The sequence below is a fragment of the Bos taurus genome, chromosome 16, assembly GCF_002263795.3.
Source record: "Bos taurus isolate L1 Dominette 01449 registration number 42190680 breed Hereford chromosome 16, ARS-UCD2.0, whole genome shotgun sequence".
Taxonomy (NCBI): domain Eukaryota; kingdom Metazoa; phylum Chordata; class Mammalia; order Artiodactyla; family Bovidae; genus Bos; species Bos taurus.
This window is the reverse complement of record NC_037343.1, coordinates 44286166-44573608: the sequence shown is the minus strand read 5'-3', so window position 1 is coordinate 44573608 and position 287443 is coordinate 44286166. Positions and strand designations below refer to the sequence as shown.

The following is a 287443-nucleotide window of genomic DNA, read 5'->3' as shown; positions in this document are numbered from 1 at the left end:
GGTTTAGTAGTTCCCCAAAAAGTTAAACATAGAATTACCGTACAACCCAGCAATTCTACTGCTAGGTATCCATCCATACACCAAAGAATTGAAAACAGGGACTAAAACAGTTACCTGTACATCCATGTCCATGGAAGCATTACTCACAAAGCCAAAATGGAGAAACCACCCAAATGTCTATTAATGAAGTAATGGATAGATGTGGTATATCTATAAAATGTAACATTATTCAGCCATAAAAAGGAAGGAAGTATTGACACTGGCTTCAACATGTATAAACCTTTAAAATGTTACACCAGGGGAACTTCCCTGATGTTCTAGTCATTAAGAACCTGCATGCCAATGCAGGGACATGAGTTCGATCCCTGGTCTGGAAAGATCCTATGTGACTCAGGGCAACGAAGCCCATGTGTGACAACTACTGAGCCTGTGATCTGCAACAAGAGGAGCCACCACAGTGAGAAGCCCACGCACCACAACTAGAGAGTAACCCCTGCTCACCACAGCTAGAAAAAGCCCACGTGTGGCAACAAAGACCCAACTCAGCCAAACATAAATTAAAATTTTTTTAATTATTTTAAAAGACCATTATCTTAAAGAAAAAAAAGATGACTATTATATGAGTCCCTTCCCTGGTGGCTCAGATGGTAAAGAATCTGCCTGCAATGTAGGAGACCCAGGTTTGATCCCTAGGGAAAATCCTCTGGAGTAGGAAATGACAACCCACTCCAGTATTATTGCCTGGAGAATCCCATGGACAGAATAGCTTGGCGGGCTAGGTCCATGGGGTCCCAAAGAGTCGGACACGACTGAAGTGACTTAAGCGATGCAAACTTTGAATGTACTTAATGCCCCTGAATTGTACACTTGACAGTGGTTAAAATGCTAAATTTTGCTATGTGTATTTTGCCACACACACAGAAAAGATGAGGCATTGTCTTTCACAGTAACTTGTCCATAAGAGCATCAGGGATCCTATAGAAGGATGGAGAGTCTGGGGAGCCTGCTCCCCGCAAGAATGTGCAGTCAGGGTGGCAGTCTGGCGGCCAAAAGAGGGAGCTGAAAGGTGACTGTCATCAGTTGGAGCCAGTCTCAGAAGTGGCATCTGTGTGACAGTGATGTTGGAGGGTTTTAATTGCTCCTGAATTAATGTGCTTATTCCTCACCCCTGGGGCACCTGGGTTTAATTACTGTCTTAGGTCACATATGCAAATGAGTCTGCTATCATTCCTGGTCCCCATGGATGGCAGCCCTGATTACCAGCCCTCACGCTTTGCAGCAAGATGGGCAGGAAGAAGGGGGGGATGCCACTGGCCAGGCTGGCCTCCCCCTTAGAGCTGATGAGCAGAATCGGATAAAGTGGTAGCCTGCCTGCCCCATTTATGGGTCTTTGTGAGCTGACAAGTTCAAGGTTGTGTCTGGGGAGTTGTTGCTACCTGAAGGCACCGGGAGGTTGCTTGTCAACAGCAGAGGAGCCCTGGAGGACCTAAACCCCCAGGGCTCCTGGGGACAGAGGATTCTTACAGAAAAGGAATGGCACTGGGAAGATGTCAGCCTGCAGAAGAGACCGTGGACCCGGAGTGGCAGATTCAAAAGCAGCTGCCTTCGGGAGACAATGGCCAGGGACTTCCCTGGTGGTCCGATAGTTAAGACTCCAGCCTTCCACTGCAGGGGACACAGGTTTGATCCCTGGTCAAGAAACTAAGATCCCACATGCTGCGCAGTGAAGTCAAAAAAAGGAAGATGGCCAACTGCTGCCTTCTAGGAATGTGGGCCCGGTGTTGTCAAGTTTTAATGTCTAATGTCAATCCATTAGAACCCAGAAATTGGAATTTTTACAAGAAATCTGTTTTAGATTCTTGACAACTAATTTGAATTTAAAAAGCACTAGGCTGCCTGCTTTTTGGGGTGGGAGTTAATTGGGAAGGGGCTCAAGGAACTCTTGGGGTGTTGGGAATGGTCTGTCATGGAGCAGTGCTGGTTACCGGGTGCATTTTTTAAAACCCACCAGACTGTACACTTGACAGGTTCGTGTGGACTTCCCTGGTGTCCAGTGGCTAAGACCCCACGCTCCCAATGCAGGGCACCCTGGTTTCATTCCTGGTTGGGGAACTAGATCCTACACGCCACAACAAAGACCCAGAGCAGCAAATAAATATTCAAAAAAACAACCACAGTAAAACAACAGGTACCTGTGACTGAAGGTAAATCACACCTCAGGGAATTTGGCTCAGTGGGTCCCCATACTTCTCTAGGGTTGCTATGAACTTGCTGCTCTAAACCCTGCCCCTGTTTTGTTCAGTCACGGCCACAGGTGCTTTCTAGCTCTCAAGAGCTCCTTCCCCTTTCCCTATGCCCTGGACCTCTTCCTTTGTTGTTCATGGACTGCAGCATGCCAGGCTTTCCCCATGTACCTCTTCCTACGTAAGTGTATCAGCATTTGATGGTCTAATTCATTCTATTCTGGGTGGGAGGCTAAGTTGATGTGACCATTTCTTTTTTAAAATTAATTTTTATTGGAGTATGTGTACGTGCATGCCAAGTCACTTCAGTCTTGTCCGACTCTGCAACCCCATGGACTATAGCCTGCCAGGCTCCTCTGTCCGTGGGGATTCTCCAGGCAAGAATACTGGAGTGGGTTGCCATGCCCTCCTCCAGGGCATCTTTCCAACCCAGATATGGAACATGAGTCCCTCAGGTCTCTGGCCCTGGTAGGTGGGTTCTTAACCAGCTAAGCCATCAGGAAATCTGCTTTATAAACTTGGGTTAGTTTCTACAGTACAGCAAAAGGAATCAGCTATATGTATATATGTTCCCTCTTTCTTGGATTTCCTTCCCATTTAGGTCACCACAGAGCGGTGAAAAGAGTTCCCTGAGCTACACCGTCATCTCTAACTAGTTATCTCCTCTATGTACAGTATCTGTAGTGGACATGGCCATCCCAATCTCCAGATTCATCCCCCCCACCATGTGACCATTTATAGTACTTACTCTGTGTGTGACCATTTGGCAGGGGTCTCCAACCCTCAAAACAGATCAATACTGGTCCATGGACCTGTTAGGAACCAGGCTCCACAGCAAGAGTTGAGCTGGTGAAGCTTCATCTGCTGTTCCCCATCGCCTGGATTACCGCCTGAACCATCATCCCCTAGTCCCAGCGCCAGTCCATGGAAAAACTGTCTTCCATGAAACCAGTCCCCGGGGCCAAACTACGTAGAGAGCTGATTCGACATGGAATTCTTAGTCAAGAAGCAGGCTCTTGTCCAGGCTGCTGCTGCTGCTGTTGCTAAGTTGCTTCAGTCATGTCCAACTCTGTGAGACCCCATAGACAGCAGCCTACCAGGCTCCGCCGTCCCTCAGATTCTCCAAGCAAGAGCACTGGAGTGGGTTGCCATTTCCTTCTGCAATGCATGAAAGGGAAAAGTGAAAGTGAAGTCGCTCAGTCGTGTCCGACTCTTTGAGAACCCTTGGACTGCAGCCTATCAGGCTCCTCCGTCCATGGGATTTTCCAGACAAGAGTACTGGAGTGGGTTGCCATTGCCTTCTCTGCCTGTCCAGGCTTCCTCCCTGTAAATGGCTCCACTTGCAGTTCTGGGACCTGTGTTGACTGCCTTCAGCTGCCGTCTTCCAGTCTCAGCTGCATTCATTAAAATAAAATTACTGGGGCCGGAGGCACAGAGCATTGCCAGGCTCAGAGCTGTATACTGGAGTCAGCTAGGGAACTTCTGTTTAACACTGAGCCTCTGGTTTCCGCTCTGAGGTTCTGATTTACTTGGTCTGGGAGGCGGGGGGAGGGGGTGCTTCCCTCCCAGTGGTTACGATTCTGCCTTCTAGTGCAGGGGGTGCGGGCTTGATCCCTGTTCTGGAAACTAAGACTCCCACATGATGCAGGGTATGGCCAAAACTTTAAAAGCTTCTGAGGAGACTCTAGTGAGTGAAAAGTCGCTCAGTTGTGTCTGACTCTTTGCTGTATCAATTCAGTTCAGTTCAGTCACTCAGTTGTGTCTGACTTTTTGTGACCCCATGGACTGCAGCACGCCAGGCCTCCCTGTCCATCACCAACTCCCGGAGTTTACTCAAACTCATGTCTGTTGAGTTCATGATCTGAGCCACAGTCAGCTCCCGGTCTTGTTTTTGCTGACTGTATAGAGCTTCTCTATCTTTGGCTGCAAAGAATATAATCAGTCTGATTTCAGTATTGACCACCTGGTGATGTCCATGTGTAGTCTTCTCTTGTGTCGTTGGAAGAGGTTAGGGTTAGGGTTAGAGAAGGCAATGGCACCCCACTCCAGTACTCTTGCCTGGAAAATCCCATGGACAGAGGAGCCTGGTAGGCTGCAGCCCACGGGGTCTCGAAGAGTCCGACACGACTGAAGTGACTTAGCAGCAGTAGCAGCAGCAGGGTTAGGGTTATAGTCCATGGAATTCTTCAGGCCAGAGTACTGGAGTGGGTAGCCTTTCCCTTCTCCAGGGGATCTTCCCAACCCAGGGATTGAACCCAGGTCTCCAGCACTGCACTCAGTTGAGTGCACCAGGGAAGCCACCAGGGATCGAACTGGGGCCTCCTGCATTGCAGGCAGAGTCTTAAACAGCTGAGCCACCAGGGAGACTCTAAGCTGTGGCCAGCTGAAGTTTGCAAACTACACTGCTTCAAATTTTCAGTTGTTTTGTTGCAGGAATCAAGACAATCACAGGTGAAAAACCAATGTTTGTATTACAAGGTTAACATTAAAAAAGAAAACACAGAACACAAGTCCAGAGACTACTAACAAGAGCTACCAGAGATGTTTACTTCAAAAACACTTGGAAACTTAGAATCAGCGTTGCTTGTCCTGCTTCAGTCAGAATGCCCAGGAAAAGGCTGATGGTTTGTATTTCTTCCTGGCTTACTCCTGCCCATCCGTGTCAGCAACATGCTGTTTCTGCTGGGTGAAAAACTGTCAACCGTCCCCAGGGGCTCAGCATCCCCAGGGCCAGTGAGACCCCAGTAGCCTTCCTTCTGGGTGGAACAGATCTGAAAGGGCTCCTATCTATCCTTTAACCTGAGTGACGAATGCCTTTAATTGCTGATCAGAAAATGGGCTTTTCCTGAAGGCTCCTGAAATGCAGGAGACAGAGATGCAGGTTCGATTGCTGGGTCAGGAAGATCCACTGGAGGAGGAAACGGTAACCCACTTCAGTATTCTTGCCTGGGAAATTCCATGGACAGAGGAGGCTGGCAGGCTTCAACTCAAAGAGAGTCAGGCACGACTGAGCGACTAAGCATGGGAAATGCTGACATGCAACTAAAATTAGCCATCTAAGTTTGGATGAACAGTCCAGGCAGACTGTCAGGCCTCATTCCTTGTAGAATCAGTTTTCAGATGGGAACCAGTCATGCAAAGCTGGGATTAGTTAGTGGTTTTGGCTGTACACAGGAGGGCTGCACCACATTAGGTGAAGTAGGGTCTTCTTATCTGGAGATGAAGTGGCTTCAGACATTTGTGTGTGGTTGCCAAGTTCACAAGGGGTGGTGGCTGTGATAAGATAGGAGTCCTGCTATTCAAATATTAACCTAGGTATTACTGTGAAGCTATTCCGCAGATATAATTCAAACCACTCACTGTTGACTCTGAACAAGGAATTTTCTTGGATGATCTGGGTGGGCCTGAATCAGGTGAAAGTTCCTAAAGCAGGGTTTACACAAGAGAGGAGTTTCACCTGAACGTGGAGTTTTCCTGATCACCCTCCCTTCTAACTGGCCAGCCTATGGACTCTCTGTCATGCCCCACAATCACAGGAGCCAATTCCTTGTGATGCATCTCAATATTGTGTATGTATCTTCTACTTGGAGAAGGAAACGGCAACCCACTCCAGTATTCTTGCCTGGAGAATTCCATGGACAGAAGAGCCTGGTGAGGCTACAGTCCATGGGGTCACAGTCAGACAAGATTGAGTGACTATCTTCTCCTGGTTCTGCTTCTTGGGTTAAACAGATAGAGATGAGCAATGAACAAGAATGTCCACAAGGGGGCCTCGCCGGGTTCAGTTCAGTCGTGTTTGACTTTGCAACCCCAGCACACTCGGCCTCCCTGTCCATCACCAACTCCCAGAGTTTACTCTGGTGATCCCCTTCTCCTCCTGCCTTCAATCTTTCCCAGCATCAGGGTCTTTTCAATGAATCAGTTCTTTGTATCAAGTCAGCATCAGTCCTTCCAATGAATATTCAGGACTGATTTCCTTTAGGATGGACTTGTTGGCTCTCCTTGCAATGCAAGGGACTCTTGCCGGGTATTAAAACACAATTCAAGGGATTTTTATCAAATCAGGGGAAGAAAACAAAACACTAGTAGAACACCAGACCTCAAGGGGCAGAGGGCAGAGAAGCCACAGTATTTTCACCTCTTGCTGGTGCTCATTCATTACTCCAGACAGTGCTTTCTGCAATGCCAGCACTTCATACCTGCAGTACCCAAGGCAGTGGGTATCAGCGACATGGAGCTTCTGAGCACTTGAGATCAGGCAGATGAAAATAAGGAATGAATTAAATTTTAACTTATTTAGCTGCTTTTGAGGTACCCTGTGAGAGCTCTGCATTTTTCTCTCCCCAACAAGCTTGGTCCTGAAGTCAGGCCCTGCCTCCTGGCACTGGCCCAGCCTCTGCTGCAGGGCACAGGTTGACCCCCTGTCACTTTTTCCCCAGCATGCCCTCCCCAAGGACTTATACAACATCCTCCACAAACTCCTGTTCCTTCTATCCTGACACAAAGCCTCTGGTTCTTGTAGAGGTGCTTCCTGAATATCCAAGATGTGAGGACAGGCTCAGACACCACTTCATACACACAGGGCATATATATACGGGTCACTCAGGCCTTTTTATTTTGCACATGAACCCACTGGACACCTCAGAGATGACAACCTAGATACATGTGGCTCTGGATACTTGGTGGGAGCGAGGTGAGAAGAACAATGATTTGGGCCAAGTACGTGATTACAGAGCTAGGGTTTCCAGCAGGGCTCCAGATGGTCAGGCATGGCTTCTATAGCAGGTCTAAGGAAGCAGCGGGGACGTCACAGGACGAGGAGAGGGCAGGTAACTACCAGAGGCCCCTGTGGGCATCAGCAGGGGCCTCACACTGCTCGGTGACATCAGATGCAGGTCTAAGGAGCCAACGAGTGACTGCAGGGGCTCGCCCACCCACAGCTTACTTGGCGAGCGGGTTTCTGAAGCTCCTGCCGGCAAACTTGGCCTTGCTGCCCAGTTCCTCTTCAATTCTTAGGAAGCAGAAAGAGAGATGGGGAGAGAAAGACAGATGTCAAACTTCAATGCAATAAATTTTCCCACCCAGAGAGGTAGTCAAGGACACACTTCTTGCTAGGAACTTGGGGACTCAACCCTCGCTCAGTCTGCCCGAATAATTCCTAAATTTGAGCTTCTTGGAGACACCAGGAATAGAACATCTGGGCTCTCCTCAGGCACCTGTTCTCCTTCCTGCCCTGCCTTCCTAATATAAATGGTAGGACTGTGACTTCTTAGAATACTTAAAAAAGAAAAAGAAAAAAGATTTTTAAAATGAAAGGATAACCCAGTTTCTTGAACTAATAAGTGGTACAGGGCAAAAAGGCGGGGGCACTTATCAGTGTGAACTTTGTTTGGATCCTGATGTCAAAAAAAAAAGTCACTTAGCGACGAGAGAGGAGACAGGCTAGATGAACAGACCCAATGTTGACACTAAGAAATTACCACTAATCGTGGGAACCATCATGGTAGAGTGGTTATGTTAAAAAACAAAAGTAAGGCTTTATCTGAAATATACACAAGTGAAATCACAAAATACCTGGAATTTGCTTTAAGATTCTCAGAAAAGGGTGTAGAGACAAAACACGGAGGAATACGAACAGCGGGTGCATGCACGTGATGGAGAGGAAGTACGGTCTATTATTCACTTATATTTTATATGTTTGGCATTTTCCAGGATAAAGTTTTAAAGATGGGGTAATGTGGGAAGACTTATGAAACAGATGTTCCTTTTCCCTTCAAGACTGGAAGAAAAGAACAGAAGGGCAGGTCACCCTGTGTTTAAAGGCAAAGCTTCTCAAGGACAGAAAGGGGAGAGACTAGAGTGTCCGAAGGAGCTGAACATTGGAAACCCTGCCGTTTGCCCTTCAGCAATTTTTCTTTCTTTCTCTGAGCTCTGTTATCCTGTTCACAAAACAAGGCTGGAGAGTCAGAGAATCACTAAGGCCTCCTTGTAGCTCCCCCAAATTCTAGGTTGCAATTGTCCAGAGGGGAGCAGTTCCCTCTCCCACCAGGAGCCACCAGGCAGTCGTGCGGAGCAGGCCCGATCCAGGGCAGGGCTATCAGGTGCCTGACTGGCCCCAACCTAACACCACTGGGGCCAGGGCGCCTGACCCACCTCGTACCACAGAGCACAAACGGGCTCCTCCTGGGGACCAAGCCCACACTCAGCGCGGGCAGCTTCTTACCTGAGGATCTGGTTGTACTTGGCCAAGCGCTCGGATCGGCAAGGGGCACCAGTCTTGATCTGGAAGGAGAAAACAAAGGCCACAGCTGCTTACAGTGGACACTGAATCCTCTCGGAAGCTTTGGGCAAGGGGAGGGTGCCAGGCGTAGAGACAGCAAGGCCTTAAGGAGGCTCTCTGACCTGGGAAGGGGGGAAGGAGGCACCCAGGACTCCGTTCTCTCCACCCCCACCCCAGATCTGTGTTCGTGTCAGGGAGCTCCTTACCTGCCCCGTGCACAGCCCCACCACCAGGTCAGCAATGAAGGTGTCCTCAGTCTCCCCGGAGCGATGAGACACCATGACGCCCCACCCGTTGGACTGGGCCAGCTTGCACCTAGGAGCCAGAGAAAACCAGATTGGCATGGCTCCACGGCTCAGGCACTGCAGCCCCTCCCGAGCCCTCAACTGCTGGGACGAGGATAACCTTCAACCTCCCCTAAAGGCCCAAGGACGTTCTCTGCCCTGTAGTCACATTTGGAAACCTAGTGGGTTTAGCCTCCTCGAGAGAGAGGTGTGTGTGTGCCCTAACTTTCTCCATGTGAGATGGAATCTTGAGTGCACGGTCATCCAGCGGTCAGGACCAGGCCACAGCTGCCAAGTGTCCCGGTCCCCTGGGGGCCATCACTAACTTTAAATGCCACCAGGAGTTCCAACCAGGAGCCCCCTCCCCACCACCAGGTTCAGGCCCCTCTCTTCACAACAGCTGCCCCTGGAGGGAGGGCACTCACGCCTGCAGGGACTCGGTCACAGAGCCAATCTGGTTCACTTTCAGCAGGAGGCAGTTGCACGATTTCTCGCTCACGGCCTTGGCGATCCGCTTGGGGTTGGTCACCGTGAGGTCATCCCCCACCACCTGGATCCCTGCGCTGGCAGTGAACTTCTGCCAAGCTTCCCAGTCATCCTGGTCGAAGGGGTCCTCGATAGACACCACTGCGGACAGTAGAGTGTGTTTCATCAGGGTGGCCTCCCAGGCTGCTGACCAGCAACACCACTGGAGCCCCACCTCCCCCGAACTGAGGCTCACCTGGCCTCACCCTTCCCACCTGCAGACAGCCTGTCCCTAAAGCAAGTCCTGGAAGGAGTCCGCCCTACCCAGCCCTCCTGTGACAGGGAGCACGGTAATTGCAATGCTGAAATCCCATGGTCGTGGAGGCAGAAAACCTGCTGCCCAAGGGGTTCTCAGTTTAGTGCCACCGAGAGGAAGAACAGGGCTGAGGACCCAGAGGGGTGATACTGGGGTGCGCGTCCCAGCCCCATCTCCACCAAGGCGCTCAACGCTAGACACGGGCACCCAGGCCCTGCCTGGTGTGAACACCTGTGCCACTGTTGGCCGAGCGCCCCTGGGCAAGTGCTAACCCACTCTCTGCCTCAGTGTCCCCTCTCCCGTGTGCAGGAGCGCCCGGCAGTCTTTGCCTCACATCTGCTTCTTCAGGAGGCTGTTGTGACGGTGACACAGGCGCTCACACCATGTCGCCACCGCGGGGGCGCTACCCGCCACTCACACCCGCAGATGCCCTGGGAACACTCACCTGGGTAGTCCCTGATGAAGGACTTGTACAGGTTGGCCAGCTCGTCGGGTGTGATGTACCTGCTGGGGTCATCGGGCGACTTGAAGTCCAGGTCATACTTGCCCGACCTGTAGAACTCAGAGGCAGCTACGTCCATGCCGATGACGACCTTGTCGCTGTAGCCAGCCTTGCCGATGGCATTCTTCAGCAGCTCCAGGGCTGGAAAGAGATGGTGGTGACGACTTTGGAGACCAGGCCAGCTCTGCCCAGTGGGAACCGTAACATAGGGAGGATAAGGTGCTCTGGCCCCAACCACCAGTCTCAAGATTCCAGGAACCTTTTTATGTTCTGGGGCAAGAAACCTTTGCTCAGGGCCACAAGCGCATGGCCAAGTTGGAAACTGACTCTCAGAGGCTTTTTCACTGACAAACGCTCCCAAATTTAGCACCAAAGAACAGCTGTGCTGGCCAAGATACAGTTACAGTGACCAGCTGAGATCAGCTGTCCCGAAGAACGGGCTTTAAATAGAGCCAAGACAGAGGATAAGATGATTAGACAGCATCACCGACTAAATGGACATGAATCTGAGCAAACTCCAGGAGAGGGTGAAGGACAGGAACCCTGGCATGCTGTAGTCCACGGGATTGAAAAGAGTCAAGACACGATTTAAGTGACTGTTCAACAAGGCTGCGATCCAAGAGGGAGCCCAGTGGACTGACAGGGAACCCCACGCTGTGGCTCTGCTATCCAGGTCCAGGCTTAGGGTCAGCCTCACTCAGGAGCACTGCCTATAGGGAAACTGACCAAGACACTGGCTACTGTTGCACAGCAAAGGTGCCCAAGATTCAAACCACGTGAAACGGCTGGGTTTTTATAAGTTATAATAGTTGAATGTCAGCTATTGTGTATGATTGACCCAAAGGTCAGGATGGACCTTTCCTTCCACTAACCATCCCTGAAGCCCATGAAATATGCTTGCAACCCTAACTTTTTCTTCTAAAACAGAAAACTCAGCCATGAATTCTTCTCCTAAGACTTCTGTATCCTCTATTCAACTCTCACATTTAATTCTGCATCTAAGGATTCAAAGTGAAACAAAGCATGTGCGGCATTACTGCGGCTGAATGACCTGAAACCTCAGCATGCCAGTATCCTTAAACAGGGAGCAGGCTGCACACTTTTGCCATCGCTGGGGAGCAAGGATGGTAGGAGAACAAACTGCCTCTCGAGCCCACTGACAGCCCAGTTTAAGCAAATCATCGGGCCATTCAGAAATCAAATTAATAAGAAAACCTCTTTTTTTTTTTTAAAGGAAGTGCTAGTTTCTTAAATCACAAAGGGTTTTGCGATTTGGTACTTGATGAATGGAAGGTGGAAAAGGCAGACTGGGGGTCGGGAGGGGCACCGCGGTGCCCAGGGTGGGGGCTCCCCTGGAGCCACTACCTTCTTTGTTCTCCAGGATGTTGGGGGCAAAGCCGCCCTCATCTCCCACGTTGGTGGCATCCTTCCCATATTTCTCCTTGATGACATTCTTCAGGTTGTGGTAAACCTCTGCTCCGATGCGCATGGCCTCCCGGAAGTTTTCGGCCCCAACAGGAAGGATCATAAACTCCTGCATGGCCAGCTTGTTGCCAGCATGAGAGCCACCGTTGATGACATTGAAAGCCTGTGGGGAGAGAGGAGTATAGCTCCTGGCCCGGAGGGTCTCCCTGCCCCAGCAGACCCACAATGCCCGGCTCCCGCGTGGAGCCCATGCATCAGTGCACTGCGGCCACCACCACAGGTGCACACAATCCAACAAGACAAGTATAGAGTGCCTCTCCCATCGACAATTAAGGAGATGCGTACAGGGCAGCCGGGTCACCGCTCAAGGTCACTGTCAGCCGGCACTGGCAGAGGAGTCTGCAGCCGAGACCCCCAGAGCCTGCTCGTACCCTCGTGCTGGAGGGTCACATATGGATGAACTGGAGAGGCGGGAGGTCTCAGGTCCCCCTGAGAAAGCAAACACTCCCTCCTCTGCACACGGGAAGCTCAAACCAGCTACTCACCGGAACTGGCAGGATGACCTCAGCATTGCCAGCCAAGTCGGCGATGTGGCGGTAGAGGGGCACCCCCTTCTCCACAGCACCAGCCTTGCAGACAGCCAGGGACACGCCCAGGATGGCGTTCGCACCAAACTTGGCTGGAACAGAACAGAGTTAAATGAAGGTATGTCTTACCCACCAGCCTTCCTCCAGCTGGCATTCCCGCCTGGACCACCACTGTGTGAGCCCTGGATTGTATTCTGAACCTCTTCATCTCTGTCACACCAGAAATACAACAGCCTTCTTCCCACATACATTCATCTGCTCTTCACCCAAAGAGAAAGCCCTTTCTTTGGTCTATGGAACTCTAGCAAGTTCTGCAAATTGCTAGACTACCTAAAGCACAGGCCTCTTCTGAGTAACCCTCCACACCTGCTGCTGTCAGCTGGCTGTACTCCTGATATTTAAAAATGTAATTTATGAACGTGAGGCAAGGACCACAGCTATCTGGTCACATAACTCATCGTTAGGGACATGACCTCTCCCCAAGGGACTTCAAGAGTCTTCAGGAGAAGCCACGACCATCCTGCAAAGGTTCCCCTTGGGCCACTCACACTTATTTTCTGTGCCATCCATCTCTATCATCAGCTTGTCGATCTTCTCCTGCTCCACGACGTTCAGCTTCTGCAGGGAGAAGGGAGGGTGAGCTGCTTGGACAGAATGGTGCTTCTACCCGCACGCCCTGGGCCCTCCTGTCACAGAGCCACCAGCCCTGGGAACCGTGCAAAGCCCAGGTCGGTTCTGTGCTTATCCATGTCAGGAGAAAACAGGGAGACACAATACTGCCCTTCACAGGCTGTAAGAGCATCACATAATTCTCCCAGCATTTTGACTTTGGGGGCTGTAAAACAGCAGAACTCATTGTTCTTTATTTGAAGCACTGTGCTCACCAAAGTCAGTTTCTGCTGTCACTCAGCTGTCCTCAATGAGGACGTCTGAGTATCTGATGGTAGGTAGTCCACAAGGCCAAAATAAAAAAATAATAATAATCTTTATTTAATGTTTTACACCAGGTTGTGTGCGGCATGTGGGATCTTAGTTCCCTGACCAGGGATCAAACCTAGGTCCCCTGCATTGGGAGTGTGGAGTCTTAATCACTGGACTGCCAGGGAAATCCCCAAAATGTTTGATAACTGACCAAAATGAATACTTTTTGTGAGAGTTATAAAGTAACCAAATTGGCATCTTAAAAACTGGCTCAAAGTAATGAAATAAAAGTCAACATTACTTTAAAAACTTCACAACAGCAAATTATTTATCATCTTTCTTGTGTGTGGAGGGGGCCAGGAGGCTGGGACGGCAGAGCAGTGATGGAAACTCTGCCTGGGGACCAATCACCAGGTAAGCTGGGAATAGAACCAGCAGAGGTGCCACTTGCCATGGGCACACAGAGTGGAGCTGGGAGAGGGACCACGCCAAGGAGGACCCATGAGGCCAGGCTAGGCCATAGGAATCTGGGAGGGAGGGGCTGGAGGGAGGATAAAAGCGACAAAAAAGTAGCTGAGCAGGTTGGGCTGTGAGGTCCCCAGCCCCACTTCCTCTACAGCAGCTCTACTTAAATCTGTTTGCCATATTGAGGCTCCAAATAGGATTTTATTTAACAAGAGTTCTGCTGTTTAAACATATAATTCCACAGCTCATGAAAAAAACCAGTCAGTCGCCACTGAATGGGTACTACATTCAACATCCCTGGGAGCCACCCTTAAAATCTGGATCTTAACTCCCCAGAGGTCTAGATCATTGCTGGGAAACATCAAGGCTCTTGGAGCCTCCTGTCCCTCGAATCCAGTTCCATGCTCTGTTAGACATGGCCACACAGGCAGAGGGCAGGTCAGCAAAGGCCAAGTAATTCGCATGCACAACAGGGAAGCCCACCGGCTTCTTTAGCTCTCAGAATAAGCTCTTCTGTAAACAGGAAAGCCCCCCGGCCTGGACTGGGCGGCGGCGCTCTGATAGCATTAATATACATTAGTCATCAGGAGGCGGGTCCTACCTTGCTAACCAGGGCAGGCGCAATAGTTTTATTGATGTGCTCAACAGCCTTTGAGACACCTAGAAGGAATAATCAAATCAAATTACCGACGCTGATGAGAGGCTTGAGCAGCACTGCTGGAGAACCGCTCACCATATTCACCCAGATATTCAGAGCCCACCAGAGACCTTCAACGGGACCCCTGGCCCTCTCCTCCCGGAATCGGAGGGCTTTCTGGCCCAGTCTGAGTGCTCTTACCTAGGACCCCCAGGGGTTAGAGCCACACACAGAGCCGCCAAACAGTGTCTGGAGGGAAGTTAGTTGGCAAGACCATGCACTGGACAGGCCAGCTGCAGAGGCTAAAGGATGCCCCGTGTATTACCTGTGTGCACAAGGCTGGCGCCAGGAACTCGTTAATATACTTAACGGGTCTGGAGACACCTGACCAGCAGAGATTGACAGAGAAGGAAAAAAGAAAGACTCAGAAGAGAACAGGTTTGTGAAGGGCGCTGAGTGAGAAAAAGAGAGGAAACAGGAAGGTGGGGAGAAGGCAGTGGGGACCATGCATTCGGCCTCATCCTAACTGGGGTGGGGCGTGGTCCTCCTGCCTTGGGCAGGAGTCCACCTGGGCTGCCAGCGAGACCCCTCAGGAGAGCTCTTTACAGAAGCTGCCCCCTGCAGTGGAGCCGCCGTGACCCTGGCCCTGTGTCCCCTTCAACCTGACCTCACTCGCTGCTGCCCCTCCGATGCAGTGTCCCTGGCCCATTTTCCTCATCTCCCTCCCCTGGAAGGTTGGCAGCCAACTCGTGCCCTCCATCTCCTTACAGTGTGGCCCTTGGGAGGGCCATGAACCATGACACAGCCTGTGCTCCGGCCTTCTCTCCAGAACCAATTCGCATCCCCGGGGTGACACTGCTCCATGGAGAGTGCAGTCCAGCCCTGTCTGCTTTTCTGTGACCTGGCCTCTGCCAGAGAGACAACGACTGCTCTATCCATGATGAGTCGGAAGCCTCCACCCCGAGACCACACCCCAGCAAGAGGCCAGCCGGCCAGGAAGGCCCTCAGAGCCCTCCTGGAGGACGAGAGGCTTCTCCTGAGGACTAGCTAACGTGTCTTCTTCTCCCTCGTTCCCTGGCCCAACCAGGAGTTCTTCACAGACTGGAGACAAATCGCAGGAGAAAGAAGAGTGAAAACGCCTGCCCTGGGTTACAGGCTCAGGGACCCTGGCATCAGTCAGCCAGCTCTCTCTCCCTTGGGCGGTACACATGCTCGCCGTCCACACCCTGGGCCAAATCAGAGGTCTCCTGCCCTCAGATGCGAGCTGCAGGGAGGAGGGAGGCCATGGCCGCCAGGGCCGAGCCGGCCTGGGTCTGTGCTCACCTTTCCCCATGTAGCGCGTCTTATCATTGTCCCGGAGCTCCAGGGCCTCATAGATTCCAGTTGAAGCGCCACTGGGCACAGCAGCTCTGAAGAGACCTGGATGTTGAGAGAGGGAGGGGGGGAAATGTTTACTAATGATTAAGCAATAGCTCTCAGATCCCTCCCGGCACAGAGGGCATCTGCCCTCAGGAAATGGTCACTTCCTCCCAACATCGGGGAGACTCAAGATGGCTGTTCCTCCGGCCTCCCATGCTTTTACGACTTTATACCGAAGACCCTACAGCAGAGCTGATGAATCTCTCTAGTTTAAAGATAAAGGTCTAGAGCAGAGCTTCTCCAGATTTAACATGCACACACAGCACCTGTGGGTTAAAATGCAGATCCTGAGACATGACAGGACATTTGAGTCCACATCTCTGAAAGCTCCCAGGTGGTGCCCTGCTGCTGGCCCATGGACCACCCCCAGCCACACAGTCCAACAGAAGCACCATAAATCCACTTGCGGGATTTGTCATGTTCTAGAAGCTAGTAACCCATGGAAACACCAAGCTATTTTAGACAGTCTGGTTAGAGAGCACTGTTGCTAAGCTTCCCTTAGACAACTGAGATCGTGTTGCTAGCTTTCAAGTTTGGAAGGCTCAAGAGGAATCTCTACAGCTCATGTGCCTCAGCTTAGGCAGCAGTGAATGCTATTTGGAGGTTCTCTGCCTAACAGGACAGGCTGGAAGAGAAAAGGAATAAGGACAACAAAGGCGCAGAGTTAATGACACTAGAACCCAATCCAGTCCTGTAGATACAGAAGCCAGCCGCCTGGCTAAGCCTAGACTGTGGAGCAGAAAGTGGCAGCTGTCCTTGGAGGACAGACGGGGTCAGGAAAGGTACTGCAGAGATCCGGTTACATGGGGCAGACAGGGTTAGGGGAGCAGGAAGTGCAGGCAGCCTTCTTGAAACTGTCAGGGATTTCCCCTCTGAGAACTGGCGGGTGCGGGGATGTGAAGGCAACTCGACTGAAGAGGAAAAGATCAACCAAGTATCTCAGTCACACTTGGTTACATGCTTGTGTCACCACATGACTGTGTGAGCAGAGGGCCACATGTTCTTTGTATCCAGCCCCTGGCTTTCTCTGTATCCATCAGCCCTGGACGAGGAGAAGACACGATGGAAGTAAGAGTGATTCTACGGTCAGCTATGTACTTTGGCTGATAACGAGTCAGTGCAGCCTTGACTCTAACAAAGGTTAGTCTAGGTGAAGAAGGTCAACTATGGATTTGGGGTGATAACGTGTCAATGCAGGTTTGACTCTACTGCTCAGGTCAGAGTGTTGATGGTGGGGATGGGGGATAGATGGGAACACTCTACTTTCCACTTGATTTTGCTGCAAACCTAAAACTGGCCTAAAAAATAAATTCTAAGAAAGAAAGATATGATGAAAGGTTCTTAACAAATTTATGATTTCCTGGCCTTTTTATTCTTCCTGAAAAGGATTAAAACACAAAAGAGAAAGTCCCATTCATTTAAATGTTAAAAGACATTAATTTTAGTCATTTTAAAGAGTTTCAAAGAAAATGCCTCCTTCTCAACAATCTTTTAGCACCCTGGGTCTTTTTTCCTTGTTCAAAGTCCGTTAATTTCCAAGTGGAAAGTTCCACTCTCTAAGTGAGCCAATCTCAAAAACTGAAAGGAAATTCTTGCAATCTTCTGAGAATCCACAAGGCACATGCCTAGCAGCAATGGTGTTCTCATGGCAATCCCCACAGTAACCACAGGTAGACTTCTGCTGGATGAATCTAGACTTGAGGAGCCTTCACTTTCTGGGCAAGGGGGAAGGCAGGACAGGAAGGGATGGGCTGGAGGTTCCTCTGCCAGGCCTGTGATTCAGACCATGACTCAGCTCTGTCTGGCAGGTCTGTGCTCGGCACCACTGGGTGCCTCTCTGCCTGAACCTCCCTTTCCAACTTCATGCACTTGGGCCATTTAGAAAATGGCTGAGATGTTGCTGGAGGTAACACAGGGGCTAGGGTTAGATTTTCTTAAAGTAAAAAAGATTAAGGAGGGAACATTTTAAGGGGGTCCCATTCTATTCTTTTCGAATGCGGGCAAATTCTTCCTATGTGGACTTATAGTGAGGTAAAAATACCAGCCTCTGGAATGTCCCAACACCCCCAAGTAAAAACTGTCCCTGATCCTCTAAGAGTGATTTCTGGAAGCAGAGATAAGAGCGCTATATATACCCTTATACTCCCCTAATCTCTTTCCTTTTCAAGGAAGATCCATCCTACCACACCGTGCCTACTTATTTGGTCACAACAAGCTGTGAGGCAAACGAGTGACGCGCCCTTTTAGGGACAAGGTATCACCTTACCTCCCTACCTCAGTGATCTAGGAGCTGACCTGCGCGGTGCTCTAAATACCAAGAAGCACAAGGGCCTCTTGCCTCCCAGCCTCGGAGCACAGCCTACCAGCACCGTAGCCTACCAGCACCACAGCCTACCAGCACCACAGCCTACCAGCACGTGTAAATCAGAAAGAAAGGCTTTCCAGACCACAGGCTGTTTCTCGCCTAAGGCTCTGTCATTTGAAGCTTTAAAAAATGGAATGTGGTGCAAGGGACTATAGCAACAAAGGTGGCACATACCTTTCGCGGTGAAGAGATCAACCTCAACGGTGGGATTCCCACGAGAGTCAAAGATCTCTCTGGCGTGGACCTTCAGGATGGACATGGTGACTTTCTGCAGGGAAACACAGTTCACGTTTTCCATGAACCATAACGAAACCTCAGCTCATTATTCACGGGGTCACGTCTGAGGATTCCTAGACTAGGAAGAGTCTGCATATAACTAAAAATTAATGTAGGAAGGGTGACTAGAAAATGCCTGCTGGAAAGCAGTGGGAATTGTTCCTAAAAAGTAGGCGGGGGGCAGCTCTGAAAGGCCCTACTAACTCAGGGCTGGTCATGCAAGCAAAGAAAGCCTGACCACATGTGTGCTGGTGGGATTGAAAAAAAAATAAACTACAGGAGGAAAATCTGGTTTGTAGTGGAACAGTGAATTAAAAGCTGGAAACACAATTCATCAGGTAACTTGAGGCATCAGGAGGCTCTTTAACGGGTTGATATAGAATAATCAGAAATTATGAGTTTGGAAGGGAGGAGTGAGCTTCTTGGTCGGTGTGCTGTGAGCTTTGCCAATTTCTGAGCCTTTCAAACCTCACAGTGCTTGGGTTTTCAGCAAGACAGGGCACAAAAATAACGTTATCTAATTAGTGTTTCTTTCAGTGGGCATTTCACCCCAACTAAAAATCTTAATTATGAAAATCATGAATTGTACCTAGAGAAACGATTTTTTTGAGCACCAGGATATGCCAAGTGAAGAAGTTTCCTTTGAAAACACCTTAAAAAAAGGTGGGGGTTGCAGCTACAAAGAGTAAATATCAAAAGCTAAAAAAAAAAAAAAAAAAAAGTCCCCCTTTTCTTGCTTTCCCTCCCAGGGGATCTCCAAGGAATAAACTAATTGAACATCTTGTAAGACAGAGGTGGACATCTAATCACTGTTCAAAAGCCATTATCTAACTGGGCCCTCCTCCAGTTATCTTCTCTGGAATGTTCTGAAGCAGCAAATGGCATCTTTTTAAGTTTCAAAATTAGACATGAAGTCACGTGCGTGGCTTTGTCTTTGTAACAATGGAGTTTTTATTCATTAGCCAATAAAAAGACAAAAAGGCAAATTTGCTTAAATTTTTTCTCATTTTAAAATTCTAGTTAACTTTGGGGTTTGGGCAATCATACCTGTGTAACATTTATCACTGCCAAAAAGTTCCCTTAGGCCATTTCCAGTCACTGTCCCCTCATCCTCAGGCCACCACTGATTTACTTTACAGTTTTTAGATACACTTTTAAACACATATTCATTTCACTACCTCATCACACCGTTGTAAGATTTCATTTTTGGTTTCCTTTTAGTGATATAAGAGAAAGTAATCAACTTATTTTATGATGTAAAAATAAAGTTCAACTTATCTTTAAATTGTATAGAAAAACTTTTCTCCCAAGTTATTAAAATGCTATGAGCACACAGAGAGAGGAAGGAGTGTCTGACTGGGAGCCTGCACGTCTTTTTATCGGTCTAGACTGAACCCCGGACCAGAGGCAGCCTGGGCAGACCGGGCAGCCGGGGCCTACACGTGCCCCGGAAGCAGGTCAGCCGGCTGCCCACACCGCTCAAGGGGAAGACCACATTGCAGAGGAAGCAGCGAACAAGATTTCGCAAAATACATCCTTTTTATGTCAGATCAGGGGTTGACTGTTGGTGGCCAGCCTGGGAAGCCGAGAGCGGCTCGTGCCCGACCTGGGTGAGGTCGCCAGAAGGGCTTCCCAATGACTCCCCGGCTCCGCTGCAGTCTCTTCCAGGACAAGCGCCTTCTAAACCCACATTAGTCCCTGCTCATTCCGGAGCAGCGACGGGCTGGACACCTAGGCGCCAGGCCGGGGGCCACCAGCGGGAGGCAGGGGCGCGGGGCCCGGAGGGGGAAGTTGCAGCTTCGCGGGAATCTCTCCTTTCTCGGCCTCTTTGTCCATTTTCGTAAGGGCCTGGCTTTAATGAGCACGCAGGTTGGACCTGGAGCACTTCCCAAACCTTCCACCCTCGCCGCCTGCTGTCTTGGTGACTGCGTGTTGTACCCCTGATCTCCCGGGACAGTTACGCGGGCCCGTAACCCGTTAATCTCAGGCTAAGCTGCACTTTCCCCTCCGGAGAAACCGGGCGCGGTGCCCCAGCGTCGAGCCGGGACTCTGGCCAGGGAGGCCAGTCGCGAGGGCGGACCCATCCCTTCCCCATCCCAGCCGAACCCCCCACCCGCAGTCTGACCGGCAGGAGCGCCCGCGAGCCCGGGGGACCCACGCGGCGCCCGCGCGGGCGCTTGCTCGGCAGCCCTTCCTCGAGTTCTCACCCGGCCGCCGGAGGTCGCCGCCCTAGAGAGAGGGAGAGAGTGCTGCGGACACCAAGGATGACCGATAAGTGGCAAACTCCGAGCGCTCCGACTACCCCGAGCTCTTCTCCGCGCCGCAGGACAGGACTTCCTGCCCAGCCCGGAGGGGACCCCGCCCAGTCCCCGCCCCCCTCCGCGACGCCTTGCCATTGGCTCAGCGCGCCGTCACTCGGTCTCTCGTCCGAGGGAAGGGAGGAGCTGCGGCCGCTGCGGATGGTTAGAGGGGGCGACATACCAGGGAGGTAGGGCTGGACCGGGCTGGGGCGTCCCCACTGCCCCAGCAAATGGGTGGGGTATGGACGAGCCCCAGTCCCCCTTCGCTCCAGTGTCCGGCCGAGGTCCCCCCCATCGGCGAAGAGCAATCTTTGGCTCTGGGGCCCCGAGGGAGAGGAGGGGCGGGGCAGCGCGGCCGGCATGAGGACTCGGGGTTCCGTCACGTACTCCGAGTCCCGCACGCACGCAGCGTCACTCCGGCGCCGCACGTCCGGCCCACGACCTTGGTGACGACCTTCGCGGCTTGTCCTTCCTGGCCGCCCCACCCCTCGCCCGGCTGCGCGGTGCTGGAGACCCCAGGGAGACGTTGGCGGCCGCGGAGCCGGGAGCCTAGCCACGTGCGCTCACCCGCGCCTGCGCCCTGCGCTCCCGGCCGCCCGCCAAGGTGACATGGTCCCTTTGTCCTTGTGCGTCGGTCACACTTGAGTTATCAGGCCAAGATAGCGGAAAGGATGTTCACTTTGTCTTAATTGCAGCTCATTCTTTTTGAGCGCTTCCTATGGCCTAGGCACTCCTCCATGTGCGTGCCCAGGGTTAATTTCATTCTGAGGCTCTTGTTAATGCTGAATCTTAAAAGGAGGCCCCATCCCTCCCTTTCTCATCCATGTGAACCATACTTGTCCTGGTTTGTGTGTGTGTGTGTGTGTGTTGAATCTTTAAAGGAGGCCCCATCCCTCCCTTTCTCATCCATGTGAGCCATACTTGTCCTGGTGTGTGTGTGTGTGTGTGTGTGTGTGTGTGTTGAAAGGAGGCCCCATCCCTCCCTTTCTCATCCATGTGAACCATACTTGTCCTGGTGTGTGTGTGTGTGTGTGTGTGTGTGTGTGTTGAAAGGAGGCCCCATCCCTCCCTTTCTCATCCATGTGAACCATACTTGTCCTGGTGTGTGTGTGTGTGTGTGTGTGTGTGTTGAAAGGAGGCCCCATCCCTCCCTTTCTCATCCATGTGAACCATACTTGTCCTGGTGTGTGTGTGTGTGTGTGTGTGTGTGTGTGTGTGTGTGTGTTGAAAGGAGGCCCCATCCCTCCCTTTCTCATCCATGTGAACCATACTTGTCCTGGTGTGTGTGTGTTGAAAGGAGGCCCCATCCCTCCCTTTCTCATCCATGTGAACCATACTTGTCCTGGTGTGTGTGTGTGTGTGTGTGTGTGTGTGTGTGTGTGTTGAAAGGAGGCCCCATCCCTCCCTCTCTCATCCATGTGAACCATACTTGTCCTGGTGTGTGTGTGTGTGTGTGTGTGTGTGTGTGTGTGTGTTGAAAGGAGGCCCCATCCCTCCCTTTCTCATCCATGTGAACCATACTTGTCCTGGTGTGTGTGTGTGTGTGTGTTGAAAGGAGGCCCCATCCCTCCCTCTCTCATCCATGTGAACCATACTTGTCCTGGTTTGTGTGTGTGTGTGTGTGTGTGTGCTTGTGTGTGTGTGTTAGTCGCTCAGTCGTGTCCGACTTTGCGACCACCATAAACTGTAGCCCACCAGGCTCCTCTGTCCATGGATACTGGAGTGGGTTGCCATTTCCTTCTCTAGGGGATCTTCCTGACCCAGGAATGGAACCAGGATCTCCTGCGTTGCTTGCTGATCCTTTACCGTCTGAGCTGCTAGGGGAGCCTTGGTTTGGCAGTGGAATTTCACACATATCCTGGGGGATTTCTCAAAGTTCAAAACAGGCAATATTCCTCAGTGATCTGACAAACGAAAAATAGACAATAGTAGATGTAGTTGTTTCACCCTCTGCTGAAGAAAGAACTGATGCCTGTTTTAAATCAGTTCTTCAGTACATCCCCACTCCTACCCCAAACACTCACACTCAAGGGAGAGCTTCATTTTCCAATAAGAATTATTTGTACTTTCTTAGCGCTCCTCTTGGTAATTCAGAGAGCTAAAACAGTGTCATACATCTTCAGGTTTAACACATTGCATAGAGAGATCAAAGTGTATATTCAAATTATTATTTCTTCTTGTCAGCTGCAAAACCTGCTTTTCTTCCTTAATCCCTAGCTTTGGATAAAACTGAAGGCCTACTGACTAAGAAGAAAGACCTTTAGGATTATATTCAGCAAAAAAGCAACAAGAACATTGTAAAATGTTTGCCAGAGAATTACATGAATTTTGCAAGCAGAGTTTGTGATTTCCCCAACAATACACTGATGTTTCAAACTGCTTAAAACCAAGATCCCAACCCCATGACTCAGCAGCTAAATCAACAGCCACCATCTCCTAAACCTTTAGAGTTCTACAGAAATCAGACACTTAACAGCTTTTATTTTCAGAGCAATTCTAAGGTGTGGCCCTGAAAGGGCTCCAGAACAATCTCATTTTCTGTTAAAATGGTTAGAGAGATAAAGATAGAAAAACATGGCTCTTATAACAGCTCTCTGGCCACAACCAGTGATTTCTTCGCAGGAAATCAAATGTAGAACATGATCGCAGACCGCTGCTATTGCAAGATTCTTGGAGGCCACTCCACAGCGTTTTTGAGCCAGCACTTCGACCTCAAATAGGAGCTCAAATGTTAATGATTAGTAGAGATGTCCTCCTATCCTTTCCAAAATTCACAGGCTGCCAAATACCCTGCCTGTCTCCACGGCTCCTAAGAATTTGTTAGCAGGCTGTGGGACTCATGGGTGCCTTCAGTCCAGTGCAGGCCATCTACTTTGTTACAGGCGTTTAGTTATTACTGATCACTGACAGTATGCTGGGTGAGCAGTTTTAGTGCAGTGGCAGACCAAAGGCACTCGCCTTGCTGGTGGGCAAGGAGAAAAAATGTGTATGCAAGGCTCTTATCGGAAGATACCTACACTACAGGTAGGGACTGCATGACATTTGCAGAGGGAACGCCAGAACTGAGGGAAGATGAATCTTCAGCAGCCTTTGACCCATCTGGGTCATAGTGATTCTGTCTGTGGTCTGCACACCCCTGGTTGAAAACTGCTGGTCAGTGGAATAGGTGGCACACCCTTTTTGGAAGGCAGGTCTTTACCCAGATAGGAAACTCCAGGGTTAGAGAGGAAGGCCTAGGGAGATAAGAGTTCAGAGTAGTGTAGAAGGACCTCAGGGTATCTAGGCGGATCACCCCTCCTAACAGTCTAGAAAGTTTCTGTGTTTACCTCTTTGGACAAGGAATGTCACCTGCCTTATCAGTAACCAAAGGATGTTACTTTGCCAACAAATGTCCCTATAGTCAAAGCTATGGTTTTTTCCAGTAGTCATATACAGATGTGAGAGCTGAACAATAAAGCAGGCTAAGCACCGAAGACTTGATGCCTTCATACTACGGTGCTGGAGAAGACTCTTGAGAGTCCCTTGGACAGCAAGGAGATCAAACCAGTCAATCCTAAAGGAAATCAACCCTGAATATTCATTGGAAGGGTTGATGCTGAAGCTCTAACACTTTGGTCATCTGATGTGAATAGCTGACTCATTGGAAAAGTCCCTGATGCTGGGAAAGATTGAAGGCAGGAGGAGAAGGGAACAACAGAGGATGAGATGGTTGGGTGATATCACCAACTCAATGGACATGAGTTTGAGCAAGCTCTGGGAAATAGTCTAGGACAGGGAAGCCTGGCATACTGCAGTTCATGGGATCATAAAGAGTTGGACACAACTGAGTGACTGAACAACAAAGGATGTTACAACCATCAAGCCATCAGCCACTGCAGCCACCTCAGCACTCAAGAGGGGATCCAGGATGGAGAAGAAAATGGAATAATTTCATTCAGCCTGGTCTCTTGTATCTTCTTATACATAGAAAAGTGCTGAATTCATTAACTTAAGATGTCCCATTTTTCTTTAATTAGCAGTAATCTTGATGTTTGGTTACCTGAGTTGTTTTTGTTTTTTCAAAAACTCTTATATATCCTGGCTCCTCCCATACCTCTTTGGAATAGTCCCTCAGAGCTATCTGAGAGGCTGTATCCTGGGCTTAAGTCCTCAGTAAATCCACTGAATAAAACATAATCCTCAACTTTTAGGTAGTGCATTTTTCCCATCCTACACAATAAGTATTTCACATACACCAAAGACTGCATAAAACATATCCGATGTAAAAAAATAATAAATGTCTGTGTACCTAACTTACCAGCTTAAAAAATGGGGTACTGGCAATGCCACTCGTGTCCCCTGTATAGCCTTCCCTGGCCCCAGAGGTAGCCACAATCCTAAATTTTGTGTTTACTTTCACCTGGCTTTTCTCTGCAGTATTTAAATATGTATTGAACTTTATATAAATGGCATTGTACTGTTTGTGGCCTTTGCTACAATATTTTTTTTGCTCCACTTGACATTTGTGAGCTGGAGATAGTTTGTTTTGGTGCTGAATAGTATTCCATTGTGCCTATCCACATTTTCCTATCAATATATATTTGAGTTTCCTGATTCTTTCTGTCTTGTTAATAACAACATTGCTGCTATGAACTTGGTTTAGAATATCTCTTGAGTACAGGTGGAAGAGTTTCTCTAAGACAAATACTTAGGACTTTGTTTTCCAAAGTATTCTTTTGAGACTTCCCTGGTGGTCCTGATCTCCAGTGGCCTCAGCCTGTAATGGCTTGGAGCAGAGCTTGGGTTCCCAGGGAGAGACTTAGGCCAGGTCGTAATGGTGTGAGTACCAAATCCTAGCCACTAGACCAGTGATCAGTGACAAGGGCTCTGGTCCTTCAGCTTTGCAGAAAGGAAATTCCACAGAGACAATAGTTAAGCAAGTAAAGTACTTATTAGGAGAAAAAAAGAGTACAGCACATATAGATAGACACATGGGCAAACTTAGAGAGTCACTGAGTTGCACCCTCCTGGCTGTTTAAATCACGTATATGGGATATTTCTTCCAGTTTTCTTTGGTCGACCATTTTGATTTGCCTGGTTCACAGTCTATATTTGGTATATCTTAGGATCCTTCCATGTGTGTGCATGCAGCTCTTAGCTAAGACAGATTCTGCCCAAAAAAGCCTAGGGGTAGGGCATCCTTTGTGCTTCCTTGGTAGTTCAGATGGTAAAGAATCTGCTTGCAAGGCAGGAGACCTGGGTTCGATCCCTGGGTTGGAAAGGTCCCTGGAGGAGAGCATGGCTACCCACTCCAGTATTCTTGCCTCAAGAATCCCATGAACAGACCATGGGGTTGCAAACAGTCAGATATAACTGAACGACTAACACTTTCTTTTCAGAGCATCCTTAGAGGTTGCTCCCCTTTGGACCTCCAAGGAGCTTTTCTGCGCACAAGTGGTCAAGGAGGTCTCCTGACTTCAGGAATGAGAAATATGTGGTCTGAGGAGGGCCCAGCCTCCTCCCTTAATTGTCCTGCTATTCTTGTCTTGGAGTTTTGGCCCTCAGGGAATGAATCTCCAATCGCTTTACTTGGGGTGACCCCTGTATCTCCTGCCTCAGTCCAGTGGCTAAGACTCCACGCTCCTAATGCAGCAGGCCTGGGTTCAAGCCACGCCACAGCTAAAGATCCCCCATGCTGCAGCTGAGACCTGGTGCAGCCAAGTAAATAAATATTTTTCAAAACCCAACAAAGTATTTGTTTTCATGAGAGATGGAATATTTCCTGCTGTATCAGCAAACGAGGATGTCACAGTCACCAACAGTTGCAGCCACCACGGAGGTGAGCCCTGAGGGAACTCAGGAAGGAAAGAACACCTGCAACTGAGCAGCCTTCAGACTACAGCCACCACCTGGAGAGTCCTGAGTTAGCCCAGGATGTGAAGACAGGATACTGGCCCCAGATAGCTGAGGTGCGTATCAAAGAAATGATTTCTGTGAGACCAGACTCTTGCATCTTCCCACACATAGTAAAGGACTCAATTCCTTAACTTGAGATATCTGGTTTTCTTTAATTAACAATAACCTTTTGGTGTTCAGATCACTTGCCCTTTGTTACGAAACTTCTATATAACTTGGCTCCCCTCCTCACCTCCTCAGGGCAGTTCTCTCAGGGTCACTTGAAATGCTTCTCCTGGGCTTGCAGTCCTAAAAATTCCCTCTAAAGAAAGCATAACTCTCAACATTCAGGTTGTGAACGTTTTTTAAGTCCACAACCAGAAGTGTACATGAGTTTTGACCTGGATGGAAAAAAGAAAATTCAGCTCTTCCTTTGCAATGTTTTTTTCTAGAAATTTGACCAGTTTTCAATAACCCCCTTTCCAAGTCTTTTGCTTAAGGAAACCTATGTAAACTCTGTAAATTACAATCAGCATTCTACCCCATCATGGTTTTGAGGGCACCTCTTAGGACTCCCTGCTGTCTGTCCACAGCCCCTCCTTTGCCTTCCAAAGTCAGCTGTGGAGGTAGGGTGCGGATAAGGCAGATGTTTGGGGAGGCACTTATCAGTGGTTCCCAAATGAGGGGAGTAAGGAGCAGAGGGGTTAAATAAAGAAACCCCCGGACTGAGGACTGAGAGCAGCTAATGAAGGTGGGGAGGCAGATAGAAACTAAGAGGAGCTCTGCACCAGCCAGAGAAAATCTCAGTGGAGGATTGCCATCTTGTGTCAAAACAATTCTGTGGGAATCTGCTGTGCCTCAGCTCCTTTATCTTTGAAATGGGTGTGAAAAGACCACCCTCTGGAGGCAGTGCTGAGCTGTCACTGCCCCAGGTGGCTCTTATCAGTTTGGGAATCATTGCTTACAGCTGAAATGGAGGCCTGCAAGACACTGATAGCTCTCAACAGCAGCTGCATTTGGCCCCCTGCCCCAGCTGTTTTCCCTTTTCATCTCTATCCTTTCCCATCCCCTTTTCCTCACAGTTTTTAAGTTTTTCTCTTGAAGGGAGGCCCAGAGTAACTGCAGCCCAGGGGCGAAGAAACCTTGATCTATCTATCAGCCAGGCTGGTGGCTCTCCTAGAGACTGTGATACTAACCAGAGTCCTTGGCCTTCCCCAATCAATAGAAATTGACTAGAGGCCAGACAGGAAATCCATGCAAGGCTTTATTGGGCTTTATTACACTAGCTGCAAGAGGGAGCGAAAAGAAGCAGCAGGGGCAAGCTTGTTTCTTATATGGGATGAGGGTAGCGGTGTGCCCGGGGGTCTGATCACAGTGGTGGCTTAGTTGTTCTGCCCACTCATTAGGTGGTGGTGTGTGCAGGAGCCATGTGCACTGCCCTGCTTTTGCTCCCAACACCCAGTTTTTGCTCCTGGCTCTTCAGAAATGGCCATTGGGTTTTTTGTCTTTTTGTATCTTGTGGTCCTAAATTTGCCCCAATTGCCCATGCACACAGTTATTTTCAGTACCGTATAGTTTCTTTGTATTTTGTAGCTTGAGGAGGAGAGGTTTGTCCAGGTACCAGCATTGCAGCACTGCTGCCAAGGGTCCCGGGTCCCAGGCCCATCTCAACTGGGGTACGGGACCCTCAGATGGCAGACTCCAAAATGCCAGTCACTGTGAAGGAAAGAGAAGTCATGTAACAGGGAAGAATAAGTCTGACTCCATATTAGATCTGTTTCTTTAACTTCTATATTCTATTGCTTTTGCTTTGCTTTAAGAATGTTGCCTATAGGGGATTCCCTGGCAGTCCAATGGTTAGGACTTGGTGGTTGGCATTTTCACTTCCAGGGCCTAGGTTTGATCCCTGGTTGGGGGTGTAAAATTCTGCAAGCTACATGGCATGGCCAAAAAAGAAAAAAATGTCTGTAGCCTGAAATATACAGGCTAATCCATTCTCAAGGCTCTGACCTTAAGGATATAACATTTTCTCACTTATACAGAGATTAAAAGTTGCACAATAGAGACAAATATTTGTCTTAGTGGACATTTAGAAGAACATCACGGCCTGACCTACGTGGACAACTACTAGAACAAAGGATTTCTACACCAAGAAGATTGTACCAACTAGCCACGCCCCTTCCTCGCCTTGTTTGTAAAACTGCTTTTCTGAAACCTGGAGTTCCAACTTTTGGGGGGCATGAGCCACCTGTCTCCTTGCGTGGCCCTGCACCAACCTTCCTCTGTTACAATTTCGGTATTTGGCCTCACTGTGTGTCAGGCGCCTAAACCTTCCCTCGGTAACAGTCAAGTGGTGCAGTATGTGAGCTCCAGACGGCAAACAAGAGCCAGGTTTTTCCTCCAGAAGTAAGAGGAGGGAATTCCCTGGTGGTCCAGTGACTAACACTCCACGCTCCCAAGGCAGGAGGCCCAGGTTCGATCCCTGATTGGGGAATTATATTGTACATGCTGCAACTAAGACCTGGTGCAGCCAATTTAAAAAAAAGGAAGTGACCCTTTGTGATTCACTAACAGTAGGGTTTCCGTGGAGGCTTTGCTTGGATGGCCTGATAATGAGAAAATGCTTCCTCCTCCTATCGGTGGTTGATAACATTAGGGGAAGCCTTGTTATCTGCCAGGTGTAACTCTGTAGCCCATATGATCCTGTTCCATGCGGTCATTTCTGCTTTTCAAAGCACAGAGAGGTGAGCTGAGCTGACCAAGCCCAAAACTAGTGAACAGCCGCGGTGGACGAACCTGGCTCCCAGCCCTCGCTCCCAAACACTCAGCATCCTGCTCTCCCAAGATGAAGTTCCATTGCCCTTGGATCTGAATGAGATGCCACAACATTCAGTCCAAAAATCCTTCCCTTAATTTGCACATCCTCCCCGTGACTATAAGCATGTGGTGGTGGTGGTTTATTCGCTCAGTTGTGTCCTACTCTTGTGACCCCATGGACTATAGTCCGCCAGGCTCCTCTGTCCATGGGATTTCCCAGGCAAGAATAACAGAGTGGGTTGCTATTTCCTTCTCCAAACTATGGCCATGCACAGAATTTAACCACAGCAGCATCAGGTTTTGAGAAATAGGACTCAGGAAGACCTCATATCTGCAGTGTTCTCTCTAAAGGTTTGCAGCCGGAAGAAGAGAGCAGCCTGCAGAGTGGGAGTGGCAGTTGCACTGTATCGCAGTTTGTGTTCCAGTTACAAACTGTCCCCAGTCCCACACTTGTGGTGGCATTGCTGGCATTTCCTAAACAAAAGGGTAGAAACTCTGATTTTCTCCAACCCTTGACAGTTCCCATGAAGCGAAGTCTGCAGAGCTTCTGTGTTGGAATTCCCTGATATATTTGTTCTGTTTGTTTGTTTCCTGGTAGCCAGGAAAGTGGGGAGGAGAGAGTAGATTTCAGGACAGCATTTGTCAGAGTCTGTTGGGATATTCTTGTGGCTAGAAGAGCAATGCAGACTGAGGGGAGTAAGACCCGGCTGCATGGGTCTCCTAAGGGGCTGATCTAAGACTGAAGGCTTGCCCCTGGACGAGGGTGGCAAGAACAGGCAGCCATAAATTCACAGATCAGCAGAGCTGGGCCAGTCAGCTGCCCTAGTGAAGGGCTGACTCAGGATTTGCAGCAGACAGCCAAGCTGGCTGCCAGACCAATAAAGTGCCCCCTTTAGAGGGGTTATGTGTACCTGCCACTCTCACAGAGCCTTTGGAAGGGCTTCACAGACTGGTCAGGCTTTGGCCACCTCAATACAACTGAGTGGAACAAGGATTAGCACCATTCCTTTTCTCTCTTTTTATAAGCAATTCACATTGTACTTAAAGCCCCCCTTAATCGAATATGACCTTATCATAATTTGATTACATCTGCAAAGATTGTATTTCCAAAGGTCACATTCACAGGTTCTATGCAGACATGAAGTTTTGGGGAACACTATGCAACCTGATACAACCTCCTACCTTGCAGGGTATCTCCCTGCAGCCCCTCCTCACTCAGTAGTCTAGCTCAGGCGTTGACAAACTATGGCCCGTGGGCCAAATCTGTTTTTGTAAGTAAAGTTTTATAGAAACACAGCCGTGTACCTTTGTTTACATATTGTCTGTGGCTGCTTTCAAGCTACAGTGGCAAAGCTGAGTAGTTGCAACAGACTTGCAATTCCTAATCTAAACTTTATAGAGAGATTTAGCCCACCCCTTGTCTGTCCCCACTTCTTTGATGGTAGCTGTAGCCCAAGAAGCATCCATAAAAAGGACAAGTCTCAGTGTGAAGAGCTGATGGAGATACCTCTTGCTGATATCCCATCGGCCGAAGCAGGTCATATGGTCAAGCCTAGTATCAGTGTGGGAGGGGCTACCTACCAGAGTGGATACTAGGAGGTTGGCTCATTGGGGCCACCAAGGAAACAGCCTTCCATGGGGGCAGGGCTGGAAACAGGAGGCCTGTCTAGGGCAGAGATGATGGGGGCTCCATTGGTCCCTGGGCTGGTGGCAGTGGAGGCATGAGAAGAGTTTGGATTCCAGATGTATTTGCAAGCTGAGCTGATGGTTTTTGCAGATGATCTGATGTGGGCAAAGCATAGAATTATTGATTTCTACCCCACCTACTTCCAAAAAGAGTCTGAGATTCCTCGAAGAGAGTTTGTGATAAAACCAATAAATACTAAATAAGACTGGGAAGATAAGGACCAAGTATCAAGGGAGAAGGGCAAGCAGGCATCAATGGGACAAAACTCATGGGAGCAGGGCTGCCCTTGGGCCAGAGGGCACCTGTGTGGGGATCACAAAAGGCCACCTCTTCCTCGAAACTTTTTGCTTCCATCTTAGGATTCTATAGGTGTAATAAAAACATAAAAATGTCAGAATAAGAAAGATGGCTGTGATGGAAATGATGCCTCTTTAGAGGCAGTACCCTTGGGTGTTGCACTGTGAGGGCATGCATGTGACGACCCTGCTTTCAAACTTAGTTCAGTGTAAGCCTTGTGGGGGGTGTCATCATAATACTGTTGCAGTAAGGGGGACTCCTTCTAAGGCCCGAGAGTGGGCTCTTGTCTAATACTCTGAAATGAGTTGTCTGAGGAGACACATGTGCTGACAAAGCAAGAGATTTTATTAGGAAGGGATGCCTGGGCGGAAAGCAGTAGGGGAAGGGAACCCAGGAGGACTGCTCTGCCACGTGGCTCACAGTCTCGGGTTTTATGGTGAAGGGATTAGTTTCTGGGTTGTCTCTGACCAATCTGACTCAGGGTCCTTCCTGGTGGCGCATGCATTGCTCAAGCAGGATGGATGTCAGCGAGAAGGATTCTGGGAGATGGTTGGACACGTGGTGTCACCTTTTGACCTTTCCTGAACTCTTCCGGTTGGTGGTGGCTTATTCATTCCATGTTCCTTATCAGGACCTCCTGTCGTAAAACAACTCACACAAATGTTTACTATAATGCCTGACCACGGTGGGGGGTTGCAGACTGTGCTTCCCCTAACAGTAGTGTGCATATTATACAAGATTTGGAAAAGATTATTGATGAGGTTGCTTCCATTACAGCCAGAAACGTAAAATTATAATAAATCTTTTTGGTATAAGTAAAATATGTAAAGTTAAAGTGATGTGAGTTTTAATAAACCTAGTTTCCAATTTTTAAATATTTTTTCAACCATTTTGATATTTGGAAAAAAATCAACTATTAAGAATACATTAAAATGTACTGGGGGCTATACATATTTCCTCTTGCATCAGGTTCTTATTTAAAATTTTGACATTTTGCTCGTTGTGGATTTTTGGTGTTGATGTTTCAAATATGAACTCTCTTGATTTCTGAGGTTCTTGGCACTCTTAAATTTTTTGCCTAAGGCAAGTGCTTCATTTGCCTCACCTTAAATCCTGGCCCAGGGTGATGTGGCTGCTGATATTTAAATATTTAATAGAATATGACTGTCCAGTGTGAAGGCCTGGGGAAAAGAGCTCAGGTCTGAGTAACTGTTATAGCCACGTGTTCCGGGAAACAAACTCACTCAGAAGGACAGTGCAGATAGTGGAGTGCAGTTTATTACACCGGCGGGCCCAAGGCAGAGTCTCCTCTTAGCCAAGGACCCCGACCAGCATTTGTGAAAATCTTTTATACCCCATGTGTACATGTCCAAACCCACCACCCCAATTTCCTTGAGACTTACATAAAACAAAGGAAGGGTAAATACAATCACAATAACCCCATCATTCAAGTGTTATCAAGTGTTAGGTGTTCAAATAGTTAATAATCAATAAGCCTGCAGTTACAGTCCGATAGATACAGAAAGGATTTATGACCTGTCCGGAGGCAGGGGTGATTAGAGTACATTTTCTCTTAGGCAGTGAGTAACCTGGATGTGATCTTCAAGATCCCCCTGTCCAGAGGGGTCTTATCCTTCTATTGTAGTTTCCATAGGCACTAAGCACAGAGTCGAGAGTCGGTTGGAGAGGTGGTCGAGCATGATCAGCATGAACAGGCCTAAGATGGGCTCCAGGCCCTATGAATTCCTTCTTCATAACCAGCCCACATAGACCTCTCGAGGGAGTAGGACTGGGGGCTAGGGCTGAAGTACCACACCCCTCCTCCTCCCCGCTGGGAGGAAAGAAGATTTGGGGGGTCTTGAAAACCAAACAAGAACTATTGCAGGATTATTAGGCAGCAAAATGCATACATTTAGTCTTAGTGGCTCCAGAAATGAAGACGAGGATTACAGAAAGAAGATCCAGGGAGGCTAAAGAGCTACTCACTTTAAGAGAAAATGGAATCTTTTCCAAAACAACATGCAGTTCCTGCCACTGGGAGCTGTTTGGGGAGAGTCTGGGGTCTGCACTTGCTCCATGGTATGCATATATATGTATATGCTTAAGGTGAATTAAAATTAATTTACTTTCATTCCTTTTGAGATTTTTAGAATATCTTTAAATCATCTTTGAAACTTACTTTGAGCTTAAAAAAAAAAAAGATAAACATTTACCCCAAGGCTGATCTCAATATATATATATATATATATATGTGTGTGTGTGTTATATATGCATTATATATGTGTGTTATATATATGCGTTTTATATATGTGTGTGTGTTTTATATATATATATATATATATATATAAAACCTGACAACATAAAAACCATTAAAAAAGTTTAAAAAAAACCAAGAAAACCAAGGCTGAGAATTAACATTCCAGTCTCCTGCCTCTTATTCCATTCATTGCAAACAGCTTTTTGAATCCAGGAAAGACAAAGATGATTCAGCAAAGACAAAGATGCTTCTGTTTCCAATTAAAGTCCGCCCCGTCTGGACCCGGTCCCAGGTCTTGCTAATGTGATGCCAAGGGCGTCTCTTGGTTCCATCTTAATGGTGTCTTTGGGTTTACACTGGACAGAGTTTTACTCCTGCCAGACCCATAGATACCAGCTCCACAGACAGGGGCTTATGTCTTGGCAGTGCTTCTTGTACTATGAGTTTAATTTATTCTTATTCCTCAGAAGAGTCAATATACTACGTCCCATTTACTGCAAAGCACAGTTTCTTAATCTGGGCAAGAGTCCCATGAACGAGCTGTCAGAGGTCCAAGGAATGCCCCAAACTGTGTACAAATGTGAGGTAGCTGTGCATATTTTCTGTGGCTAAGGCTTCTGCTTTAAATTCCTGAAGAGTTCCATGGCCCCCTCTGCTCCTGAGGTCACCCTGATTAACTCCGTCTTGGCACATCTGTATCACTGGAACAAATGAATTAACTTTTCTATGAGTTCTGTAAACGGTCACTATTCTCTCACCTCAAGTCATCATAGTTTTCCACTTTAAGCTCAGGAATTCTGTTACATGAGCCACGAAGCTCTCCATGCCCTCTGAAAGAACCCATTCATTTTCTCTCCTCTTGTCCCAGCTTCTCAGGAGATGTCCTTGGAAGGAGGAGGTGAGAGGTCTCTCACGTGGGTTGTCCTGGCTCCCAGCCCTTTCCTGTGCCAGGCAAGTGTTGCGTGTGTGTTGGGTGTAGGATGTGTGTAGCTCTAAGTGTACATCAAAGTCTTTGATTCTGGCATTTTACTCCCCTGAAAAACAGTCGGAGCTTAGCACAGCATCTTATGGAAGGAGGTAGGGAGAGGTTCCCCCTTCTTAGCAGGAAGAATTACCCCCCTGCTTATTTGATTTGCAGCAATGCTTTGGGTCAGAATCTATAATAAATATGCTGGAGGAATATAGCCAAAAGGGGAAAGAAAAGACATCAATTTCTACTGTGAAATGAAATATTTTCTGCCCTACCAGTAAACAAGGCTTTTCCAAATGCAAATTTCTGAGCCTAGGAGAAACAAAGCCAGCTATTTGGAAGCCATCAGCTACTTCCTCCCTGGGAAGCGCTGAAGAGCTAGGGGGTGTTGAGAGGTGGCCATCGGCTACATTCACCATCTCATACGGTTAATTAGGAATTAATATGTGAACAATAAAGGAAATAGGATTGGCCCCAGATAGCTACATGCATATGAAAGAAATGATTTCAGCAAGCCCAGATGCTTGCATCTTCCCATACATAAAAGATAGCTAAATCTCTTCACATGAGAGATTTAGTTTTCTCTTAATTAACAGTAATCTTTTAATATTCAGATTACCTGCTCCTTGTTGCAAACTTGCATATGGACTGGCACTTCCTCTGCCTCTTCAGAGTCACCAGAGATACTGCCTCCTAGGCTGGAGTCCTAACATTCCCACCGAATAAAACCTAACTCAGCTTTTGTGTTGCGCATAGTTTTTTAGTTGACACTACCAGCCAAACTGGTATTTTTTACCTTTTGAGGGAGGGTTTTATACCCCTTTTGAATTTGGGATTCTTGCCCAGTAAAGAAGTACATTTACGTGTATACTCAGAGTTTTAGGTTGTTCTTAGATGTAGGTAGGGAACAGAGCATCCCTTTCTTGCTTGCCTTACAGATGAACTATTTAGAAAAGCTTCTCATGCGATGATGTTTATTAAATACCTTCCACCTACTAGCTCAGTGCTGGGGATTCTAAGATGAGTCAGATATGGTTCCTGCCTTCAGGGACCCTGAGCTGGCTGCGTGGACAAAAGCATACACAGCTGCGATGCGAAATTAAATGTTGAAGGAGTCCACCATAAACCACTGCGGCATGAGAATTATTTTGAGCTTTAGGCATTTGAGAACAAGATTTTTTTTTCTTCTGAACTCTCTTATCTGTCCCAAAGCAGAACCTCCCCCAAATAACTCAGTTTTTCATAAATTCCCTCCTTAGGGTTAACCAGGGATGATCGACTCTTATAAACAGACATTGTCATAAAACTGTCATATATTCCATCTACTCTCCCTTCCCTCCCTTCTCTTTCCCTATTAAGATGGTATATAAGCCCCCAGCGCTAATCACTTTGAGTTACGTTTTTTTGCAAATTCCCCTATATATGGGAATAAAAACCTTTTTTTCTTGCTAATCTGTTGTTTGTCAGTTTTAATTTGAGGGACCCACTCCAGTATTCTTGCCTGGAGAATCCCATGGACAGTGTAGCCTGCCAGGCTCCTGTCCATGGGGTCGAAAGAGTCGGACATGACTTAGTGACTAAACCACCACCACCAATTACAGAACTAGAGGCTCGGACATTAAAGAATCTGCCTGCCAGTGCAGGAGATGCAGGAACCTCGGGTTCAATCCCTGGGTCAGGAAGATCCCCTGGAGAAGGAAATGGCAACCCATTCCAGTATTCTTGCCTGGAGAATTCCATGGACAGAGGAACCTGGCAGGCTACAATCCATGGGGTTGCAAAGAGTGGACACAGCTGAGCAACTTTCACATACACAATCACGGAACACAAGAGAGTAAAGTTTTCCTTCCTGACAATGTCGTTGCTGGGGTAACAAATCTTTTAATTTCTAATTTGTGATGAAATATGCAAGCTGCATACCTGGAAGTTACCTTGCCCTTCCTCTGCTGGTGAAGGTTCATTCAACAAATATTTACTGAGGTCCTGCTATAAACCAGGAATTGGAGTTAGAACAGAAAACAAAATTGTCTGCCAGAGGGCAAAGTTCTGGCCCTCAGGTTGCTTATACTCTGGTGCAGAAATAGAAAATACACCTGTAAATACATAGATGATCAGTTGATGGTAAAAGCTACAGAGATCACGGAACAGTTCTCAGGGGGAAAGGAAGTGCGGGGTGGGCAGCGTGTGTATGAGTAGTATGTTATGTGATCCATATGACAATTCTCAATATAAAATTCTAGCAGTTTATATTTTTAAAGATTCTGCCAGCTTCTCTTTTTTTAAGGGCAGAAAAGAAGCAATTGAGTGTCTTACTTCTTTTTAAAAAATTATTATTTCAAATTTATTTATTTTTAGCTGCACTGGGTCTTTGTTTCTGTCCGGGTTTTCTCTAGTTGTTGTGAGCAGGGGCTACTCCCTAGCAGCGATGTGAGGGCTTCTCCTTGCTGTGGCTTCTCTTGTTGCTGAGCACAGCCTCTAGGGCATGTGGGCTTGTAGTTGCGGCCCATGGGTTTTTTGTTGCCCCATAGCAAGTGGAATCTTCCCGGACCAGGGCTCAAACCTGTGTCCCCTGCATTGGCGGGCAGACTCTCAACCAGTGGACCAGCAGGGAAGTCCCAGACACTTGCTTTTTAAAATAACAGAAATACTCTATGCTGGTTATAAAAAATTTCAAAACAGAAACATATTTCTTCCCTTTCCTTCCTATTTTTCTTCCCACTGTTAAAAGTCTGGTGTGTGACCCTTCAGATATATTTTCCTATGCATGTTCCAAGAAACATATTTATATTCATACAGAGGTGGTTACCTACTTAAAAAAAAATGGAAACAGAATAATGGTAGACACGTTCTGCAGTTTGCTGTCTTCCCCACACCCCGCATGTATCATTCCTGTCTTCACAGGAATACCGCTGCAGTTCATCTGTCCTTGCTCTTCCAAGGGCTGCCCTGAATATCACGGTTTAAATGTCACTCAGGATTTAATTAGTGTGCCGACAATGGACAGTGATGTTGTTCCCACATTTTCATTCTTCTGGTAGGGCTGCAACAAACCTCCTGCATACCCAGGTGTTTCTGTACAGCAGATTTCTAAAATTTGAACTGCTGAGTCAATTGGTCCGAATATATAACAATTTTCACAGACATTGCTCAGGTGACCATGTTGCAGTGAAGAGGAAAAAGAAGACGGATGAGTTTTTTTTTTCCTTTTCTTTTCCTGAGAATAAAGGAGATAAAGAGAACAGTGAGCAGGCCTGAACATTCCTAGGTTTTTTACTTTAACTCTCCTAACTCTGAATGTCTGTAAATAAGTTTGCTTTTCTGCCCCATAACTCTGCAGGAGCTACACTTCGAACCTGTTATCCTTTGACTCTGTGCTAAATACATCCTGTATCTGGTGTTTACCCTTACAACACCCTTCCCCGTGTAGTTACACATCAGAGGGAAGTTCCGCAGAGCCACCAAACTGCCGGACTCAATTACTGGGTTACAGACGCCAGCCTATGACTGTCATTGAAACAAGGCTAGAGAAAGAAATCAACACCTTTGTTCCTCATCACACTCTTGATATTTTTTATTTGGCTTTGATGGGCAGAGAAAGCCAAAATTTTGGCCAGCAACAACCATATTAATTTCCATGACTTCACTGTCATCAAAAGAGTGTTCATATTTCTACATCTCTCCCAACATTTGGTAATGCCAGTATTTTATTTTTGCTAGTCTGTGAGATGAAAAGTCTTCCCTGATAGTTCAGCAGGTAAAGAATCTGCCTGCAATGCAGGAGACACGAGTTCTATCCCTGGGTTGGGACAATCCCCTGGAAAAGGGAATGGCTATCCATTCCATTATTCTTGCCTGCAGAATTCCATCATTCTTGACTGCAGAATTCCATCAACAGAGGAGCCTGGTAGGCTATAGTCCATGGTGTTACAAAGAGTCGGGCATGACTGAATGACTAACATTTTCACATTTTTCAGAGTATATGGTAAGACCCAATAAGACCTTAATAAATGCTTATTAACTGGTATCACATGAAGAAAAAAATCCTTTTGTTTTCTGAAAGCAGTCTGAAGGTTGTGAACCATAATCAGGACGAAAGAAACAAAGCAAGAATATTAATGTGCATAGTCACTGTGAAACAATCTTTTAATTATAGCCCTTTTCCTTTTAAAAAGCAGTCAGAAATTCACAAAATTAAAAGACAAGTGAAAAGAAGCAAATTACACCCACACATCATCCTGTGGACAGTCCTATTTACAATTTGCAATGGCTTTTTTTTTTCTTAGCAACTTTATTGAGATACAATTTGCATAGTAGAGAATTCATTCATTTCTCCAAAGAAGACATACAGATGGCCAATAAACACATGAAAAGATGCTCAACATCACTCATGATTAGAGAAATGCAAACTAAAACTATAATGAGGTATTACTTCACACCAACCAGAATGGCCATCATCAAAAAAAATCTACAAAGAGGGAGTTCTCTGGTAGTCCGACAGGTTAAGACTTGCACTCCCAGTGCAGGTAGCCTGGGTTCAATCCCTGGTCAGGAAACTAGGTCCCACATGCCACAACTAACTAAATAAATGTTTTTTTAAAAGTCTACAAACAATAAATGCCGGAGAGGATGATGTGGAGAAAAGGGAAACCCTCTGCACTGTTGGTGGAAATGTAAATTGATACAGCCATTATGGAGAATAGTGTGGAGATTTCTTTAAAAAAAAAACTAGGAATAAAACTACCATATGACCCAGCAATCCCATTACTGGGCATATACCCTGAGAAAACCATAAATGAAAAAGACACATGTACCCCAGTGTTCATTGCAGCACTATTTACAATAGCCATGACATGGAAGCAACCTAGACGTCCACCAACAGATGAATTGTGGTACATACATGCAATGGAATATTACTCAGCCATAAAAAAGAATGATTTTGAGTCTGTTCTAGAGATGTGGATGAACCTAGAGCCTGTTACGCAGAGTGAACTAAGTCAGAAAGAGAAAGACAAATTAGCACATGTATATGGGATCCAGAAAAATGGTACTGATGAACCTCTTTGCAGAAAAGATACAGACATAAAGAATGGACTTGTGGACACAGCAGGGGAAGGAGAGGGTAGGTCGAATTGAGAAAGTAGTATTGATATATATGTACCATCATGTGTGAAACAGACAGCTGATAGGAGGCTGCTGTATGGTGCGGGAGCCCAGTCTGGTGCTCTGTGATGACCTAGAGGGGTAGGGTAGGAGAGGAGACGGAGGCTCAGGAGGGAGGGGATATATGTGTAATTACGGCTGATTTGTATTGTTGTACAACAGAGGCTGGCACAGAATTGTAAAACAGTTATCCTCCAATTAAAAAATAAATAAATAAAAATAGAGAATTCACCTACTTATAGCCCCAAATCACTGTGGATGGTGACTGCAGACACAAAATTAAAAGATGCTTGCTCCTTGGAAGGAAAGCTATGACAGACCTAGACAGAATATTAAAAAGCGGAGACATTACTTTGCCAACAAAGTCCCAGAGAGTCAAAGCTTTGATTTTTTCCAGTAGTCCTGTACAGATGTGAGAGTTGTACTGTAAAAAAAGGCTGAGTGCCAGAGAACTGATGCTTTTGACTTGTGGTGCTGAAGAAGACTCTTGAGAGTCCCTTGGACAGCAAGGAGGTCAAACTAGTCAATCCTAAAGGAAATCAACCCTGAACATTCATTGGAAGGACTGATGCTGAAGCTGAAGCTAAAGCTCCAATACACTGGCCACCTGATGCATTGAGCTGATACATCGGAAAAGACCCTGACACTGGAAAGGATTGAGCGCAGGAGGAGAAGGGTTGACACAGGATGAGGTGGCTGGATGGCATCAACAACTCAATGGACATGAGTTTAGGCAAGGTCCAGGAGACAGCGAAGGACAGGGGAACCTAGCATGCTGCAGTCCATGTGGTCACAAAGAGTCAGACATGACTTACAGACTGAGCAACAAAAGTATTTGCAGTCACTACCATAATCTAATTTTAGAATATTTATTACTTTGTCAACAAAGGTCCATCTAGTCAAGGCTATGGTTTTTCCAGTGGTCATGTATGGATGTGAGAGTTGGACTGTGAAGAAAGCTGAGCACAAAGAATTGATGCTTTGAACTGTGGTGTTGGAGAAGACTCTCGAGAGTCCCTTGGACTGCAAGGAGATCCAAACAGTCCATTCTAAAGGAGATCAGTCCTGGGTGTTCATTGGCAGGACTGATGTTGAAGCTGAAACTCCAATACTTTGGACACCTGATGCGAAGAGTTGACTTATTGGAAAAGACTCTGATGCTGGGAGGGATTGGGGGCAGGAGGAGAAGGGGATGACAGAGGATGAGATGGTTGGATGGCATCACCCACTCAATGGACATGGGTTGGACTCCGGGAGTTGGTGATGGACAGGGAGGCCTGGCGTGCTGCAGTTCATGGGGTCACAAAGAGTCGGACACGACTGAGTGACTGAACTGCACTGCACTGTCCTCAATAAAAGAAACCAACCTGGTAGTAGATAATTCCCATTCTCCCCAGCACTAAGCAACCTATTTTCTATTTTCTGTCTCTGACAAAGTTTGCTCATTCTGGATGTTTTGTACACATGACATCATACACATACACATCACATCACCCCATGAACAGTATGAAAAGGCAAAATGATAGGACACTGAAAGAGGAACTCCCCAGGTCAGTAGGTGCCCAATATGCTACTGGCGATCAGTGGAGAAATAACTCCAGAAAGAATGAAGGGATGGAGCCAAAGCAAAAACAACACCCAGTTGTGAATGGGACTGGTGATAGAAGCAAGGTCCAATATTGTAAAGAGTAATATTGCATAGGAACCTGGAATGTCAGGTCCATGAATCAAGGCAAATTGGAAGTGGTCAAACAAGAGATGGCAAGAGTGAATGTCGACATTCTAGGAGTCAGCTAACTAAAATGGACTGGAATGGGTGAATTTAACTCAGATGACCATTATGTCTACTACTGCGGGCAGGAATCCCTCAGAAGAAATGGAGTAGCCATCATGGTCAACAAAAGAGTCTGAAATGCAGTACTTGGATGCAATCTCAAAAACGACTGAATGATCTCTGTTCATTTCCAAGGCAAACCATTCAATATCACAGTAATCCAAGTCTATGCCCCGACCAGTAATGCTGAAGAAGCTGAAGTTGAATGGTTCTATGAAGATCTACAAGACCTTTTAGAACTAACACTGAAAAAAGATGTCCTTTTCATTATAGGGGACTGGAATGCAAAAGTAGGAAGTCAAGAAACACCTGGAGTAACAGGCAAATTTGGCCTTGGAATATGGAATGAAGCAGGGCAAAGACTAATAGAGTTTTGTCAAGAAAATGCACTGGTCATAACAAACACCCTCTTCCAACAACACAAGAGAAGACTCTATACATGGACATCACCAGATGGGCAACACGGAAATCAGATTGATTATATTCTTTGCAGCCAAAGATGGAGAAGCTCTATACAGTCAGCAAAAACAAGACCAGGAGCTGACTGTGGCTCAGATCATGAACTCCTTATTGCCAAATTCAGACTTAAATTGAAGAAAGTAGGGAAAACCACTAGACCATTCAGGTATGACCTAAATCAAATCCCTTATGATTATACAGTGGAAGTGAGAAATAGATTTAAGGGCCTAGATCTGATAGATAGAGTGCCTGATGAACTATGGAATGATGTTCGTGACATTGCACAGGAGACAGGGATCAAGACCATCCCTGTGGAAAAGAAATGCAAAAAAGCAAAATGGCTGTCTGGGGAAGCCTTACAAATAGCTGTGAAAAGAAGAGAAGCGAAAAGCAAAGGAGAAAAGGAAAGATATAAGCATCTGAATGCAGAGTTCCAAAGAATAGCAAGAAGAGATAAGAAAGCCTTCCTCAGCGATCAATGCAAAGAAATGGAGGAAAACAACAGAATGGGAAAGACTAGAGATCTCTTCAAGAAATTTAGAGATACCAAGGGAACATTTCATGCAAAGATGGGCTCGATAAAGGACAGAAATGGTGTGGACCTAACAGAAGCAGAAGATATTAAGAAGAGATGGCAAGAATACACAGAAGAACTGTACAAAAAAGAGCTTCACGACCCAGATAATCACGATGGTGTGATCACTGACCTAGAGCCAGACATCCTAGAATGTGAAGTCAAGTGGGCCTTAGAAAGCATCACTATGAACAAAGCTAGTGAGTGGAGGTGATGGAATTTCAGTTGAGCTATTCCAAATCCTGAAAGAGGATGCTGTGAAAGTGTTGCACTCAATATGCCAGCAAATCTGGAAAACTCAGCAGTGGCCACAGGACTGGAAAAGGTCAGTTTTCATTCCAATCCCAAAGAAAGGCAATGCCAAAGAATGCTCAAACTACCACACAATTGCACTCATCTCACACGCTAGTAAAGTAATGCTCAAAATTCTCCAAGCCAGGCCTCAGCAATACGTGAACTGTGAACTTCCTGATGTTCAAGCTGGTTTTAGAAAAGGCAGAGGAACCAGAGATCAAATTGCCAACATCCGCTGGATCATGGAAAAAGCAAGAGAGTTCCAGAAAAACATCTATTTCTGCTTTATTGACTATGCCAAAGCCTTTGCCTGTGTGGATCACAATAAACTGTGGAAAATTCTTCAAGAGGTGGGAATACCAGACCACCTTACCTGCCTCTTGAGAAATGTGTATGCAGGTCAGGAAGCAACAGTTAGAACTGGACATGGAACAACAGACTGGTTCCAAATAGGAAAAGAACATCATGGCTATATACTGTCACCCTGCTTATTTAACTTATATGCAGAGTACATCATGGGAAACGCTGGACTGGAAGAAACACAAGCTGGAATCAAGATTGCCGGGAGAAATATCAATAACCTCAGATATGCAGATGACACCACCCTTATGGCAGAAAGTGAAGAGGAACTCAAAAGCCTCTTGATGAAAGTGAAAGTGGAGAGTGAAAAAGTTGGCTTAAAGCTCAACATTCAGAAAACGAAGATCATGGCATCCGGTCCCATCACTTCATGGGAAATAGATGGGGAAACAGTGGAAACAGTGTTAGACTTTATTTTCTGGGGCTCCAAAATCACTGCAGATGGTGACTGCAGCCATGAAATTAAAAGATGCTTACTCCTTGGAAGGAAAGTTATGACCAACCTGGATAACATATTGAAAAGCAGAGACATTACTTTGCCAACAAAGGTTCGTCTAGTCAAGGCTATGGTTTTCCCTGTGGTCATGTATGGATGTGAGAGTTGGACTGTGAAGAAGGCTGAGCGCTGAAGAATTGATGCTTTTGAACTGTGGTGTTGGAGAAGACTCTTGAGAGTCCCTCGGACTGCAAGGAGATCCAACCAGTCCATTCTGAAGGAGATTAGCCCTGAGATTTCTTTGGAAGGAATGATGCTAAAGCTGAAACTCCAATACTTTGGCTACCTCATGCGAAGAGTTGACTCATTGGAAAAGACTCTGATGCTGGGAGGGATTGAGGGCAGGAGGAGAAGGGGACGACAGAGGATGAGATGGCTGGATGGCATCACTGACTTGATGGACGTGAGTCTGAGTGAACTCCGGGAGTTGGTGATGGACAGGAAGGCCTGGCGTGTTGCAATTCATGGGGTTGCAAAGAGTTGGACACAACTGAGCGACTGAACTGAACTGACATCATATAATATGTGACATTTTATGTCTAGCTTCTTTTACTTGTTATTATCTTTTCAAAGTTCATCCATGTTTTAGTTTATGTCAATACTTAATTTCTTTTTCATTGTAAAATAATAATCTACTCTATGGATATGCCACATTTTTTATTTATCCGTTTAACAGTTGGTAGACATTTGGGTTATTTCTTCTTTTTGGGTATTATGATTAATGCTTGTATGACCATTCACATACTTGCTTTTGTGTGGACATCTTTTCATTTCTCTTGGGTGTAAACCTAGAAATGAAATTCTTAGGCCATATTCTTCAAAAATATGAATATGACCTTCACTTACATATTTATATAGAGGTTCCCTCCTACAAATGGACATCTTTTTGAATATACTGTAAAATGTTAGGCGAGCTGATGCAGGTTGTGAAAGAATTCACAAAAATATTAACAAGGGAAAAAAAGAGAGTTTTTAAATTCTCTTTCCAAGGGAGGAAAGGAGCCAGAGGCATTGCGTGACCCTGAAGAATGAGGGGTTGAGTCTCTTATTGAGTTTTAAAGGGCAAGGAGCAGGAACGAAGGGGTGGGTTCACGTCTATTTTGGGCCCCAGTTGTATCCAGGCGGCCGTTCCTCTAGAGGATGTGGTTCTTCTGAGAACAGACTTGTTGTCTTCAGTCATTTTCTAGTCCTTGGATGTCTGGAAGAGACTTGATACTGGCCTTTGACAGGCATTGCTCTATTTTGAATAATGTTAGATAGGTTTCCATTTCCCCTCTCTGAATATTAACTTAGTCTTAAGTTTATGTGGAACCCAGTTGGCCCATTTATCAGGAATTGTGGTGGCAGTCATATCTTCTATAACTTCTTCCTGGTGAATGGGGGTATAGGGCTGTCCCTACCTGGTGGGGGGCCATGTGGGTTGTTTTGGGTTGAATGATACTCTCCCCATGAAGAAGGGGAGAGTTTAGGCAAAAAATTATAAAGTACAGAAGGAGAAATAAGAAAGTAAGGAGTATGAGAGCCCATTCAAGCATATTAACTGTGGGTTGTGCTCACAGTTTTGGTGGTCTGGGTTCTGGTAAGTCTGTGGTCTTGTGTCAGATGACTGCTGACAGGAATAGAGGGGCTGTGTTGAGGGCCCCACTGGGGATCAGTAGGCTTGAGTCTCGGCAGATGGGATCCAGGATGGGTGTCCTGAGAGCTTGTCTGCTGTCAGAGTTGTGGTAGTACCTGAAATGGACCCTTTTAAGGGAGTAGGAAGGGTGTGGTATGTCTGGGAAGGTCCTTTAACAGGATCCAGTCCTCAGGTTGTAGGACTGTAGATAGTGGCAAGTCCTGAGGTTGGGGTAGGTATTTATTAGCATGGGTTTGTAAAGACTGCAAGTTAGTCTTAAGGCTGGAAGGTAAGAGTCCAGAGGAAGCGGCTTTGTGGCAGAAAAGGGAGTTGGGCATCCTTTCATGAGTTCAAAGGGATGGAGGTATAAGGGGGCCTCAGAATAACCTGGAGTTGGAAAAGGGCCTAGGGGAGGAGTTCTAGTCAGCTCTGATTAAGCTTCAAGGCAAGCGTAGAGGAATGAGCCTTTTCTTTTCTTTTTTTTTTTTAAGATTGAGGATGCCAGGCTGCATGTAATGTAATGTGTATTTAATATCTAAACTTGAGACACTTCTTGGGTAGTTTGAGAGGTGAAAACTGGGCCATTGTCATTCTGAGGAGAGGTGGGAAGAATGAATCTAGGGATTTTCTTGAAGAAGAACCTGAGTTACTTCAGAGGCCCTTTCAGGTATGGTGGGGAAGGTCAATCCACCTACAGAAAGTGTCTGTGAGTGTTAACAGGTATTTCATTTTTAATGAATGGGCATATGGGTGAAATCTAATTGCCACTCCAGTCCTGGCAGCTGTCCCCTTAATTGGTGGGTTGGTTAGATGATGTCCTTGGGGGTTTACTTGTTCGCAAATAAGACAGAGTGTGGTGATCTTTTAGGGCTGATTCTAAGTTAGTGGAATGGAGAAGAGGGGTTAAGAGAAGCTTTAATGGCAGTGAGGGGTTTGAGTACCCTACGAACTTCCCATCTGGGGACTTTCCTGGTGGTTCAGTGGTAAGAATCTGCTTTCCAATGCACAGGATGTGACTTAAGTCCCTGGTCCGGGAACTAAGATCCCACATGCCGAGGGGCAACTAAGCCTATGCGTCATAACTACTGAAGCCCACGTGCCCTAGAGCCCCTGTTGTGCAACAAGAGAAGCTACCACAATAAGACGCCCATGCGCTACAAGTAGAGAGTAGCCCCCACTCCCCGCAATTAGAAAAAGCCCACGTGCAACAATGAAAACCCAGCACAACCAAAAATAAACAATAAATAAATCTTAAAAAAAAAAAGACCCAGCACAGCCAAAAAAAAAAAAACAAAAGGAAAGAAAAACAAAATAAAGAACTTCCAGTTTTATAGGATATTGGGAGTGGTGGGGAAAGCAAGAGATGGGTCCCTCATGGTGATAGTGACAGGAGTTAGGTGAGAGACCCTCCCAGGGTATCAGTGTCCCACAGCATTGAGGGAATCTGTGTTTCTGGTGGGAGATTGGAGGGCTGAGCATTGGTGGGAAAGTCTCCTAAGACGCCGAGGAAGGAGGCTTGTGGCTGCAGAATTACTTGAGTCCCTAGTTTGGTCATAAGGTCCCTGCCTAGGAGAGGGGTGGGACAATTGGGAAGGACAAGGAAAGAATGAGAGATCTGGTCTCCCAGTGAGCATGGTAAGTCAGAGGCTTGGAGCATGGTATGTGGTTTGCCTTCTACGCCAATGATGGTGATTGGTGAGGGAATCAAGGGGCCCAAAAATTCGAGAAGAGAAGGTTCTCTTAAGGTCTCTTTTCCAGTAAGAAATTGATTTTCTTCCCTGCTACAGATAGAGTTACCCGAGGCTTGGCCGCATCGATCTTATGTTGTGGAGCCAGGTCCCAGGTCAGGGCCATCAGTTTGGAGACTGTAGAAGTCCTTGAAGATTTCTGGGGATGGAAGGAATTCTTTCAGGAGGGCTCTTTGGCTCTGGAGGGGGATTCTGTTCCCTCTTATCAAGGAGTGGGCAATCCTGTTTCCAGTGCCCTGTTAGTTCACAAAGGGGGCACAGTCCTGGAGGTACATTTTCCTGGGAAAATCTCGACTCCAGGGCCTCCTTGTTTGCAGCTGAAGCAGGAGCCAGCACTGGGGCCCAGTTGGTGTTTTTCTTGTTGGTTGAGGGAACTCGGGTATGTGTGAGTCTGAAAGTTAGCCACTCAGTTGTGTCTGACTCTGTGATCCCATGAATTGTAGCCCACCGGCCTCTTCTGTCCATGGGAGTCTCCAGGCAAGAATACTGGAGTGGGTTGCCATGCCCTTCAAAGGGCACCTCTGACTGTGGAGGCAATTGTTTGAAAGATTGTTTCTGCTCTTAAAACCATCATGGGCCTTGCTCCTTCTTTTCCTCTAATCCATCCTCATCTTGGTTATCAAAACCCTTAGAGACCAGGTTGGTGAGTTCGGGTTGGGGAGTCTGAGGGCCCTTCTCTGATTTCTGGAGTTTGTGACAGATATCAGGGGCTGACTGGAAGATGAAATGCATTGCCAAGATTGTCTTGCCTCTTCAGAGGTTAAATCTAAATTGGTGAAAAGGCATAAAGCCTCTGAAAGGTATGACAGGAAAAGATCAGGGTTTTCTTCCGGGCCTGAGTCATTTCTTTAATTTTGTCATTGTTTACAGCCTTGGTCATGGCCCTTTTCATGCCTTCAATGAAGCAAGTAAGCATATGGTCCTATTGATGTCTTTCTTGGGATCCTGCCTGATAGTTTCAACTGGGGCCATTGTCAGGGAGCACTGTGGGTTCCTGTGCATAAACGTTGAGTTGGTGCCCATTAAGTTTGTCCCTAAATTCCTGAGCTTTAGTCCAGATTCTAGGTCTTTCTGTGGTATTTGTGCAAGTGGAGAAAATGATATGTAAGTCAAGTCAAGAAAGGTCTTAAAGTAAGATATTAAAATTCTTTAGTAAATTTGGTGGGGTCTTCTGAGAAATGGCCTAGTTTGAGGTCAGTGAGGGAGAGTTCAGACACAGAAAAATGAACAGAAATGCAAATGATTCCCTCAGAACCAGCCACTTCATGTAAGGGCCATTGGGAGGCTGCTGGCTCCAGAGAAGGCTGAAGGGAACATCCAGACAGGGTGTGATGAAGGCGAGAAGGAGAACTAGGGGCCAGCAGAGGCGAGGCTGGTGGTAGGGAAGGAAGGGGTGCTGGGGGTCCAGGAGGGGAGTCCTGGCCTGAAGAAGGAGATTCAGTGGGGTGAAAGGGAGGAGGAGGATGTGGCTAAGCGGGGGTTTAAGGAGGGCAGGAGTGGAAATAGGGAGATGCTCAGGATCTGAGAAAGGAAGGAGTGAGTGAAGTGAAGTTGCTCAGTTGTGTCCAACTCTTTGAGAGTCCATGGACTGTAGTTTGCCTGGCTCCTCCATCCATGGGATTTCCCAGGCAAGAACACTGGAGTGGGTTGCCATTTAGAGGGAAGTGAGATAGGCATTAATAATAGCATGCATCAAGAGGACCACACTTTGGGGTCTTGGGGGAGTTGAAAGAAGGCCTGGACATAAGGAATTTCAGACCATTTGCCAAGGCAGTGACAGTAAAGATCAAGTTGGAGAATATCATAATAGTTGAGAGAGCCATCCTTGCTTCAGACCTCTTGGTCACCCAATTTATATCAAGGCCAAGCCATGTTATAGAAGAAGACCATTTGTTTGGGTCTGAGGTCATCTAATTTGAGATCTTTCCAATGTTTGAGGAAACATCCCAAGTCTTTCACCACAGCAGATTGACAGTTGTCCATAATGACAATTTAGGAAAAAGAGTAAAGAGAAAATTTTGAGGACAGAGGCCATTATGGGAGTCCTGGAGTTCAGAAGGAGCATCTCCTACAAGGATTCATCCTGGAGTCGAGTGGCCCTGATTCTGAGATGATGAATCAAGGACAAGAGGAAGATGAACAGGAGTCATCCCCTGAGGCCAAATTCCAACCTAGGTGGTGATAGATCCAATGCTGGGCTTTTTGCTGCCTCGATTCTGCCACTATTTTCCCAGGAAAACCCCATCAAAGGAATAACTTACAGTTTGGCGGATGTCTTGCTGGATGATGAAGAAGACTGAGCTGGAGGTCGAGGTGAAAGGAATTTGGATAGTGATGATTTTTCCATACAGCTCACCAAAAATCTTAGATTGTGAAAGAATTCGCAGAGATATTAGCAAGGAAAGAAAAAAAGAGCTTTTTATTCTCTTTCCAAAGGAGGAAAGGGGCCAGATGCATAGAGTGGCATTGACCCTGAAGGGTGAGAGGTTCAGTTTTTTATTTAAAGGGCAAGGGGCAGGAAAGAGGGGGTGGGTTCATGTCTATTTTGGTCCCTGGTTGTACTCAGGCTGGCTGTAGCTCTATAGGATGTGGTTCTGAGAATAGACTTCTTGTCTTCAATCATTTTCAGTCCCTGGATGTGTGGGAGGGACTTGATACTGGCCTTTGACAGGCATTAACCTGTTTTGAACAATGTTAGATGAGTTTACATTAAGTAGCTTACTTTGATTTTTTTTAAACTTAAAAGCATACTCTGAAGATCTTTTCATATCATTAAGTATTCCCAACCTATAATCTCAAAAACAAATGAGTGTTTTGGGCAAAATACCACCTAAGTCTCAGTTTAGTTCAGTTCAGCCACTCAGTCATGTCTGACTCTTTGTGACCCCATGAACCGCAGCATACCAGGCCTCCCTGTCCATCACCAACTCCCGGATCCACCCAAACCCATGTCCATCAAGTCAATGATGCCATCCAACCATCTCATCCTCTGTTGTCCCCTTCTCCTCCTGCCCTCAATCTTTCCCAGCATCAGGGTCTTTTCCAATGAGTCAGCTCTTCGCATCAGGTGGCCAAAGTATTGGAGTTTCAGCTTCAACATCAGTCCTGCCAATGAACACCCAGGACTGATCTCCTTTAGAATGGACTGTTTGGATCTCCTTGCAGTCCAAGGGACTCTCAAGAGTCTTCTCCAACACCACAGTTCAAAACCATCAATTCTTCAGTGCTCAGCCTTCTTCACAGTCCAACTCTCACATCCATATATGACCACTGGAAAAACCATAGCCTTGACTAGATGGACCTTTGTTGGCAAAGTAATGTCTCTGCTTTTTAATATGCTGTCTAGGTTGGGCATAACTTTCCTTCCAAGGAGTAAGCATATTTTAATTCCATGGCTGCAGTCACCATCTGCAGTGATTTTGGAGCCCAGAAAAATAAAGTCAGCCACTGTTTCCACTGTTTCCCCATCTATTTCCCATGAAGTGGTGGGACCGGATGCCATGATCTTCATTTTCTGAATGTTGAGCTTTAAGCCAACTTTTTCACTCTCCTCTTTCACTTTCTTCAAGAGGCTCTTTAGTTCTTCTTCACTTTCTGCCATGAGGGTGGTGTCATCTGCATATTGAGGTTATTGATATTTCTCCCAGCAATCTTGATTTCATCTTGTGCTTCTTCCAGCCCAGCATTTCTCATGATGTACTCTGCATATAATTTAAATTAGCAGGGTGACAATATACAGCCTTGATGTACTCCTTTTCCTGTTTGGAACCAATCTGTTGTTTCATGTCCAGTTCTAACTGTTTCTTCCTGACCTGCATATAGGTTTCTCAAGAGGCAGGTCAGGTGGCCTGGTATTCCCATCTCTTGAAGAATTTTCCACAGTTTATTGTGATCCACACAGTCAAAGGCTTTGGCATAGTCAATAAAGCAGAAATAGATGTTTTTCTGGAACTCTCTTGCTTTTTCAATGATCCAGCAGATGTTGGCAATTTGATCTCTGGTTCCTCTGCCTTTTCTAAAACCAGTGTTCGCGGTTCACATATTGCTGAAGCCTGGCTTGGAGAATTTTAAGCATTACTTTACTAGCGTTTGAGATGATGCTGCCGCAGTGCAGGAGTATGGCAGTGGCGCAGCATGGCTGAGAGGAGCTACCCTGGGCTGGAGGTCAGGGGCAGTGACCAAGAGGAACTAGCCTGCGTCCAAGGTAAGGAGCGGTGGCTGCGCTTTGCTGGAGCAGCTGTGAAGAGATACCCGGCGTCCAAGGTAAGAGAAAGCCAGGTAAGATGGTAGGCACTGAGAGAGGGGATCAGGGGGCAGACAGACTGAAACTAAAGTCACGGACAACTAGCCAATCTGATCACATGGACCTCAGCCTTGTCTAACTCAATGAAACTAAGCCATGCCGAATGGGGCCATCCAAGTCAGACAGGTCATGGTGGAGAGGTCTGACAGAATATGGTCCACTGGAGAAGGGAATGGCAAACCACTTCAGTATTCTTGCCTTGAGAACCCCATGAACAGTATGAAAAGGCAAAAAGATAGGATACTGAAAGATGAACTCCCCAGGTCAGTAGGCGCCCAACATGCTACTGGCGATCAGTGGAGAAATAACTCCAGAAAGAATGAAGGGATGGAGCCAAAGCAAAAACAACACCCAGTTGTGAATGGGACTGGTGATAGAAGCAAGATTCGATGCTGTAAAGAGCAATATTGCATAGGGACCTGGAATGTTAGGTCCATGAATCAAGGCAAATTGGAGGTGGTCAAATAGGAGATGACAAGAGTGAGCATCGACATTCTAGGAATCAGTGAACTAAGATGGACTGGAATGGGTGAATTTAACTCAGATGATCATTATATCTACTACTGTGGGCAGGAATCCCTCAGAAGAAATGGAGTAGCCATCATGGTCAACAAAAGAGTCTGAAATGCAGTACTTGGATGCAATCTCAAAAACCACTGAATGATCTCTGTTCATTTCCAAGACAAACCATTCAATATCATGGTAATTCAAGTCTATGCCCCGACCAGTAATGCTGAAGAAGCTAAAGTTGAACAGTTCTATGAAGACCTACAAGACCTTTTAGAACTAACACCCCAAAAAATGTCCTTTTCATTATAGGGGACTGGAATGCAAAAGCAGGAAGTCAAGAAACAGCTAAGTCTAGAAAACAATATTTAGGAGGTGGAATTGTTGGCAGTTCCTCAGTTGCCCCCACACCAAACTTTCCTGATGTTATTTTGATAATAAAGCCAAACAAAACACCATTGTCTGTTTTTGTGGAATGATGCATAATATTAAAATATTTTTTATAACTTATTTATTTATTTTTGGTTGCGCTTGGTGTTTGTTGCTGTGAGAGGTCCCTCTCTAGTTGCGGTGTGTGGACTTCTCATTGCAGTGGCGTCTCTCGTTGTGCAGCATGGACTTTAGGCTCATGGGCTTCAGTAGTTGTGGCACATGGGCTCAGTAGTTGTGATGCATGGTCTTTAGTTTTCTGTAACATATGGAATCTTCCTAGACCAGGGATCGAACCAGTGTCCCCTGCATTGGCAGGTGGATTCTTATCCACTGTACCACCAGGCAGGTCCTTAAAATATTAATAAAGCACTAATAAGGAATCCATGGACTGCAAGGAGATCCAACCAGTCTATTCTAAAGGAGATCAGTCCTGGGTGTTCTTTGGAAGGAATGATGCTAAAGCTGAAACTCCAGTACTTTGGCCACCTCATGTGAAGAGTTGACTCGTTGGAAAAGACTCTGATGCTGGGAGGGATTGAGGGCAGGAGGAAAAGGGGACGACAGAGGATGAGATGGCTGGATGGCATCACTGACTCGATGGACGTGGGTTTGGGTGAACTCCGGGAGTTGGTGATGGACAGGGAGGCCTGGCGTGCTGTGATTCATGGGGTTGCAGAGTCGGACACGACTGAGCGACTGAACTGAACTGAATAAGGAATCATGAAAAGTGAAAGTGGCTCAGTCATGTCTGACTCTTTGTGACCCCATGGACTATAGAGTCCATGGAATTCTCCAGGCCAGAATACTGGAGTGGATAGCCTTTCCCTTCTCCAGGGGATCTTCTCAACACAGGGATCAAACCCAGGTCTCCTGCATTGCAGATGGATTCTTTACCAACTGAGCCACAGTAATTTCTTTTTGTTGGAAGTTTGGGTCAGGTATTTCCACTTAGATGCCTTCAGCCCAGAATTCCTTCCCCAGCAAAGGCCCTGAGGAGGGTGGGGGGCTTTTCTCCTGCAGGGAGCAGCTATTGTGCAGCCAACAGGGGCCGGGAGTACTCCTGGGGTTTCACACTGTCCTCAGCTCCTCTGTGACCTGCTGACCCTCCAAGTGTTTTGAGGGCTCTGAACTGGCAACAGCAGACTTCCTGAGGAAGATTTTAGTGATTTTTTAATTCAGTTTTCAAACACTGTGGGTATAAAAAAGACTAACACCAAATACAGAAAATATGTTGTGATTTAGTTGCAAAGTTGTGTCCAAATCTTTACGATCCCATGGACTATAGCCCACCAGGTTCCTCTGTCCATGAGATTTTCCAGGCAAAAATACTGGAGTGGGTTGCCATTTCCTTTACCAAGGGAATCTTCCTGACCCAGGCATTGAACTCAAGGCTCCTGCATCTCCTGCACTGGCAGGGAGATTCTTTACCACTGTGCTGCCTGAGAAGCCCATAGAGAAAATATACCTAAAATGAAATTATTGGATTAGAAATGATTAAAAATTAAAACAGTCCATTGGGAGTTGATCCAGGGTACAGGAGGCACATACCTGAAAACCACCGTGTCTGATCATGTCCCAGATAAGTAGACAGAGGTGGGGCCTGAAAAGAAAGAGCAGGAGGAAGGTGTTGGCAGATACAGAGGCATAGCTCACATCTCTTGTTTTTCATCATTTTGAGTAAATTTGGGGTTAGGCACAAAACGATGTTTTAAAGGTCAATAATGCTACAAACAATAAATGCTGGAGAAGGTGTGGAGAGAAAGGAACTCTCCCTACACTGTTTGTGGGAATGTAAATTGGTGCAGCCACTATGGAGAATTGTCTGGAGGTCCTTAAGAGACTAAAAATAGAGCTATCATATGACCCAGCAATCCTACTCTTGAGCATATATCTGGAGACAAACATGGTTTGAAAAGACATGCATCCCAATGTTCATTGCAGGTCTGTTTACAACAGACAAGACAAGGAAGCAACCTAAGTGTCCAGCAACAGACAAATGGATAGAGAAAATTTGGTACATATAAACAGTGAAATACTCTTCAGCCATTAAAAAGAGTGAAATAGTGCTATTTGCAGCAACATGCATGGACCTGGAGATTACCAACTAAATGAAGTAAGTCAGGCAGAGAGCAACAAACATACGATATCAGTTATATGCAGAATCTTAAGAAGATGATAGAAATGAACTTATTAATAATATAGAAACAGACTCACAGACTTATAGAATGAACTTATGGTTACCAGGAGAGAAGTGTATGTGGGAGGTGGGGAGAAAGATAGATTGGGAGAATGGGATTGACATGCATTCACGGCTGTATTTAAATATTTATAGATAACCAACAAATAGAGCACAGGAAACTCTGCTCAATACTCTGTAATCACCTAAATGGGAAAATGATTTGAAAAAGAATAAACACATGTATATACATAACTGAATCACTCTGCTGTACACCTGAAACTAACACAACATTGTTAATCAACTATACTCCAATATAAAATAAAAATTAAAGAACTAAGTTCAGTTATGGGTGACTGAGACACACGGAACACCAGGACGACCACTTGCTGGAGAAAAAGAATGAGGGGCTCTCTTTAAAGACCCCTGGTTCTCTGATTCCATCCACGCCTCGCCCTCCTGGGGAGAACCCCATGGTTCTGAGCTGTGTTTCTAGTTCCCTTGCCTTTCTTGCCTGGAGAATTCCATGGACAGAAGAGGAGCCTGGCAGGCTACAGTTGGTGGGGTTGCAAAGAGTCAGACATGACTGAGTGATTAACACACTTTGCCCTTCTTCAAAGCTTTATTTCACTTGCTTGTATCCCTACATAATAGACTGTATCATTTACATGTCTTTGAACTTCATAGAAATGGAATCACACTCTGTTTTCCTCTCACTCTGTCACCCACTTCCTGCCCCTCACCTCTGGCCTCCTGAGATTATTGAGCGTGGTTCTAACCCATTCATTTTTACAACACAATAGGGCCCTATTGTAGAAATAATCCAACTTTGTGTTTCCGGTCTACTGATGATGAATCATTTGGATGTCTCCTCATTTTACTTTATTTTGGCCACAATGAGTGACTCATTATGGATGGTGACTGCAGCCATGAAATTAAAAGATGCTTGCTCCTTGGAGGAAAAGCTATGACAAACCTAGACAGTGTATTAAAAAATAGAGACATCACTTTGCTGATAAAGGTGCATATAGTCAAAGCTACAGTTTTTCCAGTAGTCATGTATGGATGTAAGAGTTGGACCTTAAAGAAGGCTGAGCACTGAAGAATTAATGCTTTCAAACTGTGATGCTGGAGAAGACTCTTGAGAGTCCCTTATACTGCAAGAAGTCAAACCAGTCAATCCTAAAGGAAATCAACCCTGAGTATTCATAAGAAGGACTGATGCTGAAGCTGAAGCTTCAATACTTTGGGCACCTGATGCAAAGATTGAGGGCAGGAGAAGAGAATGAGATGGTTGGATGGCATCACCAACTCAATGGACATGAGTTTTAGCAAACTCCAAGAGTTAGTGAAGAACAGGGAAGCCTGGCATGCTGCAGTCCCTAAGTGTCACAAAGAGTTGGACACGACACAGCAATTGAACAACAACACATCGAGAGGCTTTAAGGGATCTTACTTCCCCAACCATGATTTGAACCAGTACCCTAGGCAGTGAAAACACAGAGCCTCAACCACTGGACGCCCTGGGGATTCTGGGGTGCCTCGTTTTGATGTTAGTAACAGAGCTTGGATGAACATTGAACATTCTTGTACTTGGGTCCAAGTGTTTGTCCTTTGATTTCTCACGAAGGCAGTCCCTCCCATTCTCAGTCTTATCACCTAGTTCTGGTCACCTGCACGCTGGCGGAACCCCCTGAGTGAGTTTTCTACCCATCTTTACTGTATGTCTGGTTTCTACAGAGTTCTGCCCTAGCCTTTCCTAACCGAGGCCCATGGTCATCTGGGTTTGGGCACCTTTGAACCATCCTTGGCTTGGTGATGACTGTCCTTCTGAGAACAAGCTGATGCTTGTTGTCAGGAGATGAACTCCTGAGACTGGGGCTCTGGAGCTGCCCCTACTTGGGACACACTTTCTGATCTTCAATACCTCAGCTTCCCTATCTGTTAAATGGGGAAAGAAACACTTGTCCCGTCTAAGTCAGAAAGTGAAAGTGAAAGTCACTCCATGTGTCTGACTGTTTGTGACCCCATGGACTATATAGTCCATGGAATTCTCCAGGCCAGAATGCTGGAGCGGGTAGCCATTCCCTTCTCCAGGGGATCTTCCCAACCCAAGGATCGAACCCAGGTCTCCCACATTGCAGGCTGATTCTTTACCAGCTGAGCCACCAGAAAAGCCCCCAAATAAATACCAGGCCCACCTCTAGGGGATCTGACCTAGGAGTCAAACCTGCATCTCTTACGTCTCCTGCATTGGCAGGTGGGTTCTTTACCACTAGCACCACCTGGGAATCCCCTCTAACTCAGAAGGTTATCACAAAAACCAACTGTTGAAAACTGGCTCCGCAAATATCACCAACACAGTCTGCTGGGAAGAGCAAGTTAAGTTTATCACTTACCAGGTAAGGAGGAATCTCACTTTGCAAAGTTTCCCCAGGGCCTCCGAAGGGGCAAGGTAAGATCAGAATTTATCAAGTTCGAAGTGTGGCTTCAGGCAAATCATTCAATGAGGAGACTTGATTGGGACTGAGTAAGAATCACGACACAACTTTCCAGTATTGGGGGAGCAGCAAGATGAGAATTTTAAAATAAGCCAAGAATTCAAGGGATTCAAAGAATCTTAGGAGTCAAACTGTCCATTGGCACTTTCCACTGAAGAGCTGATGGGTGTTTCAGCAATTCCTTGTAATGATCAAACCATTTTCCTGGACAGAAGACTCTGGAGAGCACAAAGGTAAAGACAGGGAAAGAGTGAAGTCACCTTAATGCAGACAGAGGGGTCTGGTTCCCAGCTGAATGTCAGTGAAGATACTTTCCATTCCCTAAATCCAAGCATGGGCTAGAAAGAATAAAGGTCCTTGAAAAGTCAATGAATTAATGATATCAATAAATATGTCATTATAGAGAACAGACTTGTGGTTGCCAAGCGGGAGGGGGAATGGGTGGGGGGGTGCAGTGGGAGTTTGGGTTTAGCAGATACAAACTAGTATATACACGATGGATAAACAACAAAGTCCTACTATATAACCCGGGGAACTATATTCAATATCCCCTGATAATCCATAATGGAAAAGAATATTAAAAGGAATGTATGTATATGTATAACCCAATCTTTTTGTTGTACAGCAGAAATGAACCCAAAATTGTAAACCAAATATACTTTGATTTTTAAAAAGTCTCTAGGATTCTGGAAAGCACTGTTGGCCAGGTGTAGAGTGAGATGACTTTACTTTGTATAACCCAGAAATACAGTACCTAGAGAGGTAGAATCCTGAGTGCAGGGCCAGGGAGCCTGAGACACGAGGATAAGGAAGCTTGATGTCTGTGCTCTGGTCATCACCCATGCCATTTGATAGGGTCGGGGGATGTGTGGGAAAGTCTGCGACAACGGTGTTTCTGTTCGTGGGGCTCCTTCCACCTGGGGCACCGACCCTCTTTGCCAGACTGATGAAAATGACAGCTCACCAAAGTCCCTTATGATGCTTTAAATGGGGCTGTAAACCAACTAGCTCTTCCTTCATCTCCATGCTGCTCCTAATCCCCCAGACTGTGGACCACATGCTCCCTCCTCTGGGCTCCTAGCACCTGTATATTGTACATCCTAATACCCCCTGCTCACAAGGCCATCTCCCACATCAGCCTGGGAAGGCCAGGCTGGGACTTTGAATCACTGCCATGTTCCCATGTCCAACCCAAAGCAGGTGCTTAATAAGTTTTCGCTGAATGGATTAGGTGCTTCTCTGTAGGGGATGGTGAATTGCATTTTCCTCAGACCCACTCTCTGAGACTCAGGTTCCTCTCCTCATCCTTATCTGCCAGTGCTGAGATTTGCTCGTGACCTTCAGGAATCCCCCTGTACTTGTGAGAATCTGAAGAAGTGGGCCCAGTCTTCAAAAGCTTTCAGATCCCCTTTCCAGTGGGGACTGGCTGTGGGGATTGCAGGAGACCCCTCTATCTTCCTGTGGCCCCAGAAGGATCCCTCTGGGCTCTGGCAGCTACATGGATTAGCAGGCCAGCTACATCTCTCCCCAGCTTCCTGGACCTAGAGGATGAACCAGTTATTATAGAAACTCAGCAGCATTAGCCAGGCATTCATGACATGCAGGCTTTGGCACCGCTCTGCCGTTTGGATAATGTTTTTCTCCTGTAATCAGCAATTGACAAAGCTCTCTGGCTCCAAACACAATGTCAGAGAAGGCGTGTGGAACAGGTTAGGAAAAAACGTTAGCTCCAGGCCAGGCTCAGTACCTCCCTGACAAGCGGGAGAGGTGCTGATTTCTCTGCGGCTTTTGGACAGACCTTAGTGGGGGCATCAATGGAGGGTCTTTAACTTTCCTAAATCTCTACCAGAATCTCCCCCATGTCATCTCCCCAAACATGATCTAGATAAAAATGTGCACAAATGCTGTTTTTTTCTTTTTTGGTTTTGGCTACGCGGGGTCTTTGTTGTTGCACTTGGGCTTCTCTTATTGTGGGACACGGGCTCTAGAGCTCCCAGGCTCAGTAGTTGCGTTTATAAGCTTTTCTAGTTGCAGCGCTCAGGCTTAGTTGTCCTGTGGCAAGCGGGATCTCCGTTTCCGGACCAGGAATGGAACTTGTGTCCCCTGCATTGGGAGGCAGATTCTTAATAACTGGACAACCAGGGAAATCTCTTCACAAATGCAGTTTCATGGCGAATCTTTGAATCTCTCTTCTACCCCCTTGATGTATTACCCAGGAATTCTGGAGCTTGTATCAGCATCCTCTGTGCCAAACTTCTGCTTCTTGGCTGTTTGTTCAGCCAGGTTAGCAAGGATTCCAAATTGTACATGGTAACATTCCTCTGCGACTGTGAAAATAATTTTTTTTCTGATAAACAATGATCTCACATGACTTCATCGCACAGCTACCCATTTCTTCATTGCCTTTAACATCCATCCCAAATGTTTTCTTCTCTCTTCTCATCTCCTGGGACACACTGCTGCCACAGTGCCAGACCACTAGGCATTTTATTATGTATCATTCACTGCTTTTCCATTATGAGTTGCTTGTGTCTCATGTCACTCCTCCCTGCAGGAAAGCCTCCCCAACTTTACCCTCAGCTTTACACAGACTAAGTTTAACTAAATACAGGCTAATGATACAATTTCCCAACACATAAGGAAACAAGTTATCATGAGTGAGAATCAGCAAAAACTTGAACAGCAGACATAGGTCTCCTAAGATTTCATACTGTGGAGCAATTAGATACAGATCACTAAATAATGGTACATGAAGTTTTAAAAAAGCATTTAAAATGAACAATCAAAAGAAACTTCCAAGAATAACCAGGTGTGTATATATATATATTTTTGTTGTTGTTGTTGTTGTTTGTTTGTTTGTTTTTTTGCTGCACTGATGCAGGATCTTAGTTCCCCGACCAGAGATAGAACCCATATGCCCTGTCTTGGGAGTGAGGAGTATTAACCACTGGACCACCAGGGAAGGCCTGACCAGGTAGGTATATTTTTAAAAGAACCAAATAGAACTTTTAAAAATGAGAATGAATGGATGAAAAGCAGATGATTAGACACAATCAAAGGTAGAATTGATCACAAGAAGGACTGAGTGGAAAAAAGTTAGCTAGTATGCAGCACAGAGAGATGAGGAGAAAAACCATGAGATATTAAGAAACTCAGAAGACTGAATGATAAAGTCTGACACAGGTTTCATTAGAGTTCCACAGCAGGCAATGGGCTTCCCATGTGGCACTAGAGGTTAAGAACCTGTTTGCCAATGCAGGAGCCACAGGAGATGTGGGTTCAATCCCTGGGTTGGGAAGATCCATCCCCTGGAGAAGGAAATGGCAACTTGCTCCAGTATTCTTGTTTGGGAAATCCCATGGACAGAGGAGCCTGGCAGGCTATAGTCCATAGGATTGCAAAGAGTCAGATACAACTCAGTGACTAAGAACAGTGTTTGAAAAGATAATGGCTGAGAATAATCCAAAACATACACAAATTACAGGGAAAATTCCACATGATGATCTTAAAAGCCGGGAAAAGCATTCAAGAGAAGTCAACAGTCATCAGTGCTAAGAAAGTTCAGCAAAACTAGGAACAGGAGGAAAATTCCTTAATCTGAGTGAATTCGTTTTTTAGAGCATCCTTTAAAAGCACCACAGACAAGGGGACTCATGACAGAAAAACTCTTTCTCACAGTTCTGGAGGCTAGAAATCTGAGATCAAGGTATAAGCAGGTGGTTCCTGCCTAGAGCTCTGCTAGAATCTGCTCCAGACCTCTTTCCTTATAGATGGCCATTCTCCTGTGTCTCTTCAAACTGTCTTCCCTCTATGTGTTTAAGTTTCCCCTTTTTACAAGGATACCATTTATACTGGATTATTCCCCATCCTGCCCCTGCCCCTGGCCAGTGACTTCATTTTAGCTTAATTATCTCCATAAAGATTCTGTCTTCAAAACCAGTCACATTCTGAGGTCCTGGAGGTTAGTAACTGAACATTTGAATTTGGAGGGGAAGCATAATTCAACCCATAACATAAACTAGGAAACTCTTTCATCTGAGAAACCATCCTTCTCTAAAAAGAAAAAAAAGCTTTTTATTTTGTATTGGAGTATAACTGATTAATGGGCTTCCCTGGAGACTCCCGTTCAATTCCTGGGTTGGGAAGTTCCCCTGGAGAAGGTATAGGCTACCCACTCCAGTATTCTTGCATGGAGAATCCCCATGGGCAGAGGAGCCTGCTGGGCTGTAGCCATGTGGTCGCAAAGACTTGGACATGACTGAGCGACTAAACACAGAACAGCACATAGCTGATTTAGAATGTTGTGGTAGTTTCAGGTGAACAGCAAAGGGCCTCAGCCATGCACATGCAGGTATCCATTCTCCCGCAGACTCCCCTCCCATCCAGGCTGCCACTTAATATTAAGCAGAGTTCCCTGTGCTATACCATAGGTCATTGTTGGTTATCTGTTTTAAATGTAGCAGTGTATACATGTTGATCCCAAACTCTCTAACCATCCCTTCCCAGCTTCATCCCCCGGCAACCATAAGTTCATTCTCTAAGTCTTTGAGTCTGTGAGAAACCATCCTTTTAAGTTGGGAAAGCAACTGGGATCCTCATCATTACTGTCTTATTTAATATGAAATGGTTGGTCTTTGCTAATGCAGACCAGCCTGGTGTGCTGCAGTCCATGGGGTCACAAAGAATTGGACATGACTTAGTGACTAGACAAAGCTAATGCAGCAAGACAAGAAAAATAAATAAAATGCAGAATTAGAAACCAATGTCATTCCATCAGCAGATGAATGGATAAGAAAGCTATGGTACATATACACAATGGAGTATTACTCAGCCATTAAAAAGAATACATTTGAATCAGTTCTAATGAGGTGGATGAAACTGGAGCCTATTATACAGAGTGAAGTAAGCCAGAAGGAAAAACACCAATACAGTATACTAACGCATATATATGGAATTTAGAAAGATGGTAACAATAACCCAGTGTACGAGACAGCAAAAGAGACACTGATGTATAGAACAGTCTTATGGACTCTGTGGGAGAGGGAGAGGGTGGGAAGATTTGGGAGAATGACATTGAAACATGTAAAATATCATATAAGAAATGAGTTGCCAGTCCAGGTTCGATGCACGATACTGGATGCTTGGGGCTAGTGCACTGGGACGACCCAGAGGGATGGTATGGGGAGGGAGGAGGGAAGAGAGTTCAGGATGGGGAACACATGTATACCTGTGGCAGATTCATTTTGATATTTGCCAAAACTAATACAATTATGTAAAGTTTAAAAATAAAATAAAATTAAAAAAATAATTAAAAAAAAAAAAAGAAACCAATGTCATCATTTGAAGATGATATTTGGATATGTGCTATCCAAAACAAATATAAGGCATATATATAAGCAAAAAATTTTGGTAACCACAATAAACAAAGTAAAAAAGAAAGTAAAATTAATTTTAACACCATATTTTATTCAGCCCTCTATATTCAAAATGATATTTCAATATGTAACTAATATAAAGGCTTATCCGTGAGATATTTTCACTTTTTCTTTGAAATCTAGTGTATATGTTTAACATGCATAACTCACTTAACCCATATTTCTTACATGAAGTACTCTACTGCCAAAAAAAAAAATTAAATGAAAGCTGGATCTAGGTCTGTCCTTTCACAGGAAATACAAGAGAAAGCCATTCAGTCATGTCTGACTCTTTGTGACCCCATGGACTACACAGTCCATGGAATTCTCCAGGCCAGAATACTGGAGTGGGTAGCCATTCTCTCCTCCAGGAGATCTTCCCAAGCCAGGGATAGAACCCAGGTCTTCCATATTGCTGGTTCTTTACTAGCTGAGCTACCAGGGAAGCCCACAGGATACAGAGGAACAAGTTAAATACACCATAAGAAAGCAAGCCACATTCTCCATAGGACAAATGACCTGGTTTCTAAAGCAAATCACAGTTGTAAAACAAAAAAGAGGAAAACAGAAGGAAGGAGTGGTTGGCAGAGGAAAACAGAGACTTAAAGGACCTGACATCCTGCCATAATGTGACTTCAGATTCAAACAAATTAAATGTAAAAAACACTTGATAAAAATCAGAGAAATGTACATGTGGACCAGGTATAGATGACATTAAGGAATTACTGTAAATTTTGTTCATTGTGAGGATGGCATGGTCATTCTGGCAGCTGAATAATACCCCCCAAAGATACGCCCATAACCTAATCCAGATCCAAGAGTATTTACCTTCCATGGCAAAAGGCACTTTGGTAATGTGATGAATTTAAGGACCTTGAGATGGGGTGGTCATCTTGGATGACCTGGGTGGGCCGAAGGCAATTATCAGGATCTTTAAAACAAGGGAGGCAGGAAGGTCTAAAGCAGAGAAATGTGATGTAGAGGCTGAAGTGATACAGGGCTGTAAGCCAGAGAATGTACGAGGCGTTAGATGCTGGAAAAGGCAAGGACGATGGTTCACTCCCAGAAGCTCCAGAAGGAATATGGTCCTGCCTACACCTTGATTTTAGACCCATTCTGGATTCTTGACCTCCAGAACTATAAGATTATAGTGTGTATAGTTTTAAGTCACTAAAATTGGTGGTAATTTGTTAAAACGGCAATAAGACATTTTAAAAAATATATATATATATATTGATTGATTGATTTTGGCTGTGCTGGTTCTTCCTTACTGCATGGGCTTTCTCTAGCTGTAGGGAGTGGGGACTACTCTCTAGTTGCAGTGCATGGGCGTCTCACTGTAGCGGCTTCTCTTACTGCAGAGCACAGGGCCTAGGGCACACTGGCTTCAGTAGTCGCAGCACGTGGGCTATAGAGCATGGGCTCAGGAGTTGTGCACGGGCTTATTTGCTCCAAGAAACGTGAGATCTCCCCAGACTAGCAATCAAACCTGGGTCCCCTGCATTGGCAGGTTGATTCTTTATCACTGAACCACCAGGGAAGCCTGAAATAGGACATTAATACAGCCTTTTTTTTTTTTAAGGCCTTGTCACTTAGAGATGTAATGAAGCATTTGAGGGTGGAATGACACAGGATTTACTTTAAATATCCCCCAAAGAAAAAAAAAGTACATGTGGTAGGAGCTAAAACAAAGTTGGGAAAAACATTGATAATAGCTGAAGCTGAATGATGAGTTTGAGGAAGCTTGAAAAGTGAAAGTGAAAGGCGCTCAGTCATGTCTGACTCTTTGCAACCCCATGGACTGTGTAGTCCATGGAATTCTCCAGGCCAGAATACTGGAGTACGTAGCCTTTCCCTTCTCCAGGGGATCTTCCCAATCCAGGGATCGAAAACAGGTCTCTCACATTGCAGGCGGATACTATACCAGCTGAGCCACAAGGGAAGCCCAAGAATACTGGAGGGCCTATCCCTTCTCCAGCAGATCTTCCTGACCCAGGTATCGAACTGGGGTCTCCTGCATTGCAGGCAGATTCTTTACCAACTGAGCTATGAGGGAAGGCCTTGGTATACCATTATCTCTACTTTTATGCATGGCTGAATGTTTCTAGAACAAAATATTTCAAAATGTGTCAGAGTCTCCATGCAGAGGACCCAGGTTCCAGGTGTAGCCAACACATAGTTTTATATGAGAAAAATGAAAGAAAAATGAAGAAAAATGAAGCTGGAAAAAAAACCCAAAAAAACCCAAAACATTGTGTCAACGGTGTGACCCTGGATTCTACCCCCAGACCCCTTCTGGGCTATGCTGTGCTGTGCTCAGTTGTGTCTGACTCTTTGCGACCCCATGGACTGTAGCCTGCCAGGCTCCTCATTCCATGGAATTTTCCAGGCAAGAATATTGGAGTGAATTGCCATATCCTTCTCCAGGGGATCTTCCCAACCTAGGGATCAAACCTGGGTCTCCAGCTTCTCCTGCATTGGTAGGCAGGTTCTTTACCACTGAGCTACCTGTGAAGCCCTGAGCCTGTCAAAACCCTGGTGGTCTCCTTTGCTTCCCAATTTTATATCTCAACCCAGACCCTCCTGTGAGTTCCAGATGCACATTCAACTGCCAGCTTGCTTCACCCTTGGGGCCAATGAACGTTCAGACTCAGCATGTTCACAGAGTGATTGCCAGGATCTACCGTAATGTGAACAAAGCTAGGTGGATAACAGGGTTTGTAGCATGCTAGCAATGGCACCCCACTCCAGCACTCTTGCCTGGAAAATTCCATGGACGGAGGAGCCTGGTAGGCTGCAGTCCATGGGGTCACTAGGAGTCGGACACGACTGAGCGACTTCACTTTCACTTTTCACTCTCATGCATTGGAGAAGGAAATGGCAATCCACTCCAGTGTTCTTGCCTGGAGAATCCCAGGGACGGGGAGCCTGGTGGGCTGCAGTCCATGGGGTTGCTAAGAGTCGGACACGACTGAGCGATTTCACTTTCACTTTTTACTCTCATGCATTGGAGAAGGAAATGGCAACCCATTCCAGGATTCTTGCCTGGAGAATCCCAGGGACAGGGGAGCCTGGTGGGCTGCCGTCTATGGGGTCACACAGAGTCGGACATGACTGAAGCGACTCAGCAGCAGCAGCTTTTAAGCCTAAGAGAGGGCGGCCAGATGCGAATACACAAAGTGAATACACATGTATGTATCTGTGTTTATTTATGTATTTAAGGAGAAATCAGACATGGTCCCAGAAGTATTACTCTTAACTTACCTTACTCTCCCTTCTCCCTTCTTCTGCTTACTTGGATCACCCCAGGTTCTTGCTGCTGCTTTGTCTTTGGGGGACCATGTCTTTCCCATCTTGGAAGATGGAGCTCCCATCTCCCAAGTTGCTCAGGTCACAACCTTGAGGTCAAGGTCAAACTTTAACTTTTCTCTTACACCCAGATCCAATTCATCAGCAATTCCTGTTAGCTCTGCCTTCTAAAAAATAAGAAAAAAGGAATCTACCTGCCAATACAGGAGACACAGGTTCTATCCCTGGTCCAGGAAGATTCCACATGCTGCCAATGCAGAGCAACTAAGCCCATGCTCCATAACTACCACTCAATGGACATGAATTTGAGCAAACTCCAGGAGACAGTGAAGGATAGAGGAGCCTGTCGTGCTGTAGTCCATAGGATTGCAAAGAGTTGGACGTGACTTAATGACTGAAGACACACACTGCCTTCTAAATACACATAAGCTGGGTTTCCACCTTCACGCTCTCGATCCCCACAGTGTTACGACCCACAAGCTAGGTGGACTTCTTGGTGGGGCCCTGGAGGGTCTGCTCTGGCCCTTGGCTTTTCTTCTTTTCTGGAGAAAGATTTGTTTGAAGATGAGTTTTCTTGCTCTGCAGGGTTGGCTCTGGGCTCCAGCGGTGAATAAAGCAATGGCATTTTCTTCAGTCTACTTTTGCTTTGCCTTCCCCAGTGTAGTGTTGAGGACCAGCCAGGGCAAGTTTCCAAAAATTCCTTTGATTATTTTGAAAAAGCCTTACACAATTTTACCAGAGGGACCCCAGAAATCAAATGCACAGTCAGCATAGGGATGTGCTGAATAGAAAGTTCAAATTCAGTGAATAGGGTGGTTTTGGTCAATTAACTAGTAAGGGGCCTTCAAGGCTTCCCTCACAGCTCAGTTGGTAAAGAATCCACCTGCAATGCAGGAGACCCTGGGCCGATTCCTAGGTTGGGAAGATCTCCTGGAAGAGGGATAGGCTACCCACTCCAGTATTCTTGGGCTTTCCTTGTGGTTCAGCTGGTAAAGAATCTGCCTTCAATGTGGGAGAACCTGGGTTTGGTCCCTGAGTTGGGAAGATCCCCTGGAGAAGTGAAAGGCTACCCACTCCAGTATTTTGGCCTGGAAAATTCCATGGACTACACAATCCATGGGGTCACAAAGAGTCAGACACAACTGAGTGACTTTCACTTTCAAGGGGTCTCCAAAGACTGTAATGTCTTTGCTGGTCCTGGGGAGCCCCCAGATGATCCACCCGAATGCAGGGATCTACGGTGAGTCTAAGCTCTGGGGATGGGCAACTGGGTTAGGGGTGACTCCCAGGTCACCCCGGGTCCTACTGGACAATTTGAGAAATTTGCTGTTGTAATCGCTAAGGTTGGGCTGATTGAAAGTGATACAAAGGTGCAGGGTGACTAAGGTTTCATTAAGATTCTTGCTATTTTCAATGAGTATTTTAAAGACATAATTTATTACATGGGGGACTCCTGAGAAATCACTCCCATGTTATTCTTATTAGTTGCTCTGTGTGTGTTCTAAAAATGCAGATAACTTACCCTCAAGTTTATTTCTTTAATAAGTTCATATTGCCAAGCTTCCAAAGACCCGAGGGTCAGTAATGCCAGGTGCCATCCCTTCTTGGGTAAATCGCCTTCCACAAGAGACACAGCTGCTGTACTTGTTACCCACCCTGGTGGGGAGATGCAGTGTTGGGAAGACTGCAGAGCCTTAGCTCTTCAAGAGGGAGAAGTTCCTAAGCAAAGGTTTTGGAGTCTGAACTGGGTCCTATTGTCTTAAACTGGGGTCTTTCAGTTTGCAGAAGGTGGCGCTTGAGGTAGAAAACCCACCTGCAAATTCAGGGGACGCTGGAGATGTGGTTTGATCCCTGGGTCAGGAAGATCCCCTGGAGGAGGAAATGGCAACCCACCCCAGGATTCTTGTTGGGAAATCCCATGGACAGAGGAGCCTGGTCCATGGGGTCGCAAAGAATCAGATACGATTGAGCACGCATACACAAAACACGACTTAGACTGGGTTCCCTTGAAACACTGCAGCCGTTGCCTGGGGAGTCTCTGGGGAGATATGCCCAAGGCAGTGAGGAGGGCAAGACTGGGCACAGGGAGATGGCAAGTCCATCTCCTGCAACTGAGGCCCATCCTACCTGAAAACTCTGGTCCCAAATCGAAGCAAGAGGGCTGTGCCTTTGCACCCCTGCATCACCAGTGGGGGATTTACCTGCCATGAAGGGGGGATCTGGTCTATATTATCCACTACACCTGGCTGTCACTGGCTGACGGGGCTGCCACTGACACATTTATATCACCTGATAAAGCTACTGAATCCCTCCAAGCCTCAGTTTGCTCATCTATAAAATGGATTAAAAGATACCCTATCTTGTCTTAAGGATTAGAGATACAAAGCTCCTAGCACAGTGCTAGTGTGGCTAATAATAGGTAAAATATGCACTGAATTACCATGACTTAGTACAAAATATCTCAAATATTTTCACATAAATTACCTGCTGAAATGACAATATTTTGGATATACTGGATATATACTGGATATACTGGATTAAGTAAAATGTATCAGTCAAAGGGTCACACACGAATGAGTGACTGAGCTGACTGATTAGTCAAATTAATCCCACCATTTCTTTAAAAATTTTTTAAATTAAATTGATAAATTTGTTTTTGACTGTGCTGGTTCTTCATTACTGCAGGTGGGCTTTCTCTAGTTGTAGCCAATGAGGGCTACTCTCTAGTTGCAAGAAGTGTGCAGGCTTCTCTTGTTGTGGAGCATAGGCTCTAGGTGCCCAGGCTTAGTAGTTTTCGAACGTGGGCTTTAGTTGCCCCACAGCACGCGGAATCCTCCTGGACTGGGGACCAAACCCGTGTTCCCTGCATTGGCAGGTGGATCTTTACCCACTGGACCACCAGGGAAGTCCTCTTTTTACTTTTTATAATGGTGGCTACTACAGAATTAAAATTACATATGAGAGGCTCATTAGATTAATACCCCCTATTTATACTTAGATAGGAAAGACCATAGTTCAGCTCCTGGACAATGTCCTTGGCAATTCCATCATTTCATCAATGACATACTAGTTAACAAATTATCTAGTGTTGACTGGAGATAAAGAGAGCCAGTGTGAGCTTTTGATGAGTCTTTTATTATTTTTTGAAGTGAATTAATTTTATTTAATTGCATTAATTTGAAGGCAAAAAAAAATCATACCTACATTGGTCTTTCACAGTAATGAGTAATAACACTATGTTATTATTGGGAGATTAGAACTGACATATACACACTACTACATATAAAATAAATAATAACGACCTACTGTTTAACACAGGGAATTCGACTCAATACTTTGTAATGGGAAAAGTATCTAAAAAATAGAGTGGATATATGTGTATGAATAACTGATTCACTTAGGTGTACACCTGAAATTAACCCAACAGTGTAAATCAGCCATACTCCAATCAAATTTTTTAAAAAACCATTACCCCAAAACTGGGTTCAACTCTTGGTGGGTGTTGAGCTAAAAGACACAGCCAAGCCAAAGACTGGGAGGAGGGAGGGTTTATTACTTGTAGCAGGTAAAGGAGCACATGGAGCATCCTTCCCAAAGCAGTGTCTCTGATGAGTCTTTTGAGTGTAGGTTCTAACTATCTCTGGAATTTTTGTGTTTCTAACTTAGCTGAACTGATTGCCTGTAATTCACATGTTACAGATAGATTGTGCTGAAGGATTTTAAGGTAGATTGCAGGGCACTTCCCTGGTGGCTCAGACAGTAAAGAAACTGCCTGCTGTGCAGGAGACTCTGGATCAATCCCTGGGTCGGGAAGATCCCCTAGAGAAGAGAATGGTACCCTCTCCAGTATTCTTGCCTGGAGAATTCCATGAACAGGAGCCTGCTGGGCTGTAGTCCATGGGGTCACAAAGAGTTGGACATGACTGAGCGACTAATACTTTTACTTTCCCTGGTGGTCCAGTGGCTAAGACTCTGCACTCCCAATGCAGAGGGCCTGGGTTCAATCTCTGGTCAGGGAACTAGATCCTACATGCTGCAACGAAAGATCCAGAATTCGGAAACTGAGACTCAGCGTTCCCTTGTGGCTCGGACGGTAAAGAATCCACCTGCAATGCAGGAGACCCGGCTGTGATTCCTGAGTCAGGAAGATCCCCTGGAGGAGGAAATGGCAACCTAATCCAGTATTCTTGCCTGGGAAATGGCATTGACAAAGGAGCCTGGGGTTGCAAAGAGTTGGACATGACTGAGCAACTGACACACAACAACACAGCAAGACCCAGGGCAGTCAAATAAATAAAAAAATAGGTTACAAGCATTATCCCCTCTTTTCAAGCCCTTTGCTCTTGAGACCACGGTGTTATAGCTCCAACTGAGTCTGACAAATATGCTTGTAATCACATTCAGAACATTCTGTTTAAGGAAACAGGAAATTAAACGCTCAGTTTTAGAAAGCATTTCATCCAAAATGTTTAACGTAGTTATCCCGGGAGCTTAAAGGAAACTTGCATTTCTGCCAAGCAGCTCCTGCTCCACTGATGTTAGAATCGAGACTATTTCACTGTACGGAGCACCTAACACTTCCTCCCACTGTTTTCTCCTTATAAAGAAAACATGACGAATTAGTGACCTGGAAGATCTGAATAAAAATCACATGAGGAAATCATTGTTTAGACAGTTCTTTTCAGCTTAATTAATTCACTTTGGCTGTCCAAATTCATTCTAGGTCTGCAGGCAATTTTCAAGTAAAATGTTACGACAAAGTTCATACCAAAGATCTGGGACAAGGATGGGTGTTTGCTGAGCTGTCAGCTCAAGCTAAACAAATGCCAATAGAGAATCCTTAGGCAAATTAACTTCCCCCTGAATGGGTTCTTTTATGTCATCCATCTGCATTCATTCTCGTGGGTACTTTCAGATGGGGCTAGCAAGTTAGATACACACGAATGATGGAAAATTGTTTTTTTAAAAAATCAATGGGTCAATTTAAGAAAAGTTGATCCTGGTCTAAATAAGATTCTTTCTTTTTCTATCTATTTCAAGGACTCTAAAAATCTATTTCAATTTCCTCTCTCAATTTGCAAAGAGCCTGAATATTTTTTGTTCTTCAAAATGTTAAATGGAGAGCGAGTGATAAATTGGGAGTTTGGGGTTGACACATATGAATTACTGTATATAAAATAGATAATTAATAAGGACCTGTTGTATAGCACAGGGAACTCTACTCAATACTCTGAAATGGCTTACATGGGAAAATAATCTAAAAAAGAGTGGATATATGCATTTGTATGATAGATTCACTTTGCTGTACACCTGAAACTAACAGAATATTGTAAACCAGTTCTACTCCATTAAAAATTTTATAAAAAGTTCCATATGATTTAGCAATTCCACTCCTAACGTATATATCGAAAAGAATTGAAATCAAGCACTCAAGCAAATACTTCAACACAAATGTTTAAAACAGTGCCATTGTTGCTGTTTTGTTGTCAAGTCATGTCCGACTGTTTGTGACCCCATGGACTGTAGCTTGTCAGGCTTCTCTGTCCATGGGATTCTCTAGGCAAGAATACTGGAATGGGCTGCCATTTCCTTCTCTAGGGGAATCTTCCCGACCCGAGAATCCAACCCACGTCTCCTGCATTGGCAAGCAGATTCTTTATTGTTGAGCCTCCAGGGAAGCACAGCAGCACCATCAATAACAGGCAAATGGTAGAAAGACCAGAAATGTCCATCAACAGATAAATGGATAAATAAAATGGACTATGACTCATGCATAAAAAGAAATGGAATACAATGCTACAAATGGATGGACCTCAAAAAAGTGTGCTAAGTGAAAGAAGCCAGACATAAAAGTCACATACAGTATGATTCCATTTATATGAAATATCCAGAATGGGTAAATCAACATAGAAACAGAAAACAGAGTGGTGGTTGCAGGGGCTGGAGAAAGGATGGAATGGGGAGCGACACAGACAGGAGTTTCTATGGGGGTTATAAAAATATTTTGGGACTAGACCAAGGTGGGGGATTGCACATCACTGTTAACATACTCGGAGAAGGTGATGGCACCCCACTCCAGTGCTCTTGCCTGGAAAATCCTGTGGACGGAGGAGCCCGGTGGGCTGCAGTCCACGGAGTCGCTCAGAGTTGGACAGGACTGAGCTACTTCACTTTCACTTTTCACCTTCATGCATTGGAGAAGGAAATGGCAACCCACTCCAGTGTTCTTGCCTGGAGAATCCCAGGGACGGGGGAGCCTGGTGGGCTGCCATCTATGGAGTCACACACGACTGAAGCGACTTAGCAGCAGCAGCAGTGAACATACTACATGCCACTGAACGGTACTGTTTAAGTAGACTAATTTATATTATGCAAATTACACCTCAATTTTTAAAAATCTGTCACCTTTTCTGTAACCACATATTTGACTGTCTGGGAAATGGAATTTTCTGAAAATCCAAACCACCTTTTCTGAGCATCAGTCATTAATGGGTCTCCTGGTCCAACCTGGACTCTTAGACATCAGAGCAGCGAGACACAAACTCATCCCTGTTTCATTGTGGGTCCTTTAATCCCTCCACTGATCAGCTGTTTGCAGTTACCCTGGCTCTTGTATAAAGCTTTTAAAATTCTGCACGGTGTTTTTTTGACCACTGGATGTCATGAGCGCACAACGTATGCTTCAGCTAGAAAAACTGCATGCTTAAGGGAACACGGCTTCACCCACCATGGCAGTAGGTGTCTGTATGGCCGTGGAGAGGGCACCAGTAAAGTAATCAGGTTATGAGCTCTTGAAAAGTTTGTTTCTGCAAGCACGACTGAGAAGTAAACAAAATACAGGCGATTGAAGATAAGCAAAAACACAGCACTGGCTTCCTCTTTGTTTTTTTCCAGTATATTTCAGTGGATTAGCTGTTATGGGAGGAAAATCAAAGTCTAACGTAAAATACTCTTAGGGCCACTTCTCAAGTATTTTGATCAAGAAAGGTGAGTGACCTGAAACTGTTTGGCCTCAGATGGTACAGAGCTCGGCTCAACCAGCAAATTAAAATGAGGATAAGTAGATGCCAGTTGTCACTATCTTATTTCCCATTGACTGGTCTTTTAATTGGGTTTCCCAGGTGACACAATGGTAAAGAATCCGCCTGCCAATGCAGGAGATGTGAGTTCAATTCCTGGGTTGGGAAGATTCCCCTGGAGTAGGAAATGGCAACCTACTTCAGTATTCTTGCCTGAAAAATTCCATGGACAGAGGAGCCTGGCGGGCTACAGTCCATGGGGTCATAAAGAGTCTGATAAAACTGAGTATGCTTTCACATAGGTCTTTTAATTTCACTAGAGAGTAACTTGTAAATTGTCCCGAATACAGTTGATCCTACTTCAGAATCATGTGATTATGGGATTTTTGGCTATGTCCAGTCTTGGAACCAGTACTTCCTCACTGATAAATGTACTCCTGATGTCCTCTCTAAGCCGGGGCAGCTGAGAGAGGCCTGAATGTGCAAATCAGCCCCTTTAGTTATTCCTCTTGGCTATGGGAAATCGCCTGTGTTAATGACATCATTAACATTCTTTTAATTAGGAAGGAAGGTCAATGAACAAAGGAGGAAATAAACTGGGGCTCCAGAGAAGTTAAATCTAATACTTCTGAGGACATCAGGGTCATTTATCCCCTCAGTAGGTTTGTCTGCAAGTTACAAGGATTTTAATGGTTTGTGAAAACCTATTCATGTTCACGAAGGTGGAACTGTTGAGATGTGGGCTTAGAGAAATTGGAGCCAAGGCGTTGGGAAAAAAGAAACTATCCACAAACTTAGATAAGACTTCTCAAAATATATATTTTTATTTCTACGAGGTATTAAACAATAGACATGTTAAAGCAGCAGCCCAACATCTGAGCAAACCCAGGAGTGAAGAGGAAGATGCTTTGACTTTGAGAATTCACCCTAATTCTCCCCATCCTTAACACTAATGATTTCCAGCATGGAAAAAAGAGCAGACTCGGAATGTAAAAAGAAGATTTGGTCATTCTTCAGAACTATCGTACAGGAAGAAATATTGGTGGGTGTTTTGGGATGGACAGTGAAAGCCTCTCTTAAGAGATGGACCTTGAGCAGTGACCTGAATGGGATGGAGGAGGACCCATGTGAGTATCTGGAGGAAGAGCATCTCAGGCGGGAGAACAGCAGGTGCAAAGGCCCTATGGTGAGAGCTCATTTAGTAGGTTTAAGGAACAGCAAGAGGCAGATGGAGTGATAGGAGATGATGTTGCAGAGAGAGCAGGGCAGATGGTGTAAGGCCCGGAAATCATGGTGAGTACTCAGTGTTACCCTGAGCGAGATGGGAGCCATTGGGTAGCTTTAAGCAAAGACCTCTGGGAGATGGCTTGTGCTTTAGAAGGATCTCTGTGGCTACTTGGAGAATAGACTTCAGAGACCAGAGTAGAAATGGGAGCCCAGGTGGAGGCCACTGCAGGTGTCCAAGCAAGGGAGCTGGTGGCTTAGATCAAGCTGGTGATGGATCAGCGTCTGGTAATGGATTGAGTGTGGGTGACCCTCACATTTACTGAGTTTCTTCCTGCCTTTGAGTTGCCATCCTGGTGGGCATCCTTTGCCATTTCCATTCTCTGGTTTTTTCCCTGAAAGCAGTATGCAGGTAATTCCATGTGCCATTGTGGAAAAAGAAAACAACACCACTATTTTTTAGATTGGTGCTGGTGTGAGTAGCCACATTACTCTCTTGGGTGTGTATTTTAAAAGGTTTTTGTTTGTTTGTTTTTAAAATTAATGCCAAAAGTCAAGCATTATAATTTGTAAACTTAAATTATATGTCTTGTATCTTATTAGCTTAGTAGTTGGAATGACTTAGTCTTTAGGTGCAAGATTGTTGTTAGAGGACAGAGAGAAAATGTTTTATGGATTATGAGACTGTACATTTTTAAAAATAGCAATATGCAATAAAGAGATGAATTCATTCATGGTCATACTGAGTGGCATCTGGGATCTTAACTCCCCAATCAGAGGAATCTAACCTGTGCTCCCTGAAGTGGAAGTACAGAGTTTTAACTACTGGACTGCCATGGAAGTCCTCCCAAAATCTTACTTATTTTTAGTATTTGTTTCCTCCAATCAGAATGTAAGCTCTGTGAAAGCATAGCTTAGAAAAGTGACAGAAATATTGTATATTTGTGGATGTATCGTATGTTTTTATATACAAGTGACAGGCCACCCCCCAACCCCCACAACTACCAGAGATTCACAAAAAGGGATATTTTTTGGATAACAAACAGTGTGGAGGCAGTATCTGATATTACTTCAGCTTCTCTCTGAAACCATTGAGGACCCAACTTTCTGCTCATTCGACTTGGCCATCATTAGCACCCTGGCTTTTTATCTTCAGGGTCACAAGATAGCTGCTGCAGCTCCAGGCATCTCAGTTGATTTTAAAAAGGGGAAGAAACAATGTTGGCAAGCTCTCCTCTCGTCTGTTTTTATAACAAAGGTAAAGATTTCCCAGAAATGTCCCCACTTGACTAACTTTTATGTCTCAGTGAAAGTCATGACTACTATTAGATACAAGAGAAACTGAGAATTGGGCAATGTAAAGGAATTGAGTAGCCAGCAAGCATCCTTCCAGAGCTGAGTGAATGAACTGAAAGAGAGTCATTAGTAAAAGATGATACTCATCTAAGGGACCCAAAAAGCCCTATGGATATAGACTGAAAACTAGGAAAGTCTCAGAGAATCTTCATTCATTCATTCATCCTTGTTTTCTTTAGATTTTTTCTATCCAAGTTCACAAACGACACTAGATTATAATTTTTCTTTTACACACTGTCCTTGTCAGATTTTGGTGCCAAAGCTATTCTACCCTTATAAAATGGGCTGGAGAGAGTTCTCGATTTTTGGCAGGTTTTTTTTTTTCTGTGAAAGGCCAGATAGTAAACATTAGAGAGTAAATATTTGGCTTTGCAGAGCCTACAGTGTCTGTCCTAACGTCTCGACACAGCCGTTACGGTGTGAAAGGAGCCACAGACAGTACGTGAAACAGCAGGCCTGGCCAAGCTTGGCCCACAAGCTGTGGTTTACTGGTCCCTATTCTAGGCTGTGTTTTGTGTATGTTTAGATTTATGTTTTTAAATGTTTGGAAAAACTCTCCTGTAATACCTCACAGGCCTGTTTTTGATTTGGAAAATATTTTTAAATTGTGGATTCAATTTCTTCAGTAATTATAGGACTGTTCTGGTTGTCCCTTATGCAGAGGGACATTATGCAGAGACATTACCTTACATCGTATTTTTGAAGAAATTTGTCCATTGGATCTATGTTTTCAAATGAACTGACAAAGAATTTTTAATTATTAACTATTTCTTTTATTATGGCAAAATACATACAAAATAAGCATACTCATTCTAACCATAAAACTTAAAATTTAAAAACTCGTGGTAAAATATACACAACATAAAATCTACTATCTTAATCATTTTTCACTTCTAACACATAGTTCAGTAGTGTTAAATACATCTACATGGTCGTGTGACAATTTCCAGAGCCCTTTTCCTCTTGCAATCCTGAACATTTTAGTCTTTAAATTTTTTTTTTCCTTTTTTGACTGTGCCACACATGTGGGATCTAGGTCTCTGACCAGGGATTGAACCTGCACTCCCTGCATTGGAAACTTGGACTCCTAACCACTGGATCTCCAGGTAAGTCCCCATTTTAACCATTTTAAGTGTTTGATTTGGTGGCACTAAGTACATTCACAACGTTGAGAAACCATCGCCACTATTCATATCCAGAACTTTCTCAACATCCCAGATAGAAACTGTACCAATTAAACAAAACCTCCCCAGCCCCCTCTCCCCCTAGACCCTGGTAACCTCTATTCTACTTTCAGTCTCTATGAATTTGCCTGTTCCGGGAACCTCATGTAAGTGGAGTCATATAATACTGGTTCTTTTGTGTCTGGCATATTTCACTTAGTGTAGTCTTTTCAAGGCTCATCGTTGCTATAGCATGTATCAGAATTTCATTTCTAGCTAATGCTATGGTGGCAATCATTTTCCAGTATTAACAAATTAACATATTGTTTACCTTAAACTTGTGTTAAATGTCAACTATAACTTGATAAAGTTGAGAAAAAATTTTTAAAAAGATCTCATTCCTTTTTAGGGCTGAATAATACTCTATAGATATGGATCTACCACATTTGCTGATTTGCACCTTTTGCTGATTGTAAAAAATTACTGTTGTGTACACAGCTGTGCAGGTAACTGTACTTTCAATTTTGGTGGGGGGGTCTACATTGAGAAGAGGAATTACTGGCTCCTAAGGCAATGGCACCCCACTCCAGTACTCTTGCCTGGAAAATCCCACGGACGGAGGAGCCTGGTAGGCTCGGACACGACTGAGCAACTTCACTTTCACTTTTCATTTTCATGCATTGGAGAAGGAAATGGCAATCCACTCCAGTGTTCTTGCCTGGAGAATCCGAGGGACGGGGGAGCCTGGTGGGCTGCCGTCTATGGGGGTAGCACAGAGTCGGACACGACTGAAGCGACTTAGCAGCAGCAGCAGCATGGTAATTCTATGTTTAACCTTTTGGGAAATTGCCAAACTGTTTTCCTTTATTATGGACATGTAAATATTACTTTGTTTTTGGCTGCGCTGGGTCTTTGTTGCTGTGCACAGGCTTTCTCCAGTTGCGGTGAGCAGGGACTCCTCTTCATTGTGGCGCATGGGCTTCTCGTTGCGATGGCGTCTTTTGTTTCGGAGCATGGGCAGTAAGGAATGAGGGCTTCAGAAGTTCCAGCATGCTGGTTCAGTCATTGTGGTATACAGGCTTAGTTGCTCCTTGGCATGTGGAATCTTCTCAGACCAGGGATAGAACCCATGTCCCCTGCATTGGCAGATGATTTCTTATCCACTGGACTGTTAGGGAAGTCCCTATTATGGACATTTTAATCGAAGGTTTTCATATTGAAAATTGCACAAATCTTAAGTGTACAGTTCACTAAATCACATCACATCAACACCCCGGGTAAACTGTCACTAGTTCAAGATCATGACCAGCTCTCCAGAAGACCCATGTTCTCTTCCATTCACTTCTCACACTATTGGTTAGTTTTGCCCATTTTGGAACTTTATAAATATAAAATAATATTTTATTTATTCTTTTGTGATAGACTTCATTCAGCATATTGTGAGGTTCATTTATGTTGTTCCCTGGAGCAGTAGCTAATTCATTCCATTGCATAAATATACCACCATTTATTTATTCATTCTTCTGTTCTGTAAAATAATATTTTTATTTTAAAATTAATTTTAAATATTTGTTTATTTGGCTGTGCCAGATCCCAGATGTAGCACGAAGGATCTTCAAACTTTGTTGTGGCATGCAGGACCTTTCATTGCGGCATCTTTAGTTCCCTGGTAGCTCAGCTGGTAAAGAATCTGCCTGCAGGAGACCTGGGTTCGATTCTCAAGTCGGGAAGATCCTCTGGACAAGGGATAGGTTTTTGGGCTTCCCTGGTGGCTCAGCTGGTAAAGAATCTGCCTGCTATGTGAGAGCCCTGGGTTCGATCCCTGTGTGGGGAAGGTCCCCTGGAGAAGGGAAAACCTACCCACTCCAGAATTCTGGCCTGGAGAATTCCATGGAATATACAGTCTCAAAGAGTCAGACACGAGGCAAAGAGTTGGACATGTCACAAAGAGTCCGACACGACTGAGCGACTCCCACTTCTTCACTTTCATTCATGCCATTGTAAATGATGTACTTAAAAAGAATAAACTTATTTTAGAATAGTTTTAGTTTAAAAAAAATATTGCAAAGATGATGTAGAGAGTTCCTATAGCGGAAGCACTTTTTAAATAAAAAAAGTTTTAGTTCCTAATTTTCTGTTGCTGTTACATAAAAATACAATTGCATCTAGGCTTCCCTTATGGCTCAGATGGTAAAGAATCTGCCTGCAATGCAGGAGACTCAGGTTTGAGCCCTGGGTCGGGAAGATCCCCTGGAGAAGGAAATGGCAACCCACTTCAGTATTCTTGTCTGGAGAATCCCTTAGACAGAAGATCCTGGCAGGCTGCGGTCCATAGTGTTACAAAGAGTTGAACAGAACTGAGCAACTAACACTTTCACTTTCATATTGACTTTGTATATATTAACTTTATATATTTGCTTATTAATTGTAATAATTTATCTATTGATCATTTTGGATGTTTTACCTATCCAATTATGTCATCTGTAAATAAGACTGTTTTATTTCTTCTTTCCAAATCCCTAAAATTTTGCCCCTGTATTGAACTTGCCTGGACTCTCAGGAAAAAATTAGCTGTGGTAGCAAGTGTCCTACTCTTTCTCAAACTCATGGGAAAACGTCCAGTATTTCTTCTTTAAGAGTGATGTTTGCTATAAAATCTTTTTTTTTTTGTAAACATTCTTTATCTACAGTTTAGATTGATAAAATCCACACTTTACCTTCAGTTTTTTTTTTTTAATTAATTGAATTTTGATTTTTATCTTTTGGATGATGAATTTTATCAGTTGATATTTCTCCATATGTTGAAATGCTTTTGGTATCTTTTTACCCTTATTTTTTGTTACATTAGTTTCCAAATGTTAAGCCAGCCTTGCATTCCTGGGACAAACCCAACCTCTGATGATATATTATCCCATTATATAACTCTGCCTTAATGATCTCTGATGCTTTTAGAGAGTCTAAAAAAAAAAAAGTAATTTGTCCTGCATTTCTAGTTACTTTAATGGAAGTATTGATAAAATAAGCTATCTTTCTTTTGCTGAAGATTTTTAATTTCAGTGTATTGTTCTGTCCTCCTTTTCATTTTTAAATCAGTATGGCAGAGGTTTGTGTGGACACAAAGCAAAGGAATCCGCATCCAGTGCAGAGGCTTCCCATGCATGACTCAGGCCAAAAGCTGACTGCTCCTTCTCCCACACATTAAAAGGGTGTTGGCCCACCCACACCTGGCAGATTGACTACACTGAGTCTTTGACCCCTCTCCTCTCTGCTATTAACATTTTTTTCAGGCTGCTGGGTTGCTGTTCCAGTCCATCCAGCTGACTCTGGTCCTACTATTATGGCCATTAAAAGTTCAATGCAGTGCCTGGCAATTGTATTGTTGTTGTTTAGTTGAGAAGTTGGGTCCCACTCTTTGCAACCCTATGGACTGTAGCCCACCAGGCTCCTCTATTCATGGGATTTGCCATGCAAGAATACTAGAGTGGGTCGCTGTTTCCCGTTTTTTTTAAATTTGTTTATTTTTAATTGAAGGATAACTGCCTTACAGTATTGTATTGGTTTATGCCAAATATCAACATGAATCAGCCATAGGAATACATGTCCCCTCCCTCTTGAGCCTCCCTCCCACCTCTCTCCCTATCCCACCCCTCTAGGTTGTTACAGAACCCTGGTTTGAATTCCCTGAGTCATACAGTAAATTTCCATTGGCTATCTATTTCACATATGGTAATGTATGTTTCCATGTTACTCTCTCCATACATCCCACCCTCTATGTCTGTGTCTCCATCAAAAGTGAAAGTGTTAGTTGCTCAGTCATGTCCGATTCTTTGTGACCCCATGGAGTATAGCCTGCTAGGCTCCTCTGTCCATGGAATTCTCCAGTCAAGAATACTGGAGTGGGTTGCCATTCCCTTTTCTAGAGGATCTTTTTGACCCAGGGATCGAACCCAGGTTTCCTGCATTGCAGGCAGAGTCTTTACCATCTGAGCCACCAGGTAAGCCATGTGTCTCCATTGCTGTCCTGCAAATGATGCCATCAGTACAATCTTTCTAGATTTCGTATATGTGCATTAGTATGTGATATTTGTTTTTTTCTTTCTAACTTACTTCACTCTGTGTAATAGGCTCTAGGTTCATCCACCTCATTAGAACTAATTCAAATGCATTCATTTTTATGGCTGAGTAGTACTGGCACTCCACTCCAGTACTCTTGCCTGGAAAATCCCATGGACAGAGAAGCCTGGTAGGCTGCAGTCCATGGGGTCGAGAAGAGTCAGACATCACTGAACGACTTCACTTTCACTTTTCACTTTCATGTATTAGAGAAGGAAATGGCAACCCGCTCCAGTGTTCTTGCCTGGAGAATCCCAGGGACGGGGGAGCCTGGTGGGCTGCCATCTATGGGGTCACACAGAGTCGGATACGACTGAAGTGACTTAGCAGCAGCAGCAGCATCGGTATTCCATTGTATATATGTACCACATATATATATTCTTTATCTATTCATCTGCCTATGGAAATCTAGGTTACTTCCATGTCCTAGCTATTGTAAATAGTGCTGCAATGAGCATTGGGGTACATGTGTCTTTTTCAATTTTGGTTTCCTCAAGGTATATGTCTAGTAGTGGGATTGCTGGGTCATATGGTGGTTTTATTCCTAGTTTTTAAAGGAATTTCCATACTGTCTTCAATAGTGGCTGTATCAATTTACATTCCTACCAATAGTGCAAGAGGATTCCCTTTTCTCCACACCCTCTCTAGCATTTATTGTTTGTAGACTTTTTGATGATTGCCATTCTGACTGGTGTTAGGTGATACCTCATTGTAGCTTTGATTTGCATTTCTCTAGTAATGAGCCATGTTGAGCATCTTTTCATGTGTTTATTAGCCATCTGTATGTCTTCTTTGGAGAAATGTCTGTTTAGGTCTTTTTCTACTTTTTGATTGGGTTGTTTGTTTTTCTGGTATTGACTTATATGAACTGCTTGTATATTTTGGAGCTGTAAGGAATTTGCCTGCAATGCAGGAGCTGCAGGAGACAGGTTCAATCTCTGGGTTGGTAAGATCCCCTGGAGGAGGACATGGCAACAAACTCCAGTATTCTTGCCTGGAGAATTCCTTGGACAGAAGAGCCTGAAGGGCCACAGTCCATAGGATCATAAAGAGTTGGACACAACTAAAATGACTTAGCATGCATACATGCAATCCTTTATCAATTGTTTCATTTGCTATTATTTTCTTCCATTCTGAAGGTTGTCTTTTCACCTTGTTTATAGTTTCCTTTGCTGTGCAAAATCTTTTAAGTTTAATTGTCCCTCTTGTTTATTTTTGTTTTCATTTCCATTACTCTAGGAGGTGTGTCATAGAGGATCTTGCTGTGATTTAGATCACAGAGTGTTTTGCCTATGTTTTCTTCTAAGAGTTTTATAGTTTTTGATCTTACATTAAGGTCTTTAATCTGTTTTGAGTTTATCTTTGTGTATGGTGTTAGGAAGTGTTCTAATTTCTTTTATACCTAGCTGTCTAGTTTTCCCAGCACCAGTTATTGAAGACTCTATCTTTTCCCCATTGTATATTCTTGCCTCCTTTGTCAAAAATAAGGTACTCATAGGTGCGTGGGTTTATTTCTGGGCTTTCTATCTTGTTCCATTGGTCTATATTTATGTTTTTGTGGCAGTACCATACTGTCTTGATTACTGTAGCTTTGTAGTATAGTCTGAAGTCAGGAGGGTTGATTCCTCCAGCTCCATTCTTCTTTCTTAAGATTGCTTTGGCTATTTGGAATCTTTTGTGTTTCTGTATAAATTGTGAGGTATTTGTTCTAGTTCTGTAAAAAGTGCCATTGGTAATTTGATAGGGATGCATTGAATTTGATAAATATTGCATTTGGTAGTATAGTCATTTTCACAATATTGATTCTTCCAACACAGGACATGGAATATTTCTCTATTTGTTTATATTTTCTTTGATTTCTTTCATCAATGTCTTATAATTTTCTGTGTACAATTCTTTAGTCTCCTTAGATAGGTTTATTCTTAGATATTTTATTCTTTTTTTTGCAATGGTGAGTGGGATTGATTCCTTAATTTCTCTTTCTGATTTTCCATTGTTAGTATATAAGAATGCAAGTCATTTCTATGTATTGATTTTGTATCCTGTGACTTTGCTAAATTCACTGCTTAGCTCTAGTAATTTTTGATAGTATCTTTATGGTTTTCTATATATGGCATCATGTTGTCTGCAAACAGTGATAGTTTTACCTCTTCTTTTCCAATCTGAATTCCTTTTATTTCTTTTTCTTCTCTGATTGCCATAGCCAGGACTTCTAAAACTATGTTGAATAATAGTGGTGATAGTGGGCACCCTTGTCTTTTTCTTGATCTTAGAGGGAGTGCTTTCAGTTTTTCACAATTCAGAATAATGCTTGCTGTGGGTTTATTGTATATGGCCTTTATGGCCATATGTTGAGGAAGGTCCATTCTATGCCCATTTTTTTGAGGAGTTTCTATCATAAATTGGTGCTGAATTTTGTCAAAGGCTTTTTCTGCATCTGTTGAGATTATCATATGATTTTTTATCTTTCAGTTTGTTAATATGTATATCACAGTGATTGATTTGCTTATATTGAAGAATCCTTGCATCCCAGGGATAAACCCAACTTGATCATGGTGTATGATCATTTTACTGTGCTATTGAAATCCATTTGCTAGAATTTTGTTGAGGATTTTTGCATATATGTTCATCAGTAATATTGGCCTGTAATTTTCTTTTTTGTGTGTTGTCTTCATCTGGTTTGGTATCAGGGTGATAGTGTGTCACAGTCTTTGTAGACCAAGACCTGGGGACTGGAGTTGATGAGAAGAGGGATGCAGGGGACCCAAGTCTCAAGTGAAACAAGGGTGCTTTATTTGTAGAAACACATATTTATATATCTTCATACAAGGAAGCTTTAGGCAGTAAAAAAAAAAAACAAACACTGAGCAAAAACAAAGCCAAACAAATAACAATCTTCAAAGGGCCAGAAAGCATTCCATATCCTGAGTAAGAGGGGCATAACTGAATAGATTACATTTAAGTAAGGTCATTGAAGGGAGTCACTGAAAGGAATCCAAACAGGTGCCCTTTCTCATGATCACAGTCCTAAGAACTGCGTGCAGCTCTGCTCGTTCCTGTTTTCCAGGAACTGATGAGGAATAGAGAATCCTTGAGAAATGGCACACAAAAGAAAAGAATAATATATTGGATCCCTTAAAGATGAACGTCCCCTGACAATAGTGGCCTTGTAGAATGAGTTTGGAAGTGTTTTATCCTCTGCAATTTTTTGAAAGAGTTTTAGAAGGATAGGCATTAACTATTCTCTAAATGTTTGATAGAATTCACCCGTGAAGCCCTTTGGCCCTGGGCTTTTGTTTTCTGGGAGATTTGTGATCACAGTCTTTTTTTTTTACTGCTTGTAATTGGCTCATTCATAATTTCTTTTTTTTTTTCCTGGTTCAGACTTGGAAGATTGAGCTTTTCTAAGAATCTCTCCATTTTTTCTATGTTGTGAAAAGACAGGAAGCAAAAAGCAAAGGAGAAAAGGAAAGATGTACCTATTTGAATGCAGAGTTCCAAAGAATAGCCAGGAGAGATAAGAAAGCCTTCCTCAGCGATCAATACAAGGAAATAGAGGGAAATAATAGAATGGGAAAGACTAGAGATCTCTTCAAGAAATTTAGAGATACCAAGGGAACATTTCATGCAAAGATGGGCTCAGTAAAGGACAGAAATGGTAGGGACCTAACAGAAGCAGAAGATATTAAGAAAAGATAGCAAGAATACACAGAAGAACTGTACAAAAAAGATCTTTATGACCCAGATAATCACAATGGTGTGATCACTCACCTAGAGCCAGACATCCTGGAATGTGAAGTCAAGTCGGCCTTAGGAAGCATCACTATGAACAAAGCTAGTGGAGGTGATGGAATTTCAGTTGAGCTATTTCAAATCCTGAAAGATGATGCTGTGAAAGTGCTGCACTCAATATGCCAGCAAATCTGGAAAACTCAGCAGTGGCCACAGGACTGGAAAAGGTCAGTTTTCATTCCAATCCCAAAGAAAGGCAATGCCAAAGAATGCTCAAACTACCGCACAATTGCACTTATCTCACACGCTAGTAAAGTAATGCTTAAAATTCTCCAAGCCAGGCTTCAGCAATACATGAACCATGAACTTGCAGATGTTCAAGCTGGTTTTAGAAAAGGCAGAGGATCCAGAGATCAAATTGCCAACATCTGCTGAATCATCGAAAAAGCAAGAGAGTTCCAGAAAAACATCTATTTCTGCTTTATTGGCTATGCCAAAGCCTTTGACTGTGTGGATCACAATAAACTGTGGAAAATTCTGGAAGAGATTGGAATACCAGACCACCTGACCTGCCTCTTGAGAAACCTGTATACAGGTCAGGAAGCAACAGTTAGAACTGGACATGGAACAACAAACTGGTTCCAAATAGGGAAAGGAGTACATCAAGGCTGTATATTGTCACCTTGCTTATTTAACTTATATGCAGAGTACATCATGAGAAATGCTCGGCTGGAAGAAGCACAAGATGGAATCAAGGTTGCCGGGAGAAATATCAGTAACCTCAGATATGCAGATGATACTACCCTTATGGCAGAAAGTGAAGAAGAACTAAAGAGCCTCTTGATGAAAGTGAAAGAGGAGAGTGAAAAAGTTGGCTTAAAGCTGAACATTCAGAAAACTAAGATCATGGCATCCGGTCCCATTACTTCATGGCAGATAGATGGGGAAACAGTGGAAAGAGTGGCTGACTTTATTTTTCTGGGCTCCAAAATCACTGCAGATGGTGATTGCAGCAAAGAAATTAAAAGATGCTTACTCCTTGGAAGGAAAGTTATGACCAACCTAGATAGCATATTGAAAAGCAGAGACATTATTTTGCCAACAAGGTCCATCTAGTCAAGTCTATGGTTTTTCCAGTGGTCATATATGGATGTAAGAGTTGGACTATAAAGAAAGCTGAGCACTGAAGAATTGATGCTTTTGAACTGTGGTGTTGGAGAAGACTCTTGAGAGTCCCTTGGACTGCAAGGAGATCCAACCAATCCATCCTAAAGGAGATCAGTCCTAGGTGTTCATTGGAAGGACTGATGTTGAGGCTGAAACTCAAATACTTTGGCCACCTCATGTGAAGAACTGACTCATTGGAAAAGACCCTGATGCTGGGAAAGATTGAGGGCAGGAGGAGAAGGGGACGACAGAGGATGAGATGGTTGTATGGCATCATCGACTGGATGGACATGGGTTTGGTGGACTCCAGGAGTTGGTGATGGACAGGAAGGCCTGGCGTGCTGTGGTTCACGGGGTTGCAAAGAGTCGGACACGACTGAGCAACTGAACTGAACTGAACTGTCCATTTTATTGACATATTGTTGCTTGTAATAGTCTCTTATGATAATTTGCATTTCTGCATTGTCTGTTGCAACCTCTCCTTTTTCATTTCTAATTTTGTTGATTTGACTCCTCTTTTTTTCTTGATGAGTCTGGTTAAAATTTGTCAACTTTGCTTGTCTTCTCAAAGAACAAGCTTTTAGTTTTATTAATCTTTTCTATTGTTTTCTTCATTTCTTTTTCATCTATTTCTGCTCTGATCTTTATGATTTCTTTCCTTCTAATTTTGTTGTTGTTGTTCTTCTTCTTTTCCCAGTTGTTTTAGGTGTAAACTTAGGCTGCCTGTTCAATGTTTTTCTTGTTTCTTGAGGTAAGATTGTATTGCTATAAACTTCCCTCTTAGAACTGCTTTTGTTGCACCCCATAGGTTTTGAGTTGTTGTGTTTTCATTGTCAATTGTTTCTAGGAATTTTTTATTTCCCTTTTGATTTCTTCAGTAACCTGTTCGTTATTTAGAAATGCATTGTGTAATCTCCGTGTTTTGTGTTTTTTACAGTTTTTTTTTCCCCTGTATTTGATATCCAGTCTCATAGCATTGTGGTCAGAAAAGATGCTTGATATGATTTCAGTTTTCTCAGATTTACTGAGATTTGATTTGTGACCCCAGATGTGATCTACCCTGGAGAATATTCCTTGTGCACTTGAGAAGAAAGTGTATTCTTCTGCATTTGGATGGAATGTCCTGAAGATATAAATTAGATCCATCTGGCATGATGTGTCATTTAAGGCTTGTGTTTCCTTATTAATTTTCTGTTTTAATGATCAGGTCACTGGTGTAAGTGGGGTGTTAAAGTCCCCTCCTATTATTGTGTTACTGTCAATTTCTCCTTTTATATCTGTTAGTGTTTGTATTGAGGTGTGCCTATGTTGGGGGCATAAATATTTATAATTGTTATGTCTTCCTCTTGGATTGATCCTTTGATCATTATGTAGTGTCCTTCCTTATCTCTTGTAATATTCTTTATTTTAAGGTCTATTTTGTCTGATATGAGGATTGCCACTTTGGCTTTCTTTTGATTTCCATTTACATGGAATACGTTTTTCCATCCTCTCACTTTCAATCTGTATGTGTCTCTAGGTCTGAAGTGGATCTCTTGTAGACAGCATATATATGGGTCTTGTTTTTGTAACCATTCAGCCAGTCTGTGTCTTTTGGTTGGAGTGTTTTATCCATTTACATTTAAAGTAATTTTTGATATATATGTTCCGTTTTCTTAATTGCTTGGGGTTTGTTTTTGTAGGTCTTTTTCTTCCCTTTTGTTTCCTGTTTATAGAAGTCCCTTTAACATTTATTGCAAGGCTGGTTTAGTGGTACTAAATTCTAACTTTTACTAGTCTGTAAAACTTTTGATTTATCCATCAATTTTTAATGAATTCTTTTCTGGATAGAGTAGTCTTGGTTGTAGATTTTTCCCTTTCAGTAATTTGAATATATCCTGCCATTCCCTTCTGGCCTGCAGAGTTTCTTCTGAAAGATCAGCTATTATTCATACGGGGTTTCCCTTGTATGCTACTTGTTGCTTTTCCCTTGCTGCTTTTAATATTCTTTCTTTGTGTTTAACCTTTGTTAGTTTGGTTATTATGTGTCTTGATGTGTTTCTCCTCAGGTTTATCCTCTATGGGACTCTCTGCCCTTCTTGGACTTGACTGACTATTTCCTTCCCCATGCTGGGGAATTTTTTTTACTATAATCGCTTCAAAAATTTTTTCATATGCTTTCTTTTTCTCTTCTTTTTCTGGGACCCCCATAATTTGAATGTTGGTGTGTTTGATATTATCCCAGAGGTTTCTGAGACTGTCCTCAGTTCTTTTCATTTTTTTCCTTTATTCTGCTTTTCAGCAGTTATTTCCACCATTCTGTCTTCCAGCTCACTTATCTGTTCTTTTGCCTCTGATATTCTGCTATTGATTCCTTCTAGAGTATTTTTAATTTCAGTAATTGTGTTGTTCATCTCTGTTTGTTTATTCTTTATTTCTTCTAGGTTCTTGTTAAATGTGTTAATTGATTCCTGCATTTTCTCCATTCCGTTTTTGAGGTTTGGGATCATCTACACTATCATTAGATCTTCCTGGTGGCTCCGACGGTAAAGCGTCTGCCTGCAATGTGGGAGACCTGGGTTCAATTCCTGGGTCGGGAAGATCCCCTGGAGAAGGAAATGGCAATCCACTGCAGCACTCTTGCCTGGAAAATCCCATGGACAGAGGAGCCTGATAGGCCACAGTCCATGGGGTCGCAAAGAGTTGGATACAACTGAGCAACTTCACTTTCATACTATCATTACTCTGAATTCTTTTTCAGGTAGTTTGCCTATTTCCTCTTCATTTATTTGGACTTGTGTGTTTCTAGGCTGTTCCTTCATTTGCATAATATTTCTCTGCCTTTTCTTTTTTTTTTTAACTTATTGTGTTTGAGGACTCCTTTTCCTAGGTTTTAAGATCAAATTCTTTCTTCCTTTGGTTTCTGCAGGTAAGGTTGGTCCAGTGGTTTCTGTAGGCTCCATGTAGGCTGTGATCTGTGTTTGTGTTCTGGTGGGAAAGGTGAGGTTTTTTTGTTTTTTTTTTTAAACCTCTGATGGACAGGGCTGTATGAGGTGGTAATGCTGTATGCTGAGGATTAGGCGTGTATCTGCCTTTGTTGTTTGGATGAGGTGTCCTGCACTGAGTGTTGCCGGCGGTTGGCTGGTGCCAGGTTTTGTATACTGGTGGATGCCTGTGTGGGAGTTCTTGCTAATTAATGCACCCTAGGGTTAGGAGTTCTCTGGCGGTCTAGGGTCTTGGAGTCAGCACTCCTCCTCCAAAGGCTCAGGGCCCAATCTCTGGCCAAGGAATGGAGATTCCACAAGTGGTTTGTTATGGCATTAAAGGGGATTAAAACAAACACACAAAAAGAAAAAAGAAAAGGCAAACCCCAGACAAATGGCAAATACAAAATCAGGCAAATAATAGCAAAAATAATGAAATATACACAAATCTATATACACCATTAAAAAAAAAAACCCACAATTTCCCTCACCAAAAAAAAAAAGTACAGTAGATTGGCCCAGCAAGCAAAAGAAACCGAAAATGATATCAACCAGTTAAAAACAAAACTAACTAAAGCACAAACTGGAAAACAAAACGAAATCAAGGTGCCAACTGGGGAATAAAGCAATGAAAACAAAACAAACTACCAAACATGGTGAAAAAAGAAAGAAAGAATAGAAATACAAAGTTAAACAGAGATAGATAAAGAAGATTTACATATATTAAAGAATAACTACAATAGGAAAAGCAAACAAAAGAAAAAATGTAGAAAAAGATAATAAATTTTAAAAATCTTTAAATAAAAAAAAGGAAAGCCCCACAAAACAGCAAAAGGCTAACGTACAGGCAGAAGTATATAAAGGAAATAAAAAGTGTGATTAAGAAAAATAATTCTCAAAAACTTAAATAGATTTAATAGTACTAATAAAATCAACAATTATAGCAACGGAGGGGGAAAAAAGAAAAAAAAATCCAGAAGCAACTACAGAACTAGTCAACATAAAAAAATAATAAAGGTTTTTCTTGAATCTCAGCTGTCATCACACTCCACCTCTCCTCCCTAGGATGCCCTTCAATATTGGGCTGATCTCTGGACCTGCTGTGGGGGCTGCTCAGACTCTAATCTGGTTCTGCTCCTATGTGTTCTTGCCTCCAGTATCCACACCTGCCAGAACTATTGCATTTTTTGTGTGTGGGAACACTCAGTGTCCTTTTATATACTCCATAGACACAGAGTCTGCCTAGTTGATTGTGTGGACTTAACCTGCAGCTTATACAGCTGGTGGAAAGGTTTTGGGTCCTCTTCCTTAGCCACACTGCCCCTGGGTTTCAATTGTGGTTTTATCTCCACCTCTGCATGTACTTTGGCCACCTCATGCGAAGAGTTGACTCATTGGAAAAGACTCTGATGCTGGGAGGGATTGAGGGCAGGAGGAGAAGGGGACGACAGAGGATGAGATGGCTGGATGGCATCACCAACTCGATGGATGTGAGTTTGAGTGAAGTCCAGGAGATGGTGATGGACAGGGAGGCCTGGCATGCTGCAATTCATGGGGTCACAAAGAATGGGACATTACTGACAGACTGAACTGAACTGAACTGAACTGCATGTGAGTCATCCACAGGCCTTTACTCCTGAGGCTTCCCTGGAGGACTTGGGTCTGCCCCAGTGAGGCCCAGGTATGGAGGTGGCACAGCTGCTTGGTTCACAGGGGCTCTGGTAGCACCAGGTATTCAGGAGAGCCAGTGGCTAGGTCAGCAGGAAATAGTACTCTTAGGGTTTTTTATAGCCTTTTATCACACTGTCCCAGGGGGATTGAGTGTGAATGTGGTGGGGTTGCTTGGATCACGGGGATCCCGGCAGTGCCAGGTTCTCAGGGGGGCCAGTGGCTATTGTCACGAGATACGGTGCGCTATTAGGGCTTTTTCTAGCCTCTGGCTGCTTTGCGCCAGTGAGAGTTGAGCATGGAGGTGGTGCAGCTGCTTGGATCTTGAGGACCCTGGTGGTACCAAGTCTGTATCTTGGGGACCCTGATGGTGCCAAGTCTGTTTGTGTCCTGGGGACCCTGGCAGTGCTAAGTGTGTGCCAGCTGCCTTAGCCGCAGAAGCTGTAACCCTATCAGAGTCTCTTTCTAGTCTCTGGCAGCTGGCAGTCAGAGGGCCTCTGACTGGTCCTGCTCTGTTGCTTGGTGCATCAGGTGCTTAAAGGACAGCCTCTTTGTGGTCCTCATTGTTCAGCTACTGGTGCTGCTCTGTGGGGAGAGAGAGGCTACAGTAATGGTTCCACCCACTGCACAGGACTCAGCAGTATTGCCCTGCCTCCAGTGGCTACCTGGTTTTCCTCCACAGGCATTTTCCATGTGATCTCCCCCATTACGTCCCCTCAGGCTGTCTCCATGCAATCAATAGCAGACCTTGCCCTGAGACTGCTCTCCAATCCCTACGCGTCATCTCCCAGCCACTATGCTTTCTAGGGGACTTGCATCCTTGTCTGGGGTATGTATGGCTATGACAAGGACTCTATGTGTGATTCTTATTCCATTCAGACTGCCACAGATGAGCTGCTACAGTCAGTCTCAGCCTCAGATGCTTTCCCTCTGTCCTGGACAGTTGCCCCAGTGTGGGGATCTGACCCCTGTTTCAGTTCTCCACCTTCCAGGTGCAGATCCAGTCTTGCTCACTCTCCTCTTCTCCCCCTGCTTCCTTCATCCCACTGAATTCTGCGTGCTCTATATGTTCTTTTCCAGTAGTCAGGTGCTCCTGCCTGCTCTCTGCTGGTGTTCTGCAAGATCTTTTGTCTCTGAAGGTGTATTCTTGATGTATTTATGGAGAGAGATATAATCCACGTCTGCCTACTCCTCCACCATCTTGTTCTCCCTTGCTGTTTCCTTCTGCAGGGAATCTTCTCAACCCTGGGATTGAACCTGTGTCTCCTGCGTTGGCAGACAGATTCTTTACCACTGAGCCACCAGGGAAGCCCCTGGCAATTGTATTGGGTTGGTCAAAAAGTTTCTTTGGGTTTTTCCATAACACTGTACCAAAAACCCTGAGTGAAATTCTTGGCCAACCCAATATATTCTCCTGACAGATCAGCTGTTGTCCATATTGTTTTCCTGTAGTCCTCTCCATTTCTGGTTTATTTCATGGCATTGTGGATTTGTTTTGCTGTTCTTTAAAGTTTAAATCCCATTTTTAGCCACTCATGGTTTAATTTAACTTGGTAGACCCCTGAACCCTTGTGGTAGGCTGAACAGTGCCCTCCTCAAAGATGCCCACATCCTAATCCCCAGAACCTGTCAAAGACACAAAAAATAATTGCAGGTGTGATCAAGTTAAAGATTTTGAGATGGGGAGATGATCCTGGATTACCTGGGTGAGCCTTAAATGTGATCACAAGGATGCTTGTAAGAGGGAAGCTAGAAGATCAAATGAGGAAGTAGGAGATGTGATGATGGAAGGGAGAGATTGGTGGGATTCAAGGAAGAAGTTGTGAGCCAAGTAGTGTAGGCAGCCTCGGGAGCTGAAAAGCAGGAGATTCAGATTCTCCCTTGAAGTTCTAGAACGAACCACCTCTGCCGACACCTTGACTTCAACCCAGGCAAAGCAATTTTGGGTTTCTGACCTCCAGATCTGTAAGAGAAAAACATTATCTTGTTTTGAGCACTGAGTAATTTGTGGTAATTTGTTACAGTGGTGACTGAAGAGGTCTTTGGGGCCTAGGAAAGAAAACAACAGTTTCAAAGGCCCTTGATGAATCATCTAACTTCGGAGAAAACAAAACAGAACTTTAGGTCCCGCCCTGATGCTCCACGCTGGTTGCATCTATCTGGGACTTATCACCCCCTGTCAAGAAAGACAATGCCAAAGAATGCTCAAATTACAGCACAATTGCACTCATCTCACATGCTAGTAAAGTAATGCTCAAAATTCTCCAAGCCAGGCTTCAGCAATATGTGAACCATGAACTTCCAGAAGTTCAAGCTGGTTTTAGAAAAGGCAGAGGAACCAGAGACCAAATTGCCAACATCCTCTGGATCATCGAAAAAGCAAGAGAGTTCCAGAAAAACATTTATTTCTGCTTTATTGACTATGCCAAAGCCTTTGACTGTGTGGATCACAATAAACTGGAAAATTCTGAGAAATGGGAATACCAGACCACCTTACCTGCATCTTGAGAAATTTGTATGCAGGTCAGGAAGCAACAGTTAGAACTGGACATGGAACAACAGACTGGTTCCAAATAGGAAAAGAAGTTCATCAAGGCTGTATATTGTCACCTTGCTTATTTAAATTATATGCAGAGTACATCATGAGAAACACTGGACTGGAATAAGCACAAGCTGGAATCAAGATTGCCGGGAAAATAACAATAACCTCAGATATGCAGATGACACCACCCTTATGGCCGAAAGTGAAGAGGAACTAAAAAGCCTCTTGATGAAGGTGAAAGAGGAGAGTGAAAAAGTTGGCTTAAAACTCAACATTCAGGGAACGAAGATCATGGCATCTGGTCCCATCACTTCATGGGAAATAGATGGGGAAACAGTGGAAACAGTGTCAGACTTTATTTTTCTGGGCTCCAAAATCACTGAAGATGGTGACTGAAGCCATGAAATTAAAAGACACTTACTCCTTGGAAGAAAAGTTATGACCAACCTAGATAGCATATTGAAAAGCAGAGGCATTACTTTGCCAACAAAGGTCCGTCTAGTCAAGGCTATGGTTTTTCCAGTGGTCATGTATGGATGTGAGAGTTGGACTGAGAAGAAAGCTGAGCACTGAAGAATTGATGCTTTTGAACTGTGGTGTTGGAGAAGACTCTTGAGAGTCCCTTGGACTGCAAGGAGATCCAACCAGTCCATTCTGAAGGAGATCAGCCCTGGGTGTTCTTTGGAAGGAATGATGCTAAAGCTGAAGCTCCAGTACTTTGGCCACCTCATGTGAAGAGTTGACTCATTGGAAAAGACTCTGATGCTGGGAGGGATTAGGGGCAGGAGGAGAAGGGGACAGCAGAGGATGAGATGGCTGGATGGCATCACTGACTCAATGGACGTGAGTCTGAGTGAACTCCGGGAGTTGGTGATGGACAGGGAGGCCTGACCTGCTGCGATTCATGGGGTCGCAAAGAGTCGGACATGACTGACTGACTGAACTGAACTGAACTGATATAGGAGGGAGTCTGTTGTAGTGGACATGGGTAAAAAGCTGGCGGGGTTAAGGGGAGAGCAGGGGTAGAATGAGAGCTGAGGGTTGAGGAGAAAGGCATGTAGGACCTGTACCCTGGAAGGGGGAAGGGAGAGGAAAGCCCGATGTGATAGTAAGTCTCGGAAGGTGTGTAGAGAACAGACTGTTAAAGGGGCATATCTAGAGAGTTTATTTGCTTCAGGTACGAGGGCTGCGATAGCAGCCATGGCCTGTATACAGGGAGGCCACCTGTTGGTCACAAGCTGTTTTGATAGATAGGCTATGGTAGCCCAGGTGTCTCCGGCCCACTGACACAGAAGTCCCAGGGCCTGTCCTTGGTTGGAATGGGCAAAAAGAAAGAATGATCTGGTGTGATCTGGCAGGTGGAGAGTTGGCACTCGGAGGAGGCTCTGGGTGAGCTGGCAAAGAGGATTGGCCAGAAAAGGAGGGGTTAAAAAGGGGCTTATCCAGACATCCTTTAGTTGCCTCACAGTGTGGCTTTGCAATGAGGGAGAAGTTAGGGATCCAGATACAGATAGGTTTAGGAGGCTGAGGATAGACAGGAGTTCCCTTTTCGTTTTTGGAGGTGGACAGTTAATAAAGGCCTGGAGTCTATCTGGGGGAATAGTTATTTGTTGATGGGATATGGAGAGCCCCAGGTAGGTGACATTTGTCTGGGCTATTTGGGCTTTAGATTGGGATACTCGATAACCCCAGGATCCCAGGGCCCCAAGGGGTTTGGTAGTATGTTGGAGGCAGAGTTTTCGGGTTGGGCTACAAAGGAGGATGTCATCTACGTATTGGAAGAGATGACTTGGGGCTAGGTCAGGTGTCTGTAGGTCCTTTTGTAAAGCCTGTCCAAAAAAGTGAGGACTGTCTCTGAACCCCTGGGGGAGAACTGTCCATGTTAGTTGTTGGGAAACGTGAGTCTTGGGGTCTTGCCAGGTGAAGGTCAAAAGGGGTTGGGAGAGGGGATGGAGGGGGATGGTGAAAAAGGCATCTTTGTGATCTAATACCGTGAAGTGGGTTGCAGTCGGGGGTATGGTAGACAGCAGGGTGTAAGGGTTAGGGACTACTGGGAATGTCGGTGTGATGGCCTCATTGACTTTTCACAGATCCTGGACCAGTCTCCAAGAGTTTGGTACCTTCCTTACTGCCAGAATAGGGGTGTTGTGTGGTGAATGGGTAGGAATTAAGATAGAGGCTTGAAGAAGACGGTCTATGACAGGCTTAAGTCCCTTGTGGGCCTCCGGGGTGAGAGAGTACTGTTGTTGGGTGACTATAGTCGAGGGGTCTTTTAGGGTAATGTGGACTGGGGGGTGATGTTCGGCTATGGATGGGTGATCAGTGTTCCAGACTTGGGGGATTAAGGTGGGTAGATCCAAGGGAAGGTCAGGGGTGAGGGATAGGGACTGTCCAGGGGCCATCTGCATGCAGAATATAGACTGTTACGAGGGGTGGTATGGCAATAAAGACCCCCAATTTGGATAACAAATCTCTCCCTAGGAGTGCCATTGGGCACTGAGGCATTATGAGGAATGAGTGTATAAGGGTCGATTTTCTAAATTGACAGAGTAATGGAGGGCTGATTTTTGGCTTTAGGGGAACTCCAGAGACCCCCTTGATTGTGACTTCTGAGTCTTGAGTTGGACCAGAGTAGGAAGTTAAGAGAGAGAAAGTGGCTCCAGTGTCTACCATAAAAGAGGTCTTTTTTCCAGCCACTACCCTGTCTACCCTAAGTTCCGAGCTCATGTTCAGGTCATGGGCCAGGGGCCTGGAACCCGGGCCCCATCATTGGAACAACTGTAGTAGGGTTGGGCTGGGGTTCTGGGGAGAAGTGGAGATTTCCCCAGGGGTGCCAGGGCATCCCTGTGGACATCCCACTCTCCAGGTCTGGGAGGTGGGGACCTCCCCAGGGGTGCCAGGGTGTGGGGGGACAGTGCATCTTCCAGTGTCCCCATTGGCCACAAGTTGGGCATGCTTTTGTGGGGGGCCGCGGGTTTGGGCATGCCTTTGCCCAGTGTCCTGACTGGATGCATCGGAAGCAGGATTCGGGGGGTTCTTAAGCCCTGTTCTGGGATGACTTGCGCCAGGCTGATCTCTTCACTTAATTGCTGCCGCCAAAAAGGCATATTTAGCTTTTCTCTCACGTTCTTTTTCTCTCTTAGCCTCCTCCTCCCCATTATTGAACACCTTGAAGGCAACTTCTAGAAGGTCTCTTTGGGGAGTCTCAGGGCCTTTTTCTAGTTGTCGAAGAAGTTTGCATCTGATATCAGGGGCTGACTGGCTGATGAATTGAATGTGAAGGTAGAGTAATCTGGCGGGGGTGGTGATATCTAGGTTGATATACTTCTGGTCTGCCTCTGTGAGGCGTGCCAAGAATAAGGCTGGACTTTCGTCTGCCCCTTGGGTGATTTCTCTGACTTTATCATAGTTGACATGGATATGAGTATGTTTTGCATTCCTTCTAGAATGCAGGTAATCATATGATTGAGTCTCCTGATACCTGGGTCACCGGGCTGGTAAGTCCAGTGGGGATGAGGCACCGCCTCATCAGCACCTGGGCTCTCCCGGTCTTGGTCATGTGAATGATCAGCATGGGCTTTTGCCACTTGTCGGATATGGTCCTTTTTGTCAGGGGTGAGAGTGGCATTTAGGATATAGTAGACGTCACTCCATGTGAGGTTATAGGCCTGGGAGAGCCTCAGGAATTCTTTTCTCTATCTGGTAGGATTTTCAGAAAATGATCCTAACTTTTCTTCTATCTGGCTCATATCTGACAATGAAAATGGACTCGGGTGGGGCCCTCTGGTCTTGCCATCTCTCTCAGGGAAACATGTGCGGCAGCGGGGGAAGGAAGGGGGTAGGGGGAGTCGGGGAGATGGGGTAGCGGGGTGGAGGGGGAGTCAGGAGAGGTAGAGCCAGTAGGTGAGTTGGATGAAGGGGAAGGAGAGGGTTGGAGGGTGGCGGGTAGGGAGGGGTCTCGTCTGTGGGTTGAACTCCGGGGGGCGGGCGCAGAAGGTCACGGTCTGTGGTTAGTTGATGAAGAAGAGCCCTTTTACTTGGGAGGCAAGGTGCATAGAAGGACCTCGTGGGTGGAGCAGGCCTTGTATAGGGAGGGCCTGCTCCGAAGGGCCCAAAAGGCTAGCTTGGGCATAGGGGACCTCCGACCACTTGCCATTCCGTTTAAGAAGTCTGTGAGATTTTGAAGAATGTTAAAGTCAAATGTGCCAGCTTCAGGCCAGCGGTCTTGATTGTCTAATTGGTGTTGAGGCCAAATCTGTGTACAGAGTTTTTTTAAACGGTTAGCTTTGAGTTCAGTGAGTGAGAGTGGTTTGAGATTTTTGAGAACACAGATCAGAGGGGAATCTTTTGGGACAGATTAGCCAGACCCCGTAATTGAAAAGCAAGCGGAGGCTCCTATTGAGAGCTCGAGTCGTCACCCATAGTCACAATAGGAGTTATGAGAAGAGAGGTCTGTGTCGAGGTGGAGCGTCCCCCACCGTCGCCTATAGAGTGGCCCTGGGCTGGGGGTCCCCAGGACCCAGACAGGACTGAGTTCTAGGCTGCCTTTAGAACATCGTCCGGATCTTACCTTAATCTAGGGGCTGGCTTGAGTGGAGTGTTGCATGTAGAGCAGTCGAATGGCAAGAGTTTTCTCTTCGGGAGGTCGTCAGAGAGAAAGAGAGGGAGAGGGAGTAGAGCTGAGGCCTGGGGGTACGCAAAGCACCAATAAAGCCTTAGGCCAAGGCTTGCAGTGCTCACAAAGGCACTAGGCGTCCCTGAGGGGAACTTGAGCCCTGGCAGAAAAGTGAGCTCAGCAGATGTTCACGCTCCTAGACTCCGGGAAAAGGGAAAACAATGAGAGTGAGGGAGAGTGAAAGAGAGTGAGCCGAGTGCCTCGCCTCTTTCCAGGTTTCAGCACGAAGAATGTAAGGTATAGTTCGGGCCAAGGCAGAAAGAGGAAAGATGACCTCAACAGAAGTAGGTTACCTTCATTCATGCAAGGAGGGGCAACAGTCGGCCTAGCGACCAGGCTGAGAGGGATAAGGGAGGCTCCATACTTATAGGGAGGTTTGTGGAAGCGATAAGGGAAACGTTAATCAGATGGGATGTTTTGGGTATTCTTTAGTTGAGATGGCATTTGTGGTTGGGCAGGGGGTGAAAAGTCTTCTGGGCAGGTGTAGGGGGTGAAAGGTTTCCAGACAGGGGGTGATAATTTCCAGATAGATGCAACCAGCCTGGAGCCTCAGGGCAGGACCTGAAGTTCTGTTTTATTTTCTCCGAAGTTAGATGATTCAGCAAGGGCCTTTGAAACTGTTGTTTTCTTTTCTAGGCCCAAAAGACTCCTTCACACGGAACCTTCTACAACCTGACTCCAGAAGAAATTGATTTCTTCACTCTCATTCTCTACATCATTTTACATCCTAATGAACACTGTTCCTCCTCAGATTCAAACAACCACCAACTTGGGTCCTTTTTCCCCTTGCCCTGACTGGCCTCTCCCTGTCTTTCTAACTATAATAGCACTCTTAATCTTAATCCTTGCTATAGGCCTAGTAACTGCCTCCCCTCAGGACTGGCCACGTACCGTTCATCTTTCCATGGGTATCGCCTACATTGCTAGCTGTGTTATACTCCTCGGGTGCTCTTTCCTCTGCACTGCCTAACTGACAGCCCCATGACTCCTCTGTTCCTTATCCTTGCTGCACTCCCCAGCCTTCTGGCTACTCCCTGCCCCTGCTCTGACATTTATTCCTATGTACATTCCTCATGTTATAATACAGCTCCAAAACCATGCACCATGAACCTCGGCGGTGGGAAGTCCAAATCCCTACTCACTGTTAAAGTACAAAAGAGAGGGAGTTTCGTGAGTACCTGCCATAAGCCAAATGGAAGAAACATATGTTTCTATCCCATTACCCACTGGGGGTACTCAGATGGGGGCGGGGTACTAGATCAAAATCGGGAAAAGAAGCAAGAACAAGTCATAAAGAACATAATTTCCCTGTTATAAGCGACCCCTGAGCCTTATAAATGCCTAGACTTCCTTTCCCAATTACGGGAGGTCTCCTAAAACCTCCCTCTGGCAACCAACACCTTACCTGCCTTCTCAACTCTTCCTTCCAATTCTTCCAGTACACACAACACACATCCCAGTATTGGATATGCATGTCACTGGCTCTCTCACCACACATAGCAATTCCTTTACCTTCAACCTGGCTGCGAGAGGGCAACTATACCTCCCCCTGCTTATTTAACTTATATGCAGAGTACATCATGAGAAACACTGGGCTGGAAGAAGCACAAGCTGGACTCGAGATTGCTGGGAGAAATATCAATAACCTCAGATATGCGGGTGACACTACCCTTATGGCAGAAAGTGAAGAGGAACTAAAAAGCCTCTTGATGAAAGTGAAAGTGGAGAGTGAAAAAGATAGCTTAAAGCTCAACATTCAGAAAACGAAGATCATAGCATCCGGTCCCATCACTTCATGGGAAATAGATGGGGAAACAGTGGAAACAGTGTCAGACTTTATTTTTTTGGGCTCCAAAATCACTGCAGATGGTGACTGCAGCCATGAAATTAAAAGACACTTACTCCTTGGAAGGAAAGTTATGACTAACCTAGATAGCATATTCAAAAGCAGAGACATTACTTTGCCAACAAAGGTTCATCTAGTCAAGGCTATGGTTTTTCCTGTGGTCATGTATGGATGTGAGAGTTGGACTATGAAGAAGGCTGAGTGTGGAAGAATTGATGCTTTTGAATTGTGGTGTTGGAGAAGACTCTTGAGAGTCCCTTGGACTGCAAGGAGATCCAACCAGTCCATTCTGAAGATCAGCCCTGGGATTTCTTTGGAAGGAATGATGCTAAAGCTGAAACTCCAGAACTTTGGCCACCTCATGCGAAGAGTTGACTCATTGGAAAAGACTCTGATGCTGGGAGGGATTGGGGGCAGGAGGAGAAGGGAATGACAGAGGATGAGATGGCTGAATGGCATCACTGACTCAATGGACATGAGTCTGGGTGAACTCCAGGAGTTGGTGATGGACAGGGAGGCCTGGCGTGCTGCGATTCGTGGGGTCACAAAGAGTTGGACTCGACTGAGTGACTGAACTGAACTGATACCTCCCCTTCCCAACAAAAAACTACACAACTCATTGGGCCAGTCTCTGACAATGTCCTACTCTCAGCCTCTTCAAACCTAAGCTATATTAACTACTCTAGTCCCAACTACACTGGTCTTGCAAACTCTGCTCCCTCCTTCTGTTCCACGTGGGTTCTCTGGAACAGCACAAATAATTGGACCAATCCAGGAATCTTCATTCTCTGTGGGACCTATGCATATTCATGTCTCCTGTTGGACCCCCCTGGACCTTACATCTTGGTCTTCCTGATCCCGGGTCTAATATTCCTCAAAGAAGAAGAGATAGAACAAATAGTCTACCCCCAAGGGGAACTTTCCCACAGAAAAAGAGGAGCTGTCATAGCCCCCCTCCTGATTAGGACTGGCATAGCAGCAGCCCTAGGCACCAGGATTGGAGGCATCTCGACCTCTGCCCATTTCTACTACAAGCTGTCCCAAGAACTTAATGAAGACATGGAGCAGGTAGTGGAGCCCTTCATTTCAATTCAAAGACAAATTAACTCATTAGCTTCTGTGGCCCTTCAAAATAGGCGAGCCCTGGACCTTCTCACCACAGAAAAGGGAGGGACCTGCCTTTTCCTAGGAGAGGACTGCTGCTATTTTGTTAATGAAACGGACATACTCCAGGGCAGAGTCAAAGAACTTAGAGACAGAATTGAATGCCACAGAAAAGAGTTACAAAACCTTTACAGTCCCCAAAACCTGTTCCAACAAGTCCTCCCTTGGTTGCTCCCTTTCCTGGCACCACTGGTACTTATCATTCTATTCCTCTTATTTGGACCCTGTCTCTTCAATCTCTTTCAAAGGTTTCTCCAAGAACAGATCCAGGCCATCTCTTGAGATCAGGTCAAGACCATTCTTCTCAAGAGCCTCACCCCAAGCTCAGAAAAAGGAGACTCTGGGCCCTAGGATGATCCTCCATTCCAGACCCAAAATCATCACCCCTATCCAGCATGAAGTAGCCAGAGAGATACGGTGCCCTTTTCCCCATTTTTTTATGATTTCAGGGTCTGGAATGAAGGAGTCTGTTGGGCCTAGAAAAGAAAACAACAGTTTCAAAGGCCCTTGATGAATCATCTAACTTCGGAGAAAACAAAACAGAACTTTAGGTCCCACTCTTATGCTCCAGGTTGGTTGCATCTATCTGGGACTTATCACCCCCTGTCCGGAAACCTTCCACCCCCTACACCTGCCCAGAAAACTTATCACCCCCTGCCCAACTACAAATGCCATCTCAACTAAAGAATACCCAAAACATCCCATCTGATTAACGTTTCCCTTATCGCTTCCACAAACCTCCCTATAAATATGGAGCCTCCCTGATCCCTCTCTGCGCTCAGCCTGGTCCTTAGGCCAACTGTTGCCCCTCCTTGCATGAATGAAGGTAACCTACTTCTGTTGAGGTCGACTTTCCTCTTTCTGCCTCAGCCTGGACTGTACCTTACAGTGACAGGAAATGAATAGTCTTCTACTTGTGTAACCAGTTTCTGGGTGTAAGGGGAAGGTTAGGACTCAGTATAGATCTGGAATTGCTTATTGACCAGTTCAGGGTGGAGCTGGAAGCACACAAACCTGTCCTACATAAATAGACCAGGGGAGGAGTACACAAAAGGGCTTGAAGCAAGACCTGGACCAAGTGTCTTCCAAGGAGCTGAAGAGACAGCCAGCAGGAGAGGCTAATGGGACTTCCAACTCCAACAGGCCCTACGGTGAGTTTGCACAGGCAAGGGCCACAAAATGTGGATGGAAGTCTGAGCAGCAAATATTTTTAGATATTGGATCCTATCTTGCTTGCATGTGTGTGTGCTTGCTAAGTCTCATCAGTCGTGTCCGACTCTTTGCGACCTTATGGACCGTAGCTTACCAGGCTTCTCTGTCCATGGTGAGAGGGTAACAGGCAGGAAGGCCAGGGGTCTCCAAACGGAGGAAATAGGCTGCAAGTGTCAGACATTTTTATCTCTCTTAAGCGGCAGGAGGAAACAAACTAGTGATATTTTTTTCCCTTCTTTATACAAATTTAAAAGGAGGTTTCTCTTAAAATACTGTGTTGCCATAATGACACCTGGTTCCACCTGAAGTTATCTATTCTCAAACCTGGAGTCAACCAATGCATTTTTCTTATGGAAATGTTTGTCTTAAGTCATGTTAATGTGCTATGCATTTACCCCAGACTCTGTCTTCAAGTTGGTTCTGCCTAATGGCTCAGAACCTACTTGACAAATCATTATGTTATACTTAGTCATTGTTTCCCTAATCTATGTAAACAAAACTATTTGTATGGTAATGTGCTCTTCTACAGAATTCAAGTCATTCATTTTATGGCCCTGGAAGACTTGTCTGGTGCCAAGATTATCCCAAAATACATCTTACGGATGAGGGGCTTGGTGCCATTCTGAGTTTTAAGACATTCCTTTCTTTCATTAACAAACTGCTAGTCACTATATAACATCTAGCTGAAGACTAGCAGGGGGGTACTCTTTCTGCCCCCTTCTGATGCCTATGTCAGAAGCTTTCTCTATCTCCTTTATACTTTAATAAAACTTTATTACACAAAAGCTCTAAGCGATCAAGCCTCATCTCTGGCCCCGGATTAAATTCTTCTCTTCCAGAGGCCAAGAATCCTGGCCTCTTTTCGAGGTTCAGCAACAACCTTTTAGTGGGATTCTCCAGGCAAGAATACTGGAGTATGTTGCCATGCCCTCCTCAGGGGATCTTCCCAACCCAGGGATCGAACACACAAGTCTCATGTCTCCTGCATTGGAAGACAGGTTCTTTACCACTAGCACCACCCAGGAAGCTCTCTATTATTCCCATATTAATAATGGAGAAGAGAATCTCCACAAGGGTGTTGGTCTGGATTTTTTTTTTAATGTTTATTTATTTGTCTGATGGGTCTTAGTTGCACCACATGGGATCTTCATGTGTCATGTGAGAATTTTTGTTGTGCTACACAGACTCTCTAGTTGTGGCACGCAGGTTCAGTAGTTACAGCATGTGGACTTAGCTGCTTCCTTGTGTATGGGATCTTAGTTACCTGATCAGAGATCAAATCTGTGTCCCCTGCATTGCAAGGTGGACTCTTGACCACCAGACTGCCAGGGAAGTCCTAGTCTGGATGTTTTTTGATGTGGGTTACTGGTACCCAGTAAGGAAGAAGGATAGATACAATGGACGAAAATGCCTGCTGGTAGACGAAACAGTAGGTGCTGAATTCTAGGAGGACAGATGAGACTGGAGGTTCCCGGTAAGACTGGGGAATTCATCCACCAAGAGACTGGGGAAAGAAATCATGGGCCTCACTGAATCAGGGCTAGATGTGGTCGAATATTCTGCAAGTAGGTTATTTAGCTTGACAGTTTAGTAATGCTTCACTTATATGGGTATAACCAAAAGTCAGAAAGGATATAAACATTTCATGAGTAGTCAAAAATGAATATTTCAGTGTTTGCATTCTTTGGTTTTAGAACAGCCTCAGAGCTCTTGGTTCAGCTGTCTCCATTCTTCTTGTGCATATAATTCCAAGGAGTGTAATTATTTGATCGCTGACCAACTAGATGAAAAGCAGCAAGAAGCCAGGAAGTGAGGGCACCAAATGGACAATTAAGAAGCAACAGCTGACAGCCTATGTTACAGTTTGTCGTTGTTATTCAGTCACTAAGTTGTGTCCATGTCATTGCAACCCCAGTGATTGTAGCCCACCAGGCTCTTCTGTCCATGGGGTTTTCCAGGCAAGAATACTGGAGTGAGTTGCCATTTCCTTCTCCAGGGGATCTTCCAAGACCAGGAATCGAACCCATGTCTCAAGCATTGGCAGGCAGATTCTTTTACTACTGAGCCATCAGTAGGGAATCATTGACTATTAAAAAGTGAACATACACACTGGTACCTCCAGATGCTCCAGCCTCCCAGCCTTTCCCCAGCACTTCCCAATCTCTTTATAATCTATCAACTAAAGAGTTAACTTCTAGCAGAGCAGAGTTCTCCAGACCCTGCCTTAGCACCAAGTGTCATTTCTGTATCGATTGGTCTTCTGTTGTTGCTGAGTGGCTAAGTCCTGTCCAACTCTTTGCAACATCATAGACTGCAGCAAGCCAGGCTTCCCTGCCCTTTACTATCTCCTGGAGTTTGGTCAAATTCATGTCCATTGAGTCAGTGATGCTATTTAACCATCTCATCCTCTTCTGCCCTCTTCTCCTCCTGCCCTCAGTCTTTCCCAATATCAGGGTCTTTTCCAATGAGTTGGCTCTTCGCATCAGGTGGCCAAAGTATTGGAGATTCAGCTTCGGCTTCAGCATCAGTTCTTCCAATGAATATTTCCTTTAGGATTGACTGGTTCGATCTCCTTGCAGTCCAAGGGACTCTGAAGAGTCTTCTCCAGCACCACAGTTTGAAGTCATCAGTTCTTCAGTGCTCAGTCTTCTTTATGGTCCAACTATCACATCCATACATGACTATTGGAAAAGCCATAGCTTTTACTATACTACATTCTGTATGTTACATGCCTTCTATATGTTAATAATTTGATTATTTTACCCATGAACATGGGTGTACATTGCTTTAATAATTGAGAGATGAAATTCCTCTCTCAACATCTAAAACAAGAAATCCAAAAGTGTAACAGTTAGGGTTGTTTCAAGTAGGGAGAGGACTCATAAAATTATAGGCCCAGTGGGCATAAATATATTATGATGAAGGATAATAATTGATATTTATATTAGTGGGTCTTGGTCATTAAGAAAAGTTTAATTGTTTGCCACATACCAGGTGCTACTCTTACTATTACATCCTCAGGAGTATTGTATCCTCAGGATGAGGTTGCTGTTGTTCAGTTGCTCAGCTTAATCTATTGCAGACAACAGGCAAGAGCATGGTACACCTTAAAAGTTTTAATCCAAAGTGGACGAAGCATCTTAGAGGTGCTTATATAGAATTGAACCCTTACTCATCTAGATAACTAACTTCTTGAGAATGATTCAGTCTTCAGGACTCCAGAGCTGGAACTCCTAAATGAAACAGAACAATGGCCTGTCTGTATTACTTATGGCCAAAATGTATGTGTTCTTGTGTAGCCAAATTCATCTTTCCATGCCAGTCCTGTGCAAACCTGAGCATTGGCTCCCTTGGGCTTACAGTACTTCCCTGTTTATGTGGGCTGATAGTATTTCCCTGTACACCTGGGCTTATCCCCCTCCCTGCTCACCTGGACTGACCATATCTCCTTGTTCACCTGTGTTAATCACTTCTTTCTGCTCACCTGGGCTGATTACCCATCCCTGCTCATCCAGACTGATCACTCTTCTCTGCCCCCTGGACTGGTGTTGCTTCCTGGTTTATCTGAGCTGACCACACCTCACTGCCCTCCCTTTCTCTTTGCCTCGGTGGGCCTCCTTCATGCAGCTGTGGTGGCACCAAGAAGAAACAAGTCTCCTTTGTCATTTCTGACATTATGTCGTGATTAAAAATGGCATACTTGTCAACTCATCTCAGACAGCCGCTCAAATCACAGTCTCCAGAAAAACAGTTGAGAATAAGACACATCCTTGATGAGCTGGAGATATGGGTGGATGAAAGCAGAAAAGACAAGTTCAGAGTGTAATGTGGCACATGATAAAAACCGAAACAATATGCTTTTCAAATACAGGGCGGAAACATGTTCAAGGTTAATGGAAAATTTTAGGGTCAAAGAAGACAGTGAGCTAGAAAGTAGGCAACAAATGTGACCTTGACCGATTCTATGTGGATTAGGTCACTGGAGTCTTCTACACAGGAGAGGGAGGGGACCCAGAATCCCCACACCTCTCTAGTAAGGTGCCCTCATTAGCACCTTGATGGGACTTGACTAGTCTGATCACTTTATTAACATAATCATTCACCCTAACCACTTATTTGCAGTGTTAGCCAGCTGTACAGACTAGCAGCTGGCCAAAGAGGCAGAAAAACCCAGGAAAAGCTGCAGGTCTGATGGATGGATGCATGTTCTGCAGTAGGGTTCCAGGCGAGGGATGCTAACATTACAGATGCCCAAAAGCAACTGTGCACTTACTTCAAAGATTTCGCAGAGCAATAAGGAACCAGGGCTATCTCAGGCATCCCAAAGCGCTGACCCCAGGAACACACTTCTCACACACAAATGAGAGATGGAGCGTGGGAGCCATTGGAAACGGCCGACACTCAGGCCAGACCATGTGGCTCCAGGAACCCTCCTTTCTCTGTGGGTCTATTCCTGTCTCCTCTCATTCTCCTTTCCGCATCCCTCTCTCTGCAGTTTCCCCTGTCTTACACTCTGGCTTACTTGAGTTCCTTCTCACATCAGCAAAGCCCCTTGGCTTCTCCACATCAGGATCTTTCTGGCTCCCTCTGCAGTTCTCTAATTCTTTCTGTGATTCTCAAGAAAAAAGTTTAGATGGCTCAGTTTTTGTTTTCCTGCCAGTTGGGTATCAGGGCTCCCTGGCATGTCTAAAAGTCCTAAAGGTAGATGCCCAGCTCAGTGTCCTCAGAAGAACTGGGGTCTTACAAGGTGGCCCTTTCAGCCAGACCTGGGCCCAGCAGGCTGGGATCTAATTTCCTTAGCAAAGACTGGGCAGTGGATTTCCTATTTCTGGAAACCTGGAAAGCTGTTTCAGTTGGAGATCGAGTTCTGCATTTTCACCTCTGTTCCCTTCCCAACAGGCTAGGTGACAATGATGTCACTTCCTTTCTCCATAAAATGATAATCACACTGTTTGCCACATACCAGGTGCTACTCTTACTATTACATCCTCAGGAGTATTGTATCCTCAGGAGGAGGTTGCTGTTGTTCAGTTGCTCAGGCATGTATAACTCTTTGCAACCCCATGGAATGCAGCACGCCAGGCTTCCCTGTCCTTCAATATCTCCAGGAGTTTGCTCAAACTCATGCCCATCAAGTCAGTAATGCCATCCAACCATCTCATCCTCTGTTGCTCCCTTTTCCTCCTGCTCTCAGTCTTTCCCAGCATCAGGGTCTTTTCCAGTGAGTCGGCTCTCCACATCAGGTAGCCAAAGTATTGGAGCTTCAACTTCAGCATCAGTCCTTTTAATGAATATTCAGGGTTGATTTCCTTTAGGGTTGACTGGTTTGATCTCCTTGCATGAGGAAGTACTAACCTTAAGTCTTATTAAACTGGAGAAATGGAGGCAAAGAGCAGTTGAATAACTTGCTGAAGGTCACACAGCTAGTAAGTGGTAGAGCAGGGATCTGAACTCTGTTGGTCTGGCCACAGAATCCTTTCTCTCCACCAGAGTTAAATCATGCTACTGTACTGCCATTGCAGCATCCCTTAGACTCCAGGGAAAAGTAGGCCATGAGATTAAGGAAGCTGCAGAGGGCCTTCGCTCTGTTCTACAGAACAGGACGGTCCTTTGTTTCAGGTCAGGAACATTTCTGCCCTTTGCTTGTGTCCTCTGTGAAGGGCATGGGAGGTGCGAGCCTGTCAGCAAGTATAATCTTGAAAACTTCTCTCAGCTAACTTCAAGGACTGTTTACCCAAGTGGACACAGGAGGATTAGGCAATTCATTGATCTGGCATGTAGGATGGGTTTGGGTGTGACCAAGTGCACTGTGGCTGTCAGAGTAAATCCATTCCATAGAGCAACTCAGACACCCACAGCAGCTGGGATAGCCCAGGATACATGTTGGGATGTGGCTCGTGAGCTGGGACTCAGCATCCACCAGTGATTCAAGAGTTAGGATGAGGAACTTCCCTGGTGGTCCAGTGGTTAAAACTTTGCCTTCCAACACAGGGGGTGCAGCCCTAGGGCAGCCCTAAGTCTGCATTAGTGGCAGGTGTCTACTGCTGAGGCAGGCAGGAAATACCACGTAGCATCTGGCTGGGAGTTGATGATGGACAGGGAGGCCTAGCGTGCTGCGATTCATGGGGTCGCAAAGAGTCGGACATGACTGAGCGACTGATCTGATCTGGGAGCTAAGATCCCTCATGCCTTGTGGCCGGAAAACCAAAACATCAAAAAACGGAAGCAATGTAACAAATTCAATAAAGACTTTAAAAATGGTCCCCCCCCACACACACACAAAATAGGCTTAAGAAAAAAAGAGGATGAGAACAGAACAGCCTACAGTTGGATTCTCCATTTCATGCTCAAACATGGGGCTTCCCCAGTGACTCAGCAGATAAAGAATCCACCTGTAATGCAGGAGACAGAGAGACGTGGGTTTGATCCCTGGGTCAGGGAGATCCCCTGGAGGAGGAAGTGGCAACCCACTCCAGTATTCTTACCCGGAGAATCCCATGGACAGAGGAGCCTGGGGGGCTACAGTCCATGGAGTCTCGAAAGAGTCGACACCACTGACCACGCATGGGGCCCAGGCCGTCTCTCCAACTGTCTGGCTGAGGGCAGCCCTAAGTCTGCATTAGTGGCAGGTGTCTACTGCTGAGGCAGGCAGGAAATACCACGCAGCATCCGGCTGGGGTTTTAGGCACTGGCGATGCTCCTCACCGGTTCCCTTCCTGGGCCCTGCTTGCCAGGAACGAGGTCACAGAAAATGCCATTGTTTTGGAAAAACCTCCCCACTCTGCAGCCCTCTGCCTGGGGCCATCTCCTTGGCCCGAGGTAGTTGCTTGCCCACAAAGGCTGCACTGTGTGACCCTCTGAGTGAGTTTTCATAAATCAGACAGCAAACATCCGAACCCTCAGGCGAAGTGGACTCAGTGCTTGTGCCAGTGGTGATGGGACAGGTGCGCGTCACCTGGCCAGGGAAGCGGGTGTGGGGGGCGTGCTATTTTTCAGTGGGCACAGCGAAGGGTGGATCAGCCAGCCAGACCCGGTAAATTGTTATTTACAGTTTCTGAGCCTTTAAAAGAGGAGCCTCCGCAGCATCGGCCCTGACTCCAGACCTGCTGCAGCATGATCACCCTGCTATTCCTGCTCGTGGTGGGAGCCCAGGCCCAGCACGAGTGGACCTACTCAGGTAAGGCCCACCCCATGGGCAGTGCCCACTTCTCGAGGGTGAAGCCTGGTCAGTCAGGGGCGACCACGTGTGACAACTCTGTGTGGTGCTGTTGAGGGCTCTGCGTCTCGGGCTGGGGGAGACCTCGGTTAGGGAGAAGAGGACAAAGTTCTCCCCATGGTTTTCCACTCCTGGTGCTGGCTTGACAGCCCACTCAGTGCTTCTGACAGCAAAGCCATTTGCACTCTTTGTCTGTGTAGATAAAAAATAAAGTGGTTATACGGAGTGAAGTAAGTCAGAAAGAGAAAGACAAATACTGTATATTAACACACGTGTATGGTATCTAGAAAGATGGGACTGATGAACCTATCTGTAGGACAGCGAGGGGCTTCCATGGTGGCTCAGACGGTAAAGAATCTGCCTGCAATGATGGAGACCCAGGTTCGGTCCCTGGGTTGGGAAGATCCCCTGGAGAAAGGAATGGCTGCCCACTCCAGTATTCTTGCCTGGAAGATTCCATGGACAGAGGAGCCTGGCTGGCTATAGTCCATGGGGTCACAAAGAGTTGGACATGACTGAGCGACTATCACTTTCACTTCAGTAGAGATGCCAGCATAGAGAACAGATTTGTGGACACAGGAAGGGGAAGAAGAGCGTGTGATGAATTGAGAGAATAGCATGGAAACAAACACATTACCATAGGTAAAACACACTGCCAGTGGGAATTTCTGTATGACTCAGGGAGCTCAATCCAGTGCTCTGTGACAACCTAGAGGGGTGGGATAGCGTGATGGGAGGGCGGTTCAGGAAGGAGGTAACATATGAATGCACAGGTACTAAGTCGCTTCAGTCATGTCTGATTCATGGACTATAGCCCACCAGGCTCCTCCATTCATGGGATTCTCCAGGCAAGAATATTAGAGTGGACAGCCAGGCCTTCCTGCAGGGGATCTTCCCAACCCAGGAATCAAACCTGTGTCTTTTATGTCTCCTGCATTAGCAGGCAGGTTCTTTACTACTAGCATCACCTGAGAAGCCCAGATATATGTATACCTGTAGCTGATTCATGTTGATATATGGCAGAAACCAACACAGTATTGTAAAGCAATTATCCTCCAACAGGAAAAAAAAAAAGTGGTTGAAGGGAGCTCCTTGCAGTCCCACCGAGAATGTGTGGGGTTTGCAAGAACTTTCTTATTGGAAATTCCATTATACACAGTTTATCTAGAATGACTCAATGTGCCGAGAACCAAGTGACCACTACATGGCCTCCGGGCTGGTCTCTCTCCCTTGCCTAGCCCTGCTGAAGCCCCAGACTCACACCTTGAGCCCCACTTACAGGACATGAAGTGGAAAAAAAAAAACTCTGGTGTTTACCACAGGCCCACATGTGAGCCAAAGAGAGGAAGATTGTGGGGTTCAGATAAGAAATACCTATTCTGCGTGGCAGGAGCAAAAGCACCTGCCTGGCCCTACTCCTTTATGTCCTGGAGGGAGGCATGGGGCCCAAGAGGATGCTCACGGCTGCTGGAGTCAGGAGCAAGCAGGTTTTGAACCTGTTCTCTGCACAGTCCACCCCGGCCTCAGATACTGGGGGGAGTGTCCACCTAGGGTGTCCTGTTAAGTCAAGGGCAGCAGAGTTAGGGACATCATGGGAAGGTTCAGGAAGTCTGGCAGCAGAGGGCAGGACAGCCAACTGACCAATCATTCTGTCTGACCCAGAGGATCCCTCCCTGGCTCAGCGCCATGAGACCCCAGGGTTTCTGCTTGGGCAGGCCCATAGATGCTGAGGGTGGTTGTAGGGTAAGGACAAGCGAGGATTCCCACAGTGCAGACTGTCCCTCTCAGCTCAGCACAGCCTGAGACTGTGGCCTTCTGGAAACACCAGGAGTACAGGAAAGCTACTGCAATTACCTCTTGGAAACACTTGAGAAACCCCCATGCTGGCAAAAAGCAATTTGGCCCATGAAGGGGCTGTGCTCAAGACGTTTGGCCTTGGGACTTCCCTGGGGTCCAGTGGTTAAGATTCTGTACTTCTAATGCAGAGAGCAGGGGTTCGATCCCCGGTCCCAAGACCTTAGATCCTGCATGCCAGGCACGGAGCAAAAAAAAAAAATTCTGACTTTGATGCTTGCATCTGCCTCTAGGAAAGACTTGCCTACAATTTGGTGTGTATTATTGAATAGTGAGGAGAGGAGGAGAAATAAAGAATTGACTTTTTATTGAACCAGGAAACTATAAGAAGCTCAGATATGATCATCTTTCTCAAAATAACCTGTGGATGACACAGCTGCCCAGTGAGGGGGAAAGAGAGCTGGAGTCCCTGTTGCAAATGGGTGAGACCAGACTCCTCAACTGTTTGCAGGCTGAATAACCCATTACAAAGACTTGTTTTTTTTTTGTTTTTTGTTTTTTAATTTTTTTGGCTGTCCACACAGTGTGTGGGATCTCAATTCCCAGTCCAGGTATCTAACTGTGGAAGTGCACAGTCTTAACCACTAGACTATCAGGGAATTCCTATGATGACTTGCTTTTATCACTCTTTTCTGTGATTAGTAACTACCTTTAAAAAGATGAATTTCCTTTCTTTGACATTTTTTCAACTAATTATTCTAGGTCATCCTTGAACCTGATGCTTCGTTTCTTGCCTTGAATCCACAGTGTAGGCACCCAGGTGGTCTTTACAATACTGGGAACCAGTGAAGAGGGGTTGGGAAAGAAAAGAGGTGGGAAGGTCCTGCTGGTAGGGTGTAGATGGGGCTTTGATAATGTTGAGGGCTGGGAAAGGAAACTGCCACTCAGAAGAAGTGAGGAAAAGCCCTTAAAAGTAACACAGGAAGGCCAAGGCCAAAGAGCCCTCAGGACCATTTATCATCTGTGTGCCAAGTTCCTTTAGTCAGGTCTGACTCTTTGTGACCTCATGAACTGTAGCCCACAGGCTCCTCTGTCCATGGGATTCTCCAGGCAAGAACACTGGAGTGGGTTGCCATGCCCTCCTTCAGGGGATCTTCCCAACCCAGGGATCGAACCTGTGTCTCTTTTATCTCCTGCATTGGCAGGCAGGTTCTTTACCACTAGCACCATAGCCAGATCCCATATTCATCAGCTGACAGTCACTCAAAGGAAAAACCAAAGCTAGGTCTTAAAGATAGCCATTGCTTTCAAAATAATAAGCCATGTTCTCAGGGCCAGTGGTTGCAACAGAAAAATTAGGAACCAGCCCCGAAGCCCTCCAGGGTCTGTGAAGCTGATTTAGAAGCCCTTCCTGCCTCTTTGGGCTTCCCAGATAGCTCAGTGGTAAAGAATCCATTTGCCATTGCAGGAGATGCAGGTTTGATCCCTGGGTCAGGAAGATCCCCTGGAGAAGGAAATGGCAACCCACTCCAATATTCTTGCCTGGGAAATCCCAGGGACAGAGGAGCCTGGCAGGCTACAGTCCATGGGGTCACAAAAAGTTGGACACAACTGAACAACTGAACAACAACAACCCACCTCCTGGAGGCCCTGCTCTGCTTTCTGGAAGGCAGGCCTCCGGCCTTGATCTCAACCTCTGCCGGCCTCCCTGGCCAGGCCCTGCTGTGAGCTACCAGCTCTGGCCTCTATACTGGGTGAAGTGCCCACAGAGAGGGCCCGGCTGGGCAGCACTTCTCACTGTGACCCCCTTGGCTCTCTCCCATGTCAGAGGGGGTGCTGGATGAAAAACACTGGAGGCTGCAGTACCCGGACTGTGGGGGGACAAGACAGTCGCCCATTGACCTGAAGATGAAGAAAGTTCGGTACAACCCTTCCCTGAGGGCTCTGAACCTCACAGGCTACGGACTCCGGCAAGGGGAGTTCCCCATGACCAACAACGGCCACACGGGTAAGGATGGGCGACAGACCGGCTTCTGTCCCTGGGGGAAGCGGGCGGTGGGGGAGGCTGGCAGGGCTGCCCGGAGCTGGACACCAGAGCTGCAGAGTGTGGCCTGGGGGCTGCAGGTGTTGAGTCCTGGCACTTCATCCCGGGTCATGCAGCAGCTGTCTGTAGACTCAGTTCCCCACTCACCCCTTCATTTCGCACTGGCCTCTCTCCAAGCCCACTCTGACCCAACCAGCGGAAATTCAGCAGACAGACAGGCAATGCAGCGAAGCTGCACGGCCCACTGTGTGTTCTGTTGATCTGTGCCCTGGTCTGATTGGCCACGTTTTCTATGTGTGAAGGTCAGACAGGAAAGGCTGGGTGTTGGGGCCCCCCTATTTTAGAAGCCCAGATTGGATACTTATAAAATCCAGCTATACCTTGGCACACATCTTTCTCATTTTCACCATGTGGGTTCATCTCCTCCAAGCCTCAAGACAAGCCCAGAGGGAGGTATTTTTTAGGCTGAAACCAGGGACTTTGAGAATCTAAGGGACTTCCAGTCATACAGTCTCTAATGGTCGAGCTGGACACAGTCCCCAGATGTCTGATTCCTCCACTGTGTCCTCCTTGGAAACATCCCTTTCTACTCCCATTACTGTCCATTTGCATAGGCTTATGGAGGGTAGGGTCATAGGACTCAGATTCCCTCTTTGCTCTATTGAGAAAATAAAACCCATTGCTCTTCATGTGGCTGGTGAAGGTAGCAGCCCTCAGATACCTATGATTTGGATCACCAACCTCCACAAATAATTCATGAAAGCGTCATTTTATCACGAATGTCAAGATCCTGCTTCCAACATCACTCTCTGAAGCATCTGGGAGGTTGGCAGAAGAGTGGGACCTTTTCAGACTGGCTTCTTTCCCCTGTGCTGTGCTGTGCTTTGTCCCTCAGTCGTGTCCAACTCTTTGCGACCCCATGGACTGCAGCCCGCCAGGCTCCTCTGTCCATGGGATTCTCCAGGCAAGAATACTGGAGTGGGTTGCCATGCCCTCCTCCAGGGGATCTTCCCAACCCAGGGATCTAACCGGGGTCTCCTGCATTGCAGGCAGATTCTTTGCCAGCCGAGTTACCAGGGAAGCCCTACTTTCACCTAGTCATATGCATTGAAGGTTGCTCTGTGTCTTTTCACAACTTGATAGCTCCTTTCTTTTTTGGCATTGGATAATATTCCATTGTCTGGATGCACCAAAGTTCAGTTACCCATTCACCAACTTAAGGGCATCTTAGCTGCTTCCAAGATTTAGCAATAAGGATAAAGCTGCTATTAACATCAATGAACACCAATGTGTAGATGTTTGTGTGGACATAAGGTTTCCACTCATTTGGGAAAACAGCAAGGAGCATGATTGCTGGATTGTATGGTAAGAGTATGTTTAGTTTTGTAAGAAACTGCTCATCTCTCTTCCAAAGTGGCTGCACCGTGTTGCATTCCCACCAGCAATGCACGAGTGTTCCTCTTGCTCCACATCCTTGCCAGCATTTAGTATTGTCAGTGTTCTGGATTTTGGTTATTCTCATAGGTGTATAGTGGCATCTCATGGTTGGTTTAATTTGTATTTCCTTGATGAACTGTGCTGTGGAGCATCTTTTCATATGTGTATCTGCCATCTGTGTATCTTCTTTGGGGAGGTATCTGTTATGGTCTTTGGGTTATCTGTCTTCTTATTGTTGAATTTTAAGGGTTCATTGTATATTTTGGGTGGCAGTTCTTTATCAGATGTGTCTTGTACAAATATTTCTTTCCAGTCTATGGCTTGTTGTCTACTTCTCTTGATGCTCTCTTTTTCAGAAGTTTTAAATTGTAATTGAGCCCAGCTTATCAATTCTTTCTTTCATGAATTGCGTCTTTGCTGTTGAATCTAAAAAGGTACCATACCCAAAGTTATCTGGATTTTCTCCCATGTTATCTTCTAAGAATTTTATAGTTTTGTACATTACATTTAGGTCTGTGATCTATTTTGCATTAATTTTGGTGAAGCATATAAGGTCTTTATCTAGATTCTTTTTTTTTTTTTGCATGTGGATGTCTAGTTGTTCCAGCACCATTTGTTGAAGAGACTCTCTTTGCTCCATTGTATCACCTTTGCCTGGTGGCTTAGTGGTAAAGAATCCACCTGCCAATGCAGGAGATGAAGGTTCGATTCCTGGGTCAGGAAGATCCCCTGGAGAAGGAAATGAAAATCCACTCCAGTATTCTTGCTTGGGAAATCTCATGGACAGAGGAGCTGGGCAGGCTACAGTTCATGGGGCTCACAAAGAATCAGACACGACTCAGCAAGTAAAGAACAATAACAACATCACCTTTGCTACTTGGTTAAAGATCAGTTGAATATATTTATGGTGGTCTATTTCTGGGTTTTCTTTTTGGTTCACCGATCTATTTATATATTCTTCCACCAAGACCACACCGCATTGATTATTGTAGCTTTTTTTCCCCCTGGCCTTATAGAGAGGTGTGTGGGATCTTAGTTCACGACCAGGAATTGAACCCATGCCCCCTGCAGTGGAAGTGCAGAGTCCTAACCACTGAACCTCCAGGGAAGTCCCTACTGTAGCTTTTTAGTAAGCCTTTAAAAAAAAATTTATTTATTTATTTGGCTGGACTGGGTCTTAGTTGCTGCATGTGGGATCTAGTTCCCTGACTAGGGATCAAACCCAGGCTCCTAGATGGGGAGTATAGCATCTTAGCTACTGGAGCACCAGATGTCCCTACTGAAGCTCTACAGTAAGTCTTAAAGTTGGGCATCATTGGTGCTCCAACTTTATTCCCCTCCTTCAACACTGTGTCAGCTATCCTGGGCCTTTGGCTTCTCCATGTGAATGTCAGAATTAGTTTGTTGACATCTACAAGATAACCTATTGGGGTTTTGATTGGGACCACACTGAGTCTCTAGGTCACATTGAGAAGAACTGACATCTGGACAATAGTGAGTCTTCCTATCCAGGAATATGTACTACCTCTCCATTTTTTTAGTTATTCTGTGACTCCTTTCATCAGAATTTTTCAGTTTTCCTCATATAGATCTTGTATATAATTCGTTAGCTTTATACCTAATTATTTAATTGGGAGGGAGTGCTAATGTAAATGATATTGTGGGGTTTTTGTGGCTTAAACCACAGAATCTTATTTTCTCACTGTTGTGGAGAGTAGAAGTCCAAGATCAAGCGTTGCAAGATTAGTTTCTTTTTCAAGGCCTTTCTCATTGATTTGCAGATGGTCAATGGGATTGTGTTCTTAATTTCAAATTCTGCTTTATATATCTATTTAATGTTTATATCCTTCCATTTTTATTATTAGATTAGAATACAGATATAAAATTACATTTTAACAAAAAGAAATCGAAAACACACTTGGATGTTGAGAGAAAGTGCTGCAAAAGTTTCTAAAGCTTATTTTCTTCTTTTCCAAAAAATATTTATTTATTTATTTGGCTGCACCAGGTCTTGGTTGCAGCGTGCAAGATCTTCAGTTGCGGCTTGTGGGATCTACTTCCCAGACCAGGGATTGAACCCCGAGGTCCCCTGCACTGGGAGCATACACCACCAGGGAAGTCCTTCTAAAACTTGCTTTCAGTTTCTCTATTTTGTTGTAGACATGAGCACAGAAAATGCTCAGATCATGTGGTTTTTCTGGGCTGATAAGAATCTGGTTAAATTAGTTCCAAACAAAGAAGAGTAAGTTCTGGAAGTTAAATCAATTGTCAGAATCCGGAAGGTTCAGCAAATTGATTTTGGGGAGGACGGCTAGTTGGCCTCACCTTTTCAAAAGCACAGTGATAAGCCCAGAAGTGCTGCCATTTTTCAATCCGGCCTGTGCAATCCTGTTGATACAGCTTGAGAACTGAGACATTCTGTCTGCAGGGGATTGTGTTTCTGGGGAAACACGCTTATCGGGATCTCTGTTACGTCTTCTGTGGTACTAACTGTCTTCAGCTCTGCAGTCTCTGGACACAGAAAACTGAACACCTTCTTTGATAAACTCTTCCATTTTCCTCATGGGAGCACTGACTTTGAGGCAGGCCACATTTTAAGCACTAAACACAAAACACCTGTTCTGCCAAAGGGCATGTAAAACCTCAGAGGCCAGATTCCTGCCTTCTGGCTTATTATGAAGCTGTCATCACAGCTTCCTGCTGCTTCTGGAAGGGAAGCAGGGGGCATTTGACAGATATCAAATTCCTAATTTGGGGGTTTTTTGGCCACACCTTGAGAAGTGTGGAATCTAATTGCTTGACCAGGGATCCAACCCATGCCCCCTGCATGGGAAGTACAGAGTCTTAACCACTGGACCACCAGGGAAGTCCTCAAAGATCTCATATATGCTCGTTAAGAAATGTGCTTGCTTATAACTATCATCAATGACTTTAAATAGAAAAACCTTATTAACAAGACAGATGCTGACTATCCCTTTCCAAGTCCTAAGTTATACTCTCATAGATATTTTTCTTGGTCACTTTTGGGGTCACTCTGCATGTCTCCCTTTTGCCTGACTCATTCCAAAATATAGAGATTTCTCTGAGGCCTGAGCCAGTGGAATAAACAAGACAGCTGTCTGACCAGAGTGACTTCCCTGTAGAATGTCTGTAGGGCCCAAGGCATGAGTTAGCTAGAAGACTGAACCATTTTCCTGTCGGCAAGAACCTAACATTTGAAACTGTTGATGATTACATCAAATTCAATCCCGTGCTGAGAGTCTGCGTGTTCCCTGACATGCCACAGAATTTGATCTCTTGTCTTCTGAAAACAAATTGAGGCCTGCAGTGATGATGTCCTGTCCAGGCCTGGTTCTGCCTGGACCTATGAACTGAGTGACTGCAAATCTTTCTACCTCCCTGGGTTGGCTCTTTGGTCCATAAAATAAAAGGACTTCTCTAGGGGTCCAGTAGTTAAGAATCGGCCTGCAAATGCAGGGGACACAGGTTTGATCCCTGATCTGGGAAGATTCCACAAGCCACGGGACAGCTAAGCCCAAGCACCACAACTACTGAGCCTGTGCTCTAGAACCCAGGAGCTGTAACTATTGAAGCCCACATGCCCTAGAGCCTGTGCTCCACAAGAGAAGCCACCATAATGAGAAGCTAGCACACCACAACTAGAGAAAGCCTGAGCAGCAATGAAGACCCAGAGCAGTTCAGCAACAAAAAAAGGGTTGAAACCCTCAGGGATGCTCCCTTCTATGCAGCGGGATGGGTTGTTAGTTGGGCTGGTTCTAGAAGTCAACGTGGGATGAAGATTTTAACCACATGATGGAAAAGATAATGACCTCAATTCAGCCTTCCAGGGTATTCACCTCAGGTAGTAAAAGTAACGGAGAAGGCAATGGCACCCCACTCCAGTACTCTTGCCTGGAAAATCCCATGGACGGAGGAGCCTGGTAGGCTGCAGTCCATGGGGTCGCTAAGAGTTGGACACCACGGAGCGACTTCACTTTCACTTTTCACTTTCATGCATTGGAGAAAGAAATGGCAACCCACTCCAGTGTTCTTGCCTGGAGAATCCCAGGGACGGGGGAGCCTGATGGGCTGCCATCTATGGAGTCGCACAGAGTTGGACACAACTGAAGCAACTTAGCTTAGCAGTAAAAGTAATCAAAACAGTCCCAAGAGGCCCCACTTCCTGTTCCCTACCCTGTGGGCAAATTCCAAAATTGGCCACAGGTGAAGAGTGGAGGCTTCCACACTCACTAGCCCTATTTTTTCAGGGATAATCAGTTGGACCTGCCCTTTGGTGTCCTGCCCCTGACCTGCTGGTCCTGAGTGGGAAGGTGTGTGCCCTGGGACAAGTGCCTGTCCAGCCCAGCTCAGGGCCTGGTCCCCAACTGGCCCTGTGTGCCAGTGCCTCCTCTGCGGGGTCACCCTGCCCATGGCAATCCAGGTCTGTCTATAGCACCAGCTTGCTCCAGGAGTGGGCAGGTGAGCAGGGTCGCTGCCTCACCTGCGGGCCTGCCCTGTCCCCGCCCGTCCGCACACTCCCTGCCCCTCGTCTTCTCTTCTAGTACAGATCAGCCTGCCATCCAGCATGCGCATGACAACCTCCGATGGCTCGCAGTACTTAGCCAAGCAGATGCACTTCCACTGGGGCGGAGCATCCTCGGAGATCAGCGGCTCTGAGCACACTGTGGATGGGATGCGATACATAATTGAGGTACCTTCAGGCTCCTCTTTCTTTCAAACCCCATAGTCATGTTTGTGTTACTGTCTTTTTAAAAAATATTTATTTATTTATTGGCTGTCCTGGGTCTTTGCCACTGCGAGGGCTTTTCTCCAGTCTGCCACCCCATGGACTGCAGCCCTCCACGCTCCTCTGTCCATGTGATTTCCCAGGCAAGAATATTGGAGTGGGTTGCTACTTCCTCCTGCAGGAGATCTTCCCAACCCAGGGATCAAACCCAGGTCTCCTGTGTTTGATCGGCAGGTGGATTCTTTACCACTGAGCCACCTGGGAAGCCCTGTTTTAAAAAATATTTATTTATTTTATTTTTGACTGTCCAGATCTTCATTGCTGCTAGGCCTTTTCTCTAGTTGCAGTGGTTGGGCTTCTCACTGCGGTGGCTTCTTTTGTGGAGCACGACTGTAGAGCCTCAGACTTCCATAGTTGTGGCATGTGGGCTCAGTAATTGCAGCTCCCAGCTCTAGCGCATAGGCTCAGTTGTTTCGGAACAGAGGCTTAGTTTGCTCCTCAGCATGTGGGATCTTCTCAGATCAGGGATCAAACACAGGTTTCCTGTATTGGAGGCAGATTCTTTACTACTGAACCACCAGGGAAGCCCGGTTTAATTTATTTTTAATTTATTATCACTATTATTTTTTGGTGGCTCTTGCTGCTTCTAGGCTTTCTCTAGTTCCAGTGAGTGGGGGCTACTCTCTGTCATGCTGCACAGGATTCTCATTGAGGTGGCTTCTCTTGTTGCGGAGCTCGGGCTCTCGGGTGTGCAGGCTTCAGCAGCTGTGCTGCACCGGCTGAGTTGCCCTTTGGCACGTGGGATCTTCCTGGACCAGGGATTGAACTGGTGTCCCCTGCATTGCAAAGCAGATTCTTAACCATTGGACTACCAGGGAAGCCCTACTTTTCTCACTAAAACAGCCAAAAACACTTTGTGCAGTGGTGAGTCAGGTCACCCTGAGGTTAAATTTATTTTTCATTCACTCACCACTAATCACTGCTCTGTGCTGGGGGTTCCGGATGGGTCCCCTCCTTCACGAAGTCAGCCCAAAGCAGGAGTATACAGCCCAGAGAGTGGGGCAAGCCCTCTTTAGTTTCAGCTGGATTTCTGTGTGGTAGATTTGCTGGTTTCCTCTCTTGCTTAGGATGGGTGCTTGCCAAGTCGCTTTAGTCATGTCTGACTCTTTGCAACCCCATGGATCGTAGCCTGACAGGTTCCTCTATACATAGGATTTTCCAGGCAAGAATACTGGAGTGGGTTGCCATGCCCTCCTCCAGGGGATCTTCCCGGCCCAGGGATTGAACTTACATATTTTAAGGCTCCTGCCTTGGCAATCGGGTTCTTTACCACTAGTGCTACCTAGGAGGCTTCATAAGGAAAGCCTATTGGATTCTACTTCAAAACAGAGACCTGATGAGACACTACCTGAAAAGATGTGGCTAGTGAGGATTATTCGGAGAAGGCGATGGCACCCCACTCCAGTACTTTTCCCTGGAAAATCCCATGGATGGAGGAGCCGGTGGGCTGTAGTCCATGGGGTCGCTAGAGTCGGACACGACTGAGCGACTTCACTTTCACTTTTCACTTTCATGCATTGGAGAAGGAAATGGCAACCCACTCCAGTGTTCTTGCCTGGAGAATCCCAGGGATGGGGGAGCCTGATGGGCTGCCATCTATGGGGTCGCACAGAGTCAGACACGACTGAAGCGACTTAGCAGCAGTAGCAGCAGCAGCAGCAGTGAGGATCATTACTGCTTCGGATGACCATGGATTTACAGTGGCCTCCTGAGGTAAGGGGGCATATGCCCACTCTAGGGAGACCTCAGGAGAACCTTGTGGCCTCATATGATCTCCTGGAACTCTGCCAGCTTGTCTGCCTGGGAGAAGGTATATTGCCATCTCCCCATAAGAGACGCAGGTTTTATCCCTGGGTCAAGAAGATCCCCTGGAGGAGGGCATGGCAACCCACTCCAGTATTCTTGCCTGGAGAATCCCATGGACAGAGGAGCCTGGCAGGCTACCATCTGTGGTGTCACAGACAGTCAGACATGACTGAAGCAACTTAGCACACAGCACACGTAATCCCACTCATGTTCTTTGCATTCTTGTAGAATTTTCTGGTCTTTTTTTTTTTTAGCATCAAAATTTTAATTTAAACTTGATTCACATATTTTATACATTATTCTTTTTTATTGATATATATATATTACTGAAGTATAGCTGATTTACAATGTTTCAGGTGTACAGCAAGAAGATTCAGTTATACGTATATACATATATTACTTTTCATATTATTTCCCACTATAGGTTATTACAAGATATTGACGGTAGTTCCCTGTGCTATACAGTAAACTTTTGTTGCTTGTTGTGTATCTGTTTTTTTTAAATTAGAAATCTAGCACTGATTCTTACTAAGCAAACAAGTGGTATACATTATTTTTTTTGTATTGAGTACAGGCTATGCAAATTAAGCTGTTTCAATAAATATTAGAAATGTTCATTACTTTGCAAATATAAAGGAAAATCAGCTAGTACAAACAATACAAGCCTGCATGAACCAGAGCTTCTCCCCATGAACATTTCTCAGCCCTCCCCTCACGTCCTTCTCAGAACTTTCTGGTCTTAGATCTTGTAGCCCAGATGGAGGGAGATGGTGGTCAGCAGTGTTTGTCGGTCAAGCAGAGGCGCCAGATGAAGCATCTTTTTTTCATTTTCCTCCTTTCCTGAAAACCTGAAGCATTTGAAGATTATGGGAATTGCCCTTGACTTGCCCTGATAGCTCAGCCTGTAAAGAATCTGCCTGCAATGCAGGAGACCCTGGATTGATTTCTGGGTTGAGAAGATCCACTGGGGAAGGGATAGGTTATCTACTCCAGTATTCTTGGGCTTCCCTGGTGGCTCAGTTGGTAAAGAATCCACCTGCCATGCTGATGACTTCAGTTCAATCCCTGGGTTGGGAAGATCCCCTGGAGAAGGGAAAGGCTACTCACTCCAGAATTCTGGCCTGGAGAATTCCATGGACTGTGTAGCCCATGGGGTCGAAAAGAGTCAGACACAACTGAGTGACTTTCACTCCCTTTCTTGCTTCCACAGATTCACGTCGTCCACTACAATTCTAAATATGGCAGCTATGAGGAAGCCCAGAATGAGCCGGATGGTTTGGCTGTGCTGGCGGCCCTGGTTGAGGTAGGCTGAACCTACACACTCGAAATTATAAACTGGTGGCAAAACAAGGTGTTAAGTGTAGACAAAGGCTTTTCCTACTTGTCTCTCCTAATGTATTCCCAAGCTCACAGTTCTTGGAAACACTGACTTGATAAAAAATCTACTCTTTTAAAGAAAAATATTTGTCTACTTATCTGGTCTTAGTTGTGGCATGAAGGATCTTTGTCCCTTATTGCAGCATGCAGCATCTTTAATTGAGACATGTGGGATCTAGTTCCCTGATCAGGGATCAAACCTGGGCCCACTGTATTGGGAGTCTTAACCACCGGACCATCGGGGAAGTCCCTGAAAGACCTACTCTTTCCCCAGTCCTTGCTCACAGTTACTGAGGTGCCTCTGGGTCACCAACCTCAAGGACGTTGGATGATCTGGACAAGCTGAGTTAGAAGAGCTGATCCCAGAGGGGCTGACTTGATAGAAATTGGTCTGAGGACATGAGAAAGCCTGCACCCTAGTAGACAGAGGCCACATCTCTGCATTCCTCAGAAAGTCTGGAAGGTGGGACTTACGTCTAGGCAGCAAGAAATGGTCAGTGAATATGATCCCCTCCCAAAACAAGTATATTAGCTTCCCTGGTGGTTCAGCTGGTAAAGAAACCACCTGCCAATGCAGGAGACACAAGAGACATGGGTTCAACCCCTGGGTCAGGAAGATTGCCTGGAGAAGGAAATGACAACCATCTCTAGTATACTTGCCTGGAAAATTCCATGGACAGAGAAGCCTGGCAGGCTAAAGTCCATGGGGTCACAAAGAGCTGGACACGACTGAACACAGCACATCAAAAACAAGCATATCAGTGCTCTGGAAATGGACCAAAGACAGGAACAAGGTAAAGCACTTACGTGTGATAAATGGTGAGAATTTTGAGTAAGAACAATGGAAGTTTGTGGGCTTCTTGCCTGGCATTCTTTCCATCTGCTAACTTGGTCAGTAAGCAATCCTAAAGGAAGTCAAACCTGAATAGTCATTGGAAGGACTGATGCTGAAGCTGAAGCTCCAACACTTTGGCCGCTTGATAGGAAGAACTGATTCACTGTAAAAGACCTTGATGTTGGGAAAGATTGAAGACAGGAGGACAAGGGACAATAGAGGATAGGATGGTTGGATGGCATCACCGACTCAATGGACACGAGTATAAGCAGACTCCAGGAGATGGTGAAGGACAGGGGAGCCTGGCGTGCTGCAATCCATTGGGTTGCAAAGAGTCGGACACAACTTAGCAACTGAACAACAACAACTTGGTCAGCAAGGTAGTTTCATCAGGGCAGGTGAACAGGAAAACCAGCAGCTTCACTGCCTGGTACAGGGATTCATTAGATTGGAAGTAGAGACTGAAAACCCATGCCCGAAGGGCGTTGCTGATAAAAGTAGCAAAAAACAGAAAAGGCAGAAAACAAGGAAAACTCGCAGCTTTGGGAGTCTGTCACGTCCTAACTGAGGTGAATGGCAAGGGGCAGGCCAATCAGAAGTCTAACTGGGAGATCCTGAAAATGAGAGAGCCATAGAGAGCTTGTATCGGCTTCCCAAGAAGGCCTGATGGAATGTGAAAGCTGAGTCTGACTTGGTAACTGGCTGACCTTTGAATGTGCTCCTCAACCCACATACAGATTCATCAGTTTGGGCTCCTGGGGTTTGAGCACAACCTCTACTAAAATCACTGAGTGACTGTAAAATTGTGCTGACCATAGATGGTCTAGGCTAAAAAAATAAAAATAAGACTTAAGACCTGAGCAGATTCATCAGCTGCTACACAGTACTATGGACACATATTCTACAGATAAAGCCCAGGCAAGTCACTGAATAGTTGCATGAACAACAACAAAAACTCCGCAGGATAGTTTTTAAAAATCAGAATTTAGATTAGCTACCATATATTATCTAAAATGTCTAGTAATCAAGGAAAAAGTTCAGCATGCAAATAGGAAAATGTGATCTGTATTTAGGAGAAAATGCTCAGTTGTGTCCAACTCTTTGCGACCCCATGGACTGTAGCCCTCCAGGCTCCTCTGTCCCTGAAATTTTCTAGGCAAAAATACTAGAATGGGTTGCCATGCCCTCCTCCAGGGGATCTTCCTGCCTGGGGATCAAACCCGAGTTTCTTGTGTCTCCTGCATTGGCAGGTGGATTGTTTACCACTGCGCCACCTGGGATACTCTCTAGCACAAAATGATGTAAGTTGCACATTGAAGTCACTAGAGCAACCATTAATAACTTAAAATGGTTAAATGGTACACTGAAAGTATTTGTTTAACATGAAAGGTAGCTAGAAGAACAGAGAAAGAGATGACACATTTAGAAAACAGATAAACGACAGTCAGAAATCCAAGGAAGGGGGTTGGGAGGAAGGAGGGGGAGGGATGTATAGGAGAGAGTAACATGGAAACTTACATTACCATATGTAAAATAGATAGCCAATTGGAATTTGCTGTATGACTCAGGGAACTCAAACCGGGGCTCTGTAACAATCTAGAGAGGTGGGGTGGGGAGGAAGGTGGGAAGGAGGGTAAAGAGGGAGGGGACATATATATAACTATGGATTACTCATGTTGATGTTTGGCAGAAACCAACACAATTCTGTAAAGCATTTATCCTTCAATTAAAAAATAAATTTAAGATTAGAAAAAGAAGAAATCCAAGAAAGTCTGAATTTTCACCCAGTGGAAGAATGGATCAGCATCACTGACTGAAAAAAACCATTGTTCATAGACCTTTTTCACCAAAAGCAACTTTCCTGTCTTCTAAAAAGTAAACACTCATTCAAAAAATAGAGGATGTCGGAGGTCAGCATTGGAGCAGTTTTGCCTTGGACATCTGGCTCTCGTCCATCCAGTCAAAAGTCCTGAGGATGAAGAAGGGAGCACTTGAGACCAAGCCCCCTGATCATAATGCATCTGGGGGCCTCCCTGGTGGTCCAGCAGTTAAGACCCTACACTTCCCCTACAGGGGGTATGGGCTTGATCCCCCTGGTCAGGGAACTAAGATTCTGCATGCTGTGTGGCAGTGGCTAAAAACAAAAACAAAAAACCCACAATGAATCTGACTGTGGCTGACAATGCCCAAAACAAGGTCACTGGGGATATTTTAACAGTGACTTTGGCCATTTCATGAGGATATCACCAGATACTGCCAAGAAGGTCTTTTTCCGGGAAGCTGCCAAAGTGCTTCAGATCTTGTCTTTCTGGAAGAAACTGGTGAGCCAAGGCAGTTGGTGCAAAGAAGCGCCAGACTGTCTCCCCGGATGCCTCCTTGCCCTCATAGCTCTGCACCACCAGCCAGGATACCAAACAGCTGAATTAAGGGAGATAGTACCAGATGGAGGACCCACCTCCCTTAGGTTAACTGCTCCGTGTTTCCCCTGCAGGTAAAGGATTATGCTGAAAATACTTACTACAGCAACTTCATTTCTCACCTGGAGGACATCAGGTATGCAGGTAAGAGAAACCAACAGAAGGCACACCAGGGCAGAGCAATGAGCCTGAGTGTGATGGGGATGGGGGGCAGGGAAGAGTCACGGGTGGGCAGGGTTGCAGATAAGCTTTCCAGGGGACACTTGGCTCCCTGTGCAAGGTCTCTGGCTCCAGCAGTTCCCGTGATTGGCTCACGCTGTACACACCTCTGGGAGACCCGTTCATAAACTACCTGTCGATTTCCACGACTAGGACGTCTGGATGGCCAGAGTTCCATGAATGAGGGATGTTTTCAATTAAGTCACCCTGACCTCTGGCCCCAGCTGGTCGTGATGATCCTAGTCCTCAGACAGAGATGAGCTCCTTGACCTCTGGCCCCAGCTGGTCGTGATGATCCTAGTCCTCAGACAGAGATGAGCTCCTTGACCTCTGGCCCCAGCTGGTCGTGATGATCCTAGTCCTCAGACAGAGATGAGCTCCTTGGTTTCCAGTTGAGAAGAGTCTCAGGAGTGAAGCCTCTTGCCGTGGTGTCTGTGATGCAGACACAGGGCTGGCCTCCCTGCTCTCTGCCTCCGGAAGGCAGGGTTCTCGTCAGAGCATTTGCCCACTCCCATGATCAACTCTTGACTTTAAGCTGTTACCATGTCTGCTGCAGCCTTGGTTCTGGGCATCTCACTCTGCCCCATATGCCGGTCTCCAGTTCCCTGACCTGAGTCCTCACCCTCTCCAGCGATCTCCTGACCTCCAAGTCATGGGCCTCCACGTTTTCACTACTAGTCACGCTTCTTGCCTCTCAGTTCTCTTTACCTGGCTTGGATGCCACAGACCATCATTCTGACACACCCATGCAAATGCCCTCCATCCCTCCACAAACTTACCTGATAAAGCCCTCCGCCAACTTCTACTTTCTCAGAGTCTGTAGCCAAACAGCCTATAGGGAATGTGCCTGAGAGAAACACAGATATTTCTAACTGGTATTACTTTCATTCCTAGCTAAAATATAAACAAGTACTAACACTGCTCAGAAATCCTAAAATACTCCTCTGGGCTTTTTCTTTTCCCCTCTCCACAATGATTGCATCACCTTTTCTCCTCTCTCCCGAAGCACCCCCTCCCTGGCCCCAGCTTCTCCCCTGACGGGATGCCTGACCTCCCACTTCATGGAGAAGGTAGCCAGTTACTCACTCATCTTCTTAACTTGGCAGTCCCGTGGTTAAGACTCCCAATTTCCACTGCAGGGAGCATGGGTTCAACCCCTGTTCAGGGAAGTAAGATCCTGCATGCCATGCAGTGCAACCAGAAAAAAAAAAAAAAAAAAACTTAGAAATTTTTTGCCTGCTCATTGGGCTATGCACTACTAGACTTCACAGCCTTGGTTAAACAAACCTGTTTATGTATATATCACAAAGATATCCTCTTTGCCATTAAAAAAATGCAGAAGTGCTCAGGGAAAAAAGCAGAGTTCCTGCCTCGTGCAGCATCTTTCGTTGCAGCATGTGGGATCTAGTTCCCTGACCAGGGATCGAACCCAGACCCCCTGCATTGACAGCATGGAGTCTTAGCCACTGGACCACCAGGGAGCTCCCATGAGTGTCCCCTGTCTATAGACAGGTGCATATCCCGCCAGGGCCACCCAGCCAGAGGAGGTATTTGAGTGGGTTTCTCCCCAAAGTCTTTGCTCTTAACCCTTTCCAGGAAGCAGTACACTGGGTGATGTTTCCCAATGATCAGGTTCTAAGTTCTTCTGCTTAAATCAGGAGATTTAAAGATAGTGAGATACGAGCCAGAGCTGTCCTCTCAAGGGGCAGCAGTGGTCCCTGACTTTGCTTCTCATCCCCTCTATTAGGACAAAGCACAGTTCTGAGGGACCTTGACATTCAGGACATGCTACCTGGGGACCTCCGATACTACTACAGCTACTTGGGGTCACTCACCACTCCTTCCTGTACAGAAAACGTCCACTGGTTTGTGGTAGCAGATACTGTCAAGCTCTCTAAGACACAGGTAATGTACAAGATTGCTTTAATATCCAAGTCTCTCCTTTCCATGGCCTGATCAACAAGAGCGTTCCCCTAAATCTTATCTAATGCCAATACCTGGGCTCCTATAGTGTTTTCTATGTCCAGGGCTGTAGTGCCTCACCTCTATCACCATGGGTGATCCTACTAGTGCTGTGCTGTGGCAGAAACGGGCCAACAGGCTTCAGAGAATCCAAGAAATCTATAGGCAATGCAACAACAACAAAAAAACACTGGGACCTGATTCAAGTCATAGGAGAAAATTTGCATAGTGAAGGCAAATATTTATTGAGTGCCGCTCTCACCGGGTATTACATGTGCAAACTCCATGTCCTTATGGGGCTAATTCTTTTTTTTTTTTTTATGGGGCTACATTCTAATCTCATAAATGACTTTATGCAAGAAGGACAGCTTCAGATTTAGCCCTTTACCATCTAAAAATATCTGTAGCCCTTTGAGGGGAAGAGCTGTATCAACCGTCTTTTGTCCTTGAGCCTAGCACGGGCACATAATAAGTATTTGTTGAGTTAAATAAAGGACAAATGTTACTGAGGTTGCAAAGCAAACCTTCTGGGTTCCTCAGAAGTGAATATTTCTCTTTTTAAATTTTCCATTTCCCTATTTCAGGAAAAAGTGCAAAGACCCCTTATTCTTATACCAACATGTAAAAACATTGCCAGCCAGGTTGAAAGTGCCCTGAGATACCTAACAAAAGTCAATGTTAGTTATCTACGAAAAATGCACCTTAAATTCAGATCTAGAAGAATTTCTACAAATAGTTATCTGAGATGAACTCAATTAAAAAAAATCACAAAATACTAAGAAAAAGGCACTATGAGTGAGTATCAGCAGAATTAGACCTACAAAGATTTCAGATATTATAATTATCAGCCAATTAATATAAAGTATGTTTAATATTTGGAGAAGGCAATGGCACCCCACTCCAGTACTTTTGCCTAGAGAATCCCATGGGCAGAGGAGCCTGGTAGGCTGCAGACCATGGGCTCACTAGAGTTGGACACGACTGAGCGACTTCACTTTTACTTTTCACTTTCATGCATTGGAGAAGGAAATGGTAAAGAATGCATAATATCTATAATTAAACATATTTGATATGTTTAATATGTACAAGAGTTTGAAATACAAGGAAAGAACAAAGTATAAAAATGACCAAGTCAACTTGAAAAAAAGTAAATTGTTAATTTCTAGAAATGAAAAGATAGTAACCGAAATTAGTTATCCAACAAATGAGTTTAATAGCATGTAGGACAAGTTCAAGAAAGAATTAGTAAGCTGGAAGACAGAGCTGAGACAATTATGCGAAATGCAGCATAAAGAGAAAAAGAGGTAGAAATATGAAAAAATAGAGAGGTATAGAGAACATTCTAGAAAGACCTGAAAAATGTCAAGTTGAAATTATAGTGGGAGAAGAGAGATGGCATAGAGAAGAGGAATAATTTAAGAAATGTTGACTGACAATTTTCCAGAGGGTTGAAAGTCACCATGTTATATAATAAGGAAGCCCAATGAGTCAATGAAAACAAAAAGAAGCCCACACTAAACACATCACAGTGAAGCCACAAGCTATCAAAGCAGAGAAGATTTAAATATCAGCCAAAAAGAAAAGACATATTTCATGAGAGACCTACGATTAGACGAGCATTAATTCAATGCAGCAACAATGAAAGTCAGGAAGCAGTGCAACAACTTTTTCACAGCACTGAGAGAAATGAGTAGCTTACCTAGAGTTGTACAGCAGCAAAAATGTCTCTCAAGAATGTAGACAAGGGACTTCCCTGGTGGTCCAGTGGTTAAGACTCTGCCTGCCAGTGCAGGGGACACAGGTTCAATCCCTGGATTCGCAGGACCCCACATGCCTCAGAGCAATTCAACCTGTGTGCCACAACTACTGAGCCTGTGAACCTAGAGACTGTGCTCCGCAACAAGAGAAGCCACTGTACTGAGAAGCCCTCACACCACAACAAAGTGTAGCCCCCACAGGCCACAACTAGAGAAAGCCTGAGTGCAGCAGTTAAGACCCAGCACAGCAAAAATAAATGAATAAATAGAATTTACTCTAAAAGAAAATGTAGACAAAAACAGGAATTTTCAGAAAAACAGAAATTGAGCTTGCTACTTGGTATGTCTCTGTTTACTTCTTTCTCTCTTTTCTGCTACCGGCTAAACCTGTAGAAAAAGATTGAAAGATATTGTCAGAAGAATGACTGGGTGGATGAATGCCAAGGCACATAGTACCCAGAACCGCTTCAGGACTTGAGATCGTCTTTATCAGAGTTATATAAATCCAAGCGCTGGTTCAACTGTTAACTAATTAAAAAAAAAAAAGTTACCCAGTGCCTCTCCTCTCATTAATTCCTTTCATGTTGCTGGCAGATTGAGAAGCTAGAGAATTCCTTACTGAATCACCAGAACGAGACCATCCAAAATAATTACCGCAGCACTCAGCCCCTGAACCACAGAGTGGTAGAAGCCAACTTCGTGTCTCACCCTCATCAGGGTGAGTGAGATCAACTCTCGTTTGTTCTTTGCCATGTGCGATGATAGTTTCCTGTTTTCCTCCTTCTCTGGGTGAACCCGTCTCTTCTGGCCACAGTGAGGGAAGGGGAGTCATCTAAGCCTCAGGGGGCACAGGTGGACCAATCAGAACGGGGCTTGGGTGAAGGGCATGACTCATTTTCCCAGTCCAGGCAGTGGTACTACTGAGTAGGACAGAGAGGGTGATGAGAACGAACCAGCTCCAGAATATCACCTAGTATTGGCCAGAGACAGTGGGAGAAGCAAGATGTCAGGAACATAAGATGCTCCCATAGAGTGTCGGCTCAAGTGAACCTCATCATATCCAACTCAGATATTTCCCCCACACTTCTATCTTGGTCTGCATTACAAACCCATCCTCAACTCCTCCCATAAATTCCCTCAAGGTGGAGTTAACTAGACCACATAATGCTTATTACCTTTTCTTGGGGATCAAACTGGGGATGGATTAGCCACCAAATGGCCTTTGAGCCTTGCAGGTGGCTCAGTGGTAAAGAAACTGCCTGCCGGTAGAGGAGAAGCACAAGATGCAGATTAGATCCCTGGGTCAGGAAGATCCCCTGGAGGAGGAAATGGCAACCCACTCCAGTATCTTTGCCTGGGAAATCTCACAGACAGAGGAGCCTGGTGGGCTACAGTCCATGGGGTCACAAAGAGTTGGACACTTCTGGATGCACACAGGTGAAGCTGCAGATGCCAGGATGCTGGAAGCAGGCATAAGTGGTCCAGTTTCCCCGGACCTTCCAGTCCAGGAGGTGGGGCTTCAGCTGTGTCGGTTTGACTTACCTCATTTCTGTGGTCACAGGAATGTAAATATTCTGCAATTTCCCATCTTTATTTTGTCCAGTTCTCTGTAAAGTGGTGGTGAACTACACACATTCCCTGAATTCACTTTACAGTGAATTCCTTTACAGTATATTCCTATTAACCATTCCTGATGACTTTATTGGAGTAGGAAATGGCAATCCACTCCAGTATTCTTGCCTGGAAAATTCCATGGATGCCTTTATATTCTTTAATAAATAGACCTGGTCTCCAGTCAGTATTACCCTATCTCCGCATGTACCTTGCAAAAGTTAAAAATTTCCGTACATACTCCTCAGCACAATAAAGCTCCATTTATAGTTTTCTCCCCATCTCTCCTGGTTCATTTATTGTTTCCCATTGTATCAGTTTGCTCCTTTCATACAATACTAACAGGAAAAATGATACCAACTATAATTTTAATTTCCCCATATTATAATTTATACGATATTGTTGTTGTTCAGTCACTAAGTCATGTCCGATTCTTTGTGATCCCATGGATTGCAGCATGCCAGGCTTCCCTGTCCTTCACCATCTCCTACAGCCTGTTCAAACTTGTGCCCATTGAGTTAGTGATACCACCCAACCACCTCATCTGTCTCCACCTTCTCTTTCTGCCCTCAATCTTTCCCAGCATCAGGGTCTTTTCCAGTGAGTCAGCTCTTTTCATCAGGTGGCCGAAATATTGGATATTAACAGTCACAATTTCTTTTTCTAAAGGATGACACCCTCCTAAACAGGTCCAATCACTAGCAGACTAAACAAAGGGAGCTTAGACCCATTGATCTGTCTCCTTGTTCTAATTTTGCTATGCTCCCTGTTTAACATTTTATGCTATTCTTGCAACAAGCACAGATTGTATCATTCTCCTTAGGCCACTTCTCAAATGCTCTTTCCATTGAAGCAGGGCAGGAGTGTCATCCCAATGTACCCTCATGAGCAACCTCAGAGGTTCTAATAACCACCTCTTAGTCCAGAATGTCCCATCTTGCAGTATGTCATTTTGGCCCTCACTTCTGAGACTTGCTATTTAGGAGGCGTACACGAATTCCCAGGCTTCCCTGGTGGCTCAGTAGTAAAGAATCCTCCTGCCAATGCAGGAGACTTGGGTTCCATCCCTGGTTTGGGAAGATCCCTGGAGAAGGAAATGGCACCCTGATCCAGTACTCTTGCCTGGAAAATCCCAGGCACAGAGGAGCCTGGCAGGTTACAGTCCATGGGGTCACAAAGAGTCGGACATGACTTAGCAACTAACGACAGCGATAACAATAGCAACAACATACCAACTCCCAGGAGGTAGGAAGAGGGCTTCCTCCCAACCCCAGCCAAGGGATCTGAACAATGCCCTTCCTTTACTGAGAAGAGAACAGAGAATTGGGCATCATCTCACTCCAACTTTACTCAGACCCAGACTTCTATGTTGGAGAAGGCAATGGCACCCCACTCCAGTACTCTTGCCTGGAAAAATCCCATGGACGGAGGAGCCTGGTAGGCTGAAGTCCATGGGGTCGCTAAGTCTGGCATGACTGAGCGACTTCACTTTCACTTTTCACTTTCATGCATTGGAGAAGGAAATGGCAACCCACTCCAGTGTTCTTGCCTGGAGAATCCCAGGATCAGAGGAGCCTGGTGGGCTGCCATCTATGGGGTCACGCAGAGTCGGACACGACTGAAGCGACTTAGCAGCAGACTTCTATGTAGCAACCCAACTGTACAATCCACATGATATTTCATAGTTCTATAGTATCCATACCAGATTGGTTAATATGATCAACTCATCAGAGATGAATGACCTGAGAAACAAAGATCAGTTATAAACACAGGAGAATAGCAAAATCAGCCCTCTTGCAACTTATTTGTTAGAAAACACCTATGTATTCTAAGGTAAAGGCTACTGAGCTTCACATGAAAACCAAGGGTCAAGGGTTGAGCCATCTTTGACATGTCACCCCTTGGATTCTGGCAGCTTACAAGCCTAAATTCAGACATAGCAAGGATGCCTGAAGCCAATGGGATGGGAACATGGCAGGCATATGAAAGAATCAAAAATATTTCTCCTAAATATTACATGTAGGGAGTGGTATCTGGCTGTCCTGTGTCCCCTGTTTTCCTGAATCTCTTCAAAGTTCTGACTTTTTCCTGTTAACTCTTCTTTTTATAGAATACACTTTAGGCTCCAAGCTCCACTTTTATCTAAACAACATTGACCAAAACCTTGAGTACCTGAGAAGATTTATTGAACAGAAGATAACAAAGAGGAAAAAAGAAAAGTATTGGCCTTGAAGAGTGAGCCCTGCCTTCTGTTCAAGAAGCCCTGGGTGTCCAGATCATACCATTTCTACCGAGGCAGCTGCTTAATTTACGATTAAAACAGGAGAAACCATCATCCATGAACGGAAGTGAGATGGCTTAAATGCATGAGAAGGGTTTGAGCGAGATGATACCAATGGGAATTGACTGGAATAGAAATTTAACTACCCTCCTCTCGAATCACATACATTGATTTGTCTTAATTAGAAATCAACCTGAAATCCTGATAGCATTTAAATGAAATAAAATAACTTTGGAAATTTGTTATTTAAACTTCTCTTTTCTATTCCTTTGTGCCATTTCAAATATCGTTTTTTTGCTCTATCCGGAGGGACCCAGGTGATGGGGTAGAAATGAAGGTGGGAGGGATTTCCAGCTTTTTTCAAAAGTTCCCACTGACGTTATTGAAAGGTTAAAAATGAAAGTTTCCAATCAACAACTGATATTTTTATAACTTTTATGGAAACTGTAAGTACTATTATTTGTTTGTATTATTATTGTTAATTTATGCTTCCAACTTTTCACTATTACAACAATGCAGAGTAGGAATTTGGCTGTGCTCAGTCACTTCAGTCGTGTCCGACTCCCTGCGACCCTATGGACCACTGCCCGCCAGGCTCCTCTGTCCATGGGATTCTCCAGGCAAGAATACTAGAGTGGGTTGCCATTTCCTTCTCCAGTGGTAAAGTGCGAAGTGAGTGAAGTGAAGTCGCTCAGTCGTGTCTGACTCTTTGCGACCCCATGGACTGTAGCCTACCAGGCTCCTCTGTCCATGGGATTTTCTAGGCAAGAGTACTGGAGTGGTTTGCCATTTCCTTCTCCAGGATTTGGCTGAGTTAAGCTTAAAAAACCTGACTTCCCTGGTGTATCAGACCAGGGAAGAATTCACCTGCTACACAGGAGAACCGGGTTCAATCCCCGGGTTGGGAAGATCCCCTGGAGAAGGGCATGGCAACCCACTCCAGTGTTCTTGAAACTAAAAAAATAAACCCAACAACAACAAAAGCCAAAAACACCCAAGGAAAAAAGTAAAATGGTTTCAGGTGATATTAATTTGGGCTAATGTTATTTCTCTAGATTGTCATTGCGAACATTTTAAAAACTATCTGCATTGGCATGGAGCCTTTACCACTACACCACCTGGGAAGCCTTTTTAAACTAAGTTGCTGTCTATTTTGTGATCCAAAAGTTTTGTCCTGGGAGGGAGCTGGGAGGACAGAGGGCACATTGCATCCTAGTGACAGCAGAAAGTGTGGTTCTTTAAAAAGCCACAAAAACAACCTCCTGCTGTCAGTGAGAAGAAAGCCACCTGGCCAACCACCCCCTTCAGGGGCAAGCCTCGGTCCCCCAGGAGCGGAAGCTGGGAGGACCCCCTTTGCAGGCTCTGCAATTTCAGAATTCCAAAACTGGTTTCCATGAGTTCGTGGTTCTCGAGAGAAGTTTTGAAAAACAAAATATCCCTTAGAAACAGCCCCTTAGTTGTTCCATGGTGCTCTCAGTGGATGTTTCTCTTCAAGAGTGCCGGAAATTTCCCCAAAGGCCTTCTGCTCTGGTGCCATTTTGTGAAGGACTAACTAAAGCAAAGGTTTTTGTGAAGGACAGATTAGAGAGGTGCGTGGACTGGCTGTGTTTGAAGGGAAGCTGCTGCCCTCCAGTGGCCACTGTGAGATTGGCGGGGCCTGTGCCCAGGGGACCTTGGCAAGCCCCTCCACACCTCCCATCTTTCCTGTTGGTAACCTGGGGCCCAAAGACCTCTAAGGATTCTTCTGTAAGTTACAGGCGTATCAGGGATGAACATTACAGTGCAAGTCCCTGGACTTCATCCTTTTTCACACAATGAAAGACGTGGAGTTGCAGTCAGTGGGCTCTGGTCCCTCTTATTTCCATGTCCTGCTTTTAGAATTTCAAAGCATCATTACTCTTGGATGATAGATACCCAGCCCTTCCCAACTACCCTCTTGTCACCTGGGGGCCGCCTCCCCAACCCCTGCTGAATGGACGGCTGCCAACTCAGATGCCCCTTCTCAGGCCTGAGCTGGCAACTTGAACCCAGCTGACATGAGGCCCGGCTGACGTCCAACCGAAGCCGTGCAGAGGGGCCCAGGACAGCACCTGGCAACCCTGAACCTCACACAGGGGGAGCAGATGCCATGCCCTCCCAGGGACAGCTGCTGTCCAGAGAGAAGTTGCTGGAGAGAAGCACAGAAGGATCTCCGGTCTCAGAGAGGTGGTTCAGTGTGGCTGAGAGTAGCAGGTGGTGAATGCTGGACTGGGCTGTACTTCCTGCCATTGGAAGTCCCCTAGCCACAGGCCTCGACTGAGCAAGTTATGATTGCATTTTTGCTCTCCACAAACACACAATCTCCAACTAAGACATAATACATCTCTTATTTTGTTGGATCCTCAGAAGCAAACAGCTGGAGGACCTGGTTTAATTATCTCCAGTTGAGATAATCGATTAACTGGGACCAGATAGTGTGCTCTGACACACAGCATCTTAGTGGGGAAGCAGGAACTCAATGGATGTGAGAGTTGGATCACAAAGAAGGCTGAGCCCCAAAGAATTGATGCTTTCCAATTGTGGTGCTGGAGAAGACTCTTGAGAGTCCCTTGGACAACAAGGAGATCAAACCAGTCCATCCTAAAGGAAATCAACCCTGAATATTCATTGGAAGGACCGATGCTGAAGCCTCAATGCTTTGACCACCTGATGCAAAGAGCCAACTCATTGGAAAAGACCCTGATGCTGGGAAAAATCAAAGGCAAAAGGAGAAGGGGTTGGCAGAGGATGAAGAGGATGGTAGATAGCAGCACAGACTCAATGGACATGAATCTGAGTAAACTCTGGGAGAGTTGGACGGGACTTAGCAACTGAACAACATCAAGGAACACAACTGCAAGTCCTGTGCTATAACCACGTTCTTGGTGACCCTTTGGAACACTGGAATTGGCCTAGGGAACAAGTCAGGAAGAGGCAGGGGGTTATTTTCAGGATTTCAATTCAGTGGCCTCAGCTCCACCAAGGAAGATCCCTGGGGTGAGTTTTAGGGTGTCAGTACCCCAGAATCTTCCAGATGCATGGTAAATGCCTCATTGGCCCCTGCTCCAGAGCTCCCCACCCCACCCCTGACAGCATAACAGGCTGCTGGGGGGTGGAAGCTGAGAGAGAGAGGCCCCCGATGGCTCCATGGTGGAAGTTCAAACACTGGTCCCTCTGTGGGGAGTCACAGGAAAGCCTGCTGATGTACATCTTGCTTAGAGGTAGATGGTGGGCAAACAGAGCCATCACTAGGCCCAGGGTCAAAATGCCACCACGTGGGACAACTAGCCTTTGCCAAGAATGAGAGGATCCAAGGAGGGTGTTAGAGGCACTGCTCGCTCTGTCATCCCCTCCCCACCTGGTGAGCTCGTGTCATCTTTCAGGGTCAGTATTCTTGCCTACAAGATTGCCCACCGATATGATGCTGGGACCCTGATGCTGGGAGAGGTTGAGGACAAGAGGAGAAAGGGGTGACAGAGGATGAGATGGGTGGATGGCATCACTGACTCAATGGACATGAGTCTGAGCAAACTCAGGGAGATCGTGAAGGACAGGGAAGCCTGGCGTGTTCAGTTCATGGAGTCGCAAAGAGTTGGACACGACTGAGCGACTAAACTACAACAACGATACACATTTAAGAGGAAAGACCAGAGATGAGGAGGTTAAGCAACTTGCTCCAGGTGCTTCAGGTACCAAATGGGAGAGCAAGATATAGAACCAGGTCTCCAGTTTCTTAGGTTAGTTATCTTTCTACTAATTTCTCGTTTAAGGATTTCCCTGGTGGCTCAGAAGGTAAAAGCGTCTGCCTACAGCGAGTTCACTTTCACTTTTCACTTTCATGCATTGGAGAAGGAAATGGCAACCCACTCCAGTGTTCTTGCCTGGAGAATCCCAGGGACGGGGGAGCCTGGTGCTCTGCCGTCTATGGGGTCGCACAGAGTCGGACACGACTGAAGCGACTTAGCAGCAGCAGCAGCAGCAGCACAGTGCAGGAGACCCGGGTTCGATCCCTGGGTGGGGAAGATCCCCTGGAGAAGGAAATGGCAACCCACTCCAGTACTCTTGCTTGGAGAATCCAATGGATGGAAGAGCCTGGTAGACTACAATCCATGGGGTCACAAAGAGCTGGACGCTACTGAGCAACTTAATTTTCACTTTCTCGTTTGAGGAGAACCATAGGGCTCCTGTCAGAAGTTTATATCATCAGAGATTTAAAATCCTTTATGGTCAACAAGCTTCTATTTGAAAATGAAAACACTATGGGGAGAATTCATAGATTAGGCTGTTACCAGTTATTTCAGTTTCAGTATGAATTAAATGCATAGTTCAAGCCCAGTAAATATTTTTAGGATGAAGGACTGTGATACATTTCCTTTGGGTTTAGAATGGTGCTTTTGATGAGGAAGACTTAGGAGTAATCTGGTTTACCACAGGTTGCTCCAGGGGGGCTAGGATTGATGGATGAGAGCCTGAGGTTGTTGACTTGAGGGTTCATGGATATGGTGATGAAAGAAGGTCTAGAAGGTGAGAAAGTGCTGTAAACGGTTTCCTCTGTGGTGGCCATGGTCTATCAGCTGAGCCAAGAGTTCAGAGGACTTCAGAACAGAGCTGGAGGGACTGCCACATGCAGTTAGTGGGCTCTGAGGCCAACATACTAAGTCTCACCTCTTCACCGGGCTCTGGATCTGACTCCAGGAGCCTCTGGGACACAGGAGAAGGTTTGCTAGGGCTGTTCCTGGAAGTGCGGGGCAGGTAGGGGAGGCACAAAGTGAAATGGGTGTGAGGACACAGCTGAGGTCAGGAAGCTCAGACATCAGGCTCCGGGCCAAGGCAGGGCTGTCTGAGGCTGAGGGGGCCTGGCCTGGGGCCTCTGTGTGCCCTGAGTGCATGGATCAACCTGTGGGTCCCACCCTCTGTCACAGGGAGAAGGAAACACACCTGAGAGTGGTTTTGAGCAGCTGCCTGGGCCTCAGGGGCTCTGTGGGCACTGTTAGTAAAATAAAAATAGGATGTAAGGCTTCAAATTGTGGATGTAAAAATGAAGCACAGTAGGGACTTCCTTGGCGGTCTAGTGGTTATGACTCCGAGCTTCCATTGAGAGGTGTGAAGTTTCCATCCTTGGTCAGGGAACTAAGATCCCGAATGCCCTGTGGTGTGGCCAAAAAAAAGGAGGAGGAGATATTTGTATACATATTGTTGTTCAGACGCTCAGTCACGTCCGACTCTGTGATCCCATGGACTGTAGCGTGCCAGGCTTTCCGGTCCTTCACTGTCTCTCAGAGTTTGATCATTCATGTCTATTGGGTCAGTGATGCCATCCAACCATTTCATCCTCTGTCATCTCCTTCTTCTCCTGCCTTCAATCTTTCCCAGCATCAGGGTCTTTTCCAATGAGTCAGCTCTTTGCATCAGGTGGCCAAAGTATTGGAGCTTCAAGTGCATATCAGTCCTTCCAATGAATATTCAGGGTTGATTTCCTTTAGGAGTGACTGGTTTGATCTCCTTGCTGTCCAAGGGACTCATATAGCTGATTCAACTTTTTGTACAGTAGAAACTAACACAACATTGTAAAGCAATTATATTCTAATAAGAAATAAAATAGTAAAAGAAAAAAGAAAAAGGAATTAAGAAATTAAGCAAAGTTAATCAGCATAGGGAGAGATTGGAAACCGAAAAAAAAAATAGCAAGAACATATAAGAAGCAAACCATAAAATAAGATGCCAAAGATTGCAACAAGTATAAATGGATTAACCTCTGATATTTGAGGGCTGACTCTCAGATTAGATCAAAGGAAAAAAAAAATCCTGAGCATGTCTAAAACATAAGACACAGAGAGGTTAAAAATATAGGGGTGAGTAGATACATACTGGAGAAGGCAATGGCACCCCACTGCAGTACTCTTGCCTGGAAAATCCCATGGACGGAGGGGCCTGGTGGGCTGCAGTCCATGGAGTCGCTAGGAGTCGGACACAAGTGAGCTTTTGACTTCACTTTCACTTTTCACTTTCATGCATTGGAGAAGGAAATGGCAACCCACTCCAGTGTTCTTGCCTGGAGAATCCCAGGGATGGGGGAGCCTGGTGCGCTGCCGTCTATGGGGTTGCACAGAGTCAGACACGACTGAAGCGACTTAGCAGTAGCAGCAGCAGATACATACTAAGCAAATACAAAAAAAAAAAAAAGCAAGTTTTGATGGCAATATCAATATTCGTGTAGAATTTAAGACTAAAAGTATTAAATCTATTAATAAGTTGAAACAGTAGCTGTATATATATTTGAGATGCTGAGGTGTGATCAAGTTGGTACTTCAATAGCACTGGCTGAGGGCACCAGGAATCCTGAGCCAGACACCCTTTCCTTAGAGGTCTTGTGAGAATAGAGCAGTTAACTCTATTCTTCCTCCCCAATGCTCAGTCCATGGGGTGGTCAGTCAGCATGCTCCATCCATCCTTCTGGCCATAAGAATTGCTTCCAAGTAGCCCATTCAGAGCCAATCCCAGAATCTGGGGGAACTCAAGCCCAACACAGACAAAACTAAATTCATGATTTTCCTCCATAAAACCCAGTATTCTTTTTGTGACCCCAAACTCTAAATGGTACCACCAGCCATCCAATGAAGGATGTAAAAAAAAGAAACAGTAAACATTTTAATGTCTCCATTTTCTTTGCCCACCATCCCTTTGATCTTATCTCCTAAATATCTCTTAACTCTCTCTGATTACCTCTCAAGTCCATGGTCTCTTTCCTGCTGCTGCTGCTAAGTCACTTCAGTCATGTCCGACTCTTTGCGACCCCATGGACTGCAGTCCACCAGGCTCCTCTGTCCATGGGATTTTCCAGGCAAGAGGTCTGGAGTGGGTTACCATTCCCTTTTCTGGTCTCTTCCCTAGCCTCCTCTTTAGTCTCCTTACTTCTACACTTGATAGCTTGATTCCAATCCAGCTGCAGAACAACCTTTCTAAGATGGAACTCTGACTGAGTCCTAGGGTGAGATTTGAGTGAAGTCCTGGGGTTAGGTTAGCCTTGTTGAAACACAGATTCCTGGGCTCTGCTCCAGAGTTTCTGATTCAGCCAGTCTGGGAGTAGAGGGGATAGAATCTGTATTTCCAACAAGCTCCCCGGTCATGCTGACCGACACTGCAGTCGAGAATCGCTGGCATTGCTTACGTAGTTTACCAGAAGTCTGCACTGGGGTGTGGGTCTAAACCTCTAGCCAACTGTGAAGAGTTTCTCTGACTTGCTTTGTTCCTTAAGAACAAAAGAACCTATTTCACTCAAGACTTGTTTTCAGAGGCAGAAAACCCAAATCAAGCAGGTTTCAGCAACAAAGGAAATCCATTGGCTCACTGAACTGAAAAATTCAGGTGAAGCACAAAAAAAGACATTCAGGTGAAGCACAAAAGAAATTCAGGCTTAGTGGGATCCCAGCTCACATGGTATCATCAGAACTGAGTTCATCCTCCCTTTGGCCTTGATCTCACAGCCAAAGTGGTCCCTCATGGTGGGTTGCAGAAGCTCCAGGATTCGGTCCTCTGGGCTTAGCAACCAAGGCAGAGAACTGGAATGGGGACCCCGTATCTACAGTGGGACCCTGGGGAAAATACCTTCAGCAAAAGGGAGAGAGGGATGAAGTCCACCCAATAAAGGGAAATGGTGTCCAGGTCTCAGATAGAGGTGGAGGGTGAGAAGGTGGGCCTTGAGCAAATATTCATAAGCACCAGCTGGCCCTTCCCTGACTTTAGTGTTCATATTCACATTATCTATATGTTAAAAGGAGACATAAATGAAGACAATAGGGAAAAAAACCCACAGCTAAACCAAAAAAGAAACTAAAAACTCAATGATGACTCCTGCTGCCTGATGGGAGCAAACCCAGAAGTATTTTGGGGGCCACTGCAGATGTTTGAAAATGGCAAAAATATTAGATGATATGAAGGAATTATTTAAAATTTTTGTATTTAAAATAGAAGAATTTAATAAAGGGACTCCCTAGCAGCCCAGTGATTATGACCCTGCTCTTCCAATGCAGAGGATGCAGGTTCAATCCCTGGTTGGGGAACTAAGATCCCACATTTTATGAGGCATGGTCAGAGATGAAAAAAAGATAAGAAAGTATTTAATAAAAATATAGCTTTTCTAAAAAGCCTTAAAAATATTTAGGGATGAAATGGCATGATGTCTGTAATTTAAAATATTTCCACAAAGAAAATGGAGGAGAGGAAATATGGCAAGTTTATTTTAAAAATATCATTACTGGAATGTGTCTTAGAGTTTGAGGAGACTGGAGACTTTCAGGACCTAAGAATGAGGTGTAGGGACTGTAACAGGCTGCGAGGGGAATAAAGACTAAAGCCTGGGGCTCTCTTTGTTGTTGTTCAATCACTAAGTCATGTCTGACTCTTTGTGACCCCATGGACTTCAGCATGCCAGGCCTCCCTGACCCTGCCGGAGGTTGCCCAAGTTCATGTCCATTGAGTTAGTGACCATCAAACCATCTCATCCTTTGTCGCCCCCTTCTCCTCCTACCCTCAATCTTTCCCAGCATCAGAGTCTTTTCCAGTGTATCAGCTCTTCGCATCATGTGGCCCAAGTAAGTGGGTTTTCCAGTGGCCACCTGGCCACTGAGTTTCTCTCCCTGGGTTTCAGCAGAGCTCAAACCTTGCTAGCCGTGCAATCTGCCAGCAGTTTCTGATGACCAGGAGCCGTGTTTGCCCCAGGTAAGCTCTGATCCCACTGGAATGAGGTTCACTCCATCCTGTTCCTTCTGGGCTTGGGATTCTCACCTGAAAACGATGGAGGAGATGGGACCAATCTGTTTCCTCCACCGACAAAGATCTATGACTCTGGGTTCAGACAAGGAAGAGAAGGGCAAGCTTCCAAAACAGTTCAGTCAATCCTGGTTTAGTTGAGAACGGCATAGTCTGAATTACAAAAAGAAAAAAACCCTGGATTATGGCATAATCGCATAATTGTATTATGGCACCACCAACTCAATGGACACGAGTTTGAGCAAACTCCAGGAAATAGTGAAGGACAGGGAAGCTTGGCATGCTGCAGGCCATGGGGTCACAGAGTCAGACACAACTGGGCGATGGAACAACAACAGTGGCATAACTGCAATATGGTGAATGTTTCCTTCATTCAGGCATACGGCAAATGGCGAATTAGCTGTTAATCAAGCATGTACAAGAAGAGGTTCTGGGAATTCCCTGGTGGTCCAGTGACTTCCACCACGTTGGGGCTGCAGGTTAGACCCTTGGTTGGCGAACTAAGATCCTGCATGCTGCACGCTGCAACAACAAAAGACAGTCCTATGAGTCCTGCTTTAATAAAGAGTTTTCAATTACCAATGTGTTTTCTTTTATGCATGAAAACTGAACTAGAATGGCTCTTTAAAGTGGAAGCAGTGGCAGATTGTGTTTTCCTGGGCTCCAGAATCACTATGGATGGTGACTATAGCCATGAAATTAAAAGACACTTGCTCCCTGGGAGGAAAGTTGCGACAAAACTAGACAGTGTATAAAAAGCAGAGATGTCACTTTGCTGACAAAGGTCCATAAAGTCAAATCTATGGTTTTCCAGTAGTCATGCACGGGTGTGAGAGTTGGACCATAAAGAAGGCTGAGCTCCGAATAACTGATGCTTTTGAACTGTGGTGCTAGAGAAGGCAGATTCTCGAGAGTCCCTGGGACAGCAAGGAAATCAAACCAGTCAGTCCTAAAGGAAATCAGTACTGAATGTTCAGTGAGCCAACTCACTGGAAAAGACCCTGATGCTGGAAAAGATTGAAGGCAGGAGGAGAAGGGGCCAGAGGATGTGATGGTTGGATGGCATCACCAACTCAACGGACATGAGTTTGAGCAAACTCAAGGAGAAGGTGGAGGACAGGGAAGCCTGGCATGCTGCAGTCCATGGGGTCACAAACAGTTGGACATGAGTCAACAACTAAACAACAATGGTTCTTTAAGACCTAGTTTTCTTTAGAGGACTTTCCATTCTTCCCTAAAAACTGACAACCATGGCACATCAAGTCCAGGTGTAAATGTGAACTCCAAGGAGAGACCCGCCAAATGGAATTCCTCGGGGCCTCACCAAGACTTTGGCTCACTCCCTTCCTGGGACCTTGACCTAGGCATCCCTCCTTATCTGCAGAGTCACGTCTTTGCAGCAACTGGGCTTAGGAGTAAAGATCAGTGAGTCCCTGTAAACTAAGCAAAGTACAAGTATTATGCTTAATTCTCAAATAAGACATGAGTCAAGGGCATGAAGAGTTACCTAGTGTGAGCCCCACTCCTCAGAGCAACATGATTGAGGCTGCAAAGGGAGAGGCTGCAGCTGTTATAACTTGGAGCCATGGGTCACCTGACCTTGAATTAAACCACCTATAAAATAATTGGAAGTGTTATTTGCTCAGTCATGTCCAACTCCTTGTGACCCCATGGACTGTAGCCTGCCAGGCTCCTCTGTGCATGGAATTCTCCAGGCCAGAATACTGGAGTGGTTTGCCATTCCCTTCTCCAGGGGATCTTCCAACCCAGGGACTGAACCCAGGTCTCCTGCATTGCAGAATGATTGTTTACCATCTGAGCCATATATATCAGGATGTATTATGATTATTATAACACATTATTGTATTCTATTTTTGAAAATTTAAAAATGATTTTTGTATCTGTTTATGAGGGTATCAGTCTGTAGTTTTCTGTCTCTAGTTTGGTTTTGGTATCAGAGAAATGATGGTTTCTAAAATGAGTAATGTATTCCTTTCTCTTAATTTTCTGGAAAAATTCATGTCAAATTGGTATTATTTCTTCCTAAAATATTTAGTAGAATTCACCAGTAAGTCCATTTGGACCTTGAGTTTCCTTTGTGAGAAGGTGTTTTTTTGTTTTTAATTTTATTTATTTATTTTTTGCTGTGCTGGGTCTTCACTACTTCGTGCGGGCTATTCTCTAGTTGCAGCAAGCGGGAGCTACTCTCCACTGTGAAGCTTGGGCTTCACATTGCGATGGCTTCTCTTGTTGTGGAGCACAGGCTCTAGGATGCTCAGGCATCAGTAGTTGCAACACACAGGCTCAGTAACTGTGGCTCACAGGCTCTAGAGTGAGGGCTCAGCAGTTGTGGTGCAGAGATTTAGTTGTCCATAGCATGTTGAATCTTCGGGGACCAAGAATCGAACCCATGTCCCTGGAACAGGGATCGAATCTACATGCATTGGCAAGTGGATTCTTATCCACTACACCACCAGAAATGTCCTGAGGGAAGGATTTTAACTACAAGTTCAATTTCTTTAGTTGATGGAGATACAGATAATCTATTTCAGATTGAGAAACCTTTAGTACTTAGTATCTTTTAAGGTGCCTATTTCATCTAGTTCAGTTCAATTCAGTCACTCAGTTGTGTCTGACTCTTTGCGAACCCATGGACTGCAACACATCAGGCCTCCCTCTCCATCACCAACTCCCAGAGCTTGCTTAAAGTCTTGTCCATCGAGTCAGTGATGCCATCCAACCATCTCATCCTCTGTTGTCCCCTTCTCCTGCCTTCAATTTTTCCCAGCATCAGGGTCTTTTCCAATGAGTCAGTTCCTCGCATCAAGTGGCCAAAGTATTGGAGTTTCAGCTTCAGCATTAGTCCTTCCAATGAATATTCAAGACTGATTTCCTTTAGGATTGACTAGTTTTATCTCCTTGCAGTCCAAAGGACTCTCAAGAGTCTTCTCCAACATCACAGTTCTTCTCAGTTACCAAATTACCACAGAACTGTTCATAATATTCCCTTCTTATCCTGTCTCCTTGCTGTATTCTATTGGCTAGCAGTGAGTCAGCTTTGTTCAGGCTCAGACTATATTCGCACTCTAATGACGACTGTATCAGACTGTCTTCCGTTTTACTCCAGAGGCAGCTACAGTGTTGGACAACCCTGGGATCGTTCACCAACATTGTGATAGGTGTCTCTTTTATGGTTTTGTTCTTGCACCACTAACTGGGCCCAACACCATAAAACCTGGGCTTCCCTTTCAGGACGGGCTTATCTGTGGGTTGTGGGAAAGGCTGGTGGAGAAGACCTCTAGATGTGGGTATGTGATCTAGGAGGGAGGGATCATCATTTGGGGTGTGGAGGAGTCCTGGTGAGCTCCTGGAATTCCTGCATGGAGTACTTGGGCTGGACGAGACATAGCACCAGCTGGGGCCACATTTTGAACATCCTGAACATTCCATCACTGCCACAGGGCATTGAACACATCCTTGTACAGAGAATGAGGCCTGGGGAGGTAGAGGGGGAGGTATTCTATGATAAGCATGCTGGGGGACTCAGCTAGCAGATAGGCTATAATAGTAACCATAAATATAACCTCTGGGCTTCCCTGGTGGTCCAGTGGTTGAAAGTCTGCCTTCCATTTCAGGGCACACTGGTTTGATCCCTGGTCCGGGAAGATCCCACATGCCTCAGAGCACCTAGGCATGTGCGCCACGGCTGCTGAGCTTGCTCACCCAGAGCCGGTGCTCTGCAACAAGAGAAGCCACCGCAGTGAGAAGCCTGCACACCTCAACTGGAGAGTAGCCCCTGCTCTTAGCAACTAGAGAAAGCCCTTGAGCAGCCACGAAGACCCAGCACAGCCAATAAATAAATAAATAAAAGTTTTAAAAATTACTTATGCTTAAAAAAAAAATAGCCCCTGACATTGGTAAAATGCTTCTTAACTTACCTATCATTTCCACCTGCTTTATATGAGGCAAGAATGATCAGAGGTGCACAGACTGAAGCCAAACAAGATTAACGTACCTGATTAAGGACCAGAATAGGTAAAAATGTTGCCCCCCCCCCCCCCCCCCCGCTAAAAGGTCCTAAGGTGATTTTAAATGATTTCAGCACATTTTTTGGCATGCCTGTGTTCAAAAGTTGCAGTCTGAGTCCACCCACCCTCAGGTGGGCTGAATTAGTGATGAGTTTCTAAAGAACAGAATGTGGCAGAACTGATGCTATCTACATCGGAACCCAAGGGTGTGAGTGTGCCTGCAATTTTGTTTCTCCCCTTCTCCCACCCACAGGAATCCAGTTACCAAATATGAGGAACCCAAGATCATGCATCAGTTTCAGCCAGCATCAACCATCAGGAATGCAAGTGAATGAATCCCGCAGCATGTAATGCTGACCCGGATTAGCTGTATGACCCACAGCCACCCAGAGAGAGGAAGCCACCCAAGAAAGGCAATGGAATCCAGGGCCTTGCATCTGGTTCCTCGATTCTCTAACTGACTGAATTCGGAGGAATTCCCTAAATTCTGACTGAATTCTCTAAATTCTCAAAATTTTTAAAACTTTGATCAGGATTTAGGCCTCCATATCAAACACTGAACTTGAAAAGTTATACTTTAAAAAGGTGTGTCCAGGACTTCCCTTCTCGGCTCAGTGGATGGGAATCTGCCTGCCAGTGAGGACAGGAGTTCAATCCCTGGTCCAGCAGGATTCCACATGTTGCAGGAATGACTAAAACCATGCACCTCAATTACGGAGCCTGAGCTCTAGAGCCTGTGCTCTGAAACAAGAGAAGCCACCACAACGAGAAGCCCACTCACAGTAACGAAGAGTAGCCCCCACCCACCACCACCACCACCACCACCACCACCACAAAAAAAAAACTGCACAAAGTGATAAAGACCCAGTGCAGCCAAAAAGAAAAAAAAAAAATTCATCCATCTATCACTTGTTTTTTTTTTTTAATTTCTTTGTTAATATTTATTTATTTGGCTGCACTGGATCTTAGTTTCAACATTCGGGATCTTTAGGTGAGGCATGCGAACTCTTAGCTGTGGTATGTGGGATCTAGTTCCCTGTCCAGGGTTTGAACCCGGGCCTCCATCATTTGAGTTTTGATGCTGATGTAGAATCCTTGAGTCTGTTCTTGCTAATTAATATTCACATACCTGCCTGTCCTTCCAGGTCATTCCTCCCCAGGCGAGCATTGGAAGCTAAGTGCTTCTCAACTAAATCAGGGACCAAATTTTCCAAAATCTTCTAGCCACCACTAGGGGCTCAGAAATTCCTCGGTGGTTCCCCTCCCTCGAGGCCTGGGGCAGGGAGTCCCTTCCTCAAAGAAGGAAGTCTTGAACTTAGCACCTGGGGATGTGCACAGCCACAAAAGGAAGTCTCTGTGGCCGACAGGGATAGTACATGAGGCTCAGCATCTGCGATTTCTTCTTTCTCCTCTGGAACCTCCGCTCTGTTTCTCTTGGCAAAAATTCTGTTTATCTCCACAAATGTTCGGCCCTTGGTCTCAGGAATGACCACGTAGATGTAAACAGCAGTGAGGAGGCAGATTTCGGCAGAGATAATGAGACTGTAGGCACCAGTGACTTCCTGGGCCAAGAGACAAGAAAACAGGAGGGGCTGGAGGAAGACATTCCAGGGCCAGCGCCAGGTGAGGCCTATGTGAGTCACACAGGAGTCTCTCGGTGGCCGGTTTAACTTTACTACCCAGGAGTGAAATAGCTAGAAAATTAGATCCTGCCTCATGTCAGAAGGGACTCAGCCTTGTGACAACGGGGACAGTATGAACAGTATGACCTCTAGATCTGACCGCACACCCTCAGAATCGGGGGTGGGGGTGGGGAGGTGGGGGATCTCCCCTGGTTCTAGCTTGCTTGAACTTGGCAGACCAGAGCCCCTACATATTTAACCCTTCACAGTCTGAGTGCCCGAGCTCCCTTCAGTAGGTGGGAAACTGGAGTAGGTTTAGACTAAGATGGCACCACCTTTGTTTTATGGACCTTGGAAAGCCACCCCCTCTCTTGTCAAATTAACAGATGTTCTTAGTAGAAGGGGGACCCCTGCCTATTTCCTGGAGTCCCATCTGCCTAGAGGCGGGGGCCAGGTGGAGCAGGAAGTCAGGGCAAGGGGCCGTGCCCCCCACCCCTGTGCTCCCCGCAGGATGCCTCCACTTACCTGGACGGACTGGAACACAAAGGTGCTGAGCCTGTGCACCCCCCTGTCCACCATGAAGGTAGGTGGCTGGCAAGGGCTACAGGAAGAGCTCAGAGAGGGCAGGACCTCAGGGCAGAGAGCTGGACCAGTGGAGCAGAGGGGTGCGGAGGGCCCTCGAGGGGTGCACAATGTTCTGGATGGCCAAGGGAGGGAGTTCCTGTCTCTCAGCCCCCTGCTTCTATCCGCTCTCCCCTCCCCGCCCCACTGCCCCCAGCTTCTGAGTACACTCACCACTGAGCTCCAAACTGAGCCTCTGAGGGCATCAAGGTCACACCAATGCTATTCTCTCCCATGTTGGAATCATTTTGAAATTCGCCAACATGGAAGCAGGAATGTGAAAGTCAAAGTCTCACAGTCGTGTCCGACTCTGCAGCCCCATGGACTTATACAGTCCATGAAATTCTCCAGGCCAGAACACTGTAGTGAGTTGCCATTCCCTTCTCCAGGGGACCTTCCCAACCCAGTGATTGAACCCAGATCTCCTGTATCGCAGGCAGATTCTTTACCTTCTGAGCCACTAGGGAAACTCAGAATCCCACTTAAATATCCTTGAACTCGACTCTGTCAGTCTGGGTCACAGCTGCCTGGCGCAGTGCAGACTAAGCAGGTGTTCCATCTGAGCATTCTGTGGATCAGTACCTTGATTTTGGTTTATGGACAGCTCTTTCGAAACCAAGATTCTGCAGGGAATATTTTAGTCTTAGGAATCAGAGGGGTCTTTCCCCAGGCAGCGAGAACTGTATCTGATTCTCAGCAGGACACACAGAGAGGAGCAGGGTTCTAGAGTCTGCCCACAAGGTAGGTGGAGGTGAAGGCCCAAGGCTGCCAGCATATGGACCCAGGGCTGAATCACGAGGAACTGTAACTGGAGGCCAGGGGGCCAAAGACAACTGAGCCTTGTGTGGGCAGAGGCTAATATGAATGTGTAGAGTGTTTGGATGTGAACCGAGGGTCCCCAAGTGGCATCTGGCTGGCACAAGCTCCCTCTTTGCAGAGGTTCATCTCCTTTTTGGGCACCGGACTTGAAGCTGGGCACCTCTGGGAGTCACAGGAGATGGGGCAGCCCCAGCCTGGTCATGGTACTGGCTGACACTTAGGAAATGTTTGTTGAATGAGTGAATGTGAGCTGGAATGTCCTTTCAAGAAAAAGGTAAATGGAACTGAGAATTCCTGTGAGGGTGGGGCTCGTATAGGAACAGGGGTGAAGGTGGAGAGGATATGACAGTATCGCCAGTCATGAGCATTCTTTCACTCAGCAAATACCAGACACCTCTTCTGTGTGGGGCCCTGGAGGGCTGCGGGGCAGCAGGTCCTCACTGGACCCAATGCCTGATGCAATGCCCAGGTGTAGGCGAAGATGCAGCTGACACCGAGATAAGACAGCCCTGTGGGGAGAGGAAGGGCTGTCTGTGCCTGAGAGGCACAGGCCTGGGACCTCTGAGAGCTTGAGGCTAAGAGCCCTATGTTCAGAAGAGCCCACTTGCAGGCCCCACCTTCCTGCTTCAGGAAGGAGCCACACCTGGATTTCTGAGCACCTGCGTGGGCCTCCAGGACTCTGAAGGCAACAGTGTGAGTGATACCTAGCATTCTAGTCAACAGGGACCTCCATGAGCCATATCTGTTTGAGAGAACAGGAGGAATGCCAACCACTTATCTATTCTCTGCCCTTCACAAACATCAGGGCTGCCTAGGTGGCACTCGTAGTAAAGAATCTGCCTGCAAATGAAGGAGATGCAAGAGACGTGGGTTCGATCCCTGGGTGGGGAAGATCCCCTGGAGCAGGAAGTAGCACCTGCTCCAGTATTCTTGCCTGGGGAATCTCATGGACAGAAGACCTGAGGGGCTACCGTCCAGGCCTACCTCCTTACACGGTTGCAAAGAATCAGACATGACTGTGTGACTAAGCACACAAACATCAACATATTCTCGACCCCCTCTGAGTGAGGGTATTATTGTTTCAATTCTGCAGTCGTAGAATCAGAGCACAGAGAGCCCAAACACAGACCAAGAGGGCACTGGGTCCCACAGGGGGTCAAGCAATGGCTCAAGTCAGATGATCAGCAGGCATGGAGCTGGGACCGGGACTTGGCCCTATCTGACAGGATCCTTCTAGAAGCCATTGGACCAGGAGAGAGACCCCCATCTCTTCCAGCTCCCCACTACTAGGGCAACAGATGGCCCTAACTCAGGGTGAATAGACTGCAACCCAACTAACCAAGTAGGTAACTCTTTCACTACAATTATGAAAAAGACTGCAAGGGTGGGGTTGGCACAGAGCTGGCAGTGGAGGTGGCCTGGGAACAGCTCCTTCCATGAAGCTGTCTTTGAGCTGCAAGGTGGGGGATGAGCTGAGGGAGGGGCAGCCTCCTGGAATGGATGACCTGGGGATGAAGAGCCAGCAGGGCTGCTGAGCAGAGGCTCTGATTCAACAGACACAACTCTTGGGCGGAAGAGGGAGAAAGCAGGCGGGCAGGATGCGGTCCATTTCAAGACTTGAAGCAAAAGAGGAGTTGGCTGAGACTGGAGGGACCATCCTGGGTCTGGTGCCATCTGGGCAGCTGCTGGATATGTTTTCAGGCAGAGCCAACAGGACTGGACGATGAGTTGGAGAGAGTGAGAGAAAAGAAGACTCAGGGGACGCCACCGAGGGTTCCAAAAGCAGCTGGCAGTTATCTCTGTAGATAATGTCCCGTTTTATTTACTTCTTTTCCCTTGTCTAAAGTCCCTTAATGTTTTACTAGGAACTTAGATTGGTTTTAAAATGAGAAAATAAAGTCTTTAAAAAGGATGCTTTGGGACTTCCCTGCTGGTCCAGTGGTGAGGACTCCTAACTTCCAGTGCAGGGGTCACAGGTTCGGTCCCTGGGGGGGGAATGTCCCACATGCCGCATGATGTCTCCACCCCCCACAAGAGGGAAACATTGATTAAACCGAAGCAGGACTGTAACTGGCATTTTCTTTGCCAGCTTCATCATCACCTTCCACTTCACCTGTTCCTCCACAGGCCCTGCTGTTTGGTGAACACAACCAGGCTTCGTTCACCTGAAGGTCTTTGCACGCACCCAGGAATCAAGGAGGAAATCATGATGGAAGGATGGCTTGGCAAAAAAGGCAAAACGTGAAGACATTGTCTCTGAAATACAAGAATAATCTCTTGACACATTCTCATCCTCACACGTTGATAGTTTATGGTGAATGGTGTCAGATTCATGATCGCCGAAGAGAAAGATTTAGCTTCGGGACCAGAGACCAGGCTTGATCACTCAAGAGCTTTTGCCTAGCAGAGTTTTATTAAAGTATAAAAAGGATCTGACACATGTGGTCACTAGTACAGCTGCTATGGAGAACAGTGTGGAGATTCCTTAAAAAACTGGAAATAGAACTGCCATATGACCCAGCAATCCCACTGCTGGGCATACACACTGAGGAAACCAGAACTGAAAGAGACACGTGTACCCCAGTGTTCATCTCAGCACTGTTTATAATAGCCAGGACATGGAAGCAACATAGATGTCCATCAACAGATGAATGGATAAGAAAGCTGTGGTACATATACACAATGGAATATTACTGAGGTATTAAAAAGAATGCATTTGAATCAGTTCTAATGAGGTGTATGAAACTGGAGCCTATTTTACAGAGTGAAGTAAGTCAGAAAGAAAAACACCAATGTAGTATATTAATACATATATATGGAATTTAGAAAGATGGTAATGATGACCCTATACACGAGACAGCAAAAGAGACACAGATGTATAGAACAGACTTTAGGACTCTGTGGGAGAGGGAGAGGGTGGGATGATTTTAGAGAATAGCGTTGAAACATGTATATTATTATATGTGAAACAGATCACCAGTCCAGGTTTGATGCATGAGACAGGGTGCTCAGGGCTGGTGCACTGGGATGACCCTGAGGGATGGGATAGGGAGGGAGAGGGGAGAGGGGTTCAGGATGGGGAACACATGTACACCCATGATTCGTGGGCTGATTCATGTCAATGTATGGCAAAAACCACTACAATATTGTAAAGTAATTAGCCTCCAATTAAAATTTAAAAAAAAAAGAATAAAATATGGTGGAAAGGCAAAAAAAATAAAGTATAAAAAGGGACAGAGAAAGCTTCTGACACAGACATCAGAAGGGGGACAGAGAATGCTCCCACTCACTAGTCTTAGCAAGGTAATTGACTATTACAGTAAATCAAAAGAATGTCTCAAGGTTGTAAAAGTCTTACCAGACCCACTCCCACAACATACACTTTAAGATGACCAGATTAGTCAGAAGATTCTTAAGGAGAAACATGTCCTCAGGCAGGATATGTTGTTGTTATATGGTCATTGATACAGAGCTTTAGGAAAAACATATCCTTGAGCAAGATGACTTGTTTAGCTCAGGGCTTAAAGAAAAAAAACATTTTATGTGACTAAAATGAAGGAATGTAGAAAAAAAGTTTGTCCTTTTCTCCTCCTGAAGAGCCCCATACCCCTTTCTCCTCCTGGGGGACCCCAGACTTATCAACCTACCTAAGAATTGACTCTCTCAATATGATTGTGTTTTCAAATACAGTCCCCTGACTTGAGCAGGTTCGACTTACAATTTTTCAACTTTACAATGGTGTGAAATGATACACATTCACTAGAAACTACTTTGAATCTTGATCTTTTCCCTGGTCTATCGACTAGCAGTACGATCCTCTCTTGTGATACTAGGCAGCTCCTGGCAGCCACGTGCTCACCAGGGTCACTCTATTTTTCACTTGACAGACAATATGCAACACCTTACATGGGACAGTCAACACTTCAGTATAAAATAGGCTTTATGTTAAGTGATTTTGCCCAACTGTAGATGAATGTGTTTTCTGACCACATTAAAAGTAGGTTGGACTAAGCAATGATGTTTAGTAGGTCAGGGTGTTAAATGTACTTTTGACTTACAGTATTATCAACTTATGATGGGTTTCTTCAATACTTTGGCCACCTGATGTGAAGAGCCAGCTCATTAGAAAAGACCCTGATGCTGGGAAAGATTGAGGGCAGGAGAAGGGGGCGACAGAGGACGAGATGGTTGGATGGCATCACCGACTCAGTGGACATGAATTTGAGCAGACTCTAGGAGATAGTGAAGGACAGGGGAGCCTGGTGCGCTGCAGTCCATGGGATCCCAACTTAGCAACTGGACAACAAATGATGGGTTTATAGGGATGGAACCCTAATGTAAGTCAAGGAGTTACTATATATAGTTTTAAAAAACAAAAAACAAACTCACTCCATCTGTGCACATTTTTTAAGAAGGTTTTTAAGTTTTTATTTATTTATTTATTTATTTATTTTTTGGCAGTGCTGGGTCTTCATTGCTTTGCTTGGGCTTTTCTCTAGTGGTGAGCAGGGGCTACTCTCTATTTGCTGTGGGTGGGTTTCTTGTGATGGTTTCTCTTGTTTTGGAGCATGGGCTCTAGGGTGTGGGCTTCAGTGGTTGTGGCACGTGGGCTCAATAGCTGTGGCTCCCAAGCTCTAGAGTCAGGACCCTGACTGACACAGGTGCATCACCCAGGGGAGTGGGGCTCTGATGCCAGGAGTAGGGGAGCAGAGATCTCTAAACAGAGCCCCAGACACCCCTTCTGGGGTGGTGGTAGGGTTAGTCCTAAGAGTTCTACCAAAGTCCCCCACCAGGCAACACTGATGACTCATCAGATACACAGATGGTTTTCTCAGGCCACTTTTCTCATCTTGGGGTGGCTGTACCCCTGAGACAGCTGCCACTAGAGCTCTAATTCAAGGCAGAGGATCAGCTGGCCCAGAGACCTGAGGCCCAGAGAGAAAAAAAGAGCCCACTTGAGCCGCTTCCTGATGACAGGAAGGCTTAGCTTAGCTCGGGGCTTGTCCACACCCCGCTAGGACAAGGCCAGCTCCATCACACCAGCTGGTCTCAGGGTTGTCATTTGCAAAACGAGGGCAATGATAAAGCCATCTCTGAAGTCCCAAGTTCTGTGACACTGGGTTCAGACAAGGAGGAGGGGGCCAAGCTTCTAGAACAATCCAGTCACTCCTGGTATAGCTGAGAACAGCACATTCTGAATTCCAAAAAGTCTGGATTATGGCATAATTGCAATATAGTGAATGTTTCCTGCATTCAAGTATACAACAAATGGCAAATTGGTCAGGTTTTGTTTTGGTTTTTTGCCGTTTTGTTTGTTGTTTTGGCTGTATCACGTGGCATGTGGGATCTTCATTCCCCTTCCAGGGATTGAACCCATGCCCCCTGCAATGGATGTGAGGAGTCTTAACCACTGGACCATTAGGGAAGTCCCGAAAATTAATTGTTAATCAAGTAACTATAAGAAGAGGTGATATGAGTCCTGTTTCAATAAATGACTTTCAATTGCTAGTAATTTATCTTTTTTGTTGTTTGCCATGCCTTGTCGCTTGTGGGGTCTTAGTTCCCCAACCAGGATTGAACCCTGGTCACCCAGCAGTGAGAGGAAGGAGTCCTAACCACTGGACTGTGAGGGAATTGCCCAATATTTTCTTTCATGCATGAAAACTGAATTGGTATGGTTCTTTAAAATCTAGTTTTCTTTAGAGGACTTCCCACCCTTCCCTTCAAAATGCCAACATGTCAACTCCAAGTGTAACTGTGAATTCCAAAGAGTGAGACCTGGTCAAATGGAATTCCATGAGACCTAACCCTGAAACCTTGGCTCACTTCCTTCCTGGGAACCTTGACCCAGGTAAGGGAACCTTATCTACAGAGTCACATCTTTGCAGCAACTGGGCTTAGGCATAAAGATCTGTGAGTCCCTGTAAACCAAGCCAAGTATAAGAACTAGGCTTCATCCTCAAACAAGACATGAGACAGGGGTATGCAGAGTGACCTAATCTGAATCCCACACCTCAGAGAACAACATGATTGAGGCTGCACAGGGAGAGCTGCAGCTATTACAACTTGGAGCCATGGGTCAGCTGACCTCGAATTAAACCCAATCAACAAGCATTTATTGAACACCCGCTAGAAGCGCTGATGAGGCCCCTCTGCTGAGTACCATCCAGACTTTGCTCTCAAAGGCTGAACCACCTCCACGAGGTGGATGACAGAGGGGCTGCTGTTCCTGTGCAGCTGACAAGGGGGAGAAATCCCAAGAAATTCAAGGACTTCCTTTAAGGTTATGGTATCTATGGCAAAGTTGGGGGTGCACTTCAGGCCTCCTGATTTTTAAGGTCACACAGCTCCCCACCACATGTGCGATCACCAGAACATCATGGTTTACGGATGTGAATTTTGAGTGAGAGCAGCCCCCCCCTCAACCTACCACATTTGTCAACCAGCAGGCCAAAAACTAGTGCTGACCCCACCAAGCCTCCCAGAGGAAACAGACAAGGTGCAGAACCCCTCCAGTGGCATGACTTTCCTGTCCATGGAGGGTCCATGTTGCTTGAACTAGGTTTCATTATAAAAGGACTTGAGGACCTGGAAGACATGGCCCCATCCACAGCCAAGAATACTGGGCACCTCATGAGAGACCAAGAGGTAATATTCTTAATTGCCTCCAGTCATTGTACTAAAGAATGTTTCTGCCAGTGCTTTTAGGACACAGTTGATTCTCTGTTGTTTGCTGGAGATTAAAAAAACCCTACTGTACAATGGGGTGAGACGAGGAACCAGACTGCACAAAATGCAGTTAAAGATTCACTATTGCAACTTCCCTGGTGGTCCAGTGGTTAGGACTCCACTCTTCCACTGCAGGGGACCTGGATTCAATCCCTGCTTGGGGAACTAAGATCCTGCAAGCTGTACAGTATTGTCAAAAAAATAAAAATAAAATACAATGATATGTCTTGGTGTAGAGTTTTCTTTAAAAACAAATTTACTGTTAAACTTCACTTCATAGAGCCTTACTGTACAAGGGGCAACATATGAAGTATTGTTACTAATAATATGACTGTGTGAGCTCTATCTTTATAAGCCTTAGTTTCCTCATCAATTATAGAAATAATATGTATTTAATAGAGAATTTGTGAGCAATCACTGTGATATATATAGTGATGGTACGTTGCTTGACTGAGAAAAAGTGTTCCTTCAATGGTAATAATTATATTAATATAAAATATATAATCCATGACCAACTATTGCAGTAGCTCCTATAAAGCAGAATAAAGTGTAGCTAAAATGAATAACAGTAATTTTTTTTTTTTTGCCATATGAGTGGCTTATGAGATCCTAGTTCCTCAACAAGGGATAGAACTCATGCCCCCTGCAGTGGAAGGATAGGGTCCTAACCACTGGACCACCAAGGAATTCCTGTAATGACAGTGATGTTTAAAGCTTCCCTGGTGGCTCAGAGGTTAAAGCGTCTGCCTGGAATGCGGGAGACCTGGGTTCGATCCCTGGGTCAGGAAGATCCCCTGGAGAAGGAAATGGCAACCCACTCCAGTACTCTTGCCTGGAGAATCCCATGGAGGGAGGAGCCTGGTGGGCTACAGTCCATGGGGTCGCAAAGAATCAGACACAACTGAGCGACTTCACTTTCTTTCAGGACTCATATACCCAAATGAATGGGAACAGACGCTGGTTCCTGTTCTTGCCCTTTCAGGGACATGTTCCCTATCTGTCCTACATCACTGGTCCGTCTATACTGCATCCTCCTCATCACAATGAGGGCGTCCCAGGTAGCTCAGTGGTAAAGAATCTGCCTGCCAACGCAACACACTCAGGAAATGTGGATTTGATCCCTGGATTGGGAAGCTCCCCTGGAGGAGGAAATGGCAACCCAATCCAGGATTCTGGCCTGGAAAATTCCAAGGACAGAGGAGCCTGGTGGTCTACAGTCCAAAGAGTTGGCCATGACTTAGCAACTGAGCGTGCACACACACACACACCCACACACACACACCACAATACATACATGACTCTTGCCCTATAAAAAGCCAACATAACCCACTCGTCTCTTTACTAAGCTTCATTTTTTGCTCCCTTGTACAGCAAAACACTTTCAAAAGGCTGTGTATCCTTCACCCTGCTCATTCTTCCCGAATCCACTCCAGTCAAGCTTTTGTCTCCAGGTCTCCCCTTAGCTGCTCTTGTCAAAGTCAGCCATGCCCTCCATGAGGTCAAAGCTAGTGGTCAACTTTTGGTGCTTATCTTGACTCCTCTTCAGGCCCTGTCCCTCTCTCCTGACTCACATGCTTTACCAGGCCTTGGAGACACTTTTCTCTGCTTCTTCTCACCACAATCCCAACCCCTAAGGGTTTAGTCTTTTACTCCATTCTCTTTGTCATCTGCAAGTGGCCTTCCCAGGAGGAAGAGCAGGGGGACTAAAGTCCAAAGTGACTGGGCGGGGAATCCATGCCCATCCCCTTCCACCCCCTTCCTAATGTGTCTGTAAAGGATGACATTCCTGTGATGGGGGGTCGGAGGGAAAAGTGGAGGTGGGTTGAGGGGGACAACTCTAGTCATCCCCTGGTCTTCAGAGGCCAGCCTCCAGGGAGTATCAGAGGGAGACAGCAGCTTCTGGAAAGAAGAGGGTGACTTCTGGAAGGAAGATGGCAGCTTCCACAGAGCAAGATGGCCGCTTTCTCCTGCCCACCTTGTGTGGCCTGTTGACCACTCAATGTTGTAGTTGTACTGCAAGGCGGAACCAAAGCCTGCTTCCAGTGTGTCCAGCACCAGCATGGGTTGCAGCGCTGCCAGAGAGGAGGTTTATGGTCGGGGACTCTGGGGTTAGTCCTGGGAACTTCTGGAAGTGGAGAGGCGGAAGCTTCAGGAAAAAGGTCCACCCTGCTCTGCCCGTGTGGAGCTTACATTCTAGAAGGGGGCCCGGGGAGGAGGGGCAAGAAAAACACAAAAGACTAACCTTCACCCCAACCCCCCTCCCCCCGGCCCTCAAACCACAAACAAATAGGAGACTTCCAAATAACCATAATGCTGTGAAGACAATAAAACAGGGGACAGGGCTGAGGGGAGAGAGACAGCTCTCTGAGGAGGTGCCATTGAACTGAGATCTGAATGAATGATACGGGCCTGTGAGCATCTGGGGAAAGGGTATTCAGCAAACAGAGCCCCTGAAGGAGGTACATGGCTTGTCGGGAAAGCCAAGGCAGTCACATTTCCATGGCTTCCCCAACACCCAGGGCAGCTCCCGGGACCTGGTCCCAGGGCCAAAGTTTCAGCAGGTGGCAGAGATGGGGGCAGGGTCTGTGGCTGCCTGAATCAGCGCCGCCCAGCACTCCGAGAAGCATCCCCAGACCATCTCCCCATGCCACTGCTTGCCTGCTGCCTCTGACCCCCCACCCCCACCATCAGCTGCCTGACTGCGACAGTCCTCAACCCTGGCAGCCCACAAACAGAATTCGGGCAACTTCAGAAGCTGGGGGGACAGGATCAGGACACACTTCCCAACAGCTGGACTCACCCTCCACCCCATGTCATCTTGTTTCTGAGTCAGGAAGCTGCATCTCCCCACTGCTCCCCCAGGGCTGATGGCTCCCCAGGAAAGACACGGCCAGTGCTGTCCTCATCTTCCCTCCACAGTCCCCTCACCTGGTGGCAAAGGGGACAGTGAGTGATGGTTTCCTAGACTTGGCACTAACCCCTTCCCTGGGTGGGGTGGGCAGAGGAGTCCCTGCCTCTTTTTTTCTCCATGCTTGTTCAGCAGAAAAACAGGTGCACTCCGCCTCCTTAGTGACACCCAGGTCCTGCTCTGTGCTGACCGCCTGGAGCCTGTGGGGTTTTATTACTCCTTTGGTCTCTGAACTCTGCTGACTTTCCCCAGGAGAACATTTTCCTTGGACTTGTTGATAAGATAAAGGGTCACAGTGTGAATTTTGTCTTTGCCTCCACCAAGCCTCAAAGTAGAAACTCTCCCTTGCACCAAGAAGAAAAACACCACCTGCCCTGGGTCCCTTGAAACGAGACGAGGCATCTTGGAAACCAAGTCAGGCCTGATTGTCTGGATCTTTTATGGTCTCTTGCGTTATCTCTCCATATGTGCTTTCTCTTAGGAATTTGGACAATTGTTCATTTTGGGGAAGGAGGACGCTAAATATTTTTAAAGAGATACAATTTAATTATTTCTACTTAAACTTATTAGGGCTTCCCAGATGGGGCTTCCCAGGTGGCACCAGTGGTAAAGAACTTGCCTACCAATGCAGGAGATGTAAGAGACTCAAGTTCAATCCCTGGGTCAGGAAGATCCCCTGGAGGAGGGCATGGCAACCCACTCTAGTATTCTTGCCTGGAGAATCCCATGGACAGAAGAGCCTGGAGGACTATAGTCCCTACGGTTGCAAAGAGCTGGACAGGACAAAAGCGACTTAGCATGCATACTTATTAGTACTAAATAAGTCACTAAAACATTGAACAAAGTTGCTCAATTCAGAAATATCTCTATTAGCAAAATAATTAGGGAATAACTGAATAACTTATTACAAATAGGCTGATTGGAATGCCAGGCTGCCGTTTCAAGGGATAATTTGAAAATTACGTGGGGACATGGAGACATGTTATGAAAGTCATGTTAGGTGACTAAAGCAAAATACACTCGTATGCCTGGGTGAAAACATGTTGGCACATGGACAGTAGCGTGATGGCCATAGGAGAGGGGAATGTGGGGTCCTTATTTCTCTTAAATGTCTCCTCATGACAGTTTAGGTGTTCTCCCAAGTGCTATTAAATCTAAATGTTTGTCTGCTGTGCCCTTCATCCGTTCTCAGGCCTCCCTAGCAGAGTGTTAACTCTTGGGACAAGCCTAGTACCATCTTTCCAGAGTCCATGCGTGTGTGCTAAGTTGCTTCAGTCATATCTGACTTTGTGTGAGCCCATATACTGTGCGTAGCTCACCAGGCTCTTTTGTTCATGGGATTCTCCAGGCAAGAATACTGGAGTGGGTTGCCATGCCCTCCTCCAGGGGATCTTCCCAACTTGGGGACTGGGTCTGCATCTCTTACATCTCCTGCATTGGCAGGCATGTTCTTTACTACTAGCACCACCTGGGCAGCCCTCTAGATTCCATATACGTGTGTTAGTATACGATATTTGTCTTTCTCTTTCTGACTTACTTCACTCTAATAGACTCTAGATTTATCCACCTCATTAGAACTGAGTCAAATGTGCTCCTTCTTATAGCTGAGTAATATTCCAATGTGTATATGTACTACAATTTCTTTCTCCATTCATCCGTTGATGGACATCTAGGTTGCCTCCATGTCCTAGCTATTGTAAATAGTGCTGTGATGAACATTGGGACACATGTATCTTTTTCCATTTTGGTTTCTTCAGGGTATATACCCAGTAGTGGGATTATTGGGTCATATGGTAGCTTTATTCCTAGTTTTTAAAGGAATCTCCATACCATTCTCAATAACGGCTGTATCAATCAAGCATTTTTTTTTATTATTTCCAATTGGAGGATAGTTGCTTTATAGCTTTGTGCTGGTTTCTGCCATACAGCAATGTGAATCAGCCATAACTATATGTATATCCCTTCCCTCTTGAGCCTCCCTCCCACCCCCACCCCCCATTCCACCCCTCTAGATCATCACAGAGAACCAGGCTGAGCTCCCTGTGTTATGCAGCAGCTTCCCACTAGTATCTATTTCACACATGGTGGTGTATATAAGTCAATGCTGCTCTCTCAATTTGCCCCACCCTTTCTCCCCCCATGGTACATTTATACAATGCAGTATTACTCAGCAATAAAAAGGAATGAATTCGAGTCAGGTTGAACTGAGGTGAGTGAAACCAGAACCTGTTATACAGAGAAAAAGAAGTCAGAAAGAGAAAAAATATATATTTTTTATATTAACACATACATGTGGAATCTAGGAAAAATCTCACCCATTCTTGGAGACTCAGCTTAGGGCAGGAGATAGATGGGTTCCAGATTAGGCATTCACAACTGGCCTCCTGTTGCATTTCATGGTGTAGGAAGAAGTGGGCTTCAGGGTGGTTACTTAACAGTTAGTCTCCTGTTTGCATTACCTGAGACAGGAGATGGGTGGGCTCCAGGTAAGGCATTTACAATCAGCCTCCTGTTTGCCTTCTGAAATAGACAGAAACAGGGTAAGCAGCCAGGCTTTATCTCTTGTAAACACCTTAAGATAACAGCCATGGCAGGAACAAAGAGGGGGAAAATCCTGTTTGGGTAAAGGATTAAGTGATCTTCACTCCCTCGCTCCCACTCCCCCACCCCCTACTTTCTGGGGACACTACACATGTGCAGAAAGGCTCCTTAGGGGTCAAAAAGTCAGCTGATAATGCCAGGCCATGATGAGTCTTGCTCCTCCCAGAAGCCTTCAGTTTAAGATACGTCTTGGCTGAGGAATGCCTGTACCCCTCACACCTTGGGTGGGGATGTGTGTGCACATCTGGGGAGGTAGAAGGCCTCCTTGATTGATGGAGGTGGCCAGCCATGAGAGAGCCTGCACAAGCACCAGCCTGATGCAAACATCCTGAAGTGAGAGAGGGCTGGCCATGGTTTGGGGAGTGACGAGAGGTTGGTGGAGTTGGAGCAGAAAGGGAGAGGAAGGAGGTAGCAGGCACACAGATACTGAGCAGGCTGAGAGGACTGGGGGTTTTATTCTGAACCTAACTGGAAGTCATTGGCTGACGTGAGTCAGACTGTCCAGGACTAATTTGCAATTTAAAGAGTCATTACATTGAAAATATCAGGAGAAGGGAGGTCTTCCTTCTAGGCATCTTTCGTGTGAGATGAGCTCCCTGTCTCAACAGGTCCAAGAATGTTAACTGTCTTCTCCCCAAGGCTGCCACTCACTTCCTCAAGCCACTCCCTATCATCCCCAGTTAGAAACCTGGCAAGGACATCAGACCTACGGTGGCGAATCCCACCAAGTCCGCTGAGTTCTTACTCACATCTGCCCCACCGCCACACCCCTGCTCTGCTGGCTTTGCAAAGCCCTCATTATTTTTCTCCAGTAAGCCTCCCTCCCCAAGTCCCACCCAGTCTTGTTACTGCCATGGACCTCCCTGAAACTCAGCGGTCACCTAAAGCCAGATTTATCTTGAGGACAAGGTTCAGACTCAGTGTGGCTCACAGGGACCCACAGAATCTCGTTCAGGCTCTCTACCTTCACCTTCACACTAAGTGATCCAGCCTTCCCCTCAACCCCTCCGCATCTCTTTGTGCCTTTCCTCACCTGGCACAACCGTCCTCTCTCCTATGGCATCTTCTCCACCTGGAGAAATCCTTTTTGTCTTTCTTAGGTCCCCATCTTCCTTCTGTGCAGCCACAGCATCAGGCCCTTACCTTTCTTCTGTTGTATTTTACTAACCCATAGAAATCCACGGATCTCTAAATATTCCTGTGTATAGCCATCTGTGTCTATATTCAGCTAAACCACATCTCCAACTCTAGTCTATTACCATGTGGATCATCCTAAACCCTCTCTCTTGGCTTATCTGTCATTTCCCACTGCAACAGTGAGATAGTTCCCAGCACCTGCCATCCACTTACTTGTTAAATCCATTTACGTGTATAGTGATCTCTCACTGTATTTTGTCTATGGATTTATTTGTCTTCTGGATCAATGCTTATTCCCAAGCACTGAAAAATAACTAAATGCTTAGCACAAGTCAGGCACTGGCTTCCCTAGTGGCTCAGCAGTAAAGAATATGTCTGCAAGGTAGGAGACATGTATTCAATCCCTGAGTTGGGAAGATCCCCTGGAAAAGGAAAGGGCAACATACTCCAGTACTCTTGTCTGGAAAATCCCATGGAAGAGGAACCTGGTGGGCTATGATCCAGGAGGTTGCAAAAGAGTTGGACATGATTTAGTGACTAAACTACAACTGATTTAAACACTACAAGCATATTATTTACTTCTCACAACCAACCATATGAGACATTTATGATTAGCTCAACAGAAGAAAGTGTTAGTTGCTCAGTCGTGTCTCACTCTTTGAGACCCCATGGATTGTAGCTCACCAGGCTCCTCTGTCCATGGGATTCTCCAGAAAGAATACTGGAATAGGTAACCATTTCCTTCTCCAGTGGATCTTCCAGACCCAGAGATGAAACCCAGGTCTCCTGCGTTAGACATATTCCTTACCGTCTGAGCCACCAGGATTTCCCAGGTTGGCACTATTGGTAATGAACCCGCCTGCCAGTGCAGGAAACACAAGAGACTCCGGTTCAATCCCTGGGTTGGGAAGCTCCCCGGAGAAGGAAATGGCAACCCACTCCAGTATTCTTGCCTAGAGCATCTCATGGACAGAGGAGACTGGCAGGCTACAGTCCATAGGGTCACTGGGTGTTGGACATGACTGAAGTGACTTAGCATGCAAGAGAAGAGAAAATCGAGGTACAGAAAATCCAAGGTGGTCACCCAAGGTGCACGATTACTAGATGGCAGAACCAAAGTTTGATCATAACAAACACCCTCTTCCAACAACACAAGAGAAGACTCCACACATGGACATCACCAGATGGTCAACACCGAAATCAGATTGATTATATTCTTTGCAGCCAAAGATGGAGAAGCTCTATACAGTCAGCAAAAACAAGACCAGGAGCTGACTGTGGCTCAGATCATGAACTCCTTATTGCCAAATTCAGATTTAAATTGAAGAAAGTAGGGAAAACCACTAGACCATACAGGTATGACCTAAATCAAATCCCTTATGATTATACAGTGGAAGTGAGAAATAGATTTAAAGGCCTAGATCTGACAGATAGAGTGCCTGATGAACTATGGAATGAGGTTCGTGACACTGTATAGGAGACAGGGATCAAGACCATCCCCATGGAACAGAAATGCAAAAAAGCAAAATGGCTCTCTAGGGAGGGCTGATAAATAGCTGTGAAAAGAAGAGAAGCGAAAAGCAAAGGAGAAAAGGAAAGATATAAGCATCTGAATGCAGAGTTCCAAAGAATAGCAAGAAGAGATAAGAAAGCCTTCTTCAGTGATAAATGCAAAGAAATAGAGGAAAACAACAGAATGGGAAAGACTAGAGATCTCTTCAAGAAAATTAGAGATACCAAGGGAACATTTCATGCAAAGATGGGCACAATAAAGGACAGAAATGGTATGGACCTAACAGAAGCAGAAGATATTAAGAAGAGATGGCAAGAATACACAGAAGAACTGTACAAAAAAGATCTTCATGACCCAGATAATCACGATGGTGTGATCACTAACTTAGAGCCAGACATCCTGGAGCATGAAGTCAAGTGGGCCTTAGGAAGCATCGCTATGAAAAAAGCTAGTGGAGGTGATGGAATTCCAGTTGAGCTATTTCAACTCCTGAAAGATGATGCTGTGAAAGTGCTGTACTCAATATGCCAGCAAATTTGGAAAACTCAGCAGTGGCCACAGGACTGGAAAAGGTCAGTTTTCATTCCAATCCCAAAGAAAGGCAATGCCAAAGAATGCTCAAACTACCACACAATTGCACTCATCTCACACGCTAGTAAAGTAATGCTCAAAATTCTCCAAGCCAGGCTTCAGCAATATGTGAACCGTGAACTTCCTGATGTTCAAGCTGGTTTTAGAAAAGGCAGAGGAACCAGAGATTAAATTGCCAACATCTGCTGGATCATGGAAAAAGCAAAAGAGTTCCAGAAAAACATCTATTTCTGCTTTATTGACTATGCCAAAGCCTTTGACCGTGTGGATCACAATAAACTGTGGAAAATTCTGAAAGAGATGGGAATACCAGATCACCTGATCTGCCTCTTGAGAAATTTGTATGCAGGTCAGGAAGCAACAGTTAGAACTGAACATGGAACAACAGACTGGTTCCAAATAGGAAAAGGAGTTTGTCAAGGCTGTATATTGTCACCCTGCTTATTTAACTTATATTCAGAGTACATCATGAGAAACGCTGGACTGGAAGAAACACAAGCTGGAATCAAGATTGCCGGGAGAAATATCAATAACCTCAGATATGCAGATGACACCACCCTTATGGCAGAAAGTGAAGAGGAACTAAAAAGCCTCTTGATGAAAGTGAAAGTGGAGAGTGAAAAAGTTGGCTTAAAGCTCAACATTCAGAGAACGAAGATCATGGCATCTGGTCCCATCACTTCATGGGAAATAGATGGGGAAACAGTGGAAACAGTGTCAGACTTTATTTTTTGGGGCTCCAAAATCATTGCAGATGGTGACTGAAGCCATGAAATTAAAAGACCCTTACTACTTGGACAGAAAGTTATGACCAACCTAGATAGCATATTCAAAAGCAGAGACATTACTTTGCCAACAAAGGTCCGTCTAGTCAAGGCTATGGTTTTTCCTGTGGTCATGTATGGATGTGAGAGTTGAACTGTGAAGAAGGCTGAGTGCTGAAGAATTGATGCCTTTGAGCTGTGGTGTTGGAGAAGACTCTTGAGAGTCCCTTGGACTGCAAGGAGATCCAACCAGTCCATTCTGAAGGAGATGAGCCCTGGGATTTCTTTGGAAGGAATGATGCTAAAGCTGAAACTCCAGTACTTTGGCCACCTCATGTGAAGAGTTGACTCATTGGAAAAGACTCTGATGCTGGGAGGGATTGGGGGCAGGAGGAGAAGGGGATGACAGAGGATGAGATGGCTGAATGGCATCACTGACTCGATGGACGTGAGTCTGGGTGAACTCCGGGAGTTGGTGATGGACAGGGAGACCTGGCGTGCTGTGATTCATGGGGTCGTAAAGAGTTGGACACTACTGAGCGACTGAACTGAAGGTTGACTCCAGAGAATAGATCCACAGAATCATGAACTCCAGAGCCTCTCCTGCGTTAGGGGTCCTCCAGGTAGCATGAGCTGAGTTAATGATATCATAGCTCCTTAGCTTCTGACATTCCAGCCTTACTGCTCCTCAGTGTTGATAGCCGCTATCTGCCATTGTTTTCTGTCCCCCCTCACACTGTAGGTCCCTGCAACAGAAGGGAAGGATGGTTCAATCACCGCATTGTGCTTTTTAATTCATTTGGGTCCTCACTACTTTTGTAAGTCATAGAATGCACCACCTGGGGAATCCCCATTTCACCCCCCAAGAAAGGTGCTCCCAACTCCACCTCTGTCCCACCCTGCCCCTGGTCTCTACCTCCCAACTCCCGGGAGATTTCACATCCTGACAGAGGCCTTTCAGTAGGTGGTCCCTCCACTTTCCTTTCCCATGCCTTGGATTTATCCACCTTTTTGTATACACCCTCTTCACACATGCACACCTCTAAGAAAAGCCTTCAGCTCTGCTGTGTGTTTGGGGGCACTCCCTCCTTCTCTCTTCACTCTTCTCATCTCATCTTCAGGACCCCTCAGTGCTCGCTATGCACCTGAAGACATGCAGAGGTTTCCTCAATCTTAAATTTTAAAAATCACAACTTTGTAACCACCTCATCTCTCACTTCTCCCCTTCTTTCAGCAAGTATTGTTCAAGGGCCTTTTCCATGCCAGGCTCTTCAAGACAGTGGGGATTCCAGGATAAACAAAACTGGTCAAACCCCTTCCCTCAAGGGGCTGACATTCCAGTGCAACCAAGCTACATGGAGGAGCATGGAATGCCCCCACCTTCTACCTGCTCACAGAAACACAGAACATCTTGGTGAAAAGTGATTATATTTGTTTTATTGAGTATACAGAAGCAATGCCATGGTCCTCTAATAATATAATTTGGGATCAGTAATCTCTGACTTGGTTAAAGTCTCCATGGGGACCTGCTTCCCAGATTCCTAGACATTATTTATGACATCACACTTTCCAAGAGTAGTGTTTCTGGAGATGGATCTGACGAGAGGAGGGATTCCACTCTGAACACATGCCTGTGGCTACCAGAAGACAATGGGATTGGAGGAGAGATAGCTTCTTTGGCCACATTTGATTCCTTCTGTCTTGACATCATGGTAATGATTTTTGTGATAGGCGCTGGTCTTACCAGGAGCCACACAATGGCTGAACCAGCACGGTTGAGGGACAGCTGCCCACCAACCCTGCTTCAGGGTTGGTGGTAGGTCAATCCGGGAAGAGACAGCCTGGCTTTAAGAACTGCACAGAAGCCCTTTGGACAGTCCCAGCAGTGCCTGCATTCCACACCGAACTTGTCCTTATTCTGGATTCATAGCGTAGGAGAGAAGTTCTACACAGATCCTATTGATGGGCTCCTCCTCTCAAGTTACTGCCTTGCAGTCGACGGTGGAAACTCCTTCAGCTCCTCCTTTTCTGGGTGCACCCCTGGCACTTTGTTCATCTTGATGAAGATCCGATTGATTTCTATGAAGGTCTTGGACTTGGTTTCAGGGATGATCAGGAAGATGTAGACGGTGGTGAGAAGACATATCACCGCAAAAATGACGAAGCTGTAAGCTCCGAGGCCCACCTGTGGGAGGGGAGAGGGTCCACATTTTTGAAAAGGTTCTCAATTTACTGCTTGAGTATCTTGTGCCTCTGGGGCCCTGGGTCACACTTACTTGGATGAATGGGAAGACCAAGCCCACAGTGAAGTTGGAGAGCCAGTGAACAGTACCCGCCACCATGTAGGCAGCTGGCCGGGAGGACTGCAGGAAGATCTCGGTGACCAGCAGTGCGGGGATGGGACCTGGGGAGGAACAGGGATAGCTGACTTCTCTGTTGGCCAAGCAAGCCCACCACAGGTCCTGGAGCCCTGCCCATGTAAGGTTCCAGAGGCCATCGGGCTCAAGGCGGAGCAAGTATGTCTCCAGAACCTCCTGATTGTGTGGAGAAGCAGCGTGAGAAGGCATCTACCAAAAGTCAGGCACAACAGGTGACATCCTGTGATGTCCCCAAAAGGGGTCCATGACCATCTATAAAGATCTCTGCCCACCACATGGGCACTGTGTCCAGCCTACACAGGCTGCTTTACCGTCCTCCTTCTTGTCATGCTCTGCCCAAACACCTCAGCCACAAGAGCGTAGCACAGAAGCCATTCAGGGCCAAATCTAGCCCTCCCTGGAGCCTCTCTAAGGAGCTCAGACCAGAAGTTTCTAGGCTGGTGGTACAGAAGAGGGGCAGTGAAACCATTGAATCAGCTCTGGGGTACATACTGGGCCCAAGGGCATGCCCTATGACGTAGGAGATGACACAGGCGATGCTGACGTAGGGCATCCAGGATATCACGTCCTGTGGAAAGGAAACAGAGTTGAATCACACCCAAAGCAGAGACAATCTGGGTTGGGACCATCAGGACTCTTGTCTCCCAGAGGGCTAGCTGCTCTGCCTGAGTTGGGAAGGAGGGCCTTTTTCAACAGGCAGCACCACCTGCATACCCCTGGAATATCCACTGTAAATGAACAGTGGGTTGCTGGGGCAGGTGGAGGGCTGACCCAAGCAGCTGACTCATCATGATGATAAGCATGCACAGGAGGGCCCAGGTGGATGGCTGCACCCCAGGCTCCGCCTTCCTCACCTGCAGAGCCAAGGCACCCGTCAGCACGCAGCAGGCGGTGAAACAGACAGAGAAGCCCAGGAGGAGCAGGAATCTCCTCCCCATTAGTTCCACCACGAAAATCTGGAGGGAAAGGGCGAGGAAAAGTGGGAGGCTCAGCAGGCCGTGCCCCACCCCCCGCCACATCCCTGCCCGGACCCGCCTTCCTGGGCAGCCCCACTTCCATGTTCCACACAACACCTTTCTAAAGGGGCAGCTACACTCCAGTATTCTTGCCTGGAGAATCCCATGGACAGAAGAGCCTGGTGGGCTACAGTCCATGGGGTCACGAAAAGCCAGACATGGCTGAGTGAGTGAGCACAGCATAATGAGAGCTGGGTGGGTTGTGCACCCACCTTCTCGTGTATGTGTGTGTGTGTCCTTGAATGGCCAGTCCAGGGACCCTGTTTATCACACAGCGGCCCTGGCACAGGTAGTGACCCCCAATGTATAAGATTGGAGAAGAGCCATCTCTCATGGTGGTAGCTTCCAGAGTAGTGGGTGGGGTCTCCATCTTTGGGAGTCATAGGCTGCCCATGAGGAGAGACAGGCTGTCATCTGAGGATAGCCCAGAAGTTAGAGATGAAGGGACCAAGAGGCACATTGCCACCTAGATCTCGGCTCCTTCCTGGGCTGAGACCACCTGCCCCTCCAAGGTGCCCTCCATCCCTGGTGTCAGACGGGGACTTGGCTCCCGGGATACTCACAGCGCAGACAGTTATCAGCACATTGACAGCACCTGTGCCCGCCGTCACATATTGGACATCGTCCTCATTCACTCCAGCACTCAGGTAAATCTGGTCTGCGTAGTAGTAGATCTAGAAGGAAACCAAGGTGAGGCCTGCCAGGCCACCACCTGGACCTCTCGGGGTGTCCCTGCACCCGCCGTTGTCCAGGCCGAGCTCCACGCCCACCCCCAACACCTGCTCCCTACCGCATTCACTCCGGAGAGCTGCTGGCCCGCCATGAGGACGATGATGGAGATGACCTGCCACCGCAGGGACCTCATCTTGAACAGCTTCAGCACGGAGATGAAGCCCACAGCCTTCTCAGCCCTGTCCTCCTCCAGGATCTCCTCTATCTCCGCATCCACGTCATGCCAGCCACGCAGCCTCCTCAGAGCTGGGGGAGTGAGCAGAGGGCGAGTTGCGGGCTGGACCACGGTGCACCCCCCCACTCCTGAAAAGATGCCAGAATCTCAGTCCCTTCTCCTCGTCTCAAGGGAAAGCCTCACCGCTTTTGGCAGCTGCTTCATCTTTCTTCTGAATCAGCAGGTACCTGGGACTCTCAGGGAAGAAGGGCAGGAAGAGGAGCTGCAGCACAGCGGGGATCCCAGTCAATCCGAGGAGGATGGGCCAGCCTGCAAGGAAACCAGTGTGACCAGAAAGCTGATCCCAGTGCCCCAGACTCAGCCTTGGCTCCAGCTTGCCTCTGCCTCCAGCCAGGTGGAGCCCTATTGGCCGCTCTGGCCTTTTATCCTGATTGGTTATCTTTGGGTCTGGAACACAGGGGGCAGTGGGGGTGGGGATGGGGACAAGATCTTTGTCTTTTTCATCCCTGTGTCTGCCAACCCTTGGTACCTAATGACGAGTGGGCACTCTAAACACTTAGAGAAGGGATAATGATGAATAACTACTGCCCACCTACCCTGGGGCTGCAAAGAGTCAGACACGACCTGAGCAAATGAGCACACAGCACACCTACCAGCTGAACAAAGTGAAAAATTCAGATGATACCAAGTGCTGGTGAGAATGTGGGCAGATGGGAAGTCTCCACATGCTGTGTGGACATGTGGCATCTTTAGGAGATGGTCTAAAAGGAGCTAGTGATGCTGGACACCACACAGGCTCTAACCCAGCAGTCGTGCTCAGGAGTGTGCCTGGGGTGGAAGGAGAATGGGCCAAGCAGCACTGATTATAGAAGGGAAACCCAGAAACAAGGCAAACTGTCATCCATAAACGGTGGTTCACTCATCAGGTGGAATTTTATACGGTGCTGAAAATGAAGCAGGTCAGGACAGGAGCCTGTCACACCAACACGGTGTTTGGTGCAGCGTGGTTCCACGTCATGTGGTTCCACTGTAGTTCTGGATCCACGTATATGTTATCATATCTCACAATAAAAATGGTTAAATAGGGCATCCCTGGTGGCTCAAGATGGTAAAGCGTCTGCCTGCAACGCGGGAGACACGGGTTCGATCCCTGGGTCGGGAAGATCCCCTGGAGAAGGAAACGGCAACCCACTCCAGTATTCTTGCCTGGAAAATTCCATGGACTGAGGAGCCTGGTGGGCTACAGTCCATGGGGTCGCAAAGAGTCAGACATGACTGAGCGACTTCACTTTCAGGGCTTCCCTGGTGGCTTAGTGGTGGAGAGTCTGCCTGACAATGCAGAAGACACGGGTTTCCTCCCTGGGTGGGAGGATTCCACATGCTGTGCAGCAGCTAAGCCCGTGGGTCACAACTGCTGAGCCTGTGCTCTAGAGCCCAGGAGCTGCAACTACCGAAGCCCACGCACCCTATAGCCCGTGCTCTGCAACAAGAGAAGCCACCGCAATGAGAAGCCAGCACATCGCAACAAGAGAGGAATCTCTGCTCACTGCAACTAGAGAAAAGCCCGGGCTGCAATGAAGACCCAGCACAGCCAAAAATATATAAATAAAACTATTTAAAGTAAGTGAATGAGTGGTTCAGGCTCCTTCTAGGAGCTGTGAATGCCTGACTCACTCCCTCTTCTCCTAGGATTTGCAGAAGGTGTAACCTTGGACATCTGTGTGCCAGGCACTATTCTGATGGCTTTTCACCTGTAGCCCACTCCCTGTCACAGCGACGTCAGGAGGCAGGTACCAGAGTCAACCCCATTTTACACCTGCCGACACTGAGGCATGGAGGGTGCAGCTCCCTCACCCCGAGGTCAGTTATTTGGGAGAAAAGCTGAGATAGGAACTCAGGCACGTTGAAACCTGAATCACCATCCTCCCAAGCTCCTCCCACCTCTTGGCTCCGAATCCAGGGCCTAGCTGATCTGAGTTCCGCTTCCATCACCCTTGCATAGACTACAGCAAGCGTGGAAGCGCCTGCCATTCGGGCTGCTGCTGTCTGCCCTCTGGCCCTATGTGAAAGTCTTCTCACAAGGTCTCAGTGTCCCTGCCACATCCAGACACTTGGTTCTTGACCTGCCCCGGACTTCTTTGCAGCCTTTGTGCTATGGCTGCTCACCTCCTATGCCCCTCGCTTCCATAAACTCTGACACTCTTCTCTTCTGGCCTTCCCTCCTTCCTTCCTTCTTCACTGAGCACCTATTATGTGCCATGAATTGTGCTGGAGATTCTAAGATGAGTCAGGCCAGGCTCTGCCCTCCACCTCTGCCTAGGGGAGGTGCCAGTGGCTGAACAGTCACCGTGAAGGATGGAGGGACAAAGTGCTAGGTCAGCAGGATGTCTGCAGCTCCCTGGTCACACAAAGAGCTTCACACTCTTGGCCTCTCTGCTCACACTGGAATGCTGGTCCTGCTTCTCCCAGCCCAGGCCCTCTCTGAGCCCCTCTCCCTGGGTGGACCTACGGCTCTTTCCCCACATACCACAGAGTACTTGAAAGGTGCCAGGGGTTTTCTGGGTCCTGCTGGCTGGTTATGTGCCATCACCGGGAGACAGGAACCTAGCTGCTTCACTCCTGGTCCCAGATCCTTACAAGGGTGATTGTAAGGTGGGAGAGAGGGTACTTAAAACTCCGGCCCAGGCCTGCACTGCCTGCATTTGTGTCCTAACGACCTCTCCCGGCCTCAGGGTCTACAGCTGTAAAATGGGTACAGTAACAGTACATGCTCATAGGTTGTCTGGAAGATTAAATGAATTAATATAAAAGGCTTTGTGTCTGGCCCATGACGAGTACTTTATATGTTTTGACTGGTGCTTTATTAGTGGTGATTTCCCTTCAGAGTTTTGAGACCTAAGACAAAGAAAGGGGAAGCCATGCAAACACAGTGACAGTCATGAGCTACTGTGCACCTACTACGTGCCAGGCGCCAGGCTCGTGGGGCAGGGAGTGTGGCTCTGGAGTCCAGGTCTGGGGTGGATGCTGGCCCTGAGACTCACCACCACCTCCACGGGGGCTGGGTCTTGTGACCCTCTTTCCTGGTCTGCAGTGGGATGACCACAAGTCCCTGGGCAGCTGAGCTGCTGGGAGGCCCCAGTGCAGGGGTGCTGGAAGCCTTAAACATAAGAGTCTGGCCCCCTGGCTGCCTTCATTACCTAGCCCCGGGTCTAGCAGCCACTCAGACAGCAGTTTATCCTGCTCCCTCGAAGCCCCCTCCTACGTGTCCAAAGAGGGACCAGAGAACACCGGTCTGTGTGTCCCCACCAACTTGTTCAGGCCTGCTCAGCACAACCACCACCTCCGCACTGTGGGGTCAGGGCTCTGCAGAAAAGACCAGCTCATAGGAGCGGGCTAATGGTCTGGAGGCATCCCGAACTCACCTTCTTCGTTTGCCAGGAGACTCCGAAGACCAAAGATCTGGGCCACAAGGATTCCGATGGTGATGAAGAGCTGGGGCACCACCCCCAGGGCCCCCCTCCAGTTCTTAGGGGCCAGCTCCCCTAAGTACATGGGGACGACATTGGAAGACAGACCTGGGAGAGGGGGTGGAAGTAAAGACACAATCTGGAAACAGTAGTCTGGCAGGGACAAGCTGTGTCTTCAAATACATTTATTTTCCTTAGCAATCACATCGTTGTTGTGCTCAGTCGCTAAGTCACGTCCGACTCTTTGCAACCCCATGGACTGTAGCCGGCCAAGCATCTCTGTCCATGGGATTTTCAAGAATACTGGAGTGGGTTGCCATTTCCTCCTCCAGGGGACCTTCCCCACCCAGGGATCAAACCCATGCCTCCTACATTGCAGGTGGATTCTCTACCACTGTGCCACTGGGAAGCCCTTAGCAATCATATTAGCTGGGCTGAAACTTTCTCAAAACTACAAAAGTAAGCAAACATCACCTTTTGCAATTCTTAGTCCTTTAGACATTAAGAAAAAATGGCCTGATAGAAAAAGTTCAGTGTTGTTGCTTCCAGACTGGTGTCACCTGGGGATACAGGCCAGCAGGACCTCAGGAATTCCCTCCCTACTGGTGTGGTTTCAGAGAGGAAAAGCCCACGTGTGTTCTGGACACTCTCTCCTCTCTTGCTCCTTGCGGGGGAAAACCTGTTAATAAAAGGCCTGCCCGCCAGCTTTGCTTTCTTATTTATACAATAAGCTGATGCATAGACACTGAAGCACAAGCTTTATTTTTCAATAAGGGGTGATGGTGGTAAAGAATCTTCCTGTCAATGCAGGAGACCTAGGTTTGATCCCTGGGTTGGGAAGATCCCCTGGAGAAGGGAATAGCAAACCACTCCATGGGGTCGCAAAGAGTCAGACATGACTTGAGCATAATACTCCATCAAGCATTAAAAAAAAAAAAAACTTCAATATTTACTGTGGACCAGTATTTATTGTGGCTTTCTTGGTGGTTCAACATAAAGAATCTGCCTGCAATGCAGGAGACCCGAGTTTGATCCCTGGGTGGGGAAGATCCCCTGGAGAAGGCAATGGCAACTCACTCCAGTATTCTTGCCGGGAAAATCCCATGGACGGAGGAGCCTGGTGGGCTACACAGTCCATGAGGTTGCAAAGAGTTGGACCCGAGAGTGACTAATACCCAATACCAACTGTATTCTGGGATTTGTGTAAGGTCTGAACTGTTTTTGAACCCTCAGTATTTGAACTTGCCAGTTTTCCTGTCTTACTACAGTCTGATCCCCTTATGAATAGGTGGAATTTAATTCTATAGACTCCAGAGTATTTTCACATGTATTATCTCATTTAATTCTCAGAGAAGCCCAGTGAGAGGTTGAGGATCTGGGAAGATCAGATGGGTTGTTGTTGTTCAGTCACTAATTCATGTCTGACTCCTGCAGCACTCCAGGCTTCCTGGTCCTTCACTATCTCCCAGAGTCTACTCAAGCTCATGTCCATTGAGTTGGTGATGCCATCCAACCATCTCATCCTCTGTTGCCCTCTTCTCCTCCTGCCCTCAATCTTTCCCAGCACCTGGGTCTTTTCCAAAGAGTCAGCTCTTCACATCAGGTGGCCAAAGTATTGGAGCTTCAGCTTGAGCATCAGTCCTTCCAATGATAATTCAAGGTTGATTTCCTTTAGGATTGACTGGTTTGATCTCCTTGATGGGTTGTCACTGTTTCAAGTACCGCACACAGAGCCAGAGGCAAGCTGATGCTCAGCAAGACCTGGGGTCTGGGACGGAGGCTCTGACCACAGGGAGACCAAGGGAAACCATGTGGGGCAAGGGGAGGCTGGAGCTGCTGGTGACAAGAGGGTGTCTGATAGCCCTGAGATAGGACACTGATGGCCAAGTTTTCAAGCTTTGCATTCTGCCCAAGGATATCTCTGCTCAGTATTTTAAAAGGACATCATCTTTCATTAATTAATACCAATTCTTTCTGATTTTCAGAGCAAAGAGGGACAGTCTTTAGAGCAGCTCTTAGATGTCTTGTGGGTGGGTGGGGAGGGACTCTGCAGGCCCAGTGCCCAAAGGGCTGTGGAGGAAGTGAGGCCCTGGAAATGCCCACTCATCATTCAGGCCCTAGTGACTGCATCTCAAGGCCAAGTGCTTCGGAACTTAATTAAGAGCAACACTGGAGAGACAAACACTGGAGGCTGTGAAGAGATCAGGTTCCCCGAATGTTGATAGAGAAGTGACTTTTAAAGTTTAAATTCCACTAGTGAAAGTCTGCAGTGTTTTTACCAAAGACCTTGACTAACAGCAAACCAGCTAACTGAGCATCTGGGATTCTGAGCTGCACTAACCCTGTACCCCTTGGTCAGAGTGGCCACTTACTTCATTTTTAGGGGTGTCAAAGTACCACAGAGTTTGATGACACCCTTTCTGGACTTTTCAGGAAAAACGTGAAGAAATGAATGGCAAATAGATTAGGCTTCCACTAGAGTTCTCCAAGTATGACCTAAGGACACAGGGAGTTCCTGACACCTGGGGTTCTGTGAGATCAAAAGTATCTTCAGAACCATCCTAAGATATTATATGTCCTTTTCACTCTCCTTCTCTGATAAGTTTTTCAGCAATCACACACCTGCTGACATCACACCAAGAGAACACAGAAGTAGGTTTGAGAGACTTGCTATCTTCTATTTAGCCAGACATTGAAGAGATTTGTAAAAATGTAAAGCAATACCACTAAATTTTTTTGGCCTTAGAAAATAGAATTATTTTCATAAAGACATGTAATGGCCTTAATTATTGCTATTTTAAAATGAATTAATTTAAATTCTTAGTTGCAATTTCTAATGTGGTAAATATTGATCAAAATAACACATGTGAGAAAAAACTCCTTAGAACCCTCAATAATTTTATGAGTGTAGAGAGATGCTGAGGCCAAAAAGTTTCAGAACTGCCAACTTGAAGTCATACTCATTTAAAAGCAAAGGTTGGTTGGGAATTCCCTGGAGGTCCAGTGGCTAGGACTCTGGGCTTTCACCACCAAGGGCCAGGGTTCAATCGCTGGTTTGGGAAACTAGCTCTCATATGTCATGCAGTGGCAGCCAAAAATAAAAGCAAAGGTTGAAATATCAAACTGTGATTTGTAGAGCCTAATTTTTTTTTTTTAATCAACTCTGAATTGTTGGCTGTCAATAGTAATGTTAACAGCACCTACCCACTGCCAACGACTTCTAGGAATCGTCTGTGTTTCATAAAGCTGAGCCCGGCTGCAGGAAAAACCCACAGGAGCGGGGCTGGGTGTCTTGCTGCTCCTGCCCAGATGGCAGATAAATGTCCAGGCACTCTCAGGCATAGCCAGAATGAGGGCAGTTTGCCAGGGGACCCATTATCCCCTCTTTGAAGTGACTTGTTCTCTTTTTGGGAAACTTGTTTTCCTCTTTATTCTCCCAGGTCTGCAATCCCTTGCCACTTTCTTCAATACTAGGCTCCTCCTCATCTCCTCTACTGTCAGTAAACTCCAGGGAAGGGGTTTGCTAATGTCCGGGCAATTTATCCCTTCATCCCAATCCCCGTGTTTGGAAGGAGAATGAGTCACTTGATGATGCCAGAACCTGGGGTTGTGGGGAGAGGGCAGCGGTGAGTGCCCAGAGTGCAGCATTTCCAGGGGTGCCCACCTGTTGAGAGTCCTTTGGACAGCAAGGAGATGAGAAAAGGAAATCAACCCTGAATATTCATTGGAAGGACTGAAACTGAAGCTCCAATACTTGGGCCACCTGATGTGAAGAGCCAACTCACTGGAAAAGACCATGATGCTGGGAAAGATTGAGGGCAGGAGAAGGTGGGGGATACAGGATGAGATGATTGGATGGTATCACTGACTCAATGGACATGAGTTTGAGCAAGCTCCCAGAGTTGGTGATGGACAGGGAAGCCTGGAGTGCTGCAGTCCATGGGGTCGCAAAGAGTTGGACATGACTTAGCGACTGAACAACAACCACCACCCTTGGGTTCCCACTCTGCAATGTATGGCTCTGAGAGTGGACACCTCTCTCTCTTTGATGACCCTGCCCCTTCTGCCTACAGAAGATGCCAATGTGAAGGGAGGCCATGGCACAGCCAACACCATGTGTCTTCAGTCTGAGGCATCATGGATGAGGGACTTTCCTATAACCAGGGCAGCCTGGCCTGGGCAGAATGACTTTGAAGCATTTACAGTCATCAACTCTTTTCTGATAAAGGGATTCTACATTAGATTGTTTCTCAAGTTTTTTGACCATAACCCATAGTGCACAATATAGAAATACATGTTACGTCCAACTTGGTTCTCACATATATGTAAAGAATTGAAACAAAGTTTCAAAAGACAGTCCTTACCTTTCCTGCGTGTAACACACATCCCCATAACACAGGGGCTTATGTGTCTAGCCACAGCAGAGGTGTAGCAATAGCTTGAACCTACATGCTTTGGAGACCCCAGATAGGTTCAGGTCCCAGAGGTCTGTTCTCCCTCCCCTTGACTATCCCAAGTCACAGAAAGGTTTACCTGCACATATTCCCACCAAAACCCTGGCCACAATTATCATCTCAAATGACTTGGCGAGCTCACTGAATCCCATTAAGAGTGCAGGCACGATGGAGAAGATGTTGTTGAACAGCAAGGTTCCTTTTCTGCAGAGGACAAAATACCAGTTAGTTTGGTTTAAGTTTTCGCTCACTCCTTTGACAAGTGTTTGCTGGGCCTCTACTCCATTACAGCAGTTGCTGTTGTGTTACACGCTTTGTTGTTGACCTAAGACAGATGCAGGTCAAGTGGATGGCCTGATTCTCAGTGGGAGGAAATGTAAATGACTCCCAGGGGGAGGACATCAGTGGGGCACACAGGCAAAGACTTGAATATTACAATACAGTAAAGGGGAAAAGGTGGAAGTACTGACAAGTTTCCTCTTCCTGGGCTCTAAAATCACTGCAGATGGTGACTGCAGCCATGAAGTCAGAAGACGATTGCTTCTCGGCAGGAAAGCTATGACAAACCTAGACAGTGTGTTGAAAAACAGACGTTACTCTGCTGACAAAGGTCCATATAGTCAAGGCTATGGTGTTCTCAGCAGTCATGTTTGGTTGTGAGAGCTGGACCATAAAGAAGGCAGAACACCAAAGAATTGATGCCTTCAAACTGTTGTGCTGGAGAAGATTCCTGAAAGCCCCTTGGACAGCAAGGAGAGCAAACCAGTCAATCTTAAGAGAAATCAACCCCAAATACTTGTTGGAAGGACTGATGCTGAAGGTCCAGTATCTTTGTCATCTGATGCAAATAGCTGACTCATTGGAAAAGTCGCTGATGCTGCTAAAGATTGAGGGCAGAAGGAAAAGAGGGCCTCAGAGGATGAGATGGTTGGACAGCATCACTGACGCAATGAACATGAACTTGGGCAAACTCTGGGAGATGGTAAGGGACAGGGAGGCCTGGTGTGCTGCAGTCCATGGGGTCACAAAGAGTCGGACACGACTGGGTGACTGAACAACAACAAAGGGTTTTGAAACCATAAACTACTGTGCTTTTAGTGTAATCTTGAAATCCAAACCGGATAAGGACCTTAGAGGAAAAGTTTAGGCCAACCTCACTTATCAACATAGATGTGAAAATCCTAAGTGAATTATTAGCTGATCGAATTCAACAGTACAGTTAAGAATCTTTCAGGACTTCCTTGGCGCAATGGATAAGAGCCTGCCTGCCAGTGCAGGGGACTTGATCCTTGGTCCAGACACACTCCAATGCTAAGGCGCAACTAAGCCCATGTGCCACAACTGCTGAGCCTGCATGCTGCAGCTACCGAAGCCCAAGTGCCCAGAGCCCATGCTCTGCAACAGAGAAACCACCGCAATGAGAAACCCTCGCACCACAATGAAGAACAGTGCCTGCTCACTGCAACTAGAGAAAGCTTAGGCAAAACCAACAAAGACCCAGTGTGACCAAAAATAAGTAAATAAAAGGAGTATTTTCCCTTGTGGCTCAGCTGGTAAAGAATCTGCCTGCAATGCAGGAGGCCTGGGTTCGATCCCTGGGTTGGGAAGATCCCCTGGAGAAGGGAATGGCTACCCACTCCAGTATTCTGGCCTGGAGAATTCCATGGACTGTATAGTCCATGGGGTCGCAAAGAGTCAGACACGACAGAGCGACTTTCATTTTCCCTTTTCAAGGTTAAAAACACCATATTAAACAGTATACTAGGGAAAATATAGGATTATCAAGTGAAGTAGTAAAAGAAGTCAACAAAATTTGATACCCATTATGATTTTTTTAAAAGCCTTGCATAAAAATAAGGGCTGGGGTTCCCTGATGGTTCAGACGGTAAAGAATCTGCCTGTAATGCAGGAGACCTGGATTCGATCCCTGGCGGGGGAAGGCAATGGCACCCCACTCCAGTATTCTTGCCTGGAGAATTCCAGGGACAGAAAAGCCTGGTAGGCTACAGTCCATGGGATCTTAAAGAGTTGGACACAACTGAGTGATTAACACTTTCACCTACATAAAAATGAAGGAACTTATGTGCGCTAATAAAGGGTATCCCTTAAAAGAGTGAGTGAGTGAGTGAAAGTTGCTCTCTTGTGTCTGACTCTTTTCGGCCCCATGGACTTTACAGTCCATGGAATCTCCAGGCCAGAATTTTGGAGTGGGTAGCCTATCCCTTCTCCAGCGGATCTTCCCAACCCCGAATCGAACTGGGGTCTCCTGCATTGCAGGCTGATTCTTTACCAAATGAGCTATGAGGGAAGCCCATCCCTTAAAAACCTATAAGAAAAAAACAAACCCAACTTAGTGAAACTTACAAAGCATTCCCATTTAAGTCAAGACTGGACATGGACTTGGGCCCTGGAGAGCCAACGGCAAAGTGAAAGCTTGTCTTGGGTGTCCCCTCACATCAGGCTCCCGGGACTCCCCTAGCCACCACTCCCATTACCCCCCAGGAAGGAGCAGTACAGTTACCGGATACACAAAACGATCCACCACATCACACACAGACAGTACAGCTTCAGACAACAGGATTAGATAGAAGTTACAAAATATGTATTAAATGAGTTGTGTCATAGGGCATACATGTACACCTATGGCTGATTCATGCTGAGGTTTGACAGAAAACAAGATTCTGTAAAGCAATTATCCTTCCATTAAACATAAATTAATTTAAAAAAATAAGGAGTCAAAGCATAGTATACAAAGAACAAGAAAGTATTTAAAACAAAACTATCCAAAATAATAGCAAAAAAGAGATAGATTTTAAAAACAAATGAATAAAAATTATAGAAATGAAAAATATAGTCATTGAAACAAAAATGCAGAAGACAACTTCAGCAGAGGAGAGAATTAATGAATAGAAAGGCAAATCTGGGGAAGTTACATAGAAAGCAAGAAAGAGAGAAAGAAGAAGGAGCAGGAGGAAGAGGAGGGAAGTACGACAGATTAAGGTAGGGCGGATTACAATATCATTGGGCTTCCCTGGTGGCTCAAACAGTAAAGAATTCAACTGCAATGCAGGAGACCCATGCTTTGATCCATGGGTTGGGAAGATACCCTGCAGAAGGGAATGGCTATCCACTCCAGTATTCTTGTCTGGAGAATTCCACAGACAGAGGAGTCTGGCAGGCTACAGTCCATGGGGTCACAAAGGGTTGGACATGACTGAGCGACTAACACTTTCGCTTTCATAATATCATTAGTCACAGCAGCCAGAGAGTGGAAGCAACCCAGACATCCATCAATGAATGAAAGAATAAACTGAATGTGGTATGTTCATACATCAGAGTATTATTCAGCCTTAAAATGAAAGAAATCCCAACATGTGCTACAATAATATTGTACTTTGAGGGCATTAGGCTAAAGTGAGATGACCCAGTCACACAAAGACAAATCTTACATGATTCCATTCATATGAGGTCCCTAGAGTAGTCAAATGCACAGAGATACAAAGTCCATTGGTGACTCAGGGGAAGAGGAGAAAGGGGAGTTATTGTTTAATGGGTACACAGTGTCCATTTTTGCAAGATGAGAAGTTATAGCGATGGACGGTGGTCATGGTTACATAACAATGTGAATGCACTTAATGCTGATACCTACACAATTAAAATTTGATTAAAATGTTATACATACATTTTACCACTTTTTTTTTTCCTGCAAGATCTTAGTTTCCTGACAAAGGATCAAACCCAGACCCCAGCAGTGAAAACACCCAGTCCTAACCACTGAACCACCGAGAATTCCCACCATAACTTTTTTTAAATAATTTTTTAAAGAAGTCAAAAAGGCAACAACAACAACAAAGACACTGAGGAGTTTCCCGAAGAAAGAATATAGAAAATGGAGGAGAAAAAATATTCACAGAAATGATGGCTGAAAACTTTCCAGAACAGAAGACATGAAACCTCAGACAAGCAACTGGAGTAACTTCTGGGGTAAATAAATGAGCCATAGACTGCTTGTGAAAGAGAAGATTCAGTAGTGTAAGGATGTCAGTTTTCCTCCAATTAAATAAATCCAAAGTAATTCCAAGTAGAATCCTTTTTCAGGGATTTCAATTTATTTTTTTACATGAAAAAAATAAAACTGGCTTTCCCTCACCACTCACCCATCAAATACAAATCAAAATTCCAGATCTATATGGGGAAGACAAAGTTGTAAAATTATTTTTTAAATTATAGAAGACCATCCGAATGACATCTGGTGTGTGCATGGGTGCTAAGTTGCTTCAGTGTGTCCAACCCTTTCCAACCCAATGGACGGTAGCCCACCAGGCTCCTCTGTCCATGGGAGTTGCCATGCCCTCCTAGACCTCTGGTAAGAAAGACTATTTAAGACACAAAAAGCAAAAATCATGAATTAGTTAAATGTGACCACTTGAACATTTAAAGATTTTGAATTTTTACTATATGGGGACTTCCCTGGTGGTCCAGTGGCTAAGGCTCCAAGCTCCCAATTTAGGGGCCCAGGTTCGATCCCTAGTCAGGGAACTAGATCCCATATGCTGCAACTAAAGATCCTGCATTATGGCGGAACCGATACAATATTGTAAAGTTTAAAAATAAAAAAAATAAAAAAAATAAAGATCCTGCATGCCACAACGGAGTCTGAAGATCCCCCAAGCTGCAACTAAGACCCAGAACAGGCAAAATGAATACATTAATTCATTAAACACATAACAAAAGTAAGCTTTAAAAATACTATATATACAATTAAAAATAAAGCAACAGATTGAGAAGATATCTGTGGCTGAAATAACAGAGTCCAGTGTGGACATTACTTGCACATGCTTAGAGATGCAATTTCCTCCCAGCTGTGTAATTCTGGCTAAGTTACAGCACCCCTCTTTGCCTGTTTTTCCCAAGTGTGAAAAGAGGAAGGGGCTTTTGTAAGAATTGGTGGAATTAATATCCCCTAAGCCAAAGAACTGATAGTCTTGAACTGTGGTGTTTGGAGAAGACTCTTTGAGAGTCCCTTGGACTAGCAAGGAGATCAAACCAGTCAATCCTAAAGGAAATCAGTCCTGAATATTTATTGGAAGGACTGATGCTGAAGCTGAAGCTCCAATACTTTGACCAACTGATGTGAAGAACTGACTCACTGGAAAAGACCTTGTTGCTGGGAAGGCAGGAGAAGGGGAAGACAGAAGATGAGATGATTGGACGGCATCACCGACTCTATGGACATGAGTTTGAGTAAAGTCTCAGGGTTGGTTATGGACAGGGAAGCCTGGCATGCAGCAGCCCATGGGATTGCAGAGTCGGATATGACTGAGCGACTGAACTGAAGTGAACTGAATATCCCCTAAAAGCACTTGGGATAGAGCCTGGCACAGACGAACAAATCAATAAATTGTTAGCTTGCTACTGACATTTAAGGAATGCTGACAAATCTTTAAGAAAACCACAAACAACTGAACAGTATTTATCACTTCTTCAGTTGGACTTGTAACTGTCAGCTCCATCTGCAGACCAGACGGCTAGTCCTTCACTCGAGAAGCACCCTGCAGACCTGTGACCTGATTGATGTCCTGCCCCCTGGTGGTCCACAAGGAGAACTGTGCATCCAACACCAGACTGTCCGAAAGACTTCAGGATCTTAGATTCCAATTCACAGCTTGTATGTGTCTATTCTCAGATTCTACTTTTGTGTGTGTGTGTTTTACATATATATATATATATATATATATATAAATAATTTGACTTATTTGTTTATTTTTGGCTGTGCTGAGTCTTCATTGCTGCAAGCCTTTTTCTCTAGTTGCAGCGAGGGGACTACTCCCCGCTTGTGGCTTCTCATTGCAGAGGCTTCTTTTGTTGGGGAGCACAGGCTCAATAGCTGTGTCACATGGGCTTAGTTGTTCCTCAGCCTATGGAATCTTCTCAGATCAGGGGTTGAGCCTGTGTCTCCTGAGTTGGCAGGCAGAGTCTTTACCTCTGAGCCACCAGGGAAGTCCTTAGATTCTTTTTGAAAAAGACTGGGGAAGGAATCAAGTTGTAAAGTCGGGCCTTGAGTCTTGAGCTCACTAGATCTGTGGCTGAGAATGGAGCCCTGACCTCAACCTGCCTCTGTGTGCCCATCCTCAGAGGGAGGAGGTTGGAGGGGAGGAACTCTTAAATGTTGCTCATAACAAGGCTGCTATCTCATGCCTGTGGATTTTTACCCGGGGAGTGGGAGAATCAAATACAGAACCTCTCATGTGTCTAGAGTTAGAGGCAAGATTTAAGCTCTGCTCTTGGCGTTCATGACCCTCACAATGAAGGTCGCCCTGGGATCATGGTTTCACCCGGAAGGGCTGGACACTGATCTTAGCCACTTCAGAGTTTTGCAGGAATTTAACTTGGGCTACATTTTGCATATTACTGGGCCCCAGTATAAAAGAACAGAGCAGGTTAGCTTATCTTCACTTAGGAGGCAGAGTTTAGGAGCATTAGGCTACAGTCTACACTGTGCCCCATGTCTTGGCCATGCTGTCCTACCCTTGACTCTTCCAAAGGCCAGAAAGAAGTTGTGGTAAGATTTTAAGACAAGAGAGGGCAAGAGTGGGAGTGAATCCTGATCTCTGAAGCACTCTGTGTTCTGTCCAAGCCCACCCCAGAGCCCGAGAACCGTCACCCCCACCCACCTCCACCCTTGAGACCTTCATTGCCTAAGTCCCCAGACACTTGGTCAAGGTCTGGTCTTCTTCTTAACTCCATTAAGAAAGAAAAATCATCACAGTGGTCATTACCTAGTTTTACAATAATGATTTCTGCTTTAAGCTTGGCTTTAAAAATTTTTTTTTTCTTTTTCTGAAACTTTTTCTTTTATATTGGAGTATAGCCGATTAACAATGTCATGACAGTTTCAGGTGGACAGCAAAGAGACTGAGCCATACATATCCATGTATCCATTCTCTACCAAAGTCCCCGCCTATCCAGGCTGCCATGCTATGCGGCAGAGCAAAGCTCGCTGTGCTACACCGTGCGTCCCTTTTAAATACAGCAGTGTGTACATATCCATCCCAGACTCCCTAACTATCCCTTGCCCGGATCCTTCCCTACTGGAAACCATAAGTTTATTTGTCTGTGAGACTTTTTTTTTTTTTGGTCTGGGTTTTAAACTCTGATGGAGTCTATGAGTTTCACTGTCTCTTACCTGCCTAAGTTATTTACCAAGGGGCCAACCATGAGAGAGCCGAGGAAGCCTCCGAAGGGAAACATGGACACGGTAACCGACCACAGCAAGGTCAAGTAGAACTCGTTCATGTATTCACCGACTCTGTCATAGTAGGTATAGTTGTAGAAGTCTTTCATGAACTGGAGAGCAGAGCAAAGCAGAACACCAGAGTCATTCGAGCTGGTTTGTGCAGAAAGAAGAATGGAAGCTGTTAGGCCACCCGATGGGATGAGCTGGGCATGTGGACATCAACATGATGAAGTGCAGGAGAGGGACTGAGGATTAAAAGCAATTAGCAGGGGGCACCCACAGGCCGGGGGCAGAATGTAGGGGGCTGCAAGGCCTCTGATAGGCAAACCACTCAGGATGTTTCTAACCCCAGAAAGGAATGACTCCACCCTTCCAATCACAGAATCAATGTCAGATGATCCCTTCCCCATCCAGACCCTGCCGTGGATTACCTGTCTGTATAAGATTAGAGCCCTCTCAAACCTCCCCCCCGACCACCCCTGAGGCCAGCCCGCCTTGTGTCCAGCCAGGCCTGGCTCTCCACAAGAATCTGAGGCCCGGGGACCTGGTGCAGCCCCACGGCCCTGTGCCTGCAGGTTCCTTGAGTCTGTGCTGTTGTCTCCTGGGTGTGACCCCTCCCTTCACTCAAGGCCCCACCGTGTGCCCCCAACACGTATGTGGTCCACCCTAGCAGCCACCCAGACACCAGCTGCTCCAAACCCACCTCCCTGTTCCCTGGGGGGCTGTGCCTTGCCCACCACAGCGACCTACCTCTGAAGGGGAGTTAATAGCAGCCACGTTGTACCCATACTGGAAGGACGACCCAAAGGCAGCTATCAGTGTCGCCAGAACAATCACGGGTGTCAGCCTCTGCGGGAGACGAGATCACAGCTTCAGGTCAGGAAGCATCCCCGGGCTTCCATGGAACTCAGGATTTACTCAGAGTCTTGTAGAAAGATGGATGTAATGGGACCTGAAGACCCACGGTCTTTCAACCACTCCGTGTCTGGAAACCTACCCTCCACTCACCTGTGTGGCACAGGTTTCCTTAACAGTAGCGCTTAGGCTTGGACAATCCTGTGTTGTCCTGGGCTGTCCTATGTGCATGGTAGGGACAGCCCTCCCCCCATGTGTGGCAACCTAAATGTCTCCAGACATAGCTAGATGTCCCCAGAGTGGGTGGGGACTTGCCCCTGGTTGAGAATCACTGGGTCAGAACAGAACTAAAGGGTCACCTGTTCCAGCACTCCATCCAATGTCTGAGTGCTTCTATGACATTTCTGCTGTGGAGCTGCCTTGGCCTACTGCAGCAAATGCACTCAAGCACTGCCTCCAACAGCACTTGTGTGTTTAGTCGCTCAGTCGTGTGTTTGTGTGTTTAGTCGCTCAGTCGTGTCCAACTCTTTGCCATCCCAAGGACTGTAGCCTGTCAGGCTCCTCTGTCCATGAGATTCTCCAAGCAAAAATACTGGAAGGGGTTGCCATTTCCTCTTCTAGGAGATCTTCCTGACTCCGGGACTGAACCCACATCTCTTATGTCTCCTGGATTGGCAGGTGGTTTCTTTACCACTATGCCACCGGGGCTTCCCTGATGGCTCAGCAAGTTCAGAATTCGCTGCAATGCAGGAGATGCAAGAGATGTGGGTTTGATCCTTGGCTCAGGAAGATCCCCTGGAGGAGGAAATGACAACCCACTCCAGTATTCTTGTCTGAAAAATCCCAAGGACAGAGGTGCCTGGTGGGCTGTAGTCCAAAGGGTTGCCTCCGACACAAACTCCCTTAAAAATCAAAGAGAAGAAATGTGAAAATTTTTAATTATTTAGGGTCACTGATTCATTTCCTTTAACCTCTAGACTTTGCTGTAAGAAGCAGAAGGCACAGTGAAAAAAATTTAAATATAGATTTCGGGGGACTCTTTAAACACACACATTCCGTGATATCCCCTTTGACCCTTGGGAAACTTTGAACACTCATTAAGTGGAAGGAGCTTTGCTGTTAGACCCTATGGATCTCAGTTTGAATTTGTTCATTGCCACTTTCTGGCTTAATTTCTTTGATCTTCAATTTCCTCATCTTTAGCATTAGGATAATGACAACCCTTGGAGTTATTGCGAAGATTAATTTTATGGAAGCGTCTAGTCCTGAAGGTGAATCCACTGACTGGGGGTGAGTCTGGGTATGGCTCTCAGAACCCACTGTTGATGCACTTCATCCTGTGTTCCTACTGAGGTCCCTGGCACATGGGACCCAGTACCTCTGTGCCGAGCTGTGGTCCTCACATCTCCTTGAACAACATCCCTGCTGATCTAAGGAGGAACCTTTTGAGAGAGGCAAGTAGGAATAGGACAGGCTGAGAAACAGTGGTCACCCGGGCCTTGCCTTGTGCCCGGAAGGGGACGTGCGAGCTAGTGACACCCCTCCCCTACCCCACAGAGCAAGTGTAGGACCCGCAAAGGCCCTGGTTAAGAGCCGAACCCTCCCTCCACCAAATAAATTAACAAACACTTTGTTCACAGGAAGTTTCTGGTGAGGATGAGAAGAGCCACCGAAAAGGAGCAGTAGGCTCAGGCCCCACCACTCCCTGGGGCCAGTAGAGGCAGTGGGTGATGGAAGTCGGGGAGCAGGCAATGGGGCCCAGGAGGGAAGAAGGGTTCCAGGGCAGTTGCTGCATGGTGTTTTCTAAAGACGGGGGTACACAGGTAGGCCACACCCACCACCACCCCCAAAACCCCACCCAGTAGATAGCATAGGGCCAACTGAGCTCATCTCCTGAAGTGCTCCGGGTAATCATTCACTCATTCATTCGATTTCAACAGACTGAGCACCCACTGTGTGTCAGGCATTCTGGTCCTATGTAATAGGGAGCTCATCTCCTGAAGTGCTCCGGGTAATCATTCACTCATTCATTCATTCAACAGACTGAGCACCCACTGTGCGTCAGGCATTCTGGTCCTAATGGTAATAGGGAGCTCATCTCCTGAAGTGCTCCGGGTAATCATTCACTCATTCATTCATCAACAGATTGAGCACCCACTGTGCGTCAGGCATTCTGGTCCTATGTAATAGGGAGATAGTAGAGAACAAAGCAAAGATCCCTCCCCTGTAGCTGGAGAAGGGATAGGCTACCCACTCCAGTATTCTTGGGCTTCCCTGGTGGCTCAGCTGGTAAAGAATCCACCTGCAATGTGGGAGACCTGGGGTTCGATCCCTGGGTTGGGAAGATCCCCTGGAGAAGGAAAGCCTACCCACTCCAGTATTCTGGCCTGGAGAATTCCACGGACTGTATAGTCCATGGCGGTCACAAAGAGTTGGACACATACTGAGTGAATTTCACTTCACTTCATAGCTGTCCTATTGCTTGATTTGATGGAAGGGAGGAAGGAAGGAAGGAAGAAATGAAGGAAGAAAAAATGTTAATTAAAATGTCTCCTCTTCCAATTCTCTTCTCAGTAAGTGATAAACTATAAATGCACCCAGTTTCATTCATTCTGCAGGGGCAACTCCGGCATTCTGCTTTGATGAGTCCTAGGATTTAAGTCCTTAGCAAAGCTCAGCCAGGGAGCTGAGTGATGCCCTGAGCTCATACCCTAAACTGGGAGGATCTTGCCAGGCACATGACTAGACAGCTCCTTGACTGCTTTTACAGGATCTAGCAAAATTCATCAGAAGGATCTCAGGCTGTCAATTCTTTAAGCCTAGAGCACATGATTCAACTTCTAGTCCCTGGCTTCTTCCTTGAATTCAAGCCACAGGCACATTCTAGGGACCCTTGGGAATCAGAGCTCACCCTTTGTGGGAAAATGCAAGACATTTTGGTAAGTCTTCACAACCTTGCTGTCCAAACTCCTTCCTTTGGATGAAACAGAATTATTCTTAAGGCAGGAAAAGAAAAATTTAAGGTAAAATCTTCTTCGCTGCTTGGATCATTATCTCCTCCCCTTTAGGGTGCATTGTGCATCTGTGTTACACATTAACTAGGTCCCCTTAGAAAACACAGGAATGCCTACTCCTAAATAGATAAATAAATAATAAAAAAAAGCAATTTCCTCCCGGCTCCAGCAAGATAAAACCTTAGGAGACAACATTCCTTCTTCAGTCCTATAAGAGGTCACAATAGCTCTTTACTTGCTTTTCTAGACTACGTAAACCATCAATACGTTACTTTGATGTATATAACCCTCTGTCTCAGAAATTACATAACTGTGCTTTGACTTCTAACAGGAAGAAGAGTCCCCAGAGCTCTCTGAAAGGCTGTTTCCCAGGTTATAATCCTCAAGCTGGCATGAATAAAAATTTCCATGTCTTTCTTAGATTGACTGCTGGTTAATTTTTCATGGACAATGCATTAAACAAATATTTACTGACAGCCACCTATGAGCCAGATACCACCCTACAGTCTGTTGAACAAAATGCCTGCCCCCAAGAAGACTGTGGTCCAATGGGGAAGACTTTTTTTTAAAGTACTTAATAATTAAACTAGAACTGTAGCAAGTTTTATGAAGAAAATCCACAAAAGTGGTTAAAAAGGGAAGTCAGGAAAATGACTGAGAGAGGGTGGGGGCTTGGGTAGCGGAGTGACTAAGGCAGGGGCAAGAGGTGCCAGCTTTGAGGATTATTTTAGGGAGCAAAATGAAAGGAACTGGTATTCTGTCAGAAAAATGAAAATCAAACCCACAGTTTGATGCTACTGCTCACTCATTAGGATGATTAAAGCCAAAAAAACATAATACGTGTTGATAAGGACGTTGTGAACCCTCTCACATTGCTGGGGGAATGCAAAATGGTGCAGCCACTTTGGAAAACAGTCCAACAGTTCTTCAAAAAGTTAAATGTAGAGTAAGTATATGACCAGCAAATCCACTCCTAGGTTTATACCCAAGAGAATGAAAACATAAACTTGAGTTTACACAAACTTGATCACAAATGTTCATAGCAGCATTTTTACCATACTCAAAAGTGGAAACAACCCAAATGTTCATGAACTGATGAACTGATAAGCAAAACGTGGAATAGTCATTCAGTGAAATATTACATGGCCGTGAAAAAGAATGGAGCCCTGTTACGGCCTACAAAGTGAACAGACCTTGAAAACGGGCTACGTGAAAGAAGCCAGTCACAGATCACCTGGTTCCATCTGTGTGAAATGTCCGGAATAGACAGATCCATGGAGACAGAGATCAATCGGTGACTGCCCAGGGTTGGGGGAGAAGAGGAGGAGATGGGGGAAATGCAGAGTGACTGTCCATAGGTACAGAGTTTCTTTTAAAGGTGATGAAAATCTTGTAAAATTGATTGTGGTGGACTTCCCTGGTTGTCCAGTGGTTAAGAGTCTGCCTGTCAATGTAGGGGACACAGGTTCGATCCCTGGTCCGGGAAGATTTCACATGCTGCAGGGCAACTGAACCCATGTGCCACAGCTGCTGAAGCCTGCGTGCCCTAGAGCTCATGCTCTGCAACAAGAAAACCACCACAGTGAGAAGCCCTGTGTCTCACAACTAGAGCAGTTCTGGCTCACTACACCTAGAGAAAGCCTATGCACAGCAACAGAAACCCAGTGCAGCCAAAAATAAATTTAAAAAAATATATTTAAAAAAGTTTTAATTGATTATGGTGATAGTTATTCAATTCTGTGAATGTATATTGAATTGTATAAGTTTAAAGGGGTGAAATGGTCTGGGAGTTATATTCCCAATAAAGTTATTACACTATATAAAAGAGGGGTGTAAAAGAAATTCAGATTTAAGCTTTCCTTTTTGTCTCTCTTCTCTCTTTTTTTTAATACTTGTGAGGAGGACAAAAGGAAGAATTTGGTACAGGGTTGGATTAGGGCATGAGAAAGAGAGGAAGGGGCCAGACAGGATGTGCAGGTCTCCCACAAGCTTGTTAAAAATGACAAGAGGGGCTTCCTTGGTGGCTCAGAGGTAAAGAATCTGCCTGCCAGTACAGGAGACACGGGTTCGATCCTTGGTCAGGAATATCCCACGTGCTACGGAGCAACTACGCCCATGCACCACAACTATTGAGCCTGTGCTCTAGAGCCTGGAGCTACTATGAAGCCCGTGTGCCCTAGAGACTGTGCTCGGCAACGAGAAGCCCCTACAAAGAGAAGCCTGTGCATTGCAGCAAAGAACAGCCTCACTCGCTGCAACTAGAGAAAAGCTCCACACAGCCATGAAGACCCAGCACAGCCAAAAAAAAAAAAAATGACAAGTGGCTCCGCGGCCTGTAGAGCTGTGAGTTTGAGCGTTTGGGAGAAAAAGCTAGGGGTCACTTCCCTCGTGCCCACAGTAAGCTGGCTTCCTGTTTTTCAAGACGGTGAGAACATTTCTGACAGGGTGTGATTCCAGGTCTCTGGGAAGAAGGCCCCACCCAAACCATCTCTCAGGAATTTGGCTCCAATTTCTTTTCTACGTCAGAGAGACACTCTCAGCCTAAGACTTTTTGTCATGCATCTCCAGTCAGAACAAAATATCCTGGGAAAATAAGAGTTCCTATGAATTATTAACACAGTAAGTCACTTTATCACACTATGGAATGAATCCAAAGTCTCACAAACGTTCCTTGAGGTCTGAGTGCTGAGGAGAGAAAGATAGACAAACTGGAAGTGCCCTGTCTCTGTGGGAGTCCGCAGCTGCCTTTCTTGCTGCTGGCTGTGTGGCCTTGGGCCAGCTCCTAAACTTCTCTGTCCTTCATCTGTAAAATGGGGATGATGATACTGCTTTCCTCACAGGATGGATGTGGGGAATAAATGAGTTCATACATGTGAAACGCTCAGACCCACAGCTGACTTGTGGTACACACTATAAGCGTTACACATTACATCAGAGGTTTGTTATCAATATTAATTATTAACGATGCAAATCAGAGGGAAGTTACTTGCTCAATGACACTCAACTAGTTGGTGGCGGCATCCACAAAAAAACCTCTGCTTTCATCTTCCAAAGCATTCTGGCATTTTCTTTTTATAATCCATTTTATTTTGTCTTTCAGCCCAAGAATCTTTTTTTCCCCGTGGGAAGTCTTCGGGCACACCAAATTTGTGTCTTTTCTCTTTACAGATGAGGAACCCAAAGGCCGGTGAGGTTGCGGTCACACACACAGCCACCAGAGGGAAAGAGAGCTGGGCCCTTCCCACCAGCCTGAGCAGCGGCCCCACCCCCACCCCCGGTGGTCGCCCAGACTCTATGGCCTCACTCACTGTCCCCACTTCTCCTCAGCTCCTAAATGCCCCTTCAGCTTTGCTGTGTGACTTGCAGGTTCTTTTTCACAGCCACCACTGGCTTAGTTCTGTTTTGATGTCCCCCGCACGTATTTACCAAAGGACTAGGTCTGCCCTCAGGAGCCTGGAAGGGGCAGCATGCATTCCTGGGATGGATCCCTGGAGGAGGCCTCCCTCCTGGGGGGATCGCAGAAGCAAGTGACTATGATTATGTTTTGTATGTAACCATTTAATCACGTCCTTGTATGTAACCGATTTAATCACGTCCTTTCAAAATGCATCGTTCATTTTCAGGGACCACCACGTGGGGCGTTTCTGTTATTTTGCAGCCGCACTTGGGGACACAGTTGGGTGGCGCATTACTCTCTGAAGAGGCGGCACAGAAAGGACCAGGGCTTCCCCTGATCCCCTAATCTCCAAGCTCTTGTTATCTCACAGTCTCTTCTCTGTAAAATAGAGGAGATAACATTTGACCTAGCACGGTCTTATTACCATGAGGTCCACAAGACAAGCCCTGTGGCGTGACACACTGATTCCAAAGCAGGAAATCTCATGGGCGAGGGTGAGACTGGCATCTGGTGAGCAGACACCAGAGATGATGCCAAACAACCTACAACAGCCAGGCCAGCCACCACCATCCCCCTCCCTGGCCCCACAGCTCCGAATGTCAGTAGCGCCCTGCTCTAAAGGATGATCAAAAATAATAATATGGGGACCTCCCTGGTGGGACAGTGGGTGGGAAACGGCCTGTCAATGCAGAGGACACAGATTCGATCCCTGATCCGGGAAGATCCCCCATGCTGAGGAGCAGCTAAGCCTATGTGATGCAACTACTAAGCCCACGCACCACAGTTCCTGAAGCCTGTGTGCCTAGAACCCGTGCTTCACAAGAGAAGCCGCTTCAAGGAGAAGCCTGTGCACCTCAACGAAGAGTAGCCCCTGCTCACTGCAACTAGAGAGGGTCTGTGTGCAGCAACGAAGACCCAGTACAGCCAAAAATAAATTAATTTAAAGAATAATATGTATGGCGGATCTACTCTATGCTAGGTAATTTACATGCATTATCTCATTTAGTTGTTCCAGCAGCCCTCTGTGAATGGCAAGGCTATCATTCCCATTTTATAGATGAGAAAACGGAGGCACAGAGTAGTTAAATAACTTGCCCAAGTTCCCACAGCTAGAATAGGCTGGAGCAGAAATGAATCCCAGGCATTTCTGCCTTCCAAACCCACTTTAATCTATTAACTCCAGAACATGTGTCCAACTTGACCATGGCAAGGGTCTCATATCTATGAATAAATAGTAAATTTGCACAGATATGTATCTACTCCCAAACTTCTTAAAGTGTCAGTACTTTTATGTTACCTTTCTGTCCCTATGCATTTTCCTCAATCAAAAGATAATCAAAAGTACAGCAAGAGACAATCAAAAATAACAACAGCAATTATACAGCAGCACACTTCGAAAGAAGTCCAGAAAATCTTTTGTCTCTAAAAAAAAAGGAGTCTCATTATCTAAAAGGTAGGAAATCTCTGCTCTGCTACCGAGCTGAGTTACATTCAAATCCTGCAACATCCTTTCTATCTTCTTTGCATACTGGCTTAGCTGGATTTACCTGCTGAAAAGGTTAATGAAAATGTCCAGAAGCCAAAATCAAATAAAATCAAAAAAATCTCTCAGGGGCCATGGGTAAGGATATTGTTGCTGATTTCAGAAGCCCTTCATCTAAAGTTCTTAAGGAAGTTGTGATAAATCAATCCCTTTGAGTCCCATCAATTCTGTTCTAACTACTTTGAAAAGCTCTTCCAGAAGAATGCTCCCAAAGAACCTTTAAACCTAAAAGTCTCTAAATCTCTCCTCTCTCTAGTCCCTGTAAAGTCCAGCTGCGGGTGAACTCTGAGGGGGCGGCCCCCCGTGCACACGACTTTGAAGAGCATCCCCCAGCAATGCTGAACAGGTCCTGACGGGGCTGCTCCTCACTGCCTCCCTGACAGTACACTTACCCCTTCCCTCTTGACTGGATCCTGCGGCTCCATCTTTGCTCTGGAAGTGCAGAGTTCTGCTTGTTTCCTTTCAGCCAAAATACCAAATGCACTGAATGGCGAGAGAAGACATTCTGGATGTACTTTGGCCGAGCCAGGTAACAGCCAATAGCATTTTTATGGGCAGTCTAAGGCAGAATAACCCTTTCGGGAACCCAGACGTTTGCCTTGTTTTCACTTCTTCTTTTGAAAGGAGCTGTCTGGGGTCTAGCTCAGCAAGTGGGCACCCCCCAGGGACTGTAGGCACCGTGCCTTCCTGATTGGGACAGTCTGCGGTATTTTCTTACTGCGAAAGTCAGCCTCATGATGGGTGACTGGAAGGGTTATTTCTGTCACAAAACGTGGAAAGCAACAGGTGCCACTGACCCTGCAATACTCCAGTAACAGAGGGGCAAGAGACGGGCTCATTAGTGGCTTCTCAGAAGAGAACCCTGCCAGAAAATCCTGCAGCAAGTCCCTCTGCAGGAGACTCGGCTTTTGCCCAAATTACCATGCAACACTTTTCTCGGAAAGTTTCTTTATTTTTCTTTTTAAGGAACTCAGAGTGGCCAAGGGATGCGATTTTCTGTGTAATCATCACTATTGCAAAGCAGTAAATATTTCAAATCCCTTTATCTGCAGGGCAGGAAAGTGAATCACAGCTGCTCGTCTGGGTTCCTCACTCACGGCCAGGCCATTGTTGGCCCCCTGCGCTCAGCACGTGTTCAGCCGTCATGGGGGCACACCAGGTCAGCAGCCAAAATCCAGAGCAAAGCCTCACAAGGTTTTCACCCTTACAGGGCATAGTCCCTGTTTTATTTGCTGTGGCACAAACCCCACAGTTAATATAGGCACATGACCTGGTTTACTTTCAAGTAACAGTTAATTTGGGGGCCCACTGTGTGTCAGGCACCGTTCTTGGCATCAGTGGCAAGCTGGGGAATTGGTGCCTCTGTGTAGGAGGCTGCAGACGAAGGTGACCGTGTGTGTGTGTGTGTGTGTGTGTGTGTGTGTGTGTGTGTGTGTATGTGTATGTGGTCCCTGCTTCCCCATTAACATGTGTCTGGGGTGTACTGGGGGGCAGTGGGGAGGTGGGCATTGACCATTTTCTCTCTCTAACCTCACTTATTGTTTTTTCCCTTCTGGGTCACAGCCCTAATACAATGATTTCCAACTAAGGTTTGGCAAGACCAGAGGTTTCCAATTATTTCAAAAGAGTTTTGAAAAATTCTCCAAAGAAAATGCACTTTAGTTGGGGGGGGGGCGGGGAGGGGAGAGTGAAGAAAGGGGACAGGTTGGGGAAAACAAAAGCAGTGTCAGAAGTTTGCCATCATGGGTCATTGCCAGGCCCAGAGGAAATCAAGAGAACCACTTCTTGGCCCAAAGCTTCCACTTGGCCCCCTGCGGCCCGCGGGGAGCTGACAACTGAGAGAGGGGGACACAGACCTCTCCTCTTCCTGCAGCCTTCACCTCCCACCTGGAGTGGGGGTGGGGGAGGAGACGGCGGTACAGGCCCAGGATGGGGTGGGGTTGGGGGGTGCGGTAGTACCTGCTCCGTAGGCCTCAGGCAGGCACCGCCGCGGCGTCACCAACGCCTCAGCGGCGGGAGCGCAGCGCGAGCGGGAGAACGCGCTGGGAGGCCGCCGAGGGGAGGCCGCCGAGGGGAGGCCGCCGAGGGGAGGCCGCCGAGGGGAGGCCGCCGAGGGGAGGCCGCCGAGGGGAGGCCGCGGGTATGCTGCGCGCAGAACGCCTCCTTACCCTTGCCCAGGGATTCCCCACCCGTCTGAAGCCTCTTCAGCCCAGGACCCTCGAGGGCACCTGAGGACCCCGGAGGGCCTGGAACAGACTTGTCCCCGCTCAGGTCGTCTGTGTCTGTCCCCTGTCAGGTCCTTCCCACCCCCTGCCCCGGGCCCAGCAGCCTGGGGTCCTCAGGACCCTTTAGGCCCGTGGGAGGAGGGCGGGCCTTTGGGCGTCCACGGATAATGCGGAATCAGAACGCGGACTGGCACCCTGGTCCGAAGCGGGGACTGTCCCTGCTGTGTGGCCTGGGATGGCCCTCTACAAGTGTCTGTGGTTTACTGAACTTTCCATGTTTATTTATTACCCTCGAGAGCTGAAAACGGGGATTGGGAGGAGGAGATGGAGGCGCAGGGTGGGGGGTAGGGGAGGGTGTGGGTGTCGGGGAGCTGGGAGGAGGGGAGTGTCTTCTTTACATCTCTGGCCCTTGCTCTCCCGCCCTGCTCTCCTCTCCTTCTGAACTAGGGAGGGAAACTACCGATTGAAATCCGATTTTGTCTTGGGGTTTAAAACGACAATAATAAACACCACTGATTAACCTAAGGACATTTTGCCCAATAGCACATAGCAGACCAAGGCGTGTCCTGGGAACACGTACTAATGTTTCCAAGAAACTGACCTGTGCTTGAAACTACCTCTGATGAGAGCCAAAGAATCATTTTTAAAGCAAAGAGGAGATAACTAAAAGAACCTATCGTATAGCACAGGAAACTTGCAGCACTCTGTAATGACCTATATGGGAAAACAATCTAAAAAAGATGGATATATGTATAAGTGATTCACTTTACTTTTCAGCAGAAACTAAGACAACATTGTAAATCAATCACACTCCAATAAAAATTAATTTAAAAAATAAATAAAAGAGAAAAGTGGCCAGACTCAGGTTCTGCCAGGACTTTCCTGATTTTCTCTTCTCCACCTTCCATACAGTTTGATTCATTACAGGGAAATTATATTAGGATTTTATCCAGAAAAAGGACCCCAAAACTAATTTTGGGGTCCTTTTCTCTAGATTAGGTACTCTCTAATCTCTCACAATGGAGAAAGTGTTTGCTAAGAATACTTGTTTGCCAAGAATTCTGACAAGAGAATTTGGGGTCCCAGATCTCATTCCCAAATCATTACCATATATTATTATTATTAAGCATCATTAATATAAGTGTAAACTTATATCATGTGGCTAAGAATCTAGCGGGGAAGGCAGAATTTCGTCTGGTAAAACACTGATGAATTTGTAACTATAAAAAGAGTTCTAAAGAAGGGTTGGGGAGCTGGTCAGGGAAGTCTTCCCTAAAAAAGTGACCTTGAGCTGAAATGGGAAAGAAAGATGAATAGACCAGTGCTGAAGCTGAAGCACCAATATTTGGCCACCTGATGTGAAGAGCTGACACATTGGAAAAGACCCTGATGCTGGGAAAGATTGAGAGCAGGAAAAGAAGGGGTGACAGAGGATGAGATGGTTGGATGGATGGCATCACCGACTCAATGGATGTGAGTTTGAGCAGACTCTAGGAAATAATGGAGGACAGGAAAGCCTGGTGTGCTGCAGTCCATGAGGTCACAAAGAGTCGGACACAACTTAACGGCTGAACGACAGCAAAGCAAAAGGGGATGAGATAGAGATGGGGTGGTGGAGACATCCTTCCAGATAAGGAACAGTAAATGCCAAGGCCTGTGGCAGAAGAGAAATTGCAAGGTCAGTATAGCTGAAGAGCACCAGACAGGAAGAGTAAATGAAGAAGGAGCCTGGGGAAGTGGGTAGGGCCAGACTTATAGCCCGGGTGAGAGAGCTTGATTTTTGTTCTAGGAGAAGAGACAAGGCATTAGAGGATGGAGGGTGATCAGAGCTGTGTTTTTAAAAGTTCACTGTGGCCGCCTAGAAGAGAAGTGATGTGGAGACAAGAGACCAGTGGATTTGGGGAAGAGAAGAGAGATTCATTTTTTGCTGTTGAACAGGCAAAAGATGGGCTTCCTGGGTGGCACCAGTGATCAAGAATCCACCTGCCAATGCAGGAGACACAAGCGACTCAGCTTCAATCCCTAGGTCAGGAAGATCCCCTGGAGGAGGAAATGACAACCCACTCTGGTGTTCTTGCCTGGAGAATTCCATGGACAGAGAAGTCTGGCAGGCTACAGTCCATAGATCTGCAAAGAGTCAGACATGAATGAAGTGACTGAGCACAGACACAGGCAAAGATACCAGTTGCCTGAACTGTATGGTGGCAGAGGTTAGAGAAATACATGCATTTGAGAGATATTTAGGATGGAAATTGACAAAACTTGATGATTGACACCAAAGGGAATTAAGAGGATCTTTGTATTACTGTTGTAATACAAACAAAAAATAAAAATGGTCTTTCTGAAAATTAAGATTTTCAGAAATTGAAAAGAAAAAGTTTATATGGGAAAATGTAACCAAGATGTGAGATGTTGAATTAGCATCACGCAGCAGAGTGGCAAATCCCTGGGCTGTTCTTGAAACTGAACAGGACCCTGTGCAGCTCCTAGGCACAGAAGCCTTTCTGTGTACCCCATTTCTTGTTTGTAGGGAACAGACTCCAACCTCCATGACTTTCCCTGAGTCCCAAAGGGTAGAATTGGGCTGTTACTAATCTGGGAAGGGAGGGAAAGTAGAGACAAGAGAAAGTTAGTTAGTGAAAGTTAAGTCGCTCAGTCGTGTCTGACTCTTTGCAACCCCATGGACTGTAGTCCACTAGGCTCCTCCATCCATGGGATTCTCCAGGCAAGAATACTGGAGTGGGTTGCCATTTTCCTCTCAGGGGATCTTCCTGACCCAAGGATCGAACCCAGGTCTCCCACATTGCAGGCTTTAACCTCTGAGCCACAAGGGATTTAAAGAAAGTCCTTAAGAAACAGCCAACAAATAACAATGCAGCCTTGGGGTGGGGTCCTGGTTCTGCCTCAAGGGATACACATAATAATATCTTTAAACTCTTTGTAGAACCAAAACTCCACAACAAATGGAAGATGTCAGCATTCTTCATTCCAGAGAAGCTCTCTAGATTAAAGGAACCACAGAAACCCATCAGATTACCAGACTAGTTTAAAGGAGTTTAGGCACACACTCTAATCTTATCAGCAATCCCCTCCTTGAACTATTGCTGTAAAACTCATCATCTAATGCTCCTGGGTTGGAACACAGTTTGTGAAGGGCACGAGTCCTCTCTCTCCCTCTTTGCCTGGCAAAGCAATAAAGCTATTGTTTTCTACTTGACTCAAAACTCTGTCTCTGAGATTCAGCACTAGTGCAGAGGCCGAGTTTTAGGCATCATTCTGAGATCAGACAATGATACCAGGGCTTCAGAACAGTGCTGATGTCATCTCTACTAGGAATGTTCTGGAGTGTTTAAAGTTTTGTTGTGGGCCTTTATTGCAGAGACTGCTGTAGGTGCCCTAGTGAAAAGAGAACACTCAGTCGTGTCTGACTCTTTGCGAGGTATGGACTGTAGCCTGCCAGGCTCCTTTGTCCATAGGATTCTTCAGGCAAGAATATTTGAGTAGGTTGCAACACCTTCCTCCAAAGGATCTTCCCGATCCAGAAATCGAGCCTGTGTCTCTTAGGTTTCCTGCATTGGCAAGTGGATTCTTTACTACTAGTGCCACCTGGGAAGCCTATATATATGGGTGTGGGTATGTGTCAATCGCTCAGTTGTGACTGACTGCAACCCTATGGACTGTAGCCCACCAGGCTCCTCTGCCCAAGGGATTCTCCAGGCAAGAGTACTGGAGTGGGTTGCTACATATATAAGCCTATATATATATATATGTGTGTGTGTGTGTGTGTGTGTGTGTATATATATGCCTATGTATACATATATATATATAAGCCTATGTATATATATCAGAGAAGGCAATGGCACCCCACTCCAGTACTCTTGCCTAGAAAATCCCATGGACGGAGGGGCCTGGTAGGCTCCAGTCCATGGGGTCGCTAAGAGTCGGGCACGACTGAGCAACTTCACTTTCACTCTTCACTTTCATGCATTGGAGAAGGAAATGGCAACCTACTCCAGTATTCTTGCCTGGAGAATCCCAGGGACAGAGGAGCCTTGTGGGCTGCTGTCTATGGGGTCACACAGTCGGACACGACTGAAGCGACTTAGCAGCAGCAGCATGTATATATATGTGTGTGTGTGTATAAACAAATGGGGTTTTGCTTTCAAGATGGCAAAGTAGAAGGACATGTGCTCATCTTCTCCTGTGAGAACTCCAAAATTACAACTTGCTACTGAACAATCATCAACAGGAGAATGTTGGATCCCACCAAAAAAAGATACCCCATGTCCAAGGGCAAAGGAGAAGCCCCAGCAAGACAGTAGGAGGGGTGAAATCACATTTAGAATCAAATTCCATACCCTCCAGAGATACTCTGAAAGTGAAAGTTGCTCAGTCGTGTCTGACTCTTTTCGACCCCATGGTCTATATGGTCCATGGAATGCTCCAGGTCAGAATACTGGAGTGGGTAGCCTTTCCCTTCTCCAGGGGATTCCAACTCTGGAATCGAACCCAGGTCTCCCACGTTGCAGGCAGATTCATTACCAGCTGAGCCACCAGGGAAGCTCAAGAATACTGGAGTGGGTAGCCTATCCCTTCTCCAGTGGATCTTCCCAACCCAGAAATCGAAACGATGTCTCCTGCATTGCAGGTGGATTCTTTACCAACTGAACTATGAGGGAAGCTCAGATGCTAGGAGGGCTCAAACAAAACCTTGTGTGCACCAGGGCCCAGACACCCCACCAAGACTGAGCCAGACCTGCCTTTGAGTGTTTGAGGGTCTCCTGTGGAAGTATGGGTCTGCAGTGGCCTGCCACAGGGGCAGGGGCTCTGGGTGCAGCAGAGCTCAGTGTGGAATAAGTCCTCTTGGAGGAGGTTGCCATTAACCCCATCATAGAGCCGCTGAGCAGACGAACTTTCACAGGGAGTCCTGTGTAAGTCCTGGAGAAGGAAATGGCAACCCACTCCAGTGTTCTTGCCTGGAGAATCCCAGGGACGGACGGAGGAGCCTGGTGGGCTGCCGTCTGTGGAGTCGCACAGAGTTGGACACGATTGACGTGACTTAGCAGCAGCAGGGAAACAGACTCTTGTGTCTCGTGCACACCAGGACCCAGGAGAAAGGAGCAGTGACCCCACAAAAGACCGACCCAGACTTGCCTGTGAGTGTCCAGGAGTCTTCGACGAAGCCATGGGTTGGCAGTGGCCTGCTGCAGGATCAGGGGCTCTGAGTGTAGCAGTGAGTGCATGGGACCTTTTGACTGAGGTCACCGATATCTTCATCTCCACCATAGTTTGGTCTCAGATCAAACAACAGGGAGGGAACACAGCCCCACCCACCAACAGAAAGTTGAATTAAAGATTTACTGAGCACAGCCTCGCCCATCAGAACAAGACCCAGTTTCCCCTACAGTCAAGTCTCTCCTATCAGGAAGCTTCCATAAGCCTCTTATCCTTATCTGTCAGAGGGCAGAGAGAATGTAAACCACAATAACAGAAAACTAATCAAACCGATCACATGGACCACAACCTTGTCTAACTCACTGAAACTATGAGCCATGCCTCGTAGGCCCACCCAAGACTGATGGGTCAAGGTGGAGAGTTCTGACAAAACTTGGTCGACTGGAGAAGGCAATGGAAAACCACTTTAGTATTCTTGCCTTGAGAACCCCCATGAACAGTATGAAAAGGCAAAAGATATGCTCTGAAAGATGAACTTCTCAGGTCGGTAGGTGCCCAATATGTTACTGGAGAAGAGTGAAGAAATAACTCCAGAAAGAATGAAGAAACAGAGCCAAAGCATAAACAACTCTCGGTTGTGTATGTGACTGGTGATGGAAATAAAGTCCGATGCTATAAAGAACAATATTGCATAGGAACCTGGAATGTTATGTTCATGAATCAAGGCAAATTGGAAGTGGTCAAACAGGAGATGGCAAGAGTAAACATCGACATTTTAGGAATCAGTGAACTAAAATGGACTGGAAAGGGTGAATTTGATTCAGATAACCATTATATCTGAATTATAATTATTCATTATATCTGAATATACTGTGGGCAAGAATCCCTTAAGAAGAAATGGAGTAGCCCTCATAGTCAACAAAAGAGTCTGAAGTGCAGTACTTGGGTGCAATCTCAAAAACGACAGAATGATCTCTGTTTTTTCCAAGGCAAACCACCCAATATCACAGTAATCCAAGTCTATGCCCCAACTAGTAATGCTGAAGAAGATGAAGTTGAACAGTTCTATGCAGACCTACAAGCCCTTCTAGAACTAACACCCAAAAAGATGTCCTTTTCATTATAAGGGGACTGAAATGCAAAAGTAGGAAGTCAAGAGACACCTGGAGTAACAGGCAAGTTTGGCCTTGGAGTACAAAATGAAGCATGGCAAAGTCTAACAGAGTTTTGCAAAGAGAATGCATGATCATAGCAAACATTCTCTTCCAACAACACAAGAGACTAATCTACACATGGACATCACCAGTTGGTCAACACCAAAATCAGATTGAATATATTCTTTGCAGCTGAAGATGGAGAAGCTCTATACAGTCAGCAAAAATAAGACTGGGAGCAGACTGTGGCTCAGATCATGAACCCCTTATTGCAAAATTCAGACTTAAATTGAAGAAACTAGGGAAAACTACCAGACCATTCAGGTATGACCTAAATCAAATCCCTCACGATTATACAGTGGAAGTGACACATATATTCAAAGGATTAGATCTGATAGAGTGTCTGAAGAACTATGGACAGAGGTTTGTGACATTGTACAGGAGGCAGTGATCAAGACCATCCCCAAGAAAAAGAAATGGAAAAAGGTAAAATGGTTGTCTGCAGAGGCCTTAAAAATAGCTGAGAAAGAAGAGAAGCTAAAGGCAAAGGAGAAAAGGAGATATACCCATTTGAATGCAGAGTTCCAAAGAATAGCAAGGAGAGATAAGAAAGCCTTCCTTAGTGATCAATGCAAAGAAATAGAGGAAAACAGTAGAATGGGAAAGATGGGAGATCTCTTCAAGAAAATTAGAGATACCAAGGGAACATTTCATGCAAAGATGGGCACAATAAAGGACAGAAATGGTATGGACCTAACAGCAGCAGAAGATATTAAGAAGAGGTGGCAAGAATACACAGAAGAACTATAGAAAAAATATCTTCATGACCCAGATAACCACTATGGTGTGTGATCAATGACCTAGAGCCAGATATCCTGAAGTCAAGTGGGTCTTAGGAAGCATCACTACATACAAAGCTAGTGGAGGTGATGGAATTCCAGTTGAGCTATTGCAAACCCTAAAATATGATGCTGTTAAAGTGTTGCACTCAATATGCCAGCAAATTTGGAAAACTCAGCAGTGGCAATAGGACTGGAAAAGGTCAGTGTTCATTCCAATCCCAAAGAAAGGCAATACCAAAGAACGTTCAAACTACTGCACAATTGCACTCATCTCACACACTAGCAAAGTAATGCTCAAAATTCTCCAAGCCAGGCTTCAACAGTAAATGAACCATGAACTTCCAGATGTTCATGCTGGATTTAGAACAGGCAGAGAAACCAGAGATCAAACTGCCAACATCCATTGGATCATAGAAAACATAAGCGATTTCTAGAAAAGCATCTACTTCTTCTTCAATGACTACACCAAAGCCTTTGACCTGTGTGGATCACAACAAACTGGAAAATTCTTCAAGAGATGGGAATACCAGACCACCTGACCTGCCTCCTGAGAAATCTGTATGCAGGTCAAAAAGCAACAATTAGAATTGGACATAGTTCCAAACATGGTTCCAAACAGCAGACTGGTTCCAAATTGGGAAAAAAGTACATCAAGGCTGTATATTGTCACCCTGCTTATTTACCTTATATGCAGAGTACATCATGCAAAATGGATGTACTGGCTGGATGAAGGCTGGATGAAACACAGGCTGGAATCAAGATGGCTGGGAGAAATATCAATAACTTCAGATATGCAGATGACAGCACCCTTATGGTAGAAAGTGAAGAGGAACTAAAAAGACTCCTAATGAAAGTGAAAGAGGAGAGTGAAAAAGCTGGTTTAAAACTCAACATTCAAAAATGAAAATCATGGCATCCGGTCCCATCACTTCATGGCAAATAGATGAGGAAACAATGGAAACAGTGAGAGACTTTATTTTGGGGGGCTCCAAAATCCCTGCAGATGGTGACTGCAGCCATGAAACTAAAAGACGCTTACTCCTTGGAAGAAAAGCTATGACCAACCTAGACAGCATATTAAAATGCAGAGACATTACTCTGCCAACAAAGGTCCATATAGTCAAAGCTATCGTTTTTCCAGTAGTCATGTATGGATGTGAGTTGGACTATGAAGAAAGCTGAGTGCCAAAGAATTGATGCTTTTGAACTGTGGTGTTGGAGAAGACTCTTGAGAGTCCCTGGGACTGCAAGGAGATCAAACCAGTCAATCCTAAAGGAAATCAGTCCTAAACATTCATTGGAAGAACTGATGCTGAAGCTGAAACTCCAATACTTTGGCCACCTCATATGAAGGACTGACTCACTGGAAAAGACCCTAATGCTGGGAAAGATAGAAGGCAGGAGGAGAAGGGGATGACAGAGGATGAGATGGTTGGATGGCATCACCAATTTGATGGACATGAGTTTGAGCAAGCTCCGGGAGTTGGTGATGGACAGGGAAGCCCGGCTTGCTGGAGTCCATGGGGTTGCAGAGTCGGATACGACTGAGTGACTGAACTGAACTGATATATTTGTTTGCTTTAATTGATTACAGTCAAAATCAGGTTTGTTTGATTTTTTGACTGAGCTGTGCAGCTTGTGGGATTTTAGTTCTCCAACTAGGGGGTTGAACACAGGCCCCAGGTAGTGAAAGCATTGAGTCCTAACCAGTGGACCACCGTGGATTCTCAATCAGATTTTAAATTGTGATGAAACAGCTCTCTACTAGAAGCAAACCACCTAAGGACCCTCATTTTAAAGGACCGAGCAAGAACCCTGTGGCCTGCTGGGTACAAACAACAGTGGAGATTTACTCAGGCCGTTGTCTTTTAGACTGCATTTGCTTTTGTTTGTGTTCAGATGTTAAAATTGCCTGGTGGTCCGCCTCAACCCTGTTTTCCTCTTAAGCTCCGTACTTTATTTATATGCTATGTTATAGAAGGTGGGTTTCCTTAGAAACATGTGTATCGCATTAGAGTACCTGCACATGTCTTGGAGGACACAAAGCGAGGCTGCTACCAAGGGGTGTGTGCACTGTTTGATTGGAAGGAGGGGCAGGAAGGCAGGAGACAGCTCTGGGTCATCCCCATTCCAGGATTAGGTAAGGAAGGAGTAATTAACAGGTCCCGGCTTGCACCCAGCCCTCCACACAGGCAGCGCTCCTGGTGCAGGGGTCTGAGAGGTTGACACAAGACTTCCCAAGCCTGGTGCGCAGTGGGGTCAACTACACCTTGCCCAGGCCTGCTGGGTTCTGGCCACTGGAACCCAACTCTGCAACGTGGGTGGAAGGAGGAGGGAGAGAACATGCCCGATCCAAGCTTTCTCTCTCCTCAGGCCAGATTCTGCCGTCATTGAATCAGGCCCAAGATTTTATCAGATGCCTGCAAGGCAAAAGGCTGCCAATCATGCTGACTCACCTAGTGAGTAAGCTTCAGAGACATTACAAGGTTCCTAAGTTTTCTTTCCAAGAACAGAATTTGACCTCACCTATTAGGGTGCCCATGCTCTAAAGGTAGTGACCCTTGGGAATCACGGAGAAGATGGGTGAAAGCCAGGGGATCACGAGGCTTCTCAGGGACATGAGTGGCTTCTGTTGGTTACACATTACCCTGGGTAAACAACTCTTTTTTTCCCACATCATGTTAAAAATAAAAACAAAACAGCAAACATATAATAAAACTGACCATTTTTAGGTGTACAGTTCAGTCGTGCTAAGTATATTCACTGTTGTACAACCAACTTCCAGCACTTTCTCATCTTGCAAACTAAAGCTCTGTATCCAACAAACACTAACATTCCCCAGCTCTGGCAACCTCCATTCTACTTTTTGTTTCTGTGAACCTGACTGCTTTAGTTGTTTCATGTAAGTGGAATCTTGGAGGATTTGTCTTTTGGACTGTCTTATTTCACTTAGCACACTGTCTTCAGGGTTCATCTGTGTGTGGGCAAGGATGCAGAGAAATTGGAACCATTGTAGGCTGCCCGCGGGAATGTAAAATGGGGCAACTGCTGTTGGAAAACAGTTTGGTGGTTTCTTAAGAAGTTAAAAATAGAATTACCTTAGGACTCAGCAATTCTACTCCTAAATATATTTTAATTCCAAAAGAATAAAAAAAAGTTGGCATTCAAGCAGAGATATGAATACGCATATTCATAATAACCCTATTTACTATAACCAGAAGGTGGAAACAGCCCACACTTCCACCAATGGATGAATGAATAAACAGATTGTGATATATACACACAATGGATTATGTAGCTATAAAAAGAAATGAAGTACCGACACAAGCCACATTAGCCTTGAAAACATTATGCTACGTGAAAGAAGCCAGGCACAAAAATGTCACATGTTGTAGGATTCTACTTATACTGGAAATTCAGAAAAGGTAAATCCGTAGAGACAGAGAGCAGATGGGTGGTTGCCAGGGGCTGAGGGGAGAGAAGAAGGGGGGATGACTGCTTAATGGGTGTGAATTTTCCTTTGAGGGTGATGAAAATGCTTTGGAACCAGATAGAGTGGTGATTATACAACATTGTGAAGGTACTAAACGCAACTAAATTGTACACTTTAAAAAGGTTAATTTTATGTGAATTTCTCCTTAAAAAAAAAAAAGGGAATAGGACTTCCCTGGTGGTTCAGTGGTAAAGAATCCACTTGCCAGTGCAGGAGACAAGGGTTCTTTCCCTGATCCGAGAAGATCCCACATGCTTCGGGGCAACTGAGCCCACGTGCCACAACTATTGAGCCTGTGCTCTAGAGCCCAGGAGCCACAGCTACTGAAGCCCAGACGCCCTACAGCCCATGCTCTGCAGCAAGAGAAACCACCGCAATGAGAATCCTGCACATCACAACTGGAGAGTAACCCCTGCTCACCACAACTAGAGAAAAGCCCTCGGAGCGACAAAGACCCAGGACAGACAAAAGTGAGTAAATATACAAAATTTTTTAAAATAAAATGAAAAGCAAGGGAATAAATGCTGAAATTCCTTGGTATGCCACTGCCCATCTCTGACTCTATGGTTTTGACCTCATATTAATAGTGTTAAAGGATAATTTTCAGGGATTTCCCTGGCAGTACAGTGGTTAAGATTCTGCGCTTTCACTGCAGGGGGCAAGGGTTTGATCCCTCGGTGGGGAACAAAGATCCTGCATGCTGTGCAGCCAAAAAAAAAAAAAGAAACTTTTCAAGAAAAGTGAAAATTATGACTTTTTTCCTTCCAGTTTTATTGAGATGGAGTTGACATACAGACAGCACTGCTTAAAGTGTACAGCATAACGAGTTGGCTTACATACATCATGAAACAATTATCACAATAAGTTTAGTGAGCATCCATCATCTCATACAGATGCAAAATGAAAGAAAAAGAAAAAAATATTTTCCTTATGATAAGAACGCTTAGGATTTACTCAATTAACAACCTTCATGTGTAACATACAGTGTTGTTAATTTTATTTACCTTGCTGTACTTTACACCCCTAGCACTTATTTCTCTTGAAACTGGAAGTTTGTACCTTTTGGTCACTTTCATCCAATTCCTCTTTCTCCAGCCTCTGGCAGCCACTCATCTTATCTCTTTCCCCATGAGTTTGTTTGTTTTTGAAGCATAATTGAACTACGGCATTGTGTTTGTTCCTGGTGTACAACCCAGTGACTATTTCTATACTTTTCAAAATGATCTACTTACAGTATGTCACCCTACAAAGACATTACGTAGTTGTAGACTCTGCTCTCCACATTGTACCTTCCATGCCAGTGAGTCATTCATTTTTTAACTCTTACTCTCCCTCACCTGTTCCTCTCTTCCTCCCACCTTTTACCTCCTCTGGCAACTGCCTGTTTGTTCTCTGTATCTATGACTCTGATTCTCTTTTCTTATGTTTCTTCATTTGTTTCACCTTTTAGATTCCACATGTAAGTGAAATCATAAGAGGATTTGTCTTTCTCTGTCTGACTTGTTTCACTTAGCATTAAGTGAAATTTAATTTTACAGTATTATTGTCTAGTTCCAAGATTCCATTCTTTTTTATGGCTAAGAAGTATTCCATTGTGTGTGTGTGTGTGTGTGTGTGTGTGTGTGTGTGTGTGTGTGTGTATACCACTTCTTCTTTTTGGCCATGCTGTAAGGCTTGCAGGATCTTAGTTTCCTGGTCAAGAATTGAACCCAAGCCCTTGGCAGTAAAAGTGCGGAGTCTTAACCACTGCAACACCAGCGAATTCCTACCGCTTCTTCATCTATTCATCTATCAGTGGACACTTGGGTTGCTTCCGTATATTGGCTGTTGTAAATAATGCTGCAGTGAACATGTTGTTGCTATTTAGTTGCTAAGTTGTGTCTGACTCTTTTGTGACCCTGTGTACTATAGCCTGCCAGGCTCCTCTCTGTCCATGCGATTTTCCAAGGCAGGAATACTGGAGTGGGTGGCCATTTCCATCTCCAGGGGATCTTCCTGGACCAGAGATTGAACTCCCGTCTCCTGTATTGGCAGGTAGATTCCTTACCACCAAGCCACCAGGAAATCCCATAATAAACACATATATACACATATACACATATGAAAAGATTCATACATCTTTTCAAATTAGTGTTTTCATTTTTGTTGGATAAATACCCAGGAGTAGAATTGCTGGATCATACGGTAGTGCTGTTTTTAATTTTTCAAGGAACCTCTATACTGTTTTCCGTAACGTTGCAGTGAAAATGAAAAAGAGGGATGAGTTTTTTCTTTCTCTTCCCTGAGAACAAAGAAGATAAAGAGAACAGTGAGCAGGCCTGAACATTTCTAGTTTTTTTACTTTAACTGCTCCAAGCTCTGCATGTCTGTAACTGAGTTTGCTTTTTCTGCCCCCTCTGTAGGAGCTACATTTCACAGCTATTATCTCCTCCCTTTGTAGTTCTTCTTTTCTACACACCATAAAGAAGGCTCCAGAGCCACCAAACTGCCAAACTTAATTACTGGGTTACTGACAGCCTGAGACTGCTTTTTAAACAATGGAAGAGGAAGGAGACAAGATCTTAAAACCTTTGTTCCTCATCACCGACCCCTGACTGTGAGCCCTTATCTGATATAAGCCCCTAGGTGCCCCATGGTGGGGGGCACAGTTCTTGAGGCATGAGCCCACTGTGTTCCCCTCTCTGCCAACTGAGAATGAAAATCACCTTTTTATTTCCCCCACACTCTGTATTTTTTTTATTCAGCTTCGATCGGCAGAGAAAGCCAAGATTTCAGCCAGCAACAATAACTGTTGTACCAATTTACATTCCCACCAACAGTGCAAGGGTTCCCGTCTCCCTACATGCACATCAACACTTCTTTGTTGTCTTTTTGCTAATAGCTGCTCTGAGAAGTATAAGGTGATATCTCATGGTGGCTTTGACTTGAATTTCCTTGATGATCAGCAACCTTGAGTATCTTTTCATGTGTCTGTTGGCCATCTGTATGTCTTGGAAATAAAATGTCTATTCAGATCCTCTGCCCATTTGAAAATTTGGTATTGGAATTTTTTTTTTTTTTGGATGTTGAATTGTGTGAGTTCCAGCATCAGGCACCTACAACTCGCAGAACTGTAAGCTCAAAGGTAGTATAGGGGTAGAGCCTTGTGCCAACAGGAACTCCACTCTGAGCAACACACGACTTTACACTGAAGCACGTGGTTTTTCCTACAGTGGTTTGAAATCAACCTTGGTGGGAGCATCACAGATAACAGTGTGAAGTGAAGATATCTCCAGCCATATCAACAAACAAGAAATGTCCCAGCCATCAGCGATTACTGGCCTCCAAACGTGAATGAGGGCTCCATGGATGCTGCCCCGCACCCCCCACGGTGATTGCTGAGGAGCTGGGGGAATGCAAGAAGCAGCCATCTGCCACATCCTCACTCCTTAAGGTGAACAAGGAAATAGGACTTAGCCCCAGATAGCTGAGGTGCATACGAAAGGAATGAATTTAGTGAGCCCAGAGGCTTGCAGCTTCCCGTGTATAGAATGCTAAACTCCTTAACTTAATATCTGATCTTCGATGTTCAGATTGCCTGCTCCCTTTGTTACAAACTTGTTTGTAGCCTGACTTCCCCTCCTGCCTCCTTGGAGCAGTTTTCTCAGAGCTACTGAGATGCTGTCTCCCAGGCTCGGAGTCCTAAACATTTTCACCAAATAGAATAACTCTACTTTCAGGTTGTGAGTGTAGTTTTTACTCGACATCAGCAAAGTCTCTAAATCAGTGCCACCCTCGCCTCCAGTTGGTCTGTGGCTGGGCAGTTACAGCATCCCCCAGAATCTGGTGCCACTGATGTCCCAGGACAAGATAACACATTTTACATTTCTAACTGTTGCAGTGAAAAGGAAAAAAGAGGAATGAGTTTTTTTCTTTCCCATTCCTGAGAACAAAGAAGGTCAAGACAATGGTAAGCAGGCCAGAACATTCCTAGTTTTTTTACTTTAACTGCTCTTAACTGTATGTCTGTAACTAAGTTTGCTTTTCTGCTCCCTAACTGCAGGAGTTACATCTCGCACCTATTATCCTTTGACTCTATGCTAAATACATCCTGTATTTATCCTTAAATCCTGATGTTTACCCTTAAAACACCGTTCCCCTGGTAGTTACACATCAAAAAGAAGGCCGCAGAGCCACCAAACTGCCAGACTCAATTACTGGGTTACTGGCGCCAGCCTACGACTGTCTTGGAAACAATGCAAGAGAAAGAAATCAAGATCCTAACACCTTTGTTCCTCATCACAGACTCCTGACTGCAAGCCCTCATCTTATATAAACCTCTAGACTTCTCAAGCAGGGGGCACAGTTTTTGAGGCATGAACCTACTGTGTTCTCCTCTCTGCTGGCTGAGAATTAAAGCCACCTTTCTATTTCTTCCAAACTCTGTCTCCATGTTTTTTATTCGGCTTCAGGGGGCAGAGAAAGCCAAGATTTTGTCCAGCAACACAACTAGGATCTTGAGGAGCATATTATGGAAGCCAGCAGCCTAGTGGGTGCTGCCTAGCTGCTTAAGTCCCCCTGGAAGCCAAACTCTGCAAGCATCTGACCACTGTCTTGAAGACCCTGCAACCAGAGTTTCTCTAGGTCTCCCAGGTCTGTGGACTGGCAGGAGCCATCTCACCTGAGAGCTTGTGAGAAGTTCCCAGACCTGCTCAAATCAGAACCTGCATTTTAACCAGAAGCCCAGGTGGTCCTGGCTCTCAGGAAGGTCAGAAGCACCCCTCCGTGCTGTGCCCGAAAGCAAATGTGGCATCAGCGACTCTCCCCAGACACTCAGCCCAGAGTCCTCCAGGCTCTGTGCCCGGCCAGGGCAGGCTTACCCCCAGGGCTGACACAGTATCCCCAGTGCTCTCGTCGTCACTCATGTCTCTCATCTCAGTGATGGTTGGTTCACTTCAGATGGCACCTGCCCTCCGACTCTCCACGATGCTTTCAGCCTGCTTTTCCTGCCGGGGTGGTGGGGATGAAGACAGGGACAAGACAAAGGCTGGCCGCTGGTATTTAAGGAGCTCTCCCGGGTGCAACAGGTCCAGGCAAATCCAGGGATTTGCTGTGTTCCAGGGAGAAGAAAAGCTGCAGAAAGATTAGAAGAAGGGAGAGTCTGCTCTCATCTCCCACATAATGGTCTTGAGAAATTCCCCAAACACTTGTTAAATAGGGACTGCTCAGCAGGAGTGAGTGTGAGATTGTTGCATCTGGAGCTAGCTGGGCCTGAGGCACTGGAAGGAGGGGAGGATCCAGCTGTGGGGGTGGGGCAGAAAATAGTAGGATCTTCTGTGGCACTTAGGGACTTAAGGAACACAGACAAGCTAACTGATCACAGTGATGGGAGGGAGGGGGCTTGCAGAGCATTCCTTGGGCTCAGTCATTGTACTAAGCACTGGGTCTCGCATTAATTTCGTGATTCCCTCCTTTTTTGATGAAACTGAGATGCAGAGAGGTAATGATTATTTGCCTAGAGTCACATGATTAGGAATGGCAGAGTCTTGTTTGACAGTTTCTCTCCTTTCGGTTCTTCATTTTTCACACCTGTCTCTCTCCTGGCCACATTCCTTGGACCAAGGCTTGCCTGCCAAGATGTGGCTCGGTGAAGACTTGACTGACCTCATCAGTATTGGTTTACTACGCCCAGGAGACTGGCCCAGAAAGACGTAAGTTGCAAGAGTCAACCGGGGGGGGATGGGGGGGGGGCGGGGCGGGAAGCTCAACATAAGAGCTGTAAGTTGAATTTTACTCAGTTATCATACTGAGGACTATAGCCTGGGAGACAGTCTCTCAGCTAGCTCTGAGAAACTGCCAGAGTTGGGAGTTGGAGGAGAATGTATATGAAATTTTTTGACTGGGAAATACATGTAGTCAAGCCTTGCTGTTGTTGTTTAGTTGCTAAATCACGCCTGACTCTTTTGCAACCCCTTGAACTGTAGCCTGCCAGACTCCTCTGTCCATGAGATTCCCCAGGCAAGAATACTTGAGTGGGTGGCTATTTCCTTCTCCAGGGGATCTTCCCAACCCAGGGACTGAACCCACATCTCCCATATTGGCAGGAAAATTCTTTTACCACTGAGCCACCAGGGAAGCCTACGTCTTAGTAAAAGATGACTGCCAATCACAAAAACCAGATATCTCCAGTTAATGATTTTAGTGCTTTGTTCTACATGGCAAGTGCAGAGAATCTGGGGTCATGGAAATTCTTCCTTAGATATGCATCTTAACTGTCTAGAGGCCCATGTACCCAGAACACAGGGTGCTTCATCCTGAATTCCTTTCAGGGTGTGCTGTCAGGCAGGGGCTAATGACTTGTAGAACTGGAAGAAAGGGCAACATTTTTTCATTTCCACAAGTAACATCTAGTTCCCTCCAAGAACTTTCAAGAAACACTAAACATTCTTTAACAGAAAGCATCGTGACAGTTTACACCCAGAGAATTCTTTACCTTCAGAGCCTTACCTCACTATACCCTCTAATCCCAAACTGTGATATCATAATCCTTGCCCAATCCCAAGCATATTAAAAGACCCGCTTCAAATCACACTTCAAATATGTGCAACTTCCAGAGGTTAAGACAGTCCAGAGGTTAAGACTCCGCCTTTCAATGTAGGGATGGTGGGTTTGATTCCTGGTCAGGGAACTAAGGTCTCAAATGCCCCTGCGTCCAACCAGAATTTTTAAAAAGTGCCACTGGTTGTCCAGTGGTTAAGGTTCCATGCTTCCAGGTCAGGGGGCACAGGTTTGATTCCTGGTGAGGGAACTAAGATCTCATAAGCTGGGCTGTGCAGCCAAAAAACAAAAATGTCACTAAATATTCCACTAAATGTCCCTCCCACTCTGTAAAGTGAGGTGAAAGTCACTCAGTTATGTCCAACCCTTGGCGACCCCATGGACTGTACAGTCCATGGAATTTTCCAGGCCATAATACTTGAGTGGGTAGCCGTTCCCTTATCCGGGGATCTTCCCAACCCAGGGATCGAGCCCAAGTCTCCCGCATTGCAGGCGGATTCTTTACCAGCTGAGACCTACTAAGGCCCTGTTGAGAATGCTTTTCCTTATCCTGCCAGCAATGCATGGCTTTGTCTTATCAATAGGCAGGGCTGGCTCAATGGCAGACCTGCAACCCATGCAGTCACTAGCGACTCTGTGAGAAAGGCAATCTCATTTGGCCCTACTGTAATAAGATCTCAGTAAACACTAGCTTCCCTGGTGGCTCAGAGGTTAAAGCATCTGCCTGGGATGCGGGAGACCTGGGTTCGATCCCTGGGTCGGGAAGATCCCCTGGAGAAGGAAATGGCAACCCACTCTAGTACTCTTGCCTGGAGAATTCCATGGAGGGAGGAGCCTGGTAGGCTACAGTCCATGGGGTCACAAAGAGTCGGACACGACTGAGCGACTTCACTTCACTTTCACTAAACACTAGCTAACTCATATCAATGTCCTGACCCCATAACACCAGGAAAACTTTTTCTTCATGGAACCTGGATTCCGTTCTAATAAGTGATTCTGAGTTTGAGGGTTTTTTTTTTTTTTTTTTGTGGGGTAGGGGGGATCCCACATGCTTCATTCAGAAAGTCATTCGTCTCTTCCCCCCAAACTTCTAACTTTTCAGATGTGAAAGCTTTAGGCCCCATGTACATGCTGGGCTGGTGCCAGGGTCTCACTCTGTGCCCAGAACCCCACTGGTTTTGGGGGAACAGGCCCAACAAAGTGGTCCATGGAACTTCTGGTCTCTACAGACACCATGGCATCTCAGAGGTCTGCTTAGAAGGCTATGGAGCAGAGGGAGGTGCTCTTCAGGGTGTCTGCTGCTTGAGGGCAAGAATACTTGCCAGAAGTAGGGAGTCAAGAGGGAAAAGGAGGGCTTTCCAGGGAGAGGGAACAGCATTATGATATCATGATTTATAATCAGAAATCTGTGTTTCACCTTCATCTGTTCCTGGAGATGCTAAGATACTTGGAATTTCCTCAGCATTGAGGGTGTCTTTGTTATGTCAATGAGGTGACTTTTGAAAAAGCGCTGTGTAAACAAAGAATGGGGCTGGTTGCCAAGGGAACCAGCTCCAAGATAGGGGATTGGAACTTTCAGGCCCCCCTCCTCAATCTTCTGGAGGAGGAAGGGGCCGGAGGTTGAATCGACCACTGGTAGGCAATGATTTAATCAATCATGCATGATGCCTCCATTTAAAACACAAAGGACAGGAGAACACAGAGGTTTGGGGAAAGTAGGACTAGAGGCAAGAAAGACCTGTGTCCTTTCACACCTGGCCTTGTGCACACCTGCCTTCGGGCTGCTCTTGAATTGTATCCTTGGTAATAAGCAGTGATCTGATAAGTAAAATGTTTCTCTGACTTTTGTGAGTTAATTGAGCAAATGGATCAGACCCAAAGAAGGGATCTTGGAACCTCCCATCTACAGATGGTTGATTAGAAGCATAGCTGACAACCTGGACTTTGAGCTGGTGTCTGAAGCGGGGAGGCAATCTTTGGGACTGAGCCCTTCACCTGTGGATGTGATGCTCTCCAGGTAGAGCTGAATGGTGGAACACCCAGCTGGTCCTACAGCTAGGGTCACAGAATTGCTTGTTGGAGTTGGGAAAAACTGCAAGCATCACTAGCATGAAAGGGTGTGCTGTCGCTGGGGTGAGAAGAATGGAGGGAAACCTGAAGAGGCGACAGGTGCAGCTTGGAGGAGGCCTGAGAGTTTGGACTGTTCCCAGCCACTGGAGTGCTTCAGGCTGGGCTGCCTGGCCAGACTGTGCCTCAGGTGGTGCTCAGAGCCTCCCTGAGCCAGATGAGGGGGCTGGTGGGAAGATCAGAGAAGGGTGATGAAGGGTCATCAAGAGGAGGCGGGATGGACGGAGAGAGGCACACAGCACCTAATAAGGAGCAGAGGGTCTCTGAAAGGTTTCTCAGCACCAGTTGGGAAAGGCTTTTCCATTTTCTCGAAGGTAAGCGCATTAGTGTCTGGTTCAAGATGTGGGGACCAAGGCAAGAGAAAGTAGCTAAAAAACTCTCCCAAGTGGTTGCCTGGAAGAAGCAGGACATTGCTAATTCTGTATTGTTGAAGTTTGTGTGTGTTGCATCTGTTTTTGATAATTTTGTTGCAGAAAGGGGGACCCCTTCCAGGGCCTGAAACTGGGCTCTTGTCTAACACTCGGAAATGAATTGTCCGAGGAGACACATCTGCTGACAAAGCAAGAGATTTTATTGGGAAAGGGCACCCGGGTGGAGAGCAGTAGGGTAAGAGAACCCAGGAGAACTGCTCTGCCACGTGCCTCGCAGTCTCGGGTTTTATGGTGATGGGATTAGTTTCCGGGTGGTCTTTGGCCAAGCATTCTAATTCAGAGTCTTTCCTGGTGGTGCACGCATCACTCAGCCAAGATGGATGCTAGCGAGAGGGATTCTGGGAAGTGGACGGACACGCGGTGTCTCCTTTCCCGAACTCTTCGGGTTGGTGGTGGCTTATTAGTTCCCTATTCCTTATCAGGATCTCCTGTCATAAAACAACTCATGCAAATGGTTACTATGGTGCCTGGCCAGGGTGGGTGGTTTCAATCAGTGTGCTTCCCCTAACAATTTTATTTTTTTTAATTAAAAAATTTTTTATTTTATATTGGAGCATAGCTGATTAACAATGTTGTTAGTTTCAAGTCTACAGTAAAGCGATTTAGTTATACATATACATGGATCTATTCTTTTTCAAATTCTTTCCCATTTAGGTTATTAACAGAATATTCACCAGAGTCCCTGTGCTATACCATAGGTCCTTGTTATCTTCCCAAACTCCCAATCTATCCTTCCCCCCATGTTGCATCTTAATAACAAAATTAATATAAAAAAGATGCAAGCCATTTCTAGGGGCTAGTTTATGTATTTTTCAATTACATAATTATATTAAGACTTTATTTTTAGAGCAGTTTTAGGTTTATAGCAAAATCGAAGGGAAGATACAGATTTTCAATGTGACCCTTGCTCCCACTCTTGCACAACCCTCTCCATCATCAACACCTCCCACCAATGGTTCACTTGTTACTTGGGATGAAAATGCACTAACACGTCATTATCACCCAGAGTCCACAGTTTACATCAGGGCTCACTCTTGGTGTTGGACACCTGTGTGTTTAGATAAATCTGGGTTGACAAGTATCCATCATCATAGGGTCCATGTTGTGGCAAGTCGCTTCAGTTGTGTCTGACTCTTTGCAACCCTTATAGGCTATGGTCCACTAGGCTCCTCTGTCCATGGGATACTCCAGGTAAGAATACTGGAGTGGGTTGCCATGCCCTCCTCCTCCAGGGGCTCTTCCTGAACCAGGGTCATACAGAGTGGTTTCACTGCCCTAAAAACTCCCTGTGCTCCACCTCTCTTCCTCAGCCCCTGGCAACCACTAGTCTTTACTGTTTCCATAGTTCTTGCCTTTTCCAGGATGTCTTATGTTGGAACCATACAGGATATAGCCTTTGCAGACTGGCTTCTTTCACTTAGGAATGCATTTACGTTTCCTATGTCTTTTTATGACTTGATAGCTCTTTTCCATTTAGTGCTGAGTAATGTTCCACTGTCTGGATTGTTGTTTAATTGCTAAGTCGTGTCTGACACTTTTGTGACCCCATGGACTGTAGCCTGCCAGGTTCCTCTGTCCATGGGATTTCACAGGCAAGAACACTGGAGTGGGTTGCCATTTCCTGCTCAAGGGAATCTTCCTGACCCAGGGATCGAACCCTCGTCTCCTGCATTGGCATTCAGATTCCTTACCACTGAGCCACCAGGGAAGCCCCACTGTGGGTGCACCACAGTTTATTTATCCATTCACCTACTGAAGGGTATCTTAATTGCTTCCAAGTTTGGGGGAGTTATGGATAAAGCTGCTACAAACATTCATATATAGGTTTTTGTGAGGACATAAGTTTTCCACTTGCTTGGGTAAATAGCAAGGAGCACAATGGCTGGATTATATGGTAACAGCATGTTTAGTTTCATTAAGAAACCACACAACTCTCTCCCAACGTGGCTGCACCATGTTGCATTCCCACAAGCAGTGAATGAGAGCTCCTGCTGCTTCACGTACTTGCCAGCGTTTGGTGGTGTCGGTGTTCCGGATCTTGGCCATTCTCCTAGGTGTGTAGTAGTGTCTCCTTGTTCTAATGTGTGTTACCTGGTGACACGAGATGTGGAGCATCTTTTCAAGTGCATATTTGCCACCCATGTATCTTATTACTATTTGGCCGGCACCTGTTAAGGTCTTTGGCCCATTTCTTAATCAGGTTGTTTTCTTCTTCCTGAGTGTTAGACAGCCCACTGTGTATGTTGCGAAGGTACAGACGTGACTCCCCCTCCTCCCAGTTTCACTGAGAAATAGTTGACACATATCCCTAAGTTGTATCAAAGTGTATAGTGTGATGCTGATTCACCAGTATTGTGAAATGATGACAATAAGCTAACATCCATTGTGTCTTTTGCATACATTTTCTTTCAGTCTGTGGCTTGTCTTTTCATCCTCTTGATAGTTAATGTATTTTTAGGCTGACAAAATCCAGGAAATCAAACAAATAGACAAGCAGCACTTTGGGAAGCAAAATTCCCCAAGATACAGCAGTTAAAAAAAAAAAAGACTTGAAGGCAGGGCTGCATGGGCTGTGAGGGTCTGCACAGAGCAAGACAGTGGGCTCTGATGGTTGCTTTTGGAAGGCTGAGAGCCCTTGTGCTCCAGCAGTCCCCAGCCCCCAGGGAACCTTAGCAGCCACTGCAGTGGGTCACTGGGTATCATGATAAAATCATGCAGGGAGACAGGGTTGGTGGCTCAGTGTCTGCAGTGTGTCACTCAGGAGAGTTTAGCCTCAAGCTGTGAGCCCTTGAAACTTGGATCTGTTGATCCTCAGATGGGATGGGGCCTGGGAATCTGTATTCTAAACACCACTACCCCTGTCCCCCAACCACCACCGACACCAGTCTCTCTATCAGGCAAACTCAGGAGCAGCTGGCTGTGCCAACCGAGTGGCCTCCCACTTGACTGCTTTTGCCCACAGACAGGACCCAGACATTGTTTCCAGGGCCCAACAGTGTGGAAAGTGCTGAACAGCACAGATCAGTCTGACCCACCCTGCCCAGCTCCACCCACATCAATGGCAATCAGTTTACCAAAGACACAAAAGAAAAATATTTTATTTAAAATAGCCACTTTGGCCTTGACCAGTCAGGGTTTTCATGACAACTTTGCACATGCCAAAAAACCTCTCTCAATGTCATTATTCCATTACAGGAAGTCTGCAAAAATGTTCTTTCTCTTGTCATGGATGCATGCAGAGCTCTGTCTGCACCCTCGACCGAGACTAAAGTCATAATCTTTAATAAAAAACAAACACATACACACACACACAAAACAAAAACAGACACAATTCAGAAGCTCAGAAGTACAGAGCGGCAGAAAGTGCTTAGTAAACCTGAGAAAAAGACCAAGGTTCAAAAAGTGCCTGAGAAGAGAGGGGCTCGGGGCTGAGCCTGCAGCCCCGTGCAGGCTGAGGTCATACGGTGGTGCCCAGGGAATGAGGGTGGATAATCTTTGAGTACACTGACACACAGAGAGAACCCACAGGAGGAATGCACTTCTGTCTTGCTCTGATATGAGGCAGGAACCCCTCCTAGAGTTCAGAAAGGGGCTTTATTCCACTCGTTCTACTGCTCTGAACTCCACCCGCCCAGCTAGACTGACCTGAGTGAGAAAGAGGAGATGCTGCTGTTTGCCAGTACAAGGACGAGTCCCTCCCCTGCCCACACCTGTTCCCCACTCACAGGAACATTTTCACCCGTCTACAGAGATGGGGTGGGGAGCAGAGGGAGAGAATGGAAATAGGTGCATCTTTGGGGTGGTTTTCAGAAGAGGCACAGCACAGCAGAAGTGCTCTCCTCTGTGCCCTGACTCCCTCTGCAGGTGTTTCCCGGCTGCATCTGGTCTGGGGAAACCCAGGTCAGGCAGCAGTGTTGCACCATCTGATCCAAGGCCTCTGGGGCCCCCTTGAGAACAGATGTAGTCTAGCATCATTCTCCCCGGGGCCCATACTCAGCCGTGACTGATTTTCTCCTTTGCAGCAGCAACTTCCTGAATTTCTGCTCCATTCTAGAAGCTAATGTGAGGCTCGTTACCATCTGTGCGCCCAAGGTGTGCTGTAACATTCTTTGGGGAACCCCAACTCCCCCGACATAGGCCATTTCTGTAAGCAGACTGCCCTCCTGCCAAGCAGCCCAGAACTTTCTCTGAATCCTAAAGGGATGTTCATCCCCTTGCTGATTTTCATAAAATCTTTTTTAAAAAGGAAACCCAACAAGAGCGTTTTCGACCTAGTTCTGTAGAGGACTCTTCCTTTCAGTCTCTTCCTGTTACAGATTTTGCTTTTGAGAGTAAAAGAGGGATCAACAGTAGCTGTGGCTTTGGTTTTAATCCAGAACCATTTTACGGGTTCAGAACATCACTGCAGTTACAGAGTGCTTGTGGGACCCACAGGAGGGGCAGCACCTGTTGAGTTCAACTCCTCCTCCTCAAGCCCCCCCCCCCCCCCATCCCAGTGACAGGTACACCTCCCTTCTTAGCCAGTGGCTTCTGTGACTTAACAGAGAAACTGTTTTCTGACCTATAGAGGAAAGGGTTGGTGGACGAGTCATAGACAATAGAGACATGGATGCTTCTCTTAAATCCTTTTTCTTTCATATCACCCCAGGATGCAAGTGTCATGCCTCCCAATCAATCCCCCTAACTTTCCCTTTCAGGGAGGAATCAGTATTTGGGTGATTTCCTAACTCTTTGGTTGCCTTTCCTGTAAAAAATTAACCTAGGAAGTGAATAAATCAGCAATCTCCAGGCAAGGATTACTGGAGTGGGTAGCCATTCCATTCTCTAGGGCTCCATCCCTGGGTCTCCTGCATAAAAGCAGGCAGATTCTTTACCATCTGAGCCACCAGGGAAGCCCAGTCCTTCCCCAATGTTAAGTGTCTCATAGAGGCAGGAGTCTGGATCCTGGCCACACCATCTCCATCAAGGGCAGGGAGCCCATAGACACAATTCAGGAGGCCCCTGGAGACCGGCCATCCTGAGCAGCTGTGTGCAGCTGTGCCCATGCTGGTCACTAGGGAACCTCCTGGTTCAAGGTAACTGACCCTTGCATTGACCAGCAAAGCCATCCAGGAAAAGCCAGGCTCTCAGGGGAATTCCAACGCCCTGACAAACCAGGAATCTGCTGTGTGTATCTTGGTGGGGGCCCCGTCTTTGGCACCCCGGCAGTTTATTGAGGATGGGTGCACGGTTGTACATGTATCTTTTGGTGCCTTTCCCACCGGTGTGGGTCCCTCTGACTGTAAACAGTGCCGTGTAGTCAGGAGCCCCAGACTCCTGGACCCCAAGGTGACCTGGCAGTGCTCACGAACCACTGGTTTCCCTGAATCTCAGTGCAGCCCTCGTGCTGACAGAATCCCGCCCAGTGCAGAAGGACACGGCGTGAGAGGGATGTGCCTGAGGGTCAAGGAGGTAGACAAGCTGAGTTTGCGCTGCTCCCCACGGGGGTCAGGAGCTGCAACGGCAGGAGGCTGATAGGGCACCTGGCATGCCCACTGGGGACTCAGAGTCGTCTGCCCCAGGTCGGCCGCACCACGCCTGGAACCGGAGGGCAGCAGCTCAGGTGCTGGGAAGTTCGTTTGGGGTCCGCCTGGGCCTCTGAGACTCGCCCCTCTTGGAGGGCGCAGGGGCCTCGGGAGGCTGAGGGGAGCAGCAGCAGCAGCAGAGGGAGAGGAGCCGGGTCCTGACCACACGCGTGCAGAAGACGAACATGATGCAGTTGGCACCTCCCTGGAAGGTGTTCCCGATGCCCTGGTGGGGAGAAAGGAAGAGGCGTGAGTGCCAGGGCTGAGTGGGCCTGAGCAACACATGCAAGGAGGAGCAGGGGACCCAGGACCTTGTCCTCCACCCCTGGGGGCTGGTCCATGGGGACCCTGGCCACCAGGACCTCTGACAGCACCGGGCAGGCCTGAACTTGAAGGCATGCCTCGAGTCTTCTGGGTTGGGAAGGGCTAAGGGTCGGTCCACTTTCCTGGGGTTCCTCCTAGGCCATGGGACAGCAACTCAACACCCACGGGCTGCCCTGGAGCCACGCTGACTTTCAACCTTTTCTCCTCAAGGCTCCCTATCAGGCAGGGCATGGAGGAGGGCACAGGGGAGCAGGTCCCCCACATGCCCACGCTGGCCAGAGCATTGGGGCCTGCCTGCCCCACTGACCCTGCAGCCGGCCAGGCAGGGGAGGGCAGACCTACGTGCAGAACCACCAGTACCGGCATCCGCACCGCCGGGGAGCCACAGAGGGTCAGGACGAAGCGCACGGTGCTCCAGACCCGCAGGCAGATGAAGATGAGCGGGATGAGGACCAGCTTCTTATTGGCCACGGAGGTGCGGCGCTGGAGCTGGTGTGCCTCGGAGAGGATGGGCCGGTACTCCGAGAGCTCCTCGTGCTGTGCGGGGAAGGCAGAGAGCAGACGTGAGATGAGCGACATGAGATGGGGGCCCTCCTCCCCACTCCCTCCCTTGCCCTTGGGCTGCTGTCTCCCCGCTCCTCCTGGGGACAGACTGGCTGGAGTGGGAGGATGTGAGGCGTGCAGTGCCTGACACTGGCAGCCCAGGTTCCATCTCTGGCCCGTCTTATCCATCCACTGGCCGTTCCACATCCTCACATGGATGTCTAAAACATGTCGGAAGCTTTTCATGTTCAAAACAGATGCCTGACCTCACCCCCAAGCCTACTGCCTGCTTCCCCATCTCAGCCCTGTCCTTCCAGCTGCCTGGGCCCCAAGCTTGGGAGTGGTCTTTGGTTCCTGTCTCCGTGCGACAGCTCATATCTGCCCCATAGGCAAGCTCCGCAGGTTCTGCCTTCAAAACGGACCCAGACCTGGAAGCTCTGTCCACAGTCACTGCCACCAGCCAGGTCCAAGCACCGCCAGCACTTCGCTGGACGGTTGCCACTGCCTCTTCACTGGTCTCCCTCCATCGCCCTGATCACCCCAACCCCCTCTCCACTGCAATGTCACTCTCAACACAAATGCAGTATGGTTCCTTGAAAACCAGTGTTCGTTACAGCACTATTTACAACAGCCAGGACACGGAAGCAACCTAGATGTCTTTTGGAAGATGAATGGATAAAGAAGACGTGGTACATATACACAGTGGAATATTACTCAGCCATAAAAAAACATCTGAGTCAGTTCTAGTGAGGTGGATGAACCAGAGCCTGTTATACAGACTGAAGTAAGTCAGAAAGAGAAAAACAAATATCATATATTAACACATGTATATGGAATCTAGAAAAATGGTACTGATGAGTCCATTTGCAGGGCAGCAATGGAGACAAAGACACAGAGAAGAGGCTTGTGGTCACAGAGAGGGAAGGCGAGAGTGGGACAAACGGAGAAAGTAGCTCAGCATATGTACACTATCACGCGTAAGGCAGACAAGAGCGCCAGTCACTCAGCCACATCTGACTCTTTGGGACCCCATGGACTGTGGCCCACCAGGCTCCTCTGTCCATGGGATTTCCCAAGGCAAGAATATTGGAGTGGGTAGCCATTCCCTTCTCCAGGGGATCCTCCTGACCCAGGGGTCCAGGTCTCCTGCATGGCAGGCAGATTCTTTACCATCTGAGCCTCCAGGGAAGCCCCCATAAGATGGATGGCTGTTGAGCAGTTGCTGTATCACAGGGAGCCCAGTGTGGTGCTCTGTGATGACCTGGAGGGATGGGCGGGGGGTGGGGGTGGGTGGGAGGGGGACGGGAGGGCAGGGATGGAGGCCATGGAGGGAGGGGATGTATGTACAATTATGTCCGACTCACATTGTTGTATGGCAGAAAACAACACAACATTGTAAAAATTAAAACAACAACAAACCTAAGTCAGATCAAGCCAGTCTTCCACTCCAAGCTCTTGGTGACTCCTCGTTTCATCCGTTCCTTAAAAAGTCCCCAACTCTAGCTCTCTCTGACTTCATTCCTGCCACATTCCTCATGCTTATTCTGCTCCAGCCACACAGACCTCCTAATCCTCCAAACATGCCAGGCACACCCCACGCCCGGGTCTCTGCACAAGCTCTCTCCCGCATACGTGCCCCATCAGTTCAGTTCAGTTCAGTCGCTCAGTCAGGTCCGACTCTTTGTGACCCCATAAACCGCAGCACACCAGGCCTCCCTGTCCATCACCAACTCTCAGAGTTTACCCAGACTCATGTCCATTGAGTCGGTGATGCTATCTAACCATCTCATCCTCTATTGTCCCCTTCTCCTCCTGCCTTCAATCTTTCCCAACATCAGAGTCTTTTCAAATGAGTCAGCTCTTTGCATCAGGTAGACAAACAGCCAAAAAAAAAAAAAGACACAGGCAAGAGCTGCAGCTGGGCGGCGGGGCGGGGGGACGGGGGTAGTCCTGGGCAGAGCCTGGTGGGGCCCTTGGCAACTTCCATCTGGGAGCCCTGGAGTCTTCCTAGGGCAGGAGGAAAGAGGAGGTGAGAAGGGCACCCCCAGCCCAGACAGAAGACCAACTAAAAAGCCCTTCAAAGACAGAGAGGATCTCAGACCCATTGGTACTCCTGCCAGCATCTCTGTCAGTGACTCAAAGTTAAGCCACAAGAGGGCGGCAGGGAGGAGTGAGAATCAGGTAGATTTCCAAGTAAAAAGAAAACCCAAAGTGTGTGTTTCAGGAGACGGACAGGAGCACAGGGTGGGGATCAGGTCTCAGACAGCTGCGAGGAGAATTTTACACACTTGGAAGTTGTTGCTGAGCCTGCAGCACACTCGAAAGATGGGGGCATTCTCTCCTACAATTTCAGCCTTGAAAACGCAGAGCAGAAGGACACACACCACATCAGCAGGATAAGCTAGGAAGCCTGTCCCCAGAGCTTTCACTCTGTTACCACTCCAGCCAGGTGCCATATTTTACCTTCCATCGGAATTGCACCTCTGCCTCCTCCTAGGAGTGCAGGAACCATGCTTGAATTCTCATTAGAAACTCCCACTGCCACTCAGAACTTTCATGTATAGTAGATGCTCAATAAAAATGCACTGAACAAATGCTTGCGCAGATCAATGGATGGGCTAATCTGAGCATTTCTGGGGTAGCCCTTTGCACATGGCTGGCTTCCTTGGTGGGTCAGCAATAAAGAACCCATCTGCCAATGCAGATGTGGTTTTGATCCCTGGGTTGGGGAGATCCTCTTGAGAAAGGAATGGCAACCCACTCCAAGAGTCTTGCCTGGGAAATCCCATGGACAGAGGAGCCTGGCGGGCTACAGTTGCCAAAGAGTCAGACACAACTTAGTGACTAAACAATCACAGCAACGACTTGTACATGGCTAGGAGAAAGCCTGTACTTCACATCTGCAGAAATGAACCGGTAGTCCAGCACAAGGAACAATTCGGTCAGATGATCAGAGGAAAAGCATTCTTTCTGAGAGTTTCTGGCCAGAAGTCTAGCAGACTTCTGATCAGCCCAGTCTATTGAATTCCTGAGAGCCCGAAAAACCTACCACTTAGGATATTTTAATCACCAAGAATAAGAAGTGAATTATTTGTACCACTGATTAGGGAAGTCTGTGGCCTTCCCTCCCCAACTCGGGGGGTGGGGGTGGGGCTGCCAGGTCAATTCTTATTTGGCTAGTGCTGATCTGCACGTAAGCATCTTTCATCCAGGTTCCTTTCAAGGTTAAACAACTGCATGGATCTGTCCAGGAGGGGGCAGTAGAGAGCTGTGGCCCAGACCGCAGGCTGAGCTCGTAAGCCTCCTTGATTCCACTCACTGGGAGTCTGCGGAGCCCCTTAACCTTGGTGAGCCTTGTTTCCTCATCCACAAATGAAGGAATAAAAGGACCCGCCCCGACGGGGCTGTGTAATTATCAAACCAGACAACCCACAGTGCTTATAAAATTCGGCATGCATCACGGTGAGTGATGCAGAGCAAGCCCTCCCTCACTCTGGCCGGCCACTCGTCCTTCCCCTGAGATGGCCGACCCTGTTGCGGGGACACACTGGCCACACAGAGCTCTGGGCGGGCCCCCCGGGGCACCTACCGCCCGGTGGATGTGCTTCCGGATGAGGAGGTAGAGCACGGGCAGAGTGACGTAGGCCAGCAGCTCCCACAGCTTCCCGGTCAGCAGCATCCACAGCACCCGGTCCTCCGCCTCCAGGTTGATCCAGCACCAGCCCACCGACACGTCCGAGGCGTCGTAGCCGATCTTCTTCAGAGCCACAGCTGCCACGGTGATGGCCAGCGGAACCCCCCAGCTGAGGAGTAAGGAGCAAACAGACCGCGGTGAGGTCAGACCCAGCTCCCAGCAAAGCCAGCAAGGGCGAAGCGACCGGGATGCTGTGCAGACAAGGTCAGTGCTCTCCCAAGCCCACAGCAGACAGTGTCCCTGGAGAACAGGGGGGCTGGAGTCCTCAAAGCCCCCAACCCAGCTCTGCTCTGCCTAAGCCCAGGAAAGGGGACACAGGGGCTGTCCTGGCCTCCCACCTGGACACACACATCCTCCCAAGCGCTAGGAGGCTGGGTTCTAACTCAGAATTGCCAGGCTCCTCGGAGACTAGGATGCCATAGCATTCTCACTTCCCTGGTGGCTCAGACGGTAAAGCATCTGCCTACAATGTGGAAGACCCGGGTTCGATCCTGGGTTGGGAAGATCCTCTGGAGAAGGGAATGGTAACCCACTCCTGTACTCTTGCCTGGAGAATCCCGTGGATGGAGGAGCCTGGTAGTCTACCGTCCATGGGGTCTCAAAGAGTCAGACACGAATGAGTGACTAAAATCACACACCATAGCACCGGAACAGCCAACTCCTTCCTGCTTCGGGAGGCCTGGGCACCAACCTGCAAACATCGGCCCATGTGGCCAAACATCATCCAGACACCCCACTAGCAGACAGGCCCCCGTGACCAGCCTGGGTCCGGGAGTGCATACATACACTGGCGGCTGTCAGGGTCCCGTGCAGCTGCAGCAGGAACTAGAAGAGGGGGTAGGCTCTAGGCAGACATGTCTTCTTGGGCCCTGGCAAGGATCCAAATGTGTTAGTCACTCAGTCCTGTCTGACTCTTTGCGACCCATGCTACTCTGTCCATGGAATTCTCCAGGTAAGAATACTGGAGTGGGTAGCCATTCCCTTCTCCAGGGAATCTTCCTAACCTGGGGGTTGAACCCAAGTCTCCTGCATTGCAAGCAGATTCTTTACCATCTAAGCCACCAGAGAACCCAAGGGGACACTTTAAAGCATAGAGCCGGGGTAGGGCCCCCTCTCAAGGCAGTGCTGGATGGACTTTTCTAGAGTTTAGCACAATGGCAACACAGCCAAGATTAGGGCCGAGCCCCAGGGCCCTTCCCTGGTAGTCCCCATACCAGTCTTCCCCCAAAACCTTTCAAGTTGGTGAGAGGGACTCAAACAAGCTAATGTGGAGGCCCTCAGGGTGGTTAAGAGCTTGGACAGCGATGAAACAGGCTGGGTCCGAGTCTCGGGCCTGCCCCGCGTGGCTGCAACACATCAGTGTTTTTCTGCACAAAATGGGGATGATCACAGTGCCTGGAGCAGAGCATTGCAGTCAGTCATTACCAGAATGAACTGATCAGCGTGAGGTCCGCACACAGGACAGGGTGTGTCCGTGTTTATGTCAGGCAGGCTCATCCCTAGGTCCCAGGATCCAGGATCCAGGCCTGCGGTGCAGGCGCCAGGGAGGTATGAGGCCTGTGACCCCAGGAGGACACACGAGCCTATGTCCCAGGTCAGCTGCCCAGAGAACAGGTAGTAAGTGACCAGGACAGTGTCATTAGGAAAACACTTAGTGCGGAAAGCGGGAAAGCGGTTCTACCTCAAGGGCTCTGTGTAAGGGATGCCAGCTCTTTCTGAAAGTCATAGAACATGTGGTCCAAGTTGCACTTGGTCTGTTACCAAAAGGAGGCTAGAAGAGCGGTGTTTCTATCTGGGTCTCCAAAGGCTGCAGGATGGGGGAGGAGGCAGGGCAGGCATGGTGATGCAAAGGAGAAAGTCAGCTCCCTGGGCCTGGGGAAGGCTTGGTGTCCATGTTCCACTGACCGCTGCAGGAGGGCCCCACAGCCCTGCAGCTCCGGCTGTCCGGAGGCGGAAGCGACATGTCCCCCTTGAAGGCACAGAGGCACAGGAGGGGCCAAAACTCCACCCAAATGAAAGGACTATGGGATTATTATGTTACACTTACAATGGAGTGTGCTATTTTTTTTCAACTTTATCTGTGGCTGCACTGGGTCTCGGTTGCTGGGAGAGGGATTTCTCAGTTGTGATTAGCGGGGGCTACTCTCTAGTTGTGGTGCACAGGCTTCTCATTGCAGTGGCTTCTCTTGTGGAGAAGGGCCCCAGAGTGCAGGCTCCAGAGTGCAGGCTCAGTGGTCGTGGTGCACGGGCTTAGTTGCTCCGTGGCACGTGGGATCTTCCTGGACCAGGGATCAAACCGTGTCTCCTGCATTGGCAGGAGGATTCTTAATCACTGGACCACCAGGGAAGCCAAATGCTTGTCCTGTGAAGAATTATTGATCTATTAAGTTAATATATATTATTGTCAAACTATTTTGTCTTTATAAAAGTTTCCCACTTTAAAACTCAAGCCATTGTAAATAGCGCTGCATTGAATGCTGGTGTATGGCAGAAACCAACACAACATTGTAAAGCAATTATCCTCCAATTTTCAAAAAACAACCGCACACCATCCTAGTAAAGGACAACATGTGTCCACTATGAGTTCCAGAAGGCGATGGCCATGTGGGCTCACTGCTCCACCTCAGCATCCACATCAGTGCCCGGCGTGTGGCGGGGCAAAACTAGGACCTACTGAATGAATGAAGCATGAGCCCAGCGGCCAAGACAGCTTTTCCCAATTAAATGTTCACTGCAAGGACATTCCTGAAAGGAGGTGAAAGGCTTTTAAAGCAGCAGTCTCCAGCCTTTTTGGCACCAGGCACTGGTTTCATGAAAGACAATTTTTTCCACAGAATGAGGGGTGGGGGAGGATGGCTTGGGGATGTGGTGTTGGATAAGACTGTTGAGAGTCCCTTGGACAGCACGGAGATTAAACCAGTCAATCCTACAGGAAATCAACCCTGAATATTCATTGGACGGACTGATGCTGAAGCTGAAGCTCCAATACTTTGGCCACCTGATGCGAAGAACTGACTCACCGGAAAGGACCCTGATGCTGGGAAAGATTGAAGGCAGGAGGAGAAGGGGATGACAGAGGATGAGATGGTGGGATGGCAACACTGACTCAATGGACATGAGTTTGAGCAAGCTCCAGAAGATAGTGAAAGATGGAGAAGCCTGGAGTGCTGCAGCTCATGGTGGGTCGCAAAGAGTCAAGACACAACTTAGCGACTGAACAACAACAAAACACATTAGATGCATTGTGCACTTTATTTCTATTATGGTTACAGCAGCTCCACATCAGATCATTAGGCATTAGAACCCAGAGGGTGGGGACCCCTGTTAAAGGGCTGAACCAGAAATCTGAAGTTAGAGGTGGGAGAGCAGTGAGTAGAGACCATCAGCTGGCAGGATGGGAGCCAGGGATTCCCATCCTGGGGGAAGGCAGAGCACAGGCTTGGCAGGAGGAAGCTGCCTCCTTCCCTCCTCAGCATCCTCAGGGCCCCCAAAGGAAACCCAGGGACCACAGGGTGACAACCGTGGTCCAGGTTTTACAACTTTTGGTCTGATGGACAAAAGCTACAACGCGATGTCTCTCCTCTGTGTGATGGGTGTGCCTGGAGCTGAGTCTGTGCTGGAAAACAGCCAGAGGGAAGACCAAATAGACAAAAGGTTTTAAAAGGGCTGAGACTGTGGGTTGATCAGTCAGAGTCGCTGTTTGAACTTGAGCACAGACAGCAGCTTTACTGGAGCCAGAAGCTGCCTGGGAGGTACCTGAGTGTACCTCCCACTCAGAGGAGTAACCTCAGGGAGCGTGGGAACAGAATGGGCGGGATGGTCTAATAACCCCGCCAAGCAGGCTCCAACAGATGCGTAATTTATAGGTAAAGACACTGGTGTGTTGGTGATGTTTTAACATCAGAAAGACGTCTGCATACAGACACACACACACACAAACTGATTATGAGTTTTACTAATATAAAGTAAAACGTATGGAAACCTAGGTGGGCAAGGGAAAGTGGAATGAATTGAGAGATTGGGATTTACATATATACACGATTGATGCTATGTATAAAATAGATGGGCTTCCCAGGTGGCCCAGTCAGTAAAGAATCCACCTACCAATGCAAGAGACACCAGAGACATGGGTTTGATCCCTGGGTCGAACCCCTGGAGCAAAATGGCAACCTGCTCCAGTAGTCTTGCTTGGGAAATCCCATGGCCAGAGGAGCCTGGCAGGCTAACATACAGTCCATGGGGTTGCAAAAGAGTCAGACAGGACTTTGTGACTAAACAACAGCACATTAAATAGATAACTAATGAGAGCCTACTGTATAGCTCAGGGAACTCTACTCAGTGCTCTGGGATGACCTATGGGAAGAAAATCCAAAAAAGAGGGAATACATGTGTATTTAGAGCTGATTCATGTTGCTGTACAGCAGAAACTAACACATCAATCGTAATGTGAGAAACACGCTCAGCAGCCCAAACTCAAACGAATGGTCTTGGAGAAACAAGGTGCAGCGGGAAGCGGGGCTTTAATGATGGTCTTGCAAGATCGGGTGTCTGGTGGGCAGGCTCACCCAGGGTCGCTACATGGATCATGTTATCCGCAAGCTATCCCTAGCAGGCAAGCCCCTCCTCCAGTTCCTCACTGGCTGAACACTGTGGAGCAAACAATCTTCCTGGGTGTCACCTCGGTTTACTTCCTCTCTCTTTATGGGCTGGCCCCTCACTGACATCTTGTTTCCTCCTTTCCTCCGCACCTATTTCCGTTCTTATGTTTTGAATTCACCAATGGAATGAGCCAGCATGAAAATCCTAGGCATCCCGCCCTCTCTCTGTTTGCCTGGACTTTCTAGTTTTGTAACTATTGCATCAGCAAGCTGTCACTCAAAACTAGCTATTCTTGAAAATGGACCACTTTAATAAAGTTCTTTATTTCTTGCAGTAAAGCAACCATACTTCACTATTTAAAAAAAAAAAAAAACGATGTGAGGCGAGGCACACAATCTGTAAACAATAATAAAATACACAATACTCATTGTGTACTCCATACAGCCAATTGATTCTCACAGGATGCTCTTGTTGACTTTTTCCAAACTGGTATCCGCAGCCAACCTGTGGTTGCAGTTAGCCAATGAGAGTAGTTCCCTGACAGGAAGGTGGATGCTATTTTCATTTTCCTTAACGAGTAAGATGGAAGTGAAATGAGGAAGACCTGGGGCACCAGACAAGTGCTGGGAACTTTACTGGCTTGATATGAAGTTGATATGATGTTTGACATGACCAACCTCTCTGTGACTCAGGTAACACTTTTCCAACACCAGAAGATATTTCTTCTTTTTCCCTGCTCTGGGACCTGGCCCATTCTCATCACCTTCCCCTGAATGTCCAGCTTCCCACCTGCCCTGATGTGGCTGCTACCTGGGCTTAGGTTCAGAGACAAGAAACACTTTTACATTTTATCTTTACTACTTACATTTCCTGGGCTTCCCAGGTGGCACTAGTGGTAAAGAATCCACCTGTCATTGCTGGAGACATAAGGATATGCGTTTTATCCCTGGGTCGGGAAGATCCCCAGGAAGAGGGCCTGGAAACCCACTCCAAAATTCTCGCCTGGAGAATCCCGAGGACAGAGGAGCCTGGCGGCCTACAATCCATAGGATCTTAAAGAGTTGGACATGACATTTCCTAATCACTTTCTTAACTTTAGATCAGGGGTCCAACATACTAGGGGTCTCAGGCCAAATCCAGCCCAAAGTCTGATTTTTAAATTTATTTTTCCATTTTATTTATTTTAAATTGGAGTATAGTTGATTTAAAATGTGTTCATTCCTGCTGTACAGCAAAGTGAATCAGTTATACATATACATATAGCCACTCTTTTTATTCTTACAGTCTTTTAATTGGAGAATAGGTAATTTATGATATTGTGATGGTTTCTGCCATCACAATATAGCACAATATAGCAACATGAATCAGCCATAGGTATAAATATGTCCCTCTCTCTTAAACCTCCCCCTACTTCTCTCCCCAGCCCACCCCTCTAGGCTGTCACAGAGCACCGGCTTTGTGTTCCCTGCATCACACAGCAAATTCCCACTGGTTACCTACTTTACACATGGTAATGTGTATGTTTCAGTGCCACTATCTCAAATCATCCACCTTCTCTCTCCCCCACTGTGTCCACGAGTCTGTTTATTTCTGCATCTCCACTGCTGCCCTATAAATAGGTTCGTCAGTACCATCTTTCTAGATTCCATACATGTGTTAATATACAGTATTTTCCACTCTTTTTTTAGATTCTTTTCCCATGTAGGTAACTACAGAGCATTGAGTAGAGTTCCCTGTGCTACACAGTAGGTCCTTATTAGCAATCTCCTCCCTGGTGGCTCAGTTGGTAAAGAATCTGCCTGCAGTGCAGGAGACCTGGGTTTGATCCCTGGGTCAGGAAGATCCCCTGGAGGAGGAAGTAGCAACCCACTCCAATATTCTTGCCTGGGAAATCCCATGGACAGAGGAGCCTGGTGGGCTACAGTCCATGGGGTTGCAAGAGTGAGACATGACTTAGCAACTAAAATATATATATAAATATATATATTTATATATACTGGTATATATGTCAGTCCCAATCTCCCAATTTGTTGTATGTTCTTTAAAATAAAGTTTTATTGGCACACAGCCACACTCACTGGTTACATGTCACCTATGGCTGCTTGCAAGTTACCAGAGCTGAGCTGAGCAATTGCATGGGACGTCACATGGCCTGCAGAGCTGAAAATAATCACTATCCAGTCCTCTACAGGAAAAGTTTGCTGACATCTGCTTACAAATCAACAAAACTATAATTAGGACCAAAGGGGTTCTTGTTTTTCATATAATTTATTTAATTGTACGTTTAAATAGTTTAATTTTTAATGATAGTTCTAGCTAACAACCAGCCCAAAAAATACCCTGAAATTTAACAGTTGGGTTCCACAAACTGGCTCCAGGTCACCACTAGACAAGGGAAGAAAGGGATGGGGGGCTGAAACTGCACTGGGTTCTCACCTACAGAGCGAGGTGAAAGGCTGGCAACCTCAGATAAGCCAAGTTGCTCTCTGGCCAAGCGATCACCCTGAGCTGTTGGTGGTATGCGACCCTGGAAGGGACTCTGTAAAGACAAGTGTGACCTAATTGCCACTTTCCAGAAATGTCTACTGCTAATTTCTGACAAGTATAGGGCTGGCCAAAAAATTCAGTTGGGTTTTTCTGTAAGATGATACAGAAAAATGCGAATGAAGTTTTTGGCCTACCCAATACCACGTAACAGGCTTCTTTTTTATCCCTGTAAAAAAAAACACCATCAATCAAAAAGTAAACAAAACCAGAAGAAGTAAGATATGGCTTAACAACAGCACACATGAAACAGACCAAGGGTTGCAGTTGATCGTGGCCCAGAAGGTCACGTGGTCGGAGAGGTCTCCCTGATGCTCAGATGTGGGTGATGGAGAGTGGCCAGCAAACTGTCCTGCCTCCATGTGGACACCTGGGACCCATATTCTAAACCTGAGCCTGTGACGCTGGCACCAGAGCAGGCATGTGAGGAGGCACTGGGCCTTGAGTGCTGAAAGACTTCTGAGGAGGGCCGGTGAGTGCAATAGCCATCAGGCGGACAGAGGAAAGAAAAGGCAGGCATGCTGCTCAAGTCCCAAAGCAGGGGGCTGAACTGGCAGCTTTCTCCCCTCCCTGCTCCCACCAAGGGAAGGAAGTCATGTGACCACATGCAGGGGATGCTGTGAAAAGGCCTGAGGAGGGACATGGTTAGCGCAGGTGACCCCTTCTCTCCAAACCTGTGATATAGGCCGAGGAGAAGCAGGGCTGGGGTCACTTAGATGGAAGGCGCCTGAAGACTACACCAAAAAAAGGGATGGCAGAGGATGAGATGGTTGGATGGCATCACTGACTCAATGGATATGAGTTTGAGCAAACTCCAGGAGATGGTGAAGGACAGGGAAACCTGGTGTGCTGCAGTCCATGGGGTTGCAAAGACAGGACTGAGCAACTGAACAACAACAGAAGCCCATCTGTGAGCAGAATCCCCTACTTGGAAGGGCACCAAGGGCTTCTCCCAGAGGCATCCAGCCCCAGCTCTCACCTGTGTTTGCCTGGAAACCAAGGCCACACTCCAAGCTGGCTACCTCCCCCTTCAGAGGCAGTTATGGGGTGAGTATGTCTCCCCATCTCCCCCAGATTCCTGTGTTTAAGTCTGAACCCCTAGAACCTTGGGATGGGACTGTATCTGGGGATAAGGTCTTTAAAGAGGTGATGAGGTCAAAATGAAGTCATTGGGTCGTCCTAATCCAATAGGACAGGTGTCCATGCAAGAAGACTCGAGAGTCCCTTGGACTGCAAGGAGATCAAAATAGTCAATCCTAAAGGAAATCAACCCTGAATATTCTTTGGAAGGACTGATGTTGAAGCTCCAATACTTCGGCCACCTGATATTAAGAGCCCTCTCACTGAAAAGACCCTGATGCAGGGCAAGATTGAGGGTAGAAGGAGATGGGGGCTGAAGCTCCAATACTTTGGTCACCTGATGGGAAGAGCCAACTCATTGGAAAAGACCCTGATGCTGGGCAAGATTGAGGACCGGAGGAGATGAGGACATCCCTGACACAATGGACATGAGTTTGAGGAAGTTCTGGGAGATGGTGATGGACAGGGAAGCCTGATATGCTGCACTCCTGGGCGTCACAAAGAGTCAGACACTACTAAGAGACTGAACAAGAAATGGCTTTGTAAGAAGAGATCTGGATGCAAACACTCACTGAGGGACGACCATGTGAGTACACGGGGTGCAGACGGCTCTCTGCAAGCCAGGAGGGGAGGCCCTGCCCACACCTGGATCTCAGACTTCCAGCCTCTGGAACCCGGAGGGAAGGATGTCTGTTGTTTAAGTAAGTGCCCCACCCAGTCTGTGGGCTTTGTTAGGGCAGCTGGAGCAGACTAAGGCAGAGGCTGTCTTACCAACTGTAGGGGAGAGACATGCAGGGGCAGGGGACCGCAGCCCAGCCCTGGGGACCTCCCCTCTCATCACACCCAGACCAGCAGAGCTGGGGGCCCTCAGTAAGCTTGGGGGAGGTGTAAACTGACAAAAGTCCTGCAGCCTGGACACGAGCTTGGCTTGTGGAACTCGGCATTCACTTTGTTCTTTGGTTGCCCAGTGAGAAGCTGAACCAACGCGGGATCAGCTGGGCAGTGAGCAGGCTACCTCCCACACCTGAATTCCCTGGCATTTGTTAGAGTCCCACGAGAGGCGGCCGGTGCCCACAAGAGCAACACTCTGGATTTCCCTCAGAGTTCCCAGTTTGCCCAGTTGGGGATCTTCTGAAACCTGTCCCACCAGTCAGGGTGGGGAATGCCTGGGGTGACTCAGGGGTGGAAAGACCCTTCCCGCTCTGCCCCACGGGCTCCAGATCTCCTCAGTCCACTGTGGATTCCTGCACTTGCCCCTCACCAGACCTCACCCTTCCTACAGATCTCTGCTACATGGGTGGCCCTTGCTGGGAGGCCACAGGAGGGTCTTCTCCCCAAACAGCAGAGCCTGGTCCCTGTGCCTGTGCCCTACGGAAAGCCATGACTGTGAACGTGACCCTGAGATGCTCTGAGGACGAAACCACCAGGCAACAATGTGCCGATTTAGAAAGATCTTGGGAGAAGGACAGAGCCGGCCCAGAGGGAGGCAGCTGCAGGGAGCAGGGCCTGGGGAAAGGAATCCAGGCCTGAGGAGGCCTGGAGGTTTCTGCCCGGACAATGGGCTCTTAGTGTGAAGCGCTGGGCAGAGAGGCAGGACGTGGGAGTTCAGGGCGTCAGCCACTGGCCAGGCCACCATGAGGTTGCTCTGTGGCCCTGGCTGCAGAGGCGAAACACTCCCTGCCAGAGCCGGGCTCTGCAGTCCTGGTTCTGGGGGGTCAAGGAGCGCTCTGTAGCACACAGGGATGCTTTTCTGCCCACCTGGGCCCAGGTAAGGCCTGCGGCATCTGCATGTGCCCCAGCAGGGTCGAGGGGCAGCCCCTGGTGCCCCCACGAACATGCAAATGCAGTGCAGAGACCTCACTGTAGCAGGGCTCTCAGAAAACAAAGTCAGTTCAGCTCTTGTCACTTTGGGGAGCACCACCTGGCGTGGGGTGCTGTTCACGCGGCCATTGCATCTATCCCCATTCAGGCACGGTCGCCTGGGGCCTTGTCACTGGGCCCTCGGTGAGCAAGCCGGTGTCTGCTTAGAGAGCTCACAGGCTCTCCCCTTCAGGGCCCACGGTTCACCTTTTCTCTGCACGGGAACTTCCCCGTCCCCACAGCAGGGGGTTTTATGGTGACTCTGCGGTGCCCTAGATTTCTCTCTTCCTCCAGAACTCCCAGCCACTGCCAGAGGGTGGGTGGGCACGTGGGCCAGGGGTCATGCCCACATCTATTCCCACTTCAGTGGAGCCCAAAGAAATCCTAAGGCTGCTGCAGGCAGCCAGCTTGGCCCGGGCCCATGGTGAGATGTGGCACCCCTGGCCCAACCTCCCCCCGCAATCACAGGACACACCAGTGGATGCCTGGAACAGGTGGCCCTGGGGTACGCAGGTTGGAGACAGTTAAGGACCCTGCCATCTTGGTTCAGAAGGAGCCCACCCCACCTTGCGGGGGAAGAGGGGCTGTTTTGAAAGGCAAATTGCTTTCTGCAGGGCGAGAGAGATGGTTTCAGGCTTATGTTATCAAAAGGGAAATGACCCCACCCGTGGCCACTGAGCTGCCCAGCACTTTCATAGGTGAGAACTGCAAACAGATGGTCACAGATGCTTATCCACATGCATGTACAACATGACCACAAACAAACTTATGGTTACCAAAGGGAGAGAGTGGGTGGATAATTTAAGATCCTATGTGTTTGGGATTAACACATACACACAATTATATATAAAATAGATAAACAACAAGGACCTACTACAAAGTACAGGAAACTCTACTCAGTATTTTCTAATAATCTATAAGGAAAATGAACCTAGAAAAGAATATAAATATATAACTGAGTCTGAAACTAACACAACATTGTAAGTCAACTATGTTTCAGTCAATCGATCAGTCATGTGGTGTCGGTATGATGCCGCTGCCACTGCTAAGACACAGTACGAAGGGACCTGATGCAGGACTTGCCCTTGAACGTGGAACATTCTCACACCTTGGCTTCCCTGATAGTTCAGTTGGTAAAGAATCCACCTGCAATGCAGGAGACCCCAGTTCGATTCCTGGGTTGGGAAGATCCACTGGAGAAAGGACAGGTTACCCACTTCAGTATTCTGGCCTAGAGAATTCCATGGACTGTACAGTCCATGGGGTCGCAAAGAGTTGGACACAACTGAACAACTTTCACTTCACTTAAAAATGAAGTAACAACCAGAAGATTCACCTTGGAATGCTATAGGAATCAATGGATATGAAACCCTTGAGGGAGAGCTTGAGACTTCCAGGAGGTTTATCTAGACAAAATCCTTATTAATTACAAAAGGAAAAAGAGTAACTGCAGTGGAGACTGGTAGATAACACCTCGACCAAGTGATCAAAGTGAACATCACCAGGAAACGTACAAGTCACAGTTGCCAGCCACCCCCAGGTAGCAAGCGAGAACCGGTTTCTGTGAGATTTCAGCCCAAAGTGCCGATTCTGAATCTGTTCAGGGACACACTGACTGAACCCACCCACCCCAGTAACCATCTGCATGAGTCATTTTTCACCAGGTGATTCTGGTAGGGGACACAGAACTAACAAGCCACCACCAACCAGAAGAATTTGGGAAAGGTCAAAAGGAGACAGGAGACTCCAGTCCATATATCCTCCCATAATCCTCCTCACTGGAATCCATCTTGGCCGAGCAATACTCACACCACCAGGAAGGGCCTTGAGTCACAGCAATTGGCCAGAGACTACCTGGAAATGAATTACCTCATCATAAAACCCAAGGCTGCAAGCCACGTGGCAGAGCAGTCCTCCTGGGTTCCTTTACCTACTGCTTTCCCTGTGGACACCCCTTCCCAACAAAGTCTCTTGCTTTGTCAGCACGTGTGCCTCTTTGGACAATTCATTTCCAGATGTTAGACAAGCATCCACTCTTGGGCCCTAAAGGGGGTCCGCCTTTCTGCAACAATTCCACTCACCAGGAAGCATCAGGTAACCTGGATGAGAGAGATATCCTACAAAATAGGGTGCCTGTACTAGTCCCAAGTGTCTCAGTGGTAAAGAATCTGCCTGCCAATGCAGGAGATGTGGATTCAATGCCTGGGTTGGGAAGGTTCCCTGGAGAAGGAAATGGCAACCCGCTCCATTATTCTTGCTTGGGAAACTCCATGGACAGAGGAGCCTGGTGGGCTACAGTCCATGGGGTCGCAAAGAGTCGGACATGACTTATCGACTGAACAACACTAACAACATGGTCATGCAAGAGACTGCCCTTGCCTTTTGGAAATACACCCTGAAGGATTAGGAGCAGGGGGCATCAGGTCTGCAACTTATTCTTAAATGATTCCAGAAAAAAATTAATGGAAAAGATAAATAAAGCTAATGTATTTAATTGCACATTAATAGTGGGGGAAATCCAGAATGCTAAAAATAAATGACTGCCGAATTACCTCTCAGTTTAAAAAATTATTGTCAAGGCCAAGAGACAAGACGGAATCCTAAAGGGGCACTGACCTTGAAGTTCTAACTCGGAGCCTCCTGCTCACAGCTCTGTGGCTCAGGCAAGTCTCATCAGCTGTGGCTGGAGGGTGATCAACCCTGGGTGAGTCCCCTGGGTTATGGAGGATCAAGGCGCTAAGGAATCAAGACAGCACTTTGCAAGACCTCAGGAGCCTGACCTCTGAGGATAAAGTTTAAGCTGCCCTCCTTCCCCAATGAGATTTTTTTTTAAGTCTTTCAGTAAAGGAAACTATGTCAGGCATTATGATAGAGCCCCAGGGGGCATGCAGGGACTTCATGGGTACTAGTCTCTCCAGCCTCCTGCGGTGTATGGCTGCATTCAGCTCTATAGATGGCTTTTCCTACTTATCATGTCCTACCACTTAAAAATATATATATTACTTGTAGACTTCATGGCCAGTATTTAATGGCAGCATAACACTTCCAGGTAGGTTATAGTCTATAACTTACTGATCCCCTATTTTTTGGACATTCAAATTGTCATCACTGGCTAACAGTGCCATGCAAACTCCTTTGTACATCCAGCTTTGCATGTCATTTGGTTGATCTCCTTAGACTAGATCCCTATAATAGGATTTCTGGGATCAAGAGGTATGAACCAAATACTTTCTACATGGATTATTCCAATTTACATGGCCAAAAATAATTAGGAAAACACCAGTGTCATCTGCATATCACATTAATATCCTGCCTTACTACTTTTTTCCTTCTAATTTAAAGAGAAAATGGTACTTCTTTGCTATTGCTTGTTTGAGTATTCATGCTTTTACTACTTTGTCAGAATGTCCTCTGTCCATTTCTGAAGATATTTGTCAGTTTTCTTTAAAAAAAAAATCAACTCATAAGAACTCTTTAGAGAATAGAGATTGACCTTTTGTGTATTCATATTTTAAAATATTTTTGGAGACTGGAAGGTCTGAAGAAGAGTACTGATTTCCAGTCATTTGACATGGTTAATGACTGGGTCACTGTGTAGCCTGAGTCTGAAGATGAGACTTCCCACTGCCAAGAAGTCCTTGCTAGTGGAGGTAATGGAATTCCTGTTGAGCTATTTCAAATCCTAAAGATGATGCTGTGAAAGTGCTGCACTCAATATGCCAGCAAATTTGGAAAACTCAGCAGTGGCAACAGAACTGGAAAAGGTCAGTGTTCATTCCAATCCCAAAGAAAGGCAACGCCAAAGACTCTTTAAACTACCACACAATTGTACTCATCTCACACACTAGCAAAGCAATGCTCAAAATTCTCCAAGCGAGGCTTCAACAGTATGTGAACCAAGAACTTCCAGATGTTCAAGCTGGATTTAGAAAACACAGAAGAACCAGAAATCAAATTGCCAACATACACTGGATCATCGAAAAAGCAAGAGAATTCCAGAAAAATATCTACTTCTGCTTCATTGGCTACACTGAAGCCTTTGACTATGTGGATCACAACAAACTGTGCAAAATTCTTCAAGAGATGGGAATGCCAGACCACCTTACCTGCCTGCTGAGAAATCTGTGTGCAGGTCAAGAAGCAACAGTTAGAACTGGACATGGAACAACAGACTGGGAGAGGAGTACGTCAAGGCTGTATATTGTCACCCTGCTTATTTAACTTATATGCAGAGTACATCATACAAAATGCCAGACTGGATGAAGCACAAGCTGGAATCAAGATTGCCGGGAGAAATATCAATAACCTCAGATATGCAGATGACACCACCTTTATGGCAGAAAGCGAAGAGGAACTGAAGAGCCTCTTGATGAAAGTGAAATAGGAGAGTAAAAAAGCTGGCTTAAAACTCAGCATTCAAAAAACAAAGATCATGGCATCCGGTCCCATCACTTCATGACAAATAGATGGAGAAACAATGGAAACAGTGACAGACTTTATTTTATTGGGTTCCAAAATCACGGCAGATAGTGACTGCAGCCATGAAATTAAAATACGCTTGCTCCTGGGAAAAAAAGCTATGACTAACCTGGGCAGCATATTAAAAAGCAGAGACATTACTTTGCCTACAAAGGTCCATATAATCAAAGATATGGTTTTTCAAGTAGTCATGTATGGATGGGAGAGTTGGACTATAAAGAAAGCTGAGCGCCAAAGAATTGATGCTTTTGAAGTGTGGTACTGGAGAAGACTCTAAAGAGTCCCTTGGACAGCAAGGAGATCAAACCAGTCCATCCTAAAGGAAATCAGTCCTGAATATTCACTGGAAGGACTGATGCTGAAGCTGAAATTCCAATACTTTGGCCACCTGAGGCTAAGAACTAACTCACTGGAAAATACCCTGATGCTGGGAAAGATTGAAGGCAGGAGGAGAGGGGACGACAGAGGATGAGATGGTTGGATGGCATCACTGACTCCATGGACATGAGTTTGAGTGAGCTCCGGGAGTTGGTGATGGACAAAGAAGCCTGGCATGCTGCAGTCCATGGGTTGCAAAGAGTTGGACATGACTGAGTGACTGAACTGAACTGAACTGAAGAGGTCATTCAGCAGCCATAAACTAATCCTTCAAAGAAAGACAATGAAGAATCCTTAGCAATATCATCTGGGAGGATCCAGGTCAATATATGAACCTGCTGGACAGGTTTTTACCAAGTTTTAGACTAGCAAAGGGAGTGCTAATTTCTGGAAGAGAAAAAATTGTCAAAGTCCCTTTGACAGGAAAAATGTCTTTTTTCTTTTAAGAAGCAAGTGGATAGGGACATCTCTGGTGGTCCAGTAGTTAAGAATCTGTCTTCCAATGCAGGAGACTTGGGTTTGAACCCTGGTGAGGTAACTAAACTACCACAACTATTGAGCCTGTGCGCTGCAACTTTAGACCCAATGTAGCCATATATATATAAAGTAGGTGGATCACATACAACAGACAAGAGGAACCATCTGGTTCCTTACAGCCAGAGAAGGACACACGGGCTTTCTTAGAAGGCTTTCCCTAAGCATCACAGAAAACGTCCCTAGAAGTGAAAAGAAAGGTTCTTAGGAAATGTGTCTTTTCTATAGAAGCTGCACAGGTTCTCTTTATCACTTAAAAAATACATTGCATTCAGTACTTTTCAAAAGAGGGGGGAAAAGAGAAGAGAACCTTGCAAAGGAAGTCTTGGGCTCCTTCCCAGGTACACGTGAGCTTTACGCTGCCCACACCCAACCAGGCTCCCAAGAACAGGGTCCCAGAAATGGATGCAGAGATCCAGTGGGACAGAGAGAAAGGAAAGGCTGCCCCTTCTCTGTGGGTCTCTGTAGCACCTGACCCTGTCTGAATGGCTCACTGCAAACATTTTGACTTGAACAGCTGAGAAGCAGACCATTTAATTTCCCAGGGACCAGCTGGCCTCCCTCCAACAGCCGTGAGACCTTGAGGTCAAGTGACTCTTGCAGGCTTGTGACCTTACTGTTGTGACACCCAGGTGACTTGTCTCTACAAAAGTGCTGACCATCCTCTGTCCCTTGGAAAGAACTCAAGTATTTAACAGAGAGGACCTATAATTAGGGCAGCATTTGGTGCTCTTATTTGGAGGAGGGAGAAGAGGAAAGAAGCTCTATAAAATTCCTGCCTTGGGTTCAGCACAGGACCTCACCAGATGTTTGCATCCTGAGATTACACTGGGAAGGGGCCAACCTTGGTTCACAGGTGAGTTACCTGGATGAGACACTACAATGCCAGGGCAGGACAAGGCCTTGGTTCTCGCTACCCAGAGACTCCAGGCAGCTGGCAGCTGTCTTCCAGACCAGCCTCTGCCTCTGACCTCAATTTCAGAGCTGCTGAACTCTGGAAAGAAAGATTATTTAGAACATAGATAACAAGAGATTGGTGCCTGAGGTTTAGAGATGAGTAAAGATAAAATAAACAAGACTGTCCTTCCTAAATTTTAGCGTTGAGGCAGAGGGTTGGGTGAAGGGCAGCCTGAGAGTGGCCAGATGAATTACATGTACTTTTCCATCCTGGGGCACCTAACTCATCTCTCAGGTGCCTGTCCCTATGCCCAAGGGCAGCAGAATGGCCAGAAGGCAGTGAAACAGGTGGCCAAAGGTCCAGAGTGGCCTCACCAGTTCTCCAGGTGCTTCCAAGTTACTAGGGTCTGGCTCTGAGGGTGAGCTCTAGTCCCCCACGTTCCAGGGCCTTCGCTGAGGCGCCCACCTCCCTGGGAGCTTCGAGCTGGGGCCACCTCAAAGGGACGACCCCTGCGGCAATATATAGAACTAGGTCATCAAGACCATCATTCCGCTGGCCCAGGGCTATCCCGGGACATGAGCAGACACTGCCGGCTGGGTGACCGGCCAAAGGTCCGACCAAGACGCGTGGCCCTGAGAGTGGCGAGGGCCACAGGGACAGCATACAGGATCCGGGCAGGGATCAGGGAACCTGAAGGAAAGCGGCGTCGCCGTCACCCACCTGATAACATGGAAAGCCCAGAGCAGGCGGCCAGTCTCGGACCCATGCGCCGTGCGCACGATGCTGAGATACAGGTAGAGGGCGATGGCCACCGTCCAGAAGAAGGAGCTGGTGTTGGCGAAAGTGGAGAGCGCGCCCTGCAGCACGCAGTCCCACGAGGAGTCCTTGAAGTCCTGTAGGACCCCGTAGAAGTAAGAGGCGGCCGAGAGCAGGTCGGCCAGAGACAGGAAGAGCAGCAGGCGCCGCGCCTGGCTGCGCAGGTCGGGCCACAGGGCGTGCGTGGCCATCAGCAGGCCCGAGCCCAGCGCGGAGAGCACGCACGACAGAAGCACCACGGCGCGCTCCGACGGCACCAGCTCGGTGGGCGGCACGGGAAGTGGCATGGCCCAGCGCGGAGAGGGTTGGGATCGGGGATCCGCGTGTGGCCGCCGCCGCCGCCGCCGCAGCTGTCTGGGCACAGACCCGCGAGCTGCTAGCGTCCCAGAACCCGCCCCGCCCGCGTCCAGCCCTCCAGAGCCCTCGGGGCCCGCGGCCCACGCCCCGCCCCTGCCCCAGGCCACGCCCCTCCCCTACCACGCCCCCCCGCCCTCCACGCTCCGCTCCTTAGCCCCCACGTCCAGACAGCGGGTGCGCCCCGCCCCCGTCCTGACGCCACACCCCTTCGTCCTCAAGCCCCGCCCCATGGCCCCCAAGTCCGGACGGCGGACCCGCGTCGGCGCCTAGACTGTCTCACGAGCCCCGCCCTGGCCCCGGCGCGCGTGCCCCTAAGGCTGCCCAACAGCTCCGCGGCACGCTCCCCAAGTCCCCGCCGCTCTGCTCACACCACACTCATGGTACCCTGCATGATCCATCCTGCAGGCCGCAGGTCTGCGGGACGTCCTGGGGAGGGATGTATCGGCAATTTTTTTAGGGCTAATATTTCCTTCCTTTTTTTACTGCCAGCCTGTGTATGGGGGAGGGGGGTTGGTGAGGGGGCAGTGGTATGCTGGAGGGAGGGGTGGAGGCATTCTTTCCACTGGTAACAAAAGCAACACTCGAAGTGATTCGTTCTTTAAGCAATGATAACAGAGGTGGGAGTTTGGAAGTGGGTGGTGGTTCCCGAGGGGAATGCTTCCAATTTTTCTTACAATGAGCACGATCACTGATATGGTTTTTTTTTTTTTAATTAAGTTTAGTGGGTGAAGTCTTACAGAAAGGAAACAATTTCTAATTTATTAGTGTTTTTTCCCCTGAAAATTCCATTAAAAAATTGGGGTACCATTCGTGTACCATAAAATTGGCCCTTGTAAGCGTACAGTTGGCTTGCCTGGTGGCTCAGTGTTAAAAGAACCCACTTGCCAATGCAGGAGAGGCAGGTTCAATCCGTGGGCTGGAAGGAGCCCCTGGAGAAGGAAATGGCAACCACTCCAGTATTCTTGCCTGGAGAATACCATGGACAGAGCAGCTTGGCGGACTATAGTCCACGCAGTCACAACTTGGCACCTAAACACATGTACAGTGATTTATAGTGTATACACAAGTTTGTGCAAGCATCCTCCCTGTCAAATTCCACAACATTTTCATCACCTCAAAAAGAAACACCGATGGTTCAGCAGGTAAAGAATCCACCTGCAGTGCGGGAGATACAGGAGATGCAGGTTTGATCCCTGGGTAGGGAAGATCCCTGGAGAAGGAAATGGCAACCCACTCCAGTACTCCTGCCTGAGAAACTTGATGGACAGGGGAGCCTGGCCAGCTGCAGTCCATAGGGCTGCAGAGAGTCAGACACGACTGAGCATATCCCACAGGGTCAAAAGAAAGGTAAGAAGTCCCAAATGGGATCACATGCTAAGCTCAAGGGACAAAAACAGGACTTCATACCTAACCTGACTGTGGTTTCAACCTCTTCTAGGAATGCAGTCTTTTTTTTTTTTTTTTAAACTTTACATAATTGTATTATAGGAATGCAGTCTTAATCAGTCAGTCTGGAATTTCCTGCTCTGCAGTAGTGAAGTAATTCATTGATAGACCCCTGCAATCCCCCAAAGGAAGGCCACCTCAGCTGACATAATCAGCTCTTTGCTGACTAATTTCCTTGTCCCACCTCTTTCTGCCTGTAAAAGTCTTCTATTTTGTCCGGTTCTTCAGAGCTCCTTTCTGTTTGCTAGATGGGCTGCTACATGATTCATGAGTGAATAAAGCCAGGAAGATCTTTACCACTTACTCAATGGAACTGTGTTTTATAACAGTAGTCACTCCCCGTTTTCTCACTCTCCCCAGCTCCTGGCAACTATTAATCCACCTTCTGTGTCTATGGGTTTGCCTATTCTGGACATTTCACAGAGATGGAATCAAATAGTAGGTGGTTTTTTGTGACTGGCTTCTTTCACTTAGCTTATTTTCAAAATTCATCCACATTGTGGCATATATCAGTATTTCATTTATGGCTGAATAATATTCCATTGTATGGATGTCCCTTATTTGTTTTTCTATTTTATCAATCGGCTATTATAAACAATGCTGCTGTCAACATTTATTTACAAGTTTGTGTGTGAACGTTTATTTTCAGTTTTTTGGGTATATACCCAGGAGTGGAATTCCTGGGTCATTTCAGTTCAATTCAGTACAGATCAGTTGCATCCGACTCTTTGTGACCCCATGGACTTCAGCACACCAGGCTTCCCTGTCCATTACCAACTCCCGGAGCTTGCTCAAACTTATGTCCATCAAGTCGGTGATACCATCCAACCATCTCATCCTCTGTCATTCCCTTCTCCTGCCTTCAATCTTTCCCAGCATCAGGGTCTTTTCCAATGAGTCAGTTCTTTGAATCAGGTGGCCAAGGTATTGGAGCTTCAGCTTTAGCATCAGTCCTTCCAATGCGTACTCAGGGTTGATTTCCTTTAGGATTGACTGGTTTGATCTCCTTGCAGTCCAAGGAAATTTCAAGAGTCCAACACCACAGTTCAAAAGCATCCTAGTCCAACTCTTCCATTCATACATGACTACTGGAAAAACCATAGCTTTGACTAGATAGACCTTTGTTGGCACAGTAATGTCTCTTCTTTTTAATATGCTGCCTAGGTTGGTCATAGCTTTTCTTCCCAGGAGCAAGCGTATTTTAATTTCATGGCTGCAGTCACTATCTGCCGTGATTTTGGAGCCCAAGAGAATAAGTCTCTCATTGTTTCTATTGTTTCTCCATCTATTTGCCATGAAGTGATGGGACCAGATGCCATGATCTTTGCTTTTTGAATGTTGAGTTTTAAGCCAGCTTTTTCACTCTCCTGTTTCACTTTCATCAAGAGGCTCTTCAGTTCCTCTTCACTTTCTGCCATAAGGGTGGTATCATCTGCATATCTGAGGTTATTGATATTTCTCCCTGCAATCTTGATTCCAGCTTGTGTTTCATCCAATCTGGCATTTCGTATGATGTACTCTGCATATAAGTTAAATAAGCAGGGTGACAATATACAGCCTTGACATACTCCTCTCCCAATTTGAAACCAGTCTGTTGTTCCATGTCCAGTTCTAACTGTTGCTTCTTGACCTGCATACAAATTTCTCAGGAGGCAGGTAAGCTGGTCTTTCCTAAGGTAAAGTCTCATCTCTTGAAGAATTTTGCACAGTTTGTTGTGATCCACATAGTCAAAGGCTTCAGTGTAGTCAATGAAGCAAAAGTAGATATTTTTCTGGAATTCTTTTGCTTTTTCTATGATCCAACAGATGTTGACAATTTGATCTCTGGTTCCTCTGTCTTCTCTGGGTCATATGGTTACTACCTTTTTAACTTTTTGAGGAACTATTAGACTTTTCCCCAAAGTGGCACCATTTTATATTCCTGCAGCAATGTATGAGGAGAAGGCAATGGCACCCCACTCCAGTACTCCTGCCTGGAAAATCCCATGGATGGAGGAGCCTGGTAGGCTGCAGTCCCTGGGGTCTTGAAGAGTCGGACACGACTGAGCGACTTCACTTTCACTTTTCACTTTCATGCATTGGAGAAGGAAATGGCAACCCACTCCAGTGTTCTTGCCTGGAGAATCCCAGGGATGGGGGAGCCTGGTGGGCTTCCGTCTATGGGGTCGCACAGAGTTGGACACGACTGAAGTGACTTAACAGCAGCAGTAGCAATGTATGAAGGCTCTAATTTCTCCACAGTCTCCTAACTCTTTGATTCTAGCCATCCTAGAATGGTTGGTGTTTCATTGTGGTTTTGATTTGTTGTTGCTCAGTGTTCAACTCTTTGTGACCCCATGGACTGCAGCACGCCAGGCCTCCCTGTCCCTCACCATCTCCCAGAGTTTTGATTTACATTTCTCTAATTAATAATTATATGGAGCATCTTTTCCTATGCTTATTGACCACCTGCATTTCCTCTTTGGGGAAATGTCTGTTCAAATCCCTTGCCTATTTTTTAAATAAGTTGTATTTTTGTTATTGAGTGGTAAGAGTTCTTTATATGTTCTGGATATTAGACCTATCAGATACATGATTTACAAAAATTTTCTCCCATTCTGTGGGGTTGTCTTTTCAATCTCTTGATAGTATACAAGGAAATACAAAAGTTTTTATTTTGACAATGTCCAGTTTACCTCTTTTTTCTCCCTCTGGCTGTTATGCTTTTGGTTTACCATCTTTGGTGTCATATTTAAGAAGCCAGTGCCTAATCCAAGTTCAGAAAGATTTACACCTATGCTCTCTTCTTCCCAGTGTAACACAGCATTGGTTACTGTAGCTTTGCAGTAAGTTTTGAAATGAGGAAGTGTGAGTCCTGCCACAGTGTTTTCCTTTTCACTATTATTTTAGCTCTTTGATGTCCCTTGCAATTCAGTATCAATTTGAGAATTAGCTTTTCCATTTCTGGAAAAAAAATAGGGATTGCATTGAATCTGTATGAAAATTTCGGGGGACTGATGCCGTCTTAATAATATTAAATGTTCTTATCTATGACCAGGGGACGTCTTTCCTTTTATTTAGGTCATCTTTAATTTCCATCAATGATGTTTTATAGTTTTCAGTTTACATTAGATTTGATTTTGCAAGTAACTCATAAAAGGAGATTATCATCTGGATAGATTATCTTTTTTGCATCTAACTTTTAAAAACATTGTGTTATGAACTATGCATACTGACAAGCAGTTACAACACAGATATACAATCTGATAAATAATTACAAAGCAAATACCCACCAAGAAATACATTATCAGCACACCAGAAAGCTCCCAGGCCTATTTCTTCCTCCTTGGTCATTTTCTTGCTTTTTAAAAACTGTTCACGTATACGTCCCTAAACATAGTAGTATAGTTTGCCTGTCATCTAATTTTTTTTTTTTGGCCACACCATGTGGCTTGTGGATTCTCAGTTCTCTGTCCAGGGGTTGAACACAGGCCCTCAGCAGTGAAAGTGTTGAACCTTCAGGGACCTCCCTGAACTTTATATAAGTGTAATCACACCCTATGATCCTTTTTGTATCTTCTATTTTTTAACGTGTTTTTAAAATTTTAATTGAAATAGAGTTGATTTACAATGTTGTGTTAGTTTAAGGTGTACTGCAAAGTGATTCACATACACATATATATTCTTTATTTACATTCTCTTCCACTACAGTTTATTGTTAAGATATCGAGAATAGGCTCAGATGGTAAAGAATCTGCCTGCAGTACAGGAGACTCAGGTTTGATCCCTGGGTCAGGAAGATCCCCTGGAGAAGGGAAGGGCAACCCACTCCAATATTCTTGCCTGGAAAATCCCACGGACAGAGGAGCCTGGTGGGCTACAGTCCATGAGGTCGCAGAGTCGGACATGCCTGAGCGACTATGACTTTCACTTTCACTTTCTGTGCTATACAGTAGGTCCTTGTTAGTTATCTATTTTATATATCAGTTCAGTTCAGTTCAATCGCTCACTTGTGTCCAACTCTTTGTGACCCCATGAATCACAGCACGCCAGGCCTCCCTGTCCATCACCAACTCCCAGAGTTCACTCAAACTCATGTCCATCGAGTCAGTGATGCCATCCAGCCATCTCATCCTCTGTCGTCCCCTTCTCCTGCCCCCAATCCCTCCCAGCATCAGGGTTTTCCAATGAGTCAACTCTTCGCATGAGGTGACCAAAGTACTGGAGTTTCAGCTTCAGCATCAGTCCTTCCAATGAACACCCAGGACTGATCTCCTTCAGGATGGACTGGTTGGATCTCCTTGCAGTCCAAGGGACTCTCAAGAGTCTTCTCCAATACCACAGTTCAAAAGCATCAATTCTTTGGTGCTCAGCTTTCTTCACAGTCCAACTCTCACATCCATACATGACCACTGGAAAAACCATAGCCTTGACTAGACGGACCTTTATTGGCAAAGTAATGTCTCTGCTTTTGAATATGCTATCTAGGTTAGTCATAACTTTCCTTCCAAGGAGTAAGCGTCTTTTAATTTCATGGCTGCAATCACCATCTGCAGTGATTTTGGAGCCCCCCCAAATAAAGTCAGCCACTGTTTCCACTGTTTCCCCATCCATTTCCCATGAAGTGATGGGACCAGATGCTATGATCGTAGTTTACTGAATGTTGAGCTTTAAGCCAACTTTTTCACTCTCCTCTTTCACCTTCATCAAGAGGCTTTTTAGTTCCTCTTCACTTTCTGCCATAAGGGTGGTGTCATCTGCATAGCTGAGGTTTTTTATATTTCTGCCAGCAATCTTGATTCCAGCTTGTGCTTCTTCCAGCCCAGCGTTTCTCATGATGTACTCTGCATATGAGTTAAATAAGTAGGGTAACAATATACAGCCTTGACGTACTCCTTTTCCTCTTTGGAACCAGTCTGTTGTTCCATGTCCAGTTCTAACTGTTGCTTCCTGACCTGCATATAGGTTTCTTAAGAGGCAGGGCAGGTGGTCTGGTATTCCCATCTCTTGAAGAATTTTCCAGTTGATTGTGATCCACATAGTCAAAGGCTTTGGCATAGTCAATAAAGCAGAAATAGATGTTTTTCTGGAACTCTCTTGCTTTTTCCATGATTCAGCAGATGTTGCCAATGTGATCTCTGGTTCCTCTGCCTTTTCTAAAACCAGCTTGACCATCTGGAAGTTCGCGGTTCATGTGTTGTTGAAGCCTGGCTTGGAGAATTTTGAGCATTACTTTACTAGCGTGTGAGATGGGTGTAATTGTGCGGTAGTTTGAGCATTCTTTGGCATTGCCTTTCTTTGGGATTGGAATGAAAACTGACCTTTTCCAGTCCTGTGGCCACTGCTGAGTTTTCCAAATTTGCTGGCATATTGAGTGTAGCACTTTCACAGCATCATCTTTCAGGATTTGAAATAGCTCAACTGGAATTCCATCACCTCCACTAGCTTTGTTCGTAGTGATGCTTTCTAAGGCCCACTTGACTTCACATTCCAGGATGCCTGGCTCTAGGTGAGTGATCACACCATCGTGATTCTTTTATATATAGGAGTGTATATATTTTAATCCCAAATACCTATCTTACCCCTCCCACCCCGATCCCCTTTGGTAACCATAAGTTTGTTTTCTGTGTCTGTGAGTCTATTTCTGTTTTGTAAATAAGTTCACTTGTGTCATTTTGTCTCTTGTTTTTTTGCTGAATTTATTTTTGTGAGATTCATCTATGTTCTCAGTGAAGCCGCAATTTTTTCAATTTCATTGCCTGCCATACAGTATTCCATCGTATAAATAAAATATCTATCCCATCTACTGTTTTGGGACATGTTGGATTGTTGGATAAGCAATGCTGGAATAAGCATACATTCTTTTTTTAATCAGGAGAAAAGTTTACTAAGAACAATTCTCAGCAGCTGGAACAGCATATTCATGAACTTTGCTCTGCAGAGGTCAAAGAGCAGCTGCTTTCCTTCTGAGTCACTTAGGAAGGCCTTGACCTCCTTCTGAGAGGGCCCAAGATCATGAACAACCCCAGGCTGTCAATGAAGCTGCTCGGCTTTTTACTGGTGTGAATAGTTCTAAGCTTGGATTGTGCAACCAGCCTTGGCTTTGGCACATGGCCACGCAAGAGCCCGGAATGGACTCTCCCCGGATCATAGTCATTTAATCCTTCAGAAGGTCTTTGAAGGACAAGGGAGGACAGAAGACATCTTCTGGCGAGCATCTCTGTCACAGATCAAATCGACTAGACCTTTCCCCATTTATTGACATGAAAACCCTTCACCCACCTCCCCAGGCTTTTATTATACTTCATGTTTTTAGGGAAAAGCACAAGTGCCCCTCCCCCACTACCACAATTTGCAGTAAAGTTTCCTTCATTTGGGGAAATTGCAGGGGTCAGCACATCTGAAGTGCAATGGATAAACCTTGTCCTGGGAAAACCATTTTTGAGATCATGGTATTTCTCCAGCCAGGTAAGCATGTGCTCAGTCTGTCCAAGTCTTTGCAACGCCATGGACTATAGCTTGCCAGGTTCCTCTGTCCATGGATTTTCCAGGCAAGAAGACTGGAGTGGGTTGCCATCCCCTTCTCCACGGGATCTTCCCAGGCCAGATGGAACCCAGGTCTCCTGTGTCTCCTGTATTGCAGGCAGATTCTTTACCGCTGCGCCACCTGGGAAGCCCTTCAGGTAAGTATAGCGGTTGGTTATTTTACATGCAGTTTTGAGCAAGAGAACCCTTGGCATTCTCTGCACTGGAAAACATTCAAACAACATTCATACTTCTCATTACAGGGGTAAAAAAATGGGAAAGACATGTAATGAAATAGCTTCAAATCACTTAGATTTAAGCTTGAGGCCAATTTTCCAGTCTGATGGCACTGATATTGCCCAGATGGGTCCGGGGACTAAGCAGAAGTGTGGGAATCATGACTCCCAAGTTGCTGGGTGATCTTAAGCTGCCTAATGTGGTCTCTGCGAAAAGGAGCCAAGGACTCTGGACACCTTGCCTCTCAACACAGGTGCTGGGTTCTGCTTCTCCCATCTCCATCCCAGGAAATGGTGGTCCTCCAAGGAGGTGTGACCCAGACAGCAAACCCAGAGAAACTCCTGGCTCCAAGCTTCTGCTGACAGCTCCTACCCACATGGAATGCAGGGTCCCATCAGCCATGTTTTAAGAGGCCTGTCCTCTCAGTCCTCCCCCTCCCTCTCCCTCCTTAGAAGAATTGGTAAAAATCCAGATGGAATCTTCATTTGACCCTGCGTCATCTCTCTAGCATCTCCGCCAAGCCAGCTGGCAGTTGTCTGCTGCGCCCATGTCCAAAGGGGTCATGTCTAAAGGTCCTGGCACATCATGACAGCCCTCCTTGCCCTGCAGTTGTCTGGCTGCAGAACTAGGGGCCCAGACCCCAAAAGGCCCCACAGCCATGGCCAGCAGCCCAGGAACATATTGGCTTGGGTTTGCTTCTCCCTTGTCCTCCCACCCCAGAAATGGCACAAGGTTCTTCTCCCCTGTCAACCGCAAAGGGGATGGCAATCTGAAGTCTCTCAAATGAAGGAAACCTAAATGATTTTCTGAGCTCAACTCCAACCTAAGCAGTAATCTATGTATTTGATTTTTAACACTAGAACAGAAGAGGGACTTTTCTTCATGCTGTTGGTAGAAATATGGGCTGGCTAGCATTCTCATTTCCCTCTTTGAAGGTGAATATGGCTCATTTTGCCCTTTTCTATGTAGGTACCATGGTAAGCAACAGTTGTGGAAGAGGAACCTGGTTCACGTGGGTTCCTCTCCCTACTCCCCCCCTCCCGGCATCCTCAAAGGAGGTAGTGCAAACCCTGACATGCTCACGTGACCACTGAGCCACACAGATGGAAAACCAGGGCAAGCTGACCAGCCACAGTTGTGCAGTTGTAACTGACCAGGGTTCTTGGCCTCCTTGATCAATAGAAGTTGTTAAGAGGCCAGACAAGAAATTCAGGCAAAACTTTATTGGAGTGTCTGGTGTAGCAGGAGGGATGGATAACAAGCAACAGTTTCCCTTGCTTGCTCGCTCTCTGTGCGGGGTACAGAAGAGGCAAGCTGATTCCTTATATGGGGTGAAGGGAGGGTTCCTTATATGGGGTGAGGGGAAGGTGTGTTCCTTATATGGGGCGACGGAGGCCAAAGGGGTGGCTTAGGTGGTTTGCCCACCCCTTTGGTGGTGTTACATGCAGGGGGCATGTACAGTACACCAGCCTGCTTTTGCTCCCTGGCTCTTCAGACTTGGCAGTTGAGTTTTTATATCTTCTTGTTTATAACTGGATGCATAGTTATTTTTAGTCCCTTATAGTTTCTTTGTATTTTGTTGTTGGAGGAAAAGTTTGTCCAGGTGCAAACACTGCAGCGAAGTCTCCTAGGTCCCAGCTTGTCTCACAGTCAGGGGCCTCTTCTTCAAGGAGCATGGCTGGTGGGTGTATTTTCCTACCAGAGAGACCCTCAGGGCTCAGGAAGATGTGTTTAAACCCTCACCCCTCCGTCCCCATTACCTTGAACCTTCCTCTCCTTATCCCAAAGTCTAAAAGCTGTTGCTGCCAGCTTGCCGTGCACCAGGCCCTCCTGCCTGTGGAAGCCCTGAAGACCCTGCCTCTGCCAAGCTCTTATACTGCACCAGCTCCTAGGGTGACCACTACTGTGGTTCCCAGCTGCCTGGGCCAAATTAAAGAATAGTGGGGGCACTTCCCTGGCGGCCCAGTGGTTAAGACTTCGCCTTCCATTGCAGGGGCTGCAGGTTCAATCCCTGGTCGGGAAGCTAAGATCCCACATGCCTTGCAGTCAAAAAGCCAGAACATAAAGCAGAAACAATAGTGTAATAAATTCAGTTAAGACTTTTAAAATGGTCTACAAAAAAAAAAACACCTTAAAAAAATAGATAAATCACTAAAGGGAAAGCCCACTTTCCTTTATACCTCTGCCTGGGGACTCACTTTGCAGGTGGGAGTGGCTGAAAGTACATTGCTGGCACCAGGAGTGAGGTCTCTCTCTCCTAGTGGAAGACCCAGGTTCTAGTCCTGCTGCCATGTTGGTGGGCAGAATTCTAAAAATGCTCCCGCTTGATTCCTGAGCCCTGGTCATCTCATCAAACACCAATCTAGGTATTCCTCTGAGGGGATTTTGAAGATGGAATTAAAGGTTTGTTATGATCTGAGTGTTTACACTCCCTCGCACTTCCACGCCTCACCAAATTAATATACTGAAACCCTAACCCTGACTGTGATATTAGAAGGCGGGGCCTTTGGGAGGTAATTAGTTTTAGATGTAACGTGAGGATGGAGCCCCTATGATGGGACTGGTGTCTCTGGAAGAAGAGGAAGAAACACCAGAGCTTCCTCTGTCCGCTGTGTGAGGATATAGCAAGAAAGCAGCTGTCTACAAGCCAAGCAGGTTTTCCCCAGGAACCGAATCTGTCGGCAGCTTGATCTTGGACTCCCAGCCTCTAGAACCCTGAAAAACAAATGTCTACTGTTTAAGCCACTCAGTCTGCAGCATCTTGTTATAGCCGCCCGAGCTAAGTCAGGTGGCCCCTTAAGATACAAAGATGATCCAGGTTGGCCTGAACCCTTTACAGGCAGAAAGTTTTCTTTGGCCAGGAGTAGAGGAGGAAGTCAGAGAGCATTGAAGAGTGAGGGAGATTCCATCAGAGGGAGATTTGGCGTGAGGACCCAGCTGCCAGCAGTGATGGTGTGAGTTGTTGTTCAGTCACTCAGTCGTGTCCAACTCTTTGTGACCCCATGGACTGCAGCACGCCAGGCTCTGTCCTTCACTATCTCCCAGTGCTTGCTCAAACTCATATCCATTGAGTGGATGATGCCATTCAACTATCTCATTCTCTGTCACCCCCTTCTCCTGCCTTCAATCTTTCCCCAGCATCACAGTCTTTTCCAATGAGTCAGCTCTTCCCATCAGGTGGCCAAAGTATTGGAGCTTAAGCATCAGTCCTTCCAATGCATATTCAGGGTTGATATCCTTTAGGATTGACTGGTTGAATCTCCTTGCTGTCCAAGGGACTCTCAAGAGTCTTCTCTTATGAGAGGGCCTGTGAAATGCTACTAGGGATGAAAGAGACCTGAACTCAGCCAATCCTTGAACAAGCTGAGAATACAGCCATTAACGCTGGACTGTGGGACCCTGAATGGAATACCCAGTTGAACCATGACAGACTTCTGACCTGAAAGGTCTATGAGATAATAACTGGCTGTTTTATAAGCCACCAAATTGATGCTGGAGAAGACTCTGAGAGTCTCTTGGACTGCAAGGAGATCAAACCACTCAATCATAAAGGAAATCAACCTTGAATATTCCCTGGAAGGACTGATGCTGAAGCTCCAATACTTTGGCCACCTGATGAAAAGAAGCAACTCATTGGAAAAGATCCTGATGCTGGGAAAGACTAAGTCTAGACTAAGAACAGGAGGAGCAATTGGAGAGCTGAGCAGTGGGGTGCTCTGAACTCCATGTACAGAGTAAAGCCTGGCTTAGGGGCTACTGTGTCATTGAGGTGAGGGGTGATGGAGGCAGAAATCAAGGATGCGTAGTTTCAGATGCAGAGATGATAGGATATGTGGAGGGGTCGGGTGTGAGTGTGAGCAAATGAGGAGTCAAGGAAGATTCTAGAGTTCCAAGATGAAAGGGCAGAGTTGCTCTTGCCTAGAGGGGCAGGTATGGGGAGGCAACAGAAGGAGCTCAGTTCTGGATGCCTTTGATTCCTACTGGACAAGCCAAGCAGTCCTACTTGGGGAAGGTCCTACTTGGAAACAGAAATCTGGAGGCAGTCAGCATAAAGACGGTGTTTAAGCCATGAGACCAACATCTGCAGAGGGAGCCCTGGGCACTACAAACTAGAAGTGGGAGGATGAGTCAGTGGAACCAGAAAGATGTCTTTCAGCTGTGATTGTTTTATTGTGGCAAAATTAAAATTTTTTTGATATGTCATAAAAATTATCATTTTCACTATGTTGAAGTATGTGATTCAGTGGCATTGATGACCTTCATAGGACTCTGTAACCATCACCACTATTTCCAAAACTTTTTCATCACCCAAAACAGAAACTTTGTACCCCTTAAGCAATAACTCCGCATTGTCTCTTCCCTCCAGCCCTGGCAATATCTACTTTCTGTCTCTAAGGAGTTCCCATTTCTGGACCTTTCACATCAATGGGCTCAGACAACATGTGGTTATTTCTATATGTTTCTTTCATTTACTATAATGTCTTCAAGGTTTACTCATGTTGTATCACGTAATGGCACTTTATTTCCTTTTATGCCAAGTAGTATCCCATTGGATGAATGATGCTTATCCATTCACTTGTTGATGAACACCTGGGTTGTTTCTGCCTCTTGGCTACTGTGAATAATGCTGCTGTGAATAAGCAGTGACTCTTAATGTGGGCTTGGGGAAGAAATAAAAGCTATGAGCATGTCTCCTTCCCAGAAGCCCTTCACAGTCTTCCAGGGGTTTTATTTGGCTCTATAAAAGAGGACTATGGGCTAAACTGATTGAAAACAGCTTTAAAACAAATGGGATTAAAAGAAAATTATCCATACGCATTAAATCTCAATTAGACAGGAAATATATTACACATATACTCAATAGGAACATGGGACCTAAATGTGGAGCATGTACAAGCTATGCTATGTCTTGTTCAACACCTGTTTCTCCACAGAACACACACTCGATAAAGAGGGACCTGGCTGGCCTTGTGCGTGGTGTCTGTCACACAACAGGTCCTCAGTCAATGTCTGTGGGACAAACGGAGCAGCCAGATGACAGTTGCTGGAGTCGCAAGGGACACACAGTGGCCCCTTGGCAAGGGACAAGGATCTTACCTGTGGGCAGTAACCTGGAAGGGGACCAGGTAAGTCTGTTTTCATCAACTTCCCACAGGAATCGAGCAAATCCTTTCCTTACCACCGTGGAAGACAAGGCCCAGGAGTTCGGTGTTTTGTTTGTTTGAGCAGCGCCAACAACAGAAATCACAGATGTCCTATCATGTTGCAGGTTTCTCAAAATACCACTCATGCTCATCACTGCTTTTAAATTATGGTCATTACTTGGCCAGCTGCTGCTGGATCATATTTAATGTGCTAATAGAGGCACATATGTTTGTGTATTAGTCACTCAGTCATATCCAACCTTTTGGGACCCCATGGGCTGTAGCCTTTCAGGACCCTCTGTCCATGGAGTTCTCCAGGCAAGAATACCGGTGTGGGTAACCATTCCCTTCTCTAGGGGATCTTCCAGACCCAGGGATCAAACCCGGGTCTCCTACATTTCAGGCAGATTCTTTACTGTCTCAGCCACAAGGGAAGCCCAGGGGCACATGTATTACTCTAACAAATTTGGTTTTATCAACTATTTTGATAATTATGTTACAGCATGTGCTGTGTTTAGTCGCTCAGTCGTGTCTCTTTGCGACCCTATAGACTGTAGCCCGCCAGGCTCCCCTGCCCATGAGGATTCTCCAGGCAAGAATACTGGAGTGGGTTGCCATGCCCTCCTCCAGGGGATCTTCTCAACCCAGGATCGAACCAGGTCTCCCGCATTGCAGGCGGATTCTTCATCATCTGAGCCACCTGGGAAGCCCAAGAATACTGGCGTGGGTAACCTATCCCTTCTCCAGGGCAACTTCCTGACCCAGGAATTGAACCGGGTCTCCTGCATTGCAGGCGGATTCCTTACCAGCTGAGCTACCAGGGAAGCCCATGTTACACTATATTTGCTATATAATCCATGTATTTTTTCCATCTTTGGGTCTATAGGCACTGGTAGATGAGCAAAGGGGTCACGATATAACCACAGTCAAAAGGCTGCTCCCAGGGCTTGTCTCCATTCCCTCTCTGCCTTCATCCCTGGGACACACGGGTACTGGATCCAGATTCACACCCAGACTCCACGTCCTGACCCGGCTGTGAGGGCACCTCTCGCCACCAGGAGGCGCTGCTTCCTCCGTGTCAGAGGAAGCCCAGGGGCAGATACAGGGCTTCCTCCCTCCATCTTTGTCCTAATCAGGGCTGGTTAACGGAACCTCCTGGCAACTTTTTTCCTGTTCTCATTCTCCGCTCCCCCACGCCCTTCTCTTTCTCTCCCCCATCCACTCTCTCTTAAAATAAAACTTTCTATAACGGAAAATTTCAAAATGTACAAAAGTATATGCGAACCCCCCGGATGCCATGAGTCAACTTCAACAATTATCACCTCATGACCAATCTTGTTTCACCTACATCCTACCTGGGGAACTTTCTAAGTGTGTAGATACCCAGGTCCCACCCAAGATGGGGGAGTCAGTGTCTTAGGGCTTAGGAAGCTCCCAGGCCGCCCTTTGGGAACCACTTTCACAAACTTGGCCCCGCCTCTGGGATGCCGGCTCTGCCCCCCAGCCCCCAGCCCGAGCTTGCGGGCCTTCTCCCATCTCTGACCCAAGTCCTGTGGCTCCCATCACCCCTCTCGCTCAGGCCCCACAGGACTCCGGCACAGCTGGTCCCTGCCCTTTGTATGGTCGCTCTTCTGCATCTATCTGAGAGCCAGTACTAAGTGACCACACCTCACACCCTTGAGCAATCTCCGGCAGCTACCTTCTCTTGGCTCCTGGGTCTTTCGCTGCCACTTCGTATGGACAGAGAACAGGCCCCCAAGTCCATCATTTCTAGACTGGAAAGATACTGCTAAGCTATTAAAACTTGACTGTGAAGTGTTCAGTAAAATCTCAGTGATGAGCTGAACTGTGTCACCACCACCCCGCCCCCACTCTGCAAACCCATAGTTGAAGTCCTGACCCTCAGGATTTCAGAATGTGACTGAATTTGGAGACCGGGTTCCCCACCCCCCCTATTTATCTGTGACTGCACTGGGTCTTAGCTGTGGCACCAGCATCTTCGATCTTAGTTGTGACATGTGGGATCTAGTTTCCTAACTAGGGACTGAACTTGGGACCCCACTGCACCACCAGGTAAGTCCCTGGATATAGTTTCTTTAATGAGGTAATCAGGTTAGAGGTCATCAGGGTGGGTTGTAATCCAGTATGACGGGCATTCTCATAAAAAGGGGAGGTGTGGTCACAGACAGGCACAGATCATGTGAAAACACAGGGAGAGGAGGGCCATCCATGAACCAAGGAGACAGGCCTCAGATGGGACCAGCCCTGCCGACACCTTGATCTTGGACTTCCAGCCTCTGCAACTGTGAGAAGACAGATTTTCTGTGGTTCTTTGTTAGTGCAGCCCTAGCAGAGTAACACAACCCCCGAGCAGAAACAAGTCACAAAACAAGAAACATTCCTGAGTTCTGATGAACCAGTTTCTTATGACTGTCAGAGGCAGCCCCAAGCATCGGACCCAGGTTCTGTATTTGTGTGTGTCCCCTGAGAGGCCCTGGGTTCAGCCAGAAGGAGAATTCTGGTTCCATCCAGTCTCCCTCGCCCCGACTCTCTGGGTGGGTCGGTCACCATCTTTTGCTGCAGCACCTGCTCTGTGCCAGGCTGTCTCAGGAAGTGGTCACCAAGTCCTGATCCCAAACCGGGTCATGAGTTTGACCTGGGACAACAGAGTCCTCATGACCTCCAGCCTGAAGGCTTATGGCAGGTGTTAGACAAAAGTGGCTACACAATTCATGGGCCAGGTGCACAGTGAAATTGCAGGTCCTTGTTCCAAAGTCGTTACCAAGTTCCATTGGTGACAGCCCAGGGGCAGGTCCTGCTAAGCACAGGGTCCTGTGATGCCTGCACAGACTGCATCCCCTGAAGCCGCCTTGGCTCTTAGGGAACAGCAAAGGGAGGAGCGAGGCCAGTGTCCAGGGCACTGCAACCTCACCAGGAGTCACTGACTTGTCACCAGCACCAAGAATCAGCCACCTGCCCCTTCAGATCTGAGCCTCGTGGAAGCTTCCAGACCATGACCTGGGGGAGATGGCTTCTATATTAAAAGTTAATAGTTTCATCTCTTCTCTCCTATCTGGATTCCATGTTTTAGCAGTGACTTCAAATGGAAAAAGACAATCCTTAAAGTTTGTCATTTAGAGACAGGATAATCTGTGATATCTGTGCATTATGGAAATTAGACTAAGGCCTGATGCTCTGTTCTGGAATGATGCCTCGGGATCCTGGGGATGGAGTGAGGAGGTACCAGCCTGAACAATTACTACAGAAACACCAAAGGGGCACAGGGCACCTCTTAGTTAAAGAGTCCAAGGGCCTATGTATTTGGCTGTTTACTTTGGCAATTCCAGTTCCAGCAAAGGATGGATTTGTCCATAGTGGCTCCAGGTAATGTCCAGAGAGACATGCAGGAGATGAAGAGTGAGGGAACCCCTCCTTCCTCTGTGTAGGCATATCATTTATTTGTGTGTTTCAAACAATAAATGGGGCTCTGGCGAACTCATGTCTAATGAAAACAAGGCAGCTCCTAGGATGGCAGGCACTTAGGCAGGATGGGACCAGGGAGCTGGGGGATCCAGGGGGCCAGAGTCGCAGCATCCCCCTTTGTGTGTACTGGGACCAGCAAACTGCAAGTGCATCTCATCTGCACCCTGAGCTCACGACTCACACTGATCAGGGGAGCCCCTGACTGCATCTAGTGGGGTGAGAGGTTTTCCCAAGGATCCAGCAGCTGCTGCTAGAAAAGGCCTCTGGGGAGCAAAACTCCCCCAATCCCCCCTAGTCCTTAGGCATCCCTACTAGCACCCTGTCTGGTGTAGGGCATGGACTAGGTGCTGAATTAAAGCTTTCATTTTGACCAGACTGCTCACCACACCCACCAATTTTAACCACTGATCCTGGGGGGAGAGAGCCCCAGAAAAGAGTGGCAAAGATTATTTCCCTCCCACCTGCCCCCCTCCCTTAAATGTATAAAGGCTACAGTTTATAGATTATTTTGTACATGTCCAAGTGCAGGCTGGTCAGACAGAAAAAGTAAGAAATTCAGTTTTAAATATTCCAGGAAATCTCAACATAATTACATCAGTTCTTATCTGGGCCTCAGTTTCTGATCTGGAAAATGAGATTGTACTACAATGAACTTTCCCTAACATATGATTCAGAGAGGGGACAATTCAGGTTCCTATTGGGTTTTAAGAGCTGTGTAGGGTCCCTGTGGTCATACAGACAAATTAGGGAACAAAATGACCTTGCAGTTCATTTGTTGAAAGGACCCTTAATTATTGCCTCACCTCAGAGGCACCATCTGATGCTTCACCTAAAGAAAGTGTATTTTTAAGGGCACTGGTTTTGTGGATGTGTTTAAATATAAATGTAATACATATGTGTGCATGCATACATATATATATATACATACACACGTTTTTGTTTTCAATAAACTTTAAATTTTGGAATAATTTTAGATTTACTGAAAAGTTGCAAAGAGAATTCCCTCATACCCTTCACTCAGTTTCCTCTAAATGTTAACATTTTACACAACCATTATCAAAACTTAGAAATTAACATTGGTAAATGTTAAAAGATCTTTCTAGGGTTTCACCAGTTTCTGTACTCATGTCTTTCTTCTATTCCAGGATCCAATCGAGGACACCACACAGCATTTAGTCAAATATATGTTGTAACTTTTTATTTTGAAATAACCATAGATTTACAGAATATTGCCAAAAAAAAAAAAAAAAATACAGAGACATCCTATGTACTTTTGAGTCAGTTTCTCTCAGTAACTGTAGGACAATACTGAAACTAGGAAATGGATATCACTGATCCACAGAGCTTATTAAATATACAGGCTGACATATATATATATTTTTTTTTTAAGTGATTTTTTTGGTTTTTTGTTTTTTTGGCCTCACGTCATGTCATGCGGGATCCGAGTTCCCTGACCATGATCAAACCTGCACCTCCAGCCTTAGAAGCACGGAGTCTTAGCCACTGGACCACCAGAGAAATACCTGCCTATACATTTTAACCAAATATATGTTTTAACCTCTACTTTGCCTCAGTCAAGAAGAACAGATACTTTCCCCAAAAAACATAAAACTTGCATTTAACTCTACCTGCCTCCAAACTTAAGTCCAGTCATGAAGTTCTTGGTCCCTCTCTCCAACCCACCAGCTATAAACTAGGATTTGCCCATTCATTCCCAAAGAAGAAGTGCACTCTGCCCCAGGGCCGGACATGCTCAACTTAAGGACCCTGAACTCCCCAAATTCAAGGCCAATATGCATGCGTGCATGTGTGTGTGCGTGCATGCAGGTATGTTAGTATGGGTGAGAGAGACAGACAGAGACAGGGAAGTAGCCCTCTTTACCAGTCTATTTTAAACTCACTCCTGTGAAGCCAACACCACCCCCTCACGTCTCCACAGGAGAGGAGATAAAGAGCTAGATGAATATCCAAGTACATGTCTTCTGTCACCATCAGATATAAAGATGACAGAAATATTCTATCCATCCGTTCTAAAGACTGCAGGAGTAAATTCAACTGCCATGAAGATATCAGTTTTATCCGAGACCCAAACGGAACCAGAGACAACCTGATCTTTGTTTCCTGAATGATCATCCAGGGATGTCTACAGGTGACCTCTATCTGAGACAGGTCACAGATAAGTGACCTCTATGTGAGAAACAGATCATGTTTCTGTGCTGACATAACTGTGCATGTTTTAGTCGCTAAGTCGTGTCCGACTGACTCTTTGTGAACCCATGGACTGTAGCCCGCCAAGCTCCCCTGTCCGTGGAATTCTTCAGGCAAGAATACTGGAGTAGGTTGCCTGATTCCCTTCTCCAGGGGATCTTCCCGACCCAGGGATCAAACCCAGGTATCCTATACTTTCTGCGGATTCATTACCATTGGGCCACCAAGGATGCTCCTTGCCGGCATAACTAAAAGCAAAGCTAGACAGGAAAAGGCTACTTTGCAAATGATTTTACCTGAACTCAAATTAACAGTCTAGTTAAATCATAATCCAAACCTGTGGTCCCTTTGGGCTTCCTTGGTGGCTCACACGGTAAAGAATCCATCTGCAACGCAGGAGACCTTGGTTCGATCCTTAGGTCGGGAAGATCCCCTGGAGAAGGGAATGCAACCCACTCCAGTACTCTTGCCTGGAGAATTCCATGGACAGAGGAGTCTGGTCCCTTTATTTGAGAAGTTCAAGCCCCCAAATCAGTTGGTGGTTGGAGAAGGCAGAGGCATTCTTTACTTCAGCCTAAAACTGGGGGAAAAAATGTAAAGACTTTGGCTTATAATCGATCCCAAATGCTGTCTCGGTCAGAACTCCCGTGAGGGCTCTGGGCTGGCTCTGTCACTGCAGCCAGCATCCCAGGCACGCAGTGACCCTGCTGCAGCCCACACAGGCTCTGGGGAGCAGAGAGGAACTGCGGCCAGGCGGCCACAGGCATGGCCAGTGCAGTGTGCATGACAAAGGGATCCTCTCTGAAGCCAGCCCGCTGAGCAGAGGAGGACCGGACCATTCCCACGGGAACAGATCTGGCTGCCTGCTTGGCTTTCCAGCAATCAGAAAAAGGGGACTGGCTTAGCCTGGAGGAGGGGCTATCAGGCAGAGTGAGTCAAGGCCAAGGTTCAATTTCAAATCCCAGAAAACCCTAAGGCTCTTCTGACTCTTACAAAGTGGTCAGAATGGAAATAGTCTCCTCTCCCTTCCAGAGTTTAGAAGCACAAAGACAAGACGGAGCTAAAAGATGGGGTCCAGTTGGGTGGGCATGAGCAGGGGAGGGGCCCTGGGCAGTGGCTGGAAGGGGAGCAGCAGATGACACGCAGAGGTTGCAGGAGGGCCGGTCACAGTAGGTGCTGTCCTCAGACTGCATCAACAGTACCCATTGCTTCATAGACCCTGGAAGCTTGTCTTACTTTAGTCACTGGGGTCAGAGGAGTCAGCCACTGGCACATGGCTTTGCCTCTGGGATTCAGGTGAATACCTATAAGCACTATATTGGAGAACAATGGGGAAAATCAGCGGGACAGTGAACTGGGGAACTCACCACTCAGTGTCAGCAAGTAGATACCAACGGCAGGAAGGCAAGGACCCCAAGCTGGTTTGGCAGGCTCTGGGGACACACAGGGCCTGTATTGCTGTTGGGTTATCCCAGGCTTGCTGGAGGCCATGGGGTGTGCCTGGTGATCCAAGACTTGGAAAAGCCACTGCTGTCTTGGCTCTCCATCCTTTGGTGGCTTGGATCCAGTTCCTGTTGCCATGGTAATCTGGCAGGCCTCACAGCTCGCTGGACCCAAAGCTGGCATCGGTAGGTGGAACTGGTGGGACCCAGAGAACCACACTCTCATCTCAGCTGAGCTCCCTTGGAGCAACCCTTCTTATCAGCCACTAGCGCAGAAAACACCACCAGCTTCTCCTCCCATCAACTTCCTGGGCCTGGCTTCAGATGAAAAGAAAAACTCTCCCCAAGGCAGACACATCTCCTAATGCCCACACAGGTACCTTCTCCAAAGCATATGGTTGCATTTGAAATTTGCTTCATGCAGGGAGAGAGAGAGAGTAGAGGGTGTTCACATTCAAATCACTCGGCAAAGGGGGTCCCCACAGGTCAGTGACACCATCCCAGGCTCATCTCTAAGGACACGAGCCTGCAGTTAGGAGTACAGAGTTCAGAGCCAGATTGCTTGGCTCCCATTTCTATCAACTGCATCCTTTGTTACTTTTAAAATTTATTATTATTGTTGCTTTCAGCTACACTATGTGGCTTGTGGGATCTTAGTTGCCCAGCCAGGGATTAAACCTGTGCCCCCTGCAGTGGAATCACAGAGCCCTAACCACTGTACCACCAGGGAAGTCCCATCCTGTGTTACTTTTGCTCTTGGTACTTCTGTTTCTTCTCTGAAAGGCAGGGTAACAACAGATTCTTGCTCCTGAGATAATACCTAAGCCCTAGGATGCAGGGCTTCATACATAGTAAGTGCTCCATAAACATTGGCAATTATCATTCCTATGTGCAAATTCCTCCCAGCCAGGAACCATCCATGGCCCAGCCTGTGCACCTTTTCCCCGCAACAGTTATAAGCAGGCAGCTCCAGGGGCCCAAGAGCTTGCTTCCCCAGCAGCCCTTACCAGCTGCCATGGCAGGGCAAAGCCTCCAACATCCTGTCCCAGCATCCCATGATGGTTTGAGAGTCTTGCCCCTTTCTTCCCTCCTGGGCCCACAACGTGCAGCACTTCTAGGGCAGTATACTTGCTGATTGCTTCCTGCATTATTACTCACAACAACCAGCTAAGACACTGCCAAAGAAACACTCACAGCTGGCCCCGCCGATGACAGAGGGCAGGCCTGTCCTGCTTCTGCTTGAAACCTGCAGAGAAAGAAATGGGGAGGGGAGGAAAGAGGATGGAGGAGAAAGCTGAGATCGCAAAGATCCCAGCAGGGCTGGCCCACGACCCACACTGATCAGGAGGAAAAACAAGCCAGCGCTTCCCTGGATGAGAAGTTAGAAAATGACAGTAGTTTAAAATTCATGGGGACTTCCCTGGTGGCCCAGTGGTTGAGACTCCACCTTGCATCCCAGGGGATGTGGGTTTGATTCGCGGGGGCAGGGAACTAAGATCCCACATGACTTGGGGGGCAGCTAAGCCCAAACGCTCCAATAAGAGAAGTCCTTGTCCTGCAACAAAGACCCAGCGCAGCCAAAAAAAAAAAAAAAAAAGCAAGCAACAAAATAAAGCAGCAGTGACTGCTCCCAGATCCCAGGCACGGTCTAGAGTGGATCCATCAGAGTTCTGACAAAGGAGATACGGATGAAGATTTATGTCAAGGAGTGGGCTCATGTGCTCACAGGGGCTGTTAGGCCAGGCTGAAGTCTGCAGGGCAGCCTAGCAAGCTGGAAACTCCTGGGCCAGAGCAGACACTGCCATCCAACCACAGAATTTCTTCCTCTTGGGTCCCAGCTGGACTCTTAAGGCCTTCAACTGACTAGATGAGGCCCACCAACTCTCCTGGATGATCTTCACTCAGAGTCAACTGATGGTGGATGACGACCCACCTGCAAAACGTCACAGCAGCACCTAGGGTCTGGCTGGGTTCCTGGGTCCCACAGCCTGCTCACGCAGACGCCTCAAACTGACCATCACAGAGAGGCAGCCTGAAGATCGCGTGACTCACGGCTTTGGATGCAGACCACCCAAGGTGCGTGTGGGGGGACAAGCAGCGGGTGTTCTCTACCCCAGCAAGGGAAGTCCCAGAAACCTGTGTTCCAGGCAAGGGGGTACAGAGGAAGGCAGCTCCCCAGCCAGAGGAATCTCTCTGCCCGAGAGGAGAAAGCCCCTGGGAGGGTGTCCTACACACACGCTGCAGGAGGAGGGCACACAGGCTTATCCTTTCTTGGCTACAAAATGTCCAGTGGGGCTGAGGGAATGACTGCTTACCTCAGTCTTCTGCCCCCAAACAGGTGAACACGTCTGTATTCTAACAAAGCAAGGCAGGGGACTTCTGGTGGTCCACTGGCTAAGACTCTTTGCTCCCGATGCAGGGGGCCCAGGTTTGATCCCTGGTCAGGGAATTAGACCCCACATGCCACAACCAAAGATGCCACGTGCTACAGTGAAGATCAAAGACCCCGCGTGCCACAACTAAGACCCAGTGCAGCCAAAGAAATGAAGATTTAAAAACAGTAAAATAAAAGCAAGCCAGGCGTTATCTTTTAGTGCGGGAAAATGCCCCAAATGTGTCCAGTTTTACCCCAAAAGTAAGTCCTGGCAGAACACATTCATCAGGTTAGAGCACCAGTTTTCCTGTGTTTAAGCATCGGTTTTCCTGAGTTGCCTGGGAGCTTGGAAAGGGGCAGATTCCCAGCCCCACAGTGGAGCTTCTGATCCAGCAGGTCTGGGAAGGGGCCAAAAGCACTTCCTGCAGCGACCATACCTTCCCGTGAGCACAGGGACAAGAGGGGTCTGAGTCTCCCACTCCCTTGACCCCCAGCCTAGGCCGGCCCAGGCAGAGGACCCTGGAAACTGGAAGCAGAGGCAGGCTTCCCACTGTGAAGATGACTACGTGCAGACCAAGGGGCAGTGGCACGCCTGGCCAGTGTGGGCACTCTCTGGCTGCAGTCCCGAGTGTGGCTCTGCCATTACCGAGGGTGGGAGGGCTGTGCATTTCACGGGGACAGGGCATGTCTTCATCTCTGGCACAGGTCTAGAGCAGGTGTCACAGGGTGTGGGAAGGATGGAGACGAGGGGCCTGTCAGATCCGGGTCCAGCCCACCCTCAGGCTCAGAAACAGTCTGGAAGAAAAGATGCCTCAATGACTTCCGTGGTGGTCCTGTAGTTGGGACTTAGAGATTTCAGGTCTGGGTTAGATTCCTCGTTGGAGGGGCACTAAGACCCTACAAGCAGCTCAGGGCAGCAACCCTCCAAAAGAAAGATGGCTCCAAAAAGCAAGATGGGGGGCTGGGGGTATCCAAGCCAGCCCCGCCCCCTAATTTCCATGCGGAACCCCATTTTCTGAATCTAGGCAGCAACTTTGATGAAGAGGTCTACCTAGGGAGGCTGCCTCACTCCCCTCCTTCCGTCCCCACCCCAGGCACCACAGCTGATCAGTCAGGGCTTTCAGATGGAGAGGACAATCTTCCAGACAGAGGAGGCCAGGACCTGAGGAACAATCTTTCCCATCAGAGACAGGAGGCTAGCGTGAATAATCAGTCAGTGCCTCAAATCTGACTGCATTCCATGATATTTACAAAACACACCAAGTTAGCAGTCTTTCATGGAATCAGACTTTACTGGAAAGTCACGACCCATGTGAACATACTTTTTCAATGTACTTTCCTTTCTACTGAAACGCTTTGGTCCACTTGCCAGGCCAGCTTCTGCTGCATTAACACAAGATGTTCAAAAGGCCCGGAGTTCCGCTCAGAGCTGTGATGATGCTACTCTTTTCCTTGCGTGTGTGCTAAGTCGCTTCAGTCGTATCCTGCTCTTTGTGACCCCTATGGACTGTAGCCCACCAGGCTCCTCTCCTCTGTCCATGGGATTCTCCAGGCAAGAATACTGGAGTGGGTTGCCATCCCCTCCTCCAGGGGGTCTTCCCAACCCCAGGATCAAATCCACATCTCCTGCCTTGGCAGGCGGGTTCTTCGCCACTAGTGCCACCTGGGAAGCCCTGCTTTTCTTACAGGGGCCCTTTTGAGCCCCAAGCCCGATACATCTTGCTATAGAGCTAGAGCTGCCGGCCCAGGGAACCAGGAATACAAGAAAATACAGGGAACCAGAATACAAGAAAACCAGAAGTCATCTTCACCAGGGGCGTTTTAAGTTCCTGGCACTTAAATTTTAAGCATTAAAGAAAAAGTGGATTCTGAGAACAAGGCTCTTGAATGTCACCATTCCTGGGAAAGCAAGACCTGTTCTCCATCCACGGAGATGTGGAAATTCACTCAGGAAACCTTCCTAATTCCACAGTGCATCTTTCAGAAAGCATGAATGTCCCCTTCATGAACCCATAACATATTAACTTTCACTGGGTGCTGAAGACTCAATGGGGAGGATGTCCTAGGTCTTGGGAGACTCCTGGTAAGAGAGAGAGATATGGGGAGGAAATCACAGATGTGCAAAATCATAACTGTGAGCAGTGCTGAACCACAGGAACAAGTGCTTTGTAAGAGCCCGGCCTGGTGGCACAAGCAAGGTACTCAAAGAGTCACGGCTTTGCATCATGCGCGCCTCTGCAAAGCTTTGCAAGGAATCCAAGACATTTCATACCAACCATAAGTGTCCTCTTGCATTTCAAAGTGATGTCAAAAGTGGGAGGAAGGATTTCCCTAGTGGTCCAGTGGTTAAGAATCGCCCTGCCAATGCAGGAGACAGATTTGATCCCTGGTCAGGGAAGATTCCACATGCCTTGGAGCAACTAGGCCTGCACACCACAACTACTGAGCCTGTGCCCCAGAGCCTGTGCCCCACAACGAGAGAAGCTACCACAGTGAGAAGTCCACATACCGCAGCGAGAGAATAGCCCCTGCTCACAGCTATAGAAGAGCCCAAGCAGCCACGGAGACCTAGCACAGTCAAAAATAAATAAATAAATAAATAAATATATATATATATTTTAAAAGGAGAAAAGCTCGAACTCTTAAAAACCACTGTCCCAGATGTTTAAGGAAGAGGGCCTCCTAGTAAGTGAAAGGCTAAGCGTGGATACCATGATTACCTAAATTGCTCTTGCATTAAGAACTGCGTATTGAAAAAAATACATGTGTTTTAGGAGCAAGAGTTACTGCCCCCAAATCAGTCACAGATCTGAATAAACATAAATTTTTGATGTGGCAATACGGCCCCAAATTCACACCCTCTCTCCACCTACTCATAGACTGATTTGATGCAGTTTATCTACCCTCCTCTCCTGGTCACATGGGCCTCAAGAACTCCATCACAGTAACCCCCTCCTCCTTGCCACTGATTGGCTGGGGCTGGACGGGGCATTGGGAAAAGTTTCCTCACTTACAATAAGAGACCCCAGGAAGAGTTAGGCAGGAGGTGAGCTGGTGGGAGACAAGTCAGTATGTGGAGGATGGCAGAGCAGAAATAGGGACAAAGTCTTAACTCCTTGACCTTGTTGAGTCCTGGATACATAACCCATCACAAAACTCCTCTATCTCTGCACTTAGGTTTTATAAAAATTTTAATGTTCTGATCATTTGTTATTTTGAGTAGTGTTTTCTCCTACTTACAGAAGAAGGAATCCTAACTGATATATCCCATAATCTAAGCAATTTGAACACCACAAATTACCTTGGAATTAAAAATGAAAAAAAAAAAGGGCAAACCACTTAACAAAAAATGTGTATGTTACAAAAGGTTCAACAGCAGAAGCAGCTTCTGTGTCCTCTCCCTGCAAAGTGCAAGGGCAATTTGAGACAAACGTGGCATCTGCTCTGAGCACCTGGGTGATGTTCCCGGATGTTGGCAGATAGAGGAGGGCATGGACCGCAGAGAGGAAGCAATGTGTAAGTTTAATGATGCCAGACAGGACAAAATCAGTCCCCATTTCCGGCTGAGAGTCCTGGCTTTGTTCTTCAGATCTGTGCTTTTCCCTGCCTGCCCTCAAGCCAGAACCACTCCCCGCTCCCACCCCAAAGACTAAGGGGACAACTTCCGGGCTAAATAAAATGTGGGTGAAAACCTGGACACTGGCTCTCACAAGTCTACTCCACCTTAGCAGGAGAGGGTGACGTGAAACTTCAAACAATTTCAAAATAAAACTCTGCCCAAGGGCTGTAATGTAAGTTTGAGTTTTGGAAGGAGCCCAGCACCCTTCATGCTTCTGAGCTGAGACTCGGCGTGAGGCAGCTCAGCCCAAATCCACTTGTTGTTGTTTAGTCAGTAACTGTGTCCAACTCTTTGTGACCCCATGAACTATAGCCCGCCAGGCTCCTCTGTCCACGAGATTTCCCAAGCAAGAATACTGGAGTGGGTTGCCATTTCCTTCTCTAGGGGATCTTCCCAATCCAAGGACTGAACCCACATATCCTGCATTGGCAGGCGGATTCTTTACTGTGAGCCACCTGGGACGCCCAAGGAGCCTGGATGCGGAATGGCAAATCAGGAGGGCAAGGTCCACAAACGAGAGATTGTTTTTGTAACTGTGAATGAGGAGCCTGTGGATTTTTTTTTGTAACTGTGAATGAGGAGCCTGTGGAAGGAAGGCTTTGTTGTGGTTAGGTGGGCTGTTTTCCTTTTCCATAAGGAGGATTTAAGGGCTCCTGTGGTGGCTCAGAGGTAAATAATCCACCACGGATTCTATCCCTGGGTCGGGAAATCTCATGGACAGAATAGTCCATGGGGTTGCAGAGTCAGACATGACTGAGCGACTGAACAACAGCAACAACAACAATCTAGGCTCCGTAAGAAACCTGCTTTTCAGAACCAAGGACCAGACAATCAGATGTGCTTTTCTGAGGCCAAGGCCAAGTTTCCTACATACGAACACGGCAAGTACTCTCCAAAGAAACTTATGATTTCCCTTGAAAATCTCAAAGGCTTTCTTTTCCCCCAAGGCATAAGTGTTGCCTGAAGTTGACAGTGAACTAAACCAGCAGAAAAGATAAAAAGATGGATTACCTGGTTTGTGGGCTGAGGGAGGACCAGGGATGGGACCCTCAGCTGTGGCCCCGAAGCCACTGGACTTGCTCCACCTGTCCGACCTGCCGGGCTCGCCTCCACCTCTGGGCCTGGGCTCACTGCCAGTGCCCAGGCCCTGCCTTAGGTGTGCATTCACCTGAGGAGAGGTGCTGGCACCCGGGGTCCCCTCCCCTCTCTGCCCCCACCATGTGACCTACCCCCTCCACCCGCCCAGTCTCTCAAGCACTGGAACATCCCTCCTGAGTCACCTGGATCCTAAATCTACAGCTGGTGGAGAAAAAGACAAAAGGGGAGAGGAAGAAGGGAGGAGGAGAGAGGAAAAACCCAGCCCCCACACCCGCCAACAGTGCCCCGGTGATGGGTAGAGGTGGAGCCAGGTGGGACCAGGAGCCTGGGCAAGACCTTCGCAGGGATCATCAGGGTCAAATTCCAGGGCTGCTCTCTTCCACTGGGTGGCTATTCTGGGAAAGTAGCTTTCAGGCAGCCGCTGACAGATTGGCTACCACGGAGGCTGGAATCCGGAAAACTCAGAGCTGGCACAGGTAAGGGCAGGGAGAACAGCCCCAGGTAATAAAGGGTGCCCCTGAAACTCCGCTCTGACTGCACACAAACCCACTCACCTGTCTTGGTCCCAGCCCTTCAGGAAGCATCTCTGGGCACCTGGAGTACTGACTGTCTGGTTTGAGAGAGGAGGTCCTGGCTTCATGTGCTAACCGGGGGTGGATGGGCACAAGTTGGCGGGGCTGGTGGCATCTGGTGCAGCCGGCTAGCGTCCTGCCATCCAGGATGAAGAGCTCTTGGCAGCCAGATCTAGTTTCTGGTCCCTTCTGTTCTCTGGCCAGTCCAGCCCAAGTCAATAGCAAGCATGGAGCTCTCCGCACAGGCTGAATGTGAGGTCACAGGTGGCGCCAGAGGGGTGGGCCTGGGCATCCCAACTGCTGTTCAAGTTCAGTTGTGTGCTTCGGAGGTAGCCAATCGAGCCAAGCCTCGGGGAGCCACAGCAGAACAGAAGCACCCAATGCCCGAGAGGAGAGCTGTGGGCACACGAGATCTTCCGATAACTAGAGTTTTCAAGTGCAAGGCAGGTGTTAAGATCTAAAGCCCCCACTTGGAAACCAGAACCCATTTCCCTAAGGAGTCAGTGAGGCAGGAAAAGGAGCCCAAAGAGAGGACCAGTCAGAACCCAGCCTTTTTCCTCGGGGTTACAGCCTTGCTCACCAAGTGGGTAGAAGGCGTGGTCTCTGACCTCAGGATTGCATCAGTCCTCAGGGCTACATTGAGCTTTGTGCAGCCCCACCTCAAAGGCAGTAGCTTTCTCAGGGCCTCAAGAGGAGCCCCCAACAGGCCAGGCCTTGCCCAAGGGTCCTGATGCACAGCAGTGGGGTGTGACTCTGGGTGGGTGGGTCCACCTGGAACCTGTCTCTCCTTCCTCCTTCTTCCTCCTCGTCCTCCCTCTCCCCCTCCTGACTCCTCCTCTGCCTTCCTCCCCAGCCAGTCCTAGGTCAGAAGCCTTAAGAAAATCCCCCAAGCACTGGCCAACTCCAGACCGCTCTGGCCCTTAGATCATCTGCTAGTCACTGGGCTAAGGCCCAAATGAATGGGAGAAAAATGCTTGGTGATTTCAGAAAACTGAACTGCAAGGGTACTCACAGTAAAATCTTCAGCAGGAGCCCCGCATGTCCTTGAATGCTGAAGGCAAGGACTTCAGAAGCAGAGCTAAAAGAGAAGTGTCTGCCTCCAATTTAGCAGACGAGAATCTTTTAGATTTACGTACAGAGTCCCATGATAAGTCATTTGGGATCCCCCAACATAGGAAGGCTCTTGTGGTTAGAGCTGGGTGAGTCAACGAAACAAACAAATGAGCTCGATGAGGTCAGCCTTTTGGAAAAGGAACAAAGAAAACTGCACCCGAGTGAGAAGCCGCTCATGATGCCAAGGCAGTGATCGCTGGAAGCCCAATCTGAGTTCTCGAGTCCAGGGGCTCTCAGTAGGGGTGAATCTGTCCCCCGGGGGACATCTGGCAACGTCTGGAGACCTTTTTGGTGGTCACAAGCAGAGGTGGAGATGCTACTGGTAACAAGTGGGTACAGGCCAGGCAAACTGATGCCATCTCACTGCACAGGACAGACCCACAGCAGAGAATGAACCGCCCCAAATATCAACAATGCTGGGACTGGGAAACAGTTCTAATACCACAAAAAAGACTTTCCTCTCTTCTTTAAAAGTCCTGGACAAATGGTCACCTTTAATCACTGGACATGTCCCCAGCCCAGAGGGCCACCTGCTACCTGCTAGGCTAGGTGATCACGGATCAGTATCTTTGCAGGCAGCTCTACGTACAGACCCCAGCTTGGGCGAGCTGCCTGGCTGCCCCAGCCCAAGGGTCCCCATCCTCAGAACTGACTCCTACTGTGCAGCTGCAGAGACCTCCCAGTGAAGCCATGGAGAGGGAGTGGTGGCAGTCCTCCTGGTCACAGCACACAACCTCACCGGTGACAGGTGCTTCTCGGGCATCAACGACCTTTCACATACTTTGTCACGCCCAAATAAATAAGAGCCCTGCCCATTAAAGCAGTCTTTCTGCGTTCCTGACCTGCCTGGCCAGTGGGATACCCAGGAGCCACATGTCCAAGGGTGCAGAGGGATGGGGACCTCACAGGAAGGCAGGGGACCGAGGGAAGCTGGGAGCTGAGAAGCTCGAGCCCCTCACCCTGAGCTGAGTCCAGCCAGACTCCATCCTCTGCCTCTGCAGATAGCCTGAGGGTTGGGAGTACCTGAGTAGTAGTTACCAGTCACATGGTGAGCCTCCAGAGACTGGAGCTGGGCTGATCACCCGGCATCTGGGGGTGACCCTGGCTCTGAGCTGCAGACCCCGCAATCGAGGGTCTGGATATGAGTCCAGCAGAGACAGAGGCTCATCACACTCCTGGAGGTTTTTCTACCGCGATGCTCAGCCAACAGTCAATGGAAATCACCCTGAGGGCTGGGTGGGCGTGAAGGACCAAGCCCAGGCTGACAGTGGCCGCCTTCAGGGAGTAGGGGGCCCAACCCACTAACTTCATCTACCTCAGAACAGCTTGACTGTTTTTTTTAAAACGGTTTTTTAAAAAATTATTTTGAGGTGGACCATTTTTAAACTCTTTATTGAATCTGTTACAATTATCGCTTCTCTGTTTCAGTTTTTTGGGTAGGAGGCACGTGGGATCTTAGCTCCCAGACCAGGGATCAAACCTGTGCCCCCTGCATTGGCAGGCGAAGTCTTAACCACTGGACCCCGTCAGGGAAGTTCCTGAACTGTTTGACATTTTATGATCATTACTATTAAGTTTATAATTTTAAAAGAACATGAAAAAAGATGATTGAGAGCTGAATATCTGGCGTCCAGGCCCTCTTTTGTGGGAACACACTTTGCCTGCTCAGGGCTCTCTGCATGGCCGTCTTGCAGGGACTCTGGACCCCGGGCGCCAGATCCCAGAGAGCTGCCCTGGCGAGACTCTGTGAAGACCACAGAGAAAGGGCAGAGGCAGTGAGCGAGGGCAGCTCTCTTCTGACAACTGCAGGGAAAAAAGACGGCCCAGCCAGGTCAGCAGCCTGGGTGGGAAGGAGGCTGAGGACACGACACCCCACGTCTCCTGCGACACTCCCTGAGCAGTTGACTGTCACCATGATGGTCTTTCAGACCAAGACGAGGCTCTGGATCCATTGCTCACCCCGAGGTCCACAATGTGGAGGAAAGCTGTGCTCGGTTAAAATGTGTCTCCCACACCCCATTCCACCCCTGCCCCACTCACACCTCTAAGCTCAGTGTCTCTCCCCACCCAGTCTGCTCGCAACTGGAACAAGGCCCAGACTCCCTGAAACGCCATTTTGACCTTCATGCACCCCACTTCAGACCCACGGAACCCGAGATCTGGTTTTTCCAGGTCCAATCAGTTTCTGGTCTGGAGCCAGCACTGTCACCACCGTTCAGCCCCTCACTACTCTCCAACCCCCAGTTCTGGGGGTGAAAGCGCCTGCACAGCAAACCGCCGACAAAATGAAGACAGCCTACTGAATGGGAGAAAATGTTTGCAACTGATGTAACCAATAAGGAGTTAATGGCCAAACTATATAAATAGCTCATTTAGCTAAAAAAAAAAAACACATACAATTAAAAATGGGCAGAAGACATGAATAGATAACTTTTCTGAAGACACACAGATGGTCAACAGGCACATGAAAAGATGCCCCACATCTCTATCATCAGAGAAATACAAATCAAAACCACAGGCGAGAGATACCACCTCATACCTGTCAGAATGGCTATCAAAAAGATCACAGATAACAAATATTGATGAGGATGTGGAGAAAAAGGAACTCTTGCACACTGTTGGTGAGAATGCAAACTGGTGCAGCTATTATGGAAAACAGTATGAAGCTTCCTCAAAAGAGATAAAAATAAAACTATCATAAGATCAAGCAAGTCCACTCCTGGGTATATATACCCCCAAACCGAAAAACACTAATTCAAAAAAATACATGCGCCCCAATGTTCCTAGCAGCATCATTTGCAATAGCCAGGATACGGAAGCAACCCAAAAGTCCATCAACAGATGAACAGATAAAGAAGATGTGGTATATAAACATATAACGGAATACTACTCAGCCATAAGAAAGAATGCAATTTTTCCCATTTTGCAACAACACAAATGGACCTAGGGGGAATTATGCTTGGTGAAGGAAGTCAGACTGAGAAAGACAAATATTGTATGTCATCATTTACATGTGGAATCTAAAAAATAAGCAAATGAATATAACAAAAAAGAAGCAGACTCACAGATATAAATTAGTGGTTAACATTGGGGAGAAAGAAGGGGGAGGGGGCAAGATGGGGGAGGGGACTAAGAGTTACAAATTACTATGTAAAAAAGTTACAGAGATATACAGCGCAGGGAATATAATCAGTATTTTACAATAACTTTAAATGGAGTATAATATATAAGAATTCTGAATCACTATATTGTATATCAGAAACTAACATAATATTGTACACCAACTGTACCTCAATAATAAAATTATTTAAAAACTAAAAAAAAAGAATATACAGGTGAGAAGGTAAACAGCACCAGTATTCCCAGTGAGTTAAAAGGAAAAGTCACTCGGATGCTATAGCAATGCTGCCCTATTGGTTTCCATAAGGAGGGAGCAGCTCCCTGAAGACCCAGTCTGGGATCTGGACTCTGGAAGTTAACTGGGGGTCTGGGTTTCAGTGGGGAGAGTGGAAGAGATACAGAAGCCAAGCAGACATTAATTCACTGCTCTGGGCAGTAAATTAATGGAGGAACCTACTCCTTGCCCCCCACCCCCGCGCCCAAAGAGAAGGCTCAGGATCGAGGTTGTTTATGAGGCCGGGCAGGAGAACTCAGTGAACCAACATGGTCAGACAGCTCACCCACCACACCACCTGTGTTTGCTCAGTGTGTCTGACTCTTTGCAACCCCATGGACAGGCTCCTCTGTCCACAGGATGTCCCAGACAGGAATACTGGAGTGGGTTTCCATTTCCTACTCCAGGGGATCTTCCCAACCCAGGGTTAGCTCTGTGCTGTGCTGTACTTAGCCACTCAGTTGTGTCTGACTCTTTGTGACCCAATGGACTGTAGCCTGCCAGGCTCCTCTGTCCATGGGGATTCTCCAGGCAAGAATACTGGAGTGGGTTGCCATGTCCTCCTCCCAACCCAGGATCAAATCCAGGTCTCCCACATTACAGGCAGATTCTTTACTCTTTGAGCCACTAGGGAAGACAAGGATTAGCTCAAGGCTGGCCAAATAGGAATTATAAAGGAGGGATGTTTGTGGACCCCAGTCCATCCACTTTGCTCTTGTCCCCACATATTAATGGCTCACTTTTCACCTATGCCCCCAAACCATGCCTGATCCCTGATTCCTGAGTTAATAACCCTGTCGTTAGAAGAATCAGACATGCTGACAGGCAAACTGGCTGGCTGGGCAGGAAACTCAGCCCATTCAGGGGATTTCGCATCTGAGTATAGAATAAATTTGCTGTTTGGCTTAAGCCAAAAGAATGAAGCTCTAATTTGTAAATTTCAGCCACAAACCAGCTCTCTCAAGGAGACTGGGTCTTGGTGGCAGGCAGGGGGGAGAGTTCCCTGAGATTACACACCAGAACCTTCTGCTCACCCTTCTGCAGGCTCTCCTGCCTCCGTGCCTTACTGGCCAGCCTCTCTATCTTGGGCACCCTCTTTCCAGCTTCAGCAAACGACTTTACATGTCCTTCAAGTCTCAGTCAGCCCTCCTCTCCTGGGGGAGGCATGGTACCTGCCCTGGCTGTAGGCTCCCGCACCCACCCCAAGCATCGTCCATCAGCACCCTCAGCCTGCTCTCAGAGTCAGAGTTTGCATGCTCCACTTGTTAACGACCAGGCTGGGCTGCAGGTGCATTGGCTGTACATGAGGAGGCACGACACAGGTGACGCAGGAGATGGGAAAGTGGTTCAAGAACTTTAAGTGTAAGGAATTGTTTACACGTTAGATCCTCTGAGCGCACCTAATCAGCAAGTTAACGGTGATTTGGGCTCTTCACAAGTTTGTTAGTTTGGTGCCTGAAACCAGGAATGCTGCAGCCCAAAGGAACCACTCAGTCAGCCCAGGCAGGTGCACTGACCCAGACGGGTCAGAGGTAGCGGGTGGGAGGCTGGGGTGGTCCACTTAGCTGAGTGCTCAGACCAGACCTCAGGCATCCAGAAACGCCCCCGGGACTGTGAGAGAATATATTGCTGTTGTTTTAAGCCATCCAGTTTGTGGTCATTCGTTACAGCAGCCACAGGACACTCATATGTCCCTGGGGTCATCAGTGAACTCACTGCAACAGGAAGAGGGAGGGGGCCAGGGCTTGTGGTCGAGAAGAGGCCCCCGAGCAGCCTGAACTCCTGCCCTTCCTCAGGATGTACTGTCACCCCCAATACTGTGCACTTTCTGTTAATCAATACTTTCTTTGGATAAACCTAGTTACCCCAACTTTACAGCTAGCTGAAATTCAAAATCAAGTAAGTGATATGACTAATATTAAATGAAAGCAGTGAATCAAAGTTTTGTTTTCAAATGACACCCACGCCCTTATTCTGATTTTGGGGTGGGGGCAGGATTGTCCTTGAGATCCACTTATTAGCTCATTCTTTAATCTGCCTACAATGCGGGAGACTCGGGTTTGATCCCTGGGTTGGGAAGATCCCCTGGAGAAGGGAATGGCAACCCACTCCAGTATTCTTGCCTGGGGAATTCCATGGACAGAGGGGCCTGGCAGGCTACAGTCCATGGGGTCACAAAGAGTCGGATACCTGAGTGACTAACACTTTACACACAATGTAATCAGATATAGGGGGGTTTCGTGCCCCACAGTAATTTAGAAGCAGCCACTCAGACGGCAGGAAAAGGTTTGCTGAAACTGGATTCACTGGTGACACCAAGCAGAGACAAATGAGGGGTGCAGAGCAGAAGAAGTGGAGATGCTCCAAGACACACTCACCAACACTTAAAAAGAGCAAAGGGAGCACGGCTCCGGGCTCGGTGAAGACCTAGAGGGGTGGGAAGGGGTGGGGGTGAAAGAGAGGTTCAAGAGGGAGGGGATATGAGTACACATATAGCTGATTCACTTTGCTCTACAGCAGAAACTAATGCAACTTTGTAAAACAATTATACTCCAATTTAAAAAATGAATAAAAAATAAAAGAGCCAGGAGCCCTGAGGCTGGGGCCTTCAGGCCATGATTCCATACTACACAGCACAGCCTTGCATCTTCAGAGTGATGATCTGGCTAACAGAAGGTAAAATGGTATTTATTCTGCTTTAAGAAACATACTGTTCCCTTTGTCCGCCTGTCCCCACAGTGAACTCCAGGCTGGTCCCCCCGCCCACGTTCCCAGGCAGAGGGCATCCCACCCTCTCCTCTTGTTAACTCTGCCCTGGATTCAGCGAGGGGACTGGTGAAGAGCTGAGCACATGACCCAGAAGGGGCTCACCAAGCGAGCCAGGATCAGGGACACATAAATGGATGGATAAAGGAACAAGAAGAGATGGGTGAACTTCAGATTTTGATTAAATGTCTGAATTCCTCCCTGGGCTTGGCCCTTCTCTCTGCTGACTCTGCCTCAAACTCCCGCGGCTCCATTTCTCTTTTAGAAAATTCCTGGGACCATTTAACCATGGAAACAGCCATGACGATATGAATGGCCCAGAGGGCAGGTCCTCAAAATCCAGGGGGATCAGGAAAAAATGTCAGAAATGCTGCTAGTGTCCTAACTTAAAAAAAATTGTAAATAGCTGGCATGACAAGAAACTATGAGGACAAAAGGCCCACAAATAGAATTAGAAATGGTTGGGGGGACTTCCCTGGTGGTCCAGTGGCTAAGACTCCAAGTTCCCAATGCAGGGGGCTTCAGTTCAGTCCCTGGTTGGGAAACTAGTTTCCACATCCTGCAGCTAAAGATCCCACATGCCCCAACAAAGACCTGGGGCAGCCAAATAAATAAAATATGTACTTTTTAAAAAAGAAAGAAATGGTGGTGGACAGATCCCTCAGGGCCCATGAGGGTGGCTTCCTGGTGCTCAGGCCCTAATGCCATCTTCTCCCCTTGGGTGTGGACGGGACCTGGGACTTCTGATTGCGAGAAGAGGACTAAGGTGGTGGATCATGGATCTTAAAAGTGCCTTCACACCATCTGGGTTCTGGGATGCCCTGCAGTCTTTCCCACATTGTGGGGGTGGGGGAAGCAGCAGAGTGATCACAGCTGCAGACTGAGTCATGCTACCTGCACTCAAGCCATAACCACACTTGTGCCAGGGAGGTAAACCCTGCTAAGCCTCAGTTTCCCCATATGTAAAATGGGTACAACAGTAGCTTCCTCACAGCCTTGCTGTAAGGATTAAATAAGGTAATCTTTGAAAAGTGCTTCGCACAGCATCTGGCATGCAGTAAGCACTCAACAAATGTTTGCTATTGGTGCATTACTTATTCACCTCTGTTGTCCTGGCTGGACCGTAAAGTCCACGTGGGCAGCAATGGTCTGTCTTGCCTGCTGTGGCACATAGCCTTGAACATGGGGTGGATCACAGAGTACGTGTGAACCATGCCATCCTCTGTGAGGCAGGCAGGACGGGAATGTTTTTATTCCAAGAAAGTGAGTTGAGAGATGTTAAATTCTTGCCCCAAAGCACCGAGGAAATGGAGGGTAAAACAAGGACCGTCTGGATCCCAAACAATGTTCTTTCTATTTCTCCACCGCCTTCAGCACGCCTTCTAACAAAGTTAATTTGACACATATTTAAGGATAAGTGCTAGCCTCTAGTACAGTAATTAGGCTTAAATGGAAACAATTCACATAAATGAACATAATTAGCACTGTGTGTACACACTCGAGTTTGCATTTCTGGAAGTGTTTGGGAGAAGGTGTGATTCTCTAGTAAAGAGGAGAGACTGAGAGGCTAGGAAGGGTTTGCTGTCCTTTTTTTTTTAAATTTGGTGTAGGAGGATGTGGCTGAGGAGTGGCATGAAGGGAAGTTTCTGAAGTATTCTGGGGTTAAATGGCTTTTGAGGGGATGGGACAGTCCTCAGTGTGGGGGCCAAGGTGGTGGTGGGGTTTCTGGAGACATATCAGGCCCCAAGGTGCAGGCTCGATCTGAAATATTACTCTGGGTCCGTCCTCCCTTCTCCCCTGCTAAAAATCTACCACAGCTGCCCGCTTACCCTAGCAGGGTCTCTCTACATCCCAGCCCACATTCCTCCACTGGCTCGGCCCCTGATCAGGGAGGTGGGCGTTAGTGGCAAGAAGACAGCCAGGTGGTCCCTAGGGGAAGGAAATTCAACACAGACCCCCAACCAGCTGTTTCTCTGCACATTATGAAAAAGTGTTTCTCTGCATCTCCAGGTTGGAGGCAAGGGCTTTGAATTTGCTTGGGGTTTGGGCAGGTAATTCTGGGAACCACCACTCGCCTTGCGGTGATCCCGGGGGAGGAACTGCTCTGTGGCTGATGTCATGGGCCAGGTTTAAACCTGCTTCACCCCATCACGGGTGGTGGGTTTCCTAATCAAAGGGGGTTACAACGGCAGTAGTCACCCACTTTCAAGTCTAGTTTAAATAATTTTGTTGTGAGATGATGTGACAACCTCAGAAAATGTTTTAACGTCAGGTTTAGGAATCAATTCGGCTCAAGTCAACTAACACCCCTCCTCCAGTGTGGACGTCCCTCCCCCACTACAGTCAGGCCAGCTCTTTCGCCTCTGGATGGAACCTCCCTTTCCTCCGCCCACTTTCCCATCTACTGAGTGTCGAAACTCCACTTTCCTCATAGGAAGCTGCGATCAGCCTGGGGCTGATCTGCCAAGTGGAGGATGGGCCAGTCCAGAGGAGGTGATGGCAATTGGGCAGGAGCTGCCCAGACTGGTGCTAAGCTGAGGCAGGGAGGCCGGTAGCAGTGACTCAGCATCACTGGCAGGAAGGGACAAGACGAGCATCAAATGACGGGGCAGTAGAGGTCAGGACTAGACTGGTTGACCATAGACGCCATTTATGGGAGCTGCTGGAGCTCGGTTACCGCTCCAGTGCGTGTGTGCTAAGTCGCTTCAGTCATGTCCAACTCTTTATGACTACGGACTGTAGCCCCCGGGGCTCCTCTGTCCATGGGATTTCCCAGGCAAGAATACTGGAGTGGGTTGCCACGCCCTTCTCCAAGGGATCTTCCCCACTCAGGGATCGAACCCTCATCTCTTACGTCTCCTGCACTGGCAGGTGGGTGCTTTACCACTAGCGCCACCTGGGAAGCCCATTACCACCTGCCCACAGCCAAGGATATAAAGGATATGGGAGCAGAGAGTATTCTTTCTGCATCCACCCAAGGCATTCTGCTCCACTTAAATCTCTGCAACACTAGTTAACAACAACAAAAAGGAAAGCAGCGATTTTGGGGAAGGGGAAGAAAGGGATATCTGCAATGCAAAAATCTAACAAACAAAAAACTTCAAAAACCTCACTACATTCTATCAGTGTAGAGGAAGTTTCTTCTGATTTAGTCAAAGATTAAACATGCTTGATACCTAACAGCCCCCACAGTGCCCTGCTGCATGGCTGATGTACATTATCTAATTGATTTTACACTGTGAAGTAGGTCCTAACACAAGCTCAGCTTTACAGATGAGGAACCAAAACCCAGGCAGGTTAAGCTGTATTTGCAGATTCACGCAGCCAATGACAGAGATGGGCCTGGCAGGCAAGTCCTTGACTAAAATGCCATGAGCTTCATGGACTTTGGGGTCCCAGGGGGAACTGAGGTGCCTTTGAAAGGAGAGAAAAGATCCATACTTGCTAATGGACTGCAGCATCTGGCAGCGTTTGCATGGCATCTACAGCCAGACCCTGAATGGGAGCGGACACCCAAGGTCAGCCATCCAAAGCTTTCACTCCTAAGGACTCTTTTGTCATTGAAACTGGGATTTAAAGTAGTTCTTACCAGTCCTCCTGACTAACACACACATCAGCCCTGGTGGTTGGACAGCCTAAAACAAAATGATGCCGATTCTGTGGGTGCTAGAGCCAGGACTCTCTTCCTCAGGGTGTCTCTGTATTCTTCCTGTGAGACACAGGCAACCCCGACAGCAAAGGCCACCACTGCAGACTCGGCAGGAACTGCTAGAGAGCTCTGGGGGAGCCTACACCCACACCACTCCCTAGGGACCTAAATTCCGAGGTCCTTGTCGCTTTTCAGCAATTAAAAAGGATGATCAGTGATTCCCTGGTGGCTCAGTGGTACAGAATCCCAGTGCCAGTGCAGGGGACACAGGTTCGATTCCTGGTCCAGGACGATTCCACATGTTCCGGAGCAACTAAGCCTGTGCACCACCACTACTGAGCCCACACCCTAGAGCCCGGGAGCTCCAAGTACTGAAGCCCAAGCATCCTAAAGCCTGTGTTTCACCACTGCAATGAGAAGCCAGAGCACAGCAACCAGAGAGTAGTCCCCACTCTGCGACCAGAGAAAGCACTCACGTAACAGCAAAGACCCAGGACAGCCAAAAAAAAAAACCAGGATCATAACAGATAACCAACAAGGACCTACCGCATAGCACAGGGAACTGTACTTAATGTTTTGTAATAACCTATAAGGGAAAAGAATCTGAAAATACATATATATATGTACAAATGAATCACTTTGCTGTACACTTGAAACTACCACAACACTGTAAATCAACTATACTTCAATCAAAATGAAACCAAAAAAAATATTGCCAAGATTGATATCAAAACAACAAAAATGAAGATCCTGATCTCCTCGACCTATCTACCCCACAGAGACCAGAGGATGTACTGTCAGGCACTGTACTGTGGCTGGGTGGCGGGAGGGGGCCTGGTTACCCAAGATCTGGCCAGGTGGAGGCCTGGGGACAGAGACAGGGCATGGGGACAGGCTCTCTGTCCTCCAGCCACCCTTGGGGGGCAAAGAGCTTCAGCCAATTCCACCCCACCCACCCCTTTCATAAGAACTCTCCACCCAGTCTAACTATGCCATAACTGCATCAGACTCCTAAATATGTCTCATGGATTCCTAATTTTGCTAATGCCATTCCCTTCAATTTACTTTTCCCTCTCCGCAGAATCCTGGCTGCTCTCCCAGGCTCAGATCATATCCCTTCCACTTCCACAGACTGCCTTGGTGTCTCCCCAGCCCTGTGAGTCCCATTTAAAATCCTGTTACATCCCCCGCTGGGCCTTTAGGTACTCAGCACTGCACAGCAGTCCTACGACATTTCATGTGTCTATCCACCCAACAAACATTTATCAAGCATGTGCCATATTGTTCTGTCACTTCCCTTGTCCATTCTCTCTCCATCTCCCAAGGTGACTCCTTTACCTCTTCTCAAGCTCTCCCCCAAGCCTCCCCAAACCCCCCTCAGCAACCTCACCCAGTCTCAAGGTATTAGGTAGTCACTAAGATTCCCCTGCCCTAAACTCTCTCCTATGCTCCAGCTGCCAGCATCAATACCATCTCCACTCGGGTGTCTAACAGATGACCTACTGTAGCCAGATCAGAAGCTTGTAGCCTGTGCCTCCCAGTTCTCCCCGCCTCCATAAATGATTCACCCATCTGTGCAAGCCACAAACTTCAGTCATTTTCGTCTCTTTTTTCCCTGCCCATCCTCCCTTGTCCATCCAGCTACAGACTCAGTTGACTCTACCTTCAACAGCTATGGCCTCTATCCCCTCTGGGCTACAGGCCTCCTGCAGCCACTGTGGTCTCTAGCAGGACCAAGGAATCGCCTCTAGTAGGTACTCCCTAGCTGCCACTCCTGTGTATGTTCTCTACACAGCAGCCTGAGCCATTGTTTCAAAACATAAGATCATGATATTTGTAGCTCAAAACCCTCCAAAGGCTGGGGAACATCACCCTTTGGATTTCATTCTAAATTCTCAGCCCTGCCCAACTGAAACAGTTACCACTCACCTCCAGCCTCTCTGGCTTCCTTGTAAATTTCTCAAACGCACCTTTGCACTTGCTGACCCTCCCACCTAAAAAACGCTCCCCTCACTTCACTGACTTAACCTCACCCTCCCAGGGAAACAACACCCCTCCCAGCACTTCACCCTCCAACTCCTTCACAGCATTTATCATGACCTAACATTATTTGAAATATTTATTTTGTTCATTTATTGCCTCTTTCTTCCATCAGATCAGCTGCGCCACCAAAGCAAGGGTCTGCCTGTCTGGCTCATGGGGGTATTCTCAGTGTTAGATGATGCAGGCACACAGCAAGGATTCAATAATATTTGCTGAATGAGTGAATGAATGGGTGCTGACAAGTCATTTTCTTGTTGCCTACTTTTGACCTCCTCTAACCCGAGGCTTGAGCAGCCTCTAACCAGGGGCAGCATTTTGCACATGCTTTCATTTTCCTGTACCTGCTAGCCCAGGGCCCAGTTACAAGGGCAGGTTCAGGGCTGGGGAAGACCTGCTTGTACCATCAACAGTAAGTGCTGCCTGGCTTGCGGTGGAGAGAAGGACCCGAAGCCAGTCTAGGTTTAGCATCATTGATTTGTGATGGGTGCCAAGGGGTGGGGCGTAAAAGTGCAGTTCTTGGGGACACCCAGCCTGGTAACCAAGGGGTTCTTGGGGCCAGAGAAAGATGGATTGGCAGGTGGAGCAGGACTGCCCTGGCCAGTCCTCAAGGTTGGGAAGCTCAGGAAACAAGCCGCTAACCCACAGGGCAGCTGATGCCAGTGGCCTCAGGGCACCAGCCAATGTCCCCATCAGCTCTCTGCTCTTGGATAGATCTTCAAGGGGAATAACAGGGAGTACAGGAGAACCCCCTCCTCCCTAGGCCTCCCATTTCAGCCACTGCCATACAGAGGCTCAGGGGAGCGGCCATTGTCGTGGAGGTCTCTCAGATCTGGGGGCAGAGGCAGAACTGGCCCCACATACCTCACAGGGAGCCATTTTGCCTTCCTGACACGATTTCTGGCCACAAGAGCTCCACAGGCACTTATCCAGGACGCCCAGCCACTTCCTGCTGCAGGAGACCAGCGAGGGTGTATGGGGGCCTGGGGGCGCTAACGCCCTGGGCCTGTCTGCCCAGCACGCGGTCCCTTTGCTCCCTGTGCCCCAGCAGCACAGAAACCATGAAGCACTGGCAGGTCCCCTATGAGGTGCCAGCCTCATCCACCTAAACTAAGGGTGGGCGTCCAAGCATGGCTCCTGTGCCTACCAGGAAGGTGAACTAACTACCGGAAGTGCCATCCTGACCTGCGGCCCCAAGCCTGGACAGCGTTTCCACCAGCTGGGGGTGGGGTGGGGGTGGGGAGCAAGGAGAGACTGGGATGGGGAGGAGAAGGAAGACAACCCTCCGGACTGGAAGTTTGAAATCCTCTCTTTAAAACACGAACTGGCGGGCTGGACTTCTTATATAACACTCCTTTAGTGACTGAAGCACTTGTCACAACCACCTTGGGGACCTAGCTTCAATGTCCCCACTTTCAGGAAGTCAAGGTATTTGCTCAGATAGCACGTGGCTGAGCAGCGGCAGTAAAATCAGAATCCCCATTTCCACTCTTAGACCAGTGAGCCCTCCTGCACCCACGACGGAGACTGAGGAGGAGAAAAATAACCAGCCATGCAAAATCCAAAAAAAAAAAAAAAATCCTTTCAAGATTATGAAATCAAAGAGCATTTTGTTGTTTCTTGGACGTTCTTCTTACTACTCTGAGGCCGCACAATTCAACAGACATCTCTTTATTGTTGTTAAAGTACTTGCTCTATCTCCTGCCTCTGTTACTAACTTTCACACCAACCGAGAACGCAAGCGTTTACCTGGGCTCCATCCTTGGACGGCGAACGGGTCGCGCAGGCTTCCGGCCTCCTCCTCCCTGGGGTTTGGTTCCAAGGCTCCCGCAAAATCTCGAAATCACCCCGGATCGGCGCGGCCACCGAGGGAAGCAGCCCGGCTCTGAACAAGCCCAGGCAAGCCCAGGCAGAGCCCGCTTCGCGGTCCTTCCTCCTGCGCGAACCACCCGGCCCCGGGGCGAGAGACGCGTCTCTCTGGCCCCAGATCCGTGGAGTCGTCTCTCTCCAGAGGACCGGGCGCTGGCCCTCTCCTCCACCTGAGAAGGACAAGGGAGCAGGTAAGGGCGCGGAGGGGCGGGTGGGGGCGGCGCCAGCCCTCAGGGAACGGGGCGGGAGCGCGGCAACCACCCGAGTCACGTCGGGGGTGGGGTGAGCGCTAGGACAGAAGACCCGGGTGCCGCGGCGGGGCGCGCTGCCGGGGCACCGAGCGCGCTCCGCCGTGGAGCCGGTCCCCCACAGGCATCGGGTCCCGGCCCCTCCACCGCTGCCGCCTGCGGGGACTGGTGCGTCCTCTGCGACAGCGCGGACAGCGCGGCGCCCCTCGTCTCCTCCCGGGGCGCGCTCCCGGAGCCGACGACCGGACTCCACGGCCATCGCGACTCTTCCGGGAGCTTCTCGCCGCTCCGCGGCGGGACCGAAGCCCAGGCGGGCCGAGGGTGGCCTGTAAGAAAGCAAACGAAACCATGGGGCCCGCTCGCCGCAATGCCCAACCCGCGGGCCTCAACCCCAGGAAGAGGGAAGGAGAAACCGCGTCCCGAGCGCGGATGAGGGAGGTGTCCCAGGTCTGGACCTGTCGTGTCCGGGACATAGCCAGCCTAGAAAGCAGGGAAGGACCTAACAGCCCCGATTCGAGGAGCCGGGGAAGGACTTCTAGCGCCAGAATCAGACACCCGGCAGGGGCCACCGCCCGCCGGCGCCCCGCCCCCACTCACCGCGCCCCCAAGTTCCGGCGCTGCTTGCCGCCGAGGTGGCTCGGCTCGCGCGTTCAGGGGCGCAGAGGCGGGTGGTGGTCATCGCCGAGATGCGGCGCTGGAGCGTTGGGCGCGCCGGGCGGGACCGCGCGGGGGCAGGGTTCGGCTGAGCCGAGGGGCCGGGTGCAGCCCCCAGCATCTGCCTTACAGGTCCCCGGAGGCACAGATGCGGACGCGGCGAGGCGCCGGGCAGCCCGTGAGGTGGTGAGGTACGCGCCTCCCTTTCCTCGCGGTTTCTACACTGCCCTGCGCATGTCACGGGACGCCCCTGGGGTTGATGGGGACACATGTGCAGCGGTGGCCCCGAAGACGCCCTTCTCAGTTGTGGGGAGGGGACTCCCCAGCCACCACCCTGCCTCCAGCCACCATAGATCCTACCCAATCCGACCAGGTTTGGACCTGGGACCCTTGGGAGACAAACTGCCCTGCGGCCCTCACGGCCTGGTATGAAGGGAAGAGGAGTTACCCAGGCCTCCCCCTGCAAGAGTTCTGCGCTCAGGGCTGTTGCTTCCTCCGAGGCAAACCCTCTTAGCAAACTCACACTTGGCGGTACTCTGCACGTGATGCACCGAGACCCTGCAGG

At 46.8% G+C, this 287443-nt stretch overlaps 4 protein-coding genes, 1 long non-coding RNA gene and 3 other non-coding genes across 14 annotated transcripts; 3 read left to right on the top strand and 5 right to left on the bottom strand.

The window, feature by feature from the left end:
* Positions 1-6835: 6835 nt before the first annotated feature.
* ENO1 (enolase 1) lies at positions 6836-20877 on the bottom strand. Of its 2 annotated transcripts, none has more exons than XM_059875216.1 (12): positions 20667-20877; positions 18084-18177; positions 15449-15544; positions 14090-14148; positions 12651-12720; positions 12061-12194; positions 11456-11678; positions 10034-10231; positions 9233-9434; positions 8730-8838; positions 8467-8525; positions 6836-7254 (listed from the first exon to the last, which is right to left on the bottom strand). In XM_059875216.1, exons 1-12 carry the CDS (start codon positions 20778-20780, stop codon positions 7185-7187), a joined length of 1428 nt encoding a protein of 475 aa, XP_059731199.1. In that variant the 5' UTR covers positions 20781-20877; the 3' UTR covers positions 6836-7184.
* A 48638-nt stretch (positions 20878-69515) lies between these two features.
* TRNAG-CCC (transfer RNA glycine (anticodon CCC)) lies at positions 69516-69588 on the top strand. The gene has a single exon. It is a non-coding gene; the product is annotated as a tRNA-Gly (tRNA).
* A 28876-nt stretch (positions 69589-98464) lies between these two features.
* Positions 98465-133227, top strand: CA6 (carbonic anhydrase 6). 2 transcript variants are annotated; one of them, XM_059875210.1, is made up of 9 exons: positions 98465-101352; positions 108465-108590; positions 112252-112431; positions 118467-118615; positions 121728-121820; positions 125221-125290; positions 127113-127270; positions 129679-129802; positions 132806-133227. In XM_059875210.1, the coding sequence occupies exons 2-9, from the start codon at positions 108527-108529 to the stop codon at positions 132925-132927; spliced, it is 960 nt and encodes a 319-aa protein (XP_059731193.1). In that variant the 5' UTR covers positions 98465-101352; positions 108465-108526; the 3' UTR covers positions 132928-133227.
* A 33280-nt stretch (positions 133228-166507) lies between these two features.
* On the bottom strand, positions 166508-195522 carry LOC107131287 (solute carrier family 2, facilitated glucose transporter member 5). Its single transcript, XM_024976743.2, has 13 exons — positions 195324-195522; positions 193757-193847; positions 185306-185404; positions 184505-184665; positions 177398-177522; positions 172820-172972; positions 169581-169706; positions 169281-169468; positions 169054-169164; positions 168329-168430; positions 167967-168042; positions 167373-167500; positions 166508-167281 (listed from the first exon to the last, which is right to left on the bottom strand). The coding sequence occupies exons 2-13, from the start codon at positions 193787-193789 to the stop codon at positions 167078-167080; spliced, it is 1506 nt and encodes a 501-aa protein (XP_024832511.1). The 5' UTR covers positions 193790-193847; positions 195324-195522; the 3' UTR covers positions 166508-167077.
* Positions 195523-214356: 18834 nt separating this feature from the next.
* On the top strand, positions 214357-257605 carry LOC101905940 (uncharacterized). 3 transcript variants are annotated; one of them, XR_009490855.1, is made up of 4 exons: positions 214357-214425; positions 225486-225677; positions 256140-256331; positions 256900-257605. It is a non-coding gene; the product is annotated as an uncharacterized lncRNA (long non-coding RNA). The 3 variants fall into 3 exon arrangements; XR_009490854.1 differs by lacking the exons at positions 214357-214425; positions 225486-225677 and adding exons at positions 241666-241803; positions 250995-251126; XR_237788.5 differs by lacking the exons at positions 214357-214425; positions 225486-225677 and adding an exon at positions 241666-241803.
* On the bottom strand, positions 218431-286483 carry GPR157 (G protein-coupled receptor 157). Of its 3 annotated transcripts, none has more exons than XM_002694048.6 (4): positions 242566-243613; positions 225369-225582; positions 221579-221773; positions 218431-221138 (listed from the first exon to the last, which is right to left on the bottom strand). In XM_002694048.6, exons 1-4 carry the CDS (start codon positions 242946-242948, stop codon positions 220947-220949), a joined length of 984 nt encoding a protein of 327 aa, XP_002694094.1. In that variant the 5' UTR covers positions 242949-243613; the 3' UTR covers positions 218431-220946. The 3 variants fall into 3 exon arrangements, with proteins under 3 accessions (XP_002694094.1, XP_059731708.1, XP_059731709.1); XM_059875725.1 differs by having other exon boundaries at positions 221597-221773; XM_059875726.1 differs by lacking the exons at positions 218431-221138; positions 242566-243613 and adding an exon at positions 285857-286483 and having other exon boundaries at positions 221606-221773.
* Positions 250757-250919, bottom strand: LOC112441908 (U1 spliceosomal RNA). Its single transcript, XR_003029870.1, has one exon. It is a non-coding gene; the product is annotated as a U1 spliceosomal RNA (small nuclear RNA).
* On the bottom strand, positions 264578-264684 carry MIR34A (microRNA mir-34a). Its single transcript, NR_030786.1, has one exon. It is a non-coding gene; the product is annotated as a microRNA mir-34a (primary transcript).
* Positions 286484-287443: the final 960 nt, after the last annotated feature.

Excerpts from the sequence above, each read along its gene's own strand:
- ENO1 (XM_059875216.1), bottom strand. The coding sequence starts at position 20,780 with ATGGGGGGGACCTCGGCCGGACACTGGAGCGAAGGGGGACTGGGGCTC. Across the intron at positions 18,178-20,666 it reads GGTCCAGCCCTACCTCCCTG|AAAGTCACCATGTCCATCCT; the intron begins GTATGTCGCCCC and ends GTTTCCCTGCAG. Across the intron at positions 12,721-14,089 it reads CGCCTGCCCTGGTTAGCAAG|AAGCTGAACGTCGTGGAGCA; the intron begins GTAGGACCCGCC and ends TTCTCCCTGCAG.
- LOC107131287 (XM_024976743.2), bottom strand. The coding sequence starts at position 193,789 with ATGGAGCCGCAGGATCCAGTCAAGAGGGAAGGG. Across the intron at positions 169,707-172,819 it reads TCTCCTGGCAAACGAAGAAG|GCTGGCCCATCCTCCTCGGA; the intron begins GTGAGTTCGGGA and ends GTTTCCTTGCAG. Across the intron at positions 168,431-169,053 it reads TGCTGATAACTGTCTGCGCT|ATTTTCGTGGTGGAACTAAT; the intron begins GTGAGTATCCCG and ends CTTTCCCTCCAG.
- GPR157 (XM_002694048.6), bottom strand. The coding sequence starts at position 242,948 with ATGCCACTTCCCGTGCCGCCCACCGAGCTGGTGCCGTCGGAGCGCGCC. Across the intron at positions 225,583-242,565 it reads TGGGCTTTCCATGTTATCAG|CTGGGGGGTTCCGCTGGCCA; the intron begins GTGGGTGACGGC and ends CTTACTCCTCAG. Across the intron at positions 221,774-225,368 it reads GGAAGCACATCCACCGGGCG|CACGAGGAGCTCTCGGAGTA; the intron begins GTAGGTGCCCCG and ends TTCCCCGCACAG.
- CA6 (XM_059875210.1), top strand. The coding sequence starts at position 108,527 with ATGATCACCCTGCTATTCCTGCTCGTGGTGGGAGCCCAGGCCCAGCAC. Across the intron at positions 108,591-112,251 it reads GCACGAGTGGACCTACTCAG|AGGGGGTGCTGGATGAAAAA; the intron begins GTAAGGCCCACC and ends CTCCCATGTCAG. Across the intron at positions 129,803-132,805 it reads CGTGTCTCACCCTCATCAGG|AATACACTTTAGGCTCCAAG; the intron begins GTGAGTGAGATC and ends TTCTTTTTATAG.